Source organism: Leptidea sinapis, chromosome 21 (assembly GCF_905404315.1).
Source record: "Leptidea sinapis chromosome 21, ilLepSina1.1, whole genome shotgun sequence".
Classification (NCBI taxonomy): Eukaryota; Metazoa; Arthropoda; class Insecta; order Lepidoptera; family Pieridae; genus Leptidea; species Leptidea sinapis.
In genome coordinates this window covers 2,086,560-2,313,926 of record NC_066285.1, presented here as the reverse complement: position 1 = coordinate 2,313,926, position 227,367 = coordinate 2,086,560, and the positions used below count along the sequence as shown (strand labels likewise).

General features: G+C 35.5%; 8 protein-coding genes across 21 annotated transcripts; 5 read left to right on the top strand and 3 right to left on the bottom strand.

The window, feature by feature from the left end:
* Positions 1 to 11,673: 11,673 nt before the first annotated feature.
* LOC126970585 (probable chitinase 10) lies at positions 11,674 to 75,555 on the top strand. Of its 3 annotated transcripts, none has more exons than XM_050816578.1 (52): positions 11,674 to 11,836; positions 11,917 to 11,977; positions 24,213 to 24,352; positions 25,798 to 25,900; positions 26,835 to 26,905; positions 29,217 to 29,269; positions 30,128 to 30,331; positions 31,242 to 31,442; positions 32,875 to 32,983; positions 34,318 to 34,498; positions 35,048 to 35,233; positions 35,779 to 35,898; positions 38,525 to 38,648; positions 39,589 to 39,766; positions 40,367 to 40,466; positions 42,096 to 42,165; positions 43,292 to 43,480; positions 44,205 to 44,467; positions 45,017 to 45,238; positions 45,626 to 45,827; positions 46,361 to 46,467; positions 47,375 to 47,594; positions 49,327 to 49,551; positions 50,392 to 50,562; positions 52,057 to 52,230; positions 52,649 to 52,831; positions 53,382 to 53,459; positions 54,619 to 54,801; positions 55,462 to 55,670; positions 56,278 to 56,503; positions 57,308 to 57,423; positions 58,910 to 59,090; positions 59,826 to 60,002; positions 61,248 to 61,459; positions 62,666 to 62,944; positions 63,687 to 63,881; positions 64,061 to 64,260; positions 64,407 to 64,712; positions 64,806 to 64,939; positions 66,276 to 66,487; positions 66,580 to 66,715; positions 66,912 to 67,054; positions 67,271 to 67,456; positions 67,993 to 68,284; positions 68,832 to 68,950; positions 69,324 to 69,458; positions 70,351 to 70,484; positions 71,323 to 71,453; positions 71,856 to 72,067; positions 72,856 to 73,128; positions 73,470 to 73,652; positions 74,485 to 75,555. In XM_050816578.1, the coding sequence occupies exons 2-52, from the start codon at positions 11,954 to 11,956 to the stop codon at positions 74,752 to 74,754; spliced, it is 8,742 nt and encodes a 2,913-aa protein (XP_050672535.1). In that variant the 5' UTR covers positions 11,674 to 11,836; positions 11,917 to 11,953; the 3' UTR covers positions 74,755 to 75,555. The 3 variants fall into 3 exon arrangements, with proteins under 3 accessions (XP_050672535.1, XP_050672534.1, XP_050672533.1); XM_050816577.1 differs by having other exon boundaries at positions 54,616 to 54,801; positions 57,311 to 57,423; XM_050816576.1 differs by having other exon boundaries at positions 54,616 to 54,801.
* Positions 75,556 to 78,606: 3,051 nt separating this feature from the next.
* Positions 78,607 to 84,057, top strand: LOC126970705 (probable serine hydrolase). The gene is made up of 3 exons (XM_050816797.1): positions 78,607 to 79,010; positions 80,911 to 81,121; positions 82,635 to 84,057. Exons 1-3 carry the CDS (start codon positions 78,876 to 78,878, stop codon positions 83,318 to 83,320), a joined length of 1,032 nt encoding a protein of 343 aa, XP_050672754.1. The 5' UTR covers positions 78,607 to 78,875; the 3' UTR covers positions 83,321 to 84,057.
* A 54-nt stretch (positions 84,058 to 84,111) lies between these two features.
* On the bottom strand, positions 84,112 to 86,595 carry LOC126970706 (tRNA methyltransferase 10 homolog A). Of its 3 annotated transcripts, none has more exons than XM_050816800.1 (5): positions 86,468 to 86,595; positions 85,697 to 86,242; positions 85,461 to 85,607; positions 85,013 to 85,118; positions 84,112 to 84,332 (listed from the first exon to the last, which is right to left on the bottom strand). In XM_050816800.1, exons 2-5 carry the CDS (start codon positions 86,195 to 86,197, stop codon positions 84,178 to 84,180), a joined length of 909 nt encoding a protein of 302 aa, XP_050672757.1. In that variant the 5' UTR covers positions 86,198 to 86,242; positions 86,468 to 86,595; the 3' UTR covers positions 84,112 to 84,177. The 3 variants fall into 3 exon arrangements, with proteins under 3 accessions (XP_050672757.1, XP_050672758.1, XP_050672756.1); XM_050816801.1 differs by having other exon boundaries at positions 85,697 to 86,229; positions 86,468 to 86,584; XM_050816799.1 differs by lacking the exon at positions 86,468 to 86,595 and adding an exon at positions 86,317 to 86,441.
* Positions 86,596 to 91,517: 4,922 nt separating this feature from the next.
* LOC126970736 (argininosuccinate lyase) lies at positions 91,518 to 96,008 on the top strand. Of its 2 annotated transcripts, XM_050816829.1 has the most exons (8): positions 91,518 to 91,606; positions 91,693 to 91,893; positions 92,705 to 92,929; positions 93,077 to 93,177; positions 93,249 to 93,442; positions 94,031 to 94,374; positions 94,459 to 94,646; positions 95,784 to 96,008. In XM_050816829.1, exons 1-8 carry the CDS (start codon positions 91,598 to 91,600, stop codon positions 95,938 to 95,940), a joined length of 1,419 nt encoding a protein of 472 aa, XP_050672786.1. In that variant the 5' UTR covers positions 91,518 to 91,597; the 3' UTR covers positions 95,941 to 96,008. The 2 variants fall into 2 exon arrangements, with proteins under 2 accessions (XP_050672786.1, XP_050672787.1); XM_050816830.1 differs by lacking the exons at positions 91,518 to 91,606; positions 91,693 to 91,893 and having other exon boundaries at positions 92,881 to 92,929; positions 93,077 to 93,442.
* Positions 96,009 to 97,554: 1,546 nt separating this feature from the next.
* Positions 97,555 to 116,042, bottom strand: LOC126970695 (sorting nexin-29-like). Of its 2 annotated transcripts, XR_007730688.1 has the most exons (12): positions 115,866 to 116,042; positions 115,632 to 115,801; positions 115,374 to 115,501; positions 112,846 to 112,987; positions 111,170 to 111,273; positions 110,374 to 111,103; positions 110,175 to 110,298; positions 109,403 to 109,576; positions 107,776 to 107,916; positions 106,834 to 106,961; positions 105,344 to 105,528; positions 97,555 to 104,294 (listed from the first exon to the last, which is right to left on the bottom strand). XR_007730688.1 is itself a non-coding variant. In XM_050816784.1 (11 exons), the coding sequence occupies exons 1-11, from the start codon at positions 115,866 to 115,868 to the stop codon at positions 105,441 to 105,443; spliced, it is 1,932 nt and encodes a 643-aa protein (XP_050672741.1). In that variant the 5' UTR covers positions 115,869 to 116,042; the 3' UTR covers positions 97,555 to 105,440. The 2 variants fall into 2 exon arrangements, 1 of the variants encoding a protein (XP_050672741.1); XM_050816784.1 differs by having other exon boundaries at positions 97,555 to 105,528.
* Positions 116,043 to 121,564: 5,522 nt separating this feature from the next.
* Positions 121,565 to 147,184, top strand: LOC126970694 (cyclin-dependent kinase 11B). 5 transcript variants are annotated; one of them, XM_050816779.1, is made up of 12 exons: positions 121,565 to 121,822; positions 121,983 to 122,135; positions 122,262 to 122,896; positions 123,234 to 123,446; positions 124,401 to 124,596; positions 124,777 to 124,948; positions 125,511 to 125,693; positions 140,361 to 140,505; positions 140,986 to 141,107; positions 143,803 to 144,027; positions 145,913 to 146,131; positions 146,358 to 147,184. In XM_050816779.1, exons 1-12 carry the CDS (start codon positions 121,746 to 121,748, stop codon positions 146,562 to 146,564), a joined length of 2,547 nt encoding a protein of 848 aa, XP_050672736.1. In that variant the 5' UTR covers positions 121,565 to 121,745; the 3' UTR covers positions 146,565 to 147,184. The 5 variants fall into 5 exon arrangements, with proteins under 5 accessions (XP_050672736.1, XP_050672737.1, XP_050672739.1 ...); XM_050816780.1 differs by lacking the exons at positions 143,803 to 144,027; positions 145,913 to 146,131; positions 146,358 to 147,184 and adding an exon at positions 125,904 to 125,940; XM_050816782.1 differs by lacking the exons at positions 140,986 to 141,107; positions 143,803 to 144,027; positions 145,913 to 146,131; positions 146,358 to 147,184 and adding an exon at positions 125,904 to 126,066.
* A 5,852-nt stretch (positions 147,185 to 153,036) lies between these two features.
* On the bottom strand, positions 153,037 to 178,822 carry LOC126970594 (kinesin heavy chain). Its single transcript, XM_050816592.1, has 19 exons — positions 178,497 to 178,822; positions 177,870 to 178,041; positions 177,474 to 177,617; positions 177,260 to 177,403; positions 177,057 to 177,181; positions 176,574 to 176,827; positions 176,386 to 176,494; positions 173,111 to 173,245; positions 172,715 to 172,887; positions 171,362 to 171,551; positions 167,269 to 167,559; positions 165,753 to 165,914; positions 162,472 to 162,638; positions 160,965 to 161,066; positions 157,849 to 157,966; positions 157,314 to 157,541; positions 156,490 to 156,604; positions 155,381 to 155,488; positions 153,037 to 154,958 (listed from the first exon to the last, which is right to left on the bottom strand). Exons 1-19 carry the CDS (start codon positions 178,641 to 178,643, stop codon positions 154,948 to 154,950), a joined length of 2,895 nt encoding a protein of 964 aa, XP_050672549.1. The 5' UTR covers positions 178,644 to 178,822; the 3' UTR covers positions 153,037 to 154,947.
* A 3,122-nt stretch (positions 178,823 to 181,944) lies between these two features.
* LOC126970595 (integrin beta-PS) lies at positions 181,945 to 226,989 on the top strand. 4 transcript variants are annotated; one of them, XM_050816594.1, is made up of 17 exons: positions 181,945 to 182,103; positions 198,370 to 198,679; positions 201,638 to 201,802; positions 202,842 to 203,070; positions 206,049 to 206,133; positions 207,288 to 207,458; positions 208,805 to 208,912; positions 210,613 to 210,765; positions 211,372 to 211,494; positions 212,059 to 212,226; positions 217,605 to 217,841; positions 219,062 to 219,236; positions 220,042 to 220,148; positions 220,817 to 220,961; positions 222,910 to 223,043; positions 224,105 to 224,257; positions 225,550 to 226,989. In XM_050816594.1, exons 2-17 carry the CDS (start codon positions 198,373 to 198,375, stop codon positions 225,613 to 225,615), a joined length of 2,526 nt encoding a protein of 841 aa, XP_050672551.1. In that variant the 5' UTR covers positions 181,945 to 182,103; positions 198,370 to 198,372; the 3' UTR covers positions 225,616 to 226,989. The 4 variants fall into 4 exon arrangements, with proteins under 4 accessions (XP_050672551.1, XP_050672550.1, XP_050672552.1 ...); XM_050816593.1 differs by having other exon boundaries at positions 181,949 to 182,107; XM_050816595.1 differs by lacking the exon at positions 181,945 to 182,103 and adding an exon at positions 189,548 to 189,858.
* The last annotated feature ends 378 nt before the right edge of the window (positions 226,990 to 227,367 follow it).

The window sequence follows — 227,367 nt, the reverse complement described above, 5'->3', positions numbered from 1 at the left end:
ACTGCAAAGTTAAAAAATTGGATCGGATGGAGCTGATACCCGCGGAGCCGGCCGCATACACAATAATATAATACGAGTGAGCACTTAATGTTTATAAAAATCGTTGTTTCTTATAACTTGGGCCAAATATCAAAGGAATAAAACTTACAAGCCTTATTTGAAATCTGTCCAGTAGTTTTTCTACAAACGAAAACCTCTATCATTTATTTTATATAGATGTACTTATCTAACGAAAAAAATTGTGCTTACAATACTCAGGTAATATTACTACTGCCTGTTAAAGTTTATTACCACTAATTAATTCAGTTATAAATTATGGTTAATCACACGTGTTTTAAAAATTTAATTAAACGAATTTAATTTGCATCCTTAAGCTTAAATAGACATTGTTATTCTTGATTTATGTTGAGACTTATTTGAAGAAAGCACCAATTTCAGTTTTCATTTTACTTTTGTTATTACAAGATTAATAAAATATTTGTAAGTTATATTACTTCATACATTTGGTAGGAAGAATTTAATACATTTTGTTTTCCTAGCGTTAACGGACAAATGTTCACCCTAAACCATTTAGATATATTTTCCAAGGACAGGTTTATTTTATCTAAATTCTGTGTCTCTCAAAATTAAAAGCTAATGAAGTGTCGTCAGTGAAAAGACAATCTTGCATTAATTCGAGGTTACATAATGGCTAATCATTGTAGACGAGAAAAAAGAAAGGTCCTAGGATTGAATCCTGAGGCACGCCCATCCGCATTTACTGCTCCTAATGAATGTTCATTATTAATTACTACTTTCTGTGTAATATGAGATAAGTAAGTAAAAAGATCATTTTATTGGCTTTTGACATCATAATAACTCATTTTACGTATAAGACTAGAATGTCTATTAGCAATCAAATGAAACATTTGAGTCACAGAATATTCATAGAGCGTTCATATTATGTCGAATACCATACCGATCAGATGTTGAAAGCCCTTTCGTAGAACCAAATTGATTTAATATAACTTTGCCTAATTATAAGTAGAACAGAACTGGTCTATAACTGTAAGTACCTATCTTCTTTATCGCCTGACCTAAAAGATGGTAACTAACTGGTACTTTAGGTAATCTGGAAAATTACTAGTATCGCAACATTTATTGAAGATAAAACATAATTATTGTAGATTAATATTTTTGAATAAGTATCTGCGCTGTAAAAGCCACAGACGTTCCCCATAAGTCACTTGTTACAATTAAAGAATACAGTTATAATTTTTATTAATTTATTGAGTTACCTAAATACTTATACTATTTCACTAGTAGTAAATACTCAAGTAAATCACCTTTAGACTGTATTGATTCAGCTTGTTCAGCAACGAATTTAAAGTAGTTGTAATCTGAAGAGGAATATTAAAAAAATCAAAGGTTTGAACGATATCTCTACTCGATTACCACTCCGTCTTATTTTTTATACAGATAGACTCTTTATTTGTTATATTTTTATCTGTTTTCTTATTCATTATTGCCGAAATCGTTATATATACTTTATTATGTGAAGAAACAGTCTGGTTGCGAATATAGATACGTTTGACCTCCTAGTAAACTTTTAAATATTTTAGAGTTGTTACGCACATATTCCTTGAATACTGTATTGTTGTTCAAATTTCTAACCGTATAAGTGTTCATAAACGTGCGATCTATTGCTATTAATGCTTGCTGTAGCCCAGTCACAGAATTATAATTTATAATTGATTTAACGAAAATCATTGTTTAAAAATTATGTTAAATTCGATTTCTGCCATTCGGAGAACTTCATGGAAAATGACTCTGATACCTTCGACAGCTATTCCATTCGCTTCGTCAAAAATTATTAAAAATTTCGGAATAAAATGACGAGAAATCAACACATAAGTATATTATATTATTACTAGCTTTTACTCGCGAGTCGCGACTTCCCTATCCCTTGTCATTGTGGACAGTCCCTTTAATAGTATTTCCCTACGAACTTAAATATCCTCTTTCCTCCCCATGTAGGTAGTATGTTCCTCCCCATATGGTTTTATCCCCGAAAATTACAAATTCTTATACAAACTTCCATCCCCTTTTTCAATCTCTCCATTTATTTTTTCGCCATTATAGCTCTAGTCTATATTTGTATAATACATATATACATACACACTCACGCCTTGTTCCCCCGGGGCAGGCAGAGACAATAGAATGCCATTTGCTTCTATCCTTACAAACCTTCCTCTACATTCATTACTCTTTCCATACATGCTCGCCGGTTGCGGGTGTTTCATACCTCTCCTTTTCTCAAATAGTCTCCAATTTGGTCGTATTTGTATAAAGTTTCATCAAAATTGGTTTAGTGGTTTAGGCGTGCAAGCGTAAGAAACAAATATAAATTCACGTTTATAATATTAGTAGGGATTATGTGCAAAATACTATAATAATAGGTTAAGGCGCTAACGATGGGTAACAAAACTCAAAACAAACACTAATTCAAATTCAATTTTTCAAATTTATATTAAGTAGGTACAGGTATTAATTAGTTCAGTACTTCCAGTGTGCAAAGCCTTCAGCCAAAAAAAATCATCGATAAAATTAGAATTATTAGCCCGTATCTCCTTAGTCCCGACTCTCCTTTAAAACTCTTAAACTCTTACCCCCTTATTCATAATAGTCTGCTAACTTAAAGCATTGCTAATTCTCACTCTGTCTTCTTCTATTGATCTTAGTCAGAATGAGAAAAAACACTCCTTAACGGCTGTTTAAAGTTAGCGGACCATTATGAATAAGGGGGTTAAAGCTTAAACTCACACATCCCATACTTACTTAGGTACTCTAACTAAATATGTACTCGTACTATATACCCTACTATGTACAAAGTACAAGCTGATGCCCGCGACTTCGTCCGCGTAGTTAAAGAATTTTTAAAAAAATAAGCAAGTTTGGAATTGAAGATTATCTCATGTCCTATTCCAGTTCCGGTTACCGTTTTCGCTCCCTGGTTCCCAACATTTTATATGAATTTTATTTCGAGGAAGATTGCGATGGAAAACTAAACCTACTATTGGTATAGTTATAGCTCATCGACGTGAATTTCAGTTTTTTACAAATACCGCGGGAATCATGGATTTTTCCGGGATAAAATGTAGCCTATGTCCTTTCTCAAGCTCTAGTCTATCGCTTTACCAAATATCATGGAAATCGCTTCAGTAGCTCCGGCGTAAAAGCGTAACAAAGATACTTACATTCAGATTTATATAAGCAGGGATAAAACATAGTGTTTCATTATAAACATAATAAATACTTCAATATCCATAAATCTGAAACTCTAACGGTAAAATCGATTTGCTATTATTAGTAATGCTTCTTGTTTTTCTACAAAAGATAGCTGAGCGTTTTTTACGGCGTCATGTTGACGAATCGCTCATTCCAATAAATGCCAACGGTTCACCTTGAACTTGGCTCACAGCGACTCGCGAGATGCTCCCGTACCCAAACCACCAATACCAGCCAACAAATTATGCACAGCACATTGCCTACTTCGAGTAAACATACCTCCAACCGGTTATAAATGCAGTTAACATGATATTTCGAATAAGCTTACGAATCCACAAACTTAGCTTATTAATAGTTGGGTTTCATTATCATAAATATTACATGATGATATGTTCAGTTGACACACACTCTTTGTTGGTACTTACATTTTTATTTATTTGTCATTGTAGGTAGGCTTATTGCAGGTACTTTGAAAGGGACAATTATGTAATTATACATTAAAAATATAAATAAATAAAATAGCCTTTATTATCACTAGTGACTTATTTTTTCTTATAAATAAAACTTGGATTAGCTTAACTAGTAATTTGTCTATCGACAAAGGCCTCCTCTAAAGACTTCCACCTTATTCGGTCTCTGGCTTCTCTCATCCAGCCCAGTCCTGCTATCCTTTTAAAATCGTCTTCCCACCTTCTAATCTATCTACCTTCCCTTCGTTTCCCGTCTCTTGGATACCATTCTGTAACGGTTTATGTCCATTTCTTTGTCCTTCTTTGAACTTAGCTTTGTCTCGTCTCCTAACTCCAAATACTGCCAAAACTCCATAGAAAGGAGCGTAATTAAAAAATATAAGATTTTTAAATCCTACTTCTTTCGTAAATACTCCACAGCTGAATATGTAAGTGATCCGACAGCCTGGGATTAGATTATGATTATTTTATAGCAATAGCAATTACAGTACAATATTGTATATTTCATTAAAAAGAGCGCAAAAAAGAATGCTGGGAGAGTTTCTTGCGCCGCTTCTTCTCTCCCAGAGCGCCAATTGTTTCATGAATGTTGAAACAAACATAAACTCGCAATTCCATCTACTAGGCTCCGTAAAATTTCTAAATCTTTTAAAGTGGATTGTGTTATATTTTATAATAAACTCCCAAATGATATTAAAATATTACCTATTCCCATTAAAATATTACCTACTCCCAAATGATATTAAAAAATTTAAATGTATCGTAAAAAATAAATTAACATCTAAGGCCTATTATAATGTGAAAGATTATTTGAATGATAAGGATAATTGGAATTAATGTTCTAAATTTTATTAATGAATATTGTTATACTCCTTTGAATGCTATTGTAGCTTTTGTACTTCATCCTGACTTGCACTAAATAACTAATATGGTTATACAGTGAATAAAGGATTTTTTTGACTTTGGCTTTGACCTTGATGGTGAAAATAACGAGTAATTATGCCGTTATCAAAGAATATGTAATAGTACCCGCTATACACACATCTATACCTACTCGTAGTTACAGGTCAAACTAATAAAAACGCCAAAAGATAAACACCGGAACAGCACAAACAAAATAGAAATCTAAAAGATTATTAGCAAAAATTATTTAAGTAACCCGTGTGTCATTCCACTGATTGTGATGATGGTAGCACACACAGCAGTGCATAGTAGCGTAGAATTAAGTTCTTACTATTTAAGGTAGGCTGCCATTATTTTTTTATGAAAATAAGGAACGAGACCAGCAGGACGTTCAGCTGATGGTAACTGATACGCCTTGCCCTAACCCAAAAATTCTGAGCGGCACCACGATTGCGCTCGACACCTTGAGGCATAAGATGTTGCCCAGTAATTTCACTAGCTACGGCGCCCTTCAAACCGAAACACAGTAATGCTTACACATGACTGCTTCACGGCAGAAATAGGCGCCGTTGTGGTACCCATAATCTAGCCGGCATCCTGTGCAAAGGAGCCTCCCACAATAATTATATGAGATTTTACAACTGAACTAAATATCCTATCCTATAAATTCCTTTAAAGTTAAAGTTATTATATATTTTATTTAATGAAATGATCACATAATGCCTCTATTTATTTACGGTATGTGTGGATTGATGCATCTACTATACTCAATAACTCTTGTGTTTATAAGTATTAATTTACCTTTTTTTATTTTTTTGACTTACTCATGTAAGCCTTTCAGTTTTTGACATTTGAGTATTTTTGTTGCGTCACTTTGCATATATTGTAATTGAAATGATTTGTAAAACAACTAAAATGTAAATCTTGACTTAAAAGAGTGGCAATGAGTTTCTTGCTACTTCTTCTCATTAGCTCAACCCTTTACGAAGTAGCGGTAAATTCAATAAGAAACAATATTTATATATTTTTTTTTGACATTCATAAGTGTCATTTTTGTGACCTACATGAATAAAGTGTTTTTGAATTTGAATTTCAATTTATCTAAGAAAAACTTTAATATATGTATTTTCAAACATTTTTCTTTCTGATAACTGTAAACACGATTGGAAGAAATTAGTTCGATATTTTTTTTAATCGAAAACGATGCTTATCTTTTAGAATTTGGTAATTTGCTTGAGAACTACATCTTCCTTAAAAATACTAGTACATAGAAAACACGGTTAGCTATCAAAGGCAAATTTTACGAAGGTTCTGTAGTATTACCATAATTAATTGAAAAAGTTTTGGGACTTACGCTGTTTAGTTCGGAGCAAAAATATCGAAAGACATTTATATTATGCCACGCGATATTCACTCTTATTTTTGTGTAGTTTGTGGTCATAAAACTATGCGGGCAATTAGACCCTCCGTGTCACAATTATTGCAAATTGGTATCTAGGCAGGACCATAACATTTTCGGTCAAAAATTATTGTATACAAGTGGCTAAGCGCCCACGCGCATATCCAAAGCTTTGGCCAATTTAATTATGGGAATATGGCCAATAACAGGAGAGTGGAAACATATAAAAGAACTCAAGGATTGTTTATGTACGCGTGCTGGCACTTGGCACATAACTAATAGTACTAGCGGTGGCAGGACAGACAAACGGCCTCGGACGCGAGCCTCAGACCAACAAGGAGCGCGTAACAAGGGCAATGCCAATTTCAGGGTCCACTTATCAAGTTTACAGTTATTCGATGTGCCAGCTCGTGCGGCAGACAATGCAAGCGACATTGGTGGGAAGAAAGGAAGACACGCGAGTGGAATAATGATTGAGGCGCCTTCCCCGCACTCGTACATCGCGGAACCAATACAATAAGTGACCGCAGAAATTAACTTGCCCACGCTTCGTTTAAATATTACTAAAAATAATTGTTTTTCAACTCCCTGTGAATAAGTTGGTCTCAAAAGTTGGAGCCGCAAATAGCTCGATTTCATATAATTTTTAATGTGAATGTGTGTGCGTGTATAATTTTTTTATTACAAGTAAAGGTGAGTTTAGTAAAATCTCATAAGTGTTGTGATATTGATTCTATTTTTCCTTACTTTCCTATTTTTTTCCTTCACTTTCCTATTTCAAAACCTTAATATAGGTACGTGTCATGCAATGTGAATCTGTATTTATTTATTTATTATTAATTATAATTACATACATTGTTTTTAATGCTAATAACTTAACAGTGTCAGTCTCAAAAACAGAAACAAAGAGGCACCTTTAATGTATATATTCCTCTGGATGGCTCACTAGTAAACCCTGTGCAGAGCCAACCAGTGATTACCGTCTGCTATATATAATTTTATTTAATGTTAATAATGAATGAAATAGAATTTAAATTGTACGCTTCAGTTGTTCTGTCGTCAACGCACCTTATATTGTTGGGTTTCCATAATGTACTCGGTGGACACTCTAGCCATTCTTAATTAAAATTATTTGTTGTAGATATAATAGACTACTGCGTTTTTCATACACATTCCGTTGACTGACAGACAGCCGGGCAGACAGACGGGTCTAAGTTCCGCACACCCTTCCGTTATGAAAGCCAGAAAAACAATAGACCTATTATTACCTTAAATTAATATGTATCTATTTATAAAAAATAGAAATATAAAGAAATAAAATTTGAAAACAAAATTTTATGAACGATGTGAGAGTCGAACCCACGACCTCTTGCGTTCTGTGCGAGTGCTCTTCCATCTGAGCTAACCGTTCGAGTGAGGGTTATCACTTTAAAAATATAACAAATTGTTTAAAAATATAAAGGCTAAATAAAACGCTTATCCAAGAAGTAGCATCGCATATGCAATCAACAAATTAGGTACATTAGGATCTCAAATAACTTTAATGATATTATTGGTCCCAATCAAAATTTATTGCAAAACACAACTAAAGTAACGACTCTGTAAAGACCGTAAAATAATAAAACGTTATTTATGAGACCGAATTGAAATTAGAATATTTTTTATGTAACAGATTATTTATGACGAGACAATTAGACTCACCTGTAAATGTCAATCTTACTTGTATTTTTATTTGTTTCCAATCTTATTGTTTTTTAATTAATGGCTCAACTTTTATGTTTTTATTTAATTCAGTAAACAGGAAAACACTCTCTCTTTTCCCATCCAGGGACCCCACCAAACTACAAGTACCTTGCTGTAGAACTACATTATTTCAGAGAAACTGTTTTTGTATGTGCATAAAAATCTATAATCACATCCCAAAAATAATAAGAGAGGTATCGTCAAATAGGAATTTCTCATCTAAATTAAAAATATACCTTAGTAAAAACTGCTTATATTTATTAGACGAATTTAAAAACTTTACTATATATTATATAATACTGCTAATAATCTTTTGTTAAATTGATATTATTGTTACTAATGATTTAGAAATGTATTTTATAAAATTTGCACGTCATAAATGTGGCAAACATGTACTTTATAATATTTATGTAACATCAATCTAACATGTTTATGCAAATAAAAACTTTGACTTTTGACTTTCCTATTTACCAAATGGATGAATGATGGACATCAAAATATTTTAAAACTAAAAAAAGATCAAATTTTTTAAATTCTTCAATTATAATAAGAATCATTTTTAATATACAATACAGACTCTTACATTTGTTTTAAAGCTATGCCTTACAAATAATCAATATTTATTGACCATTAGATGACCTGGCTAAAACTCACTAAAAGACCTACCCCCTTATTTATAATAGTCTGCTAACTTAAAGCATTGCTAACTCTGTCTTCTTCTATTGAGCTGAGTCAGAATGAGAAAAAACACTCCTTAGCGGTTGTTTTAAGTTAGCGGACCATTATGAATAAGGGGGCTAAACTTTGTATAAAATAAACTTAAAACAAAAAAAAATATATTTTTTTATTAAAACAAATAAAAAAAAATAAAAAAAATGCTCGATATGAATGAAATTTTATTATTATTTTCGATTAATTACATATGATACAGTTATGATACAGTCTATTAATCAATTTAAAGCTTTCTGATAAACTATATTTTTTGTATTGTATTGTGGTGCGGTTAGGTTCAGAAATTTTATTTTTTGACAAAACTTAAGATACTTATTACTACATATAGTTTGTTGTCAAATGTCAAATAATAATGTTTGCATTCTGAAATTTAATATAACTTAAGATTTATCCAATCTACATAAAAATAATCTGATAAATAGTTAGCAACTGTAGATAATCTACCTACTATAGTTACCTAAAACAAGTTAAGGTTTTACCTCCAGAGGAAGTTAGATAGATATAAAAATTCGAATTAGTTATTCATTTTAAACTATTATTTTGATATGATTTCTGAACGACGGCGGACACATCAAAGAAAAATCAAAATCGTTTATCACCTTTTAAACCTTCTTTGGACTTCTACAAATAATTCAAGACCTAAATTAGTTAAATCGGTCCAGCCGTTCTCGAGTTTTAGTGAGACTATCGAACAGCAAATCATTATTATATATTTATTCATAGATTTAGAAAAATAATATTTAAGTACATAAATATAAATTATCTGAGATTCAATTTTAATTAAGGAAAATGCAAGCATTTTAAACTATAGATCCCGCCAACACATAACGACGCTGGGCTAAACTGAAGATTCCCTTAAAATTTCATCAAAATTTGTTTAGGCGTTTTGAATTCCAAAGGTTGCACATGACTCAAATTTTACATAGTACTGTATATAGATATATATTGCAATTTCCAATATTAATGTTGTTCAAACTGTGTACGCGTTTTTTTCTTATGATAGATATCAACGGACAAACAAAATAGCTCATAGTCTGATGGTAATTAGTTCCACTTGGCATAATTGTTAAAATTATAGTACGATACCGACCTACCCTAAACCAGAATAAAAATAAATTAAAAAAAAAAGTGATCGCGTTCTCAACTTGTAACATAAATGTAAGTTTTTGATATAATTGTCAATTTGTTTAATTATAATAAACTAGTGGATTGATTAAAAACCGCAACAGTATCAAATCTCTATTTTTCTTCGTATTGATACATAAACGCGTTTTTTATTTTATTAGTAGGTATATATTTTATTAGTTTTCAATCTCAGAGCAACTCAAAAGAATCTTTAGTGAAAAGATTCAATTCCTTTACATCGTAGGTACGTAGGAACCTGTGTATCTACTTATATATTTTTTTGTTAAATTCATTATAGGTCTAATGTGACATGAGAATATTGTATAACTAGCTGACCCGACAGACCTTGTTCTGTATATAATAAATAAAATAATGTTTTTATATGAATTTGTCAATAATATATCATAACATCAAAAATTACTTCGTAAAATATGCACCCTGCTGTCGTTATGAAATTGTTTTACACCAGAACTGACAAACCGTGCGTCAATAAATTCTCTCATAGAAATTATGTATGGACACATCAAAGGAAAAACAAATTTGTTGTTTTTATTTAATTTAGCAGCATTTTCCTATTTATTCACCTTTTAAACCTTCTCTGGACTTCCACGAATAATTCAAGACCTAAATTTGCCAAATCGGTCCAGCCATTCTCGAGTTTTAGCGAGACTAACGAACAGCAAATCATTTTTATATATATAGATAGATAGATAGAATAATCTGTCATATCTGTGCTATTTCTTATAATGAGAAGGAATAAGTATAAAACATAACCTCAAACGCCTCCAACCAAATAATATAACCAACTAAATAAATACATACAAAAAAGATTTTTTTTAAAGTGTAGAAATTGAATGTAAATGAAATAAATGTACCAATAATATTTTAGAAATTTGACCTTAAGTTTTTCAAGAGCATAGGTATTTAACTTAATAAGGTTTGTATTTACGGAACTAATTAAAACCGGGCTTACATTGCGATCCAAATGCCAGCTATGAATTTGACAGCATGCATTTAACGATGCCCTGACATTTGTAAAGCCATACATACAGAATTAGTCTGTCAGGTTTTATGAATTACATTTAAAATATATTTAACACAAATGCATTAATAAATTATAAAACTAATAATTACTATATAATAGTTTGCAATAACCGTTTATAAACAAATTATTTAATTTTACAACAATAAATTCTGTAAAATAATCTACTATTTTGTAGTGTGTTTTATTTGCGGTACCTATATAGGTTAATATTTCATTTAGGTAGCTACCTACCGTAATTTATATCATTCATACGCCATGCTATTTTCTTATTTGAACGCGAGTGTTACCTATATCTTTAAATAACTTTTAAAGTATTAAAGTGTTTTAACTGTTTTTTACATAAACTATTTACTTAAAAGTTAAATTTTTTATAATTTATTTATTACATAACAATTTAGAAAGGTAACCATTGAAATTTATTTTTTGTTAAAAATTAAGTTTTATTTTAAAATGCCTTAAAAAATTTTTAGGTACCTTTACAAACCGTAACAAATAAATATTATGCTCTATTATAATAAATTTTTAGTAATCACGAGGTTAATGAAATAGGAATAGAATTATTGTTACCTAAGATAACATACGACATGGGTACCTTCAAAAAAAGCACGTACACCTTCCTTAAAGGCCGGCAACGCTCTTGTGATTCCTCAGGTGTTGCAAGAGAATGTGGGCGGCGGTGATCACTTAACACCAGGTGACGCTCGTTTGTCCTCCTATTCCATAAAAAAAGTAGTTGAATATCAACACATTTCTATAGGTTCACAAAATAAATGTAACAATTTTTAAATATTTACAAGACGTTACTCAAACAATAAGTTAGATATTACAAATAGGTATAATACCTACCGTGGTAGTAACTACTATAATATTAATGTATGCATGTACCATTTGCATGCGGAATGTGATTTTTCGGGCTTGTCCCAACTCTTAATACCTAATCCAAGTATATTCTGCGTAGGTGCGAGATGTAAGCACGACGACACCCGTTCTGACGATACCGAGGTATTATCACAGCGACATTGAAGCGGACATCACTCGTCGACGAAGACATTCGCGGCGCCGTACGCGACCAACACGCTGCGACATCTCCATAACCACAGTACGCTAATTTCTACCCTTATCGTGGAAAGCTCACACCTAAATAGTAGACAGGTTGGTGATTTCTACCAATTTCTACAATATCCTACTACTACTACATTTTTTAAATACTTAAATTTATTATCACTTTACAGATAATTGAAGAAAATTTCAAAACAGAATATCCCCGGTATGGGGTGGAAAACTTTATTTTTGGTAAGTATTATTTTTTAATTTTGATTTATTTGAGTAATTTCCCTCTTTCGTAAGATAAGTAAGTGAATCATTTGGATATTAGAATGAATCTACCTTAATTATTTTGACAATTACGATTATGAGTATCGAGATTAATTAGTTTTTAAATTAATTAATATGATATATGAATGCCTACTGTCACGTATTTGATATTTAAAGTAAATATTTTATGATTAATTATACTTATATTAAAAATATTATTGATAAAATCCATTAAATATAGTACAGTAGGTAAATAAAGTAGATTAGTAATTAAACTATAATTACTTAGCTTACGAAAGTATAAAAAAAGCTGTATGAGATAATATTTTATCATCATAAATTTTTTGTGTACGGTAGGTTTTTGCAATATTATAATTAATAACATTTCTTTATTGAAGCTATCTAAAATATTATTATAATTTGTAATACAGATACCTTAAAAATAACTCAATGACTAGTAATTTATAATTTATTCTTTGTAAGCTTTATGTATCGCATTTTGTCCTCGTCAAGAGCGTGCATTGAATGCTGCTCTTATGAGGTACAAATACCTACTTTTGTCTCGGAACTTGATAAACAACACTGTATTTGTTTTACATTCTTTAATGATTATTTTTCGTAAAATAATTAATAACGCAGTTGATTGAGATAAGGTTAACCTTAATAATATTTGAGGAGAAAACAATATAGCTCGGTGATAAGTGACCCTTGCTGTGCGAGAGGTCCCGGGTTTTAACCCCCGGCAGGTGCACACGTTTGTATGTCTATGAACTTGTATTTATATATGTTTAGGTATGTATATTTTATTAAATATATTAAACATTTTATAACAAAGTATTATTAGGTAAGTCTTTTGTGGGGCGTTGTACCTATATGCTTTTACAACAACATCCCAGAAAATGTTGAAAATAAATGTAGGTATACTTCACGAAATTCAAAAAAAATTTTTTTTTTAATTTTTAAGATTATTTTTCGTTAAATAATTAATAACGCAGTTGATGGAGACAAATTTAACGTTACTAATGTTTGAGGACTCATCATTATATAGCTCAGTGGATAGTGACCATTACTGTGCGAGAGGTCCCGGGTTTTAACCCCCGGCAGGTGCACACGTTTGTATGTTTATGAACATGTATTTATGTAAGTATGTATATTGTATAAAATGTATTAATCTTACACACTTTAAAGCAAAGTTTTAGTAAGTCGTTTGTGGGGCGTTGTATATGCTTTTACAACAACATCCCAGAAAATGTTTAAAATAAATTTATACAGTTTAACGAAATTCAAAAGTTTGTTTTTTAATTTTTAAAAAAACATTAGTTTTGTAAAGTTATGTATAAATAACTTTCTCAATGATACCAGAGATTATTTTATTGTAGAATTAACATTGTTATAATATTTTTAAGAAAAAAAAAAGAAGCCTGCTGGGGTTGTTGTGCCTTGTTCATCTCAGATCTGAGGCATACTTTTTCCAATGGGTGGTAGTTTTTGACTTTTATTGAATTAAATTTGATAAGAGATTAAATATAAATAATTTAATAGAAATATAAATAATTTAATAGAAATTTCCTGTCTTAAATAAAATATTTGAATTTGAAAGCTCTGTTAATAATTAATGAATATTGATTAGAATTATCTCACATATCTCGTGTGTTTTGGGAGAAAACTATTAATTCTGGATTATCTGAGATATTTTGTACAGATAGGTACGTGTGTTTGTATGTGTGTAACCCGGAGAACGAATAAAATTAATAATTGTTATTATATTGTAGAAGAGAACGTCATTGATTGTAGCATTTATATTTTTAAGCTCAGTTACTATTTAATTTTTTTTTATCTCAGTCTAGATTTCATGAATTAAAATTATCTATCATATATTATTGAAACATTTTTTGTACATAATAATATTTATTGTGTAAATATTTTCTTATGTTAGATGATTTTTTTTATTTTAAAACTAGCTAACCCGGCAAACGATGTTTTGCCCTATAAATTATTTTTAGAGTTTCTTGGACATTGCAACATTACTTTATTTTTTTAAAATAACCTAAAGGTAGCCTAAGTTACATCAGCCAATTGAAGTACCGTTAAAATCGGTCCAGCCATTTCAGAGATTAGCTGGAACAGATTTCAAAAAAAATGTTATTTTGGTGTATGTATAATAAAATATATTCATATACATGTGGTAAAAAAGGGGTTATTTCAATATTACAAACAGACACTCCAATTTTATTTAAATATGTAAAGATGTGACAATCTACCACCCACTACAACCCAAAAAGCTATATCATAGGTTCTCAACGTGGGCGATAACGCCCCCTTGCGGGCGTTTGAGACTTGAGACGGGGGAGCAGTAGAAGACCCAGAGAAAATTAGGGGGCATTGAGATGGCGTAGATGGGGCGTGGGTAGATTAAAAAATATAGTCTAAAAAGGCAAAAAAAACACGAAAATACTCTAGAAAAAAACATATTCTCAAAGTGGGCGGTGAGCAAAATAAGGTTGAGAAACTATGAGCTATATAAAATACCTATAGAATATATTTACGTATAGCTTTGTTTATCTATCATTATATAAAATAAATAGATATTTTTTTTTATTAAAATTTGCAATTTTCATTGAATCATAACATACGTACCTACCTACCTTTACATAGGTGTATATTATGTCGACCTAATATTAAAAATGTTCACAAAGTAAATGTTTTTCAAATTCAGTCATAATTATTATACAATACCAATCCCTTCATTTTAATCAATTTGGTTTTTTTATTGAAGAAAAAATTTTTATAAAGGTTATTAAATTTCTTTTTGTATAATTAAGCTATATTTGTTTTTAAGACGGTTAAAATGAATTTAATTATCACACTTTCTGTTCGTAAAACATAACTAAGTATACATATCTGTATTTAAATTATTTTTGCTGCCTTGTTCATTACCTTTCACGGACAGGAACGTTGACACAGTGAATATAATGTGAAACGAATATAAATTATGATTAAAAAAGAAAGTGATGCATCTGATAAGTCATTAAAATACCCCGACAATATCAGAACTAGTGACAAGCGCCTTGAAACGATAAAAGTTTACATAATCGGTGCATTAGAATAGATTTTGTTTTATTTTATTTTTTTATGTTTCTTTATCTACCTATATATATAAAAATGAACCGATTTCGCTAATTTTGGTCTTGAATTATTTGTGGAAGTCCAGAGAAGGTTTAAAAGGTGAATAAATATGAAAATGCTCGGAATTATATAACAATAACAACTGTGTTTTTCCATTGATGTGTCCCCTGTCGTTCAGAAATCAAATTGAAAGAATAGTTTTAAATGAATAACTAATTAGAATATTTATATCTTTCACAGGAGGTAAAAAACAAACTTTAATTTAATTATTGATTTTTTCTTATACTACTTCATATGGCAATACGGCGTTTGCTGGGTCAGCTAGTTAAGTATAATAAATAATTGTTACAATAAGTCTTAATTTCTAAATTACAATTGAATAAAATTATTAATTGTAAAACCCACTACCATATCCACAGTTAGGTACAGAAGTGTTACTGATTGTTTCATAATAATATGAATAATACTTAATAAAATGTAACTAAGTTTTCGTAAAACTAATTAATTATTCCTTTATTTACTTAATCCATTACTAGGTACCAAGACAAATCTTGAGTCGGTGTTGCTTTTTAATAAATCTATGACATTTTTTTTAATTTTTTGTTTAGGAAAGTTGTTAAAATGGTTGTTCAAATGAGTTTATCTAGACCGAGCCCTTTGATAACGAACATAAGAAATATACGAGAATTGATAATTTCGTCCTTCTTAACTCGGATCATAATTATAAATTATGCTAAATACTGATTAGAACCAAAAAGGACCCTAACCCTCCCATAACTCAACTCCCAGAGGGGCCTAATGGATACCATAAAACACGCGAGTCCTAATCGTTTACAAAATGTCACTCGAAAATGTTGGTTCTGGACTGGTCTCGACGTGATGACGATGACCCCGGCAGCCCGGCTTCGACTACCTGCCTGTATGCAAATCATGTTATTTTCCGAACGAAAAGTCAATGGACCACTTTATTACAAAAGTAATTTATAAAACCAATTAGGCGTGTATGCGATATAAATTGTATCTCGTTTCTAAAACTACTTCAATGACATAATTTCTTGTTTATACATTCGTCAACTGGTTTCATTTCGAGAGGTTAAGGAACTATGAGATCCATATTTCCAGTTTTTGGCGGTTTTATTGTTGTATGCTCCTGAAATTAAATTTTCTTTGTTAATGTTATTTTATGAGGTAGAATATTTGATACTTCGTTATAATATTATATTGGATTAGAAAAATATAGTGCTGGAATACAAAAATATTAGTAATAATAATAAGTAGCAAACAATAAAATAGTGTTACAATAATTTAATCAAAAACATTTACTGTGATATTAATAAAGGCGAAGTAAAGTTATTCCAAGCTTAAAACTTTTTGTCTTTATCTTACCTTTGTCACTACAGAATTACAATTTACATGACAGGGAGAAGTAATTATAACCTTGGAGTAACTTTTCGTTGCGTTTATTTATTAGACAGTTACGGCCGTACAAATAAACTTGGCATAAAGTTATAACTGAGTATAGAGAATAAACCAAGAATATGCAAAAAGTTGACTCTATGGCTGACAAAACTGTCAATATTATGATATTTCTGAAGTTTTCTAAATGACAGCAGCCTTGCAAATAAGCGCGGGAAACGTTATACGTCCCAATAAACCAAGCATTTATTATAAATGTCTATTTGTAAACATTTTGCACATTCCTCTTTTATTCTCAGGCATGTCTTTATGCCAATTTTATTAGTAAGGCCGTTAATGTATAATTGTAGTTTTATATTAATTGAATATCCTTTCTAAAACTATAAACATGATATCCATTACACCCAGCGGTTTTAAATTGGTTAAGGACTTACTAAGGGTATGTTCCGATATGCACTGCGAGCACTGCACAGTGCTTTCACTGTAGAAAAATTCGTTCCCTTATGGACTGCCAGTATACTGCCGCAGTACCCTAGGGAAATATATGACGTCATAAATCGCCGCCATATTCTCCTGTGAGCACTGGCGTTTTCGAGGTAAGGGACTCGCAGTACTTTAATCACGTGATCAGTCAAAACCATTTGAGTGCCTAACGTGTTATAAACAATACCTACAGTTTAATCCCAAAATTTTTTAATTTGACAGTAAGTACTCCAACAACAGTTTTTTTTAATAAACTACAAAACTTTAATATACTCATTTGAATGCTGCGTCAAAAAATGCGGATGACAGTATACGGGATTGCGTTCCGTTTTAAATAGTAATCGCTATAAAGGAACGGCTTCACAGTATAGATACTAAATTGACGTCACACTGTATAGTGGTCGCAGGATATATCGGAACATACCCTAAGTTTTACATTTTCATGTTTAATACATGTAATATAATATACATATCTTAATCTTAATATATATAAATCTCGTGTCACAATGTTTGTCCTCAATGGACTCCTAAACTAATGAACGGATTTTAATGGTGATTACTTCATGGAGTGCAGTTTGGTCCAACTTGAGAGATAGGGTAGTTTTTATTTCGATTTGGGACCCATAAATATTTTTATTTTCAATATTTGTTTTGTATGGACATATTTTCTATGAGAGAATTTAGTGACGCACGGTTTGACAGTTCCGCTGTGAAACAATTTCATTCTAGCAACAGGGAGCATATTTACGAAATAATTTTTGATGTTTTGAAATATAAAACAGTTGTTTTTTTACTATCTACAGAACAACGTCTGTCGGGGCAGCTAGTATATTATATAAATTACGTGTCACGTTGTTTGTCCGCGATGGACTTCTAAAACAATGAACGTATTTTAATGGGGATTACTTCATGGAGTGCAGCTTAGTCCAACTTGAGAGATAGGATAGTTTTTTTGGGATTTGGGACCCATAATTATTTTTATTTTCAATATTTGTTTTGTATGGACATATTTTCTATGAGATAATTTAGTGACGCACGGTTTGACAGTTCTACTGTGAAACAATTTCATAATAACAACAGGGAGCATTTTTTACGAAATAATTCTTGATGTTTTGAAATATTATTGGTAAATTCCTATAAAACAGTGTTTTTTTTATTATCTACAGACCAACGTCTGTCGGGTCAGCTAGTAAGTTTATATAAAATTACATTTTTAACTATCGCGGCAAAATACTGGTAGTTGAATTTAATTTGTAGTAATGGTATTACGACCATTTCATGGATAGTGCTGAGTAACGTGTTCTACTTTATCATATTTTCTTTTGAGATCTTCTATGATTACTATAGCTATAGCCACTCTTTCATTATCCCAAGGAGCGGGGTTTTTTTCATGAGAATAAGGGACGAGACGAGCGGGTCGTTCAGCTGACGGTAATAGATAAGCCCTGCCCATTACAGTGCCGTTCAAGATTCTTGAAAAACCCAAAAATTCTGAGCGGCAACACAACGTCTCATTTGCCTAGTAATTTCACTAACTACGGCACCCTTCAGACCGAAACACAGTTATGCTTACACCATACTGCTTCTCGGCAAAATGCGCCGTTGTGGTGCCGGTATCCTGTGCATACAGGATGCCGGCTAGATTATGGGTACCACAACGGCGCCTATTTCTGCCGTGAAGCAGTCATGTGTAAGCATTACTGTGTTTCGGTTTGAAGGGCGCCGTAGCTAGTGAAATTACTGGGCAACATCTTATGCCTCAAGGTGTCGAGCGCAATCGTGGTGCCGCTCAGAATTTTTGGGTTAGGGCAAGGCGTATCAGTTACCATCAGCTGAACGTCCTGCTGGTCTCGTTCCTTATTTTCCTCCTCCTCCCACTGGTGGAGGTGTTTGAAATTTAATTATGAAAAGTAACTTGCAGTAACCAAAAGTAAAATACGTTTATAGTTTGTCTGCATTTTATAAGAAAAAGGTTTACGTACCATACTATTAAAACATTATCTATAAACTTCCCCCCCCCCCCCCCTTATATATTTAATTTTATTTTATGTTTAGTATTTGTTGTTATAGCGGCAACAGAAATAAATCCATCTGTAAAAATTTCAAATGTCTTATTATTGATGACGACGGTTCATGAGAAACAGCTTAGTGACAGACGGATGGACAGCGGAGTCTAAGTAATTGTACCCTTTGAGTCATCATCATCATCAAATCAGCCGGAAGACGTCCACTGTTGGACAAAGGCCTCCCCCACAGATCTCCACGACACGATTGATCCTGCGCTGCCCTCATTCAACGTCCATCCAACCCTATGGGTACGGGACCCTAAAAAGCAGTGATATTAGTAATACTACAAATAGTCGACAGTCGGAGATCTCAATCGGTCATTGGCATCTCAATACCATTGAGCTGCTGTGCCTTTGTGAGCGAGTGTCTAGTGTCGATCTTCGCTCATAAGTTATGTAAATTATGCAAACGTTAGGTGCTATAATGTGGTATTCGTGAACTATGGGTCAATAACCGTCAGCACCCACGTCCCACGTCCTATACATTCTGAAGCAGACAAACACACTGATGGAACATTAAGTATTTTAGGTATCGACGGCGCGGGCGGCTCAACACAATTCATGAACGAACGACGCGCGTTAAATACAAATATTGATTATTTTCTAATTCTTATTCTCTCCGATATTGTCCTAATGTTCGGTAAAACGATTTTATGTTTTGATTGAATAAAAAGCAATTGTGTGGTTTTATGAAACCACGATGCAAGTGAAACTTTTTTTCACAAAATAACATAGGTATTAATATCAGCATTGCAAAAAAAAATAAACAAATTTATATATTATGCTTTACATTTTCATAAAATAAAAAAATCTTTATCAAGTATGTGGGGTTCGAACCTACTCTTCCACCCGAACACAATTGCATCCAATATGAGAACTATAGGCGCGACATGCAACACACAGACGAAAAAGTTTGAGACGATGTAATAAAAGTTTCACTTTAATAGTAGTTATTGTATCTTTGTAACACGGTTGTATCAGCTTAGTGTGTATGTATCTATATAACGGAGTCTTTGAACGCAATCATCATGTTCACGAAGCATCCTTACACAAACAAGGAATTTAAGCTCTAAAGCAAGGGTCGGCAACAGGCGGACCTAGGTAGGTTGAACCTGGGAGCGCCCAATATTGTAATTTATCGTATACCAAGTACAAATTAATACGTAGATAAGATATACCAACCTTTATTATAAAGAAGAATATGAAAATTTGCAAAACTATCTATCAATTTTGCTGCTATGTTCGACATATGTATGTAAAACATCTTTCTCAAAGATGAATTTTTTGAACAACAAAAATCGTTCGAGATTGACGCACGCCCACCTAGAAGACACACTTTGAATTTGCTGTTCATAACGAGAACCAAACAATACAAAAGTGACTCAAGACTGTCGCTGCTGTTTCTAGCATTAATTTAAGGCCTTGTATCTTATTATTTTGAATTTTATTTGAAACAATACAATAAATAGTTAGCACTTAATTAATATCATTTCTTTTTTTCTGGCATTTGTTATGTATATTAAAGCCATTGTTAAATACCCTATTTGATTGAAAAGAGTGGCCAATGAGTTTCTTATATGTTCTTCTCGCGGAGCTCAACTTTTTATGAAAATGTGGTGAACTCAGTAATTTAAAAGAAATATTTGTAGTGACGATTCAAAAACGCTTAGTTTAAGCCTAATTGAATAAAGTTTATTTGACTTTGACTTTGATTCTCAACTTCTTCATAACGTCGGATTAATTTGAAACTTTTTACACTTTATCAAGGACCGATGACATTTAAAAAGTTTGTTCCATTTTTTACCAAGATCTTAAATATCATAGGATTAGCAATTACGTCCGACACCCGGTAGTAATTATTATCAAGTAAGTAGAAATTATCATCTCGTTTTAAGACATAAATAATAGTTGAATAATAAACACGCTTTAGTAGGAACCCAAGATAAAAAATAATAGTTTAAAAAAACTAAAAAAATAAGTTTTTATAAGTAAATTAAATTTGAATTAAGAATAGTGTAAGAAAAAATGATTTTATTCAATAGTTATAAATATTTGTTCTGTACATAACAGATATGAGTAGAAGGGTTATTTGATAATATCCTGAAATGGGGTGCTTTTTTTTACAATAAAATCATTTTTTCTTATACTGTTTCTAATTCAAATTTATTAAGATTTATTTTCTATTTTTTAGTGGGATTTTCTATAAAAGCGTATTTTTTTAGTTTTTTTTAAACTCAGCCGAATTATACTTCGTCACCCAATTGTAATTACTATCTCAAACTTGTGTCAAATCTCACTGCACCTTTCATAATAGACTAAATTTAAATTTTTACTTCGGTAGTCCCGCTTCTTATTACGTAGTATTTACATCATCTTTGGAAACAAGTTTATGGTCTATCAAAAAATGATTTATAAAAAATTGCTCTAATATAATATCAAAAGTAATAATAATGTAATATATCTATGCCAACCGACCGATTATTTAAGAGATGTTTCTGTGGTGTGATAAACCTTTGATTAAATTAAATTGGACACCAACACAAGTTAACTATCTATTAACGAAATTTGAAAAATAAAAAACAATCATATTCTAGAATTAAAAATAAATTTTACTTAAATAATTATTGGATCACGAAATCCTATTGTGATAATACTGGTCAAACCGAACTCGGAAGAAATTAAGAGAAATCTTGTTGGAGCTCTGTGAGGCTTCCGGGACCCACCGCTAAAACGTGGGAATCATGAGGAAACTCAATTGAATTTTCCAAGCATGAAAATACAAAATGGTTGCAAGTACTTAGTGCCTTAACAGTTGGATACTGCACAGCTTGTTTCCTTTAAACTGTAAAAACTCTAAGCTGTTTACCCGACTGCGAGACGCTAAGGGAGGGTTATGTTACTAGTATGTACTCAATAACTATAACTGTGTTTTTACTTATTAATTTACATTCTTTTACTTACTCGTGTGAGGCATTTAGTAATTGACGTTTTGTTGCATCAATTTGCATATATCGTTATTGAAATGATTTGTAAATTTAATTGAAAATAAGAACCTGAATACCATTGTGTTTTCAAAAGAGCAACCTTAGAGTTTCTTGCTCGTTCTTCTCTGAGGAAATCTGCCTTCCGAACGAGCTGTATGAAAAAATTATATATTTCATGTGTAATAAAATTTACCAACGAAATAAAAAATTTTTTCATTTGATTTGATTTTGTTTCGGTAAGCTTTAGCTTTCAAAGGCATCCGCTCGCTTTCATTCCAGTTACATAGATATACATTGGTCCAACTCGCTCCTGGCCTTTGTTTAAGCCGCGCAATGAAAAAATCAGCGACGTTGTGCTTAGCCCAGGTCATCAGACACCATTAACATCCCACACACACCATCGTCCTACATGAGAGACCCTGACGACAATACCTGCCATTTGGATTATTTTTGCTAACAGTCGTGAGTAACGGACTAATAATGGATCTAATTAAAGTTCTAAACATGACGCCGCGGCCGAATAATTGATGTTTACGCGAACATCTCATTGTTGTCGGCTTGTCATCTAATTAATGCGAAATTTTCGTGAGGTCGTTAGCCGCCGAGGCTTTGTTCGACATGCTAATATTTTGTTCTCGATATAGCTGTACCTATCAATATTTTAGAGCATTAAACCAAAGGAGAAAAATTAGAAAAACTTTATTGAAAAAAAGCGGCCAAGTGTTAGTCGGACTCGCACGTGAAGAGTTCCGTAGCAGCAAGTAACATAATATAAAAGTTCTTGTAGTTCGTTGTAACGATTTATGACGTATTAAAAAAAACTACTTACTATATCTCGTTTGAAACCAATTTTCGGTGAAAATTTGCATGGTAATGTACATCATATTTTTTTTTGTTTTATCATTCGCTTATTTTAGAAGTTACAGGGGGGGGGGACACATTTTACAACTTTGGAAGTGTCTCTAGCGCAAGCTATTCAGTTTAGAAAAACACACGTATGGGTTTTATGAAAAACAAATTTTGAGTTTCAGTTCTCGGTATGGGGAAAATATATTTGTTTTTCATTTTGTGTGAAAATCTTAATGCAGTTCACAGAATACATCTACTTACCAAGTTTCAACAGTATAATTCTTATAGTTTCGGAAAAAAGTGGTTGTGACATACGGACGGACAGACAGATAGACATGACGAATCTATAGGGTTCCGTTTGGTGCCATTTGGCTATTGAACCCTAAAAATAAGAGATAAGTTGGTGCCTAGTCAAAAATACAATGTAATCTGATAGTCATCCATGCAATACTTATCAGTATTCCCGGTTCACCAAATCTATTCGTAATATCCTCAAAACCGTAAGGATTTTATAATGAGAACTAGATTTATATATTTATACATTTGAATCGTCAGAAAACCTTTTTCATACGGTTTTATTAATCGTAATATAATTATTGTTTAGTCCTAAAATGTATAATAATATAAACAGTTTAAAAAGTATGTTTACTCTTAAAAGAAACAATAATCTGATTAAACCCCATAATAATAATCTTAGTTTTAAAATTTAAAATAAGCATGTATTAGTATTCTATAGTATTATGTTTTAGTATTTAAAATATAGTATAGTACTATTAGTTTTATAGTTTTTTGTCACCAACTTCAAATTGTATTGTAATGAAGAAAATAAAACAAAAAATCTATTTCAACAAGTTCTTTTAAATTTTACCAGTGGGAGGCACCTTTGCACAGGATGTCGGCTTATGGGTATCACAACGGCGCCTTTTTTTTGCCGTGAAGCAGTAATGTGTAAGCATTAGTGTGTTTCGATCTGAAAGGCGCCGTAGCTAGTGAAATTACTGGGCAAATAAGACTTAACATCTTATGTCTCAAGGTGACAAACGCAGTTGTAGTTCCGCTCAGGATGTTTGGGTTTTTCAAGAATCCTGAGCGGCACTACATTGTAATGGGCAGGACGTATCAATTACGTCCTGCTCGTCTCGCCCCTTGTTATTATAAATAAAAAAATTTGGAGCCAGTTTTGTTATTTTTAAAAGGTTTTAAGAGATCGAATTCGTTAAATACTCTAAGATATTGATTCAGTATTGATTAAGTCATTCATTTATGATAATTGATTGTGATTGTTCGCAGTGTGTTGTGCTGTGCACTGGCATATACTCGTCTCCATTTCAAGACGACAGCTCCTTCGACAGGAGGGCGGTTGAAACCAGACCTCCACATGAGCCCATTGCAACTCCTGTAAGAGCATCAGTTGAAAGCGTTCCTCTAAGGTTGGTTAACTAAATAATTATTGTTATAATATTAATTAGGTATAATAGCCGTTGTGTGAAGTAGTGTTTGAAGACGAAGGCTTTCAACCAGTGTGCGTTGCCAGTGATGACTTACGGTATGCGGACGTGGTTGCTGCCTGATGAGAAAGCTATGCTATGAGTTCTATGAGAGGGCTATGCTCGGAGTTTCCCTGCGAGATTGAAACAGAAATGAGATGATCCATCGCAGAACCAAAGTCACCAATAAGCAGGACACAGAGCTCGACGGACAGATGCCCAGTGAGGCAGAAAAGTCCTCGAATGGCAACCACGTGCTGGAAGTCGCAGTGTTGGTAGGCCTCTCATAAGATGGACTGACGATCGTCGTGGAGATCTGTGGGGGAGGCCTTTGTCCAGCTGTGGACGTCTTCCGGCTAATGATGATAGTGGAAATAGCCGGACAACTTTAATATTCTTCATTTCGGAAAATAATATTTTCTACTAAAAAGGAGAAATGTACGTCATTATATTTAAAAAAGAGGTAAAAAACATACTTACCTAAATAAGGAAAACACCGTTTTATAGCCATATCAACTCCAATCGTTTAAAATAATTAAACAGATAATCTTTATTTATTAAAGCGTATAATTTTATATAAACTAAACTTTATAGAGTTAACATTTATATAATCTAAAGACATTGGAACGCTACTCGACAATATGACATTGTCAATTATGCGTATGATTCCGCCTAGGTATAAAACTGAATGAATCATCATCCATAAAATGATCAATGTAGTTGTTGCGTTCAGTTAGATGCTCTTGGGCGTCACGGGTTATCCTGCCTAAAATCGGCAAGCCATATTCAGTCATCATGCAAGCATTAATGATGTCATCCGCAGGGCATTTGCCACTCTTAATAGACCAGCTGTTTTAGAGCCAAATGGTATTACCCGCCGCGATGGCAAGCGTATTGATGGAATTACGCTGGTGGCTTGGGCACGGGGAAGGGCGCTGGTGTGGGACGCTACTTGCGTCGACACTCTGGCCCCTTCTCATGTCCAAGTTACGTCAGTTGGTACTGGGGCTCCTGCTTCGACTGCCGAAGACAGCAAGCGTCGCAAATATGTCGGTCTCAGTGAGTGATACATCTTTGTGCCGTTTGGTGTCCAGACACTTGGCCCGTGGAGCCCAGAGGCGCGGAGAATGTACAAAGCACTATCCTTGCGTTTCATTATTGAGGCTACTGGAAACCCAAGCGCTGGCAGCTATTTCGGTCAACGGATCAGCTATCCAACGAAATGCTGCCAGTATTCTTGGTACGCTTCCACGTAATGATAGTTTTAATTTTATGTAGTAGTAGTCATAGTATTGTAAATACACTTATAAAATTTGTTTTGTTTGAATAAATGATTATCTAAAGACAAACATAGATTATACGTTATTAAAAATAATTTATTAATTTAGGAATTTACGCGACGAAAGCGAGGGTCGACTCCCTCTTCGAGATGCGGTTGAGAAGAGACCAATACCAGCGCTGGATCAAGAATCTTTGTATAGATTTGTTCAGGTAGGTCAACATGATAAAACGTGACATGTAGCACTTTCAAAATATTTTCGAAGAATAGTTAGAGCCACTCAGAGCAAGTATCTAGAGTTGTAATTGAAATAGAAATAGCTTCATTGTAATTATTTTGCTTTTTGCATTGTAAGCTAATTTTGACACGAATAACATAATAATACTAGCTGACCCAGCAAACGTTGTATTGCCAATATTCAAATCGCGATAGAAAAGTAACTGTTGATCGTAGATGGGTGAAAATTTTAAGTTGTATGTATTTTTTAATGCTGACTCATAATCAAACAAATTTAAAAAAAATGTCAATAAAATTATAAAAAAAAAATTGGCGTGGACCACCCTTAACATTAAGGGGGATGAAAATTGATGTTGTCCGATTCTCAGACCTACCCAATATGCACTAAAAATTTCATGGGAATCGGTCAAGCCAGTTCGAAGTAGTTTAACTACAAACAACGCGACATGAGAATTTTATATATTAGATTTGCTTTGAATGTTAAAATCTCATTAATGTGAACATAGCTGAACATCAGATGCTGGAAATCTGCATAAGTTTTAATACAAAAAGTCATATACAAAAAATATTTCACAATATTGAATTACAATTTAGTTTTTACTGCTTCCAGAAGTAAAGGTTTTGTACAGAAGTAATGTCATATGTTTCGTTTGAAATGTTATAATAATAAAATGATGATCTTCATTGGTAAGTTTCACAATATACACATGGGAGCCCTCGTTAGGGAACTCTACAGTCAACAGCTTCTGACGATTCCTCGTGTAGAGGCGAAACACGTGTCAAAGTGATAGTATACGCGAAATTTTCACTAAATCTCATCATTAATTACCTACATTTTAAATAGCACTGAATTCCCGCGAAATAACGCCTAATTCTATTTTTTATTTATTTATTGTATTCACGTCACAGGATGCAAATAAATCTGCAAAGGATGTGGAACAGTTCAGAAAGTACTACGGGGCTGCTCATTATTTAAACAAGTAAGTGGATATAACAGAATTACATCACCTAGTGAAATATAATAACTTTTCCGCAAGATTTCAGGAAAGTAACAAAGTTTACCAGTTGGAGGCACAGGATGCCGGCTAGATTATGGGTACCACAATGGCGCTTATTTCTGCCGTGAAGCAGTAATGTGTAAGCATTACTATGTTTCGGTCTGAAGGGTGCCGTAGCTAGTGAAATTACTGGGCAAATGAGACTCAACATCTTATGTCTCAAGGTGACGAGCGCAGTTGTAGTGCTGCTCAAATTTTTGGGTTTTTTAAGAATCCTGAGCGGCACTGCATTGTAATGGGCAGGACGCATCAATTACCATCAGCTGATCGTCCTGCTCATATCGTCCCTTATTTTCGTAAAAAAAAAGTAGAAAAATAAAGAAATAATAACAAAGTTGTATTGTTTTTTACTTCTATGAAAATAAGTATCTAATTCTAAACTACACTATTTGAACTTATTTCATACAATAAGTCTCTCAATTATTCTACTAGGTACAATAGATTCAATAGCTTTTTCGTGATTGTGCCTCAGAGAAGATCGTTTTCATTTTCAACTTCAAAACCTTGTTTTTTCTCTCAGGTGCAGCCTAGCGAAACTCTCTAAGAAAAAATAGATTCACTCGATTGTATGAAACGTGCAGTCATTGATAGATTGACAGATGATGGCTATAATGCTTGTAAAAATAGGAGATAGCCGAAAGCCAGTACGTTATAAGCCACTGTTCGCTTTCAAACTTAGCCGGATTATACGTCGTGGCCAATCGCGATACTGTAACTACTACTATTTCAAACTTATGTCAAATGACTGCACGTTTCATACTAAATTAAATTTCAATTTTTAGTTAGTCACTGCCGCCTCTTGTTACGTAGTATTTACATCCTCTTTGCTCAGGTGGTTCACCATTCGACTGTATTATTACCACATATCTCTGCCGTTTATGGATAGATTATTTATTTTTTCGATGGAATGGGTTATACTTGGTGGCCGAGAAGTTGACGTCCAAAGCTAAAATTTGAATTTGGCTCATTTTATTTTCTTTTTGATACCCTGAACATTTTCATGAATTTAGCTAGAGCAGTTATCTTGAACTAACGACTCAATTCTAAACTAGTCCCGCATCGTCTAAACTATTCATAGTTTCTTATGTGGTTATCGCAACTGTAGTTAATAATTATCAACAATAAAATTAACTAAAATTGTTCCAACCACAATTAGGTGAAAAAAGCGGATAAAAGGGGAAACAAATTATTATCTCCTAAACTACGCAAAATCGTAGAACATACATAGGGGTGATTCGGATACTCATCACCATGAGGCTTTCAAATTTTAGCTTTGGACGTCAACTTCTCGGTCGCCCTGTATATACTCTCATATTGGCCCAATTGTAAAGAATCTGATCTGATGATGTCTAAGAGAAATTGAGAGAACATCTCAAAATTAGGTGTGTTTTTGTTTTTGGCTAAAATTGACTTAGTTGTATATTGTGTGAAAGGCGGAAGGATGCGTTTCATTTATGCATCACGTATCAATAAATTTCACTCAAAGAATTGTCAGGCGGGGGAGATGGATACGCGGGGCCAGGTTTCACGCGGGGCCTGTAGAAATAGCTACGCTTGCTACGTTACTTTCTAGTTGCCGTATTAGTCAACTAAGAAAAGTTAAAAAACAAACAAAATACTCGCTTCAAACATACATTTTAAACATAGTAAGCCAAGGCAAAAAAAACAAAAAGAAATTTCCTACAACAATATTTTATAGTTTTTAGCAATAGCTAATGCTACCTGAAACCAATGTTTCGTACTCATCCTACATTTGAGAATTATTGTATTTAGATTGGCACCAGAATGTTGTAGGAAACATTTTTACTTTTTGGTGATAAGTATGTATACAGATATTCTTATCATATTTTATTTTCATCAAGTCTCCACGAGCAGAGATTAGATCCATTAAATAGATCAAAATAATTTATTTTTGACAACAATAATCTATTTATTTAAAATTGTAATTGGTGAGTAAGCATAGATGAAGAATATCCTTTCGTTAGTACTTCTCGTATATTAATTTAATACATAAAATAGAAAGAATAGTTCTACTTTCCTAAAATGTGTTGCTTGCTGCTAATTTTGTTTATAAGAGAGAGCAATTGTCTTTATGTCAAAGTCACTAAATGTCTTTGAGAAAGCACACATGACAAATGTCAAATGTCATTGCCAATATAAACAAGTACACTAAACAAAACCAAACAGTAGTGTTTTTATTGCTAAAATAATAATTCTTAAATTTTACTTTCAGTGTGTCGAGACATACAGACGAGAGACTACAGCAAGGAAATGCGAACTTACAAGGTAAATAATATCAAATCAAATCAAAATCAGTTTATTTACGAAGGTCACGGAAATGACACTTATGAATGTCAAAAAAAATATCTTATTGAATCTACCGCTACTTCGTAAAGGGTTGAGCTAATGAGAAGAAGCAGCATGAAACTTATTAGGTACCACTCTGTCGCCCGAGCTCGTGGCTGTCGTCCTCACTCTACGAGGGCACAGTAGACATATGTACCAGTACGGAAGCTATCTACAAACGTTCGAAATGACACACTCACACAAACATGCGCATCGACGAGGCCCCTAAGCGGTTTTCGCGGTCTTATCAACAAGGTTTCCATACTGGTACATAGTATCATGTCTACTGTGACGAGGGTCAACACAGCTTTTTGACATAAGGTCGTATCGATTCTATTCTTGTTTTGTTACGAGAATAGGGCTACGCTACCAGTTTTCGTGTTCCGTTTGTAAATATAACCCCGGTCATTAAAAAAAACAACTGGATTGGGGGCAATATAATAAGATCATTTTTATTACATATTAGGTACACCGGAATATCTAAAAGTAATCGTACCGCCTGGGACTTAATTACGGATTTGATTATTTGATGTCTTTAAAAATAACTAAATTGTTACATAAATTGTATTTTTTCAAAAAGATCCCAAAAAGAATACTGTTAGATTTTCTTGCGGCGCTTCTTCGCTCTCAGAGAGCATAATTTGCTTTCGAAGCAGTGGTGAGGCTTTAATTGACATAAATAAGTATTTCATAAATTTTTTTAGGCCTTTTAAAGTCCGGATTTAGTCTTATTAAATCCTTAAATATGTAGCGAATTAAGCCACTAATTAATGTCATATTATTTTGGGTAACTTTCAGAGATGCAGCAAATCAATGGTGCAAATTCAAGACGGTTGGTGGTGTGCTACCTGGAGTCCTGGGCGGCGTACCGCGCCCCACCCCTGGCCTTCACCTCCAGCCTGGTGCCCAAGTCCTGCACCCACCTGCACTACGCCTTCGCTGTGCTTCATCCTCACACGTACCATGTCATATCAGCTAATGAAGATTACGATTTTATTAAAGGTAACGAATTGATTACCAACCACTAGGATAAGGCTCCAGATATAAATGGAACGTAAAATAAGTAAAGCTCCTTTGCACCGGATGCCGGTTAGATAAGTACCACAACGGCGCCTACTTCTGCCGTGAAGCAGTAATGTGTACGCATTACTGTTTCAGTCAGAAGGGCGCCGTAGCTAGTGAAATTACTGGGCAAATGAGACTTGACATCTTATGTCTCAAGGTGACGAGCGCAGCTGTAGTGCCGCTAAGAATTCTTGGGATTTTCAATAATCTTGAGCGGCGCTGCATTGTTATAGGCAGGGCGTATCAATTACCATCAGCTGAACGTCCTGCTCGTCTCATCCCTTATTTTCATAAAAAAAGCATCTTACAAACTAATGTTATGTTTTTTTTTATGGAATAGGAGGACAAACGAGCGTACGGGTCACCTGTTGTTAAGTGATCACCGCCGCCCACAATCTCTTGCAACACCAGAGGAATCATATTCATGTTCATTACAGCCATTGTAAAATACTCTATTTGATTGAAGAGAGTGGCCGTTAAGTTTCTAGTATGCTCTTCTCACGAGCTCTTCTTTTTCCGATCATATGTAAGATTCAGTAATTTAAAAGAAATATTTATAAAGCCTAATTCAGTAAAGTTTAATTAACTTTGACTTTAAAACAATAGTCGTGGACCTGGCGGACAGGAGACATAGGCTTACTGTACTTACATACCTATTATTAAAAAATCATATATTCAAACAAAACAAATCTTATAACTATATTTACAATACTATGCGCCTTTGGGCCCCACGGGCCAAGTGTCTCGATATTAAACTTCACTCAATGTAACTCAACACCATTATAAAAAGGGTTAATACTTACAAAGGAAAGAGGAATCGATATTAATGAAGCTCTTATTTTCGCAGGTGGTTACAGGATAGCAACCGGCTTGAAGCGCCGCATCCCCGGACTCCGAGTTCTGCTCAGCGTGGGTGGTGACGGAACTGAACGTCTGTTCAGTGAGATGGTCCAGGAACCGTACAGGAGGAACTCCTTTACGGACAGCGCCGTGAACTTCTTACGAGAACATGACTTTGACGGCCTCGACCTGCACTGGGTGTATGCAGGTGTGTTATGATATTGGTCATTAAAAAAAAGAAATATGAATTTTGTCCAAATCATCAAATGCTTAGATCATTTAACGGCCGTTCCCAATGTACTATCTACAGATAGAGATAAATTACTACCTTTTACTGTCAATAATTAGCTATCAATAATCTGAAGCTGTCCCAATATACCCGATAAGTCATTCTTATCGGCTTATACATATTGGGACGCGTGAATTGCATTTCCATGCAAACTTCTATCAGTGGTAAGCTATACGTTCTCCCATTGACATACAGTCGATAAGTTTATTGGGACAGAAAAGTCAACGATAGTTATGAATTTCATCTCAAGTAGGTCACAACCGGAGATAGACTGAATATTGGGAACGGCGGTAAACATCTACCCCCTTATTGATAATAGTCCGCTAACTTAAAACAGCCGCTTAGGAGTGTTTTTTCTCATTCTGACTTAGGTCAATAGAAGCAGACAGAGTGAGAACTAGCAATGCTTTAAGTTAGCAGACTATTATGAATAAGGGGGCTAGAATCTAGATAGACTATGACAGCTGTGAAAACGTCGAAAAAAATTGAGTTTAGACTTAACCTCACTTTTGAGCAATTCACGCACACTAACACAGTGTCATACAAATCGCGAGTGTAAGACGTAGCTTGTCACGCACACAAGTATTAAACCTGCCCTGTTTTTTCGGTTGTCTAAGAACAAGAGACTCTATCTAGACGTATAAATTATCTTAGACCAAATCCAATACTCATGTCGCTGAGCAAGGAAAATGAGAATATTAAATATTATGTTCTTCACAGCTGATGATCAGCTGTGAAGAACATAATATTACACATGATACACATGTCATTCACCGCATTCTGTTTCTGGGTTCCGTAGTCGAAGGAAATCGAACAGGAACCGTCTCATAAACACTCTCTGTCCGTCCGTTTCTCTGTCAGCGGACTGAATTTTGTCATTTTTTTCTTACGGAAAAGGAGGAAAAGTCAGTTACGAGCGTACGGGTCACCTGGTGTCACAGATGACAGCAATACTCCTTATGTGGCCGGACTTGCGCTTTGTAGTGCGCTAGAATGTGTGCCGGCTTGAAGTATTACCGCGCTCTATTAATGACGTTGTCAAGAAGAAGCTGTCTTCGAAGCCAATATGCCCCTTGCCCTCCAGATGACCACGGAATTGGCAATCGCTCGAGATTTCGAGACCCAGTATTCCGATACTAGGATAGTCTTTAAGGGAAGTGTTGTCGAGGAGCAGTGATACGACAAATGGGGTTTTTTGACCAACAAATAAGATGGTCAAATTCAAATTGGCCGAAATAAAAATAATATATCTATTTACAAAAGTGTTATACCTAAATTAAAATCTTTGTGTTGGTACGGAACCCTTCGAATGTGAAATAGCCGGTTATTAAAAAAGATTATACTTTTTCAGGCGAAAAAGATGAAAAAGAGAAAGAACTTCTAACGACGTTACTCTACGAGCTCCGGGAAAAGTTTTCATCATACGGTTTTCTGCTGTCCACCGTGTTACCGCCCTTCAGGTACAAAATTAGATCTAGGAGTGCCTACTATCTGTCTGTATCTATACTCATCGTTATTGTTATATATCATTTCTCCAACTCAATATTCTTCAAATGTTTTCTATTTAAATCTAAAAGTATTTTTTTATTTTACTTAAATCTTTAGAAAACAATTGAGTAATTGTTGCTTTTTATGAAATTCCAAATAATCAAAGAAAGAACGAAAAATGTTTATTTTTAAACGTATACGTAGGTATACATAAATACAAATTATAATAAACTTGTGAAAGAGGCGAACTATAAACAAACTAAAAACAAAAACAGTATGTTTGCTGGTTTGAAAATCATCAACCAGTCTTCTTATAAAGCGAAGCTTAATAATTAAGCTTGAAAACTTCAATGTAACGTGAAATAAATTACTAAATCTTATAAACTTATATGTTAACTAACACTTATGTGTTTGAGCGTTCCGAATCCAGCAATAGCTCAATAAGGACTTACCGCGCAAAGCCACACTGTGGAATCATCTGCCGGCTGCTATTTATTTTTATGGAATAGGAGGACAAACGAGCATACGGGTCACCTGGTGTTAAGTGATCACCGCCGCCCACATTCTCTTGCAACACCAGAGGAATCACAAGAGCGTTGCCGGCCTTTAAGGAAGGTGTACGCGCTTTTTTTGAAGGTACCCATGTCGTATCGTCCCAGAAACACCGCACAAGGAAGCTCATTCCACAGCTTCGTAGTACGAGGAAAAAAGCTCCTTGAAAACCGCACTGTTGAGGACCGCCACACATCCAGATGGTGGAGATGATATCCTAACTTGTGGCTGTCGTGCGAAGGTATATATTGCTAGTGCTATATTCCCGGACCGGTACGAATCAGACACATTCAAATTCACCTTACCAGTAACTAATTCCTTGACGTCTGGTATTCCGTTTTTTTTCTTTCCATTAGTGGTGCTACTTGCCCATTTACCTCCACTAATATGTTTCTACCAGAGTACACAGGTAAGAAGTGAAACTTCTTTATATATCATTTTTCTAATATTTACAACTTCATAGAAATTGGGAATATAAGGTTTAAGAAAGATAAAATCCATATTAAGTTAAAGCTATTTAATTATTAACATATGCATACAAATCAGAATTTTTATTTTATCACAATGAAACTAATCTTTATTATTTACATCACTATACTGAACTTTGGTAAAATAAAACAACATGGCGCGTAACCGAAAATCGTGACGACACTGCTATAAAATTTCTCTCATACGTCGATAAAGAAGTTTCACTTCAAAAAGCGATTGTAACAGCAAAGTAGGTAACTGTATCAAGTATTGTTTAAATACATAGATATCAAATTGAAGACGGCTATGACCTGAGTGCTGTCAGCGGAGCTACAGACTACACTATCCTGCAAGCGTGGGACATGACGCACGCCAAGCGAGACGACCCTCCGACCAGGGCGATCCAACACAGTGCGCTGCACAGGGACCCGGGAGCCGCGGCCAGGGATCAGAGATACGATAATGTCGTGAGTGGAGGCAGCATACTATATTAAACAATTTGTTACATTTTTAAAGTGATAACCCTCACTTCTAGGATTAATACATAAATAAAATTTGAAAACAAAATTTTATGAAGGATTCCCGACTCGAACCACCACCTGAGAGTTGAACAAAGCATATAAGATTTTATAATGATACGTCACTCGAACGCTTAGCTCAGTTGGAAAAGCATTCGCACGGATCGAGTCCCCACATCGTTCATAAAAATTTTGATTTCAAATTTTATTTCAAATTCACAAATAAGCTAAGATCTAAATAATTACTGTAAAATTAAATAGAAAAATGATATCAAATTGTAAAGGAAACAAACTCTAAGCTTCTAAGAATAATTATTTACGAATAAAGATATGAAAATTGTGATTTTGTAAGGGATATATATCACTAGCAAAAATAACGAATTGTTTAGAATGACACAATGGCTAATTTTCAAACAGTAATCGGGTACGACTATTACATATCAAACTAAAATATATTCATATAAAATTAATATTGAACAATAATTATTATTCCATTAGGAGTTCTTGGTGAAGTACGTGCTACGTCATGGGATGGCTGCTGAGAAGTTGGTGCTAGGAGTCCCACTATTCGGTCGCAGCTATACACTGGCTGCGTCCACGTTGCCCGCACCAGGAGCTGCCGTGAGCGGCTGGGGAGACGAGGGGGTCTACACTCAAACCAAGGGCATGCTAGCGTACTTTGAGGTTGGTAAAAATTTCATATATTTACATTCAAAATTCAGTTTTACTTTATCACTTATTGAACGTCAAAAACTACAATTCTATATGCCTCAGACCTGAGAAAGACGGCGGATAATAGATTATCGATACCTATGAGTTATAAATGATGGCTGTTTATGTAAAAGACAGCTGTACCTCTGGCATTTTATAGTAATTTTCCAAATCAGCTAGATCTGGATAGGCCATAGGACACACTCCGGAGGGATCCCAACCATATACCAAGGACAAGCCCTAGACTGGAACCCTCAAAGAACGCAAACTTGGCGGCGTTCTGTCATTGACGAAGCGAAAGATATCGGAAAGACCTGGAGTGAAATTGAGAGAGATGCTCCGGACCGATCGCGATGGAGATGCACTGTGGATGCTCTCTGCACCAGCTAGGGGATACAGGAACTGAAATGAATGAATAAATGATGATAATTATTCTTCAAAATAACTCGGAATATAATTCACAACTGGCCACTTTGATAGGCTCTTTATTCGATTTTAATAATGACTTAACATTTCAGATCTGTATGGGTGAGCGGGAAGGTAAAGGAGTAAGTGGTGTTGATGAAGCTGGGAATGCCTTCGCAGTCTTTGACAACCAGTGGATCAGTTACGACAGCCCCAATACCATTGCTGAAAAGGTATTTACAAATGCAGTTTTATAATAAAAGTTTTCTATCTTAGATTAAGGATTGGTCTCCATTGCTCTCCAACAAGATACCGCAGGCGTAGTCACAAAGTGCGACAACTATTACTACGCCCAAGTGTACTCGAGTCAGTCTCGAACAATGTGTGATGTTGACGTGCCACATTTCCTGTTAAACTTTGCTAATAATTATTGAAATTAAAATGCCGGGTTGCGTAGTAAAACTTTGTAAAAATAATATATAAGAAATAACTGGGATCTGACACTGGGATCACATATCATCAGTAAGTATTTTGTATTTTATTAATTTCAATGTAAAATAACACGAAGCGTATATAAGTAACAAAATTTGAAAGATGCCATTGAGTGTCAAGATGCCACGCACACAAGCATCTTTACAAATAGCCAATACAATATAAAGTGTAATAAGAAAGCTATTGTTTTTAGGAAGTGCGGTATCTAGTTGGAGCCCATTGGAGACCAATCCATAATCTAAGTGTTCTATTTACTATGCAAATATCTGTTTAATTCGATGTGACAAATTAATAATCTGCAATAGCTATATGCTTTATGATTGATTTTGAATACGAAACAGAGCTTCTAAAATTCAAGATCTCTTAGATATTTGCTAGAAACATTAAAATATTGTAATGCCTTCTAAGTTTTCTTCTAATTATGACTTGACTAATTTTTCGAAAAATATTTGAATTTAAGTATCCATTACAAGTAGTCCATTCTCCTGGCTACCCACCTCTTGGTCTTTAGGCTAAGATCTATAGAACGTACTCACACTTAGCTCGGTCTTTACTTAGGTAAAATTCATCTTTGATTCGGTACTGATAGTCATTTGACATTTGAGTTTACGCTGAACTTGAGCTAAAGATTTACCAGTGGGAGGCTCCTTTGTACCGGATGCCGGCTAGATTATGGGTACCAAAACGGCGCCTATTTCTGCCGTGAAGCTGTAATGTGTAAGCATTACTGTGTTTCGGTCTGAAGGGTGCCGTAGCTAGTGAAATTACAGGACAATAAGACGTGACATCTTATGTCTCAGTTGTAGTGCCGCTGAGACTTTTTGGGTTGTTCAATAATCCAGAGCGGCACTGCATTCATTACAATGCATTCATGCATGCCCATTGGCAGGGCGTATCAATTACCAACAGCGAACGTCCTACTCGTCTCTTCCCTTATGTTCATAAAAAAGGCAAAATTAATATATGGGCACACACAGTACCCACATTGTCGATTATTCTTAAACATTTGACAATAGAAAAGATTTGTTTACAATCTAACTATATATACTGGCATGATTCCAAATACCTTATTTAAAATAATATGTAGTACATAGCTAATTTTGTTTTCAGTATTTCATATAATTAAAAGATCATTAACATTGATTTAAATCTGAACCCCCCTATACAATTGGCATCATTGATTCTCTATTCTGAATCTCTATTATACGGGAATTTTAAAATATCGAATAACAGTTGTGATGACGCAAGGGATAGTTGTTTATCTCTTTTTTGTTCGGTTTATAGTCAAAGGCTGAGATCTATTGAGCGTACTTAGACTTTGCTTACGTAAAACTTAGCTGAGTGTGATAAAACGAGAACTTTAATTAATAGATTGCTATCTTAGCTTAAGCACAGCATAATTTCAGCTGTCAAATGATTATAAAAAAACAAATAAAAGTTGCTATATATGCTAAGATTACGTAAAGTCTGAGCATTGTCTAAGTACGCTCTATAAATCTCAGCCTAAGTTTTCCCTAAGTCATCGTTGTGGTGGACTTATGTGCGAACTAAGCTTACGGTTAGCGCGCACTCAAGGCGACGGATTTCGAAACTCGTTTTATAAGTGTGAGCAAAGTCTATGTAGGTACGCTCTATAAATCTCAGCTTAAGTTTTTTCTAAGTCGTCGTTATAGTGGACTTAACTGCGAACTAATCTTACGCTTAGCGCGCACTCAAGGCGACGGACTTCGAAACTCGCTTGATAAGTCTATCAATGCTCTTTAGATCTCATTCTTAGATTGTTCTCGTCTCTCACATTTGTATTCAGGAGATAAGACAATTATAACTTGATATATAGCTACGAGTATAATACAGCACTGACCCACGCATTGCAACTAAAATGGCAATGGGCCGGTCATATATCACAACTCACAGACAACAGATGGACGATACAGACAACGAAATGGAAAGGGCCGGTGGGCATTAGAAAAGTTGGAAGACCGTGTAAGATGTGGGCTGATAATGTAATGGAATACGCTGGAAAAGACTGGCTAATGTTGGCCAAAGACCGTATAGTGTAAAAGAAAATGGTCGAGGCCTACACCCAAAAAGGGGCCCATCCTACTATTTAAAACATTAATTATTAAGAAATAGATGAAAAACGTACTAACATAAAACTATTTCACTTTTTTAATTCTCATAATATTAGGCTTAAGTTAACATGGGATAACTAACAATAATTATAAGTTTTTTTATAATTTTTTTCGTTTAATTTAATTATGTAAATTATTATGGGAATTAAAGGATTTATTTTATTTTATTTGCATTTATATAGAGCTACAAATAGTGTTAAATTAAATCATAAAAATATTATTGGTTTATTAACAGGTTAAGTTTATCACGAGTATGGGACTAGCGGGTGCGGCGGCTTGGGCTATCGACATGGATGACTTCCGTGGCTTGTGTGGATCACCCTTTCCTTTACTCAGCGCCATTTCTGTTAGCCTTAACGGTAACTATCATTAAATATAAATAATATATTTAAATTTATAATAGGCAAACACAAAACATGTTTTATTAAAAAATGGCTCTGTCGTAAATCCAATTACTGCACAGCTGAATATCTAAGTGATCGGGCAGCCTCAGACTAGATTATGATTATTTTATAGCGATAGAAATTACTGTACAATATTGTTTATTTTTTTTTAAGAGCGCAAAAAAAAAGAATGCTGGGAGAGTTTCTTGCGCCCCTTCTCTCTCAGAGCGCCCTTTGTTTCCGAAGCGGTAGAAGTATGTAGTGTATTAGAAAAGACATCAGAAATAATTCTAAAGGAATCAATTTTGAGAAAATAAATTCCTTTTTATGCCTTTTAGTACAAAACAGTAGCTATTCAATTTGAGAAAAATTATCTAAAGTAATATCAAGTTGAGGAAATTTATAAAACACCCAGCAGATTTTAAATTCATATTTAGCGTCATACTTTGACAATTTATTACGATTACAATCTATGCAAAGTGATTAAACAAAAATACTCAAACGTCACGTCTCTGTCTAAAAGTAATTAAAAAAATAATAACTTAAATATTTAAAAATATTTCTTTAATTTAGATATATAAACAGTAAGGCTTATAATTGTCTTCAATTCTTCTGTAATCTTATTCGGACATGTTAAATTATGTATCTAGTTGGTAGCCTAAATAAATAAATAAATAAAAACAAAGTTGATTTTTCTGAGAGATAAACTTCTTAATGTAAAATAATTGTAATAGTTCTGAAGTGTTAAATTTTGTAATAAGTATAAATTGTCATTTATGTGTACGATAACGCAATAAATGAATATCGTATTTAACCAACCGTTCGAGTAACGTATCGTTATAAAATCTTGTTTGCTTTGTTCAACTCTCAGGTTATGGTTCATGCTAGTTCCTAATGACTCTGTTTATATGTCCAGGTGAAGCGACTCAGATCGATCAATCATCACTGAAGATTGGTTCCTGTGAGTCGAACACCCCGTACTTGGCGTCAGACCAGGAGTCGTGCGCTCACTTCCACTTCTGCACCGGTGGCATCAGCTTCAGAATGGTCTGCGAAGAAGACAGGCTTTATGACCCCTCAACAGGTTACTGCGGGTAAGTTTACCAGACGTATATAAATGATCTAAGGATAATCATCAAATTTGCAAACAGTACAGTCTGTAGTGTGGTACTATGGCTGAGATCCATAGAGCGTACTTACACTTTGCTTAGACTTTACTTACGTAAAACCTAGCTCAGTTCAAGCTTAACGTAATCTTTGATTTGTTTTTTATACACATTTGACAAAATCAAGTTCGTGTTTTATGACACTCAAGCTAAGTTTTATGTGGGAGGTGTCTACCAGTGGGAGCCTCCCTTGCACAGGGTGCCGGCTAGATTATGGGTACCACAACGGCGCCTATTTCTGCCGTGAAGCAGTGATGTGTAAACATTAACTTGTTTCGGTCTGAAGAAATTACTGGGCAAATGAGACGTAACATCTTACGTCTCAAGGTGGTTTGGTCAGGTTTCTCAAGAATCCTGAGCGACACTGCGTTGTTATGAGCACGTTGTATCAATTACCACCTTGTCCTATTCGTCTCGACCCTTATTGTCATAAAAAAACGTATTGTTTCTCTTAATATATGACCAAATTATAATTTTTAGAAATCCATATATATTTATATCTCTTCTAAATAAATATTTTTCTGCCAGGCACCAAGATGTCACCAAATGTATACCGGGACAAAGTTTAAGAATAAGTGTTGAAGATGCTGCACGGTTCTTATCAACAAATTACGACCATGATGTTGAGGTAAGAGAGATGTATTTAAATTGACAAAAATTTAACCGCGAATTGAAATAGGGTTTTCTTTAGCGGGCAAAAATAATAGACGTTATTGCAATGTGCATATATTATTTTATCGTCATGAAAATATTGATGGGGCGTTTCTTATCTTCCCCTTTTACTTAGGTGATAAAGGTAATGCATTCATTTATTTTAATTTACAAGGAGTGTGCTAGAGTAATATTTTGGCGGGCTTAGATAATATCTACTTGTCCACACACATCGAACAGCGGCGGACGAATCGTGTCACTCGCCGCGCCACGCTCCCTCTTATTGCGAAGAAAGATCTTCCGCTCTCTTTGGTTGGCCTGTGCTCTGTTCGTTGTATACACAAGACCTTACCGTTACACGCACTTACACCGGACATGACAGTGATGAATTACGGTACGCAGACGTGGTCGCTAACTATGGGCCTTATGAGGAAGCTCATTATCGCTTGGAAAGGCTTATGCTCGGAATTTTCCCTGCGAGATCGAATCAGAAATGGGGAGATCCGCAAAAGAAAGAAAGTCACCGACATAGCCCAAATGATTGCGAAACTGAAATGGCAGTGGGCAGTTCACATAGTTCCGGACAGATGGCCGGTGGCGCAGAAAAGTCCTCGAATGGCGACCACGTACCGGAAGACGCAGTGTTGGCAGGCCCCCCACAAGATGGACCAAGGATCTGGTCAAGATCGCCGAAATAGGTTGGATGAGGGCAGCGCAGGACCGATTGTTGTAGAGATCTTTGGGGGAGGCCTTTGCCCAGCAGTGGACGCCTTCCGGCTGATGATGATGATGACACAGCATACAATATTTTTTACTATTCGTGTTTATTCTGGGTGCAAGAAATAATAAATTAATTCAATCTGTGCATAAGTTCAAGTACCGTCGTGTGGAATTCAGACTGTGAGCTCCATCTGTTGAAAGATTGACGATTGAAAATTCATACTTTTTCTGAGCCAAGTCGAGCAATAACAAGCGGCACGGCCGTAGCATCCTTTTATCGAAGCAGTTCAGGCCATTTTCGACCCCCTTTTACTTCGTTGTGGATAAAACTAGAAGCATTTATCACTGGGACTGTTCCGAAGAGCTGTTTCACCTAACTCCTGCCGCCGAATTCCACCTTCGCACGATATGCCACTAATTTGGATATCAACCCCTCCATCTTGATGTGTGGCGCTCCTCCACAGTGCGGTTTTCAAGGAGCTTTCTTCCACGTACTACAAATCTGTGGAATAAGCTTCCTTGTGCGGTGTTTCCGGAACATTACGACATGGGTACCTTCCAAAAAAACGCGTCCGCCTTCCTTAACGCTCGCCGCAATGTTCCTATGATTCAAATTCAAAATTCAAATTCAAATATTTTTATTCAAAATAGGATTTATAATCACTTATTCAACGATTCCTCTGGTGTTGCAAGAGAATATGGGCGGCGCTGATCACTTAACACCTGGTGACCCGCAGGTACGCTCGTTTGTCCTCCTTTTCCATAAAAAAAAGCCTGGCCAAGTTGATCATAAGACATAAAAGATTTTTAATATTACAAGTTAATATTATTTTTTTACAAGTTAAGGTTTTTGATGGCATTAATATTTACCAAATATTTTTAACAGTGGCAAAGAGAACCCGAAAAGGGACTTCCCGTGGAAAGCATACATTCTGCGCTCGCCGAAAGTAAAAAAGGTAAAGTATATCATATATATATATATATATATATATATATATATATATATATGTGATGTTCTCGATTAAGTCTTATATTTCTTCTATTCTTTCTATATTTTCTTTTCCGCTATCTTTAACTGCTTTATATTAATTTTCTTTGCTTATCAGGACGTCTATCCTTTGAGAAAGATGACGCTTTTATTTTAAACAGGAATGGTTCTGAATATGAACTGGATTCACAATCTCTCAACGATCTTGAACCAAGAGGTAAGAAGACCACTTTCTCAACTAATACTTCTTTCTGCTTCAGTTCTACTAATTAATTATATTACAAGCATGACTTACTTAAATATCTATTTAAAGGGCTATTTCATGTATTTTAAATTTTTACCAACAAATAGACTCTACCCAATACCCTTTTAAATGGTCACCAATTTTAGGGTTCCGTACCTCAAAAGGCAAAATAGAACCCTTAGGATAACTTCGTTATCCGTCCATCTGTCTGTCAAGACCCTTTATCACGGGAACGCGTGGAGGTATCGAGATAAAATTAAAACGATATACTTAAGTCTACAGTATTTTGAAGTTGTGAAAAAAGTTCTAAGTTCACTTAAAAAAAGATACGGCTGTTTATGCCGCAAAATACGTATATTTCGACAATCTTAAGAGAACCAAAACTTACAGGGTATTTTCCGTTGAACTAGAACTGTGAAATTTAGCAAGTAATATGGTCTTATACGGCAAGTATAACTAAAAATCTGAAAACTATACATTTGTGATTAAATAAAAAAAATTGTATGGAACGCTCGGTGAACGATTCCGAGCTTAGGTTTTTTATTTCTACCTTAAAGTTAGTTCATGTATAAACATTGTAGTTACTAAGTAACAGTACATATCGCAGACCATTATATATTTTGATGTTTGTTGAAAATACATTTCTCTACAGACTTCTATAAATTTTAAAGATATTTATAAATAAACATATACAGGTAATACAATAATAATAGTGGAAGTGCATTTTTTGTACATGCTTTCATTGTATAAACTTTTACAATATTTGTAAAGATGAAAGTCTAAGAATTTCTCATATAGTGAGCTATGAAATTCAGTTGGATAAGAAAATTTTACTTAAAATATTTCGCAGGTGGAGATAACGGTAAAAAAGTAGTGTGCTACATGACCAGCTGGGCCTTCTACAGACGAGGTGATGGGAAGTTTGTTCCAGAACAAATCGACACCAGATTGTGTACTCACGTTATTTATGCCTACGCGTCTCTCACCCCAGATGATCTCATTGCCAAAGAGTTCGACCCTTGGGCCGATATTACAAACAGTAAGAAAACTTAACTTTACAAACGAATTTTTATATAAAAGAACTTTGTCTCATGTGCAACTAAACTGTTGAATTATCTTCCTTGCGTGCTGATTTGTTGCGGTTAATACGACATGGTAATGTCAAAAAAAGCGCTCAAAACATCTATCGCGAAGGCCGACTATGCTCAAGTAATTCTGCTGGAGTTGCAAAAGATGAGCGGTAGCATTCTACCGCAGACTTTTAACATATCAAAAGATGAATACCTTTTTTATTTCTTAATTAATGAAGCAGATAATTTTACAAATTCAGTTTACAATGCAGTGCCACTCAGGTTCTAGAAGCACCCAAAAATTCTGAGCGGCACTACAATTGGACTCGTCAGACTGAAACAAAATAATGATTACACATTACTGCTTCACGGTAGAAATAGGCGCCGTTGTGATACCCATAATCTAGTCGGCATCATGTGCAAACAAGCTTCCCACTGGTAAATGCCCTTAATCGCCTCTGACGACACCCTTGGGCCTGGGACTTTGCCATTATTTTCATGTCCCGGGGAACCACAGGGCATATCATTTAATTGTTCAATATACAAAAAATACGATAGGTGACCAGAATTATTAGTTTAAATGATGATGAATTAATGTCAATTTACAATTATTATATTATTAGCAAGACGCATAAACAAATCCAATTTTTTTTATACTAAGCAACTGCTAATATCACGTTTTTAATTTTCCAGATCTATATGAACGAGTGACATCCCTGAGTGACGTCAAAGTATTATTGGGTTTGGGTGGATGGACTGACTCGGCAGGAGACAAATACTCCAGGCTGGTGTCGGGGCCAGTAGCGAGGGCTAAGTTCATCGAAAAACTGATACCGTTCCTGCGCAACCATAACTTCAAAGGTCTACATTTAGACTGGAACTACCCAGTTTGTTGGCAGAGTAATTGCAAAAAAGGCGCGATGTCTGACAAAACTAATTTCGCCAAATTTGTGAAGGTAACACTGATGCGGAACTAAGACAGATATTTGTTGAAATAAGAGTACACACCATTACTTTAAATCACCAAAAACAAAGGAATAAGAGACTATAAATATACAGTCAGTAAAGTATCAAGTCTGAAAAGTAACAGAATATTCTGTAAACGAAAGTACAGAATATTCTAAAAAAGTAATACTCACTAATAACATACAATACTACTAATGCTGTCTAATTAATAATTATAAAATCACTGTAGGAATTCTACTGGTAGCGAGGGTGAGATGGCGCGGGGCCAGGAAAGGGACCGCGGACGCGAGGTGAAGTTTGCCAAAAGATTTATGAATGAAATTGTGAATTGTATCAAAATTTGTCAAATGTTTGCTGTTTTCGTGGGATTTTGACATTGCACATTTTTTATTAAAAAATGTATTCAGTAATGTTAACTCATAAACCAGTTCTTTTTATTTTGGTATTTTTAAAATAGTGGTGTGTTTATTTTTCAATGTTCCTGAATTTCGACTTGCTTCGTTCGTATTATACTAACAAATATGTTTTATGGATTTTAGGAATTATCAAAATCTTTACACGGAGCTGGTATGGAACTGGGAGTAGCTTTATCTGGTTATAAAGAGGTTATAGAAACGGCCTATGACTTACCAACTATTTCGGGGGCTGCAGACTTTATGAGCACCATGACTTATGACTACCATGGTGGTTGGGAGCGCACCACGGCGCATCATACACCACTGCTGTCGCCCAAAAATGAAGCTCTCTCATATTATTCTATCGTAAGTATATAGACAATTTATTCGTGCTATTTAAATTATAAATGTAGAAACCTTTCAATTCTTATCAAATATTTCCTTACTAAGGGCCGCTTCACATATTCGATCACATTAAGATTATATACTAGAATAAGGATTTTCAGTCATCTGTCAATTTAATCAATCAACATATGGATAATATATCGAAAACGCTTATCTGTCACATTTATACAATGCAAATCCTTAAAAATCAAATTGTCACTCCATAGACGGATATAAAAAAGAAATCTTCAAAAAGTTTCATAGATCGGTTGCTATTCAGCAACTTAACTACGCCAAAGCCTTATAATCCATTTTCTATCCCGGTCGTATAAGGACATTTATTATTAGTCATGGTATATGGTGTTTTAGGAATATGCCATTAAGGCGCTGGTTGGCGGAGGAGCGGACCCAAAGAAACTTCTTCTTGGTTTAGCATTTTATGGTCAATCTTATCGCCTCGCTGATGTGGAAGGTTCTCGAAGTTCTGGTTCACCGGCAGCTGGTCCCGGCGAATCAGGAGAATTCACGAAACAACCAGGAATGTTAGCGTATTACGAAGTCTGTTACAGAGGTAATAAAATATATTTAAGTTTTTACTATTCTTGCAGTGAATTTATAATGCTTATGTACATTTTAAAATGGCATTTATTACAACCACAGATACTGTTATAGTTATTAATGCAACTGTTATGTAATAAGGGGTATTAAAACACGAATGTGGGTTTATAAGATAGTATCACATGAGTGTTTTAATACCTAATTATCAACAGTTGCATACAAGAGTTTATCTACACCCATTATATGGTTCCTCTATAAAAGATTCTGAAACATTTAGCTTACTGCTAACATTAAAAAAGCCAGTCCTTGTAACCATAATATCACCCGAAGGAGTGTTATTATGAAAACGGATGATATAATGTTGTACTGAATTTCATTACAACTATTATTAGGATATTGGGTGTTTTAATGATGGCAATAAGCTAACTGTTTTAGAATCTTTAATAGAGGGTTTAAAGCATGAGTGTCGATACATATGTATTACAATTGGTAAAAAATTATATTAGATGTAAGTAATGTATGTAAGTAAAACCTGTTTGCTTTTAGTGAAAAACCTGAGATGGAAAACAGGCCGCCAAGAAAAGGCTGGGCCATACGCGTATTCGGACAACCAATGGGTGGGCTATGACGACCCTAAGTCCATCACGGAGAAGGTAGGCAAACTGTTTCCACTACTATCTTTATATATATAATTCTTCTGTACGTGTGTTGACAGTGAACTCCTCCTAAGCTGCTGGACCGATTTGAATGAATTGTTTTGTGTGTGTTAAAGTGGATTCGAGGATGGTTCAGATTCACAATTGAACTACCTCCTAAACGGCTGGACCTATTTTGATGATCTTTTTGTGTTTTCCAGTGAATTTGAGAATGGCTTAGATTCTTAATTCTGTTCTTATATAAATCTCCTGCCCATGTGAATGTATGTTAGTGAGAGCCTCCTAGGAGCTTTTTTTTAAAAATGCATCGAAACTGTTGTGCAAAATTTAAAAACTTCTACGTCTCTTTAGCTATCCACAATAGTACTTTCATGGGAAACTCTGTGCGTTTCTATAACAAACTCCCATCAAAAATGACAGAGCTATCAAATCGTCATTTCAAATCTTATATAAAAAAACAATTAATTAAGGAAGCCTATTATAGAATAGATGATTTTATAAATGCCAAGGTAGCACGGCCTGATGTCGCTCCATCTCGCAATGACAGCTTGACAATACCTTAGGTTCTTGTAAATAGATTATGGATACAACTTTGTATTTTTGTATATTAGAATAGTTTATTGTGTGAAGATTCAATGTGATCCTCGAGATTTTATTGAATAAAGATATTCTGATTCTGATTCTACTGTAGGTCTTGACATACTACATATAGAATACGATTCTGTCTTTATCGTGATAGAGGTTAGAAGACTATTTTATTTGATTCTAAACAATGCGAGAATAATGAGACGATTACAGTTACGATTCTGGGTAGATACTTACAATATATTTATTTATAAAACGCAGGAAATGCTGTGCTGTTTTTATGTATTATTATTGTTAAAGTCCAAAGTTTCATTGAAAGGTGGAATGGGCGCTTAGACAAGGGCTCGGCGGAGTCACAACGTGGGCGATGGACCTGGATGACTTCAACAACCGCTGTTGCAACGAGCCTTCTCCGTTACTGAGGGCAGCCAACCGGGCTCTCGGAAGAGCTGTCCCCGCGCCACCAACCACGCCCTGCGAGCGACCACCAGAGCCAGTTACACCTGCTCCTCCCACCACTACTCCAGCTGAATCTGATGGTATTCATTATTATATAACAAATAGCTGAACCCCGCGACGTCGTACGAGTACACACAGAACTGAGCACGTAGTAGCGACATTTCAATTAAAATTCTTAAATTAAAACAACATTATGCTGTCGCCGCGTGTCGCGACAGTTTTTGTAAATAATGTGTTCTGTAAAGTCGTAGTACATTATTTGATTCTATCATCAATACTTCTCGCAGCTCATGCGATACAAAGAATATTTTAGGTATTATTTCACACCTTGGGTTACACTATTGGAGTTTTAGTAAGGATTCCTAATTTTTTTTGAAAATATATCATAGCCTACGACACCCAGGGATAGTGTAGAGCCTATGCAAAATATATAATACTAGCTGACCCGACAGACGTTGTTCAGTATATAATAAATAAAATAATGTTTTTATATGAATTTGTCAATAATATATTATCATAACATCAAAAATTACTTCGTAAAATATGCACCCTGCTGTCGTAATGAAATTGTTTCACAGCAGAACTGTCAAACCGTGCGTCAATAAATTCTCTCATAGAAATGATGTATGGACACATCAAAGGAAAAACAAATTTGTTCTTTTTATTTAATTTAGCAGCATTTTCCTATTTATTCACCTTTTAAACCTTCTCTGGACTTCCACAAATAATTCAAGACCTAAATTTGCCAAACCGGTCCAGCCGTTCTCGAGTTTTAGCGAGACTAACGAACAGCAATTCATTTTTATATATATAGATTTATTTACATATTGCAACAACACGTCATGAAGCTACATCAGTTCGTAAAGGGGCTTTAACATGGGGAGAAGAAACATCCAGCCCATCTTATAAATCATATAACAATTTAGCCTACTTAATATAACATTATACAATTTAGGTGACCTGCGCAGAACCAGACAAGAATTATGCATCATTATCTTCTACCTAATATATAAAATTCTCGTTTCATGGTGTTAAACTTTGAACGCCTCCGAAACGGCTTGACCGATTCTCATGAAATTTTGAGTGCATATTGGGTAGGTCTGAGAATCGGACAACATCTATTTTTCATCCCCCTAAATGTTAAGGGTGGTCCACACGAATTTTTTTTTTTGTTTTTGTTTGATTATGAGTCAGCATTAAAAAATACATACAACTTCAAATTTTCATCCATCTACGATCAACAGTTACTTTTGTATCGCGATTTTAATATCGGTAATACAACGTTTGCTGGGTCAGCTAGTCCTCTATATAATCAACTATATAATAGTAGGTTGTTATTGAAGTAATCCCTCACTTCTAAGATTAAACAAATTTAATTTGTACCAAAATTCATAAACGATGCGGGACTCAATCCCGCGCCTCTCGGGGTCTGAGCCAACCGTCCGAGAGACGCATCGATCGAAATTTTGGTATGTCTTTAAGAAAAAAATATTTTCAAACTGTTAAGATTCACAAGAGCGACATCTAAAGTGAATTTCCTAATATGCAATTATTGGGGTTGAGCAGGTTATGAACTGTAAAGTAGATCCTGTAGATGAAGCCACAACCTGAGAGTTGAACAAGACATGCCATAATTACGGACAATATTGTATATTTTTTAAGAGTGCAAAAATAATACTTATACTTTATTACTTGTTTACGGGGCTGTTATGGTGATGGCATCAAAAAAGCGTTAATTTTTTGAAAAACATCAAAGGATTTAATGAATATTTTTGTAAACAGTATTCCATTGATTATTCAAACCCTTGAAAGGTTCCGCTGGTGCTGGTGGGGATCATGGCAGTCACGATCATGGAAGTCACACATCCACAACGTGGCCCAGTTGGAACCCATCCCAAACCACTTCGCAGACCTGGTGGCCCCCAGCAACTACCCAGATGGTCACCACCAGTCAGCGACCCACCACTACACAGAAACCTACCACAACCACCCAACGAACCACCACAACTACCAAAGGATATCCGACAATAGATACAGGTGACGATCACTTCACATGTTTTTAATCTATCTATACATCATGATATTAACAATCTTTTTTGTTTTTAACTTTAGTACCTACCGGTACAGAAAAAATATTTCTGTTGAGATTTCTCCTTGCTAACTAGGATTATATTTGTGTAACACTATATAATTAATTAAACTCTGTGTTTAAATTATTATTATTTTCATTAAAATATGAATGAAACGTAAGTTTTAAGTAATTATAAGTTACATATTATGAAATGCAAACCCGATGCACCACAGGCAAAACTAAAATAAGAGCAAAACTGAAAACTAGGTTTATTTTTAACATCAGTTAGGTAAGAAAGAATTTCTGGAGAATTACTTTATTGGGGATGGCATCGGTGGCAGATCATGAAAATTATATTATGTTTAGTGCACAGTTAAAGGTCTTAAACTTTATTTGAAGCAATATTGTAATGTACATTGTTAATACGTGAATCGTAAAAATAGCATTGAAACTTTAACCCCCTTATTCATAATGGTCCGCTAACTTTAAACAGCCGCTAAGGAGTGTTTTTTCTCATTCTGACTTAGGTCAATAGAAGAAGACAGAGTGAGAATTAGCAATGCTTTAAGTTAGCAGACTATTATGAATAAGGGGCTAAATCTAGAACAACTAATACTTACTTTGAAAAGAAAGAATGAAAAGGAATAAAATATTTATTCATTAAAGTCAAAATGACACTTAGGAATATTAACTTTTTACCATCACTTCGGAATAGATAAGAAATACCTCAGCAGAAATCAATCGATCTTCCACTATTTTTGTTGAAGATTTTTTTCTACGAAACTATTTAAAATGTATGAAAACAGGCATTGAAGGTAGCCCATGCGATGCTGGCGAATTCAAAGCAGCTCCCGGGGATTGTGAAGCATACCTCCAATGCGAGAGTGGTGCTTGGCGCAAACACCGCTGCGCCCCCGGCCTTCACTGGTCGACCAGGGCCAAGAGATGCGACTGGCCCAGCTTCGCGCAGTGCACAGGTAATAAACACTCATTCTGTACTCTGTCTTTTATTTATTTATTTATTCAGGAACAAAACAGTCTTAAGGTTACAAATATACATAAACTAGAAGACAAAACAGTTCCATAAATTAAATACTAATTATGTTTTCAATGGACAATAATGAAAAAAAAATATTAGCTACCCTCAGTCTAACCCGCGCATATTTTTTCTTATCATAACAATTATTTTGGTATGATTATGTATGAAAGATGCGGACATTGTATCGAGGTGTCGGCGACACAGCATAGCCAATGTAGAAATTATTACGAATTGAGAATCGCGATGATGCTCTCTATAAGGACTTAGCTCCGTGCCGGGTAAACGCGTAGGCATGGAGCTAGAGCTTCTTCTGGAACTATTTATTGGAAAAAAGTTCCAGAAGAAAAAGGAAGAAAAGTGAAGAAACCGGCCAATCACCCTTGGGGAATTATTTGGAAGAAGCACTTTGGCTCCACCGCGCCTGCTGCCTGCCTGCGTTTTATTTCCCCGCGCCGCTTCCCCCGCTGTACCCCGCTGCCCGCTCGCAATTTTGGTGCTACCTAGCGAGACGGAGACGGCACTGCTCCCGGCGAGGAAACGCACAGGGTCGGACCCCACCGACGGCCGCGTCGGAATCTATTGCCGTCATGACCCAAATGCCCGCCGGCATTTGGGTCATGATAGTTTCCCACACGGGGAACCAACTCGAGCCGACGTCCCCTATCTGATCTCTATGAATATTACGTTCGCTTTGTAGGACGGCGCGCTCGACACGAGGAGTTTTATTTAGATATTCAAAACCTACATTATATCTACGTTTCACTAACCTTGGGAGCGTAACATCAATAATTGTGACACGATGATGGGTATACCTTAATGGCAGTGAGCTGTATTCATCAAATAATAAAAAAATATTTGAATGTGACTAATAAACCCTGAGATTAATACGCTCTAACAAATAGATAACAAAAATCTTCAGCTTTATAGTATATACCTATTAGTATAGAATACCAGAAGACCTTCTGGTTAACATCCAAGATACCAATTAAATGTCTGATATCTCTAGATACATACTCACCACGCAGGCACAAATAGTACTTATAAGGCGGGATATGATCTTGTGATTCCTCTGATGTAACAAGATAGTTTGGCTTGCCATGATCACACAACATCAGGTGACCCGATATAATATGTATGATCGCTTGTCCGCGAGAACAGTGATCTTTGTAAGCAATCATTGGAACAATTTTCCTTCTGCAGTGTCACCTGGTCATATGACATGGGTACCCATAGTAAAGCGTATAGGTACATCTTTTATAAGACCAGCAACATTCTAGTAATTCCTCTGATGTTTGCAACAGCTGAGCTGCATTGACCACCCCGTCTTACTCACATGACCCACGAGATCGATTGTCGTCCATAAAAATATTTTAAGCAAAAGACAATTTTAGCGTATTCCTAAATTACTTCAGTTAAGAAACAAATTTTACAGCCACGTCGGTTACTGAGTCAAGTCCAGCTACAACAACATTAGCGCCAATCACATCTAGACCGCCACCAACAAGACCAACAACAACAACGACGACATTGAGACCAACAACAACAACATGGTCGACAACAACAACGAGACGAACTACTACCACGAGAACAACAACAGCTAGTTCTGGTAAATTATGAGAATAATTTACACTTAATAACATTTACAATAACCCATAATATTTTGTTGAATAAAAAAATGATTTGATACGAATTTCTAATACCTCCAGGCTAATTTATTTTCATTTTGTATTTATAAAGTTCCAACATAAAATAATTATAAATATTATTGTTTGATGATATTAATATATTTATCTGTTTTGGTGTATATAGCCTAGGAGATGGTAGTTTAATATCTCATTCCAGAATATCATTGATATATTATGCAAATTGTTGATTTAATGAAACAATTTAGTTGAAGTGCGGATATAACGTTTTGGTTGATTTTCAAATGGCAAATAACAATTAATGTAACATTTGTTAGGTAGGGTTACTTATAATAGTTTGTTGATGACCGAACATAAAACATATTTCTATCTGTTCAATAGGTGGTATATCTGAAAACCAAGCATGCAATGGACAGGACTATCAACCAGCGGTTGGCGATTGTAACTCGTACTTACATTGCGATGGTACCGTATGGAGACTTCAAAGTTGCGCCCCGGGCCTTCATTGGAGCGCTACCCAGAAACATTGTGATTGGCCGAAATATGCCAATTGTGCTCCTTCAGGTGAGCTATATTATTACAATTGCCTTCAATTATTTGTGTGTTTCTTCGATACTTACCCAAAAAAAACTGATTATATTCCTAATAAAATGGCTGTCTTTTGTGTTTTGATTTAATAGATGTGTCTGCCGGTGTGGTTAAAAATATCATTAATTTTTGTTCAGTTAACAAAAATAATAGATAGAATTTTTTTTATCTGAGTGATCCGACAGCCTAGGGCTAGATTATGATTATGATTATTTTATAGGAATAGCAACGACACTACAATATTGTATATTTCATTAAAAAGAGCGTAAAAAAAGACTGCTGGGAGTTTCTTGTGCCATTTCTTCTCCCTCTGATCGCCATCTGTTTCCGAAGCGGTAGTAGTATCTATACTCGACACTACTACCTACCAATCTACCAACTATTTCTTAATGATATCAATCGTCTTTTTTATTTAAATGCCATCTGAATGTTGGTACTTGTACTAAAATTGAAACAGCAGCTACTGTTTAGACTTTTTTGATGAGCAGTTTATAATAATAATTGTTCATATTGTGTTTTTTTGTAGATACAACACAAGCTGCTACGACAATGACTCCTACAACGAGATATACCTGGGCTACTCGACCTCCATCTTCTACTATAAGTGCGTATTAATTTTTTTTTTTCTTTTTTTGACTTACTCGTGTAAGCCTTTCAGTTTTTGACATTTGAGTATTTTTGTTGCGTCACTTTGCATATATTGTAATTGAAATGATTTGTAAAACAATTAAAATGTAAATCTTGACTTAAAAGAGTGGCAATGAGTTTCTTGCTACTTCTTCTCATTAGCTCAACCCTTTACGAAGTAGCGGTAAATTCAATAAGAAACAATATTTTTATTTTTTTTGACATTCATAAGTGTCATTTCCGTGACCTAAATGAATAAAGTGTTTTTGAATTTGAAAAAGATTCCGGATTCAATCAACTGTAACTGAGTCTAGACAGTATTTATTTTAAAAAACTTGATGCCAACTTATTTATTATTAAAATTCAAGAGCATACTTGAAACGGTATATTAAAATTACTGTATCAATCATATTATAATAAATAGTTAATGTGTAATAGAATCGGCCAAGCCTTTTCATCAAGATTTCGTAATACACGCCTTGACTCTTATGTTGTATTTGTTAGATGCAATTATTAATAATTGTGACAGTAATCACGACCATCATGTTCACGAAGCAACCTTACACAAACAATGAATTCAAGCTCTAAAGGTTGATTCACCCAATATATATAATACGATAATTTATATCTATACAGTTATAATATATATATACTAGCTGACCCGACAGACGTTGTTCTGAAGATAATAAAAAAATAGTGTTTTATAGGAATTTGCCAATAATATTTCAAACATCAAGTATTATTTAGTAAAAAATGGTCCCTGTTGTAACAAAAATAAAATTGTTTCACAGCAGAACTGTCAAACCGTGCGTCACTAAATTTTCTCATAGAAAATGTGTTCATACAAAACAAATATTGGAAATAAAAATAATTATGGGTCCCAAATCGAAATAAAAACTATCCTATCTCTCAAGTTGGACTAAACTGCACTCCATGAAGTAATCCCCATTAAAATCCGTTAATTAGTTTAGGTGACCATCGCGAACAAACAACGTGTCACTTAATTTATATATATATATTATAACTATAAGCTATAAATACTTACTATAAGCCTAATGAATAAAGTTTATTTGACTTGACTTAATAATTGGAAAATAAAGTTGAGATCTAACAAATTAAATTCAATGTATCAGCAGCAAACAAGCAACCACAGGCAGGAGACGCCTGCGGACCAACAGACGTACATGCCGCCTCCTCCTCCTGTGAATCGTACCTGCTCTGCGTGAGTGGCAAGTGGTCTAAACAACAATGCCCACAGGGCCTGCACTGGGACAGAAGGAGCAATCGCTGTGATTGGAAGGAATTCGCTATGTGTGAAGGTAGACTAATTAGTCTAACTTGATCTGTATAACTAGAACCAAATTGAATTGCAGAATTATAATTTGAAATTTATTTATCCTAAAAACAAGATAAAAATAACATCAAACGTATTCTAATGTATTTGTTCGAGTATAATTGCTAATTATTTTAAATAATTTTAAAATTTCATAAAATATACTTTGCAAATATATTTTAAAGAATTTGTTATGTTTTAAAGTGATAACCATAACTTCTGGGAGTAATTACACAAATAAAACCGAAACTATTTTATGAACGATGCGGGACTCGAATCCGTGAACTGTCGCATTCCGTGCGAGCGCACTTTCCGACTGAGCCAACCGTTAGATTTGCAAGAGCGACATCTCAAGTCAATTTCCCAATATGCAAATATTAGGGTTGAGCAGGTTATCAACTGTAAAGTAGATCCTGTAGATGAAGCCACAACCTGAGAGTTGACCAAAGCATAGGTACAAGATTTTATCAAAGATACGTCACTCGATCGGTTGGCTCAGTTACAAAGAGCGCGCGCACGGAACGCGAGAGTTTGCGGGTTCGAGTCCCGCATCGTTCATAGAATTTCGATTTTATTTGCGTAAATATATTATATAAAATTTAAGGTTTTTAGTATGAGTGCTAACAATAGCTTTATATTTTTTTAGCTGCTCAAAGGATAACAACAAAATCGCCGTTCCAACAAATAATTTCGTCCACTACACAAAGACGGACAACAACAGCTAGATATACAACACCCTCGAGATACACAACCACAAGATACACAACAACAAGCAGGCCAACAACAACACGCAGGCCATCATCAACAACAACAAGGAGGACTGTTGTGCCAACTCAACAGTATCCCAAGCCAACTGTGAGTGTACCACGAGTCCGTTATTTTTGCAATTTCTGAACATCTACTTTTAAAATATATTATTTAACGTTATAAAAAAGTTGAAAGTCATAGATGAGATAAGAGGAAATGAAAATGAAAACGAAATCAACGATTATGCTAAGCTTACACTCAGCAAAATTCTGCGTAAGTAAAGTCTGAGCAAAGTCTAATTTCGCTTTATATAATATTTTGACTAAGTTTCAACTTAAACACGTGTCAATTATTATAACGTTACCAATTTACATTATTATAACAACAAACCGAAAATCACGAAGATTTGTCCGGATTGATAACATGAGTTGAGTTTGTAATGATAAATAAAATTAAGAATAGAAAGGTAGTGAAAAACTTAATAAATCAGGATCGCGCTCAACCGATCATCGCTCATTCATATTTCTATGCGAAAACGGGACAGCGCTATCTTTTGATTGCGTTGTGCGACGGACACGCAAATTTAGCGGCATGACTGTTCGCTCGACCGCGGCCGGTGAGCGTTGACAAAGAACCTGTTGTTTGACCAACTTCGAATGTAAGCTACAAGCTGTTCAAAAAGTACAATTTTAAATATTTTCTAAATTTTTTACAGCGTTGTCGAACTGGTACTTACCACCCTCACCCACGTTGCGAGAAGTTCTACGTATGTGTGAACGGCGTGCTGGTGACACAGAGCTGCGCGCCCGGTCTGGTGTGGCGCCACGAGACCTCACAGTGTGACTTCCCAGACAGAAACTCGTGCTCCGATAGACGCCAAGTTGGCTCCGTATCTGAGCCCAATAAGCCGAACGCTGAAATACAAGTGGAACCAGAGCCAGGTAATATTAGTATACTTTATTGTTATCTTCGTAACTTCAAAACCTTAATATGCATTTTTCATCGTTATCTTACGCCAGTCCCTGTTGGAAAAATTGCAGTTTAGAGTTATTACTTTTAAAATTTTAGTTACTTAATAAAAATAAAATAGCCTTTTTTTTACTACCAACTTAATTTTTCTTATAAATATAACTTAAATTAAGTAGTAATTTGTCTCTCGACAAAGGCCTCCTCTAAGGACTTCCACTCTCTTCGGTCTCTAGCTACTCTCATCCAGTCCAGTCCTGCTATCCTTTTAACCTACATTTCCTTCGTTTCCCGTCTCTTGGATACCATTCTGTAACCGTTTTTGACCATTTCTCTTTCTTTTCCGTCAGAATGTGTCCAGTCCATTTCCACTTTTGCTTTTGACACATCTTATATGCGTTTTTGAATTTTGTCTGACTCTAAATGTTCTCTAACTTTACTTTGTCTCGTCTCCTAACTCCAATTACGCTCCTTTCTATGGAGTTTTGGCACACTTTAACTTTTTCTGGGAGATGGTCCGTTAGAGCCCAAGTCTTACATCCATATGTTAGACACGGGAGTACGAGTATAACACAAAAATTTTAGTTACCTTATTTTATTTTAAAGTAACAATACGTTTAAAAACGAATTTTCTTATAATTTTATTGAAACGAGTAAGATAATTACAGTATATAAGGTTATCAGCTGGAGACCATGAAGACCTGGCTACAACTGGAATAAAATTGCACTAAAGTACTGTAGAAGGGTAGAGTGCCAAACCACATTTTTTTTTCTTTCAGTAGTATGTGAGAATGGCCAATACGCGAAAGATCCCAACGATTGCAGCCGATACCTGCACTGTCTTTTCGGCAAATACGAAGAGTTCTCTTGCGCCGCTGGCTTACACTGGAACCAGGTATGTTGTACTTCAATTAATAATAACAGTATTTATTTTGTCATAACTCATGCAGATATATTTCAACTGTCAGTTTGCGGATATTTGTTCAAATATCAGTAGTCCACTGTATAAAAAATATTGGCCGTTGTACAAACTGCCGATAGAAGCAAAAACTTAGAACTTTTAATATTTTAGTTTTAAATTTCTTAATGCTTCAAAACAAGTAAATTATTACTTTCAATTTATCGCTAAAAATGTCTAACTGCTCTACTTTAGATGAAGTTTGTTCAAATTATTCAGTCTCTATTGTTTGTATTATTCAACAAAGAGATACCTTTTTTCAAAACAAAAGCGCCGATATAAGTTTAATGAATTTTCGACAGCAGTAAAAATAACTCTTTCTAAAGCGTACCTACTGCATATCTCTCTACTTGAGTAGCGTGCTACACTAATAAATCGCACAGCGCCCTGAGAGTTCAATATAATAACGCCTTCAAAGCACTGATTGAGCTGCCACGTTTTTGTAGCGCGTCAGCTATGATGGCAAACGCAGAGGTCGATAGCTTTAGCGCCGTTCTACGCAAAAAGGTGACTTAGAGTACTCCGCCGAATACGAGGCAGCAGTAACAGTTATCTTAAGGCTATAGCCGACAGCGGGGACTGTGCGTATGTTGGCCACAAAATTAAAATAATTATGTTCCTTCGTAGTTTGATTTACTAACACATTGTTTTATAACTATAAGGGAAGAGACGGACAGAACGTTCAGCTGATGGTAACTGATACGCCCTGCCCATACAATGCAGTGCCGCTCAGGATTCTAATAAACCCAAAAATTCTGAGCGGCACTACAATAATTGCGATCGTCTCCTTGAGACAGAAGATGTTAAGTCTCATTTGCACAGTAACTTCACTAGCTACGGCGCCCTTCAGACCAAAACACAGTAATGTTTACAAATACGGCAGAAATAGGTGCCGTTGTGGTACCCATAACCTATCCAGCATCATTTGCAAAGGAGCCTACCACTGGTAGATTATAAGTTTACTTGAAATGGATCGTGGTTATCTGAAAATAAACGTCTTATTATTCATTATAAATATAACACAAACAGTTTAAGAGAAATGAGTCATCATCATCAGGTTACATACCTGAGCCAGGAAGTCATGTGATGAGCTCAGAACCACTTGGCACGAGCACTATTTTTTTGTCCAAGGCGCTTGGCACTTGGAACTCACGAGATTTCACCCACCAAAAAAGGATCTAACTATATAAAATATTTATATTTGTTTTCTAAGTATTTATTTATCGCGTGCTCCATTCGTGAGCATGTCGGAACGCGAAACCATTAGATTTTCCTTTACCAAAAAGTGTACAACGCCGCTAAGGAAGTTTTCACTTCAAAAATATTTATTGCTCGACGGTGAATTCTGGTACAAGAAGGAATCACTCGATTTTAAATGATTGTAACGAGATCTCTTTCAGAGTATGTTGTTTCTTGTTCTCAGGAGAGGCAAATTTGCGATTGGCCTCTTAACGTGAAATGCGACGTGAAAAAAGTATCAACCACTACAACTGTATCCATCATAGAAAATACTAATGAACAGGAATCAGTTCAGAACAACCCTGTTGTATCATCGCCATCCGTAGACTTAGTAGATGAAGCTTTAAGGCCCCAACTAATTAATAGTAAGGAAATAAAGATATTAAATTAATAATTGAGTATTTATTTCCACGTAGTTTATTAAAAAATTGAAAATATAGCTTTTTTGTTCTAATAATGATTTATACTTAGATAATTAATATGTATATTAATTGAAGCTACATAGACTAACGGCCGTTCCCAGTATTCAGTCTTTCTCTTACTTGAGTTTAAAATCGTAACTATCGTTGACTTTTCTATTCCAATAAACTTATCGACGGTTTCTCACCTTATCCGTACACGCTGTCTGTCAATTGGACGACGTATAGCTTACCAGCGATAGAAGTTTGTATGGAAATTGCAATACACACATCCCAATATAAGGCGATAAGAATGACTATATAGGGACAGCTGCAACTGACAGCTAATTACAGACAGTAGAAGGTAGTTATTTATCTCTATCTGTAGATAGTGTATTGGGAACGGCCGTTAGACAATTGTGGAAATGAAATAAATAGTCTTTAGAACTAACCTCTATTTAGATCAATTCATACACACTAACATAAAATGTCATACTAGACACTAACACCATTCCTGGCCTCTTTTTACGTTCTTTGGCGGTTGTCTAACAGCAAAAGACTCATTCTAGACGTATAAATTATCTAAGGATTTAAGTTAATAAAGTGTCCAAGAATTGAATATAAATCATAAATCATTAAGAGTTCCATCACTATTGCATACTACTTTAGCAACAAAACATTTCATTAGTTTGTTTGTACCAGGTCGTTACAAACTGGTGTGCTACTACACAAACTGGTCATGGTATCGTCCGGGTTTGGGTACATTTACCCCAGAGGACATTGACCCCTCGTTATGTACTCACATTGTCTATGGGTTTGCTGTTCTTGGCGATGATGGACTTATGGTGGCACATGACCCTTGGGCTGACTATGAAAATCGTAAGTATAACTCAAAACTCTCACACTTTACTCCAAAAATTTAATGTTTACTAATTATAATTACATTTTCCAATTACTGTACTGCATCCTCTCTGAGCATGTAAAAAGCAGATTGCGTGAGAAGAACGTACAAGAATCTCATTGGTAAATCTTTATAAACGTGATTTATCCTAAAATTGAATTAATACATTTAAATAAAACACTTTGAAAGTGAAATACCTGTATTTTTTCATAGATTTTTACAAGTAAAATTTTTTATTATTATTTTCAACCAACCCGACGTTTCTAGACCTTTCCAGATCTCGTTTTCAAGATTAATTTTCAAAAACTCAGTTAAAATTACAAGTGTTTTAATCATTTTAAAAGTGATATATTTAAATGAATAGCACTCGTGTTAATCAAAGATAAAAGAATTAATACAAATTGTGTTTGTGAGACTGTATCCAAAATCCGAAATTGTACTTAAAGTTCAAAGCGTTTTTAATATGATAGAAGCATATCATCAGCTTAATTTCATGGTGAGCCGACCATCGCTCCACAGCGATGAAGTGGGTGAATGATACTAGTAGAGTACTTTTTGAGTTTCGCAAGCTGAAGAAATTATCGCTGATAAAGGGGGTTTTGCCCCAACAGTGGGGTTTTACCACTTTTTATTTTATAACGTGAGGGTTGTTTGCTTACATAAATTATTTGATTTAGATTATTATTCATATTATGTTCTATTTATTATTGTACTTTGTTTCATATTTTTTGTTTCATTAAAATAAAAAATATCTGGAAGACCGAGCCTTGCTCGGATTTTTAAAAACGTACAAAACTTGAACAAAAGAAAGGATCTAATAGGACATCTGGATTCGAACCGGGGTCTTCAGTTTTCCGCATCACCCAATGTCCCATCTGAGCTATTATAGTAACTATTATATACGTATATAGTGGCGAGATTTGCCTTTGTATTCTAATGTTATTGTAGCTGTGTCTCATTAAAACACGGATAAAACTACAATTTTTGAAATTGAAACTAGCTGGATCAATTTCTCGCCCCCGAATCTACCTGTATACTAAATTTCATTAAAATAGTTACAGCCGTTTCCGAGATTCAGAATATATATATAAATATGTATATATTCAAGAATTGCTCGTTTAAAGATATAAGATATAATAAATATGTGATAGTATTTCAGATACATTTCTAGGTAGTTCCTGTCCCTGTTCTAATAATTGGTAAAGCAAAGATTTTTTTTTAAGGTTTCTATGAGCGTGTGGTGGATTTCAAAAAGTATGGCACCAAAGTATCTATAGCACTCGGAGGGTGGAAAGATTCGGCGGGTGATAAATATTCAAAGTTGGTGAACGATCCCGTCGCTCGCGCCAGATTCGTGAAGCATGCTCTTGAGTTTGTGATGAAGAATGGATTCGATGGGCTTGACTTGGACTGGGAATACCCCAGGTGTTGGCAGGTACAATGACCACACAAAAAAATTCAGATTGCGATTAACAAGTATTTACCATTTCTTGCACGTAACTAGTCTGGACAATTTTCGAGACTTTTCTTTTGTAGATGATGTGTTGATAAAACGTTAATTCTTGTATTTCCTCTCCTCCTATTGACTTTATTAAGAAATACTATTTTATACACACTGACTAGTAGAAAAAGAAGGACTCCGTGCCGTGATATTAGCAAGGGAAGCACCTTTATGCTAGTGTGTGTAGCGGTTACGGGGTATACCAGTTACACAATTTTTTCTCCCTTAAATAATCATATATCCACAAATACTTTATAGTATTGTATATACACTTTTTCACAACGCACGACGGCATTTCTAAAATATTTTATTGCGACGCAAACTCTGTCACAGATGATGGCAAATCTCATAATGGCGGCTGATCGGCTTGTATTAGTGTAAGTGTATGCGTGGGGCTATGTATTTACGTGTTTACCGGCTTGTTTTGGTGCCTCACTGATATGTAAGGTGACACGGAGTCCTTCTTTTTTTACTCGTCCGTGTTTATACATTCCTTGGTATCACAGTGTGTGTGCGCGGCTCCATCGTTGACAGAGTGAGCAACTCCGAACAGTACGTGAAATGCGCGCCACAGCTGTAGGATTATGGCCTCAATTATGATGAGGTACCCTAAAAGGCCGGCAATTTTCTTTAATAACAGGAGAATAATTCTAATTATATATTTCGGTAAAAAAAACATATATTGGCACTCTCCTTCACTACTCGTGTTACTGTGTCTGTCCACCTTAATTTGGTAAGAACCGATTAGTGCAGCATTCTATTTTCGTCGGCAATGAGCAGGGCACATAGCTCGACGGACTGATGGCCGAATGGCGATCACGTGCCGGAAGACGAAGTATTGTTAGGCACCCACAAGATGGACCGACAATCTGGTCAAGATCGCCGGCATAGGTTGGATGACGGCAGCGCAGGACCGACCGTCATGGCGATCGTCCAGCAGTGTACGTCATCCAGCGGCTGAGATGAATATTTTCGTTCTGGAAAAGAACTTACAGCATGCAGATCTTGATAAAACATGGAAAAGTCATGGAGAGATTTAGCTGGTATACAGCCAATAACTCGTTGTTGTTGTTAGTTCCATAGACCATAGTACTTGTTTACTTGTATCATAAACTTATACAACTCGTAAAATATTTACAGGTGGACTGTTCAAAAGGTCCTGACTCCGACAAGGAGGCGTTTGGCGAGTTAATTCGAGAACTCTCAGCTGTTTTTAAGCCAAGGGGTCTCCTGCTATCATCAGCAGTGTCTCCGAGCAAAGTTGTCATAGACGCTGGGTATGACGTGCCAGTACTGGCCAAGTATTTGGACTGGGTCGCTGTGATGACGTATGACTATCATGGACAATGGGATGGAAAGACTGGACACGTTGCACCTTTATACTATCACCCAGATGATGATAATACATACTTCAATGCGGTAAGAATGCTTTCAAAAATGTATTTTGATTTGGTTTTAGCCAATTTTTACTTGATCAAATCAAATCAAATCATCTTTATTTGCAAGAGAAGATGTTGTTGGTTTATAATTAACAGGTGCTCTTATCCTAACCCATAAGGCATGCAAACTTATAGTGGAATACATAGCAAGCAAACTTAAATTAACGTCAATCATACAATAGTTATTATTTCATAGGCTTATTCATTTTAATTTATAATATAATGTCATTAGCTACACAATGATATCGAGGTCAGTCGAAGATAATTTTTATTATTTACTATTTTATCGTCAAGAAAACCTTTTAATGAGTAGTATGCTTTTTTTATTAAGTAAGATTTGAGTGATTTTTTAAAGTAGAATATATTTTCGCGCTTAATATTGTCAGGTAACTTATTGCAAATTGTTGGTCACATGCAAAAGATGCTGTTTCGATACAACTCTGTTCTGGACTTTGGACGAGCTTTGGCTCGTAATTTGCTGTCGTATCGTTTCGAAATTAATGAAGTCGAAGATTACTTTTAAGCTAGCTGGGTTGGATAGGAGGGTCGGGAGCAAATCAGCCCTCAGCAAATATAATTTATAATTTACCTATAATAAATATATATGTGAGACAGTATTTCACAGAGGTGGATGATTATAGATTGCCAGCAATCCTGGAAACTTTTACCAATAATATCCTAATAAAGGAATATCATAATATTCTTTTTAATCTTTCTTCTAGAACTACACCATGCATTATTGGATATCAAAAGGAACGCCGCCCTCTAAGTTAGTGATGGGAATGCCTCTATATGGACAAACATTCACAACGTCACGGGGGGATAACCGTAGGGTTCAGGGCCTCAACGCCCCCGCATTGGCTGGAGGAGAAGCTGGCGAGTACACTCAAGCCAGTGGATTTTTGGCTTATCACGAGGTAGGTTTACTCAGAACTAAAATCTCATGCATTATTCAGTAATCAACTAGTCCTAACACACAGAACATTTATAAAGTATTCAGTAGACGATAGAATGTAGATACGATGATTTACTTCAAAATATATCGACTATTCATACAAATAAATACCGACTATTCATACTATTAAATCATTTACAGATATGTGATCGCATCAAAAATCGTAATTGGGAGGTTGTCAAAGATTCTCAACAACGAATGGGCCCGTACGCTTTCAAGGGTGACCAGTGGGTCTCGTATGATGACGTCGACATAATAAAAAATAAAGTTAATTTCATTAAATCACTCGGTCTAGGAGGAGGAATGGTATGGGCACTGGATCTTGATGACTTCATGAATAGGTAATTATTATCTCAGAGGCCCCATGTATGATGTTTTTAATTAATTATTCATTAATAAATATCAGTATGGATTTGCACCTGGTGGTAGCAACCTTATTTCCAAATACAAACGTTTTTTTATCTTAATAATCATATATATGTTTAAGGTGTGCCCAAGGAAAATATCCTCTGATGAATGCAATCAAAGATACGTTGCTAAATCCCAACGTAGAGCCAGACACAGTCTTGGCTGAAGCTCTTCCAGAACCTCAGAACGATATTGATTATGACCTAGAAGACATTGAAGTCAGACCCAGTTATTCTAAGCCAACGATGAAGCCAAGTACTATGGTTACTGCAAGACCAACCGACAGACCTACAACAACACAAAAACCTACCACAGCTTTAGTGAACATGGATGAGGTAGAACAGTACAAAGTTGTTTGTTACTACACGAATTGGGCATGGTATAGGTAAGTTTTATACTGATAATGCCTTCAGGCTCAGGCATCTGCTAAACCCTAGCTAAACCAAACTATATCTAATGTTTGTATTTGTTGTCATAGGCCGGGATCAGGCAAGTTCACTCCAAGTGAAATTGACCCAACATTGTGTACGCACATTATCTACGCCTTCGCTGTTTTGGACTCTACGCAGCTGGTCTTAAAGCCACACGATAACTGGCTCGATGTTGAAAATAGTAAGTCATATTTTCCGATAAGAATTATAATAAATATATAAATTATTTTATATCGCAGCCGTTCATTAATTAGATTCAAATAAAATTACAATTAGCATGTTGCGAAAATATTTCGACAAATTGTATATTATATATATAAATAGCTTTGCCTCCTACTTCGACAGCTGCAGCAGGAATTTAAAATATCTATCTATTTGTTTCGGTATATTAATAAAAAATTACACGCAATAAATTTGTTGTTCAGTTAGAATGATAATGTACATTGGTTTGGTTTACAGCATGTTTTTGATTAAATATTATTATAATGACCTGCGCACGTAAAGCTGCAAGCCATACTAATGTAGATAACTCTATAATCTGCAATAGCACAACTCTGTATATCAAAATAGAAAAGTAATTACAAGGAATATGCTCATAGACATTTGCGCAGTGTATAAAAACAACTCCTGGAATGGAAATACAATGTTAATGTGCTTTTTATGGTAATATAGGTACATCAGCTCACGGAAAAATGTACTAAACGTTTATGGAAAAATTATAAGGAATTAGATAAATTCGATGCGCATAAAAACAATCTAGTGCCTACCCTAATCACTGTTTGACTATCTTGGCTTTCAATTGAGCACTAAATAATCTTTCACGATAAAGCCCCGTATTCATGGTAAACATTTGTTTAGGAACAGTTGATCAACATTGTTGGTGAGCGGCGAGAATGTTGCTAGCAACTATGTTTAAATCAATACAGGTTGTCCATATGCCAGTCTGCGTTAAAATGTTGCCCGAGGAGGTATTGTTGTTGTGTTCTCTGTATCTGATGTATAGGATTTACATGTATTTTAGTTTCCACATCTTTTTTGGGTATATTAAGGGCTTGAGAAATTTCTTCGAATGCATCGTTCTTTTTGTTTCTATCTTTGTATTCTTTTATAGAAGAATCCCATAATAATGGTTTTGATTGAAATAATTCTATTAGTTACATTATTTTATCATTGCTCCACACTACTGCCATGTTTATAAACTGTTGCAAACACGTTCACACACGTCAACAATTGTCGCTAAACTGATGTTTACGCTTGTCGGGCGAGAGCTTGTCAACATGGCAACAGTGTTGCCAGCAACATGTTGACAGCGATTCCGCAACACGTTGATTCAACTTAGTTACTAAACAAATGTTTACCATGAATACGAGGCTTAAGTCTGATCGCAAATTAAGATAAAAAGCTCAAGTTTATGAAATATGACATTGATTTTTTAGGAAAGTAAATATAATTTAATGTTATAACGTAATACATTTTTCGATTGAGTAATAAATAAACATATTTTTACTTACTTTCAGAGTTCTATGAGAAAGTAATTGCTCTAAAGAGCAGTGGAGTCAAAGTCCTCCTTGGCTTGGGTGGCTGGAACGATTCCGCCGGCGACAAGTATTCCCGCCTCGTCAACAATGTCAACAACCGTAGAAAATTCGTCGTCCACGCTCTCGACTTCTTGAACCAATACGAGTTTGACGGTCTAGATCTTGACTGGGAATATCCAAAGTGCTGGCAGGTCTCTATTAAATTTCTTTTCTAATCTTTTTAATGTATTCATTTGTAATGTAAGCATATCCTCCAATATTTCATACTTGTCTCTCTCATCAGGTTGAATGTGAAAAGGGCCCAGCTTCAGATAAGCAAGGTTTTACAGAGCTGGTTAAGGAACTTCGCGGTGCATTTTCTCGAAAAGGTCTTCTGTTATCTGCTGCAGTGTCTGCTAGTAAACGGGTTATAGATTATGGTGAGAATGCTAAAACCATTAAATTTATAAACTACTCCTTCCTGAATACGGAGCCGTTAAAACTCTTGCCAATTTGCCAATTTTTGGTCACAATAAAATTAATAACAAAAATACTTTTTATTTATAAAGCGAGACTAGAGGTATAACATACACTTTATATTCCGAAGCATTTCCATTAAATTTTGATTTTTTGTAGCATATGACGTCCCCAGTCTATCGCAAAACTTGGATTGGATTTCTCTGATGACCTACGACTACCACGGACAGTGGGACCAAAAAACGGGCCACGTAGCGCCCATGTACGCTGGCGACGATGATCAAGACAAGACCTTCAATGTGGTGAGGAATTAAGTTAGAGCAAATAAAATTAAGATCAAAATAACAATGTTCAATTTCAAAACGATATCACTCAAAGAAAAATCAATCTTACAAAACAAAAATGTACAATCGACAACCATTTTTGCCGCAAATCGCTTTTGTACTGGTATTTCCATTTCTATATAATAAGATATAAACAATAAACAATTATTTTCAAAAGCATTTATCTATTGATAGAACTTCACTGTGAACTACTGGATGAGTAAAGGTGCACCAAGAAGCAAGTTAATACTCGGCATCCCATTCTACGGTCAATCGTTCTCGCTGATGGAGAATGGCGGGAATAGTCTCGGAGCGCCTACGTACGCGGGGGGCGAAGGCGGAGATGAAACGAGGGCTCGAGGGTTCTTAGCTTTCTATGAGGTAATTATTTTCAGATGGAAGACTACGTATCGTCAAATAATACTTTTATTGGACACTATTATTATATACCAAAATAGTATAATTCACACAGGGACAGCTCATTAAGGCCCATTAAAGACTTCATGGTGAAGTTAGGTCTATGCAGTTAAGGCCCCTTTTCTCTTGAAAGACATCTTATCATACACAAGTTATCTTTTCCCACAAACTGTAATAAAATTTTGTAGCAAATAATTTGGTTGCACTTAGTATCCCGTAGCACGAATTGGGAGATAAAACTTATTAAAGTTTATAGATCTTTAGTCCACGATTATAATGATAAATGATAAAGGTAATGCACCGTTCCAGAGAAAAAAGAATTATAACCTAACCTCCAAATTATGACATATTTAAGGGTTGAGACCTTTTTATGGTTAGGAAAGAAAGAATTAGTTTCTGGCACTCGCCTCATAATTGTGTAATAAAGAAAAAAATAACAACTTAACTTAACATACTACAAAAAAAACTTTTATCTGTAACCAGAAAGTTTTTGTTCAAAGATTTGCGAGCGCATCAGAGTCCACGGTTGGAAGTTACATCGTGACGCTGGCGGCAGGATGGGTCCCTACGCGACCCTCAACGACCAATGGGTGTCCTTCGATGACGATTTCATGATCCGACACAAAGCGGAGTTCATTCGCTCCATGGAACTTGGAGGGAGCATGGTGTGGTCCCTAGATCTGGATGACTTCAGTGGGAAATACTGCGGGTGCGGAAAGTCGCCACTACTGTCTACAATAAATTACGTTCTCAGAGAGCGTGAAGCTCCACCCCAATGCGATCTTAACGAGAGTAAGTGATATTTCAAAGCCTAGAAATACTAGAGGAAGGAGAGAAAATTCGGACATTATTGACTCTCGAATAGATCTGACAGAATGACATCTATGTACATATTATACAACTGTTTTGGATATACACTTATATTATACACTGACCTGTATAAAATACTATGTTACTTAAGAAGAGTTATTAGTTTTTGGCCATTCTTTCGATTGGCATTATAATAGTAGGGGTGTTTTTTTTTACATTTCAGTCGGTTCGATTCCCAGACGAGGCAAGTAATTTTTAGAAATTCTTTGAATGCAGAAGTACTAACATTTAAAAATTATATAAGGTCTTCTTTCAGTAAAATAGCCTATCTTCGATATTTAAGGTACTTTCCCTTCATGTCCCATAACTTTGGGACACCCTGTATATAATATACAAAATGTTGTTTTTCAAATTTTATTTGTGTATTAATCCATAAATGTAGAAAGCTAAGCCAAGTATAGAAACTATGACATAATATTATGTATACATGCCTTAGTAAGATAACAAACATTTTTTTGTGGATATGTAGTTGAAAGTCCTCCGAACACTGAAGATACTGCGGATATACCTGTAAATGTTGGAACTACTGCGATCGAATCTACCACTGTGGTCTTGGCTGATCCTGTAGTCGAAATGGAAGTAGAAGAGGTAAGAAACTTTAAAAAGTTGAAGAAATAACATACCAAGCATTGCCTTATTAAGTTACTCATAAATAGCTCCACAAATCGGCGAAAATAGTAATTTAATGCCAATTTTAATCTGTATAGACATTCCGATGTGCGTATTTTAGTTTTTATGAGAAAAGATGGTTGTATTTTTCGACATATATTATTAATGGTTTGTTTATATTTCTCATAGTTTTATCCATCTACTTCAGCCGAAGAAGGAATCAAGTTTACTTTTACTAGAATCAGATGGAACTAAATTTTGAAAGTGGCTTAGCTTGAATTCTAACGTCGCGTTTAATGAATAGGTAACTTGTGGAAAATGTGATTTTGGCAACTTTCGTCCAATTTAACAGAATGGTTCTATGGAAGATCGGCCGTGTTCCGGAGTGTCGTTCTTGGCCCACAGCACCGACTGCAGCAAATACTACCTGTGTATCAACGGTCGCTACTCCCAACTCGTTTGTCCCCAGCCTCTCTATTGGAACCAGGTGAGCATGCTACTGTAACGCGTGGGTCCTCCCTCACTCGCTGGATCGTTGTTCAATAAAACAAATTTATATATTGTTACTCTCATATTCTTATTCTTTCACTATCTATTAAACATAATAATTATAAATATTAAATATTAGGCCGAAGGCCGACCGTTCTTCCTTTACTTTAATTTTAATCTTTTAATTTTTAATTTAATCTTTTCTATATGTCTATATCTGTTATTTAATTGCCTTCTTATCCACGTCAATATTTTAAATAATATTCTATTCTATAACTTGACGGCCAACCATAGAACAATGAGTTCTTATATGCGGATAAGAACTCATTGTTAATATATTAGTTGTGTAGTTTGTTAGGTATAATATTATGTTATTGTTACTGTATGGGCCAATATGTTTATGACAGCTTTTTTATGTATAGATGATGGTAATTTATATGCCAATGCAGCTCCTCATTTTTGAAAAACCCTTAATTTCTTTGCGGCACTACAATTACGGTCGTCAACTTGAGACGTAAGACGTTAAGTCTCATTTGCCCAGAAATTTCACTAGCTACGATGCCCTTGAGACCGAAACACAATAATGCTTACACATTACTGCTTCACGGCAGACAGAGGCGCCGTTTTGGTACCCATATCCTAGCCGGCATCTGGTGCAAAGAAGCCTCCCACTGGTGAAGAATATAGTTACAGAGTAAATAATTATATAAATGTACTTGGTAGTTAAGCATTTCAATTTGCACTATACCAAAAAATCTGATTCTTAAGACGTCTCTTGCATAAGTAAGTACCTGTAGCTAGTTTTTAAAGAAAAGTAGATGTTAAACGAGGCTGATCTCTGTAATAAACAGAATATTATTTAGTAAGTTAACTGGCTAACAATATTCCAGAATCACTGTGATTGGCCTGAAAGGTCTCCATGCAAGAGCAAAGCCAATCTACGGTTGACATCAGAAAAGGACAACTTTATTATCACCGAGAAACCAATAGTTGCCTGTTACTTCACCAACTGGGCTTATTACAGGTAATCGTTGTTTAGAATGAATGTGAATGAATATTTTTATATCAACTTTAAACTAACAGTTTTCCCCCATCATGGTGAAGCCAAAATGGTCAATTCGCACGCAGCGATGCTTTTTATTGTTCTTGCCTCGTCAGATTTCAAAAAATGTTCTAATAATATTACTAATACGAATCGAGATATAATTTCTGTTATTAAAAACGTATAAAAACAGCTGGACCAATATGGACTCTATCACAACTATCGTATGAAATATGGGAATAATGTTTGGCTCACCTGAGCATTAAGTTATCCCTACCGCTCATTTTCTCTAGTCAAATGAACTCCAAGAAAGTTGCCTATCGATCTGGAAAAACGGATGATGGAAGTACGTTTCATTTTTGTGCGTGAATTACGTTCTTCATAATAAGTATTAAGTTCTCTAATTCTTGGTAAATCAATGTCATGCATGTCCAGGTGACGATGGTATTTCGTGAAGAAGACAATGAAAATAGGCGGCAGAAGATATATATACTATACTAGTTGAACGGGCAACCGTTGTTTTACCCTATAAATTTAGAATCCCGCGCCCCCTCATCTCTTGACTGATTAATGGTCATTTTTATGGCGAATATTAATATGTAGATATTTCTAAGCCAAAACGATATATGGGTTCCTGATAAGTAATCACTGCCAATCATATACTTTAACCTTCTCCAAAACACGCTGCATCTTGTGGTATAAGTTATATTCCGATCGGTTCAGTAGTTTTCGCAGCATAACCGAACAAAAAACCGGCTCTACATTTATTAGTATAGATATAGGGGCATATTTTACTAATATACTTATTTTTGACAAACAGGAGAGACGTCGGTAGTTTTGGACCAGAGCAAGTTGATAGTTCACTGTGTTCTCACCTGGTCTACTCCTGGGCTTATGTCAACAACACATTCTCACTGGTACCAGGAAATCAGGAGCTGGATGTCGTCAACGGTATTTATTTTTCTTGTACTTTTATTAGTCGCCCACTATAATAGCTATAGCGACATATCGACCACAATTCAAGAGAGTTGTGATAATGAACATTTTTGAGGACTTTGGTAATTGATACTTAATTATATTCAAAAATAAACTTAATTGGCGAAAACCTCTTGTCTACGTCCTAAAACTGTCAGCAAGATCATGAGTAATAATTGAACTGTAATAAATACTCTTTAAATTTTAGCTAACCTACTCGTGTTCTTCTCCAAATAAACTTGATAATAAAATTTATATAAATCTGCATTATTTTAAGCGATTTTTGCGAAATTTTCATCAGTTTCAGTCAACAAATTTTCATCAAAACATAACCAAAGAACAGATATTCTCATGATTAAACGTATATTAAACTTGCAGACTTTTATGGCAAGTTGACGAATTACAAACGCAAAGGCCTAAAAGTTATACTCGGTGTCGGCGGTATCGAACACTCAGAAAGCGACGCATGGCACAAGATGGTGGCGAGCGAAGACAACAGGAAAATATTTGTGAAATCTGTGGTGAAGTTCCTGCGCACTTGGAACTTCGACGGATTGCAAGTGGCTTGGCAGTATCCTGCCTGTAAAGATGTATGTTCTACTTTAACTCTAATATTTATATTTTTAACCAGGTCTTCGAGCAGTAAGTTCTCGTGAAATACCTACTAAATATGTGCATATACATTTTTTCTCTTTTTATAGTTTTCGTAATAAGAAATGAAGCAGATTCTAATGAAAGTGAAGAACGTTAGATAAAACCATGTCATAATAAAAGCACGTGTCCTTTTTGCTATTCTTTGGTATTATAAAACAATAGAACTAGTATTAAGAAATGTTTATACTAAGTCAAGTTTATGAGTTTAATCAATGAACGCGTCTTTTTTTTATTGATACATGTAGTAGCAGCATTACACGAATCGTATATACTAAAAATGCGTCATTTGCTCGTATTAAAATCGATTCGTACTTTTTGTTTCTATTTTGAATGGTTTTGTGAATATGTATATAGTATTGCCGATGGATTTGCTAGTTTCCGTTCCGGGAAACTCTGATCGCGCAGTATGCCTGAGATCGGCGCAATTTTGGCGCTCGTGCAGCGTTCTGTCAATGGGTATTATTTTACTTGTAGCAATACATTGCTTATAATTAGGATGGTTTGAGTGAATGTATCAGAAACCTATTGAAACAAGCTATAAGAGTAAGACCATGCAAAATAAACCATGGGGGTCAGAACTTGATGAGGGAGTTGATCTGAAAAATCTAGTGCCTCTAAATAGGACCCAAATAGTTTTATTATAAATATGTAAAACAAACAGCTCTTATGTTATGACAATATACAAAAATTGTATTTGAGTAAGAATACCTGATTTTTTTAACAGATTCCATCGTGTCAGGACTTCGACCTAACAGAACGCAACAACTTCAGTCAACTCTTAATCCAGCTCGCGAAATCTCTGCGTAGATACAATCTAGAACTTTCCGCCATGGTGTCCCCTGTACCAGAAATTGCAGAAGTCGCATACAGCCCTGAAGTACTCACTGGAACCATGGACTGGATCGCGATCGCTGCCAACGATTTCTACACGACTTCGAAGAAGAGGACATCTTACTTACTGCCATTGGATGATGCTGGAGATAACACGGATAATTTCGTAAGTTAATCACATAATTTGGGTGTAAACTTCATTCGCCTTCATGTTCTGGTTATAAATATTCTAAACTTCATAACTATAATAAAATTAAATTACCGCTGAGCAATTTTCAAGATATCCTTAATCGTTCTAGCTTTTCCCTTCTTTGATTAATAACCATCGTCAATACGAACTTAAAAGTAACAGTTTCTAAAGCAAACACCGCCGTACATTAATATCTATTCATTCATATTACAGATTCAAGACCAAGTCCAGACTCCCCAACTCTATTTTGTAGTATACCTTCAAGTTCCACATGGAATCGTTCCAGCTGGTTTTACTAAATACTCTTTATTTTTCAGCAATCAATAATATCCTACTGGTCTAGTAAAATACCAAACAGACAGTTGGTATTGTCGGTACCTGCGTACGGCAGGTCGTACACTCTTCGTAGAGAGACTGGAGCCGCCACTGAAGCCGGTATACTTGGTGCTGGGGTGCCTGGACCCTACACTGATGTACCCGGATTCTTGGCTTATTATGAGGTACGTGTAACATGAATTGCACAGAAAAGAAAGGGTTTGCCAGATACAGATAAATAATTTAATTGCTATGAATATTTATAAAATAGTAGGTATATATTATATACTTAGTACTACAATAATAATTAGATTTAATCTAGGTACTTCAAGCGACTTGCTTGTCAGATTTCCACATGAGAATCACTCTTTATTTCTCGTTAATTTTTTATATACAAACAAGAGAAAACAGGTTGTTATTTTCTGTCACTAGTCGAGAATCTTCTATATAAATATAAGAGATTTCCACGTATATAGTCACTCATCCCGATATCTCTAGAACCATTAGAGCCTTAGACTTGAAATTTGATAGGAATATTCTTTTCACCGAGTAGAGGTCAGCTAAGAACGGGTTTTACGAAATTACACCCGCAAGGGTTTTTTTTTAATATGAACAGATCAACGTCTGTCAGGTCAACTAGTATTGAATAAAATATTATTAAATGAATTAAAGCGTGTTTAATGACATAATTTTAACGAAAATTCATGTTACATTTATAGTTTCTTAAAATGACGCACTTTCTCCCAAATTATCGTAGTCATACTTAGACAAACACAGCTTGTGAATCGTCGAATACAATGGGGCCTTTTATACAATACACCCACAAATTAAACGTGAATAATATTTACACATCCATAATATTTACATATCCATAATATTTACACTATCATGTGCAGCGATTCGAATCACTAATTGAACCCATGCTAACTCAGAAGGAAAAAAAATATATCCACAATGGAGCAAACTTTCGTAACAACTGAAAATCCAATTTTAATCAAACTTGTTTTTCCACAACAGATCTGCAACGCGACAAAATCGAACTGGAGAGAAGTGTCAAGTCCATCGGGGACATTCGCCACGCAAGGTACTCAATGGGTCACGTATCTCAAGCCGGAAGAGGTTCACAGGATATCAGCCACTGTATCGCTGAGGGGAATGAGAGGTGCCGCGCTCTGGGCACTCGACTTGGATGACTATAGGGGCACCTGTTCCTGTAACTGGCCACTACTGACTGCGCTCAGACAAGGACTCTTCGAACCATCTCTTCCATACGCTGCTTGTGCGTAGCTATCCTTAGAACCACGCAAACGCTACTTTTTTGATCCTTGATAAACTGGCGCATGTGACCCTTCATATTGTGTAAGACTTGATACATTCCTGTCAGCTGAACGATTCAAATTTGCCTTAAAATTGTATTTGTAGGTCCACAGTTGCGTAACTCATGTAAATATAATAATTAGTCTAAATACCTCTTAAGCTAAAGATTATGTAGCTATACACAAAATTATGTATGTACTCATATTTATATAATATGTAATAAACAACTTTTTAGGATGTAAAATACGTTTGTCAGACTAAAAATCATCACGTTATTTTTAACGTAATAAACGAAAAGGATATAAACGAGTTTGATGAACCAGCGTTCTATTTCGTCGGATCTATTTATGGCTTGCGTCATGGCCGTAATTGTTAATGTTAAGTATGAATGTGATAATTACAGTAAATATACATTATTTTTGATTAACAATTTATAAATGATACTCAGCTTTTTACATTAGGTACTGATCTGAAAGTTACCATAACACTGTTACAAAACCGTCAGACTTAATAACGAAAAGGGTCTTAGTTGACGAGCTATCCGATATCTCTTGTACGATACGAGTGTAATTCTGTCACCGAATTGCCCTGTAGTCGGCGAGTAGGAATTCCTACCAGGTTGTTTCAAACTAGCCTTTTCTGTGTTTGAAATAAACTGGAGGATAATAATAGCAGCGGCGCATTACGGTCTACTGTTTACCACAGATGAAGAAAATTTTGAAATATTGTAAACTTACGTGACTTGAGAATTAAAATTCTATGAATCGATTATTCGTTTAGATTTTTATTTACTACACCTGTTTGACCTATGCAGTGTATCTCTAGATAGTTTTTCTAAATGGAAATGAAGATGAAAACCTTTTTAATTGAACTCATAAGATTGTAGAACATTGGCTCATATAATTAATAAATAATATCTTACAAATGAATATAATGTCAAATAAAATAAAAAAAAAACATCTTTAGGTATACTACTACCTAATCTACGATTGCGTACCGAAATAACTACAAATAACCAGCCATCGCCTCCTTCAACCATATTTTAGGGAAGGGGACGACCCGTCCCATGTCGCCGCCACGAGCAGTGACATTAAAGCGATTTTAATTCAATTATTTTATCCAACATCTGTGTTTAAGGAAATTCAAACTGGCTGAATATTAGTCTAGGAAACGATGAAAACAGGACAGGTTTATAATTTGAGTGTGCGTGACAACCTACGTTCTTTACTCACGATTTGTATGGCACTTTGTGTTAGTGTGCGTGCATTTCTCAAAATAGAGGTTAACTGTCAAGCTCAATTGTGTCCGATGTTTTCAAAGCTGTCACAGTCTCTCTGGGCGTATAAATGATCTAAGATATTAATTCTTTATGTTCCATATGCCACGGGTTATCAACAATACCTAATAAAACAGATATTTATATTTTGTATAGAATCAAATCTTTAATTTCCGATAAATATGCTTTCAAGTAGGATACCATATCTTGGTAGATACTATCGGAGAGATGTCTGATTCGGATCGTAGATAATCATCAGTTGGATAATTAGAAAGTCGCCGACTTCAAATCTAACCTAACCTAACCTAACTGCGAATTATAGTTTTTTCAGACCTATAATTGGTTTTTTGTTACTATTAGACTATTATTGAAAACAAGACTATGATAGGCTTTTCCCGTTTGAATTACAGGATGGTTTTTCTTTTATTAAAATAAGGGACGAGACGAGCAGGACGTTCAGCTGATGGTAATTGATACGCCCCGCCCATTACAATGCAGTGCCGACCAGCAAAACTTCTGAGCGGCACTACAATTATTGCGCTCGTCACCTTGAGACGTAAGATGTTAAGTCTCCTATGCCCAGTAATTTCACTAGCTACGGCGCCCTTCAGACAGAACAGACACGGCAGAAGTAGGCACCGTTATGGTACCCATAATCTAGCCAGCATCCTGTGCAAAGGAGCCTCCCACTGGTACGTACTCTAGCCATGTAGTTAATCTGTGAGTTTCTGATGATCTGTGATGTTCCATGTAGTTAAGTTGTTCTAGACGAAGCTGTCCCACTTTATTACATTTGGCTTGGCACTGACTTAAAACCTATCAATAGGTAGCACATATAAATAATAGTATTTTATTAATATTAAAGGTAAAGGTTTGCATAAGAGGTGTATTAAATTAAATTTTTAGATACTTGATATTTTTCAGTTTTTGAAGTCGGTTTTTTTAAACGTAGTTTTTTTTGCTTATTACCTATATCAAACAGATCCTCGTTGGCAGGTGGTACTACATTGTCAGTGATTTCCTTTTCTAATCTCAATCTTGGTAGTAAGGTAAATTATAGTTTAAAACCTTCGATGATAGTGAGACAAGACTCCAAGTTGGGCACCTGGCTCAATATGCCTGTAGACTTCCCCGGTGTTGAAGATCGGTTTTGTTTGATTTTACGTCCTCAGTGAGATTGACCAGATGACGAAATATAATGTTAATTCCACCTATCTCGTCCATGATGTTGTCCAATGTGAATCCAGCTCCGGGTCTGGGTGAACCATGAGCTGGAAGGGCGGGTGTAGAAGCAGCAGTTGGTAGGTTAGCTTTGCATTCGGGGCACCTCCATTTCTAGATCAGTGTTGCGTTACACCAACACGGTGGTAATGATAATTATTTTTACGGTGCACTAAAAGGCGCCAAAGCTGACCACTTCCGAACACTTGATACTGGCAACCATAAGTACTGATTTGTTTCTTAACAACGAAAATACCGCAAAGTTTGAGAATCACTGGGTATTTTTATATTAGCAAGGAAATGAAGTGTCTGCTTTCAAATTCGAAATAGAATTTAAAATCACATAATTGAACGTCAAAAAAGTTACCAGCCAGTCGAAATAGTACCATGTCTCAGACCTGATGAATATTTTGTTTATAGCTAGCTATATATAGATATTACACAATATATTTAATTTTATTCAACTGTTATATTGCTAGTTTTTTTTTTTGGGAAAAGAACCGCGTTGTTTTTATTTCATTTTTTTTTAAATAAAACTTTCCATGTATGTACCTGGAACTAAGCATGACATGCGATACAGAAACGATCCTAAGTAGATCCCTAGTAGATCTAGTGGGATAGCACGTTATATCCTCGTTAGTCTAAAATCTTTCCTGATTGCTTCAATTATTGCTGCGGGCCGCACATCTATAAAAGGCATAAAAAGCATTTATTTTCTCAAAATTGATTCCTTTAGAATTCTTTTTGATGTCATTTCTAATAACTACTATATACTACTACCGCTTCGGAAACAAATGGCGCTCTGAGAGAGAAGAAGCAGCGCAAGTAACTCTCTTTTCAATAAAAATATACAATATTGTACAGTCATTTCTATCGCTATAAAGAAATCATAATCTAGTCCCAGGCTGTCCGATCATTTAGATATTCAGCAGTGGAGTAATAGGATTTACGACAGAAACATTTTTTTATAAAACATTTAAATTTATTTATAGATAATGCCTGAACAGTGGCTGGGACTTTATTATAGAAGTGTATACATTTACCCTTAAAGCTATTATGTATCTTATGAAGCCTACTAGAATTAGTAACAAGCAATCCCTTATTTCTAGTGTTATGTATGACGACGGCTGATTTAATACTTAGTTAGAAATAACCGACCGTACAATGTGTGCCAAACCTAATCATCTATAAGATTACGTCATTACTTATATTTATATAGAACAAAGTCGGCCTTGTCGCATGATGTTTCAAGGTTCAAGTCCCAACACGTTCCACGCGTCACGCCGCACGCGATAGAGACGAACACTGATCACTATGAAGTTGGTTACAATATTACAAACTATGCTGTAGAGTGAGTGTAGACTGTAGTCAGCTGTAGTGGTATAGTTATTAGGTTATAAATTAATGATTTTTGACTAAAACACCAAATAAACAAATGTTTAACACACCTTTTTTGTTAAAAGAAAAAAGGAAATGATAAACAAGGTGTTATAAAATATTTCAGTGATGGTTTGCTACCTAAGTGTTTATAATATTTAGAAAGAGGAACCTACGAAACGATAATAGTCCTCCAATAATAATAAAGTGATTATATATGTACCTAAATAATAAATTTACTATGATGGCTAAAAGAGGTATTTCGTCAATTGTACATAATAGTATAAATTGTTATATTAAGTCCATTTCCGGTATTAGAACATCTCAATTTAAGAGTCTTCACACAGGGAATGTAAGTATTTATTTTATATTTATTATAAGTACATGGCATTAGGCGGGTGGGGCGTTTAAATAAATAATAAATAGCTATTTTCTACTATATGGTCAAATTATTAAAAGCTATTACAGCTAAGCCATTTATGAAATAGCTGCTTAGTTAATTCTTCTCTACATTCAATTCATTAATTAGGAGACTATTAATGAAATACTAGTGCCTACTACAATATCAATTGAATAAGGACTTATTTAAAAATCAAATTTCAAGCTTAAGAATGAATCCAAGCTTAAGCTAGATAGTACCTAGGTATACTATATTTAAAGCCCGCGCCACAGTCAAGAGAGAATCTCACGAAAAAAACGCGAATGTGGAACCGATTCACACATTCTTCGCAGGTTCTCGACTTGTTCTCCGATTTTTGTCAGTTTTTTGGCGCGAGAAAAAAAAGCTGAGAACGCGAGAACAGACGAGAACTTCTATTGAGTCCACACTCGCATGTTTCGGTAGCGAGAGACTCGTCCATTATGTTTTGTGTCGTATTTACTTAGCATAAATATGAGCCAAATTTGTAGTTTGAAAGAATATAAAAATAAACTAAAAAACAAAAAAAAAACACGATGCGTAGAAACCTATTAGTACCTTGATGGAATTACCCATTGATGAATTAATAAACCAAGAAAAATAAGCTTGTCTGCTGTTATTTCTGCGTCCATCGTCATCGGCGTGAGAACTGTATTGAGAACCTTGCGAGTGTGTTCCCGAAGAATCTCTCGCCGAGAATCTTGCTGAGATTATAGGAGAGGCTCTTGCGTGAATAAGGAGCGCGCACAAGGAAGAAATCTTTCTACTCATTATATATTTACCAGTGGGAGGCTCCATTGCACAGGATGCCGGCTAGATTATGGGTACCACAACGGCGCCTAATTCTGCCGTGAAGCAGTAATGTGTAAGCTTTACTGTGTTTCGGTCTGAAGGGCGCCGTAGCTAGTAAAATTACTGGGCAAATGAGACTTAACATCTTATGTCTCAAGGTGACGAGCGCAGTTGTAGTGCCGCTCAGAATTTTTAGGGTTTTTCAAGTCCTGAGCGGCACTGCATTGTAATGGGCAAGGCGTATCAATTACCATCAGCTGAACGTCCTGCTTGTCTCGTCCCTTATTTTCATAAAAAACAAAATTTTTAGGTATATTTTTTGAGTATAAAAATGATCGTAATAACACAATTTAACAAATAGTTGTCTACCTGCTGTCCACAATTTAACAGATAGATGGTACCTTCATTCTTATGTTATCACTATCGCACAGATAATAATTATTATGCGTATTCGTAATCATACAACAGGTATTTGGCATATCTCATCACCTACCTACATTTAGTAGTCTCTGGTTCTGAAACATTATGCCTATCGAGTACAACTCTAGTATAAGTTTAATATAAAATTTTCACATAGTATTTGAAATCTGACATCAAAATAATAATTTAAATAAGTTAACTTAGATGTGAAATTAGCCCTTTACTATCTAGGTCGGACTAATCACTGAATTATCATAGATACTTAGGTGGGCCGAAGTGAGGAACCCCCTTTTATATCTCAGCGATGATCTCATCGTTCACCAATAATTGAAAACAAACTCTCAATTTACTGTTTTTTTTTTAATTTATCAGACTAACTAACTATTGGTATGACATATAACAGACATCAGCTAGCGAACATAGGTAGGTGCATAGTAATTAAGCTATCTACATACATATATGAAAGAAAAAACCAAAAATATTGTAGGTGTTTATTGAATTGACTAGATGCTACATATTTTAACTGTTCTTCTAGCGGTAGGTGCCTAGATTTTTCTTCAATTGGAGAACAGGAAGTATAATATTATATATAACCTACCTAAGTATACATAAACTCTCGCAGGTGCCTACCAAAGAAATTAATATCCCCGTTCAATGGGGGCATATATCCTGTAAGCTGTGGGGCAATGAGCACCAGCGACCAATGCTGGCGTTACACGGGTGGCAGGATAACGCTGGAACTTGGGACCCCTTAGCTCCAATGATTAGTGACAAATTTCCCATATTAGCAATCGATTTTATGGGTCATGGATTATCTTCTTGGATACCACCAGGTAGGTGATAAAACCAAATTACTTATTATTTCGATGATCCAACAGAGACAACCCTCCAAATATCCTGAACTAATTTCACATACAGTAAAGAAAATAATGAGTAGGTTGTAGAATTACGGCGTCTATTTCTGCCGTGAAGCAGTAATGTGTAAACATTACTGTGTTTCGATCTGAAGGGCGCCGTAGGTAGTGAAATTACTGGGCAAATGAGACTTATCATCTTATGTCTCAAGGTGACGAGCGCAATTGTGGTGCCGTTCAGAATTTTTGGATTTTTCAAGAATCCTAACCGGCACTGCTTTGTAATAGGCAGGGCGTATCAATTACATCAGCGGAACGTCCTGCTCGTCTCGTCCCTTATGATCATAAAAAAATAGCGTCTTTTTAATGTATATTATGTACAAAAAGTATCATTTATTGAAGTAGAACTGAAGACCACGAATGGTCACAGAAATATTTAAAAGGCAAGTATTTCGCGTGTGGTGACAAAATTGTTAAGCTACGTGAACCAACCAAATTCAAAGGGAATGAAAATAGTGTCATCAAATCGATCTGATGATGAAGGTGGAAAGTAGCCATTAGAACTCCTAGAATAGAACCATGTATCCTAGCCTTGATTGGGCAATTAGAATTGCTATGAGACAATCATTTAAAAAATATAGATATATATAGACCTTTCCTTTATTTTTTTTTATTTTTAATGGTATGGTACTATAAGCATATTTATAAGATCGGTGGAGTTGATTTTGCTTATTACTACTACCTTATGCCATATAAGGTACCTAACTTAAGTGTCTAATAAAAAAATGCCAAGCCCAATCATGCATTATAATTATGTATAGTCTACCTATCCTACTAATAATAATGTGATAGTCTGGATGTATGTTTGTACCTCTTTAACGCAAAAACTACTGAATGGATTTTGATGAAACTTTACAATAATATAGCTTACACACCAGAATAACTCATAGGCTATCATTTATAAAACTATAGTGTGAATTATCCAAAATATAAAATAAGTGTGAAGTAAGTAGAAAATAAATCTGCAATTTATATGGCAATACAAAGTTTGCCGGGTCAGCTACTATAAAACCAGGTGCCAACTTAAAAAGTAAAAAAATATTTTTTTAATTTTTTTGTTGCACTTCACGTTAGTAGATTGTAATTAAAATAAATCGTAAAACGATGAATCTATAATAAAAATATATGTGTAAACGATGATGAGTATTGATTTAAAAGAGTGACAATGAGTAACTCACCATTTCTTCTCATTCAAGCTCAACCTTGCCGTAGTATACAAATGCCTAAATGGTAAAAAGTACTTCAGATCTCAACAAACAAAGTAATAGATGGCTAGCTATACGACTTCAAAAAGTTGATAATACTTTTTTACATTGTTCGGCGTTGTGTGGGTTGTCCCGTATACTCCACTTCTCAATGAGGACGACCTCTACACAAGTAGGTACCTCATTGCATAATTTCATTAATATTGCCCTGTTTTGTGATGTTTCAGGTCTTCAATACTATATATGGGATTTGCCGAGATTGATACTTACCATAATGAATTATTTCAAATGGGACAAAGTATCTCTGCTAGGACACTCAATGGGCTCAATTGCTGCAATGCGATTCGCCTCAACTTTCCCTGATGATGTCGACTTCTACATAGCTGTAGACAGCCTTATTTATGACGATTACGACTTAAATCAAGTAGTTGAAAATTTTCCCAGGATACTACGTAAACTGCATCAAGTGCAAATGTTGCTTGATAAAGAACCACCAGCATATACTATGGACGAAATCAATCAAAAGTGGCATCTAGGTACAAACAAATCAGTGGATATAGAAAGTGTGAAATACTTAGCACAGCGAGGTGTAAAGCCTTCTTCAAGTGACCCGAATAAGTTTTATTTTTCAAGAGACTCTAGATATAAGTACACCCTATTCAATCCAGAAAGTAAAAAGTTCGTGGAGACCTTAATTAAACGTCTAAAATGTCCTACTTTATACTTTAAGGGTATCGACTCCCCATACGCATCGGATCCATATTCTGTTGAAATGAGAGAAGTTGTTGAAAAAAATAACCCTAACTTTGAATGTCACTTTGTTCCTGGTACACATCATGTACATTTAAATAACCCTGAACGATTAGCACCACATATAATTAAGTTTTTAACGAAGTATCAATTTATTAAGTAAACAATGAAACCTAATGAGTGTACAGCTTATGTCTAGAAATACTATCGTTTTTTGTTTGAGTAGTTTCGAATTTGCTTAGATAATTTTAGTCAGTCATAAACCCTGTTCCACAGGCCTATCTAGAGGACTTAATATTTCGAAAACAACATCACATGCAAATTATATTTTACCCTTAAAATTAGATGATATTCTTCATGTTGTATCATACAGTGTGCTGCTACAGCAGCAACTTTCAATGAACACATGTCTAATATGATTGATATGAATGTTTTGTAAGGTGCTGGTATTGTTTTGAGATGATTAAAAAGAGTGACAATTGATTTCCACTTCCTCTTATTCAATCTCAACTTTTCTGAAGTGTTTGTAAATTATTATGATAGAAGAGCATGCTCCCACCTTAAAAGATTTAACACCTCTCATGGCCTCTGGTGTTGCAGATGTCCATAGGCAGTTGAGTCATCAATTTCTATCATGACAGCCTCTTGCCCTTCTTATATTAAAAAAAAATTCTACAATCTAACTAAAATTTCATTATAATAGAATAATATGCAATGGCTGAATGCGCCAACTGTGCAGTGCTAAAGAATAAAAAAAATATACATTTGACAGTGCACATTTGTAGGTTACTTGAAATGTGATATGCAATGTGACGTGAGTATTAACATAAATAAATAAATAATTACCTATATTTAAAACTTACTAACATAAATAATTTATTAAAATTTAATTTAAGTAAACTTTTGCCTTTTAATTCTAAGTCCTCAAAATTCTATAATTAAATAACAAACTCATTGCAATTCCATAAAAACTTTATGTCTTAAGTTTTGCAAAATAGATAATATACTTAAAGTACAAAATTAACTTATAACATCACTTTGACTTGAAATATCTAAACTTTGTGTGGAATTGTTTGGCGAATAACATAAATGTGCTCCTTTTCTCATAGGGAGGACCTTAAGAAGGGCTTCCTGCCACTGCATTCCTTCACATACTCTGAGTAAAATTTCAAACACTGAAACATTACGAAAAATTTAAAAAGCTTTTATTTATGACAAAAAATTACTATAAAAGAAAGCCTGATGGTAAGTGATACACCCTGCCCATTATACTCATTGATTTGTAAAAATCCCAAAATTCTGTGTTAAATATGTCTCACTAGAAGTTATTTCACAATCATCATCAAAAGGTGCCACTGAGCCATCTGGTGGCATCTATTGATGAAGGGCATAAAAGAGAAAGAGTTGCTAACAAGGCACAATTTGAAGCAGGTGCTAAAATTGCTCTACAAAATTTATCCACACATCTTCAATTCACCCCAGGGCTCTAATAACAACAGTCCAAATCCATAAATCTTGGTAGGTATGTTTGTTCAACATTTAGTTGTGGCCATTCTGGCCATTTGTGAATTAGAGATCTCTTAGCCTTCCCAAATTAGCAGTGCCTCAGGGCACTAAGACTGACCCTTTGTTTATAAGATGGTTTATTTTGCATGGTCTCATAATAATTTTCATAATTTCAATAGCATTCCAATACATTCACTCAATTCATCCTTATAAGCATTCTATTGCTACACATAATAATAATACACATTGACAGAATGCTGGGTGAGCGCAAACATCACCCTGATCTGACGCATACCATGAGGTCAGAACTTCCCTGAAACGGAAAGTTTAAAATAAACATGTTGCTTACCGTGGTCTATTGTCAAAACTTTTCTTGTTTTCATATTAACATATTTATTTAATGGAAGCTGTCCATGTCTTATTCCCTGTTCTTGTGCTATTTTGTGGCAAAGACCCTATGGAAAATTATTTATTATTACATGTTTGAATAAAGAATATAAGATGATCATGTAATAAACCAACAAGGTACCTAGGTAATTATAATTTAAAAAGGAAGTAATTTTGTTAAAAAATTCAACTCTATAACAGTATTTAACACCATCCTGAGATACTAAGCGTCCTGGCATACTTTCTTAGTTTATCATGAATAAATAATTATTGTGAATCTAGGTTAACCTTTTCTAAAGCACCCATCCTCATTGGCTCTTCATTTGTGAAGTCTACTTTCATACAATATGCTCCCTACATGACCAAACAATCTCAACTAAGTCAACCTATGGAGTATTTCTTTCTATTACCTTATGTTGGTTGTGATCTACTAATCCACCTATAATGTAGTAAGCACCCTCTTCAAAATTTTCTATAATATTTTCAGATTCACTTGTTAAGTATATCAACTTGTCTTTTGGAAATATATCTAGGTATGACACCTCATGAAACTGTATCTAAAAATATTAAACAAAGCCTTAATAATAGTAATTAAACCTTGTATAACTAAATAAAGCAAATAAATTTAACAACATATACAACCTACATCCCAATTTTCATACCCGTTGTGTCTTGAAATATCTATTTTTGACTTTTCTCCAAAGCTTGTCACATAAAACTGCAGTGGTGAAACAGACCTTCGATTAATTGAATAACATCTTAACAATTGTTTTATAACCTTATACCTGTCTTTTTCTATCATTAAATGCTCAAAACTTAAATCTAAAACAACACCTATGTTTTTTTTTACTTTCTCTAGTTTCATTTTCTTTAACACTTTTCTACTTGGACCTAGATCTATATTTGCTTCTCGAGCTTCGCGCCTCTTTTCTTTTGCACGAGCCTTCTCCTTGCATCGCTTTACAGCTTTATTTTTTTCCCATCTTACTTTCTTCAACCACTTTCTCATTTGATTTTTATTAAAAGGTCTAGGTAACTCATTTCCTTGGTCATCTTTCAAGCCTGGATCTACATCAATGTCGAATAGTGTATACTGATGAAAACCTCCTGCTAGGTTAGGACTATCAGTCATATTTTGCTCTGCCATAACTTGAAATTTACATCATTTTACGAATTAAACTGTACAGAAAAACTGTAAGAATCAATAAAAATGATAATATTATTAAAATGATATTATAGTATTAAAAGAGTAAATAAAGTAATTACTTTTAAATATCATCGATTTAATATTATATTAACAAATAGAGGGCCTCCGTTTTATTTACGTATATACTTAGCAAAGAAACAATATTAAGATAAATTATTTTATATTTACTCTGACTTAGGACTTTAAGGTTATGGATTAGTAATAACATACCACATTGATACAATAGCACAATACACATTACACATACTAAATAATAAATATCGTAGTTACTAATAATATTATAATAACAATAAAAGTAGAATCAGGCGAAGCAACTTGACACTGACTCGAATGTCGTTTGCGGTTTGACATTGACGTTTTACTCAGGTTTGAGAATTGGGCAATATATGACGTATGTTTAGTATTAAAAAAATGGAGATCTAATGTACCTATAGAACTTTTTGCCTATAAAACTAACGGGGATTAATCTTGTAATCGAGTATATTGTAAAATTTATTTAAATATTCTTCTTTTAATGAATTTTAGTTTTAGCTGATGGTCTTGTTACCAGACTATCCGTGACGTACTTTTTAGTCTGTGATAATAAAACCTATATAATTATAAGTATAAGAATACGCGCAAAAAGTCGGACACAAAATATCCTCGTAGATCAGTCAGACCGCGCCGTACAAAAAGTGCGCCAAAAAATATAACGTTCGCGTCAACACGCGAGAACGCAGGCGACGCTTAGGGCATATTATTATTATTTGCAGAGGGTGGCCATTTGGCTAGACCTGATTGGGTCCTACTAACACCACGTCCAGAATTGAACTATTGTGTTCGCCACTCACACTTATAGCTCGTCGACAACCCCTGCCGCACTTACGAACCACAGTATCTTCTTGACGCGAGTATTACAAACAGCGTCTGGGAGTAGATTATAGTCGCCAAGGATGGTGTTACGCTTATGCATTAGTGGGCCGCAATTGCAGAGGAGATGAAGAGGCGTTTCATCGGCCTCAAGGCAAAATCTGCAAGTTCTTTCGTTTTTTATTCCGACCACACTGAGGTGGTAATTTAGGCAACAGTGCCCGGTTGAACCTGACCAAATGTCCCATCCCTGTAAACATTACAATTAAAGTTTCTCTTAGACTCAAGACTAGACTTATTACTCGGAAAACTCACAAGTTATGACATGTCTGATGTCAATAGCATTAGCTTAACGCATTAGTAAATTAACTATTATGATTGACAGAAAATATAATCACAAAATAGCAACTCCCTTTAATTACTAACGAAAAAGCTAAGTCTTAAATATTGACGGTAACGTGAACTTATGTTCACAAAAATGAATTTCATATAAATTCACACTTAATTTAATTTGTACGTATTTTTTCGCTATCACACGGCTTTGTAAACAGTAGCTATGAAACCCTCTTTTTGTTTTAACACTACCTTCAAAAATAACATCAAATAATCGGTAAATTCAAGTCTCACCAAATTAAGTTAACTTGAATCCTTTATCCCACCTTTGATGACGAAAAAAGAGCCTCCGTATTGTTTTCTAAAGGTGTGACGTCACAATTGTCAAGTTGCTGGTGATCATTCATAATTGGATCATCGAAAAAAAACTGCAAGAGTATTTGACCACCTTCGTATATTCTACAGGAAAAATGACGACCCAGAAAGGCCCGTACCGTAGGACAGCCCGAGCACGAATGCCTTGAGTATCGACAATGTGACCGTATTTATTGGGCTCGGCGTACTTGCACGTGTGTTCGATTAATTCTTTAATTTTAGATCACAATGTTATCAAATGATGACTTATGATTTAATTTTATAGTAAAATTTAAAATAAGTTTGTTGTAGTATTTGCGCCGATATTCATTATTATATGTATATTTGAAACTCCTACGGGCTTTACACGGCAAACATAAATTGCTCGTAGATTGCAGTAGCTTTTGCATGAAGAAGTAATAAACACACACACACACGGACAAACATTCCTATTTATCATATTAGAAGGATTTTAGAGTAAAATTATTAAGCTATATTATTGTAAAGTTTCATTAAAATCCATTCAGTAGTTTGTGCGTGATGACGTAACAAACATACACACACACTCACAAACTTTCGAATTCTTATTTAACAAAGAAAGCCAAATACTAATCTATGTAATTTATTATATGAATATAAAAAAAAACCAACTACACTAACCTTAACCTATACTATGTAATTAAAATAAGAACGAAGTAATCCCTTATAATTAACTATTCAGCACAAACAAATTTCGCTTTCGTGGTCTATTATAAGTTGATCCATTAAGAAAAAATATCAACCTAAGTTATTAAAATTATAATCCTAACTCCTTATAAGTAACAACCACAAACATTTAAGATGTCGTGTAATTATTGTAAGTAACTGTTAAGTATACTTTAAAGTACCTAACCTACCGATGTAATGTTATAAAAATAAAGTATCTTTTTATACGTGTCTTCTAACCACAAAAAACCTTTAAAACTATTACAATACATAAATTCGCATTAAGGACATTACCTTCAACGCTGTCTGCCCGGCGCCCGCGTTCGACAATATTTACATGAAAATAAATTAATAATTTTTATTGTATTCATGGTTCACTTTTTGGTTGGATTATTTAAGATAAACATGTATATTTGTAACTCCTGTGATTTTTGGGGAGCAAGCATAAATAGCTTGCAGATTGCAGATTTCTTTTCTACTTACTTCATACTTCTTTTATATTTTGGATACTTCACACTATAGTTTTATAAATTATAGCCTATTTGTTATTCTGGTGTGTAAGCTATATATATTCGCAATGCGTGCTTGGCCTTAAGGCTACACACGTATCCCGCTGCCTCAGTATCACGCGGTCAAGTTCCATACCAATCAGCGCACGAAATTTAATTGAAAAATGACTTACTGTGCAGTGAAAGGGTGTCACAACGCATCTTATAATAAAAATAACGATAAGAACAATTTATAATTTCAGCTAATGCATTCGTCAAAACAACAAAATATTTTGTAAACAAAACAGGCGCCATATACCTTATTAAATTTATATTTTAGTGGTCCAAGTCCAAGGGCAAAACAAGCGCCATTACAAAAATATGTTGCCAGCTATGAAAGTACTATTTACCCCGAGTTCCTCCGTTGGCATATTTTTTTGTGTTTATTGGTAGATATTGATAGGAGGCTATAATGTACGACGCCAAATGATGTTGTTGTTTTTTACTTTTTTATTTCCATACAAAGCTAGATAATATTATAATGAGACAAACAAATACTACTTTTATTTTAAACGTACACGCTCAATCAGGGATGTAATCGCCATACTATGTATGAATAACCGACTAGCGCTACCTTAAGTGCTCAAAACAACTCATTGTGAGTAGCTTATTGAATAATAAAATAGCTATACTACGGACTACATACCGAAAAAAAACATTAAATTAATAAGTATAGCATACTAAGTTTATGAAAAAACCCTGCTACGCGTTTCTGACTACGCCGTATATCTCGCATCAAAAATACTAAAAAGTTAAAAATACGATAAGACCGTGTGTCGCCCGTGCTTATCAGCTATACACACTATGCAAAACGGCACGGCGAGCGTGGGGAATGCCATTCGACTGCTAACATCAAAGACGTTTAATTCCACGAACTTCTCAAGTGAGGTGTCGATAGAAGACGGAAGTATCTTCCGGGACTGGTCGACGATTTCCCGAGAGAAACCTGCATGGCGCGTGTATTAGGTATCCATAGTACAATCCACTCCTGGGGTAAAATCTCTAACCTATGCGAAGCATAGCGGCACAAGTCCGCTACTTCACGCCGGTATTATGTGCGAGTGTGGTACTTAATCCGGACGAGTCCTGACTCTTCCACTTTTAAAAACCCCTTGCTTACGCCTTTGAGCCTATGACTCCCATCTTATTTTACGAGCAAATAAAATAAAATAATCGATCGAAGTTGAGGAGAGCCTCAAAGTTACTACGGACATGAACATCTAATAAGGCCAAACCGGCTTCTAAAAACCTTGGTGTACTCAGTAAGGCGAGTGCCTACTTCTCTACAAGCCACCACCTGCAACCAACACTGTTCTCACCTCAGGGCCGGCGCTCCCCAGTACCAGCTTCTTCCATTTGCCCGCATTCAACAAAGAGTGGCTCGAATCATTTACGATCAAGTCATCTGCGATCGGCTTGATTTTTTGGCGTTGCGAAAAGGTGTGGGTTCATATTCTACTGTATTTTTCACGGGAGTGCTGAGAGGAGTACTTACAAATAAATTTATTTCTTATCTTTTTTTTTTAATCTAACAATTGAAGTCTTATCAACCTAAACTCTATAGTCAACTATAATTGTTATTAAATTTTAGTTCATACTAGCTGACCCGGCAAACGTTGTTTTGCCATATACATTATTTTTAGAGTTAGACCGTTTCTGGGACATTGCAACAATACTTTATTTTTCTAAAATATTTGTTTTTCTATAATAAACGTAGCCTAAGTTACTCCTTATTACATCAGCTACCTGCCAATAAAAGTCTCGTCAAAATCGGTCCAGCCATTTCCGAAATTAGCCGGAACAAACAGACAGACCGACGAAAATTGCATTTCTTGTTAAATTTACTGTTCTTCGTAAAGGGTTGAGCTAATGAGAAGAAGCGGCAAGAAACTCATTGCCACTTTTTTAAATCAACATTTACAAGTTCATAGTTTTACAAATCATTTCAATTGTAATAGGTATATATGTAAAGTGATGCAATAAAATATATAGGTAGTATGTTCACGAATAGTTTCGCAAGAGAAAAGAGAGAGAGCCAGTCAATATTGATACCTAATGATTATTATTTAAGTAAATAATACTTTTAATTATTAAATATGAAGCTACCTCGTGACATAAGCCAAGAGCCATCTACTTATCAGTCAGTTATAACAAACCCTTGGCTAAAATAATCAATTGCTAAATCATATTACTTAATAAGGTACGTAGGTATAGTATATTTCTACGTACTAAAGAAATAATTGGAACTACATAGTCTACATTGAAAATGCATAATATTTAAAGGTGCTTAGAGAATGCAGGTAAGATGCCAATGTTAATTTACAAAGCATTTAAGTAAGAAAGAAAAATTCTTGGTAGCGATAAATTATATATTCAATGTTGTGTTTAAATGAACTACGTACCTACCTACAGCTAATAAGAAAAGGTTTCGAATATCTGACTAGTATATATAAGACACTATGCTATCACAAAATGAAAACAACTCGAGATACATTGATAAGAAGAGCAAATTTGTTATAATATAATTATACTTTTGTACACAAAAATACTAATGTCTTCTGTAAGTCCCTACACTTTTATTTAATATTACAATATTTTTTTTTTATATATATTTCTATACTTCGATAACTGTTTATTTTATTACAGAAAAATTGCTACCAGCTGTGGGGAGGATGTTTTGAGGAGAGCGCATCAGCAGTTCTACGGCGTTTAAACGACTCTCTAGATGTCGACTCCCGGTTGTTTCGTGAAGATATCCAGGGAAGTCGGGCTTGGGCCCAGGAATTGCATCGCAGCAACCACCTGACAGACGAAACTTACGAGGCCATAATACAGGGATTGACTAAAGTTTGTATATATTTTAATGTTTTTACTGCAGTATCCAGCCTTCGAGTGTGTCCCGCCCATAGCATAATTAATAATCATTACAAATCAGGCTTTTATTTTATATTCGGGTCCAGTGGTGACTTAGACGAAATAGTTAATTACCCAAATTTATTATTATTAATTAAACAGTTTAATTATCACGTTCATATACTCCAATAATAAAAAAAACACATACACTCAGACGTGGAAATATAAAATGTAACAAATGTTCCCAACGGGGATTGAACCCGGAACCCGGAACCCGTTACTCTATAATATGCAGATACTAATTCTACTGCCTTCCAAATAAGTTAAAAATTTTTTTGTCATAACTCATCACACTAGTCTATCGGGAATGAAAATATAAATACTTTATATATATTTCCTCCATATTAGGTATATTGTACAATGGAAGACCCAGATTTGCTTGATGCCTGTTGATTCTCACGTGGCAATGAATAATGACATTAATTAAATTACCTACCAACCCATTTAATAAATTTTATCAATGTATATATCTCCTAGAGAGTAGTGAGTACCTACTGTTAATCCAAATGTTAATATCGCGGAAATTTTAAATAGTATGAATCTGACTTTATTATCTAATAGCAACAATGTATGCAACTATAAGATGTACGAAATTATGGCGTCGATGACATTTAAAATCACGATTTTTAGGAAGGACATCAATGTAGATAAATTTACGAAACAAATATATTAAGTAATATATACTAACAAGAACTGCTCGGTTAGTAGGTAGCTAATTTTTTAATATATTCTGTTTTCTGTAAAGGTTGAACAGGATATCGAGAAAGAATTGAGTGAAAACGGTCGTTTGTTGGATGGAGAAGAAGACATTCATTCAGTGGTGGAATGCCGACTTAGAAAGTACTCTGGAGATGCAGCTCTACACCTGCACACCGCAAGGAGTCGGAACGATCAATCCGCCACAGATACCAGATTATGGATAAGCTCGTCTGCTCAACATCTTCGTAAAGAACTCATTCAGTTAATTAAGGTTAACATTACCATTTCCTATCAAATTATGATCAAATTTAAAAAATGAATCTATACACTCGTAACATATTTAGGTTTTAATTGCGATGTTATTTTTCAAATTTCATGCTTAATAATAATTAGGACCGTATAATTGTTAATCTTACAGGTTCTAGTAAATCGCGCCGAAAAAGAAATAGATATCATAGCACCAGGATACACGCACCTCCAGCGTGCTCAACCAGTTAGATGGAGCCACTTTCTGTTAAGGTTATTAAAATGTTTGCTACCCCTTCCTTTGCCGCTTTATGCGATTACTATTCAAGCACATTTTATTTCAGCTATGCTTGGAGCTTAAAAGACGATGTGAGTCGACTGGATGACCAACAAAATAGGCTTTCAACCTGTCCCCTTGGAAGTGGCGCAATTGCGGGCTGTGCTTTGCCGATTGATCGTCACCGATTAGCAGATAGTTTAGGATTTAAAAACGTTACTCCAAATTCTATGTTCGCTGTTGGCTCCAGAGACCATATTGGTAAAAAAAGAACAACATCTACTTTAAGTAATAAATATAATACTTGGGTGAAGTGCCTAATTACATCATTACATCTTTAGGACTGCTTTTATTGATACGATAGATAGAAAGTCGATAAATATTTACGGCCGTTCCCAATATACTATCTACAGATAGAGATAAATTACTACCTTCTACTATCAGTAATTAGCTGTCAATAATCTGAAGCTGTCCCAATATCCCCGATAAGTCATTCTTATCACCTTACGGCCGTTCCCAATATTCAGTCTATCTCCGGTTGTGGCCTACTTGAGATAAAAATCGTATCTAGACGCGTGAATTGCAATTTCCATACAAACTTCTATCGATGGTAAGCTATACGTACAGTCAGCGTGCACGGATCAGGTAAGTTACCGTCGATAAGTTTATTGGGACAGAAAATTCAACGATAGTTACGATTTTTATCTCAAGTAGGCCATTACCGGAGATAGACTGAATATTGGGAACGGCCGTTAGTCTATAACTACATTTTTGGCTTATATTCTACGGATTATTGTAACTTTATTGACATAAAGAAAGCACTATCACATTTTCTGATTGGTATTTCAGTTGAGTTTCTGAATTGGGTAGCGCTATGTGGATTACATCTGAGCAGATTGTCTGAAGACCTTATAATATACAGTTCGCAAGAATTTGGATTTGTACAGATATCGGATAAATTTTCTACCGGTTCGAGCTTGATGCCACAAAAGCGAAACCCAGATGGACTAGAGTTAATAAGAGGCGCTGCTAGCGTATTACTGGGAGATAGCTTTTCATTCAGCTGCACACTAAAAGGTCTTCCAAGCACTTATAACAAAGATTTGCAAGTCGATAAGGAATTACTATTCAAGTCCTATGATCGATTGTTAAATTGCTTAAAAGTTATGAGTGGAACTTTAGATACAATGGAGGTTAGTGAAATTCATGAAGGATGTTTGAAATTTATTAGGGATATAAGTAATAATACTAAAGTAGATACAAATGCACTTTTTTAGGTAAATGGTGATAAAGCAGTCAAGTTGCTGGAGCCCGGCATGCTCGCTACAGATTTAGCTCACGCGCTCGTACGTAAAGGAGTACCATTCAGAAAAGCCCATCACATTGTCGGCACAGTTCTACGCCGTGCTTCGGCTTTGGGGGTGGACTTAAAGAATCTACCCTACCACGAATATGTCGAAATATGGTAATAATGACTAAAATTACTAGCATAAAATATACTTTTAAATAAATAACGGCTTCTAAATAAAGAATCTCTATGAGAAATTGAGCACTTTCCAATTCAGACCACAGTCCACATGTCGTATTTGAGGCACTATCGTGTTTCACATACCTTTTAAAATCCCCGTAGTTTCCGAAAGAACACGGGTCAGTGATATCTTTTATAGTGAGTTATTACGATCCTTTAGCCTTTCTATAGGTTAGGTAGTAGGTTAGGCTAGAAATATTATTAAGTACCTATTCCTTTCTTTTCATTTCATAGGAAACTTATTTTTTTTTTGACGTGATAGCATCTTATAAAAACATAAACTCCAGCTGCACGCACACAAGTGTCACATTCCGCCTGAGCCGAGCGTGCAAGCGAGAGCGCGGAACAACCGAGGCATGATCGGGCTAAGCATTCGGCTTGTGACGCATTTTGTTCTTTGATTATTAAAAAAAGTAGCTTCGGTCGGCAAGTGCAGTAATAAAAGGTTGTTACAACTTTGACTAAACAATTATTAAGCCTCAAATGAACGATCGTATAAAAAGATGTTTTCTAATGACTTTATCAGGTAAAATTATCGTCCATAAACCGTCTTTACAGTTAACAAATTTTTAAATTAGGACTTAGGAAATTTTAAACTAAGAATCATAATCCTCACATCATAATAATAATATATATAATAATAACAATATAATATTGACACACTTTTTACACAAATTATCTTGCCCCAAGTTAAGCATATATAGCCTGTGTTATGGGTTACAAGACAACGATATATTTAATACAATATACTTACTTAAACATATATAAATTCATATAATCATACATAAATACATTTAAACATCCATGACTCGGAAACAAACATCCATATTTATCATATAAATGCTTGCACCTACCGGGATTCGAACCCGGGACCTTTAGCTTAGTAGGTAGGATAATACAGGTCGTCAAATCATAATGGTCTTTAAATTTGTAAGCCATGGTTCATATATTTGATGGAAATTTGAATCGCACCTACAACTGGAATATCCTTGAATAGCTACTTGAATAACAATAGGTACCTTATACTAGTCGTGGAATATATTCTAAATATTTATAGAAAGTTTTCGTTACCAGTCCAGAATTCGGATCGGAGAATGATTTGCAAGTGGTATTCTCTTGGGAGGGCAGCGTAGAACAATACACAAGTATAGGAGGCACATCACGCAGTTCCGTACAGCAACAGTTGAGTACGCTACAAGAGTGGCTCCTAATTACTACGATGTCTTCCTAAAGATTATCATTTTATTACAGTTTAATAAATATTATATATTGGTAGTTAATAAATAATTGAAGCATAAATTTTGTGTTTTTAAAGCTTTTCTTTCATTATTTGAATGTGTTGAGTTCTTGTGGCGGGCTTCGTCATGCTCGCTTAAAACATACTTGTGAGTTCCGGCACTGGTCGAAGATATTCGTAGACCTGGTTAGCTGGTATTTTCAGCATCTCCATTAGGTACTGTCAGAAGCATGAAAAAGAACTCCAGCGTTCACGGGCTTCTAGTGCGAGCAACATCGGCCGACAGAAAATTTCGGGAATCAAGGAACAGACACAACATTACTATTTAAAAATGTATTTATTGCTTTTCGAAGTATTCTCCGCAAAATTTGACACATTTTTCTATACGATGGAACCAATCATTGAAGCAACCATTCCATTCGGAAGTTGGGGTCTCCAAAATAGCCGTTTTGTAGGCGTCCACAGCTTCTTCAGGTGATGAACATCTCTGACCACGCAATTTATTCTTTATTTTAGGAAAGTATAGAAATCATTAGGGCTTAGGTCGGGGCTGTACGGCGGATGGTTTGTTCCGTGCGCGGTGTGAGTACTCGCATTGTCGTGATTGAGGATGATGCAGCGGTTGCAGTTGAAATCTCTTTACGGAATTCAGAAACGACCTGTGGCAAACAAATGCTAGCATACCGTTCTTTGTCCCTTAAGAGGAATAGTCGCAACATGGCCGGTTTTGGAGACAAACGTGGCCATCATTTTTTTTGTAACACTCCGTCAACGAACAATTTTTGTTGGCTTTAACTCATTTTCGAACACCCAAACTCGTGACTGGTTTTTTGTTTCGGGTTTGGCGTATATCCAGGATTCGTCACCTGATACGATGTTGTATACAGCATTTGAGGATCCTGCGTGGAATCTTTCGAGAGTTCTGACGCACCAAGTAACGCGAGCCGCTTTTTGCTCTTCACAGAGGAAATGCGGTATCCATCGGGAAAACAACTTTTTTACACCTAATTGTTCATGCAAGATTATTTGTATTTGACGCATGCCAATGACTAAAGTTGCCTGAATTTCGCGGTATGTCACATGTCGACCTTCCTCAATCAGCTTACGCACAGCATCAATGTTTTCTTTGGTGACTGCAGTTTTTGGATGACCTTGACGGGGATCATCACCGAGCTTGACACGTCCACGTTGAAATAGCAGCGATAAATTGTGGTTTTGGATGGCTTCATCACCAAATGCAAAAATCAACCGGTCAACACACTGATTTTGTGTTAAACCACTTCGAAAGTCAAAATAAATCATCGCTCTAGAATTTTCTCGAGTCGATTCCATTTTCTCAACAACTAAACAAGTTTGACAAGACCTTGTGACAAAACCGAATCTTTTTTAAATAAATAAATGGTATTCGATTTTTAAAACCAAGGACTTTTCAATTAAAAAGATTTTAATATGACAGGAACAGTGGAAATATTCCATTCCCGATACTTTTAGTGTAGCCTATGTATAGGTATGGGCAGGAATACAGACAACAAGATAACCTCGGTCTGCCAAATAATTTAATCGTGTAGCATCTTTATTTTTTGAAGGAAATGTAAATTAAAACTACAATCACTTTTACAATATTTATTTTCTGTAAAATATAAGATTTGGTAAAAAGGCGTATTGGGGCGTTTGGTAACGAACATTATTACTATAATGCATTTTAGAAACAGACATAAAAATTAAATATGTTACAATAATGGTTTATTTTCATTTAGAAATAAAATTTGTTTATGTATGAAATAAATGACTAGGTACGATACTTAATTTGATTTCATTGGATATAATGACACTGAATAATATTGTGCGTTCCCAAACCCCCCTTTTGCCTGCACCACCTAAATAATTCAATAATTTAATATAGATTAAATATTATATTTTATTCATAGTACATTTATCAAGAAATATAACAATTTACTACTAATGTAGGTAATTATAAAGCTTAACATAAGGCGATTCACGAAGTGATATCATGGTAACTACTATTAGTGATACAAAACTACAAGAATTAATTAAAAGTTTATGAGATTATTTATACAATAAGGACATCTAAAGTCACGCCTAGTGTCACCTAGCAGCTCAAACCCTACCTAGCTGGTAAGTATCCATTAAAACATTTTCATCAAATCGATCAAGTTGTTTCGGAATTAAGCACTGGAATTTTGAAGTAGAGTATAATATTAAATCATTTATACGTCTAGAATAAATAAATAAATATAGTCTAAATAAATAAATAATAAACTACGCTTGAAAAAGCCTACTTCAAAAACTGAAAAGTATTAAATAGCTAAAATTTTAATTTTATACACCTTTACCTTTAATATTAATAAAATGCTATTATGCGGTGCCAAGCTCTAAACAAATTAAAACTTAATATCATAAACAGCTTTCTTACTGTAATTATTAAGGTTGTCTGGCCACGCGTGTCGGTCCGCTTGGGTTGTTTTGTTGTAAACGAAGCTATCCCGCTCAAAGTCACGCGTGGCGAGTGCAGGTACTTACTATTACATTTGGCTTGACACCGACTTCAGAGCTATCAATATGTAGCACATACAAATAATAGTATTTTATAAATATTAAAGGTAAAGGTGTATTAAATTAAATTTTTAGTTATTTAATACATTTCAGTTTTTGGAGTCGGTTTTTTTAAACGTAGTTTATTTTTTACCTTTGAGTGTCAGTTAATAATTATAATAGATAATCAACCTGAATGAAAACTCCTAAAAAAGCCGGACACAACAAAACAATTATATCATCGAGGTAAACAAAGATTTTCGTAAAAAATGTTCATAAAATGAAAACTACTTGGCCAAACTTTGTAAAATTTTTATGGGACCAAATGGCATCTATTCTGCATCGAAAAATTACGTAAATCGGATCATAAATCTCAGAGTAATCGGTGTACATACATAAAAAAAATACCGACCGAGTTCATAACCTCCTCCTTTTTGAAGTCGGTTAAAAAAATAGATAGACTATGAGAGCTGTGAAAACGTCGAAAAAAATGATAGTTAACCTTTTGAGCAATGCACGCACACTAACACAAAGTGACACACAAATCGCGACTGTAAGACGTCGGCGTCGCTTGTCACGCACACTACACTAATATTCCTGGGATGTTTTTATCGGTTGTCAAACAGCAAAAGACTCTATTTAGACGTATAAGATCACCAATCATTACGATTATTATAAAAGAAAATCTAAAGCGTCAATTACAGAAAAACGGCCATTAAAGAATGATCATAACTGTTTTTATAAAAAAAAGCCTGAATTTAGAATGACACCTGTCACAAATTTTTATGAAGCTCTATTTTCCGGCTGACAAGATAAAAGAATGAGACACAGGGCTCCGCTCATCACCTCCCATTTGTGATCATCCTTCTGATGTCGCTAAGTCCCAATTAGATAGCACCTTCTGTGCGATCCCAGCGGACTCTGCCAAGGGAGAGCCGCTTGCGCCTCTCTTCCCCAAGAGATGGTCGCTCCCAATTAACACGCCCAAAGCCAACCCCTGGTGGTGTTTAGTGGGGAGGCACTTAGGTTTTACGTGAGTCCCACATAACCAATACAGAGATCGGCTGCGTTGGTAAACATGAGCATTCACCAATTCCCTCAAAAAAAAGGATCCCCTCAGGATAGATACAAATCTATCCTTGCCGGCACGGTTGTCTCTATGTAAGGCAGATCACGCTACGGAAAATAAATATTCTAGCTATAGTAATATATATTTTTTATTTTAGTTGTTATTGTAAATATTAAAAACAATTTTACATTTTTTTTAAATGTGCTTGAATGTTAGATCCATACGACGAGGTCCCGTCCCTGTTATAACGCGCGACGTGCACGCACATTCACTAAATAAAAGGTATCAATGAATGGTATGATTCAGCACCTAGTCATCAAACTTAGCAGATTATTAGAAAAATATTTTCTATAATATTACATTGTTCTCACTCTTCTTCTAAATATTGCTTTTATTTTACTAGAAATAGTGTCATGTACCTACAAGATAACTCTTTCCCTAACCTACAAATAATCGATATTCTAAGTTTTGAAAGCACTAAATGTAGGAATTCTGTTACATCGTTCTCGAGCGTTCAGAAACCACACTTGATTATTAGTGTGGGGATGGAATATGGATATTTAAAATGATAGCTTGCATTCAAGAGTTGTAATAAGATTTAATTTTGAACAACAATCGGCTTTTTGCCAGCCTTTTATAAATTGTAGCCATTAATCAGCAAAGAGTTTTGGCGACATTGGCTCTTTCACTAATGAAGCAAACAGGCATTTCCACTAGTTTGGATTATGTATTTCTTGATTTTAATATAATATTATGTACAGCTCGTAGCATCTAGCAAAAAAAACTAATATCAATATTGACAGCAGCATGGAGCATCACTACATCGTCCAATAAGGCCAGTGAGTGTGAAAGAGTAAATGATATCGGCAATACCTGTCTAATAAGACTGGCCGTGCGTGCTGTGACGAAAACTATTACTATAGGTAGTCATTTTATAATTTTACATAATTTAATCATAAATACGTGTAAACAGCTCAGAGATTGCTTTATGCTAACAATTATTAAATTAAGTATAATAAGTTAAAACATTAACAATTTTTACATCTAATACAAATATGTATTTGTGTGGATTAATAAATAAAGGGAATGTACAGTGAAGCGAGGCCGGTAAAAGGAAAAGAAAAAATTTAATACTCGCTGATAAGGCTGCAATATTGGCGAGATTTAATAATAGAAATAAATGGAATATCTTTTGTTTTATAGAAATGGAAGTCTTTTGTTTTTAGCTAAGCCAGACTAAAAAGAGACTACTCCAGGACGGTACCGGGCTATGCAGCCCTAGAGAATCCGTCCCTGGGCGTCCACAATTAGGGCCTGTACCTAACAGTGGTTGCCCAGGCTGCCCCGCGTATTCTGGAGGGGGCAAATCTGCGCTGACTCGGGGCAAACAGAGCAGGAGGCTCAAGCTACACTCGCTGTGGACTTTTGCAACATCAGGGGGCTTCGATCATATTTAAATGCCGTCCACTTTCACCTGGAGACGGCGAAGCCAGCCCTGCTCTTTTTAACAGAGACACAGATATCCTCCCTGGCTGATTCATCTTACCTTTCCTACCCGGGGTATAATTTGGAACACTCCTTTATACCACGGGCTGGCGTGTGCGTTTACGTCAGGGAGGATGTCTGTTCTCGACGCCTGAGTTTTCTTGAAGGACAGGACCTATCCATCATCTGGCTGCATGTAGACTGCCATGACCATCCGCGAATCTACGCATGCCTGTATAGGTCCCATAGTGGTAACGCAGAGACTGACCGCCTCCTCGAACACATCCAAATGGCTACAGATTCCGTGTTGGAGCAGATCCCCACTGCAGAGATCGTGTTTCTTGGCGATTTTAACGCCCACCACGCCGAATGGCTAGGCTCACGTACCACCGATCATGCAGGGAGATCTGTTCACGACTTCGCCTTAGCATATGGTCTGACGCAACTGGTTATTGCGCCAACACGAATCCCAGATGTGCAAGATCATACACCTTCACTGTTGACCTTCTGTTGACCTCACATCCGGACGGCTACCTAGTTTCCGTTGACCCTTCTCTGGGATCGTCGGACCACTGCTTGATCTGGAGCACCGTGCCGATCACGCGCCTAACACGGCCCCGCTTCTTAGGCTGTCGCCGCGTGTGGCACTATAGGTCAGCAGAGTGGGACGAGATACGGTGCTTTTTTGCATCCTACCCGTGGAGGCAGATCTGTTTTTCGCTGGGAGATCCAGATGCCGCTGCTGACGCTGTTGCTGATGTGGTACTGCAAGGTATGGAACTCTTCATTCCATCCTCCTCTGTGCCTATCGGTGGCAGGTCCCAACCATGGTTTGACCGCTCCTGCAAAATGGCCTCTCGCCGAAAGCAGGAGTGCTATCAGGCTTGGGTCAATGCGGTGGTATCTAAGGATGTGAATTCCAGCGAACTTAAAAAACACTTCAATCATGCCTCGAGGTCCATCAAAAGAGTTATTGCTGACGCGAAGTCGAAGCACATTGGCAGAATTGGCGAGAGACTTGCACGCCTTCCCTCGGGAACTCGTGCGTTCTGGTCGCTCGCCAAGGCTGTCCAAGGAAACTTCTGCCAGCCAGCCATTCCGCCAATGCACAGGGATGATGACTCGCTGGCCCATGACGCGAAAGAGAAAGCTGATCTCCTGGGCTCCCTCTTCGCGCCCAACTCGACTCTGGATGACCAAGTGACCGCATATTCCGCGGTGCGATTCATATATGCCGGAGCTAAAAATCCGGCATGGTGCCGTGCTTAAGGCGCTTCTCACCTTGGACATTCACAAATCGAGCGGGCCCATTGGCATTCCCCCGATAGTGCTGCGGACATGTGCTCCGGAACTGGCGCCGGTCCTTACCCGTCTTTTCCGGCTCTCCTACTCATCAGGCGTAGTCCCGAAATTATGGAAGGCGGCTTTAGTGCACCCGATCCCTAAGAAAGGTGTACGCTCAGATCCGTCCAAATACCGCCCCATTGCCATTACCTCCATTTTCTCCAAAGTAATGGAGTCGATCATCAACCGCCAGCTCTTGGGATACCTAGAGGGGCACCAGCTGATCAGCGACTGCCAGTACGGTTTCCGTCAGGGTCGCCCAGCTGGTGATCTTCTTGCATACCTCACCCATAAATGGGCGCAAGCGGTTGAGTCGAAGGGAGAGGCGTTGGCGGTGAGTTTGGACATAGCGAAGGCCTTCGATCGGGTGTGGCATAAAGCGCTTATAGCGAAATTGCCATCCTAGGGGCTTCCCGAGAAGTTGTGCAAATGGGTCACTAGCTTTTTCGCTGATCGGAGCATCAAGGTTGTTATCAACGGTGCATGCTCCGTCTTAAAACCCATAAACACTGGTGTCCCGCAAGGCTGCGTACTATCCCCTACGCTGTTTCTTCTGCATATCAATGATATGCTGCAAATCAGCAATATTCATTGCTATGCAGACGACAGCACAGGGTATGCTTCCTACACCGGCCGTGCCAACATGTCCCGGGATAGCGTCGACGAGAACCGGAACAAACTTGTGTCTGAAATCGAGACTATGCTTTGCAAAGTCTCGGAATGGGGCCGACCCTTGTCGTATCCCCTCGATTCGAGATCACTCCTCTAACTGCCACAGCCTGTATTGGCATACTTGGCGTCGATATATCGAGCGACGTTCAGTTCCGGGGTCACTTGGAAGAGAAGGCCAAACTGGCCTCTAAAAAGCTTGGTGTACTCAGTAAGGCGAGACAGTACTTCACTAAAAGCCACCGCCTGCAACTTTATAAGGCCCAAATTTGGCCACACATGGAGTACTGTTCTAACCTCTGGGCGGGTGCTTCCCAGTACCAGCTTCTTCCATTTCACCGCATACAACGAAGAGCGGCTCGAATCATCGACGATCATGTCATCTCCGATCGGCTAGATTCTCTAGCATTGCGTAGAGATGTGGGCTCTCTCTGCATCTTCTACCGCATTTATCACGGGGAGTGATCAGAGGAGCTGTTCGGGTTGATTCCAGCGATCGAATTCCACCATCGGACATTACGTGCAAAGTACCATCCGCATCACGTAGACGTCTGGCATTCCACAACCGCGCGTTTTGTTCGAAACTTCTTGCCACGAACAGCCACTTTGTGGAATCAACTACCGGCAGCGGTCTTCCCGAACAGATACGACTTAGGGACCTTCAAGTAAAAGCATACTCCCACCTTAAAGGCCGGCAACGCATTTCTTGACACACCTGTTGTTGCGGATGTCCATGGGCGGTTGCCTCACCTCTCCCCATCCCGTGAGCCTCTTGCCCGCTTGCCCCCTCTCATATAAAAAAAAAAGCTGTCGCAGCGTATTGTCAAAAATATGTAGCATTAAATTGCGTCCGTTTTTGAAGTATCTGTGCTTGAAAAATTTCAGTACGAAACAAGTTAATCAAGATATACAGGATACCTGAAATGCAAATGCGCGATGCATCAACTTGCAAGAATTTATAAGTGGGCGAACAACCGCCACAGATGATTATTGAACAAAATATTGGTTAAGAAAATTTTTTTAGCAGATTGTCCTATCAAAGCAGGTTTTATAACAAAAAGCATTTTACACGAACGCTCAGAGATGAATAATGTTATCATGCGGAAGATTATCAGAATTATTACCGATGCACAAAAGAGAGTTGAGACTGAACATATCTCGGGCTTCTGAACATTTCCCTTAGCTTGATTAATAACCATGGATGAAACGTGGCTTCTCCATTATGATCCTGAAACAAAATACAGTCTATGACCTGGAAGAGACTCCTATGATATACGGTGAAAGGCTTTCTTCTCTGGGATAGTAAAGGTGGTCATAACTGAATATCTTGACCACGGCGAGGCAAACTAGCATAGATTGTTTTGTTCACAGGTCGATGGTTTCGAATTGCTTGATCTTCCGCCATATTTTCCCGACCTAGCTCTCCAGTGATTTCTATCTATTTACAAGGTTGATCAGGGTTGCTCCAGAAATGAAGGATCGATTGAGCGGTTCATAGTGCAGGGTCAGGTGGAGGGGAAAAGAACGAGAGGACGCTCACCCACGCGATGGACGGACCTTATCAAAACAGTGACCCTGAGACTGCAAGCCGTAAAAAGTGGATGAGCATCGCGAGGGAGGCAGTGCGACCCATAACTGGGGAGACCAACGGCGACTAATGTTGCGTCATCTTGGCAACCACGACCAATTTGACAAGAGTGACCGATTGAGAAGAACAAGGTTGAAGGATTATTTAAAGGGAAGATCTGAGGCCGTAGTAGCTGCAGTGAAAGAATTCTTAGGTTATCAAGGGGCATATTCAATGCCGAATAATGTTCAAGTCTGGTGTATTTTTTTATTTATATGAAGAAAATTCGGCTCTTGTTGTATTTTGCAAAATATTTTTCTTGTTGTTTAATGTTTTAATGTTTCGTTGAATAAACGCGATTGTTGAATAAACCGAGACCATAATTTGTGATGATGGAATGTTTCATTTAGGTGTACCTTATTACTCTTCACACCGGACCATAACAGTATAGGTGCATGGTCAATTTCCAACGGGAATAGATGTGATGCAGTACTGCCTTCGACTTCACTGTATACCACAGTTTGTTCTAGGCTTAATAATTAACTTCTAGTTCTAACAAAATCTACATACAGATTAACATGATAGGTTTTTTATAATTTAATATATTTGCAGATCTTGGTGGGATCTGTAAACGTCTTTTTTGTAGAAATTCAATACATTAATGTTTAAAATCCGAATCGCACTTAGCCAACTCTGGATGTCACTATTACCTTTCCCTGATCGCCTATCAATAGATAACATGCGAATACAGGTATCGGTACACTCCTGGTACCGAAAATTGAACTCTTCTGACAACACATGATGGCATCATAGAGGATCAAACGTTGAGGCGGAATCATTCGATTGTTGTCTACTTAACGTGTTTATTCCATTCTCTCTGACTGTCGAAGATATACTGAAAACATGATTATTGTAATTAAAATTATGCAAATATTTGAATCTTCAGCAGAAGTATAATTATAATAATATAAAAAGCAGCAAAGAAACACTCATGAAATAATTTTTTACAGTTATATTTTTGATCCCAATATTGGAAAGCTTAAAGTGATTTTGAAGACACAATCTTTTTTTTTTTAATGGAAAAGGAGGACATACGAGCGTACGTGCCAGCCTTTAAGGAAAGCTTACGCGCTATTTTTGAAGATACCCATGTCGTGTTGTCCCAGAAACACCACACAAGGAAGTTCATTCCACAGCTGTGTAGTACGTGGAAGAAAGCTCCTTGAAAACCGCACTGTGGAGGACCGCCAATACATCCAGATGATGGGGATGATATCCTAACTTGTGGCTTGTCGTGCGGAGTTGGAATTCGGCGGCAGGAATCAGCTCTTCGGAATACTCCCCGTGATAAATGTGGTAGAAGACACACAATGAAGCGACGTCTCTACGCAACGCTAAGTGATCTGCCCCACACTTAACTACCGGTTCTCTTAGGAGTTCGTTATCGTATGATCGTTATCATTCATTTGTTTACCGATGCTAAGAGTCAAAACATAAGAGAGAAAATAAATTAACAAGAACCATAACCGAATGGGTCGTCAGAGATGGGTATCGCACAAAGCGAGACAGAAAAAGCGCTGGGCAGACGGACTAACAAATTTAACCGGATTGCTATGGCCAAGACTGGCACAGAACCGCGACTAGAAAAGGGCAAAGGACACGCTAATTGGGATCAAAGTGTTTAATTTTTTTAAAGCTTATTGGTTAATTTATTTGCCTCACAGCCTCTTTTTGGGATCAACTGCCAGCTACAGTATCCCAAAACCATTAGAGACGTTTAAGTGAAGATCATTTCAAATGCATCTCCAAAAGTTCATAACTGCTGTTTTCACTTATCAATCAAGAAAACCTTTTTATGATATAGGCATGCAAACAACCGTACGGGTAAAGGTAAGTGATCACCTCAGCCAATACACTTTTGAACCACCCGAGGAATCAAATGAGCGTGGTCGGCTTATAAAGGTGTCGTCGTACGACATGAATATCTCAAGCAAGAAAGTTCATTCCTGTATGGATGTACGTGCAAGAAAATTCTTTGAAGAACGAACTCCAGACATACCTTAATAATATGGTGAGAATGATATTTAAGCTTGTGGCTTGTGCTGCGATGAAGGTGATGGATATTAAAATATCTTGTAAGAATACATAACAATGTCACAATAACATTTTATAAGTGGAAATGTAAGTGAATGTAATTTACCCAAAAAACGGTAACAGCGTAATGAGTTGCGCTCGGCTGGTACAGTCACGCAGCTCTGGCAACACTAACAACACGTGTCGAAGGTACGCCTGCAGCAACGCACGTCGCTGCTCGACCAGCCGCGCGTCCTGACAATACAAATCAGGTAAAGGCACCGATCTTGAGCTGTGTCTTTAAATTTGTTGAAGCCAAACGTAATAAAAAATTATTCAATGTCGTATTGTCCAGATCGAGCCCAGCGTACAAACAGCGTATTTCGCGCGTTGGCGAGTAATCCACATTATTAATGTACGAACGGTACATCCGGGCATTAGTTCCACTCACCACTCAAGGTCCAAAGTAGCGTCTATTATATATATATGTCTATAGTTAATAAAAATAACTAAAGTTGTGAGTCATATAATCGAGCTCTAACGCCAGTGTAGGAGCGGGATGCGGGATAAGAGAAGTGGCAACAGACTCGGCCCATTTCAATCACAGTTTACAGTGCTCCGATCGGGATGATCGCCCGTATCGTGAATCGAGATTGTCAATCTGAGATTTGAAATTGTCAAGATATAAAAGACAAAATTGTACGAGAAGTTCAAAATAGATTTTGTAAAGAACCGCACAGATTTTTCTTTAAGAAATAAAGGTATTTTTGTCTACTTAGTTTAAAAAAAAATTATCTCACATCCACTAATAACTACTGTGAGATACTCACATGTTAAACAACTACGACTGAAATAATATAGTCTAGGATTTTCTTTATCTGCCCACCTCTATATAGAATCATCGCTTCGCCAATTATTATGGCTGTGTGAGTTGGAAAAGTTCTGGCCTAACCATTAAATTCCCAAATTGCATATACATATAATTTTGAAATATAAGAACACCTTACATGAACAAGTTTATTTTTGAAGGAGACTGGCCTGACAAACTACTTACAAACTCACTACTTACTCGTTTTCTTAAAGCTTTTTTCGGTGGAAAGTTGTAACTGGCTATATCCGGATGACATTTTTTCAATTGAGTGTGCAGTTCATAGAATTTTGCGTATCTGTGATACACATTCCACTCTTCTTGTCCAACCTTAACAAATATCTAGAAGAAGCGAGACTTTATTTAATAAAGGACATAAATTCAAAGACTCTATTATATCAAAAGATCTTATTAAAGGAGCCGACCTGGAGAACAGTGGGAGGCTCCTTTGCACAGGAAGCCGGCTAGATTATGGGTACCATCAACGCCGCCTATTTCTGCCGTGAAGCAGTCTGGGCAAATGAGACTTAACATTTTATGTCTCAAGGTGACGAGCGCAATTATTGTAGTGCCGCTAAGAATTTTTGGGTTTTTCAAGAATCCTGAGCGGCACTGCATTGTAATGGGCATGGCATATCAATTACCATCAGCTGAACGTCCTGCTCGTCTCGTCCCTTATTGTCATAAAAAAAGAAGGCTAAAGGCGTTGATAGACTTGAGCGTACACTTGAAGCAATCCATCAATCACGGCCGTGTGCCCTACATTCATACTTACGGGCATTAAAATAATATGGGCAAACTACCAGCGGTTCGATGACAGAATTGATTGGCGCGACATAAAGCAGAAGCAAGTTTACTGTAGTTTCGCCTGAATACTCGCTTAAATACTCTTATTTTTGAAACAAAGCTTTTAGACCACCCGCGCACGTCATCGGGGTCATCGGGGCTATAGTTTTATCGTCGCATTGTTGCCGTGGCGGCTCCAGCAATTGATGAGCTGACATCAGCGGAGATGGACGTCGAGGAAATGGCAGTCATTGCTTTTTTCACTTTTTATTATGATAAATGCGATGATATACGGGCCGCAACCGTCACGACCCGTATGCACAACATACTGGTCGCAGCGAAAACGTACGCGTCGCATCGTTTTTATATATTATATCGTTATATAATTCATGATTTTCGGACCGCATCCGGCCAGCCGGGTCGTAGTAGTACCCGTGGTCGCTCCAGTGCGCTGGCTCTCTTATACGAACGTCCAGGCTGGCTCTCTGACCGAGCAACTGAGGTGAGCGGGAGTGGCGTACTGAATGCTCATTGGTCACCTAATTATCACAGCATCAACAAATGCTACTGGCTGCTTTGGATTTAAGATATGTGCTCCTGATGTCGAACGTAGAGTGGTCTCTTTATTAGGCATCTATATCTATGTGTTTAACCTTGATGCCCTAGCCCTTGTTGATGTTTGTATTTATTTTATACAAGCAAGCGTCCGCGACTTTGCCGAGCCAGATTTTGGCGTAGGTATTATTCCAGTTGACGTAACACTAATTGCTACTGTTATGCTGCTAAACATCAGTAAAAATAACATTAAAATGAGCCGTTACTAAGAACAAGCGTACACAAATAAACAGAAAAAAAATCTAAAAACTATTTTAGGACTCGGTTACACAAGAACGTAGAACGTGTTTCAAATGTAATTAATTTTTATATATTTAATACACATTATTTTACGTACACATTACTTCATTGATTTTATTCTATGTTTAGAAGGAGGATCTAAACTTATCGTCTTACGTGTTGATATAATAATAATTTCAAATTATACCTGATATACATGGTAAGAATGTGATTTTTTCCCAACCAAGAATGCACTAGGTATGTAGACTTTGACGTTAGACTCAGGACACTCCAGTATCTCAATTCCTGCACTCTCAAAGTCTTGCAATCTTCGCTGCAAATGCTGATTGAACTCCATAAGCTCAGCGTGCATTTCAGCAACCTATCAGATAGATAGCATTAAGTTAGTCATGATTGGAGGATTTTTGAGGTTAGGTGTCAAAATATGTGAAAACTCAGTATCTCTCAACTCAAATTCCTCAAAGCTTGATTAATATTCTGTTCTTATTGCTAATAGTGTTGTAAACTATGATAATTTACATACAAAAATACATTTCAGTTTTTATTTTATTTTTAATTGATATAATCTCGAGCGATTGCCAATTCCGCGGTCATCTGGAAGTCAAAGCTAAATTGGGCGTCATAAATAGAGCACGGCAATACTTCAAGCGGGCCCATATTCTAGCGCTCTTCAAAGCGCAAGTCCGACCATATATAATGGAGTATTGTTGTTCAGAATACAGAGGCCTAATTATTTGTCGAGTTACAGAGATAAAATATGTACCGAAATGGCTTGTATACATGGGAACACGAGATACGATTTTTTTTCTAGATACATACTTACTATAATTAGAACACGCTTTTCAATCTCAAAACATTAGAATATTCAGAGAAACGTTTTCATTACGTCGGGTCACACAATATAATATTAAAATGTAATGAAAAATGTTTTTATTTAGTTACATAAATTTATAACTCACTTGAACTAATTTCTTTTCATATTGCATAACTTCCGAGTCGTCATTACTATTACTTCTCAATGCTTTCCCCATCTCAACTACAGACATGTAAGTCCTCAGCTGTTCTTTTAATCTATCATTCTCTCTGAAAATTCATAAAAGACAATAAAAGTAACTATTTTGAAAAAAAAGGGCTTGTTCAGGCGAGTTAAATTCTTACTTGCTCAAGTCGAGAACAACGTTTTCAAGTTTTTGAACTTTTTCTTTACACTTTTGCTCAATACTATCATATTTCAACTGCAAATTAAGAAATTCTCTTTCCCTAGACTCTAATACAGAATCAAGTGCCTTATCGTCTGCGCCACCCTCGTCTTCAGTAAAGCATAACTCTAAACATGATGTGCTACCGTCAATGCTGCCAACAACTTCTTCGCTATCACTCTCCGAAATCTTTAAACAATTCACACTTAAATCTGATGCATCATCTTGTATGTTATTCTTTTCAATGCTTGTTGTACTGGTAAATATCTCTTTAGCGCTCTCAGACAATTTGGAAAGCATCTGCAAGGGGCTATCAATAGCTTTGACACTGTCAGGAAAAAAGTGTCGAATCCCTTTGTAGTCAGAACTGGTTGGTTCACTACTGGATACCGCTGCAAACGAAATCCTAGCATCTGGTGAATTTAAACAGGTCGCTGGAGCACTGTTACAAGAAGACTCTGTTAAAGGTTCTGTTTTTGGCAAATATTTTTTATTTTTTGCCTCACTTTTTTGTTCCACCTTATCAAATGATATAACTTGTCTCAGCGGTTTTCTTTTTGAATTTATCGAAGACTTAATCGGCGTTGGTAGTGGAATGACAAGTTCTGCTTTGTTAAGTTGGCTGGCGTGCTGTGAGTCATTCAGCTCTGCTCTATCAATTGATAGTGCAAATAATATTGTTGATAAGCCTAAAACAATTCGCACAAGTTAAGATCCATTTTCATCATTATAATACTACAGTGGCTTTTACTTACTGTTTGCTATATTTGGTAATAGATTAGCTTCAGGACTACGTGCAAGTGCTCCCTCGTCGTAATATTCCAATAAAAGACCATGGGAGATCCAACTTTGTAAATACCTACAATTCACAAATGTCATTAAGTTTAGTATCTATACAACACATAAGTAATACTCCCTTCCCGTTTTCAAATTGAGAATATTATGTGTATGAGATTTTTTGTTAAATTTTAACTACACAACAATGATATTTAAAAGTATAGATAGGTTAGCTAGACAACATTCGGTGGTTATAATTGATACACTAACGCACACGTGAATAATTTAACATTGCAATAGCACACTACATTACGATTACACGTCAAAGAAGGATAGTAAATGCAATTATCACAAGCGAAAAAGAGATACAGAATCATCCATCAGATATTATTTTTTTACCGTACACCGTGATTTATGCCTAAAATACGATTCATTCATGAGTTCATGTAGTAAAAGTTTTAAAGTATTAAACTGCATTGAAATTAGGTACATAAAGTGTCATTGATTTAAAAAAAAATAATTATAGTATATAGCCACATTGATGATACCAATTATTTTTACATAAAATAATGAAAAACATACAGACATAACAAAACATAACCAAAATTTATTTACAGTAAGGGTCCAGGATTTTTACAATTTTACTAACGACGGCTCCCAAAAAGTTTTGAGTTTATTATTTTTTGTATCTTATAGTATTGATGAATGTCTTTTTGTTGAGGGTTTATTACAATAAGATAATAGGAGAAGAATAAAATGATCCATTGATTCTTCTGCAGTTAGCAAGGGATATAGCGAAAGGGACAGTGTTACTGAAAAAAACTCCTACGTAAGCAAATAGCATTCACTGTCTACGTCCGCTTTCTACCCTAAAACTTGTTTTTGTAGTTAGATAGTTCAGCTACCTATATACGCACTTGTTTATTATTACATTTCGTATTACATTCACTGGAACAACGCTTTTTTTACATCATTTCCTAAAATAATACTACCTCGATCACCCCGAAACAGACAGCATCAATATTTCGCCATTTCTGTACGTCAATCTATGTCCGCACTCCGCACTCGAGACTTGAGTCACGTTGCGGCATTCGGCTTGACTCGGCTTGGCGGCGATCGGCGATGTCATGGCGTCATATTTATTTTGTTAGAGAATTAATTAAATCAAATAAAATGTTATAATACATGATTTCTTAACTGTGGTATGTAAATATATGATTTCTTTTTACTTTCGTAATTACTGCATCTTCCTATAACACAAGACGGCATTTTAATGGTGTACCTATATCAAATTGTAAGCAATTCTGTCAACAACAAACGCGTGCGTACCGTTTTCGTATCGAGAGAACGAGTACGACCAAAGGAACCAATTGACTCCATTTAGGCGATTGTTTTTCGGCACGCTAGTGACATATCTACCTCTTTTAATACTATAATATCATTGCTACACAATTAAATAACTGCCAAATATTTTCCTTTACTCCTTCTCTCCAGAAAGTTCAGCACCAATTTTCAGAGTATTTGCTTGAAGCTAAGTCAGTAGAATTTTTACAAATAAATTTTATACAAATAAAAATCTTTCCTGAGGACGTTTATAACTACGTCATAAAAACACGGAACACATGGAAACCATTGTCATATAATATAAACAAACCTTTCTAGAGACCTCTCATTCAGAGCCGCCCTCAGAAAAGCTCTAAAATATCCCAATGGTGTATTTATGTTGGTAAGAATTTTGAATCTCTCTTTTTCATGTTTTGTCAAATGAAGGCAACAAAAACTCCACAATGAATTCCCTAAAATATGAAAATAATAATAATTGCATAATATTATATAAATACAATTAATCTAGATACATGGAAGTATCCTCTCTAGGTTAAAACAATATGTGGTGATGCATCAGTTGTGACTCGTCAGTCATACTTTCGATAACTATAAAAATATATGCATAATAATAATAATACTGCAAAAGTTGATGAGGTGCCAACCTTTATAAGTTATGGTTTATATTCCAACCAAGCTAAGAATGTATCATTTTAAACATAACATGACGAACAGTTATCATTTTCCATAATTGATTTACCATACTAGTCTGTTGGCCAGTAAGAAATATCTCTAGTTGCAAGAAATATTGCTGCGCGTGGAGAATAGGTCAGGCCACGTAGCAATGTCATAATTGCTGAATTTCCAGGCAGATACTTCAAAAGTCAACATCTAAAGTACCATTTGCAAATTGATGAATGGCAATATGCAGAAGATCTGTTCTTTTCCAAATGTTACAAAATAATTTCACCTCATCATTACATAAAACAAAACAAGGTCAATTTCTTCTGTTTGTTGCTATATCCACTATCCATGTCAGATCGCAACGTAATTTGAAGTGATTTTCACCATCTGCATCAGTGTAATTTTTTGTACCTAAACTTTAGAAGATATCAATGGTTGAAACAACTTGAACATACAACATTGATAAGACCATAGCATTGAGTTCTTTTCCAAAAGACATCGTCCAGCCTTAAGTACAAACTTGGAGCCTGCGGCCCTGAATAAGTATTTCATCTTCCCTTACTAGAGTCAGTTGAGTCACGCAGGTTTAATACGAAATGCGTGTAGCGAAGGTCAACATTGCAACAATATTTTTTGTTCATATCTAACATCAAATCTTTAAAATGCAAATTCAAATTGATATATTTTTTTAATCACAATAGGGTTTTAAATCAGTTATTCAACGTCTAAAACAACCACCCATTCGAAAATGTATGCCTCAGACCTGAAAAGAACAGGCCAAGGAACTCAGTGGGCTTCTTTTTTTTAATAAATTAACTTATTAATTAAATAATGTGGGTGTGGTCTCTCCATTCCCAATCAGTGGTATCATTAAGAAAGTCATTTATGTTATAGAAACCTTTACAACAGAACCGTTTTTATTAACAATTTCGTAACACATTTGTTTTGTACATTTTCTGGAATCATGTTATAAAAGCATATGAATCACTCAACAAAAGACTTACTAACTTGACCTAACTGAGTACACTACTCATACAAGCATAGCAAGTGTGTGTTTGTTCCTCATGGTAACATTACAATTATCACAGTTTCTTGAAAATTTGCCACATATTTCGTATGTAGCGAATTATTATCAAGAATATATAGAGAGCCAACAGATTTTATTTTTCATAATTATTCTCTAAATAGCACAATAAGCCGTATTATGCAGCACAAACAACCCTAGTTACAGCCAAATCATTGGCCCAAAACTTTAGACAGTACATTTAAAGTTCCTTATTCACTCCTGATTCATTCGCATTTGAACTATTCGCAATTTAAAAAATATGACCCAATTCCTACATTTGCTGGTAGAGATTTTTTCTAATTGTGGAAGTAATTGGTACATATATATTATTAAAAAGGATTCCAACAGGTATAAAGCCCAATATCCTTTGTAATCAAGAAAAAATTGAAAGTTCTTTAATCAATTACCTTAGTCTGAAGATAATAATTAATCAATATGGCCAAAAACAAAATTGTTTTTTTATATAATTGTTCTTTTTTCACGTTTTCTGCATTTGCAGTATATTTATCAAACATATACCCCACAAATAAAAAGCATTTACTTTAGTACATTACTGTGAAACTTGGCTAGCTTGCCCAGTGACATATTATTTCAAATTAACCTTACAAAATGGGCAGTGCCCCAGGGCACTTGTTTTTTGAGATACACCAAAACCAAGAGTGGTATGCTATACTATTCCCTCACCAAGTTCAGACCCTTATTTTGTTGATAAGATGGTTTATTTTGCATGCTCTTATAGCTAGTTTCAATAGCTTTCAGATACATTCACTAAAATCATCCTAAATATAAGCAATCTATTAATACACCTAAAATAATGCTCATTGACAGAATGCTGGGAGAGTTTCTTGCGCCGCTTCTTCTCTCTCAGAGCGCCATTTGTTTCCGAAGCGGTAGTAGTATCTAGTAGTATAAGAGATGACATCAATAAGAATTCTAAAGGACTCAATTTTGAGAAAATAAATGCCTTTTATGCCTTTTTATGCTGCACAATCAGAACTTTCCGGAACGGAAAGTATAATAGTGTTTTGTGTTTAGTCACTAGTATATAGACATCAGCCTTACTCCTATAAATGATTTAAATATAATATCATAAAAATTGTAAGACTTACCAATATTGATAATATTTAAAGTAAAATTTAATCCAGCTGATACCAAGTTTTGAAGTGTAGAACTAGATAAGTTTGTTCGTAGGCCATGTCTTAAAACTTTTTCCCATTTTTCACACAGCTGTACTATCCTGTTATTATTTTAAACAAATAATTAAATATCATAATTTAAACAATGTGGAATCAATTATAATAAAGTAATTTCAATTACTGGGATTAGATATGGATAGATTGCACATCTACACTTGGGTATATATTTACCTTATATCATCTTCCGTAGCTAGTTCTGATTTTCCTCCAAATCGATTAAGACAATTTTCAACACAAGTCGTGAGCTCCTTGAAGATTAGCTTTCCACTTTCAATTCTTTTTCGACATTCCTCTTCTTTATTGTCTATTGCATTTGCGATAGTGTTTAGGATTCTGCTGTTCTGTTAATGATTTGATTAATTATTTTAAATAACGGTTGCGTAGTATAAATGGATTAAAACTTACCATTGTGACTTGTGTTTCTCAAATTAAACATTAGGAATTATTGGAAAATATATTAGATGATAAACCTTTATATTCTATATTTGTGAGATTACGTAAAATTATTACATTAGTGCACCGATCCCTAAAATTTTCAATAATATTATTTAGTAGTTATTATTAATTTTATATAAATAAATAATTATAAATTATTATTGAAGTCATGTTTTGACTTTTGAAAATAATATTTTTTTATTCAATTCTTCCCCACAGGGCCAGGCAAAGGCATAGTCCATACAACCCAATTTCTGTTTTTTTTTAATTAATTTAACTAGCTGAGCCCGGGATGCGTTGTAATAGTACAAACAACTTTGATACAAAATGCCTTTACCCACAGTTTAGACTAGAGGAGTCAAGTTTATTCCAATATTTTTATTTTAGCATGATTTCTGATCAATTGTACATATTTTTGGGAAATCCAGATATCCGTATATAAATAAATGTAAAGTCTTTTCTCTTAAAAGCATATAGTAATATAAGCTTACTTTAAAACTGTATTAAGTAAATAAATAATAAAATATCTTTGGTTGTGCTATTTGTATCTAGTTTTAATGAGAAGACGTATTTAAATAAATCTATATTAATTTCGATTTGATAAAGTTTGTTTTGAAAACATTGAGAATAAATTTCACAAATAATATATTAATATTACTTTCATTTTTTAATGTAAAAATACATAAATTAATTTTAATTTATAGCTTATTTTTAGTTTGCAATTTGGTGGATTGAATTGAAGATAAAATCAACGGCATCCTCAATTATGGCTCTCTAACTCGCAGGACGGCCCCAGGCCAGAATGTCGCCCTTCTTACTTGGTCTGTTCTGTATTATTCTTAGGGTAGTGGTCACATATCTATTTTAATTTCCCGCCGCACCGCCTTTTCTCAACCCAACACTCCATCAAATTCACGTGGATACTTGCCTTTCTAAGGCAAGTTGGGACCTATTTACCAGAGATTTTGACGCTTACATCAACGAAGTCCCTGTGGTGTCGCAAGATAATGCGCTAAATTGTCACTAAAGATCGGTGACCTCCCTCAAAGCTGCTGTAGACAAAAATATCCCTTTTAAATAAGGCCTCAAACAGCAAAATCCTCCACCCCATCGCAATATTCGGACATGACCCGCCGCTTAAAAAATGCCGAAAAAGATTATTATGGTAAAAGAAACCCGATTTCTTAAGCTAATGTTCAATAAGAAAAACAGAAAAGGATGGATTCGTTTCTGTCAAAGCATATCTCCCCGGACTCATGCGACTTTATTATGGAAATCAATCAAACGACTTTTTCAGCAACGACGCTACTGTCTGATCTCAAAAAGCTTAATAATCAGGAATTTTCAACGTTTTGATGGGCATGTGAGGCAAAAGAGTTAGGTATAAGAGAATGACATTCAGTAGGATAACTTTTTAAGGGTCTTTACAATGAATATCTGTGACCAAGTTGGGAGAGCTTTTCGTTATATTAATAGCAACAATTAGTAGACTTTCAAACCCTCAACAATTGTGGGAAAATTATACGGTAGATGATTTTTTACACAGATTACAACAGAATCCGAATGCTTCATAAAATGATTTAATTTACAATGAGGCGTTAACAAAGGTTGAAGACCAAGTGATCACTATTAATGCAAAAGATTTATCGAATTTTGGAAAGAGCAGACCACAAAGAATTGGGGAAATCAGCAGTGATTTAATGCGAGAGAGTAATAATTCTCAATCTCTACAACGATGAGAATAAAGAAAGAGTCGGAAAGAATGGTGAAGTACCGCCGATCGGATTCGAATCATGCAAAACCATGAACCTTTGAGTATATTAGTTCCAATGCTGTAAACATTAAGCTTCACTTCTTTCCGGTATCGCTAGAAGGCACTGGTTTTTTTGAAGTTTCCAATTTCTTTTGTGGCGCTGAGCACTTTTCTTGGGACGCATATAAAATGTTAAATTCGCGTCAGGATACGTGACCTGATCGAAAACTCATAAGACAGTCATTGAAATTATGGATGAAAGCAGTTTTTTTGTGAGATAAACTTTTTATGTAAAATAAATTTAATATTTAAAATATACTTCTTTTGGCGCGATGGAGAAAAATGATGAGAGTGAATAGATAGATGGTAGGAAACTATATAAAAAAAAGAGTGTGTGTTCTTATGTACACGCGTTAGAAGTTATACTTCTTTGGCGTATGGAAAAATAAATCAAATTTTAACAAATAGTTAAGATCAAAGATAGTATAAACACTCAGCATTTAAGGTATATACAACGTGAAACTTAATGGGTATACTATGCTTTGAACCAGACATTCCTTAGGTCATCTGTAATGACTATGTGAAGTCAGAAATGAATTAGCATTATATTTTAATACAATATTTAAAGTTCTAAGTTTTCGCAAGAACTATGATTCCCTCAACCCTAATCAGCTGTTTTTTTGAACTCTCTTTGACCTAAAACAGATGAAAAACGCAGATGTGACATAATATCAGATAATAGTAAAATGCCTACTATTTATTGCAGCTGTGAAGCAATTTGTGTTCTCATTTTGCCATGAAGACAAATGTTATTTTGTATTTGCTTTTGTTTTAGCTGACATTGAAAATACTTCAAAATTTGTATTTACTGTAGTTATGTATTACCCAATAAAGATAGTTAATTCTAATCTAATTATGAAACTATGTTATGTTAGTATTTACTCTGATTTCCGGGAGTGTTACACATTTAAATAAAACACGTTTAAAAGATAAAAACTAATGTTATTGTAACTGTGTTTTTACATTTTGTGTTTATTTAAATATGTTAGGTTGAAAAGATCGGCATGTCTGCGTTAATACTCTTTGAATTATGCTTTGAAACACGATATTTACTGCTCTGTGTGTGTGTAAATGTCTATTCTAAAGGCATCCTACACACTGCACATTTTAATTCAAGATTTGTTTATTATGTTGGAAATTAAATGAGTTCACATTTTTGATAAGTTATTAAGTAAGCACTTCAATGTAGAATTATTTGAAGTTTTCTTCAAGATACATTGAAAATAATTCCAAATTTGTAATTATAGAGTATGGGTACCACAACGGCACCTGTTTCTGCCGTGAAGCAAAAATGTGTAAGCATTATTATGGTTTGGTCTGAATGGCACTGTAGCTGTTGTTATTACTGGGCAAATGAGACTTGGCATTTTAATTCAAAAATGTTTATCCAATAAAGATAATTCTAATAGGCTCCTATTAAGAAATTGTTCTTCACGGTTTTTTTTTGTCAAATATGGATATCTTTGACCATCCTCGTATTAATAATAGGTACTCCATTCCCGGACCGGGTTTTCTACCCGGCCTGGGTATGGAATGGGGCAGTTATTGAGTTTTTCGTAGGAAATTTCTCACTAGCAGTCCATAGTTCAGAAATATAGATGCTCGCCCCCTATTACGTGGGAATTAAACATAGTGAAACGTGGGTGGAAAAAATACACCTCTAACCCTTCAGGAATACAGATGTGAAACTGTGTAATGTTATGTAATTTCTTATATTGTTTACTTGTTTCGCAATAACAGGAAGTAAAAAATGAATGAATAAATACATAGACACAAGCCACATTTCATGTAGTGTGCATACTCCTTAATCATAGATTATTGTTTATCTTTAACTCCATAGGTAGGTGACCTCATTCTGTTTATAAACAAAATTAGGGTTGTCTAAGAAAATAAATTGAAAAATAATATTTTTAATTTCGTAGGGAAGTTTTTTTCTTTTTTTAAATTTTTTGTTAAAACTTAAACATCACCATGCTATTGCATATGACCCAAATAACGTACCATTGAAGGGATGTTATACCCTTTCTGGTTCATGTTGTATATAAACAAGTATAGATTTGTTTTTTATTTATACATAAAATTTGTTCATATACCAGAAATAAAACAAATAAAAAAAAAATTTAGTAAATAATGTAATAATTTTTAATTAACGATGTAAATAAATTATACATACCGACAATTAACCTCAAATCTATAAATGCACTCAATACAATTTATTCAAATCAGTTTTATCACTAATATTCAATATATATAGATATACTAATAAATTATTAGTAAATACTATCACCGTCGTATATGAAATTGATTTAATAAAAACACCAATATAATATTTATTTATTCACACTGTTTAATTGTACTGATATGAAACACGTGTTCTAAATCTAAAAATACTAGAATATACAACTTGAACGTAGTTATCGATTTTCATGCCACCTAGAACTAATTTCACGATGTAGAATTCAGGTGTCGGTGTGCGCGCGCATCGTAAAAATTCACTCTCATCATTTTTCTCCATCGCGCGAAAAGAAATATAAATTCAAAAATGTGTACCTTATAACGTTGATTCATGAAGTATAAATAACACGGGAAACGAATGGTCACAATACAGTAAACTATCAATGCATATAATAAAGAGTGGTATTAAGTCTACGCTGATATTAGGATGTGCTTTGTCAGTGATTTTGTCATCCGCACAACGTGATTTACGTGATTGGTTTTCGGCATGACATGATTACGGTAACCAAGGGTTCTGGTTTGCGTGCTCAACATATTGTCAATGTTTGTCAGATATGTGGACAATGTATAAGGGGATCAGTCATGATAAAAGAAATGGATTTTTGAACTATACATACTATATTAGCTAGATTAGTGTATATCCTTTAAAAAAGGCGTATACTTTTCTTTAAGGCTGGTAGCAGTTTCTTTTTTCAATGTATTTTTATGCTAAGGAAATAAGTACTTATGTTATTAAACAAAATCTTATGCCCATCGAGCCAAATAAATACGCCTGGTACAAATTGGTACAGCGCTTTTAGAAGCATCTTGAATTTCTTATTAATTAAATAAGAAATATTAATTTTTAAATTGAAGTGATCACATTTGAGATGTTTCGTTAGGTATCATTACTAATCATTTCCATGTTTCTGATTGAAAATCTTTTAGCCATAATCTTTACGACTCCATCTTGTAGAAATCCAAATTTAAAGTAACGTGTAATAAGAAAGGCACTAGCACGTACACATATTTTTATATAGGAAGAGTAGAATGAGTCGAAAAAAAGAGAACATTACCGAAATACAAAAAAAAAAACAGAGAAATACTATCCCACAAAAAGGCAAAATTAAAACCAAATCTTTTAGTTACTAAATAAATATTTTAGTTCTATAGAAGTAGTGGCGTAATAAACAGTTGGCAAAATGTACCACTACCTACAGCATAATGCCATTCCTCAAATAAAATACATTTTATTGTATTTTTAAGTAATTGGTCTACTCAAATGTGAAAAGTGATTCAATTCGCCTTGGGACAACAATCCGTATTATTTATGCACCACGTTATAACACATGAATGTATTTTGAATACTTGTTTTATCTGCTTTCAAAATCTCGTCTGACATGGATTCAATTGTACTCACTCGCCTAACCAAACTGAGCTGCGTGCCGGTATACTTTGTAAGCCGTGTCCACTGACAGTATAGTTTTAGTTGCGCTATTATAAAGTTTGAGAAATGCTTCCATATTTTCTAAATGGTACTGCCGGTAGGTACTAGGCTGTACCAACCATAGACGCAGAACATATTGACTGAGTATATTGTAAGTCTATGGTAATACGTTTTCGGATTTCCGAACATTTTAAAATGGCGTCCTTTCATGAGTTCGCGTTTCATGTTTTGTGATTTCATCAGACATTTATCATTTATTTGAAATTTGTTGTTTTATTCGGTGCAATAAGCTGTGGATATAAATTTTGTTTATGTGTTACTGAATAGCTTATGGGCTGTTGCTTTGGCAATAAATCTGAGCTGACAAATACGCGCCATGAGTAATTACGAAGATGATCAGAGTGAAGACGGAGAATTAGCTCGTAGTCCCATACAGGATGAATTGGATTTTAGGTAAGCCTATTTATCTATTCATAATACATGTTTATTATTGCAATTATTAATATTCACTTCAACGTATTCGTTTCGATCAAGGTTAAAATATCTCTAAGCCATTAGTCATGTTCCTTCCTCAAGCGTGTCATGGGTCTTAGATTTTTCCTTTTTCTCGCAGTCTATCGGATGAGGATCGCGAAAATCCAGATTCACTTGTAATTAAACCACCTCAAGCTATAATACAATCTCATCGTGACAAAAGAGGGCACAAACGCTTAGTAAAGGACAGACATAAAGAAAGCACTAGAAAAGAAAAGAAACACTTATACAGGTACTTACGAACATTTTAGTAATACTACTTGATATTACAACTATAACAATAATTAATTTTTGTAATGTTATTTAAGGTTTGAGTGATTACTCGGGGGGTGTACATCATAATTGCTTTTTTTAACAGGGAACGAGATAAATCAGAAAAGTCCAAACGTGAAGTTAGCAAAAATGTGGAACGTGAGGATTATCATAGGGAAAAACAATATTATAGAGAAAAAGATGTAAGAGACAAAGAATTGTACAGAGATAGAGACTTTAAAGAAACTTATAGAGAGAAAGATGTATATAGAGAAAAAGATCAATATAGGGAGAGAGAACATTATAGAGAGAGGGATACCTATAGAGAAAATTATAGGGAAATGGCACGGTCCAGGGAGTTATATAGAGAGAAGGAATTATATAAGGAGAAGGATGTACCAAAGGAACGTGATGTGTATGCAAGTAGAGATAGACAATATAAATATTCTGAAACAGAGAGAAGGAGAATGGAAACAGAAAAAATTGAAAACAGGCTTAGGATGCTTGCTGAGGAAAGCAGAAATAGTCATAATACTGAAAAAGAGAATAGGGATAAATCATCTGGTGATAAGGAATTAGAAGATTTGAGAAGTAGATTATTGAGTAAAAGAATGACTAAAGAACTTCAAAACCAGGATCCAAGGCACAAACAAGATATAAGTAAGGATGGTAGATCAGATTCAAGCAGAAACTCATTTGATAAGCAGCATTTAGAGAGAAAGAATAGGTTAATTGAAGCAGGTAATACAATTTTTTTGGTTTTAAGTAGTGTATTCTATAACGGGCAGATTAAACATATAGTTTACCACATTAATTGTTTAAACTTTGTCGTTTGTATAAAACATATTTGAAAATGTTAATTCGTTAAGAATTATATTAGGGAAATACAAATTATATCAGAAATTAATTAAAACAGGAATCAAATAGCAAAAAAGGGTTAATTGTCATGAGATGTAGGTTAAAAGTGTTAATTTTAGGTCAAATCAAATGATTCTACATTATTTATGTGTTGTGGAATGGATTAGGTACTCAGCATGAAAACTTTTAAAGTATTGTTAATTTTTTTTTATTATTGTAGAAAGAGAAATGGTAAAAAGAAAGCATGAGTCAAGAAATGAATTAGAAGCAAGACGTGAAGACAGGCGTAGAAGGGGCAAGAAGAGATCTGTAACACCAGAAGAAGGTACCAGTAAGAAGAATAAAGTTGAACATTCTCCCAGCTTTGTTGTGGAAGTGTCTGACACAAGTGATATCGAAATGAAGAGTGACTCACAATCAGAGCCTGAGGAAGGTATTACATATCTATTTTTTTATTCATTGAAACTTATGGTTATTCAGTAATTATAATAACTATCTCAAAATATGTAGTAACTTGATTGCAGGACACCTGTTTGGAAATACTTGTATATCTGTAACAATTCATAATTCATAAGAATCACCAGTCTAAGTACTCTGTGAATTACTTATTGCTGTGGCACTATTTAGAGATGACACATGATTGTATGTCATCTGTCACAAGGAGGGTTCTGCAGAAGATTTCACCCAATTCCAGTTGCAGTATTCCAGCATTGCAACACACTCCCAAAAATCAAATAGGACCTTATTTTCTGGATTGATATTATTGCATTTATCCCCAGTTGGCTTAACAATAAATTATGTTCTATGTAAAAGACAACTGTAGATTGAACTGAGGTGTTTCCAAACTTAAAAATATTTTACAATATATATCCTTTGATGCAAAATAACTCTCAAAAGAGTTATAACTACAGTAGATGCATATCTATCTGCACATACTGTAAGTAACAAAGTTAATAAGGTAAATATTGTGTGCAAGAATTATCAAAATGTAAAATAAATTTTGAGAGATTTAATATATAACTAAACATTCCAACAAAAGCAAAGTTGATAACTCCTGGTACATGAGTACTGTTGTGTCTCTTACCATACTTGAGTGACTGACCTAACAACACCACCATAACAAAACCTAAATGGTTAGGTAGCATAATGAAGCCTGCAATAAGATATATTATATATTGTATACAATATATCTAGCACTTCTACTTACAATAAAGTTGACCAAATGTTAGGTAATAGTGTGTTGCAAGTACGACACTCATCCTTATTTATAAGTCCTATATAATATATTATTGAATATCCAAAAGTGTAGATATAAATTGTAAATGTTGCCATGATCATCGTCATTGTTGCTAGAATTTTTTCTTTCATGTTTAATATTATATTTCAGGTGAGCATTCTGATACTGCAACAGAAGATGAAAGTTCATGTACAGAATCTGAGTCGGAAGCAAAATCTGATGATAATGAAGAAGAAAAACCAAGTAGTGATAATAATGACAGTAATAAAGCTAAGTTAAAATCTAACTCCAAATCACCATCACCTAAATTAATTCACAGAAGCCCATCATCACGAGAATCTAGAAGGTATGGAAGTAGGAACATATCAATAATTTTATATTGCTTTCCATGTTTTTATATTTTATACAAATAAATATAAAATAAATAAATGAATGTCATCCAGCTTTGCACCCAATAAAACCAATATTGTTTTCAATGAAAAAAAATATGGATCAATCAAACTAATAATATAATTCAATTTAACAGGTCTCTTTCTAGATCAAAAAGTAGAAGTAGGTCACATTCTTTCTCACCACCACCCCCTGATGAAAATGGAAAAACACCAATAGAAGAGGAAAAACCAGCAATTGATGATGAAAGTGCTAGGTTAAAGGAGGAAGAGATAAATTCATTGCCACCATATTTCCCAGCATTGCAGGTTTGTGTTACACTACCACTGACTTTTTATTAGCTTTTGTCCAATACTTCATATGAGTGAAATTAAGAATGAAGTATCTATACTTTTATTTTTGTAAGAATAGTTGCGACTTAAATGTTAAATAGCAGGAACAATATAATTATTTTTTAAGTTAGACCTTTAGGTACATACATAGGTGAAATGTACAAGATAAATGTAATTATACATAGATGAAAAGCATTCAATTCCATGTAGTTTTTTTGTGTGATGTGCAATGATACAAAAACACAGAAAATTAAAAATTGTAGTCTTGGCTTCTATAATATGTACTATTACTCTCTAATAAGTACTAGATTTAACCCCCCCATATTAGATTTTCTTAAATATCTATAATGTACATTGGCCTGTTATAATGTTATTATATGTAAAGATTACACAAAGTACTTGTCAAAGTTCACAGCAAACTGAATCAGCTGTAAAGTAGTAAGTAATTCAATTCAGGTCATATCTTTTGAGGAAAGTTTAAATATTGTGTTAAGCTTAAGTCATTAAAAGTTTGGTTTTAACAACTTTTGTTTTATAGGGGTGTCGTTCTGTTGAGGAATTTCAATGTCTGAATAGAATAGAGGAGGGAACCTATGGAGTTGTTTACAGAGCACGTGACAAAACTACAGATGAGATTGTTGCTCTTAAACGACTCAAAATGGAGAAAGAGAAGGAAGGATTTCCCATCACATCATTGAGGGAAATCAATACATTACTTAAGGTAGGATCACAATCTCATTTATTATATAAACTAAAGCTCATTTGAGCCGTATTGCTACAGTACATTTATGTCTGTGAAGGTATATTTTTGGTTATTTTATTTTTAATTTAGTTTTAAAGTTAGTGTGTAAGCTGTGAGCCACTCTGGTTTGCACTTGATGGCTCATCTGCATGTTTCATGTTATTAATGCATTGTATTTTATTCCTACAGGCCCGGCACCTCTTACCTGAAGAGGGTTGTGCTAGAGGTGTGACCCAATTGCAAGGGTTAACAACTTCGATACACGGGCGGGCCTAAGTATCTTATAAGGAATTTATTCCAGGGGTAACCCTCCAATGCTACTCTACTCCAACAAGATTTAGATTCTTAAAAAGTAATTTTTTAAATCAAATATCGCATTTGAAAACGAATTTCTGATATGGCACTACAAACATTAAATGAGCATTGCGAAGATGACTACTCAACAATAATAAGGTAACATGTATGTATTGATAAGACTGTTTAATGGATTAAAATAAATTACAAGGGTTGATATAAACCATTGACAGACTACTTTTAGAACACATGTGTACCCAAAGCTATACAGATCATTATTTGGACTGCATATATCTCAATATCTCTTAATCTTCTTGATGAAATATATAATTTATGTGTATGTGTATTTAGGTGCTACAAGATAAATGCTAAATGATTAATAATCAGAATTATTTAAAGATTTTTTATTTAAAATGCTTGTCAAGGATTTAATTTATTGCTGTATAATTTATGGCCAAGTAAGCTTGTGATGATATAAGACTTAATGATTTGACATACTCTTTGCTGTGATGATGAGATATTGAGATCAGTAATAAAGCACCAGCACATCGCTCCACTTGTATGTCTATATTGATACTCCTACATAGTACCCAGCTTTAGTAACAGTATTTCTTGTCCAATGGCTATCTTAAACATCATAACACATCTATGCCATAATGTTAATAGCTTTATAAGAGCACCTATTGAACTGCACTTTAAAGATTATGAAATAATTATAGATTAACAATACTAGTTCCAACACCATTTTCATCTCAGCCAGAAGACTTCCACTGCTGGACAAAGGCCTCCCAAGGATCACCATGATGATCCGTCCTGCCCTGCCCTCATCAATCCTATTCTGGCGATCTTGACCAGATCATCGGTTCATCTTGTGGGAGGCCTACCAACACTAAATCTTCCAGTATGTAGTCGTCATTCCAGGACTTTACTGACCCAACAGCCACCTGTCCATAAACCTATGTGCCCTGCCCACTGCTGTTTCGGTTTTTCAACCATCAGGTCTATGGTGGTGGTCCTATGGATCTCCTCATTTCTGATTCGATCTTGTAGTGAAACTCTGAACATACCCCTCTCCATTGCCCTCTGAGCGACCATGAACTTCCTCATGTGGCCCATAGTTAGTGACCATGTCTGCGTTCTGAATGTCATGACTCAACACAAACTGGTTAAAAACCTTTGTCTTCAGATACTGTGGTATTTGGGACCAGAACATTTTACGGAACTTCTTGAATGATGCCGATCCTACTTGGATTTGACCTCTGTCCGAAATTGGACCTACCCAACTGGATTATTTGTCCAAAATAGATGTACTCGTCAATAATTTCGAGAGTACAGTTCACAACTATTACGGGAGTAGGTGCGACATGGACTTGAGACATGATCTTCGTCTTGTCCATGTTCATTTTCAGACCTACTCCCGGGAAGCTGTTTGAGGCTTTCAAGCATAGCATCATATGGTTTAAGTCTTCCATGGTCTCAGCCATACTGGTATTACGATATCGTCTGCGAAACGAAGGTGAGTTGCCGTTGATATTGATGTCCAGTCCAGAAGCTTTAAGACATCTTCCAACACAGTGGTGATATGACATCGCCTCGTCTGATTCTCCCCTGGAGACGAACTGACATGGTGGCGCTTGCATATAATCACTTGAATGCTTCGATATATCAATAATCAATGTGGCATATCTAGAGAGACTGAAGCACCGCCCACGTCTCGATCGAATCAAAGGCATTCTCTTAGTCCACAAACGCCAAGCATAGTGGCTTTTTATACTCCATCATCTGTATAACCCGCCGCAGCGTATATATGTGGTCTATGGTGATAAAGACTTTTTGGAATCCGGCTTGCTCGAGAGGCTGAAAGCTGTCAAACCTGCGTACGAGACGATTCGTCTTCCAACATCACAGTTTGATTATTTGTGAGATCTTCTTGTGCTGGTGAAAGAAGGTTAGATATGGCTGCTTATGGTCAGCTTGTCATGAATATGGTGAATTTTCATTTGTACGAAAATTTACGTACAATGCGTGATTCGAACCTGCGCTGAGAGAGCTTAAGTCCTTTGCGCGAGTAACCCTTCGTGTGTACTGCTAAGTTTTGCATGGTTGTTTGACTCTATTAGTCGTGGCTCGCTCATGGCTCTACAGTTGTATAATGTATGATCCCCAAAATTAGGTTTCACTTAAAAATGTAAAAAAAAATTGCTAAGGATAATCCAAAAAGCTTTAGTCAAACTAATTCATCCATGAAGGCCTCCTTAAAACACTCATTGTCTTTGAGTCTCATTCAGATTGACAAATTAATTAAGCAGTGGTGCAATGAAGATAAATAGACTGAATCAGACACTAAGCAGAGCCCGGTTAATAATTCTAACCAAGACTAAGACTGGATACTGCAGACTTAATGAACCCCAGGCGTCAGTGAGTCTTCTGTCCCAAAAACATCTATAGCCACTTCCTAAGCTATTGCTGTGCACTATATGCTAAAGAGCTGGTAGAACATGAATTCCTTTTTGTTATATAAGAGGGAGCAAATGGGCAAAAGGTGATGGGGAGTGGTGAGGTCCATGGACATCGCAACACCAGGGGTCAAGAGATGCGTTGCTGGCCTTTAAGGTGGGAGTAAGCTCTTTTCTTGAAGGTCCCTAAGTTAACTTCAGAATGAACTCACTATTCAGATTAAAATATTTTAATTTAAGTAATAATAACACGTTTTTGTAAACCTAAAACTATCACCCATTCGATTTAAGCCTCAGACCTGAGAAGAACAGGCACAAGAAACTTAGTGGGCTTAGTTTTTTGACATAATATTTAAATATATTATATTAATATATTAAGAGGCAATAGTTAAAATGTTTATTTATTTAAATTCTTCTCTTAATGATTTTAATATTAGACACAAAATGGAATACCATCCACTGAGTCAGTCCATTATTCAAAAAGAATTTCTATTACGCGTATTACCGATGTTACTACATGGATTCCTCCCTAATGGTCCTGTTATATCTCATTATCGTCGGATCATGCAAGCTGTTAGTCAGCAAAAACCTAGTTATTCTAAAGTTACTCTTTTATCCTTATATTTTTAGACTAAATGAAATCCAACATTTCCCGAGGATTCTTAGGTCTTTGCGTTATCTCCCCTTGTTCGGCGAGCTCGGTTTTCGTTGGACGTAAGTCAAGCAGGTCGGATGGCATTTCTCTCATAGAGCTTAGAACGCGTGCCCCTGAGTTGACGCCGGTGCTAACGCGTTTATACCGGTATTCATACTCAAAAGGCGTAGTCCCTGACTAGTCCTTAATTCAGCCCTTGTCCATCCGATCCAAAATAAAGGAAACAGTTCAGTTCCGGCAAACTACAGGCTATAGCCAGTTTTATTTAGCCAATTATCAGCCAGCTCTTGGTTTTTCAGAAGGTCACCAGTTGGTCAACTACCGACAGTACGGCTTTCGCCATGGTCGATCCGCGTGCAATCTTCTGGTTTACCTAACCAATAGCTGGGCAGCGGCTATCGAAAACAAGGAGAACGCCTAGAAGTTAGCCTGGATATAGCGAAGGCCTTTGATCGTGTATGGCACAAGTCGCTTCTCTCAAAACTTCCATCATTTGGGCTTCCCGAGAGTTTATGCAAGTGGACATCCAGCTTCCCACTGGGCGCAGCATACAGGTCGTTGTCGACGGTTGTTGCTTAAACCCGAAGCCCGTAAACGCTTCAGTGCCTCAAGGCTGTGTGCTATCTGCTACACCGTTTCTTCTTCATATCAATGATATTTTGGACACTTATATTATACATTGGTATGCCGACGACAGTACTGGTGATGTTGGATACCACGGGCCATGAAATTCTCTCTCGGGAAATCGTCGATCAGTGCCGGGAGAAACTTGTGTCTTCTTTCGAGTCCTCTCTTGAGAAGGTTGCGGATCCCATGTAAATAGAACATTGTCCAATTTAACACCCAGAAGACTCAAAATTGTGCCTTTACCACAAAAAAAGTCCCATTTGTCGTATCATCGCTCTTCGACAAAACTTCCCTTAAAGCCTCGCCTAGTATCGGAATACTGGCTCTCCAAATCTCGAGAGATTGTCAATTCCGCGGTCTTCTGAAGGGCAAAGCCAATTTTTCTTCGAAGATGCTGGGCGTCAAAAATAGAGCACGGAAATAATTCAGGCCGACCCACATTCTAGTGCAAACAAAGTGCAGGTCCAGCCACGTATGGAGTATTGCTGTCATCTCTGCTCTGGTGCTCCCCATTGTTAGCTCTATCCATGTGACCGCGCGCAACGCAGAGTTGATCGAATTATCGAGGCCCCAGTTCTCTGTCAATGGTTTCATTGTGCGTCTTCTACCGCAATTATCACGGGAAGTTATCGGAAAAGCTGTTTCATCTGATTTCTGCCGCCAGATTCCACCTTCCCAAAAATTCCGAAGTAAGATATTATCCCCACCATCTTGATGTGTGCCGTTCCTTCACGGTGCGGTTTCAACTTTCTTCCACGTACTACAAAGCTGTGGAATGAGCTCCCTTGTGCGGTGTTTCCGGGACGATACGACATGGGTACCTTCCTTCTAAGGCCGGCAACGCTCCTGTGATTCCTCTGGTGTTGCAAGAGAATGTGGGCGGCGGTGATCACTTAACGCCAGGTGCCCCGTACGCTCGATCGTCATCATTTTTCATAAAAAAAATATTACTGAAACACTACAATGGTAGTTGTGTAATAAATATTTTCACCTTCTCTAATTTTCTCCCGAAATGACTTAGATACATATGAAAACCAATTAAGTAATGTATTTAATTAATATACCTTTAAGAAGCATCGATTAATTTTTAATATTAATTATTGCGCGATAATTAACACGCGTTTTAAGCATTGGAAATAGTAGATTTTACAACGAGTGCACAAAACGAACCATTTTTAGCATTGATAGTAATTTCGTGGATAAAATGGTTTTGTGGACGAGTTATAAAATCTCTGCTTTTCATTTCGATTGCGAGGAAATAAAACAGTAGTATAACTTGAACATTTTTAACAATTTGAAGAAATTAATAAACGCACGAAAAAACAAGACCTGTTTCCCGCCGCTTTTTTTTAAATCTTTCGACATTGATATTAGGCTTCGGCTCCAGACCTATACAGCCTACTATTAAATTAATTTTGTAATATATATTTTTTAATTAATTAAATAACCTACAGTATTTTATATTTTATATATTTTATGTCTTAAAAAACACATGAGGCAAATAAATAAAAGTTAATATTATAAAATAACAAATTCTCTCTCTGATCTTTTTATTGTATTTGGCTGTATGGCTCATTTTCTTTGCCTTAATATAGATACATTTATGAGTACGTTAATGCACTTGTGCACAAAATTCGATTTTGTGCAGCAGTATATCGTGCATAAATAAGCAATTTCAGAGCATGAGAAGTGAAAAAGTATGTATATATTCATGATTTCCTTGCACCTTTCTTTGTATGATTATTTCGTATCTTTGTTTGATTGTAAGGATGTTTAGTACCTGCCTAGTCTTCGACGTTCAGAGCTACCGCGTCTTCGTATGTCGTCCTTAGTGGTATGCAGATTCGAATCGTCTAATAGGACCTCGATCAATTGTCATTTGACGACGTGTTTGCTCAGAGCACTGAAGTCGTATGCTTCAGTGATTTTGTCGCGCATAACGTTGATTGACTTGGGTCTCGCGTCACACATGCGAAGACGTGAAATTTCAGTTAGTAGTGTTGTGCCGCTGTCGATGACCCTTAGTGCCCGTGTTTCACTGGCATCTTCAGATTAAATCATAATTCTAAGTAGCTTGATCATCATAATACTTTAAATAAATAAACAAAAAGTAGTTTCTGTCAGTTTCGCCATTACATTTCTATGAAATAAATGATAAATGGCCTAGAAATCAGTAGCGTCTGATCGGTTCATTAAATAATAAGGCAGGCTAAAAAAAAAGATCCCAAATGTGCAAAATCAAATTTTCTCCAAGAACCGTTAATCTGGTTTGTACGTAAGGAATTGACTTCGGATTTGTACCGATGTGTATTCAAAGTGCCGTTTTCTTTGAAGACTAACACCGTACGGTCCAATACATTAATCGCTGTTTAAAACATAACTGAGCCCCCGCCATAAGTTATGTTAAAAGCAAACTTCTGCGCAACGTTCCCTTGCCTTCGCAGTGAACCTTTTGCTCGCTGTTATGGTTCTTTCAACCATTTTAGAGACGGCTAAGTAATGGTTACAAGACCTAAAAAATCAAGGAAATAGGTAAATATAATTAAAATAAATAATAATTTAGATTTATAGTTAATACAAACTATGAACAATTCCCGCCACGATGCACAATTAACTAACAAAGAGGATGTAAACACTACGTAATAAGAGGTAGGCAGCGTAACTAAAAATTGAAATTTAGTTTAGTATGAAACGTGCAGTGAGATTTGACATAAGTTTGAAATAGTAGCTACAATAGGCCGACTAAGTATAATCCAGCTAAATTTGATAGCGAACAGTTGCTTAAAACGTAGTCCACTTCGGCTATATTCGTTTTTTACAAGATTAAAGCCGTCATCTGTCAATCTATCATTGACTGTACGTTTAATACAATCGATTGAATCGCTTTTTTCTTGGACAGTTTCGCTAGGCTGTTAACTGCATTTTTTGTTTAAGTCCGACTATGTGTTAAATTTGAATTTGGAATAAACTTTTTTATACACCACAACACAATATTCTCAAATTATTTAAACCTCTTTTGTTGTAAATGAACAATAATTAAACAAAACAAATCATAACTATATTTACAATACTACGACTACATAAAATTAAAACTATCATTACGTGGAAGCGTACCAATAATACTGGCAGCATTACCGCGTTGGATAGCAAGGCTGATCCGTTGACCGAAATAGCTGCCAGCGCTTGGGTTTCCCGTAGCCTTATTGAGACGCGAAGATAGTATTTTGAACATTCTCCGCGCCTCTGGGCCCCACGGGCCAAGTGTCTCGACACCAAACGGCACAAAGATGTATGACTCACTGAGCCCAACATATTTGCGACGCTTGCTGTTGTTGTATTTTCGCCCGTTTTTTTTGCAAATGAGATTATAGACTTACCCCCTTATTCATAATGGTCCGCTAACTTTAAACAGCCGCTAAGGAGTGTTTTTTCTCATTCTGACTTAGGTCGATAGAAGAAGACAGAGTGAGAATTAGCAATGCTTTAAGTTAGCAGACTATTATGAATAAGGGGGTTACTCATGTTCTAACACGTCTTAGTTAGGCATTCTTACTTCAAAGGTGTAGCCCCGTCCTGATTGAAATCAGTCTTTGTCTATTTGCTCCGTAAAAAAAGTGATGCCTAGGTTACGGCTACCAACAGAGCTGTTCTCAAACAACGCGGGTAGGATTATTAACTCAATATTGCCGCACATACTAGAATATCAGTTGGGCATAAGCATACATAACCCAAGATAAGCAATTACATGCACATTAATTATGAATTTCATCATTCAGTCGTTGTAATCAAAACATCTTCATACTTTTCAATATACAAAAGGTCCTTGCCAATCGTACCCAGATACGGTTTACTCCTAGTCCTAAGGCAAACTAGGCGCGTGCATAGAATATAAAAAAAAAACACATATAAATAAACTTCAGAAAATGTCGCGTTTTTGCACATGGATTATACAGTATTCGATTCCTGACAAAATATGTTGATGTGAAAATAATTACATTAAAAGTGTTACTTAAATATTATAATAAACATCCTTTTAAAAGAATTTTGAGAATTCAATGACGAATAAGACGTATGAACGAACTCATTCATCTTTCCTCGTATAGTCGGAAATGTAATGAAGATAAAAAATGTAAACAAAGAAATGTCACTGTCAATATGGCAATTCAGAGATTATCAACATTTTTCTAGGTATTTTAATTTATATTATTTTATTATTATTAGTTTGATTCACAGTACATATAACATAAATATTATATAAAAGTAAATCATTTACAAATGTCTTTATTTGGTAAATATTAATGGTTAGTAAACATAAAATAAAAAAATTCCATATTAATGTTGGCTCGCTGATTGGGGTCTGAAGAGATTGATGACGATGAATCGGAATTGGTTACACTTATTATAAATTGTATTTTCCGCATACAAATTGTCCACAGCAAAAGTTTGATAATTTGATTTTTACCTCTCCAGCACGAAAAGGGCGCTATTGCTACGTGACAACTCGCAGCAAAAACGCTTTTTGAGACTTAAATTGTGAACCCCACGTGACCATACATCCGAGAATTACTCCGCGCTAAAAAAAAATAAACAACGCGATCCGGTGCGTTCCGAAACTCATTTTAGTCTAGCGTATTATCTCACTGTCACAAAAATTTATATGTTACTTATCGAAATTTAGATTCATAAGTTTTACTATTGCCTTTTTAAAGACTTACTATTTAAAATAAATACTAGTAAATAACTATTAAGAAACATTGTGTTATATCTTTCTATAACCTATAACACTTTTCTCGCTAGTCGAGGTGAAAAGTTGTATGTTTCACACGAGAGCAAATTTTTTTTTGTCTCTTGCCTTTAAATCACTCACTACCTCAGTAGTCTATATTAGTATCACTCGCTACGCTCGTGATTCAATTCTAGACTACTTCGCCAATTCGTGATTTCAAGTCAGCACTCGCAGCAAAAAATGACTTTACTCACTTATTGAACAAATAACTATTTTCTCTTTTTACGATTTCTAGCTGAGCTTTTATCATATTTTCTTCAGAATTTATATTTTTGGTTATGAAACAAATAATAATATGGCGATTAGTCATACCTGCCACTACGGCCATGAGTTTTTGTAACATCATTGTGTAGATGAGCCAAATGTTTAGAGCTTCTATCATATTGCCAGTGTCAAAGGAAAGTATGCACAATAAATTTACATTTTATTTTTGATCTATTTTATGCTATATTACAAAGAGAAAACATGCAATATTTATTTTTATATATTTATACTACACTTATAATTTTAAAAGGATATTTTAGTATATTTCAACACGCACAATGGAAAAGGTTATTATTTTTAGTGGGCAACACTATTGTTTACAATTTTGATCTGGAATTATAATTCCGAGTATAGAAAATCTATCCGACTTCATTCTAAGTAAGAAAACTCTTTGCTACTAAACTTTTTAAATTGACCTATAAACTTAAAACTGATCTGCAATAGTAATGAGCTCCGAAAATAAAGTTAGGACCGTTAAAGAATTATGAAAAAAATAATTTTCGAGTCATAATTTATAGCATCTAAAAGTATGAAAAAGATTATTTTCAACACCCTTGCTCGTAAAGTGAGCCTTATTACATAGTTATTAAGGCCATAAACCGAACTATAATTAACGCTTGCACAAAAAACACGTTACTGCATAATTATCCCTACAAACTTAAGTTAGTGAAAATTATATGAGAGTAAACAGAGCTTTTTCTATATAACCGGGTAATATAGTTTTTTTTTTTGTATCAACAAAGAGGTTTTATGTCGCTGAAAATCCATTTATATTTTTGGAATAAATAAATATTAAGACGAAAACGCTTTTACTATTATTAAATTATTTATAATTCTTCTTTCTAAACTAAATTATTAATAATAATTAGTTTTTTATCACTAAAATTATAATTTTGAAGTAGGTTGTATGTCTATATGTAATCAACCTTACATTTGGTGCATAAAAAAACTTTATGTAAGATATTTTTTTTTTTCCTCGCAAGTGTGTTGAAAAATTGCGTATGAAACTCGTGAGCAACTTGCTTACTAGACACTCGGCTGATTTACGCCCTCGTCTACGGTTCGGGCTGCAATCCACACCCTCGTGTATAATGAGTAACTTAGCTCACTTATAATATACTATTATTAATTGACATACAAGATCATTGACAGCTGTATGATGTGCATGGATTTGCCGTTTTCTTTCGATATCTTTAGTTACATAAGTATTTTTTATGATATTAACACGTTGCCTGTCTGTGCATTATATTTTTTTAATATTTATTTATTCAATAACCTGTAAGATAAATTAAGGATAGATTCCTTAGTTTATCTTACTAGAGGTAGACATTGTCATTAAACGGTGACAGATATTTTTTTATTATTTATTTATTCAATAACCTGTAAGATAAATTAAGGATAGATTCCTTAGTTTATCTTACTAGAGGTAGACATTGTCATTAAACGGTGACAGCAATGTATCCGTAAGTTAAACTAAGGATAGACAGGTTATTGCAAACGGCCATTAAAGTACAGATTTTATATAAATATGTATTTCTTTTACTGACAGTTATACTAAAATAATGACAATCTTAAATTTGACTGCACATGTTGAATATTTTGTTTAATTACTTAACTGAAGCAGGTTTTACTTTCTAGTGTTGTGACAATGCTCCTGCTCCGAATATACTACGTAATATCTTCATGTTTGTAATGCCATATCAGAAAATCTGCAATCTTTAATAACTTTTTTTTGTAACTATTTACAGTGTTATATAAATATATAAGTTATTGAGTCCTTAGCTCTATATTTTACTTGTAAAAACTGTAAATGTTGTAAGGTTTTATATTATGTTTAATTTTTATGTTATTTGTGTGTGATACTATAAATTAGTGATATATTGATTATGCTTGGTGTTTGATTGCTTAAAACTTGTATAAAGCAATCAAATAATTGTTTTAAAGGCAATTAAACTTACTTTCTTTAGCTAAGTGATAGAATTTATTATGAATACGCATCATAAATTTTCGATTTGAATATTCCATAAGTATACCCTGAGGTATATCGTTTATAAAATACTATCACTTGCTAAATATTCAGTCGAATTTGGGCCGTACGTCACATTAACGAATTTTGTTTTATAATAAAGAGAAAATCAAGTCTTAGTATTTTTAATTTTGTTTGTTCTAGAAATATACAGTTTGATGTTTGTTTATTGTACTGATATAATATGTTGTTTATGTACATTTGGGATGGTTACATAGTACTTAGGTACTTAATATATCATTTATGTTTTATGCTTTTCAACAATATGAAGACAATTCTGTTACTGAAATAAAATTTTAATGATATTACAATTCGTCCATTATCTTATTCACGTTTGAGCACACAAGCAAAAATGTATCTAATTGATGTACAGTTATTGTAGTTGTTGAAGTATATTTGTCAAATCACCAAAATTGCATTAAAATTGTACACATCTTGTGAGAATATTATAAACATGGTTGAATATGGATAGTAATGACTTTTTTGTCAATTTATTATTGAATATCAAGTTTCGTTAGTGTAATGTTCGGCCCAGTTTAAGACAATGAAAAATAACAATATTAATGATGTTACAAAACAAGCTGAGTCCAACCTTCTTGAATGTTTGAAAGCATATAAAACAATAATTATTATATCATGTTATCGCCTTCATATTACTTGATTTAGTACAAGAGCTTAATAATTAATTTCAAATTAGTTTATTTCCCCAGGAAGTGGACTAAAAACCACATAATATTGTTCGATGCGTTCTCTTTCAGATATAACATACATTACGGTCAAACAGTCTTACGCTTGCTAACGTCGTGTCATCTTGTCCTATTTTTATTCTGTCAATGAAGGAATTGTCTCTTAAAGCCATTTCCCGTTGACACAAAGTACAAAAATATCTAAATTTTGCGGTTTTTGTTTATAAAAATTTCTTTCGATTAACCCCATGTTTGGAATGGTTATTTCTATAGCAAACTCACATGTTCGTTTGTCAAAAACCGAAAATAGTCCAAGTTATATTCACTTGAACTATGTTATAAACGTTCCGGCTGTGTCAAAATGTTAAACCACCTTGCTACGAAACAGTCGTACATTTCAAAAAAAAAATTGTACTCAATACGTGTCATGAAAATCGTATTCAAAGTACTTCCTTTTTTAATTAAAGGCTACGTCGACACTGCTCTGTCTTCGTTTCATCAGATCAGCCGGAAGTCGTCTACTACTGGAGGATAATGACCACCTCCAAAGATGTCTTCATTTGCCGTCGTCATTTTATTTAACTTTCTGTCGTTTTTAGAATTGATTGCAAAAACGACGGCAACGTTAGTCATTATAACTTGCGAGACGATTCCGTTATATTAAGAAGAATTTTCAGAAGCAAAGATTTTTTTTATCCCTAGGTTGTTGTAAACTTATGTAATATTTTACTAAACTTGAATGTAATGTCTTTTCACCAGCCACCATTCTGTTGAGCTCTGTGTGGCACAGACATCCTCCCAATACGGGATAACGCTTTCAAATATCAGGGCATGTGTCACGTGCGCTCTGATGCACACCCTTGGTGAACGACGATGGGCTCGGTGTGAACAATTATATAAAATATATAGAAAGTAATATATTATTATATATATAAAAAAACAAGACATTGCATTCGCCATTAATGGTACTCTCTTTTTTTATTATTAAGTATAGGTCCGGCACGGATCTTTAGGGACCAGACAAACTAAATCGCAGATTAACAATAGGACTCATTATAATTTCACTGTGCGACAAACACTGTAATGCTGCATTTAATGCTCGACTGACGTCGGTCGAGTGTAGCGCGTACCCGTACGCGTTGATCATGTTGCGTTTAGTGCTCAACTGACAGCAAACTTGATTGCGTGTGTACAATTCCGAAGAAAGAGGAACCCATTTTAAACCTCTCTAATATGTGCGTAATACTTACGGAATAAAAGACGGAAGAGATATCATGTTTACCCAGTTATTATAGAGCGTCAATTGAAGGAGAAATTGATACAATATATTCGAAAATGCCAGGACACGAATTTTTGATGACCATGTTACACGCGCGTAAGGTCGGTCGCTCGGTTAGCGTCGCACTGAACTCGCTAATTTCTGGCTCGACTGACTTCAGTGCTGACCGTCGGTCGAGCACTAAATGCAGCCTATCAACTTTACCCGCATCCGTCGCTAGTGAAAAACAGATGTTCGAATTTTACGCGTTCAGTGGACTCGAGATCCGTGCCGGCACAATTAGCATACAACTTTCAGATTTTACAGGCATAAGTGAGCTAAGGATTTCATTAAATTTATAATTATCATTCTGTAGTTAATTATTAAAGTGAATATAAATTATACTTTGAGTGTTTTGGAGGTTAATTAATTATAGCATTTGTAGATATAATATGATGTGAGATAACTTATTTAATTAATTTACCTTCAAATATCATCATTCGGTTTGAGGGACAAGAATATCGTCTGTTGCCTCTTGCAATTGTGTCTCCACTCAGTTACATACATAAAATGTTTACTATTTATTTATTTTTTGTAAGAGTTAATATTATAACATAAGTTGTCTGTTTTTGAGAAGTAAGTAAACAATGAATTTAAAGTGTTATAATATCTTGTACATTGATCAGGTCAAGTTTTATACTGGGAATATTTTAAATATATGCATTTCTAATTTAATGAGGTCGCACAGGTTTTATTGAAGTAAAACTGGATAGAATTCTGTATATCAGTTAGAATTGCTGTTGTTAAGAATATTGTATAGGGCTGGCATAAGCAAATTCTTCAAAATAAAAGGTGGAACTGCTACAACACACCAGTGCTTTTACATATAAGTAACTGTGCCATTAAACACGCCATGCTTGTTGAAAAGCGTCTAAGCACTCGTAACATATTGAAGCTATTTTATACATTTTTCGGGGTAGCAGTGAAAGTTTAAACAAATCTTTCATGAATATGTGGGTATTTCTACTATAAATGTAGTGATTGGTATGGTTGAGCTGGATGTTATAGAAATATCTCCTATTTTCTACTTTAATGGCTGCATATATATTAAAAAAAAAACTTCTCGAAAAATGAAGTAATAAGTCTTTTTTTTTTTTTTCACAAAATTGCAGTTTACATCTACCCATCATAAAATTTTTGTATTTGTCATCCACATTCCAGTAAACAAAGCCAGCGAAGGCTGGAAGTTAGTCGTCCACTGGACCACGGCTTTGAAAACATATTGTGATCTTAGGGAGAAAAAAAAATTTTGATGTATTATGTTTAAATTAACGTCGTAACCTTACATCATTGATACCTGGATAGACTGTGACAGCTGTGAAAATGTCTAAAAAAATTGAGGTTGACTATTAACCTCTATTTTAATAAACCTGGCCTGTTTTAATCGGTTGTCTAGCAGCGATAGGCTCTATCTAGACGTATATAAGGTCGTGACGTACCTGTAACCTCAATGCTGTCTATGTGGGGCCAATGTGTGCTGCGTTACAGCCATGATGGTCAATGTAACGAGTGGTCTGCATGTGGATTGTTGCAGGGCCAGCATCCCAACATCGTGACCGTGCGGGAGATCGTTGTGGGCTCCAATATGGACAAAATTTTCATTGTTATGGACTATGTTGAGCATGACCTTAAAAGTCTAATGGAAACCATGAGGAATAAGAAGCAGGTGTTTCTCCCAGGTACATTATTTTATACAACACCCCTGACTTGTTAATTTTTTGCTCGATTTTGATGTCACAACTGGACCGAAACAACCTTATTTTATACAAATTTAGGGGCAGAAAAGTTGCCCGAAAATCATGCCAATTACAATTATTTATGAGAGCTCTCTGTCGTGCTATTAATATTTCTAATTTATTTGCTAAAATTTGTATACATTATTTTCCTTGTTGGTGTATTGAGCCCTCTGCTACAACTTGTCTTACAAATTAAATTCCCATAGGACTTACTGACATCCCCCCTTGGTGAACATGTTGGTCGCGCTGAGCTCAATGTGAGGGAGAGATATACCAAAAACTTATTTAAATAAGCTCGAGTATTGATAAAATCTCATAGGAATTGAGGAATTTATATTTTAATAAATAATAATGAATTTTGTGTTCATTATCATGAATACTTAAATATAATTCCTTTGGAATTTTAAATATATATTTTTCCAGGGGAAGTTAAGTGCTTAATGACTCAGTTGTTGAGAGCAGTACATCACTTGCATGATAATTGGATATTACATCGAGACCTCAAGACGAGTAATCTGTTGCTGTCACATAAAGGCATTCTTAAGGTAATATAGGTTGTTAATGAATATTAATTTGGGCATGTGCCTTGTAACACACCCTGAGACATGTAATGTATTTAAAAAATTGACAACAAATATTCAAGTAATTACTAAAAAAAAACTACTGTTGCAAAATTAAAATAATGTCGATAAATAAGTTTCCAGTTGGTAAAATATTATTTGTAGGCTATCTCTGTTTTTGTGCAATTTTTTTTTTATGGAATAGGAGGACAAACGAGCGTACGGGTCACCTGTTGTTAAGTGATCACCGCCGCCCATACTCTCTTGCAACACCAGAGGAATCACAGGAGCGTTGCCGGCCTTTAAGGAAGGTGTACGCGCTTTTTTTGAAGGTACCCATGTCGTATCGTCCCGGAAACATCGCACAAGGAAGTTTATTCCACAGCTTTGTAGTACGTGGAAGAAAGCTCCTTGTAAACCGCACTGTGGAGGACCGCCACACATCCAGATGGTGAGGATGATATCCTAACTTGTGGCGTGTCGTGCGAAGGTGGAATTCGGCGGCAGGAATTAGGTAAATAGCTCTTCGTAACACTCCCCGTGATAAATGCGGTAGAAGACACACAATGAAGCGACGTCTCTACGCAACGCCAAGTGATCCAGCCGTTCACAGAGTACTGGGTCCCCGACAATTCGCGCTGCTCTGCGTTGCACGCGGTCAAATGGATCGAGCTGATACTGGGGTGCGCCAGACCAGAGATGACAGCAATACTCCATGTGTGGCCGGACCTGCGCTTTGTACAGCGCTAGAATGTGGGCCGGCTTGAAGTATTACCGTGCTCTATTAATGACGCCCAGTTTCTTTGAAGCCAATTTGGCTTTGCCCTCCAGATAGCCACGGAATTGGCAATCGCTCGAGATTTCGAGACCCAGTATTCCGATACTAGGCGAGGCTTTTAGGGAAGTGTTGTCGAAGAGCGGTGATGCGACAAATGGGGTTTTTTTAGTGGTAAACGCGCAAACTTGAGTCTTCTAGGGGTTAAATTGGACAAGGTTCAATTTACCCCATTCCGCGACTTTCTCAAGAGAGGACTCGATAGAAGACGCAAGTTTCTCGAGACGTGCATGGCCCGTGTATACGGCATCACCAGTGCTGTCATCTGCATAGCAATGAATGTTGGAGGTGTCCAACATATCATTGATATGCAGAAGAAACAGCGTAGGAGATAGCACACAGCCTTGGGGCACTCCAGCATTCACGGGCTTCGGGTTCGAGCAATGTCCGTCGACAACGACCTGTATGCTGCGCCCAGTGAGGAAGCTGGAGGTCCACTTGCACAAGCTCTCGGGAAGCCCAAATGATGGAAGTTTAGAGAGGAGCGCCTTATGCCATACACGATCAAAGGCCTTCGCTATATCCAGGCTAACTGCCAGGCCTTCCCCCTTGCTTTCAATAGCCGCAGCCCATCTATGTGTTAGGTATACCAGAAGATCACCTGCCGACCGACCATGGCGAAACCCGTATTGTCGGTCGTTGATCAATTGGTGACCCTCTAGGTATACCAAGAGCTGACGGCTAAGTATGCTCTCCATGATTTTGGAGAGCAGGGATGTAATAGCAATAGGCCTGTAGTTTGCCGGATCCGAACTGTCTCCTTTTTTTGGATCGGATGGACAAGGGCTGACTTCCATGAGTCAGTGACTACGCCTTTGGAATAAGAGTGCCGGAATAAACGCGTTAGCACCGGCGTCAACTCAGGGGCACACGTTCTAAGCACGATTGGAGAAATGCCATCTGGCCCGCTCGACTTCCTGACGTCCAACGAAAACAGAGCTCGCCTAACAGTTTTCTGTCTGAACTGTACTTCAGGCATAGAGCTCTGACACCGCGGGATGGTCGGCGGTGTTTTTCCGTTGTCGTCAAGAGTCGAGTTGGAGGCGAAAAGAGCGCACAGGAGATCGGCTTTCTCTTTTGCCGTATGGGCCAGGGTGTCATTCCTCATGTGCAACGGCGGCATGGACGGCTGGCTGAAGTTACCAAGAGCAGCTTTCGACAACGACCAGAACTTGCGTGTTCCGGTCGGGTAACTGGCAAGCTGCTCGCCGATTTTGACGACGTGTTTTGACTTTGCACGGGCGATTTGCCGCTTAAAAAATCTGGAAGCACGGTTGTATTTCCTCTTTAGAACTATGCAGTTCGGATCCTTTGTGCCCAGCGCCGCAACCCAAGTTCGATACGCCTGTTTTTTGCAGTCAGATGCTGCTTTAACTGACGCATCGAACCAGGGCTGTGATCTGCCACCGATCGGTACTACAGAGCTTGGTATAAAAATATCCATGCCCTGTAGTATCACATCGGCTACTGCAACAAAACCTGCTCCAAGGGTAGGATGCAAAAAAGGAACGCATCTACTATAAAACTCCGGTTTTGTTGGAAAAGGAACACTTTTATTTGATAATATATAAAGCGTAGTCTATGATAAATAAAGATTTACCCCATTATTCATAATAGTCTGCTAACGTAAAGCATTGATAATTCGCACTCTGTCTTCTTCTATTGACCTAAGTCAGAATGAGAAAAAACACTCCTTAGCGGCTGTTTAAAGTTAGCGGACCATTATGAATAAGGGGGTAAATGTGCAACTTAAGACGGACTTCCATGCGTTTGTGGTCGTAGTACTTTATGGTAAGGTATATTAAAATAATTAAACTCATATGATATGGTTGATTTGTACTACAGGTTGGAGACTTCGGGCTGGCGCGCGAGTACGGGTCGCCGCTGCGCCAGTACACTCCCATTGTTGTGACGCTGTGGTACCGCGCGCCTGAGCTGTTGCTGTGCTGCAAGGAATACTCCACACCCATCGACATGTGGAGCGTGGGCTGTATCTTCGCGGAGTTCGTCACCATGAACCCGCTGTTCCCGGGCAAGTCCGAGGTCGACCAACTTAATAGGATTTTCAAGGTATGCTTTCATGTAATAACAGGTCAGGGAAAACTTATACGTACATAACTTGTAATTAAATCTTTTCGGCTGTACTATCTGTATCTGGCAGCTTATGATGTCTCTAAAAAATGAAAGAAATCAGTAAAATTTTGATGCTAGCTAGTTTTCATTTGTTTTTCTATCTGTCAAAGTGAGTGAATCTATGAAGAAATTCAATAAATTTTAAATTTGTATTTGGATCGCGCGTGCTACAAGAACATCCGAAGAAAAAGGTCGAGGTTTGACCACGACCTTTTGTATGGGCAGGCTTCGCAAAACTCTTAATAAGGTGATACTTTGTATAGGGTGGGATCGATGGATATTTGAGTTAATTATGAGCTGTTACCGCCGGGCAGAACAATTAACCTATCTCGAATTAAATATATTAAAACCTATCTCGAGAACCACGCTATCCATTAGTGAAAACAGCCTGAAAATCGGTGCAGTAGTTTTTGAGTTTATCGCGAACAAATATAAAGACGCGGCAGAGGAATTCGTTTTATAATATGTAGTGATTATACTGTAAATTAAGTTTGAAAAAAAAACTTGACTTGTCATATACGTATGAAAACTCAAGTTTAGGTTATATTTTTTTTATAAAATGAATAGTACATTATTGCAAAGGCCGGGAAATAGGCAATTGCAGGGTCGAGTATGAGTTTAAAGGCCGATCCGATGGCGAGGACTTTACTTAATACGAGACAGGCAATTGCCAATTCCCGCCGAGGCATATAAAGTATGCTTTACTCAAAAGAATACAGGGAAATAAAACACACTTTTTATATTATACATTAAATTTAATTTACCTTTGGCTTCGCTGGAAGCAGGTTTTCCATTGCCAATTTGGGTTCTGATCTTAAATCTGGTGGAGTACAATTATTCTCCATTTCACTCTGAACCATTAAGCTCATTTTAATTATTATTAAATTTATATTTATTAAGTAGGTATGTAAATAACAAATCAAGACGAATTTTTAACTTTGCCGCTAATTTTTTCTTATTATCTGTGCCGACAGGAAAACGCATTATTGCTTATACAGCTACGTAAATGCAATTTGTACTAAGCAAACAGACTATGGTATTCCAAGAATGACAAAAGAGATCTGATCAAAGAGTATTTAATAACCCCAGCACGCCGTTTCATACAACATTGCAGGAGCGTTTTAATGTTCCAAATTAAAAAAAACGGTCTTGGAATGGATTTGATTTTCTTTGTGCGAAAATACAATATTTCGCGTGTTCTTTCTTCGAAAATAATGACCATATTTCCATGCATGTTTGAGAAATAGTAGATTTTACAACGAGTGCACAAAACGAACGAGTTATAAACTCTGTTTTTCATTTCGATTGCGAGGAAATAAAACAGTAGCATACAATGGACATTTTTAAAAATTTTAGCAAATTTGAAGAAATTAATAGACGCACGAAAAAATAAGATTTGTTTCCCGCCCCCCCTCCCCCCTTTTTTTTTAAATCTTATGACAGTGATATTAGGCTTGAGCTCCAAACCTATACAGTCTACTATTAAATTAATTTTGTAATATATATATTTTTAATTAATTAAATAACTCACCGTATTTTAATTTAAATATTAATATATTTTATGTCTTAAACACATGAGGCAAATGATACTATGAACTTTTTCTTATGTTTGGCTGTATGGCTTATTTTCTCTGCCTTAATATAGATACATTTATGAGTAGATACATTAATGCACTTGTGCACAAAAATTGATTTTGTGCAGCCTATGAGCAATTTCAGAGCATGAGAGGCGAAAATAAATTTTCTCCCCAACCTAATACTATTAATTTTAAACAAATTCAAAAATTACTTTGTTTAATAAGTGCAATCTTGATTGTTGCAGGACTTAGGAACTCCATCAGAGTTATTGTGGCCGGGGTACAAGGACCTCCCGGCCGTGCAGAAGATGACGTTCGCGGAGCACCCCCCGGGCGGGCTGCGGCAGCGCGTGGGCGCCGACCTGCTGACGGACGCCGGGCTGGCGCTGCTGCAGGGCTGCCTCACGTACAACCCGGCGCGCAGGCTGGCGGCCGACGCGGCGCTCGACCACGCCTACTTCAAGGTAACTGCGGAAGAGGTATCTCCTCGAGCGATGACCTAACTGACGATCACGTGCTCGCAATTTTTTTAAAACAGATACAGACTTACCGAACTAGTTTTGAGCATGCTCCCAAGTTTACTAATATATAATATTTACCTATATATTTGGAAATAAGAAATTCATGTCAAGTGGTTCTGTTGCTAGCACGAGAAGTCAAAATTAAAATGTGTTTAATGCATGATTCCAGGAGAACCCGGTGGCGATAGAGCCCGCCATGTTCCCCACGTGGCCGGCCAAGTCGGAGGGCCACCGCCGCAGCACACACAGCCCCAAGCCGCCGGCCGGGGGCGCCGCCTACTCTCACTTCGCGCGCGCCGACGCCGACGACGCGCTCGGCTTCCGAGTGCAGCCGCGCTCGCTGCACGTGGCGCCCGGCTTCTCGCTCAAGTTCTAGCGCTCACTGCGACCAGCCGGCCCGTGACGTGATTGTGGACATTGCAACAAATAACATGTACTCCAAGAGACAATGCTCATGTATTTCGTCTCATAAAGCAGGTTAATGATGTGCCGTAAACTTTCTTGTACTCCAATTTCACAAATATCTTATACTTCCTTTTCGGTTACTCACTCGCATCATTCCGGGAGTGAAACAGTTTTCGTCTGATAATGTAATTACGTTGGTAAAATGTAAACGTAAGTTATTAAGTAATTTTAATTAAATACATGTAGTTAATGCGTAATTATTAAGTACGATTAATGAAGCCTCCGTGCCAGCTCGTGTTGTGTTCACTACATACTATATGCTAGTGTTTTAGATAACTTTATGGACGTACTTATTTTGTTCAGATTCATTTATGTTTCTTCATATCTGCTAATATTTGCTTGACATTTGAGAGACATTGTTAACAATATAAAATAAAAAAATATTGTATTTTTGAGGCATAAACATATTTTTTTAATTGAAACATATTATTATCTTTAGGCACAATATTTGTACATACCCTATAATTATGTAGATTTTCTTGAAGGTAGAAACATTCATTAATATGGTATATTATACCAATGTTTTGGTAATTTATGTTTTTTTAATTAACCATCCCTCTTTGTCTAATTCTATTGAAAAATAATGATATTACCTATATTCCTCTAGTTATGTACATCTCTTGCAACATTAGATGGAAATAAAAAATCCTCGCTGATGGTGATAATGAGAGAAATAAATAGTAATATAATATGAATATATATATATATATATCTATATATATCAATAACGAAGCAGAAACTCATTTTAAGAGTAAAATCATAAGGTATCACGTTGCAGAAAATAGCCGGGTACTGGCTGAGCTTATGAACATCTCTTGCAACATTAGATGGAAATAAAAAATCCTCGCAAAATGCGATACTACTTTGCTGCATCAGTTACAATGACAATTTTGTTATGAATTAACAAAATGTCTTTGATGGTGATAATGAGAGAAATAAATAGTAATATAATATGAATATATATATATATATATATATATATATATTCGTTATTGGTATATATATATATATATACCAATAACGAAGCAGAAACTCATTTTAAGAGTAAAATCATAAGGTATCACGTTGCAGAAAATAGCCGGGTACTGGCTGAGCTAGGAAGTCTCTGACTTTGCCGCCGCAGGTCGGTTCGGTCTATCACGAAATAACAAACACTGCACGTGCCTAACGCTTAAACATTTTCCATCCTTTTTTTTATTCCTATTCTGTTCGATTTGATCCTGAATTTACAAGAAATTTCCCTTTAAATTTTCAATACCAAAAAATTCCTTACACTGGTAGGTATAACTATTTTAGGTAAGTATATGGTATTTTTCTAATTATAAGTGGAAGTGAGTATGGAGGAGCCGCCTGATGATAGGGGGGGGGATACCCCCAGACAAATCAAGAGCATTGAAAAGAACGGCAGAGATGGAGATAACTAAACCTGATGGCAAGAAGATAAGGACACTGGCAGAATCGATCCAATCAATTTATTCGAAACCTGGTTTTGACTCTGACTCTAACCTTAAATACTCTGATGAAGACAAAGGCCCATTCTCTATATATGTCTCTAAAATTGAGCCAGATCCCGCGTCGAGATACGCATTGAAACCCCTTAAATTTGCACAATTCCTCCACAAAAATAATATAACCGGTATTAAAGAGGGAGGCATTAAGGAACTTGGCCGCAATAAGATCTCAGTTGATTTTATTTCAGCTGAAAAAGCTAACAAATTCTTAGACTTGGATATTCTAGAATGTAACAAATATTCTGCGTATATTCCGAAATTTCAAATATTTCGTATGGGGGTGGTCCGCGATATACCTACAGATTGGTCCCTCGAAGAACTTATTCAAGGCATAGTGTTACCAGTAAATTGTGGAGAGGTAATTCGAGCGAGAAGGCTAAATGTTAAGGTTAGGAATGATGGCATTACCACATGGGTACCTTCCAACTCAGTGGTACTCACTTTTTTGGGCCAATCCCTACCCGATAAAGTTTATTGCTACCATGCTTCTCTCCCAGTTTCCCTTTACCAGCTTCCCACGATTCAATGCCGTAACTGCTGCAGATTTGGACATATAGCCAAACAATGCAGATCTCAGCCACGCTGTTATAAATGCGCTCAACCTCATTCCGGAGATTCATGCACAACTAATGACTTGGAGGCTTCCTGCTTCCTTTGTCGTAGTGGAAGTCATATGGCCATCGATAGTAAATGCCCCGAACACCATCTGGGGTTCTCATTTTATTGACCCATCTTCCTCGTTCCTCTTAGATCTTCTTGATGACATAAATTTATGTATCCTCAATGATGGATCTGCCACTCGTAGTTTCCCCAGCACAAAATATCAGTGTGCCAGACCTTTCTCTTGCATCTCCTTCTCTAGTCTCCCTCTTATCTTGGCTAGTGCTAGCAAGTTCATTGGGTAGTGACCATTTTCCCATTATTATTTCTTATTCCCATCCATCTCCCCCCCTTTTCTCCCTCCCAACCTCTCCTCAAATACCGAGTCGCCAATGCCAATTGGCATCAATTTTCATTGCTTATGAACTCAGAAAGTGACTCTTTTACAGAGATAACAACATCTAATTGTCTCCAGATGTATGAGAAGTTCATATCGTAAATTTTACAAGCTGCTAATGCTTCAATTCCCATAAAAAATCCTGACCGAAAATGAACTTCTTCGCCTCCTTGGTGGGATGCTGAATGCTCCGCCATGGTCCGCTCGCGAAAAGAAGCTGAGAAAATATTCTCCACATCTTGTAGCATGGTAGATTTTATTTCCTTTAAACAGATTTCTGCTCGCACATCAAGAAGAAATCTTTCCAAAAAGAAATCCCTTGGATGGCGTCAATTCTGTGAATCCTTATCTCCTCGTTCCCCCTTTCCCTCGTTTGGAAAAATATAAAAACGTATCGTAGAGGTTTTGACATGCCAGACATTTCAAACAATGACCCAAACTCTTTTATTAATGACTTCTTTTGCCATCTGGCTCCTCCCTACGTCCCTGAATCTGATTGCCTTTTTACCCCCGATCCGATTTCTACCCTTTCCGACTCAGACAAAATGAACGATCCTTTTTCCTTCTCCGAACTAACATCTGTTCTTGATCACCTTCGTCATTCCTCTCCTGGTGCGGATGGTATACCTTATTCCTTCATTTGTAAATCCTCTACCACTAGCAAAAAAGTCCTTCTTAATATTCTCAATTCGTTCTGCTCCTCCTGTGTAATCCCGAATTCTTGGAGAACACAAATTATTATACCCATCCTTAAACCTGGCAAGGACCCATTGGTTGCTTCCTCCTATCGTCCCATTGCTTTGTCGTCAGTTCTGGCCAAAATTATGGAAAATTTGGTAAAAAACAGATTATATATGTACAGATGATATATTATAATGGATAATAGAAAATAAAAATCTCTTTTCTAATAGCCAATATGGCTTTAGAAAAGGTAAGGGTACGCTGGACAACCTAAGCATCCTTACTTCTGAAATTAGTTTAGCATTTAGAAGCGAGCATGTTGTTGGGGTCTTTCTAGATGTCTCAGCGGCATATGACAACGTTCACCTTCCTCTACTCAGGCAGAAAATGCACCAGCTGAGTATTCCTGTTAGGTTGATCAATATCATTTGTAATATGTTAATGGGTTGCTCTATTTCCGTCCGCCATCAAGGAACCCTCCTCCCACCTCGAACTGTCTGGAAGGGCCTCCCACAGGGTTCGTTGTTAAGTCCTATCCTATATAATATATATACTTCTGACCTAGGACTTACTGTTAGCCCATTCTGCAAAATTCTTCAATATGCTGATGATATAGCACTATACTCCATCTCATCTTTTAACTATTCATCATCTTGCTTAAATTCTGCTTTATATTATCTGAATCAATGGCTCTTAGACCACAACCTCACTCTTTCTGTTCCCAAATGTACTGCGGTTATTTTTTCCCGAAAACGCACTATACCGGTCTTAAATCTCTCAGTAGGTGATGAATCAGTCCCGTTTAAGGATAATATTAAATTCCTAGGTCTTTTTCTTGACACTAAGCTCTCCGGTATTCACCACTTGAAGTACATTGTTAAGAAATGTGAGGGGTGTAAACGTTATGAGGGCCCTTTCGGGGGTACGCTGGGGTGCCCACCCATTTTGTCAAAAACTTTTATGCAATGCTATCGTTCGTAGTCATTTTGATTACGGTAGCTTTCTACTTGGGCCGTGTAGCAAAATAGCCCTGTCCAAATTAGAGAAAATCCAGTCCAAATGCTTACGAATCATAACTATGAAATGTTCTCCCGTCAACGCTCTCCAAGTGGAGTGTGTAGACCCACCTCTTCACCTTCGTCGTCAGTACCTAGCCGATAGATTCGTAACTAACGTAATCCAATTTAGCGCACACCCCCTCTTGATATTCTGCACTCTTTGTCTCTAACTATTCAAACTTCTTTATATTGGTCTCATAAGGATCCGCCTCCGTTTATTAATTCTTATACTAAATTTAAAGCCTTTCCAGTTCCCATTTACCAATCAGTCTTATGCCCAGTCTTTGAAGTAGAATATCAGTCTCTCATTTTCAACCTAAAATTTTCTTTGACTTTGGAATTACTAAACACTGCCCTGAAGCCAATAGAAAATTTAATTCTATTCTATCTTCTGATTGAGTGACGTTGTACACGGACGCATCCAAATTATCCAACAATAGCTGGGTCGGGTCTGCAGTTTGGATCCCTAAGTTCCGTATAATTTTAAATTACAAAAGTCCCCCGCAGAATTCTATCTTTACTGGCGAATCAATTGCCCTGAGGTATAGAACGTCATTCATTGTCGCCAATAGCCACTACCGGTTAAAATATATGGCAGTCATAATTCGGATGCTGCATACATCATGGAGGCTTATGATACGAGTACCTAGATAAAGAAGTGTATGTAAATGTACATAATTATGCAACGCTCGGTGTGATGTTATGAACCACACTTTGATTAATACCCTTCATTGTGTTAGTCATATAAACTAGTATTCTATATAGGACAGATGATATGGGCAAAAGGCAGGCGTGTCTCACTTTTGGTATTGAAACCGTGAGAGCGCGCGGCGACCACGCCGGCCAGCGTGACGAAGAGCGAGATCTTTGACCGTCAGTTCTTTGTTTACAAGGCCTGTAAGGATCGTGTCGTTTGGTACAACACAACTCATGAAAGATTTGTGATCTTTTTATAAATATCGGGCTCGACAACATCCATTAGCAGTGCAAATATAGTTTCATTCGATTATGTGCTAATCACAGCACGGTGACCAGGAATTTGAAATAAAATAACAAGAAGCAAATTAAATTCATAATTTTATTTTATAATAAATAAAAATAAGACAACGCTTTTTGAGAATTGCCTTTATATTAAATACATCATACAAAAGATGCCGATACAAACTAAATCACTTGGTGCAAAGGCAAGCCTTACGGTCCGGGGTTCACTTTGAGCTGTCTGCGTGAAGGCGACAGGGAACCGAGTGGCCTCTTATCTACCATAAAGTTATACCAAACACACAAATTGCCTTCCGCGGGGAATGCACTTTGTAATTGTAATGTTTGATCGTGATTATAAAACATTGTAAATAGGTATTGTAAAGCGCACTACACTTTAAAAGATAAAAAAAACGAGTTAATTTAGATATAATATGTAATACAATAAATAAAAGTATCATTTAACTAAGAATGAAATAATTTACTAATCGTTACACTTAAATAAAAGTATTGCAACACATTCAAGAGCTGTGGAGCCAATGTGGAATCAGTTGGATAGTAATTCAGACAAAAGATCTAGTGCTTGTGATTCGTCTTTGGTTTTCTGAGTCGACAGTTCCACAGCTCCTCACACACAGCTCCCGGTCTGCGCAACGTGACAACTTCATAAGTACTTACATAAGATACAGATCTACTAATAAGCTAATGAAACTTAAAAGCAAATAGAGAACTTTGACCAAATCGCGGGCGTATCGTTTGAAAATATCAATCTAAGAGACCGTCAAGAGTACAGAGCATTTAATTACTATTGGCAATACTTTGAAAGAGCTTGTTAGAGTAAATTAAGTAGGCAATCGAATATTAGCTTTCTATTAAGATTTCAAAACGACTACAGCAATTTGTGAGACACGAAAATACATTGTTCACTACATCACAGCTCACAAGCGTGGCGCGGCGACCGCTAGGCGTGTGTGTGACGTCACTCCTGTGTATGCTGTACAGACAGCCGTCACACCTAGGCATCGTTCGTACTGCTCCGTCCCGTTTTAAATGGTATAAATGCCGGAGAAATTATTGCTGGCATATGAGACAATCCATCTAAGTACTGATACTTACCTGACCCTGAGGTCAGGAGCTGTCCTCCTGACCTCAGGGTCACACGGCTATGTAATTGAGATGTGTCAGACAAAACAGAAGATAGACAGATAATAAAAAAAACTATGGGTTTATATATTACAATAATACATAGATTAAAAATGTAGTATATATTAAGGCTTTGTGTTAGAAGCACACGTTAATCCAGAAGTTGGTGCACAGAAAACTGTTATGAATACGTATTCAAACTGCGGTCATTTATTTGATCATTCTGTAATGTGTATAGGCTCGATTACAAGAAGAGACCAGTTACCTATTATCATTGGGTGCAACATTTTCTCGTTCCGTCACTCTCATAAACAGGACATCAGTCCTTAACCTATCAAAGTTCGATTAGTTGAAAGAGATTTTCATATTCTCCGCGAATATAAAAATCGCCCACCTATCTGTCAGGTATTTACGGCGCAAACTGTACCTACAAGCTGAGAACTTGCTAGCGGCAGCAAGTCGCCTAGGTGCATACGCCCTCCACTAATATTACACAGTTGATGAATTGTAAAATACAGCAAACCATACCCCCCCCACCAGTTTATACACATATTCACTCGGCTTATTTGCTGAATCCAGCTGAAAAAACGACTGTTATATTTAGAGATCATGGCCTTAATAAAGTAAGTGTCTGCCTGTGTCAAGAAATAATATAAAAGGAAAAAGTAGCTGGATCCTATTATTTTGTGGTGGAAGGTGGATGGAAATGATGTCCACACAACTTGTCACAGTATAATGTCATTTGGTTTAAGCTGGATGAGTATGCCTGGTACCACCGCAGCACATTATGTCTCTCGTGTTACAAGTGACATGTGGCTGGGAGAGAGAAATTGTATCCGACATGCAAATGGAAACAACTTTTAACAGCATGAGTAGTGCGCTGTCGGATCGAACGTGTGCTGGAAGAAATACTTATGCGATATAAACTCAAACCGTCTTATTAATTAACGCGGTGTAAAGTTACTCCAAATTTAAAATTGTTGTCCCTGTCATGTAAGTCTGTAGTGACAAAGGTATGATAGAGACAAAAAGTTTTAAACGTGGAATTACTTCGCGTTTATTAATAACACAGACAAAGACTAAAGACTACTGGGTGGATGAAGTGCAGTTATTGTGTTTAAACACGGCCGTGACGTCACTGGAGCGGTCGCCGACTATATATGCACGGTGGCACAACAGCGCTTATCACAACATATAAAAATATATATTAAAGAAGCTTACACTAGTTCTACACATTGAAGATACACTCCGGGTACATTTGCCACCACAAACATCGACGATAACCAAAATATTTTTTTTATATATTTTTTATAATTTTCTATTTTCTTTGTGCGGCAGCACACGAGCTCACGGACTCCAGCAGTCCGTGCAGTGATGTATAAATATATAGGTATCTTGTATGAAGATATGTAAATTGATCATCGTCGTCTCCGTTCGGTAACTGTCTCCATGTCACATCCACTACATATCTTCGTAGAAGACACTGCTAACAGTTCATTTAGCACAGAGGCGATTCAATCTAATAATAATACTAGTCATTTCATAAAACAAACGTTGTTTAAACATAAAAACTTGTTTTAAAGACAACAAACATTTTCTTTGGCAACTTGCCTGTGGAATTATTGATTTGTCATTGAATGATCGGTCGGCAGCGTGTTTGAACACCTAGTTCTAGTATGAACTCGCAACAAGCAATAATTTGTAAACATGTGCACTTAGTAACGTTAACATTATACAAATCGAAGAAGCATTACGAGAACTACATTATTTTTTTTTTGTTATTTCAAGCCAATCTCACTTAATAATTAGGCTCTCGATAAATACGTAAGTAGAATATTATATTTTTGCAAGAACTATTTTTGCCACCTTATTTCAAAATACATCTATGAAATTTCTCTTAGAATCTCTATGACCACAGCTGTTTCTTCAACTCTCATCTGAAAAGAAAATTAAAAAATCAGTAAAAACACTACTACAATATTTAGGGTACTTCCCCTATCTCATGTGGCTTTGCTTAGTTTGTAATACATAATGGTTAGGTTAAATTTTATATAAAATAAAAGTTTATACTACATATATTTGCATGCCTTGTAGGTAGAATAAGAGAAACGTAATCTAAATAAAATAAGACCGATTGTAAAACTGACCTTATTCAAATACAAATAAAGATTATTATTATTATAGCCGTGGGACACCTGAATTACTATCCTGGAATAATAGCATTATTCGTATTTTATAAATAGCACTTGCATCAGAGCTGAGAGAGATATCAGGAGCTCATAGAGAGTCACACATCCCATATTTAAGTGAGATTCGCATTATAAATTGGATAAGCCGTGTTACACGTGTGTTCACTCACCACGCGCTCCCACGATGATGGATTTTCGCTTGATGTCCTGCGCAGGCGCCGGTCGCACCACGCCGCCGCTGCCCACAATATGGCCGCCTCCCGCGCGGATCGGTTTCGCTGTAACATTATTATATTATTTTTACAGCAAAATATTGTAGTATGGTATTATTTGTTTAGTAAGCAGTATCCTGCTACCGGAAGACGCAGTGTTGTTCAGCCCCCCACAAGATGGACCGACGATCTGGTCTAGATCTCCGGAATGCGTTGGATAAGTGCAGCGCAGGATCGTCATGGAAATCTTTGGGAGGAGGTCTTGGTCCAGCAGTGGACGTCTTTCGGCTGATGATGAATGAACGAGTGAAATCCTGCTAAATTGCTAAATGTTCATTGGGGTGGTTTTTGTCTAAAATTCCAGCTGTGGATTTTTATAATCTTCCTAATAAATACTCTTCTGCATAAAATTGTAGTTTTCTTTTGCCATTCTTGAAAAATAAGTATGATGTAATATTTATTTTATTTATTTATTGCTCCAACAGGGTGAACACCAATACGATGCCTTAATAACTAATACAGATATAACTATTTAAGTGACACCCCAAATATAGGTGCAAATAGAGAACAATTAACAAACTAACACAAACAGAGCAAAATTAAAAAGTAATATGAAAAAAAAAATAGTATTTCAAAATTTTAAATTAATTAAAACTGTTAAAAAGGCTTAAGCGCCGTGTATATCGTGTCGCTTACGCATTTTATGCAATGACTCAGCACAGTAATGTATTATTATGGTTATTATTAGGGACAACTTACAGTTTTTAAGTTTAATCACAATATGTGTACACTATTATTTTACCTTTAAAGATTTTAATACACACACTTTAAACCGGATTCAACTTCGAAATATAACTTATATCGTGGTATTTAGAATAAAATGGCGGAGCAAAACGAGTAAGCAGCTGTCCGTTCGAGCGCGCGCGAATTGTATCCTAATATGAGTAATACTAATATGACATTAAAAAACAATTGTTTCTAGTAAGCATTGGTTATTAGGTTTTTATGTGATAAAGGATGACAGCTATCATAAGTCAGGTTGCATGTAGTAATGAGCGGGTACTGACCGATCTGTGCCTGTACTCCGCGCCGGGCCAGGTTCTTAGCGCGCACTGCTTCCTTGATGCGGTCCACTTCGAACTGGTATCTCTTGCGGTCACGCATCGCGCCCTCCTTAGCCTCCTGTATCCAGAGAAAAAAAAAATATGTAATGTTATAATACGTTATAACTGTATCTTTATCGGAAGTGTTTACTGCCTTTACCATATTGAAGAGACATACAAAACCATATTGAAACAGCCACTGGTCTAAAAACCCTTTAAGTTGTAAAAGGGTCTATATTCTCTATTAATACCGTTTGAAAAAGTGTTATTCCTCAGCAACCACAATTGGTACAGACCCCCTGCATATGCTTAACCAGGCATGCATACCCGGGCAGGAGACACGCGATGATAAGCGGGATCGTGCCTAGTTTCTGCACTTATTGTTAGTTAGTTGGATGAAAGGGTTGATGTGAGTGGAACAAACTTAAGGAATAAAATATAATTGGGAGAATAGGTCATAATTATTCGTGTATATACGGCATAGCGCCGCGCTGTCGCCGCGGTGGTAGCTCATCACTCGTGTAGCATATCGCGCAGTATTTAAAGCAAGCTGTTAAAGTGTTTAGCTAGTCTTTCATCCCATATTAGACTGGGCTCTATTCAACCGATTTATATATGGCCCCCACTAATTTGAAATATTGTTTAGACTTTAGACGATTATTATTTAAACGCGAGCGGATTCGATTACTGGATGTACTGAACACAACATCGCAATATACTTGCGGTCTCGCAGCTCTCTAGCTCTTATGAGGCAGGGGTGTCTCCACTAGTGGACATCTTTAAGGTACCTTGAGCGCCATCTCCAGTGCCTTGACCCGCTCCATGGTGGCGCGCAGTCTCTTCTCCAGCTTGGGCAGCTCGCAGCGCAGGTCGGCGTTGTCCCGCACCAGCTGCTTGTGCACCTTCGTCAGCTGCTCCAGGTTGTTCTCCAGGAATGAGATCTTCTGTTTTTGCGCGAGGGAACCGCCCTCTTCCTCGGCACCCTCCTCGGAGTTGGTCGATTTCTTTATCCTTGCCTTTAAATTGCATAAAACGATATCGTATCAACATTTTTAAACTCCGGAATAATGGATAATATTAGGAGTCATTTGAAAACACAGGATTTAAAATATTTATACACCAATATATTAATAGATTGCTAGTTGAACATTTTTATTCTGTTATGCTATGATAGTCGTCATGACTCTTACCTAAGGTGATGTCAATCACATGAAATTTCATGACTGATCAGTGAAAAGAACAAATTTAACAAACGATTTTTTTTAATGATTATATTGAAAATCACTTTTTATGTTTCGATAGTTAAGTTAAGTTAAATGTTACCTGCAAGTCCTGGACGAACAACTTCCGCAGGTTGTGCAATGTCTGCAGCTCCTTAGCCACAGTGTCTTCCAGTCCCTTGAGGTCTGCGCGGGCCTGCTCGCGACGCTCCACACTTTGTCTGATAACATCATAATCATAGTCAAGCACCTCAATTACACATACCTTACTTGCTGTTCTAAACGGGATAGCCACTACGTTCCTTTCTACCTGCCCGGACATCTACGCTATAAACAGCAGCTCTCTCATTGGTCACCACTACAGTTTTGTTGTCATTACAAGATTAATGGCCAAACCAGCTATGGCAATCCTGAACCAACAGCTAGTAATAGGTAAAATTAAATAGAAATTGATAAATAGTCAAACATTTATATAATAATTATTAATTCAGTGTATCTAAGTTAAGCTAATTAATTAGTATGTAAACTGTGCCTATGGAGTCATTATGTAATGGTCGCCGATGTCTATCTCGAAAAGAATAGCTGATTATTATGTAGACATTGTCCAAAAGTTGTTAATGATAAATTCTGTGATGCAAGAATATGGTCACAGTACACTCCAAGAGTCTGTGAGAACCCGAGGTTTGTGGTCTGTTGTGATCCTCATACAGTAGTTTAGTACAGACAAAATATGCCTAAGTTATCAGCATATTCAATTTTAAATAAATCTGCAATTGATCATGTATTTGAATTTAGATCCAATAAACAATTTCAATATGCGTGTACAATGTTAACTGTTCGTAATGGAATTACCTGCGCTGCGAAATGTCTTCCGGCACGCACCCATCCATATTACGTCACGTATTGATCGATCTGAGGCCGATTGTGCGAGTTGCGACACTTGCCAACCCCCGGCAGAATGAATATGAATGGGATACGTGCGGAATTAAATGATAACAAAAATATAAAAAGCGACGCAATACAGAACCTTGCACTAGACTTACATACACTATATATGTATACACTGAACCACAGAATAGTTTAGTTCTATTGCATACCAGCGACAGTATCTAAGATTCGAGAGTTTTATGTGTAGAATCTTCGTCATATACTTAAAAAACAACCGAGTCACAGATTTGTACAAGTTGACAAGGTATTGGAGACAACAATCACTCTTCGGCATCGAGTGCAAATACTAAGGAAGTGAAGTGGACACAAGGAACAAATAAATGCAATGGATATGGAATGATAGAACCGTGTCGCTTCAAGCACAAACAAGATAAATGCAAGAGGAATGATTCAAGAGGAACTACAGTGCATTACTAATAGATAATTAATATATATTTATGTGATTATATTATTTAAATAAATAATTTTATCATCTGCCCGAAAGGGATCAAATATTCGAGCAAGAAATGAAGACAGTAAAGTCACAAACTCATTTAGAGTTGAAACTCTGAGGTGATACAAAAATATCATATGAAAAATATTTTACTCGAGCTCTCTATACACACCTACATCAAAAATATTAAATATAATCTATGTGAGTATTTGATACTAAAATAAATGTTTCTTTTTTTTACAGCATTGCCCATATATAACAGAAACCTTGACAAGGCAGGCATATTACTGAAAAGTTTATTAAGTAAGGCAACAACATTAAAAAAAACTAATACTCATTTGAATATGTAATTTCCTAAATAGTTCATTCAGCTGTTCCCAATATACTATGTACAGATAGAGATAAATTACTACCTTCTACAGTAATTAGCTGTCAATAATCTGAAGCTGTCCCAATATACTCGATAAGTCATTCTTATCGCCTTATATTGGGACACGTAAATTGCAATTTCTATACAAACTTTATATAGCTGGTAAGCTCATGCCATTGATAGACAGTGTGCACGGGTAAGGTGAGTTACAGTCGAAAGTTGATTGGGACAGAAAAGTCAAAGACTGAATATTGGGAACGGCCGTTAGTCTTACCCTAAACATTAACATGCTCTTATATAACACACACAACTATTAACATGCTACAAACAACCTACTTAATAAGCATTTCTTAATCGAACTTCATCACGTATCAATATTGACTAGATTCAAGACTGGAACTTCAAAATCGAAGCTAGTTAAATGCATAAAAAAAAGGAATTATTTTAATTATTTGGAATAATACTTGTATGTAATCTCACTCTACTATCTCGGAACCAATTGTCCAATAATTAAATACTATTAAACTAATTTGTGTTATTGCCCTAAGTTTAGAGAACAATTGGGTTGAGATACATTATAAGACATGGATATATTATGCACTGCAATATATATAGAGATGCAAAAACAACATGTAGATATTTACTCTGATAATATACCACTCTGTAAAACACTCACTAACCTTGATTGTTTGAATTAAAAGTAATGACATTCTATATAAATTACGTCATATTTATATTCTATAGAAACAAGAGCCAAAATATGTAACACGCCACAAATGACACCATAATAAGCTTCGACTGCTATATCTATACATTGCTGCATTTGCTCCAGTTGTTTAAAATATTCTTGGTCAATAAGCAACAATGTGCGCCATTTATTAATTTAAGGTTCGATTCGGCAGTTAACACATGACTAAAGAGAAAAGTGTGCTTACATTGACTTTAAGCACACTTTTGCCGTTACGCTTTCAGTCTGATATGTCCTTATATATATATAGAACGTCATTGATTAAAAGGAATAGTTTGGCAAAAGTTTAGCAATGACAGTATTGATATTTACAGTATCTTTACAGTATGCGTCATAAGTTTAAAAATATTAAATTGAACCATACATTTTGAGCAATCAATTGCGGTGCCTTAAGATATCCATGTCTTATATTTTAAGCAGAATAAAGCTTAAACCAAAACAACAATCTGGGGGTATCGGTGTGTGAGTAGGATCATGGTAACGGAAATTAGAAGATGCAGCTGGAGAGGGTGGATGTTGCAGGAGTGGCGAGGTTTGGGGATTGCCGAGAGCGACTTCTCCTCTCTCACAGCCTTTTCGATATCAAGATCCATGTTGTAACCGAATACCCTGTCTCTCTTGGGTTCGATAATGTGACGCAGTTCCTCTTTGAATAACATTTGGTTGGCGGCCTCCTTCTCGGCCTTGTCTAGGTGACGCCGTGGAGATCGTGACACTAACATGAGTTCCTTCAGCTTTGCCGACTTGTCCGCTTCTTCGCGCTTCAACTTCTCGTAGTCATCCTGCAACTGCTGCCGGGCCAGAGTCAACTCTTGGTATGAACTGTTGAGAAAGGAGACACATTAGGATAATTGGAAAAAATATGTTTCATAACTTTTCAAATCTTATAACGTGACAGAAATTTTGCGTTCACCCTTCTTCTTTATTGAAAAATCTATTAAAATGTATTAAATATTGACGATTGTTTTTAAAATTATGAATTTTTTCTTTTAATTCATAAACAAAACTTGATGTGCAGTCCACTGGCCAGGCTAATAAAATCATCTGGTTTACATCATTATAATATGGATTTAGACTGGCTTGTGGTAAAAAATAGGCATCAACATGGAAGATTAATCGAGTGTACTAATAAATCTAGCCTTGTATTCATTTTCACAGTAAAGTCTCGAGGATAATTTAACATTTACATACTGACATACATTATTTCTCAAAAATCATACATCCATGAACTCAATGAGAATCCCCTATGTAGATTTAATCGCGATATGGTTAGAACCCTATATACTACATCTCGAGTCCAGTGTAGAGCCATCCATTCAAAAAGGAGAAGCTGCCAAAGTTAGTTTATAACAGCCTCCAATCCAAGAATATTATCAGCGTCATATATTGCCTGAGAGACATGCTGGTGGACTGTAGAAAAAGGCAAACAATTAGGAAAACATAATATATTCCGTGGTGTAGTAATGCCTGAGCGGACTATGTTTGATAATCTTTATTATTATAAATCCATCTGGCTTCCTTGTGCGTTGTTTCCGGGAAGATACGACATGGGTTCTGTAGCGCGTGTATCCTCTCTCACACGCGGGATCGTTTTTTTTTTTATGGAATAGGAGGACAAACGAGCGGACGGGTCACCTGTTGTTAAGTGATCACCGCCGCCCACAATCTTTTGCAACACCAGAGGAATCACAGGAGCGTTGCCGGCATTTTCGTCGTTATACCAGAATCAAACAATGTTATATCTCTGGTACTTCTACATTCACTTTCTATCAAATAAATTAATTATGAATATTAAATATTAGACTAAAGGTTGACCATTTTCATTTCTCATCATATCTATTCTGTCTTGTTCGATTGTCTTCTCATCCGCGTCAATATTTTAAATTTTTAAAATAATATTCAATATGCTTGACGGCCAACCATAGAACAATGAGTTCTTATATGCGAAGAAAGAACTCCTTGTTGCAGTACCATCAAAAAAAGCGCGTACACCTTCCTTAAACGCAGCTGTTTCCTCTGGCGTTGCAAGCATGTGTGCGGCGGTGCTACAATAACGCGGGGTGTGCTCACTCCTTGAGGTCCTGGTGCTGGCGCAGCGCGGCCGCCAGCTCGTCTCGCAGCGCCGACAGCTGCGTGGCGTGTGAGGAGCGCAGCTGCTCCAGCTGGGCCTCCAGCGCCGCGCGCACCTGCGTGTCGGCGGTGCTACAATAAAGCGGGGTGTGCTCACTCCTTGAGGTCCTGGTGCTGGCGCAGCGCGGCCGCCAGCTCGTCTCGCAGCGCCGACAGCTGCGTGGCGTGTGAGGAGCGCAGCTGCTCCAGCTGGGCCTCCAGCGCCGCGCGCACCTGCGTGTCGGCGCGCTGCTCGGCCGCGGCCAGCTGCACGCGCTCCGCCGCCTGCCGCCCGCGGACGACTAATATTAATTCACTACTGGGGGGCTCCTTTGCACAGGATGCCGGCTAGATTCCCATAATCTACCACAACACCGCCTATTTCTGCCGTGAAGCAGTACTGTGTTTCGGTCTGAAGAGCGCCGTAGCTAGTGAAACTACTGGGCAAATGAGACTTGACATCTTATGTCTCAAGGTGACAAGCGCAGTTGTAATGCCGCTCATAATTTTTGGGTCTTTCGAGAATCCCGAGCTCCACTGAATTGGAATGAGCAGAACATATCAACTACCATCAGCCGAACATCCAACTTGTTTTGATAAAAAAAATTACGATCACTGACAAACCGCATCACTCAACTTGTAATAAAAATCAGTTTTACAAGAACTATATTTCAACAGGACGCCATGGCTGCGCAACCAGTCGCGCCACCTTTGTGTCCCCAAGCTACTAAATAGAAAAGAAATTCAAGAGGAAAAATAATGTGATGGGTTCATCCTTATTTAGCCTTAGCGTTTCATTATTATATATGGTGTTATTACATGTGGTATGGTTTCATTATCATTATATCGGAATAAACTGATGAGAAATTCTCCTAAATTATTGGTGTACTTTGAATTTTAATAATAAACCTCTCTATATCGAAATTATTCAACACAACAATACACACGTGTTGCAATAAGATGGAAGCGTCACTAGCAGCCGAACTGGCAGTCGAGTGAGTAAGACACCATACACCTCTATAAAATTTAGTGTTGCCACCAAATAGATTGCACATCCAAACGGACACCAAGCGAATTAGTCTCTAGGTGTAAAAATTTGTCGTTAGCTCATAGTCAGTCGACCACCGTAGTAGTTAGGTCAAATTTACAGACAACCTTTAAACTTCTCAAGATATTTCGCCGGAAGTGAAGACATAAACGTATATATAAATCAAAAACACATTACTGGTAATAGAACCGGCGCGTCCTGTAAAGACAGTCAACGGCCCTATGCGTCTTAGTCAACTGTCAGGTGTCAACTCACTAATCTTATGTAGTTTAAATTTATGTCTAAGAAGAATTGGGTAATATTCAAAATTATTAAAATCCACAAAATGCCACACATTACTCTATAATTGGTTATTATGTGAAAAATCCCACTTAAAATTTACCAGGGCGAAGATATTTTGAACCGAAGCTAATATTGGTATTAACGACAAATAATTGAAAAAAAAAATTTTTTGCGCTCTCTTTAATGAAATTTGTTATTGTAATGTCATTGCTATTGCTTTAAAATAATCATAATCTAGTCCCAGGTCCCCCTAGTTTTTAATAAAACATTTAATTTTTTTTTAGATAATGCCTGAACAATGGCTGGGACTTTATTATAAACGTGTATACATTTACCCTTAAAGCTTTTATGTAACTTTAAAGCCTACTACAATTAATTACAAGCAATCCCTTATTTTTAGCATTATTAAGAGCAAAAAGGTGACAGATTTTTGTCAACGTATATTAAAAAATTTCATAAATTTACTAACATTGAACAGTCATAATCATTTATTTCTTTAAATTTTTCTTTGGAGTGACTGTTTATAACCAAGCTGATGTATAGCACGAACAGCTCTCTTTTGAGCAAACTATATCAATGTCAGCAGCATGACGCCACAGAAAAATACGTCATACAAATAATTCCAATGAGAAAATCATTAATGTTTTACTTTAGAACTAGGCTACCCGCGACGTCGTCCGTGGTCGCTATAATTAACAAAAATAATATGTCTGCATCTAGCGTTATAATGTATTCCTGACCACGTGTAAATAATCATTAAAAATGTGATTTAAATCTATTCGGCAGTTTTTGCATTATGCCCGCACCCTGACAGACATACCTTACAAACGCACGCCAAACAGACAAACAGCCAGAATTGCATACTTTATTGAAATTTGGTATTGTTATAAATTTTTATTTGAATAAATTGTGTATTTTATTCTAAAATGTGTTTTCATTACACCCTTTTGTTTCATTTTTTATATGAATAATTGATAAAGAGTAATTAATTTCGGTTTCGATACTTTTGTACATGACTACCGTATTTTGAGATAAATTCCAAAGTTGTAAAAATAATAACGCGTTTATCTTGAAAGTGACAATCGCAAGGGCGACGACAGTGTAGTAGGTCGCCACGTGTTAATTAATGGCAATTTGCGTTTGTCGACCTGGCAGTGGTCGAAATTGAAAACTATCTCACAATGAGTTTGGCCTTTGTCCAAAGTGCGAGTAAACATTGTCTGGAAATATGCGGTTTCATTTCCTCAAATGTTTAAATTTAGAAAACTAAATCTATATTGTATGTTTATCATATATAAGAATTATCTCTCACTCTCGCTTATTATTGTGTGGTCTTGAAGGAGCTAACGTCAAGCACGGCTGACTTTTTACGTTTTGTCAATCAAAATCGGTTACAGTAACACTACATTCGCTTACCTCCTCAGTCTTGCTTTATCTCCTTCGGACATATTCTTCTCTCTTTCATGCATTGTTTTGTTTATATGCTAGTATGTTTATTGTAAAACTATGGTAATATATGGAGATGGCGGCATTATTGCAAAATTTTATGACAGAGAGATGGGAAACGCATTAAAATACTGAGCCACATTATCTCTAGACCTTGCTGGAACGTGAAGACCCCTCTCTTTGCTTTTCCATTATCGTTACATGTCATGACATTTTCGTGTTATGACTGCTTTGTTTTTGAGGTTTTCATTGTTAAATTTTGATTTTTGTTGTAGATACTTCTGCAGTATCTATTGTTCTATGGTATTAAAAGGGTACTATTAAAACATATAATAGAGAAATAAATACTCTTTGTACTTAACCCATATTCTGTCATCGTTTCCATCATTACAATAATGATAATCAGAATAACAACACAACACCTTTATATTATCAATCTATAGTACTGAAAAAATAAATGGTTGTTTATTTATTAATAATAATAATATCCTAATGATGCTTGTTTTGCATACCGTAATAAAAACGATGCGACGTCATCGACGTCAGTTTCAGAGATGTTACCGGGTAGTAAGTCCGTATTTTTTACGCATACCCTCAAATATACAATTGAAGAGATGGTGTACCTGCAAGCGAGCACACTCCTCGCGCAGAGCGTCCGCCGCCTCCTCCAGCTGCCGCTTCTTGTTCTCCGCCTCACGCATGGACTCGGCCAGCGACGCACAGCGAGCTTCATGCTGCGAGATCAGCAGCCGGCACTCGCCCAGGGACCGCTCGTACTCCTCGATCTGACAACACGCGAGACACAATATGTTGACATATTATATCATCCAAATTCAATTTGTAACCAATGTATATGAACCCGCGACCTCTCGGATTCTGACATGAAAAGGCATTAATTTTCACAAAATTGGTTCCTTTAGAATTCTTTTTGATCTCATTTCTTAAATACGAGATACTACTACCGCTTGGGAAACAAATGGCGCTATGAGAGAGAAGAAGCGGCGTAAGGAAAAAAGGATCATAAATTTTGCCTATGTCTTCTTCAACTCTCAGTTGGTAAGAGCCCGAGAGGTAACGTGTTCGAGTCCCGCATCGTTCATAAATTTTGATTACAAATTTAAATAACACAAATTTGTATACTTAGAAGTGAGGTATATCACGTAAAAATAATAAACTGTTTATAATTCATCCATCTAAGTTAAAAGGTTGTTGGGCGCGGGCGATGATGTTCCGATATATAACTAACATAGTTATCACTTCACACCTTTAATTATTTATAAACAAGTTTACGTTTAAGTCAAAAATACATTCAAATAATACTTTAAGATATTAAAATGAATGATAATTGAGTAATTATGAAAGAGTAATACATAATTTACAGTTAGTAATAGTGCCAATTGTGCCCACTGTAGCGTTATAAATTATGAAATTTTATTGATTCATATCTTTCATTTATCTATTACTACTAAGTAATGAACAAATCCATTCCTCATCGGAATTGGCATGTTGAAAGTGTTAATAATGTATTGCATCACAAGTATCATATAAGAGGCATCGCTGCCGATATTAATACAATATTTGTGCTGCAGAAGAGGGCTATTCGCGCTATTTAGGCCACCTAGGTACTAAGGAATCATTGAGAGCAAAATTCAAAGAAAACATCTTGACTGTTGCTTCTCAATATAATCTTGATTATGTAATTAACGTATGTTCATAGGCACATAAGTGAATTTACTAGAAATTGTCATAACCATAATGTTAACACTAGGAACAGACATAAGCTTATAATGCCTACTACTCGGCTAAGTCGAGTTAGCAATTCTTTTGTGGGGCGATGTATATGCTTTTACAACAGGATCCCAGAAAATGTTCAAGTGAATTGTAAAAAAACGTTTGTGTGGTAAAGGTTACTATTACATAAATGACTTTCTTAAAGATACCACAAATTGTGTATCGAGCGACCGCCCTCACGCTATTAAATAATAAGTTTAATTGTACAATGTTTCTTTGTAAACATATTTTTTGATGAAAAAAAAAGCCCGCTGTGTTTGTTGCGCCCGTTCTTCTCAGGCGTAAGTGATGTCACATCCTATTTTAAATAAAAATATTTGAATTTATGCTGTTGCAGTAAGTACTGACCTTCTGATTTGCGTCGATATTAGCTGTCTCCAGGGAGTGGCAGCGCTGCACAATGTTCTTGACCTCGCTCTTCATCTTGCTGATGTGAAGCCTGGCCACCGTGAACTCCTCCTCCAGCTTTCCGACGGTGTCCACGTTCAGCTTGAAGTCCAGCTCGGAGCCGCCAACCGCCGCGCCGATCTCGGACAGGTCTCGCAGCAGATTGGTGAGCAGTTCCGCGATACGCTTACGTTGGTGGGCGGACAGGTCACGGAGCTGCTGCAGCTCAGCAGTGGCAGTTGTGAGGGCACTCTGTTTTATTTTATATCAAGATATAATAATGCCTTTAATTTAACTTATTCATTGCTAAGATAAGTCATACGTCTAGATAGAGTCTCTAGTAAGTAGTCAGTAGCAAGACAACCAATACAAAAAAACTAGGTTTAATACTTTAGTGTGCGTGACAAGCTACGTATGATTTTGTGTTAGTGTGCGTGTATTGCTCAAAAGAGGTTAGCCTAACCCTAAGCTATTTTTTTTCGACTTTTACAGCTGTCATAATCTATCTAGACGTCATAAATGATCTAAGATTGATTGCGTGTATTGTGTAGGTTCATCTACTGCACTCATAACTCTCAAGGTTGTTTTATGATTTACTGTACTTTATTACATAGTTTTTATTAGCTTCACCTGTGTGTATGTTTGTTTGTAACCGACTCGCGCGATTTTGACCCACTTCAAACGGCCATATTTCGTTCAAACTTCGTAGATTTATCGAGGACCGATGACAATTCATTAATTTGATAAACTTATTCCATTTTTCAATTTGTATAATGAGATTTTTGTTGATTTATATATTTTTCAATAATCATCGATAATGCAGAAATTGATGTTAATTTAAAATTTTAACCATTATCTTTTCAACCAAAGCGTGTTTTTTAGTTTTTTTTTCAACTTCTTTTATTTCTTTAACTTACACAAGTAGAAACATGGATTATTGTTTGCACCACACCTTGCAAATGTTGTATGACATATACTACATTTTTTTTAAATTGCCAAAAATAAAACTGGTTCATCAGTAACCATGATTGAACATAATTATGAGAAAAAAATAAATGTAAAAAATGATCCCACGAATATTGAAAGTTCCCCGCCCCACCACCTGTGGTATTCCAAGATTGATACATTTTTTAACACTGTAACTGTTATCCCTCAATTTATTATTATAATAATAAATCTTTATTTGTTGCAAAGAAAAAATACAATTTTGCTTAAAATTACCCTCGACCCCCAAACTAGGACAGCCCGTGACATGGGGGTCAGTCTCTTCCCAGTTGTGTATTGTAAAATGTCAAATAACAAACATCAACATATTTTAAGGTCTAACAATGGAAGTTATGCAACAAATTATGATCACAGAAACTATTTTATATATAATTTAGGGCGTGTATTGTGTGTTTGTGTGTGTATGTGTGTGTGTGTGTGTGTGTGTGTGTGTGTGTTTGTGTGTGTGAGTATGTGTTTAGCTTTTTATTTTTCAAGTGCTATACCTGGTTTAATTAGTGGTTATCGAATAAGATTTTCAGTAGCTTCGTAATTAAGGTTTCTTAACATGTTCTTAAGTTTATGTCTAAGTTCATATATATTACAATGCATAATTTTAAGTTTTGTATTAATATTTTTGAAAAGATATCGTCCCAAATAGTTATATTGGCGTTGTGCAAATGAACTTTTTGTTCGGGGAATGTGTATTACAGGTCGACGTCGGGGAGTACTGTCCAGTGGTGGGATTCGGTGCATCCGATGGTAACGTGTTACGCTTCTGTCTATATACAGCTGACGTACCGTAAGAAGTTCAGTGATTTTGTATAGTTCCTCGGTAGAGAATCTACGAGGTTTACCGAGCATCACCTTTATGATAGCTCTTTGCGCTCTTTCTACCTCAATAAGGTGTGAGGAGGCTGCTCCACCCCATGCAGATATGCAATAGATCATATTGATCATGTAATGTATATACACAGACACATTAGCGAATTTTCAAGAAACAAGTTATAGGCAGTATGATGAGGATAATAAAATATGCGTTATAGGTAGGTTGAAAATAAAATATAATATTTTATTTTCAACCTACCTTCAATTAAATATTGGGATTAATTTATTACCTGTGCCATCAGTAATAAATTAATGGTTGCTTAATACTAAGCTAACGTTTTGAATATTTTAGTAAACAAGTGTTAATATTTATTTATATATATATTTATTTTAAGTATATGTCCGATGTTAAAACATACTCATTGAGCACATCGTTTCTATAAGGCACTGTCGCCGTTGAAATGTATTAAATTTAAGATTGTTATTTCTTTGTCTGTGTCAAGTAATGTACTTTTTTATATTATTTTCACTTGAATAAAGAACTTTTAAAATGAACGAATATAGGCAGTTGCGAATGCGCAACTAAATATTATGTATGTGGGCGCGGGGTTCCCACCCCTATTACCAATAAATCAGTGTGCGACCGACTAGCGAGTTTGATTGACGTGCGTCCTTACCATAACTACTGCGGAAATACTTACCCCCTTATTCATAATGGTCCGCTAACAACTTAAAACAGCCGCTAGGAGTGTTTTTTCTCATTCTGACTTAGGTCAATAGAAGATGACAGAGTGAGAATTAGCAATACTTTAAGTTAGCAGACTATTATGAATAATGGTCCGCTAACAACTTAAAACAGCCGCAAGGAGTGTTTTTTCTCATTCTGACTTAGGTCAATAGAAGATGACAGAGTGAGAATTAGCAATACTTTAAGTTAGCAGACTATTATGAATAATGGTCCGCTAACAACTTAAAACAGCCGCTAGGAGTGTTTTTTCTCATTCTGACTTAGGTCAATAGAAGATGACAGAGTGAGAATTAGCAATGCTTTAAGTTAGCAGACTATTATGAATAATGGTCCGCTAACAACTTAAAACAGCCGCTAGGAGTGTTTTTTCTCATTCTGACTTAGGTCAATAGAAGATGACAGAGTGAGAATTAGCAATGCTTTAAGTTAGCAGACTATTATGAATAATGGTCCGCTAACAACTTAAAACAGCCGCTAGGAGTGTTTTTTCTCATTCTGACTTAGGTCAATAGAAGATGACAGAGTGAGAATTAGCAATGCTTTAAGTTAGCAGACTATTATGAATAAGGGGGTTGACAGTTACAAAATTCAAAATAATTAAAAACGTTAAATCTCTTTTATTGATCACCTCCACTCACATTATCTTGCAGCACCAGAGTCATAACATTCCTATTCACATTAAGATCTATAAATTTATATAGCCAATCCAGCCAATCAAATATTTACTTAATCAAATTCTATAATAATAATAATAAGTTTTTATTAAAGGCAAAATTACCCAGTATACATATTATGAAACAAATAAGTACTAATATTCTAATACATTATATACCTGTATAGCCGAGTGGTTAGCGATCCTACCTACTAAGCTAGAGGTCCCGGGTTCGAATCCCAGTAGGTGCAAGCATTTATATGATGAATGTGGATGTTTGTTTCCGAGTCATGGATGTTTAAATGTATTTATGTATGTTTATATGAATTTATGTATGTTAAAGTAAGTATATTGTATTAAATTTATCATTGTCTTGTAACCCATAACACAGGCTATAGATGCTTAACTTGGGGCAAGATAATTTGTGTAAAAAGTGTGTCAATATTATTATTATTATTATTATACCTAAAGATATAAAAAAAGATAAAAAGTAAAATACACACAAAACATATAATCTATCTGGAAAGGTTAATAAAGCTCTTCCCAGGCGTCTTGGTCCAGGCACCGTCATTTATTTACTATGTATTTTTGTTTTTATGCACAGATAGCCAATATGAAAAAATATTGCTAGGCATCCCATCACAAACCGTTTGGAGAATGCAGTTCTGAGATTTGCGGAGTCTATCCCAGAAGAAAGCAACTCTTTTTCTCATCACTTCTATGATATCTATATTAGTGTACCTAATTCCTACACTCACTTAATATAACTCACTTAAATGTGATATAATATGTCAAACATCAGATAAGTTATTATAAGAAAAGAAACATTTCAGTCACATTACCTGCTTGGTCTGCAACTCTTCAGAAAGTTGGTCACACTCGCGGCTCTTGCTGTCAACCTCCTGTGATTTCTGGTCGTAATTGACAGCGAGCTCCTCTAGTGCTTGTAGGACTTCCTTAACTTCCTCCTTAGCAGCCTCGTTCTCTTGTTGTATACGGTTCATGTCACCTTGCAGGGCCTCGAAATCCCGCCTCAATAAAAAAACATGGCGTTTATCAACCACATAATATTTATTTGTCTTCACATTCATAATAAGTAACAAATTTTATTAAATTATATAAGAATGTGGGGGGTCATAATGATACATACAGCTATTGTGAATTCTAAGTGGAAGTTCTTGCGAACGTGAAAATACAGTGATGATAATAATTGTGTTTCTTTAAATTACCACCTCCTCAATAAAATTGACCTATTGAAGTCAATATCTCCTCGTTAGACTCCATAATATCATACCACCTGAAAGTAATCTAGTTAGACCGTTTAAGTGTTGGCACTTACACCTACTTGTCCCACACCAGGTCATAGCCGTTCACAACTCATAGGTGAGTATCACCCACATAAGGGTGAAACAAAAAATTTTTTATAATTAATTAATAATTATTGGAACGAAGTTCCTTATCGCGCGTTGTGAAAGGGGGCTAGACGGAAAAAATTCGTACGAAAAGTTGTCACGACACTTTTTGCTATAGTAAGCTATTGTAAGCTGTGCGGCGTGCGCATGTTTCTCTGTCTGTCTGTTATAAATGGATATTAAATAATAATAATATTTTTTATTATTATATTAATAATAATATTATTAATATATTTAATATTAAATTAATAATTTAATTATGATATAATTATATATATTAATTATTATAAGAAATGTTATAAAATAATATTATGAATATTATATAATATAATATTAATAATTTTCTTATAATAATTAATATAAATAATATATATATTATATAAATAATTATAATTTAATAATTTAAAATTTCATTTAATTTATTAATTAATAATTTAAAAAATAAAATTTAAAATTAATTTATATAAAATTTTATTACAATTCCTTCACTAATTAATCTAAAGGAACTTCGTTCCATTCGGGTGTCCCTTGACACCTCTCAACTTTTTTTTTTGTTTTAGATTTATTGTTTTATGATTATGGTTAAGTAGTTCTACCCATGTATTTAATCTTGCCATTTTAGGTGCATGCTGTATATAAAATTGTATGAAAATACCAATTACCACATCAACAAGTCCACTAGATGAATATATTTTCTAATTTAGTAAATAATACAGTTTGTTTTATAAAACTTTGTAGTTTTGCTAGAAAAAAGTTTTCAACAATATATTTAGATATAAGTACCTTGTACAAGCGATGAGTTCCTCCTGTTCCATCATCTGCTCCTTGAGTTTCTCAACAAGCTGTGAATGCTGGTTGATCTCCTCATCCTTGTCATCCAGCTGCTGATACAAGGCTTCCAATTTCACTTGCAAAGCAGCATCTTCCACTGCACTTGACACCGCCACAGGTACAGGCTGTACGGTACAAAAAATTGCAACAAACAAAATTTCACAACACTGGACTGAACTGACATCCTGCCCAAAATGTTGTTAAAAATAAAATTGATATTGTCTCTTAAAAATCATAAATTATATCTGGCAATTAATAATATAAAGTGTATATAGTTTGACAATCAGTATGTATACACTGCAACTAAAAGTTGTGCTTTTATAAAACCAAATATGTAATACAGCTTACAGCAACTGGTGGTTTCTCTTCAATGAAAGAGGTGACTGGTGTGGCCGCATCAATTTCCACCAGGTTAACCTGTTCCTCAGGACGCACAGTCTCCCCAGACCTCCATCGGTTAACTTCTGCCTCCAATTTTTCAACCTAGGAATAAATACTTCATTTAAAAATGATGAACTGAGTGAATAAAAAACTATTGAATGTAAGTTTTAATTTCATAATAATTACGTTCAATAATTCTAAGTTTAGTATCTCTTCAAATTCTTTACGAGCATAATATTTTCTCTTGTAGGGGAAAACATGGCCGTATTTTGTTGGCGGCGACGTAATGTTCATCGGCGGAATTCGGATGCTGGTATCGACCTGAACAACCCCTATGAGCACTCCCCGTGATATATGCGGCAAAGATGTAAAGCAAACCCACATCTACACGGAACACCAAAGAATCAAATCGTTGATACGAGGCGCACTTTATTGAATGCGGTCAAATGGAAGATGCTGGTAGAGGGGAGCGCCTGTCCAGAGGTGAAAGCAGCACTCGATATCTGGTCGACTAAAATAGTTGCAGGTGACTAAGTAGACCAAGGTTTTTAGAGGCCAATTTGGCCTTCTCTTCCAAGCGAACACGGAACACCAAAGAATCAAGTCGTTTGGAGGTTGACTTGGTCGTTGATACGAGGCGCACTTTATTGAATGCGGTCAAATGGAAGACGCTGGTAGAGGGGAGCGCCTGCCCAGAGGTGAAAGCAGCACTCGATATTTGGTCGACTAAAATAGTTGCAGGTGACTAAGTAGAGGCCAATTTGGCCTTCTCTTCCAAGTGAACACGGAACACCAAAGAATCAAGTCGTTTGGAGGTTGACTTGGTCGTTGATACGAGGCTCACTTTATTGAATGCGGTCAAATGGAAGACGCTGGTAGAGGGGAGCGCCTGTCCAGAGGTGAAAGCAGCACTCGATATTTGGTCGACTAAAATAGTTGCAGGTGACTAAGTAGACCAAGGTTTTTAGAGGCCAATTTGGCCTTCTCTTCCAAGTGAACACGGAACACCAAAGAATCAAGTCGTTTGGAGGTTGACTTGGTCGTTGATACGAGGCGCACTTTATTGAATGCGGTCAAATGGAAGACGCTGGTAGAGGGGAGCGCCTGCCCAGAGGTGAAAGCAGTACTCGATATTTGGTCGACTAAAATAGTTGCAGGTGAACTAAGTAGACCAAGGTTTTTAGAGGCCAATTTGGCCTTCTCTTCTAAGTGAACACGGAACTTAACGTCACTCTTCATATTGACGCCCAGTATGCCAATATAAGTTGTGGCAGTTAGAGGAGTGATCCCCAATCGAGGGGAAATGAGAAAGGTAGACTTTTCGCGAGTGAAAGCACAAACTTGTGTCTCTTCCGAAGCTTTGCAAGGCATAGTTTCAAATTCAGTCACAAGTTTGTGCCAGTGTAAGAAGCATACCCTGTGATATTCTTCGCAAGAACCGGAGGTTCGCATATTGATAAGGAATAAATAGTGTAGAGGTTAACACGCAATTTTAAAATTTCAATAAATTCAAATATAAATTAAAATATTGAACGTCAAAAACTACCACCCATTCAAAAGACTGCCTCAAACCTGAGAAGAATGGGCGCAATAAACTCACCAGGCTTTTTTTTTATATAAAAATATGGATTACAATAAACATGATATCGTACAATAAACATTTATAATTAAAGAGCCTAAGGGTATTCGCTTTATTCCCAGTCCGTGGTGCCATTAAGAAAATCGTTTGTGCTATAGTAACCTTTCCCATACAAACGTTTCTTAACAATTCTTTTAAATTTCGTAACACATTTATTTTGTACATTTTCTGGTATCATATTGTAGAAGCATATACATCGCCCAATAAAAGACTTACTAACTCGACCCAACCGAGTAATAGGCATAACAAGTTTATGTTTGTTCCTCGTGTTAACATTATGAATGTCACAGTTTCGCACAGTTTAGAAAATTCCTCAATGTGCTTATGTACATACAGAACAATATCAAAAATGTGTTGAAAGGCAACAGTCAAAATGTTTATTTCTTTAAATTTTTCTCTTAATGATTATTTAGGACCTAGGTTATAACTCGCGCGAATAGCCCTGTTCTGCGGCACAAAGATGGTATTAATATCGGCCGCACTGCCCCATAACAATATACCATAGGACATAATACTATGAAAATAACTAAAGTATACTAGTCGCACCGTATCTATGTCAGTTAACCGTCTAATTTTCTTAACTGCATATGCTGCAGAACTAAGCCTATTCGCCAATCCTTCAATATGGGGCCCCACTGCAATTTGGAATCAAGAGTAATGCCAAGAAATACAGCAGATTCCACTGGTTTTACCACCTCTCCATTTAATAAATTATTCGCATCTACATTTTTGACATTTGGCGCAGTAAATTTAATATATTTGGTTTTATGACTATTTAACAATAAGTTATTGGCGCTAACACTACACGATGTCAGATAGAGCATTATTTACATCGTCATATAAAACTTGGCTTTGTTTCACTTTGAATATAAGTGAAGTGTCATCCGCAAACAATACCACCAAGTGTTTTTTTTAATAATCTCTAAAACTTTAGTGATCCTGCTCCAAACAAAAGAAGGTAAGAAAATGATGACTACTATTGTATTTTTTATTAAGATATTATATTTTCCTAGGGGGTATGTGTTAAACCAGGCCGAAGTCACTCGCCGAAACCTACAGAGGTCTATCTATGTACCTAAGCTAAGGAGCAGGCGGCAGGAGCCTCGGTCGTACACGTAATAAGATTTCGTATTTACTAATTTAATATTTTTAACTTTAATTAACTTTTTATATTAAAAAAAAATTGTTTGTAAAATTTGTTGAACCGAAGCATGTAGTCGATTTTATTCAAGACCAACTTACCTACTCGAAAAATAAACTGCTGCTCCATTAATTTTGATGTAGTAGGTATTGATTTTTTTTCTTTCATTTGTAGTAAAAAAAGTTATTTTTATCAATGAGTTAAGTAAATTAGGTGATAAATCACCCTTATAAACTACAAGCCGTATAGGGCGAGCGATGCTAAGCCAAGTTCCTTAGATATATGTTAAATTAGAGTCTGAAGGAAGAGTTATTTATAAGTGTAGGTATTTGCTTTTTCAATGGAGTGATTCGTAAAAATTAAGAATATTCAGAGCAATAATATTGTTATTTTTTAAAGGTATGCAGATTTGTAATTGATAAAATGAATGAAAAGAATGTAATTGAAAAAACACTACACTACCTTTCCTTTAAGTCTAGCCACTTTTTCCTTCTCTCTCTCATAACGACGTTTCCATTCTTCAGCTGTAAGCTCCTCATTAACACACACAACATTCTTAACGGTTTTGGCTCTAAAAAGAACGAATAAAATGTTACTAAAAATCATAAATACCTATTAAAACACATGAAAGTAAAAAAAAAAATATATACCTTTTACCAAAGTCCAGTGTACTCTTTGTCTCACTTTCATTGAATGATGCTGGAGAGCAACAAATTACAATTGTTGTCCGTGCATTACCACCAAGTGACTCTTGTAGGATACGAGTCAGCTTTGAATCTCTGTAGGGAATGTGTGATTTGTTTCCGTCAGCTAATGCAGATATTACATTACCTAGTGCTGATAATGACTTATTTATGTTTTTTGCTTCATCGAGGACTGTTCCTTCTGCACCAGTTTTAGACACCTAAATTAGTATGAGGATTAATTTAAAATAGTGTAGTCAGTAATTTTTTTGTATGACATATTTTTCAATAATAAATTAATATATGGAAACAGGTAAATCATTTAATGTGTACAAACTAAAATAATTTTAAAGTCACAGTATTAAACAGTAACATTTAAATACTATAGTATGAAAGCAAATACTTGGAATAAAATAATATTTTTCAAAACCAATATTATTTTAACCTTACCTTTTCAGATCCAGCTAAATCCACAAGATACAACTTTCCAGAGAGTTTCTTTTGATTTTCTAAATTTTCCTGTTTCACATTTATCAGGAACACTGAGTGAGATCTTGAAGAGTGTTCATTCATGTCTATTTTAAAAAAAAATTATAAATTAATTATGTTGATGCAAAATAAACAAATAAAACAAATATAAACAAGATAAATACTTGTAACAGCTATGTGCCTATTTGATTTTCCTTCTTCAATTACTTCAAATACTTCTTCTGGGCTTGACACAAACCTTTCTGTAGCACCTTTAACAAATGGGACCCTATTTTTGTCCTCATGTACACTGAGATTTACTTTTGAAACTGTAAAAAACCAAAATTTTGTAAATAAAGTATATAAACTCAGGTTTATTAAATATACCCAGTTACTTACCGTCTAATAAGTCTCTAATTTTATCCATATAAATTTCAAAGTATGAAACTTTAATGTGGAATTCTAGATTTTCTTCCATTGCATAGATATGATTGAATATATCATTAACAATCCGAGGTATGATTCCCTGTTTCCCTGGATCACCTACAAATACACAAATTATTACACAATAAAAAATACATACAAAAACTAATATTATAAATGAGTATAAAAATGATATTTCATAATTATATCATTATTACTTTGGAGTAACAGACAAAGATTTATAAAAATTTAATCTTAAGCCTTTCAAAAGTCAAATATTAAAATTATGGTAGGAGCAAATAAGAAACTGATTTAACCAAATATAAGTGTTAAAATATGTAATATTTTATTACTAATAAAAAGAATTCATACCTATGACACCCTCCATGGTATGTGTTTTTCCTGAACTAGTTTGCCCATAGGCAAATATTGTCCCATTGTAACCAGCAAGAACATCTGACACAATACTTTTAGCAGCCTCATTGTATACTTTCTCTTGAGTTGCATTAGGTTTAAACACTTTGTCAAACAGATAAACTTTACCCTATCAAAAATTGAAGCATTATAGTTGAGAGTAAAAATTAAAGCCATAGAAATTTGTGTAATAATATTATCATGGTAAAAACAAAAATTAATATCTTATTATACATTGAAGTAATGTCAACAATTGATTTATTTTATTAATATTATTCTATTTGTTTACTAGTTAATGTAAACAATGATTATAATATCATAATGGTAAAAATCTCAATAATTCTCAGGTCAAGGTCGAAACAGTATTTTTATTGATTTTTGACACAAAAGGATCTGCACGATAATATTGCGTAAAATCTGTCGAGATTCGTTAAATTTTTCACTGTTGCGATCATAAGCAACCAAGCGGAATGAAAAAGAAAGGCAGTTTCGCAGCAGGTGAACACCAGCCGTAATATTGTATTAGTCATCAAGATCTAATTTAGGGCGATGATTTAGATGCCAATTTATGTATGAAAAACTTACCCCTATAGAAATACAGTTATCATCAGGTCCCGAAGGAAATTTCACAATAAATTTAGACCCAGCCTTTTCTTCAGAATCATTGAGGGGCCGAAATCGGCATACGACTCTAATGCTGTCTTCGGCAGCTATTTCACGATCAGCTGCCATTTTATAAATAAAATTTAAACTTACACTAACACCGTCTATCAAACTATAAAAACTTAAACGTTATTGAAACATAAAATCGAGCATGTAAAACTATAAAGTTAAAATTTGTCACTAGAAAATCTTCATGACAGCAGTATCAATATGTCGGCCATATTCTCCCAAGAAGAAATGCCTGAGTGTTTCCTATTGGCTTCTAGTTTTTATTTCTGAATATTTTTCTTTTTTACGCCAACGGCCGAACGTCATGCGAATGTCATCTACTATAACTAAACTAACTGGTAACTATTTGGAAATTCGATATAATTTAGCATAATCTTTATCTATGGAAAAAGAGGTGTGCAGTATAACTTCGATCATAATATGAGATTATATTAACTGAAATATAAAAAGATGTAGTCTCGTGGGACACCAGATAAGAACGAAGTTCCTTCGGCTAATGTAGAATCGACACAATTTGTAAAAAACAATCGTGTTCAATTTTATGTAGGTTTTCTTGATTTTTCTCTTAAATTTTGCAGATTAGTTTTTATTTAAGTACAGGAAAGTATTTAGGAAATTCAGTATTTTAGGGAATAATAAATTACGTAAAATAAAAAAAAAATCGTAATCCAAATTATCAATTAAAATAACAAATAATGTCTCTTTATTTTTGTTTGACAACATAAAATTGCATAGAAATAGAAATAATTACAAAAGTCTGCGCACGTCTCATTTAACGGTTTTATTCCACGGACTTTTTCTTGTGGTTTTACTATCACATTTTTTTCAGTTCGATCCCGCAGCAAAACCCCTATCTCCTCCAAGCCTGCCGTAGAAATAATTACAAAAGTCGCGCCTGTGCACGTCTCATTTAACGGTTTTATTCCACGGACTTTTTCTTACGGTTTTACTATCACATTAACTCTCGAGTTATGGTATCATCTACAGGATCTACATTAAGGTTGATAACTTGCTTAACTATGATAATTGCATATTAAGTTTTGAACAAAGTTATAACTTTTATATCGATATTTGTTCCACTGTGGGCGTTTTTGTTAATATGTCCCTGATACAAATTGGAGTAAAAAAATAAAAATCTTTTGAACAAATACCTTAAGGATACAGATTGAATCATTATTCCATAAAATATATTTATTATAAGCAAAAATCCAAAGTATTAATTTTTAACGGAGAAATTATTATTTTTTGGTACAAGAGAGAGGCTTACAGTCTCTTAAAGTAACTTTTTAAAACGAAATTTAATAATAACACGGTGATTCTTATTAAACTTTAAAAATTTATTTGTAACGAATGTCACAACATAAAATTTATCATTAAACTTATTTTTATGAGTATACTATTTAACTAATGAAACTTTTAGGCATAAAATATTGCCACTTTGTTACTTTTAGGTAAATCTGCCTTATTATTTTTTACTATAATATTAATAACTACAAAACAAAAAACCTGAGACGCTTACAAATTAGAATGGTGCAGTAACGCCTCGGAAATTATAAAGTCTTCTTAACAAAGCAGTAGAATATAAAATAATTGAATTAAAACAAATCTCTGCAACATTTTTTAAGTTGGTAAGCTACCTATCATAATGTTTTATTCTATTTTTTTTCTCTTTTTGTTTTTGTATTCACTGCTGCTTTTTTTATCCATTATTCTTCTGTCAATTATTGAATCTATCTTGTCTTTTCTTTAATTATTACCAGATTCTTATTTCGTATGTCTTTTTTTTTTCCACTTTAGTATTTAATTTTTCCCTATAGCGTTTTTGCTTTTCAGCTTTAGTAAGAGACATAATGACGTTATCTGTTATTCCAGTAACGTAATGCTTGCCATTATAATATCGAAAAAAAAAAAGTATGAATATAAGAAATAAAGAAACATGCTGTTTTGTTAAATTAATGTAGCTTTTGATCCAGGAGACCTCTGACTGACTTCATCCAAAATTCATATAAACCTGCTGATACATTTTAACGTTAAAAGACAAACAAGCATACTATCATACATTTTGTAATATTAAGATTGAATGAATTATGGATTATAAGGAAAAAGTCTTTATTTGCTTGTGTAACTGGAAATAATGCAATAAACACATTTTAATACGAAATTTTATTTATACGAACTTATTGTAACACTTCTTTACATGCTGTAGTATTGGGTATATTTAATTATTATTTATATTACACATTTTAAATTTAAACAGTATTCAACAATCACATCAGCCTAGCGAAACTCTCTAAGAAAAAAAGCGATTTACTCGATTGGATGAAACGTGCAGTTTTGATTGCAGCATTGATAGATGGACAGATGACAGTGATAATCTTGTAAAAGAGTTGAAGTTGTCTATACTATGATTTTCAGAATATCGTTTACAACACTGTGACTATGAAACTAATATTTAGCATATTTTTTGTTGGCTATAATATCAGTTCATTAATATAAAATGCATAAAAGGCATTTATTCTCTCAAAATTGATTCCTTTAGAAATCTTTTTGATGTCATTTCTAATATACTAGATACTACTATCGCTTCGGAACCAAATGGCACTCTGAGAGAGAAGAAGCGGTGCAAGAAAATCTCCCAGTAATATTTTTTATAAATTCAGAAAACAGATACATGAGCATTTTACAAAGTAAATTCAAAATCCAATAGTTTTTAACACATAAATAAAAACTAGCTCAAAACACTAATCTATGAAATGACAATTCCCGTCTTCAGAGCTACTGCTGATTTCTCACTGCTAGAGCTTTTACATCCATAAGCAACGTAAGTCATGTAATTTTTGATCATATGCGTTTTCGAAAACCAACAATATAAACAATACACATTTTTTTCGATGTTACAGTATTTTAAATTACACACGCAACAGTCACCAGACTGGTGATCAAAATTAAATAAAATGGCTTCAAGTTATTGTTTTGCATTCCAAGACAGGCAAGATGAGACATGTCTGTCTCTTTTCAGTACATTGCGTTTAGTGTAGGTTAGAAAAGTCAAGACAGTGCTGTACAGCTGAACTTATTGACAATGTTACTTCTTTAGAAATATAGTTGCGCTGAGATTAATAGTTATATTAAATTGTATGGTGTTCAAAGGGCTCCAATTTTCCAAACTTCCACTTAGAATATGAACATTCTCCACCAAGTATTTTCTAAAAGTACTCTATGGTTCTCCACTTCTTTTCTTTGTAGCTTTTTATCTATGGTTCTATATTAAGACTTGGCTGTATGGGCTTTTGACCCCTTTGCCTGTCCAGATGGACGAACAGAACCAAAAAAAAAATATCTATGGTTCTATGGTATGTCAATTGTCATCAATGTGACTAATTTTATTTTATATTTACTTTATTTTAGAATTTAGATCAATCAGTATATTTTAAAAAAATATTGTTATGTTAAATTAGTTTTATATTCATCGTATATTATCTGCTTTCTGCAATGATATATTGATACCAAAACATTTCTGGTAAGTACCTAGGCTTAAGTATATTTTTGTTTCTAAGTTTTATTTTAGGCCCTCAATTTTATTATTAATTGAATTTAATATGTGTGTACTGAGTTTATAAATAATTTTGTTGGCAAAAAATTGATGTAAGAAAAATAAACTAAAAGTGCTGCTTGCTGGCTATACAGCAAGTGGGTTTAATATAATACATTACACCAAAGCGTTGCTAATAAATAAAAATAGAACTTGATGACAATATTAAAGATAGCAAATGATACTATGGTTAGGTACTTCAATTATCATTTAATATTATAGTTTTAATGTATTAATGAAATTAAAGGTGAGACAGTCTCAATTGTGTCATAGGATATATATATTCTATTTTGTTTAAGTTAAAATATTTTCTTATATTTAAATTATTTCACAGGCATAATATATTATATTATTTATTTATGTTAGGTACTGCTCTACCAAGCCATTTAGTCATCTCAAATGTGATGTCACCAACAAATGTGTTGGCGCTGCACATCATATTTAAACAAATGATTTACCACATTTGTTGTTTGGATAGATAGTGTATAAACTACTGGGCAGCCTGATAATATGTGACCAATTTTTGATAAGTCAATGTGTGTGTAATCTAGTAAAATATTGAAAAGTAGAAGATTTAAGAGTAGCTGCCTGTTAACAACATTTCAGTAAAAATTGGTTACAATACCAGTAACCAGTGGGAGGCTCCTTTGCACAGGATGCCAGCACACACAGATTATAGATGCCACAATGGCGCCTATTTCTGCCGTGAAGCAGTAATGTGTAAACATTATTGGGCTACAGTGCTAGTGACATTTCTGGGAAAATGAGGTATAACATCTTATGTCTCAAGGTGACAAGCCCAATTGTAGTGCTGCTCAGAATTTTTGTCTTTTTCCAGTATCCTGAGCAGCACTGTATTTTGGGCAGGGTGTATCAATTATCATCGCCTGAATGTCCTGCTTGCTAGTCACAACCCTTATTTTCATAAACAAAATTGCTAAATAATCACTTTTCATTTCAATCTTGTTGTATCTCTATAATCGGAGCTGTATAATAGTATCTCATAATTGGAGCTGCTATTCTCTCTCGCACAGTCTGCCTGTACATATAAAATATCATTTAATATGATAGATATTGTAAGCCTATCGGTATTTGAGTCATCAAACGGCATCAAACAGCATTCCACCTCAGTGCCTAATTCACTTGGTGGTACAGTTGTATATTTAACATTTATTACAGCTCTGCATTGTTAAATTTTTCGACCTGATACTGGGGTGTGCCAAACCATTGATGACAGCAATACTCCAAATTACATAATATGGACACATGGCCGGACCTGTGCTTTGTAGAGAGCTGGAATGTGGGCCAGGTTGAAGTATTGTCGTGCTTTATTTAAGACGCCAGGCTTCTTCGAAGCCAATTAGGATTTGCCTTCCAGATGACAGCGGAATTGTCAATCGCTCAAGATTTCAAGTCCCAGTATTCCTAATACTATAGAATACTAGGCGAAAATTTAAGGGAGTGTTATCGAAGAGCCATGATATGGCAAATTAGGTTTTTTTGTGATAAATGCGCAAACTTGAGTCTTCCGATGGTTAAATTGAACGAGATTCATTTTACCCCATTCCGCGACATTCTAAAGGTAGGACTCGATAGAAGACATAAATTTCTTTGGGCACTGGTCGACGATTTCCCTACAGAGATCTGCATGTATACGGCATCACCAGTAGTGTATGCATAGCAATGTATGTGAGATGTCCAACATATCATTGATATGCAGAAGAAACGCTGTAGGAGATAGCACACAGCCTTGGGGCTCTCCAGCATTCACGGGCTTCGGGTTTGAGCAATAACCGTCGACAACAACCTGTATGATGCGCCCACTGAGGAAACTTGGAGGTCCACTTGCATAAACTCTCGGGAAGCCCAAATGATAGAAGTTTAGAGAGAAGCGCCTTATGCCTTTGCTATATCCGGGCTAACTGCCAGGCCGTCTCCGTTGCTTTCGATAGCTGCCGCTCATCTATGTGTTATATATACCAGAAGATCGCCTGCCGACCGACCATGGTGAAAGCCGTACTGTCGGTCGTTGATCAACTGGTGACCCTCTAGGTATTCCAAGACCTGGCGGTTAATTATGAAAAAACAAAAACGGAACTTGATGGTTCACGAAACTATTTTGTATCATATTTATTGCGTTCATGCTTTATTATGTATATATAAAAGGGTATTAATTCTAAGTAATTTCTATAACATATATAATTAACGTATTTATTCAAAGTTATGCAACAATCTTGCACAAAGTTGGTTTGGATTCATCATTATAGTTTGCTATGATGTTTATACTCTGTATAACCGAGTAAGGGCACATCCCTTACTCTGTACACAAATACATAAAACGTTTGGTGGCACCGTGCCTCGCCCAGCTGAGAGTCGGGAGCGGTCGTCGACCCCGCAATGTGCGCCTTTACCGCTATCGATGATAGTATATGGAAGTAAAGCATCAGGTTGTAGGGATATGGTGCTGTTTATACAAAAAATGACTCGCCATATAAGATCTACAGTTAAACATACAGTTTGAAGCATTTATTTAGGATCAATTACTATTTTTTTAATAGTAATAAACCTCATTTTGATCTTTTCGGCCATTTTGTCAACTTAAACACGAGCTTTCGTCACAAGCTATTCTTTTCTGGCAAATATTTATTATTTTATACTGTAAACAACAAAATGAAATATAAATATTATTTCTATATTTACAGAAAAAAGTTCAAACTAAGTCTGATAATACCGAAATGCCGAATGCAAACAATGCGGTTTAATTTACGTTTAATAATTGTACATTATACATATATAGTTATTAAATATACAATAAAAATTAGATAAAATACTCATTTGGGCGATTACGATCTACATTTCGAAAGCCTATTTATAAAAGCTAAAATCGACTAATTGTATGATTTTATCGATCAGACTGCAAGCAATTGACTTTGAGTGGCCTATTTTTACTGCATAGGATTTTATTATGAGCTTTATGCCTTGTTGTTGAATTTAGTTTTCGTACATAAATGCAGTACTCGAACTATGAACGCCTAAACAAATAATTATTTGTCGATTAACATGATCTTGATATGATATATAAATTACGTGACACGTTGTTTGTCCGCGATGGACTCCTAAACTAATGAACGGATTTTAATGGGGATTACTTCATCGAGTGCAGTTTAGTCCAACTTGAGAGATAGGATAGTTTTTATTTTGATTTGTTACCAATAATTATTTTTATTTCCAATATTTGTTTTGTATAGACATATTTTATATTATGAGAGAATCTATTGACGCACGGTTTGACAGTTTTGCTGTGAATAAATTTAATTACAATGAACAACAGGGAGCAATGATAACAACAAATACATACTATAGAACGGCATTGACAGGAAGCATATATTACAAAATAATTCTTGATGTTATGAAATATTACTGACAAATTCATAAAAAATTGTAGATTTTACAACGAGTGCACAAAACGAACCATTTTTATCCCTCGCCTTCGGCTTGGGGTGCTAAAAGTCTCGGAGTTAGGCCGTTTCTTGGACATTGCAGCATTTTTTTTTCTTAAATAAACGTAGCCTAAGTTACTCCTTATTAAATCAGCTACCTGCAAATAAAAGTCCCGTCAAAATCGGTCCAGCCATTTCAGAGATTAGAGGGAACAAACAGACAGACAGACAAAAACTGTAAAAAATGTTATTTTGGTGTATATCACCGTAGGTATTCATTTATATACATGTAGTAAAAAACGGTTATTTCAATATTACAAACAGACACTCCAATTTTATTTATATGTATAGATTGATGATAACAAAGTTTCCAATCAACAATTTTGTATCTCCACCTCAAGTCTCAATATAATTAAATAGCCACTGTTCCAACATCTTCGTAATGTTACCCACACAACTAGTTAGTTCTATTATGATAACATTACGTCAGTTAAGCGGTGATTCGACACACCATCATAATATGATTCAAATCCAACGATCTTCACACCGCTTGCTGGCAAATGTACAGGGTGGCCGAGAAGTTGACGTCCAAAGCTAAAATTTGAAAGCCTCATGGTGATGAGTATCCGAATCACCCCTATGTATGTTCTACGATTTTGCGTAGTTTAGGAGATAATATTTTTTTTCCCCTTTTATCCGCTTTTTTCACCTAATTATGGTTTAGGACTCTTTTCTAATTTTTTTAACACTTTTAGTTAATTTTATTGTTGATAATTATTAAATACAGTTGCAATAACCACATAAGAAACTATGAATAGTTTAGACAATGCGGAACTAGTTTAGAATTGAGTCGTAAGTTCAAGATAATTGGTCCAGCTTAATTCATGAAAATGTTCAAGATATCAAAAAAAAAAAATGGGGAGCCTATGGCTTCTATTTTTAAAAACTTCCCAGAACATTGGCCAATAAAATGGGCCAAATTCAAATTTTAGCTTTGGACGTCATCTCCTCGGCCACCCAGTATAATAACTAGCTGACCTGACAGACGTTCTGTGCATAATAAATAAAAAACTGTTTTCACTTCTCATGCTTTCTCATGCTCTGAAATTGCTTATTTGTGCACGATATAGGGTGCATAAAATTGATTTTTGTGCACAAGTGCATAAACGTATCTACTCATAAATGTATCTATATTAAGGCAAAGAAAATGAGCCATACAGCCAAACAATAAAAAGTTCAGAGATAGAATTTGTTATTTTATAATATTTACCTTAATTGATTTGCCTCATGTGTTTTTTAAGACATAAAAGATATTAAAACTCAAATTAAAATACGGTAGGTTATTTAATTAATTAAGAAAATATATATATACAAAATTTAATAATAGGCTGTATAGGTCTGGAGCCCAAGCCTAATATTAATGTAGTAAGATTAAAAAAAAAAGCGGTGGGAAACAGTTCTTGTTTTTTCGTGCGTTTGTTAATTTCTTCAAATTTGCTAAAATTGTAATAAATGTCCAGTGAAGAAGAGGATTTCGCACTCTCTCCTAATACCCTTATGGAAATGAATGCACAGAGAGTTGTGCAACAGATATGACCGCCAAAGTCTCGGGAAAAATATCTCAATTTTACTTTGATTATTAAGTATAGAGACGTTATGTTATACTACAGTTTTATTTCCTCGTAATCCAAATGAAAAGCAGAGTTTATAACTCGTCCACAAAACCATTTTATCCTCATCATTACTATCAGCCTTCGCCTTCGGCTCGGGCTGCTAAAAGTCTCGGATAAAATGGTTCGTTTTGAGCACTCGTTGTAAAATCTACTATTAACATCCACGGACTAGTAAAAAAAGAACGATTCCGCGCCGTGATATTAGCAAGTGAAGCACCTTTATGCTAGTGTGTGTGGGGTTACGGGGTATACCAGTTACACAATTTTTCTCCCTTAAATAATGATATATCCACAAAAACTTTTATATTATTGTTTTTACACTTTTTCACAACGCACGACGGCATTTTTAAAATATTTTATTGCGACGCAAACTGATCTGTCACAGACGATGGCAAATCTCATAATGGCGGCCGATCAGCTTGTATTAGTATAAGTGTATGCGTGGGGCTATGTATTTACACCGTTTACCGGCTTGTTTTGGTGCCTCACTGTTATGTAAGGACACGGAGTCCTTATTTTTTTACTCGTCCGTGTTCATCATAATTAAAAAAATATAGCCATTAATGGCTTAGCAGTTAACGGCCCTCTTAAGAACGAACTTAGCTATAGACGCTAGATATGCCTCTAAAATATATTCTTTCACCGATTTAAATAAAATACTTTTTAAAGTATTAAAACAGGTGTACTAGTAACTGTATTTTTTACATAAGTTGCGTCTGAGAGTTCTATCAAAATAAGTGTTCCTTGAAGTATGACTAACTTATAGAAATAATTAAAAGTAACAAATTGCGCGCTGAGAGAGAAGATACGTCGCAACAAGCTCTCCTAATATTTTTGTGTACTATTTTGTTGATATTACCATAAAAATTATAAAGTAATAATGTAGTCCTCACTGGCAGATCATATACTTAAAGAATATATTAGCGAATAGACAACCTGGCAGTCTGATAATGCGTGATAAGTTTAAATCATTGTCAATGTATGCATTTAATATTCAAAATATTACGGAGCTAAATACCAATAGTGGCTGACTGTTTACGATTTGTCAATCGAAATCGGTTACTGTAACAAAAGATTCGCTCTCCTTTTCTATCTTGCTGTATCTCCGTTAGAGATTTTGCACGCTAATTTCGTCTATACGTTAGTAAGAGCCATATTAATATTTTTTTTTATGGAATAGGAGGATAAACGAGCGTACGGGTCACCTGGTGTTAAGTGATCACTGTCGCCCACATTCTCTTGCAACACCAGAGGAATTACAAGAGCGTTGCCGGCCTTTAAGGAAGGTTTACGCTCTTTTTTTAAAGGTACCCATGTCGTATAGTCCCGGAAACACCGCACAAGGAAGCTCATTACACAGCGTTGTAGTACGCGGAAGAAAGCTCCTTGAAAACCGCACTGTGGAGGACCGCCACACATCCAGATGGTGGGGATGATATCCTAACTTGTGGCGTGTCGTGCGAAGGAATCAGGTTAAACAGCTCTTTGGAACACTCCCCGTGATAAATGCGGTAGAAGACACACAATGAAGCGACGTCTCTACGTAACGCCAAGTGATATATCTTAATTAAAATAAATAAATTTAGAGATGTGTAGCGTCTGAACTCTGAACATAGGCTGGCATTTTGTTGTAAAAGTATATTCAATTATTACAATACATCAATTAATTATTTAGTTAAAGAACTTGCTATTTTTTTATAAAGTGATATCGCTCACTTCTGGGATTGATTAACTCGAGAGTTGAACAAGACATACAAGATTTATCAACGATACGTCACTCCAACGGTTGGCTCAGTGGAAAGAGCGCTCGCAAGGAACGCGAGAGGTCGCGGGTTCGAGTCCCGCATTGTTCATAAATGTGTTCAAATTTAAATTGTGTAATTATTTATTTGACTATTATGGATCGTTTCATAAGAAATAAGTAGAGATCTAACAATCCGAATCGAGCCTTAAAAAACCCTTTGATTAAAATCACTGTCGACACACCCACGCAAATTTTTTATCCTAATTCTACTACTTCACATCTGAACCTCCGTTAAGGATTGTCTTGTTATATGTATATAAGTTCGCGGGAAACAAGTATGAAATATTTTGTCGTCGTAAAGTCGACCGGTCTCATTGATTCACTTAAGGCCATTGATTCTGGCGTCATTGTTGATAGTCTTGTGTTACTATTCACTCTGATTTGGCACGTAATGGTTCTTCGAAGGAACGGTGACGCCGGCGTTGTATCACCGCTGAGCAAGTTATTTTCTGTACAATTAGTCACTCTCGTATCCGGCGAGTGGACTGTACGCGGCACAGTACGGCTCCGAACACGAAAATACTGAAATAATTCACACAGTCGAACAATATAGATAGTTTGCCGCTGAAATTTATGTAAATAGTGTTGTTGAATGAGTACAGTATTAGAAATCAGTTACTGGAAAATTCAGTGTTCATATAAACGCAACATGACTCAAGTGATAAGAAATTCGCGAGTAAAGCTTAAGTAATTAGGTCAGTTTGGCTATAATTGTTGTGTGGTGTAAAGTGTAAATATATATACATACAATTCTTTTCAACTTTATGTAAGTATAATTTAATATAGTATACTAGCTGACCCAGCAAACGTTGTATTGCCGATATTAAAATCGCGAAACAAAAGTAACTGTTGATCGTAGATGGGTGAAAATTTGAAGTTGTATGTATTTTTTAATGCTGACTCATAATCAAACAGATTTAAAAAAAAATGACAAAAAAATTAAAAAAAAAATCTTGTGTACATGTGTAACATTTAGGGGGATGAAAAATAGATGTTGTCCGATATGCACTCAAAATTTCATGAGAATCGGTCTAGCCGTTTCGGAGGAGTTCAAAGTTTAACACGAGAATTTTATATATTAGATAATCGAAACATTATTTTCCTATATATTATACAAGTATTTGTAGGGCTGTAATACGTTTATCAATATCATAAAATATGTGAATTATAATTGTGTTGGTTAAGTAATGTTAGTTAGTCGTGATGAATCTCTGGAAGTAATGGACAAAGTTTAAAAATGTTTCACTATAAGCGATATACATTATTGCTGAGTGTATTAGGCTATATTTTATTGAGATTAAAATAAATTGTACGATGTTATAGTTCTAGCAAAAGAAAATGGAGAAAAATTCATTGTTTGGCCGTTTTACTAGGCTGGATAAAGGTTAAAGTTAATACGAATTTAAAGGCCTCTTGGATTCCTCTCCTATGGTGTTGCATAGACAGCGGTTACCATCACCATAAGAGGACCCAAGGGTGGTCTTCCTCTTATAGATAATCAAATATTTTTATTATGGATATACCTAATATCACTTATAGAAAGTGAAAAACTACAACCCACTCGAAAAAGTATGCCTCAGAAGAAGGAGTGCAAGAAACTCGGCGGGCTCCTTTTTCTGTATAAAATATGGTTACAATGTCAAAATCGTACAAAAAAAATACTATTTTATATTCTTGGATAATTTGAGTTTTAATAATTGTGATTATTTTAATTTAATGTAAGTCATTGCAAGTCCTATTATCAGTTCATATAAAAAGTAAAACCTGTATGCATATGAGTACGTAACTTTATAAAAACGGTAAACTTGAAACGGGCACAAGGTGAAGTTAATGCTTATTGATGACGCAATGTGACACAGTGCAAGAAACAAAGTTGAGAAATAAGTTTTTATTTTATGTGCGTACTAGCCGACCCGGCAAGCGTTGTTTTGCCATTTAAATTATTTTTTGAGTTAGACCGTTTCTTAGGCAACATTAGTTTTCTAAAATAAACGTAGCCTAAATTACTCCTTATTACATCAGCTACCTGTTAATAAAAGTCCTGTCAAAATCGGTCCAGCCATTTCAGAGATACGCCGGAACAAACAGACAGACAGAAATGATAAAAAATGTTATTTTGGTGTATGTACCGTATATATTCATATACAGGGTGGACCAAAAGTCCGTTTATAATTGGAATGATGATTAAAAAAAAACTAATTACAGTAGATCAAAATTGTTTATTGTTTTCGATAGTAAACAAAAGGGGAATTTATTTCTTAAAAATCACATCATCCACATGCAATCCTTCAATATTCTGGCATTGCTGCAATCTAGAGCGGAAATTTTCGATGACAGCTTTACATGTTTCTGTTGAGATGTTTTGGATTTCTGTGCGAATACGATCCTTTAATTCGTCAAGAGTTACTGGGTTGGTTGGCTGGAATGCAGGGGTTTTTGATCACCATGATATAGTGTCACTCCAATAACGACAATTTTGTCTATTAACATGCCCATTTAGGTGGAAATGTGCCTCGTTGAGAAAAAAATGTTTGTAAAACTTGTGAATCGCTCTACCATTTTGTTCGCAAACTGCAACCTAGTGGCATGGTCCTGAGGCCTTCCAGCACCATTTGGATTTTATAGGGATGTAGACTTAAATCTTTCTTGAGGATGCGGTTTAATACATCATTATCTTGGCACGTTAAGGACAGCAGACCGCTTTCGAGTTGAAAGTCCAGGCTGGTCACGAACAGACGATTTTACTCGCTCCACGGTTTCGGGGTCCCTCGACGTACTAGGCCGGCCAGATCGAGGTAAATCCATTGTTGAACCCGTCTTCTCAAACTTGAGCACCCATTTTTTAATTAACACACCTGATGGAACTTAATTTTTGTGTCGTATCTTGTAATGATTGCAAAACTTTCGTTGAGCTAATGTCACAGAATCGTTGTTTCGATTATTACTCGCGTACACTAAACGCACATTGACAACCGATGAACGACGCCATTGTACTAAATTCCCATTGGCCGCTCTTGCAATGCGTAACCCCTCCATCCTCCTCCGCCGCCGCTGCTAGACGCGGCAACCAAATCAAATGTAAACGGACTTTTGGACCACCCTGTACATGTAGTAAAAAACGGTAATTTCAATATTACAAACAGACACTCCAATTTTATTTATAGGTATACTAGATATTGTATATAATTAGTGACTATCCCCAGCTATTCTTATCTTATCCCTATCGTGACGTCACTAAACCGGAACAACGGAAGACAGCGATGGTTTTCAAACCAGCAAACATGCTAAGTTGGGGCTACTTTGTTACGTATATAAATTACTAGCTGACCCGACAGACGTTGTTCTTTACATAATATATATATAAAATTCTAGTGTCAGTGTTACCAAACTCCTCCGAAACTGCTGAACCGTTTTGTACGAAATTTTTTGTGCATATCGGATGGGTCTGAGAATCGGCCAACATCTATTTTTTATAGCCCAAATATTTTTTGTTTATTAATTTGTTTGGCAATACAACGTTTCCTGGGTCAGATTGTAATATATAAAATACTGTTTTTTATGAATCTGTCAATAATATTTCATAACATCAAGATTGATTACGTAAATAAATGTGCAGAACTGTCATACCGTGCGTCAATAAATTCACTCATAGAAAATATATTATATCCATACAAAACAAATGTTGGAAATAAAAATAATTATGGGTCCCAAATCGAAATAAGAACTATCATCTCTCTCAAGTTGGGCCAAACTGCACTCCATGAAGTAATCCCCATTAAAATCCGTTAATTAGTTTAGGAGTAATTTATATATATATTACGACTAGCTGACCCGGCGAACGTTGTTTTGCCATATAAAGTATAATTCTCGCGATAGTTTTATAAGTAATAAAATATTGCCTATATTATAGCCTGTACATCATTTTGTTCTATTGTCAATAGTTTTTGCAGCGCACGCAAAAATAGGTTTTAGATTTTACACCTTGTGTTACAAAATAGCAATTTTATTACGGATCCCTAATTTTGAAAAAAAAACATAGCCTATAGCCTTCCTCGATAAATGGACTACCCAACACTGAAAGAATCATTCAAATCGGACCAGTAGTACCAGAGATTAGCGCGTTCAAACAAACAAACAAACAAACACTGCAGCTTTATAATATTAGTATAGATATAAAGATATTTGACAGCTTTTTTGTTTTCCTCTGTTTTAATGTTGTAATAGTTAAGTCTTTAATTTGTATCTATATTCTTACTAGATATGTATATACTTAATTAATACCATACTTCTTTCATTAATACTATAATTCTTTTTTTCAATGAGTTTTACGGAATATGGTAGAATTTTGTGGATGTAATTTAAGAGTCTCGACAAATATATCTAATTATGTAAATATATTTATTTCATAAAATGGATAAAATTACATATATTTAAATTCGATTAATTCAGTTTAAGTACAAATTTCAGTCATCGTTACTTATACGTGTTCGAAAGTGAGTTAATTTTTTGATTGGTTGTCACGCTTCACGCCTCAACTACTAAACCGATCATTATCAAAATTTGCACACACGTTGTCAGTGGTACATAAAAGGACATAGATTTGAAATGTTTAATAGTTGGCGATATCATGTTTTGGGGTCTACCACGTAATGTACATATTATACGAATTACGGCGACAGAATGCGATGGAAGGGAATAACTTCCAAGGTTAGATAACGTTTCTGAGGGGTGGCTGAGATTCAAAATTTTTATTGACAGTTTTGAAATTGTGATTTTCTTTTATGAATTCTGAATGAAGTGCGATTAACATGTGGGTAACGAGAACGAAGTCGCGGGCTAAAACTAACTCGTTGTCTTGACTGACCGAATCACAAACGCACAGTCTGAACCACTCAGCCTTAGACCATTTATGCGTCTAGACAGACAGTGACAGCTGCGACAACGTCAAAAAAGTTGACGTTGACAGCTTGATTTTTTTAGCTTCTGATACAAATAGCTTTAAGGGTAAATGTATACACTTTTATAATAAAATCCCAGCCACTTTTCAGGCATTATCTATAAATAAATTTAAATGTTCTATTAATGGCTCTGTTGTAAATTCTACTACTCCACAGCTGAATATCTAAGTGATCCGAGAACTTGGGACTAGATTATGATTATTTTATGGAAATAAAAATGACAGTACAATTGTATATTTTAATAAAAGAGCGCAAAAAGAAAAGAATTCTGGGAGAGTTTCTTGCGCCGCTTCTTCTTTCTGAGAGCGCTATTTGTTTCCGAAGCGGACATGATATCAAAAAGAATTCTCAAGGAATGAATTTTGAGAAAATAACTACCTTTTATGCCTTTTAAAATAAAATTAAAAATCAAAACCCCTTAGATTAAATGCTACAGTAAAAAGAACATTTCATATTAAATGTTTTCTAAAATCTTAGAGAAAATAACTGCTTTTTATGCCTTATAACCTCTGTTTTTGAGCAATACACGCACTCTCTCTAACACAATGTGAAATACAAATCGCGTTTATAAAAGGTTACTTATCAAGCACACTAAAATAATAAACCTGGCCTGTTTTCATCGGTTGTCTAGCAGCAAGCTCTATCTAGACGTATAAATTATCTAAGCACAAACCTACCTCCAAACATGATATTTTACTAACATAAGGGGATAAAACAAGAGTTGGGCGGTAAAAAAGAAACAAATTTGGGAGTAGCGTAGAAGTCACTTATAGGTTAGTAAATATCTATTACTTTTTTGTACCTTTTCTTAGAGATACAATCTAGCAATATCTGCTGAACTTATCACGATGGTTCTGAGCCATTCCATGCTATTTTTACACGCTTTTTATTACCTTCACCTGTATGTATGATTGTTTGTAACCGACTCATTTGGGCTCGATTTTGACCCATTTTAAACGGCCAGATTAAGTTCAAACTTCGTAGATTTATAGAGGACCGATGACAACAAACTAATTTGTTAAAATTATTCCATTTTTCAATGTGCAAAATAAGATTTTGTTCATTTATATATGTTTCATCTATCGTTGAATTCAACCATTATGTGTAACCGATTTATCTAATATTAGGAAATTTTCGAACACCACAGAGAATTTTTAATTTAACAATGCAAATAATCGTTTAATAAAACTAAAAAAAACACGCTTTTATAAATAAGCCAAACTAAAATTTAGGAAATGCTTTCTATTTTTTTTTTCGGTTTTCTTTAAAAAGTGTGTTTATTAATTTTTTTTAACTACTTTTTATTTTTCTCGATTCACTACTATGAGATTCAGCCCCACATCGAAGTTTTTATCTAGTCGATACATAATAATAATAATATAAGCGTATTTATTCAAGAGTATAGATTACACATTTTAATGTCTTAGTAACTTAATAATATACCTCAAACTAACTAATGTTATTACTTAAATTATAATCTTGACCCCATCCGGGTATATGCCTCCTCCATCTTCTTCCACAACTCTCTATTTTTTTGCTTTCTCCAGACAGTTTTTACCCGCCACTGCAAGAAGGTCATCACTCCACCACATTTTGGGTCTACTTCGGCATCTGTTACCTGAGGGGCCAATCTATCTTGTCGCTTTTAAAGTACATATTTGGATTGAACTGAAGGATCCTTTTAATATTTCTTTTGTGACCAGATCTTGTTCCAAGAGTTTTTGATCCTTCTTTCTACTTTTTCTTTGTTACTATTAGACTTAAAAGATATTTGCTTCCCAAGATATACATACTCTTCTGCATATTGTACTAGTCGATACAAAATATAATGAAATTTGTCAAAGAGCATGGCGTTGCCGCGGCCCACGGTTGTATTTTATGAGGGAGTCGTAAGCGTGATACTGCGACCTCGTTATCTACGGAGTCGGCGGTCACACCTACGCCCGTTCTCGCCCGCGCCCAATCCGCCCACAGGTGCAACTCAGCTAAAGCGTACCATTGATTACAGAAGGAATTTGAAACGAACACAATCACATATTCACTGCTATCGTTGCAAAGTTATACTGTGACACATCTCTTAAGGATAAGCAGCGGTGTTATTCTCGTAATTCAAAATTGTTGACGTTAAGTTCCGACCCTATCCACTTTTTGCTCTAGATTCGTATTCTCCAATAATTTCCCTAGAACTTTAACTGAACTATAGCTAAATCAGGAGCCCTATTACCCAAATCGAAATACGAAGTTTCGGTTGACAAATCGTACATTTTCCTATTACGAAAGTTTTTCGGATCCGAAGTTCGCGATAAGACATTTTGTTTTTCGTTCACCTTCACTTCAATCCCAGATTCACTTGACATTTACTTTTTCGTTGTTTGAGAATGAGAATGGCTTCGAAACTAATCCGTCCGCACTATTCGGATCCGAAGTAGTTTGGTAATAGAATTTAATTTGAAGTTCGTCGTTCTTTCGTTTCGGACGATACTTCGGCTTTTGATTTTGGTAATAGAACTCCAGAGCCGCACATCAACGGCAAGCTCGCTCGAAGGTAGAAGGAAAGAAGAAAGAAAGAAAAATTTTATTTAGTCACTACAATACAATAAACCTTAAAACAAATTAATCCTCATAATTACACTGATAAGTAAAAAAAATTATATACTAAATATAGTGTCACGTGTGACCAAATATACATCTTCCACTCAGCATCATGCTGCAGCAAGCTGCAGCGCGGGTTTTCAGTGGGAGCCTTAACAAGTGAAGTCACAGACAATGAGGTATTTACCTACTTCAGTATATTATAAAATAAAATACGCAGATAAGGATTAAACAAAAAAAAAGGATTAACAATATCAGAAAACTTAGACGGGACATAAAATAAAATAAAAAACATGATAAGAGGTATAACGGAATTATTAAGACAATAATTGTAAAAAATAATAATTGCAAGATAATATGCGGCAAACAATATTTAATATTTCTACTACAATTACAAAGGTTTTCTGTTCTCGACTAAATTTATTTTTTCGAAAACCCAACAATCGCGCACTAATACATAAATAACATACAAAAAATAAAAAAACATATATCTAAGTGTACAGATAACATACAGGGTTACACATCATTCATTAGCTCTTCCTTACCATATTGTACAACTTGGGTTACAATAGTTTAATGTGTTAGTTAAGATTCTCAAAATTTGTTATATTTAAAATTTACTCCAATACAAAACAACAGTATTTACTTCTGATGAATTTTAGTACATTTATTTATAAATTTTGTAAGCCCATCTGCACCAATGTCAAAGTCAAGTATTTTTCTCTTGACAATCGCTCGATTGGAGAATTCTTAGCGAGGTTTGTATTAACTTTCACTTGTGCAAAAAATGAACGTTGGCATCGATGGGCACAAAAATAAATGATGTTTTATGAAGTAAACTCAACCAAACGTCAAAATTTTGCAGAATACCTTCTCATCTCCCAACAACTGACGTTCGATCTTGTTACAAAAGAAGACACATCATACGATTTCCCTAAAACGAAACATACCTTCATCACAATTGGAAATGAACCATCAATTTCTGTCTCAAGAATACGAAATTTAACTTTTCGACATAAGGTCGCTTTGATTCTATTCTCGTTTCGTAACGAGAGTAATACTACTGTTGGTTGGTGCAAAAAAGCAACTACTGATTTATTTTGATAATAAAAGAATGCTAACCAGGGTTTTTGTTCTAATAGTTTCATAGCTATTGCCTAATCCTAAACTATTGGTGCTCACCTCCAATCATAAATAAGTTTCCATAATTTTCCTAAGTTTTATAAAGCGCAAACAATTTTATTTGCCAAAGTGTACAAGTTCCAGCTCTGGAAAAACGTGTCTTACCGAGTTTTTACATTGTCATCCAGTTTCCCTGTCTCTTAATTAGTGGGAAGCTTCGTCTCTTTCTTTGGGTCAACCTGGCAACCCATTAACGCCCAACATACATTATCCAAGTATTTTAATTATTCTATAAAGCTTCCTTGTGCGGTGTTTCCAGAATGATACTACGTGGATCGTTTGATACGTATTCCATAAAAAATGGCAACTCTATGTAACTAACAAAACTACGTTTAACATTATTGGCTACTCCAATAAATACATTTTTATTTATTTCCGATACGACTCGAATCATTTGTTAGTTCTGTTACTTTTGTTTGAGAAAGTATATATATATATTTATTCATATTTATATTAATTGTTATAATTCTCCTTCTCTTTATTGCCATGGCAATGCTAAGGAATAATATTGGCTGAATATTAAATACATTATTTGTTTCCGATAGAAAATGAACGACTCGAAGATGGCCCGACAGAACATATTGCGAGTTTTCCTGTACTTCTGCATGCTTTCTCTGTCCTCGTGCCAGAGGGCAGAACAGTTGCTGGCACAGAACCCGTGCTCCAGCAAGACCACGTGTAGTGATTGTGCACGGACAGCTACCTGTGCCTGGTGCTTCGCCCCAGAGTTTAACGGACCACGATGCTTCAACCCTGCCATGGAAGGCGGCACCGGTGGCTGTGATGAAGCGTACATATTCAACCCTGACAATCAACAATCCATTGATCCGAGGTTCAACAGAGAATTAACGAGAGGTACACTCACTATCTATGTCTCTACTAATATTGAGTTCAACGGATTTGTTTGTTTAAACGAGGCTATCTCTTGCATTACGAGTCGAATGTGAAACGATTATTCATATCATATGGTACATAATAGTATTAAGGGTAAATGTATACACTTTTATAATAAAGTCCCAGCCACTGTTCAGGCATTATCTATAAATAAACTAGCTGACCCAGCAAACGTTGTATTGCCGATATTAAAATCACGATACAAAAGTAACTGTTGATCGTAGATGGGTGAAAATTTGAAGTTATATGTATTTTTAATGCTGACTCATAATCAAACAAATTAAAAAAATAAATAAAAAAAAAATTCGTGTGGACCACCCTTAACATTTAGGGGGATGAAAAATAGATGTCCGATTCTCAGACCTACCCAATATGCACTCAAAATTTCATGAGAATCGGTCAAGCCGTTTCGGAGGAGTTTAAAGTTTAACACCATGACACGAGAATTTTATATATTAGATTTAAATGTTTTATAAAAAAATGGCTTTGTCGTAAATCCTACTACTCCACAGCTGAATATCTAAGTGATCGGACAGCCTGGGACTAGATTATGATTATTTTATAGCAATAGCAATGACAGTACAATTTTGTATATTTTTATTAAAAAGGGAGAATTTCTTGCGCCGCATCTTTTCTCTCATAGCGCCATTTGTTTCCGAAGCGGTAGTAGTATCTAGTATATTAGAAATGACATCAAAAATAATTCTAAAGGAATCAATTTTGAGAAAATAAATGCCTTTATACCCATAGTCGTCAGGAAAGGTATATTAAGATTAGCCATCATGCAATGGTATTTGTAAAGAAAGATAAAAAGCGCTATCAGCTTTTTCAGATTGCACTGATCAAATAATTCGTCATCGGTGCATACAGTTACTATGTAACCACTAAGAAAATAAGGGGTTATCTATTATAAATAATCAACAATATCTTCCACTCGATTTCCTGAATTAATTCGTTAACGTAAGAAAGTTTTATTATATTTTACCTATCATGTTTTTCTGGTAGAGTCAGACATTACTTATACTATATTTAATGCTTATAAATACTACTAAATACACGCGTAATATAAATAAAGGTTCAAACCTAAGCGATTATCGATCTCTTACTATAAGACCGCCTCGTAGAAGTATTTCCTTCTATTTCTAGAATTAGAGGAGTTGCGTCGTGTTATACATTTTATTAGATTCAACAAGTAAGCTGAGTTAACTTTATCTATATATATAAAAATGAATTTCTGTTCTTTAGTCTCGCTATAACCGCTGGACCAATTTGGCAAATTTATTATTATTTGTGGAAGTCCAGAGAAGGTTTAAAAGGTGAATAAATAGGAAAATGCTGCTAAATTAAATAAAAACAACAAATTTGTTTTTCCTTTGATGTGCCCATACATAATTTCTATGAGAGAATTTATTGACGCACGGTTTGACAGTTCTGCTGTGAAACAATTTCATTACGACAGCAGGGTGCATATTTTACGAAGTAATTTTTGATGTTATGATATATTATTGACAAATTCATATAAAAACATTATTTTATTTATTATATACAGAACAACGTCTGTCGGGTCAGCTAGTCATTAATAATTTTAAATATAATAGCATTATTGGTTTAACTGGACTTAAATAGTATTCATTTCCTTTCATTGTTTTATACCAGGAGGTATGTTTCAATTGTTGTGTTCAAATGTTCATTCTTGTTAATGTTATGTATGTAGATGTCATACCAATATTGTTAACACCAGGATTTGACAAACTTGTAATACTTAGTACTCTGCCAAGTTGAGTTACTTAGTCTTGTGCGTTGTATATGCTTTTACAACAAGATCCCAGAAAATGTTTAAAAACAAATGTATAAGTGACTTTCTTAATGATACCACAGATTGGGAATGGAGCAACCGCCCTCTTGATATTCAATAATAAGTTTTATTGGAGGATACAATGACGTTCTGTACAAATGGATATATCATTCGCAGTCTGATATAGAACGGCAAAAGTGTGCTTAAAGACAATGTAAGCACACTTTTCTCCTTAGACGAGTGTCAACTGTGTGTCAATCAACAACCTAAGTGTGCTATAAAAAGTGTGCTTAAATAATAAATTAAAGACTCAAAAAAAAAGATGATGTGACTTATCATCGGTAAGGCTATTTTATTATATAAGATTGATATGCAAAAAGCGTAAGTAATTTAATAAAACGAATATTTTTTTCATTAAATATGGTACAATTATTGACAAGTCCCCAGACAAGACCCGTTTGTCAGAATGGGACAGATGAAAGGACACATCTTTAACCGACTTAAAAAAATAGGAGGTTCTCAATTCGTCTGTATTTTTTTATGTTCGTTTCCTTATAGGTGTCGACTGGGTGAAACGATTTTGATAATTCTTTTTTTATTTGAAAGCTGGTGCTTCCCGTGTGGTCCTATTGCAATTGGTCCAGATCTGATAATGGCAACCATGAGAAAACCATAAGTCTTAAACTTATAGCAACCCTCTTTGTCGTCTGGGTTTAAAAAATATCTAACCGCTAATCCACTGAGGTCACTGTCCAAATCGGGTTTTAAGTTCAAAATTTGCAGCTGGAACTGAAATAGTGTTTACATTGCTGCCTATTGACCAATAATATTTTAAACAACTGGAGTAAATGCAGAAATGTATAGACATAGCAGTCGAAGGTTATTATGGTGTCATTTGTGGCATGTGCCATATTTCGGCTTTGATTTTGTATGAGGTGCATTGTCTATATGTATAGAACGTCATTGATACTATACTATATATACATACTTTTATGAAAAAAGGAGACCGCTAAGTTTGTTGCGCCCGTTCTTCTTAAGTCTGAGGCATACTTCTTCGAATGGGTTTTGGACTGTCAAATTTTGATTAAAAATATTTGAATTTGTATTGCTTATATTGTCTACAGCAAAAGGCCGGATGGCAATGGGCATGGAGTCATCGTACTACGAGGAATCAATGAGCAGCAGTAGCAGTGGTGTCCAGGGTGGCGGAGGTTACATGGCATCGGCCGCGGGTGGGGAGAACTTGGTGCAAATTAAACCACAACGCGTCAAGCTGCAATTGAGAATGAGTATGTATTGATAGCACTCTAATTTATGATTCATTGTTTGTTCTGAGTAATATATAGCGTTCTACAGATAATAAATTGAGCTGCGTGTTCGATGTCAAATGACCAATACATTGTAAGAATGTTCGTGCGTAAATATTTCGAATTATAAAGAACTAGCTTACCCGACAGACGCTGTTCTGTCAATAGAAAAAAAAAGATGTACCTAAGTATTCGTGAATAATGTAGACTAAAGCCATCGGAAATTAATAATTTTATAATATGTAGTAATAAACTGATAAGGATTAATATCGTATTTATTTAAACAGCTTTTTACATTACCTTGCCATCGCAGACTTTTATGTAGATTGTATGTGTATATAAGATACACAATTTTACCATACATTATTTTGTTATATATCAGAGGGTAAAAACAGCGTTAACGATGTAAGCTCCCAGACGGCTTATTAATTTCGACACCTCCAACAAATGTCGTTAATGTATACAAAATATATACAAAAAAGTTATATATTAAAACCTTCCTTGAGATTGCTATCCATTGGTGAAAATAGCATGACAATCGATGCCCTAGTTTATCGCGAACAGACAGACAGACAGACGCGGCGGTGAACTTTGTTTTATAATAGTAAGAGTAGCTACGGGTAAGGCGTATTAATTACAATCAGGTGAACATCTTGCTAGTCCCATAATTCTTATAATGTGTTAAGAAAATCAAAAGAATTAAAAAAAATATTAAATGACTATGAATAACTAAAACTATACTATATTATTCATACCACAGATTGGAAATCTCTTAAGCTATTTAATAATGAATTTTAATTGTACGATATTATATTGTGAAGAAATTTTATATATAAAAAAAAAATAAGTATCTGCTCTGGTCTGAGGCTTACATCTTCGAATGAGTGGTAGTTTTTGATTTTCAATATGTGATTTTAAATCGTATTTATGCATTCAATAAAATGTTTGAATTTGAATAAAAGTATAAGTAATGTATGAATTTTTAGCTGACACAAACTCATTTACTCTTGTTCTTTTACAGACCAAATGCAAAAGATGACATTCTCGTATGCGCAAGCGCAGGATTACCCCGTCGATCTATATTATCTCATGGACCTCAGCAGATCTATGAAGAACGACAAGGAGAAGTTGAGTACCCTGGGAAGTCTGTTATCCAGTACCATGAGGAATATCACCTCCAACTTCAGGATCGGTTTCGGCTCATTTGTCGATAAGCTTGTCATGCCTTACGTGTCGACGGTGCCCAAAAAGTAAGTTCAAGTTACAATAACTTATTAATAAACGCAGTGTTACGCAGTATTAAGTTACTCCCCAAGTTTAAAATTACTTCTCCCTGTCATGTAAGTCTGTAGTGGCAAAGGTAAGATAAAGACAAAAAGTTTAAACTTGGAATAACTTTTCTTCGCGTTTATTAAAACACACTATAATTTTAATTATTGAGTTGTGCTTTGATTGAACGACTGAATGAGAATAAATTAAGCTTTTATTACTGACCAAAGTATTTATGAATATAACAGAGGTAACGTCGACAACCACGCAAGTCCAACACAAAGTCAAAGTGAAATAAACTTTATTCAAATAGGTTGAAACTGAGTTCTTTTGAATCCACTTTACAAATATTTTGTTTAATACACAAATAAAATTTGAAAAACAAAATTTTTTGAACGATGCGGGATTCGAACCCACGACCTCCGGCGTTCCGTGCCGGTGCTCTAACCAACTGAGCTAACCGTTCGAGTACCGCCTCGCTATAAAATTCTGTTTGCTTTGTTCAACTCTTCAGGTTTCAATTTTATTTGTGTATTAATCCTAGAAGGTTATCACTTTAAAAACATAACATATTGTTTAGATTTACAAGAGCGACATCTCAAGTCAATTTCCTAATATGCAAATATTGGGGTTGAGCAGATTATCAGCTGTAAAGTAGATCATGTAGATGAAGCCACAACCTGAGAGTTGAACAAAGCAAACATAATTTTATAGCGAGGCGGTACTCGAACGGTTAGCTCAGTTGGTTAGAGCACCGGCACGGAACGCCGGAGGTCGTGGTTTCGAATCCCGCATCGTTCATAAAATTTTGTTTTTCAAATTTTATTTGTGTATTAATCCTAGAAGTGAGGGTTATCACTTTAAAAACATAACATATTATTTTCTTAAAATTACTGAATCTACTATATCTTAGGAAAAAGCTAGAGTCTATGAGAAGTACATGCAAGAAATTCAACCTTTAAATGTGTAGTTATCATATAATATGCTAACGTAAAATATTAGTTTGTAAGGTTTTGGATATACAAAGTTTAAAAAGCGTTTAAAATATCATTATGTTGTGTTTGTTCTATACTAAATACAAGTGCTGACACGGCAAACGTTGTGTTGCCATATAAATTACTAGCTGACCCAGCAAACTTTGTATTGCCGATATTAAAATCGCGATACAAAAGTAACTGTTGATCGTAGATGGGTGAAAATTTGAAGTTGTATGTAATTTTTAATGCTGACTCGTAAACAAACAAATTTAAAAAAAATGTAAAAAAAATAATAAAATTATTTCGTGTGGACCACCCTTATCATTTAGGGGGATGAAAAATAGATGTTGTCCGATTCTCAGACCTACCCAATATGCACTCAAAATTTCATGAGAATCGGTCAAGCCGTTTCGGAGGAGTTCAATATTTTTAGCACCTAGACACGAGAATTTTATATATTAGAATTAGAATATACCCCGCACATACTCGTTGTATGTATTGTAATATGTAACAAAATGTCATTAATTGAATTATTTCTATTGCGAATAAAAAATATAGGTTCCGGATAAGTAATCATGAATAAACATACACTATAAACATTAACAAAACCGATTCCGATCGGTTTAGTAGATTTTACAATACAACCGAATAAAAAACCGGTTTTCCATTTATCTTCTAATATATAAAATTCTCGTGTCGCGGTGTTTGTTACCAAACTCCTCCGAAACGGCTGAATGGATATATATGAAATTTTTTGTGCATATCGAACAGGTCTGAGAATCGGATTAATAAGTGTGACCCCACCCTTAAATAGTTTTTTTATTTATTCGACAATGTTTTTTATTTTTATCTTATTATAATGAAAAATTACGATTTTTATATTAGTCTGTTCCATCCACAGATCCATTCTAATACAATAATGGTAGTACGATAAATTTTGTGTATTTGGTAGGTCTGAGAGTAGGTAGGCATCTATTTTTTATACCCCAAAAATTTTAATTATTGAATTTTTTTTATTACTTTAATTGGAAATACAACGTTTGCTGGGACAGCTGGTCTAGTCAATAAGTGCCTTTTTGGTCAACTTTTTTCAGCAATCTCCGAAAATTATGATTGAGGTGACATTCGATTCCAGGAGTCGGAATTATTGTCGGAACTCTTATTTAGGAAATTTCCTCCTCTTTTTAAATCTTTTTTCAAAAATCTTTTTAAGTGAGATATTTGCATAAAAAGGCATAAAAGGCATTTATTTTCTTAAAAATTGATTCATTTAGAATTCTTTTTGATGTCATTTCTAATAATTACTAGATACTACTACCGCTTTGGAAACAAATGGTGCTCTGAGAGAGAAGAAGCGGCGCAAGAAACTCTCCCAGCATTCTTTTTTGCGCTCTTTTTAATAAAAATATGCAATATTGTACAATCATTTCTATCGCTATAAAATAATCACAATCTAGTCCCAAGCTGTCCGATCATTTAGATATTCAGCAGTGGAGTAATAGGATTTACGACAGAGACATTTTTTATAAAACATTTAAATTTATTTAAATGCAAAAAACCCCTTTTTTAGTTACTTGTTAATAACTTTTATAATTTTTGCAAGCAGAACATCATTTTTCGAAAACCATCATCATCAATGGCACCTAGCCATTCCGAATCGAATGAAACCTCAATATATAATTTTCGGAGACTGCTGAAAAAAGTTGACCAAAAAGGCAATTGTTGACTAGACTAAGGTAGTTAGTTTATATAGATTTATTAAAGTAATAACGTTTATAATAAATACTTACAATGATACACTGTGTCTTAAAAGTTACTATGGTAAATTATGTTTTTACTAATGGCGCTCGTCTCTGGCCAACGGTACCTACCCCGAACGAGGGTTACATAAGAGAGTTACGAGTGATCAAAAGAAGAAGAAAGATGTAAAGAAGTTTTCACTTCAATAATGTAATGCTTTATTGGTTCATATTAATTTTTAGCTTGATATCACCGTGCGACGGCTGCGCGGCGCCCTACGGTTACAAGAACCAAATGTCACTCAGCAACGATACGGACTTCTTTGATGTAAGTACTTACATACAATAGACACTGTATCTCGCCTCTCAAAGAATAATTTAAAGACATACACACACACACACATACATACACATTTGATTTCTATTTATTATTAATTATTTCATTGGTATTTTTTATTTTTTATTATAATAAGGGACGAGACGAGCAGGACGTTCAGCTGATGGTAATTGATACGCCATGCCCATTACAATGCAGTGAAGCTCAGGATTCTCAAAAATTCTGAGCGGCACTACAATTGCGCTCGTCACCTTGAGACATAAGATGTTAAGCCTCATTTGCCCAGTAATTTCACTAGCTACGGCGCCCTTCAGACCGAAACACTGTAATGCTTACACATTAATGCTTCACGGCAGAAATAGGCGCCGTTGTGGTACCCATAATCTAGCCGGCTTCCTGTGCAAAGGAGCCTCCCACTGGTATTGTCATTTGTCGAGGAATCACTGACCCCGAAGACACAGTTTTAACTAGTTTCCGGGTCAGAGGTCCACCTCTTTTAATATCACTGCAAAACCAATGTTATTATTATTACAATTAACAATAAAATGATGTTAATAATTAGTATTATACAATAAATATTGTACATTTAGTAAATTAAGTTACTTGCAGTGAGTGTAAGAAAAGATGAAATAAAGTATTATTATTATTAAATATTATGACTGTTCGTTGTCAGTACATTTATGAAAATTTAATATACTTTCACAAAATACGTCACATTTTTGCTCTTAATAGTGATTTTCATTATTATAAGACTAGAAATAAGGGATTGCTTGTACACTTTTATAATAAAGTCCCAGCCACTGTTCAGGCATTATCTATAAATAAATTTAAATGTTTTATTAAAAAATGGCTCTGTATTTTCATCATCTGGATGTGTGGCGGTCCTCCGCAGTGCGGTTTTCAAGGAGCTTTCTTCCTACTGTGTACTACAAAGCTGTGGAATGAACTTCCTTGTGCGGTGATGATACAACATGGGTACCTTCAAAAAAAGCGCGTACACCTTCCTTAAAGGCCGGCAACGCTCTTGTGATTCCTCTGGTGTTGAATGCGGGCGGCGGTGATCATTTAACACCAGGTGACCCGTACGTTCGTTTGGGGGACAAAGTTTGTCCATAAAAAATAATATCAGGTTATGTTGTGTGCAGAAAGCAGTAGCCCGCGCAGACGTGTCGGGTAACCTGGACGCGCCCGAGGGAGGCTTCGACGCGATCATGCAGGCAGTCGTGTGCAAGGACGAGATCGGGTGGCGCGAACACGCCAGGAAGCTGCTCGTGTTCTCCACCGACGCCGGCTTCCATTACGCTGGGGACGGCAAGGTATGTAGAACTATTGGCTTCTTCTCTTTTACTATAAAGCAAATAAACTTTATTCAATTAGGCTTAAACTGAGCGCTTTTGAATCGTCACTATAAATGTTTCAATTAAATTACTGAATCTATCATATTTTCGGAGAAAGTAGAGCTCGTGAGAAGAACATATAAGAAACTTAATGGCCACTCTTTTACTCTTTTAAATTATTAGAGTATTTTACAATGGTTGTAATATACAAAACAAATTACTTTGTATGGTGCTGCATCGGATATTTCAATAGTGTTCAAAGTTATAATAGTTTTAAATATCAAATATTTCATAAAAAGTAATAAAGAATAAACTGTATAAATATGAATTATCATAATATATTGGATGCATCAACCTTTAGAGCTTCAATTCAATGTTTGTGTAAGGATGCTTCGTGAACAAGATGGCGTCATTTTATATTATAAAACTAGCTGACCCGACAGACGTTGTTCTGTATATTATAAATAAAATAATGTTTTTATATGAATTTGTCAATAATATATCATAACATCAAAAATTACTTCGTAAAATATGCACCCTGCTGTCGTTATGAAATTGTTTTACACCAGAACTGACAAACCGTGCGTCAATAAATTCTCTCATAGAAATTATGTATGGACACATCAAAGGAAAAACAAATTTGTTGTTTTTATTTAATTTAGCAGCATTTTCCTATTTATTCATCTTTTAAACCTTCTCTGGACTTCCACAAATAATTCAAGAGCAAAATTAGCCAAATCGGTTCAGCCGTTCTCGAGTTTTAGCGAGACTAACGAACAGCAATTGATTTTTATATATGTAGATAATATGTACCTATTATTTAACATATAACCATGTCTAACACGTCGTTGACTAGCACATTATTTATTAATTTATTTTCATTATTACAATATAAAGTAGAAAAAAAAGTCAAAACTGGTTACAGTATATAGGTATTAAACAAAAGAGTGAAACAGTTACGTTTGAACAAACCAGAATAAGGTAACAAATTTACAATTACTTCACTAAGCTACTTAGAATATAAACTAAACAAAATAAGGTTACAAGTGTGGGTGTGTGTGTATGTATGTAAGAGTGTGTGTTATGTGTTTGAGGATGTATGCTGTATGTGTGTGTGTGTGGATAGTAATTGTAGTAGATGTATTTTTTTTAGCTATACTTTGAACAAGTAAAACATATCTAAGTTGCGAGCCAGAGGTTGTAGAACAGCTTTGTGTGTAGTTGGTGTTTGCTTTAGGTACAGCCAGAGGGTGTGGTTTTTCCATTTTATCCCATGTTATTCCTTGTTTCAACAGCGTCGTTGTAATCAGAAGTGTTGTTCACAGTTGGGCGGTATAGTGCAACCGAACGACGGCGAATGTCACATGCAAGACAACTCGTACACTCACTCCACCCTGCAAGACTACCCCAGCATCTCACAGATTAATCTCAAGGTACAATACACTTGAAGCTAATAATGTCCATTCATACGATATTTATATAAAATAATCTGTAACCCGTTCTGTTATCACACAAGCTCACAGCACACACACTAGTAGACACTTATATAGACCTCTTTCAGACAAAGAGATAAATTGTAAGTAGCTGACACACCCACAGGCTGACATATAACATATAAACTAGGTAAAAAGTAGCTATTCTTGATATCACTCAAGTATCCGTTACTCAATACATAAATTATTATCACTTTTTTTCATTATTATATTTCATAGAATTCACATTAAAAGTAAAGTAAGTTATTATTCATGACATGTAACATTAACAAAATAAAAATATGATGTTACGAAAAGGACACTCAGCAATACTAATATTTGGGACTGGGATTAGGATAACCCTAAATCCGGCTTGCCAGGGTTTCATTCACGCCTCCAGCCATTGTAACGGACCACCATGGTGCGTTAAATGCGCCCTATACCATCCGACTTGGGAATGCTCTGAGAAAAATACGATGAACCAGCTCGCTCTTGCAACTGCACAGAAGAGCATCCGGCTATTTTGGGGAATGTTTAGAACGTCTAAAATACCTAGAGCGAATCGAATCGAAGCGCGAGAGCCTGCGTAAGGTTATCACCTCGCAGGTACATTGCGAACAGAAATTGACCTATCAAAATACCTGCGCTCAAATCACTAGTGGAAATAACAAACCAAATGTTCGCCAAACTCTGGCACAAGACTGAGTCTCGTCGTGTCAACATGTCCTGAAGATGCCTCGTGTAGAGTCGAAACACGTGTCTTTGATTGTTTTAAGACAAGTATTGGCGGAATTAACACTAAGGAAAACTCAAAATATTTGGATAATTATGGATTTCCGCAAAGTAACGCCTAAATTTTCTTAAATAACAAACGCCAACAAGAAATATAAATATAAAAATACGACATGGGTACCTACAAAAAAGCGCGTACATCTTCCTTAAAGGCCGACAACGCTCCTGTGGTGGAGGTCCATTCCTCTGGTGTTGCAAGAGAATGTGGGCGGCGGTGATCACTTAACACCAGGTGACCCGTACCCTCGTTTGTCCTCCTATTCTATAGAAAAAAAATATCCCCTGAATGGTTAATACGCAATTCGCAATTCAAACTGATGCTATCAAAACCCGAAATGAAGCTCACCCCTCTACATCCTCTGAAGAAAATCATTTGAAATGTCCACCGGATAATGGCACTACTTAAAATAATAATATATAATACTAGCTGTTGCCCGCGACGTTGTCTGCGTGAACGCTATAAAGCAGCAAAAATACTATGCCTGCTATCTAACGTGACAATATGTAGCCTATATATTGTTCCGACGTCTTGTTTTATTATTTATTGCATGTTAAATAAATGCAGTGGTAAAACACATGAATGGTGGCAATTTGGTATTTTTTATAGTGATAACCCTGACTTCTGGGAGTAATAAAATAAAATTTGTAACCAAAATTTATGAACGATGCGGGACCTCGGGTTCCGTCCGAGCGCTCTTCCAACTTAGCCAACCGTTCGAGTGACGTATGGTTCGTAAATCTTGAAGTCTCGGGTTATGGCTCCATCTACAGGATCTACTTTACAGTTGATAATCTTCTCAACCCCAATAATTGCATATTAGGAAATTGATTTGAGATGTCGCTGATGATGATGAATGGTGTGTGTTAAGGTGAAAGAGCACGCCATCAACGTGATATTCGCGGTGACGGCGGAGCAGATCAGTGTGTACGAGCAGCTCAGCAAGCACATCGAGGGTTCCAGCAGCGGCACCTTGAGCGACGACTCTGACAACGTGGTGGACCTCGTCAGGGAGCAGTACAATGTGAGCTATAACAGACCCATATATCTACTAATACTAGAACTTGGCAATATTTTTATTATAGTGTAGGAATACCTGCCTTTCCTGCCGGCAATTATCGGCAGTTTTCCCGAACTGATACGTCTTAGGGACCTAAAAGATTAAAGGATACCCCCAACTAAGGCTGGCAATTTATCTGGTGTCAAGGATATCTGGGCGGTTGCCTCACAACTTCCCATAGCCTCAGTCTCATGCTAGTTTGCTCATTCATAAAATAATTAAAATTTGTTATAAAGTAGGGTAATTCTACCCTCATTTTTGAATTTTTTGATAAGTATACCACAATTTTTTATTCGACCGTTCAGCGCCATTTAATTTTTTTTTGTTGAGATAAGTGACAATATAAGCAACACGTTCACTTGATGGTTATTATTGTGAATGGACTAATTAATAACCTTTTCATACATAAGAATCGTGACCTGCCACTTTTATTTTACCAAAATAAGAGTTAATTCACATGAAATCTTAGCGTAACCATTAGTTATCGGTAAATACTTAAATGTAAATGCGGTTGATAAGAGTGCAAACTTAGCAACATACAGAATGGCTATAATTGTGTACATTTTTCAGAAAATAACATCAACAGTTGAAATGAAAGACACATCAAGTGATGCGGTGCAGATATTGTACTACTCGTCGTGTCTGGGCAGCAAGGATCATGTTGTTCAAACCAACAAATGCGATGGTCTCAAGGTATTCAATTATAAACTTCTGTTCACATATTATTTTGCCCTGACTTTTCTCCTTCAGATTTCCATCGGATTCTTTAAAATTCTTTAAACAGTGTTAGGTTAACATTGAAAGACACAGCCAGAAATATTTGTTGCGTTTTTTAACCCAAATTTTGTACAGCAAAGGATCCATGTTCATCTTGTAGCTACTGAACTTACAAGATGGCATATCTACCAATAATGACTGGCTAAAGTCATCAAACAAAATAGCATACATATTCTGTAATTTAATATAAATAAATTTGAAGAAATATTTTCCTGACGTTTGTTATAAAATGCGATCAAAAATGTTTCCCCATCTAATTAATTATAACATTCCTGGTAGTTATTTGCTTTATGAGAATTAATTTTCTAACTCTAATAGAAAAATTAACTCAAAGAATGGTCCTAACAGATGTTGGGTAATATCAAATCTGTGTTATAATTAAACGGAACTTTACCCCACGCATTTTGATACATATTACATTAAGAATTCTTTAAAATCTCTGGAGTTTTATAACTAAAAAATGCAATCGCGATCCTATAGGTCGGAGACGTGGTCGAATTCACAGCAGAGGTAACGCTGAAGGAATGCCCGAAGGATCCCAGCAAGTGGAAGCAGACATTCACTATATATCCAGTTGGTGTTTCTGAGAGTCTGACCATAGAGTTGGAGATGCTCTGTGACTGCCCCTGCGAGCATCCTGGACATCATGTAAGTTTTTTTTCAGAAGAATGTAGAATAGTGTAGGTAGTAGAAACATCACATTTAAAGGAATTCGTGTTTAAAGTTTAATAAATATTAATGTATTTCATACAACTAAATTAACTTTCATAAAATAAGACTACCATATAATATATGTCATACTGAGCTTGTCATTTCATCGCTACTGTCTGTCTTTTCACAGGAAAATAGTTTGAGAACGGTTATCGCAACTGATGACGTATCTTTAGGCCAATCACGTGACCCAGTTGTCTCGAGACTAGAATACCAGGCGGAGTATCTTATGGATGGGCCCTTTATAATAAATAAAATATGTGTAATATGTTGTTTAGTGAAACAAAAACTATTTAATTGTTGCTCTGTGAAGAGAAATTCATTTTGTTATAAAACTCTTTCAAACATAAGTTACAATTATTTACAAACTGTCTTTACAAACTTCTGTCATCGGCTGTCAAATCGTAAACATAATTGTTGAGTAGCTCCTTCTTTTATCGAGTTTAAAAATATACTTACCGTTACAAATATAAACTGCGATATAAATTTTGATTCTGTGAGTTCTGGGAAAATAGATTACACTTCAATCCATTAATAGTAACAGTGATATGAAGCAGATTTCATTTCTCAAGCACAGTGTTTTACACAGCTGAAAAGTAACACTTGGAAAAGACAAGGATAGAATATCAACATCACAAAGATATCAGAATAATTATAGAAGGAAATACCGAAAGAAAATAGCCAAAAAACAAATTGGATCAACAAATTTACAACAAAGGTACAACTTGGAATATTTATCTTCATAATATTATTTTAATTGCATTAGGAGTCAATGTCAATATCCATTTAAAATAACATCTTAACAGGTGACATCCGTCAAATTGACACTAATCGACATTAAAATAAACATCATAAGGGACAGACTATAAAAATCAGACACGGTACTGTGCAGTTGAGTTGCCAACTGACAAAAACATTTTGATAGAAGTCAAGCGACGTTCCGTAACTCTGTGTTACATTAAAAAATGACAAGAAAAATGTCTGAAGAAATGTCACTGTTATTTAAAATGGTGAAACAGGAAATGGAAAAACAAACTTCTGTAATAACTAATGCTATAACAGAGCGAATTATGGAAAAAATAGACGGAATAATAAAACCAATAGCAGAAGAAAATAAAAACCTTAAATTAGAAATTGATACCTTAAATAAAAAAATAAATATGCTAGAAAATATTAACAGGAAGAATAATATAATAATTCATGGTCTCAACGAAACGGAAAAAAACTATACGGAACTTAAAAAAACAATCATGCAAACAATTCGGAAACTGGGTGTAAAAATTGAAGAATTCGAAATCAACAAAATACAAAGAATTGGACAACTTAAATCAGGAAAAATAAGACCAATACTTATTTCCTTTACAAGCTATAATAAAAAAATTGAAATACTTAAAGACAAAAAGAAAATGCCTGGAAACACCTACATTACAGAGGATTTCTCTAAAGAAACTTTACAAAAGCGCATAGAACTCCAACAAGAACTGAAACAAGAAAGAGAAAAAGTAAATATAGCATTTATAAAAAACAATAAGATTATTATAAAACCCAAAGAAATAGAGAAAAGGAAACGAGACAGCTCGATATCACCACAGGCACTTTCGCAACAAGATGGTTAGAAAACTTTATTAGCACCAACGAAACTGCACAAAACCGATCCATTTACATATATGAGATCCAGATCCCACTCTTTAAGTGACAAAACAACAACCCAAAAAATGGCATAGGAAACAGCAGACACCGGCAACAGAAGAAAGAATCAAATTAAAAACAAGCAACAAAATATTTACACAATACTCCCCAATCCGGCTGGTCACCGTGGGGATAGAGACCATACCCCCCTGTTTTGCTCACAAAAACCAGAAACGAAAAAAATAAAATGAATAAAGAAAGGAACACAAGTATATACATAGGAACTCTAAATACAAGAACACTAAAAACACAAGAAAGATTATACGAACTAGAACATGCATTAAAGAACATTAAATGGGATATAATCGGCCTGAGCGAAATACGAAGATCTGACGAGCAAATCGAAGAATACAATAAATATATATTCTATTACAAAAATAAAACCCCAGGTCTTGATGGAATTGGGTTATTGATAAAAAAAATACCTGAAAAACAACATCCAGGAATTCATTGGAATCTCAGACAGAATAGCAATACTCAACATTCACCTGTTTAGTAATAAGCAACCTATTTCTATAGTGCAAGTTTATGCTCCAACAGAAAATGCAAAAGAAGAGACAATAGACGATTTTTATAATAGTCTAAAACGAACTATGGAGAATTTACACAAAACAGTGATAGTAATGGGAGACCTAAATAGTCTAATTGGTAAACGCAACAGCAATGAAAACAAATGCTTAGGCTTATTTACATCCGAAAAACGAAATTCAAATGGAGAGAAACTAATTGAATTTGCTCAAGAATATAACTTACGGATAATGAATAGTTTTTACAATAGGAAACTTCAACATAAGTGGACATGGATTTCACCAAACGGAGTTTTCAAAAACGAAATAGATTTTATACTTACTAACAATCCAAATATATTTTTGAATGTTAATACTATAAAACAGCTAAACTTCAACACTGATCATCGAATGGTGCGCGCCGAAATCAGGACCTGCAATAATAAACACTCAAGAAAACACTTTAAATCTGGCGGACAGCGACCACATATACCTGTACCAGATAACATGTTGGAATATGTTAAAACAACACTAAAAGAAAAAACAAACGCAATACAGAACGTACAAGAACAGTATGATGTTTTAGTTAACGAATTAAAAAAGCAGAAAAAACACTCAGCTCAAATAACCTGATAAAGGATAAAATTGGAAAAGAAGCCCATGACTTAATCCAAACACGACGAAATATGAGACAGCAAAAACCAATAAATAGACAAGAGATAGCAATTATAAGCAAACAAATAAACACATCAATTCGAAAACATAAAGAAAAGATAAGAATAGAAACCATTAAATACCACATAGAAACTACCGGAGGAGTTAAAAAAGCACAAAGAGAACTGCAAGAATATACAAATTGGATACCAGAAATGAGCAAACACAAGAATAAAAAGAATAAAACCAAACAACAGGATATATTAGATATAGCAACATTCTTCTTCCAGAACTTGTACAAGGATGACACGATATATTCAATAAAACACCTTTTTTATACAGAACAAGAAGAAGCGATTCCATTAATAATGAGGAACGAAGTTGTAAAAGCGATTGACACACAAAAAAAACAAAAATCACCTGGAGAAGATGAAATTTCAAATGAACTGCTTAAAGGGTTAAAGAACGCTGTATTGGATAACTTAGTGAATCTGTTTAACGAGATTCTAAAGAAGGAACAAATACCCTTCCAATGGGCAACATCAACCATAACTTTAATTCACAAAAAAGGTAAAAAAGACGATATTGGCAATTATAGACCCATTAGCCTCATGTCAAACCTTTACAAGATATTTTCGAAGATATTACTGGATAGAATCACGAACTTGTTAGAGGAAAACCAACCGAAGGAATAAGCTGGTTTTAGAAGCGGGTTTTCTACTATAGATCACATACATACAATAAAACAGGTCACAGAAAAATACAAAGAATATGGTCTACCCTATTATCTAGCGTTCGTTGAGTATAACAAAGCATTTGACTCTGTCAAACATGGACCGATATGGAAAGCATTAGCTGACCAAGGAGTACCAAAGAAATACATAAGAATTATTGCAAATGTCTATAAAAACATGACAGCGAAAATAAAAACCGAAAGGGCGGGAGATCAATTCCAAATTAAAAAAGGTGTAAGACAAGGAGATCCTCTTTCCCCCAAACTATTTTCGGCTACATTAGAACATATATTTCGCAAATTAAATTGGACAAAGTATGGGATACGAATAAACGGGATGATGCTGAACCACCTCCGATTTGCCGATGATCTGATAATAATTACAGACAAGCCAAGTAAACTGCAGGTCATGCTCAAAGAACTAGAATCAGAAAGCGAAAAGGTGGGCCTGCAGATGAATACAAAGAAGACCAAGCTGATGACGAATAGTTTAAGATCACCGATTGAAGTAAACAGCGTAACAATAGACTACGTCGACGAATATACTTACCTCGGCCAGATAATCTCCCCTACGAATACTACCTCAAAGGAAATACATAACAGAATAAATATAGCATGGAAACGTTACTGGTCCCTAAAGGAGATTATGAAAAACCCGTCAATGCCACTAAAACTCAAAAGTATTGTTTACAACACCTGCATACTCCCAGCCATGACGTATGGATGTCAAACATGGGCACTAACCAACGATAATCTCAACAAACTAACAACATGTTAACATAACATAGAAAGAAGTATACTAAGGATTAAGAAAAGCGATAGAATAAACTTAAAAGAAATAAGAAAAAGGACAAACATTGCAGACGTATCACAAACTATTAGTAAACTCAAATGGCAATGGGCAGGACACCTAATACGAGGCAAACAAGAAAAATGGGCCAAAATAGTAACAGAATGGTATCCTAGAGAAGGAAAAAGACAGAGAGGGAGACCGAGTCGTAGATGGAGCGACGATTTAAAAGATGCCGCTGGGGTGACGTGGAGCAGATCATGTCATGACCGAGAACAGTGGAAGAGCCTGGGGGAGGCCTATGCGAAAGCAAAACAATCTGTGTCGATGTCTACTGCAAACTAAATGTAAATCGAAAACTATGTAAAGATTGTTATTAAAGGCTATTATTATTATTATTTACAAGCCTGTAAAGAGAAACAACATTAAAAGCTAATGCTCCAATTTATATTTTAATAATCTAAAATGATAAATATTTTTTATTTTACAAATAATCCTCGTTAATTTTCTATTACATAAAACCAGAGTGAACGAAAAAGAAGAAACATAGTGCAAAGTGCTGCCACCATAGAATAAATAGACATGTAAAACTTCGACATTTACGGCCTTACAAATAAACTTGGTATAAAGTTATAACTGATGATAAACAAAGAAAATGCAAAATGTTTACAATATCGTTGACAGCACTGTCAATACAATGATAATTCTAAAGTTTTCCGAATGACAAGCTGCCTTGCAAATAAACGCGGGAAACCTTATACCGAACAAACCATTCGGAAGCAAAGGTCTATTTGTAAACATTTTACATGTTCTTGGTTTATGCTTAGTTATAACCTGATGCCAATTTAATTTGTAAGGCCGTTAAAGTCAAAGTTAATGTGTGGGAAATTTTAATGAAATGGAGAGCCAAAAGATTTGAAAATTTACATATGTGTATCGGCAGGCGTACAACGACAGCCCGCTGGTGTGCAACGGGCAGGGCATCAGCGCGTGCGGCGTGTGCGTGTGCGAGGCGGGTCGCTTCGGCAAGGCGTGCGAGTGTTCGGCGCACGGCGGCGGCTCGCTGGAGCAGGAGCGAGGCTGTCGCCCGACCAGCGCCGGCTCGGGCCCGCTGTGCTCCACGCGCGGCACGTGCGTGTGCGGCGTGTGCGAGTGCAACAAGATGGACGACCCGCTCAAGGTGGCTCATTCACTCACTGCACCGTCGGACCACATGTCACAAAGAGCAAAACAATTCTTAAGGAATCAATTTTGACTAAATATATGCCTTTTTTATACCAAACTTCTATCATCCTCACTATCTGGATTGATAGTAGTAGCGTATATCAACTGCTTTCTCAAAGGTTTCGCCCACTTATTATAAAACTGTGGAATGAGCTTCTCTATGTGAGATGTCTAGGTCAATACGACCTGTATGTCTTCAATATCGCGTCCACATATTTACTAGGCCGGCAACTCTCCTGTGATTCCTCTGATGGCGGCGCTCTGACCTCTTATTCCATAACAAAAGACATCTGATCACCGCGCCCGGGAATCAAAGGTCTTATTTTAATGAAATTAATCGGTTATCATTTAATCATACCAAAATGGCGTCATTTAAGATAAAGTGAAAAAATCGTGATATAGCAAATATATTTAGTATATGAAGTAAAAGAAATGTTGTGGAAGATAAGGTTAAGACTAAAAATATGCCTGAAACACCACATGACAACGCACTATTGACATCAGCATAGTTCTGATGAAGACTAAAACTACCTTGACGCTGGACTCGTAAAGTGTACAAACCAAATTCGTTGAAACCGTCGCTTGAGTTTGGTTATGAACTCCATTATACATGATTTTAAATCCAGTACTATATCGTATATAAATATCGATTTTGATGAGATAATCACATTTAAAAATGTGAAAAACAAAGTAATAACATACCTGATTAAATATCTAAGGGGTTTTGATTTTTTATTTTACTTAAGGCATAAAAGGCATTTATTTTCTCAAAATTGATTCCTTTAGATTTCTTTTTAATGTCATGCTCTGAGAGAGAAGAAACGGCGCAAGAAACTCTCCGAGCATTCTTTCTTTTGCGCTCTTTTCAATAAAAATATACAATATTGTACAATCATTGCTATCGCTTCATCAGGCTGTGGGATCACTTTAATATTCAGCTGTGGAGTAGTAGGACTTACGACTGAGCCATTTTTTAACAAAACATTTAAATTTATTTATAGAAAATGCCCGAACAGTGACTGGGACTTTATTATAAAGGTGTATACATTTACCCTTAAAGCTGTTATGTATCTTATGTGGTGTTATGTGCTTTTAAGTGGGGTCTCTGCATTCTACTTCGTAAACGTGTCAATTATCGTACGGGGTGTTTTAACACAGTGTATATTTGGTTGGCAGGTGATATCTGGTCCGTTCTGCGAGTGCGACAACTTCACGTGCGACATGAACAAGGGACTGCTGTGCTCGGGTCCGTCGCACGGCGAGTGTGTGTGCGGCAAGTGTAACTGTCGCCCGGAGTACAGCGGGCCTGCGTGCCAGTGCCTCAAGGACCAGACGGCTTGTATATCACCCGGTAACACTAACAAACAAATCTATCACAACAGGAACAGGCATCAACTTATAATGCCTACTACTGGGCTAAGACGAGTTAGTAGTAGTAATAGTTAGTAGTTTGTGTGGTAAAGGTTACTATAACATTTAATGACTTTCTTAATGATACCACAGATTGGGAATTGAGCAACCACCCTCAGGCTTTTAAATAATAAGTTTAATTGCACAATATTACTTAAATGTATTTATTTGCTTAAAAAAAGCCTTTAAAAGGGTTTTGTTAATTAAACCGGTTTGATACAAGGTAGAATCATTTCACAGAGCAAAGTACCTACATGCGTTCAGTTATTTTTTGTTATTTTACGGAACTCAATCAGACTCATTTCAAATTCAATATTTATTTTACTGTTTGTCACAAACAAAAGATAGTACAATAAAGGAAAGAGAATATGTGAGAGAGAGAGGATATAGATATTGGTTATCTATCTATATATTATGTCTTAAAACACTTTACATTTGTATACTTTTTTCCCATTCTTCTTATTTATTATGCAAATTAAATTTATCGCAAAATTTATGGACGATGCGGGACTCGAACTCGTGCCTCTCGGGTGCCTTCCGAGCGCTCTTACCAACTGAGCCTACCGTTCGAGTGACGCATGGATCGTAAATCTTGTTATGTCTTGTTGAACTCCCAGGCTGTGGCTCCATCTCTCAACAGTGGATTTCTTATTTATTATTTGAGAGATATTAATAATTTTTCTTTTGTCTAATCTCATCTTCATTATTTTAGTTACAATTTCACGCCATTGTTTTTTCGTAAACAGAGAACGGCAAGATTTGCAGCGGCAACGGTAAATGCGTGTGCGGTCAGTGCGTGTGCAACGTGGACGATGATCGGCACTACACGGGCAAATACTGCGATAGTTGTCCGGTATTTATTTATTTATTCTAACTTATTTTAATTCATCCTTAGATACTCAGCGATAACCTCACCAGCAGCTGTAACTTAGGCTATGAATATAATTTAAATTTCTTAAAGTTTCTTGTTAATCTTCCATACTGACTACCAGTAGGAGGCTCCTTTGCACAGGATGCCGGCTAGATTATGGGTACCAAAACGGCGCCAAATTCTGCCGTGAAGCAGTAATGTGTAAGCATTAATGTGTTTCGGTTTGAAGGGCGCCATAGCTAGTGAAATTACTCGGCAAATGAGAAATAACATCTTATGTCTCAAGGTGACGAGCGCAGTTGTAGTACCGCTCAGAACTTTTGGGGTTTTTCAAGAATTCTGAGCGGCACTGAATTGTAATGGACAGGGCGCATCAATTACCATCAGCTGAACGTTCTGCTCATCTCGTCCGTTATTTTCATTAAAAAAAAAAGAAATCACATGTTCATGAAGCATCCTTACACAAACAATAAATTCAAGCTCTAAAGGTTGATGCATCCAATATAATTTATTTTTATACAATTCGTTCCTTATTAAGTTTTATGAAATATTTAATATTTTAAACGGTTTTAACTTTGATTCATATATTGGATGCAACACCTGGTACCTGTAGTTAATGTTGAGTGTAGCCGTGGTATTTGTCGCGACAGACGTGTCCCGGTCGCTGCGAGGACTTCAAGCAGTGCGTACTGTGTGAGGTGCACAAGCGAGGGCCGCTCTACAGCCCGGACCAGCCGGGGAGGGACTGCGGCGACTGCGCACTCTATCCCGAGATCGTCGAGGGCAAGATCGAAGGTACAACACATAAGTTACACTTCGATTGGCATACCTATTAGGGTGAAGATTAGGGCTGCCATCTCTGAAACCTGGCAACCAGGACAAGAAGTGTGAATACCCCGGATTTAGGATCTTAAAACCCGCACATGTCCCCTTTTTTAGTTATTCCGCGGGATAAAAATAGTGTTGTAAATCGTTTATAGTTATTTAATCAGGATATTGCCTGTTTTACTTGTCAGGTTTTCGGTATTTATCAGTAGTTCCGAGAGCCATTAATTTTTTTAAGTTAGAAATTGATAAAAATCAATACAATATTATCCATGAAATTGATTTTATTAAATCACTGACGAGACTGTTTCTGTTTTCAATAAGATATTTCTTTCTTTTGTCCACTATATTGTTGTGTTGGAGATTCGGTTGTTCGCGGAAACCGCGCCGCGCGCGGCATTTAGGCGCGGGTGTGACTTTACAATTTTTTAAAGTCCGCGCGGACGCTCCCCGGTCGCCTTCTAAACTAGGACAAATCTGGGGATGGCAGCCCTAGTGAAGATTATCAGTGTGAATTCAAACCACGCGCGCGACATGCACTTAACACTGGTGAAATTCTTTAAATTTATTTAAAAACTAGCTGACCCGACAGACGTTGTTCTGTACATAATAAATAAAAAACTGTTTCTTTATGAATTTAATAACTTAAAATTTATAAATCTACATATAGTTTGTTGTCAAATGTCAAATACTATAGTGTCGAAATTTAATATGTGGCAATACTTAAGATTAATCAATCTACAAAAAAAATAATAGATAGTTAACAACTGTAGTTAATCTACCAACTATAGTTAACTAAAACTAAGTGTATTTATTACCTCCTGAGAAACTAAGAAAGATATAAAATTTCTAATTAGTTATTCATTTCAAACTATTCTTTCAATTTGATTTCTGAACGACGGGGGACACATCAAAGGAAAAACTAAATTGTTGTTTTTATTTTATTCACAGCATTTTCATATTTATTCACCTTTTTAACCTTCTCTGGACTTCCACAAATAATTCAAGACCAAAATTAGCCGAATCACTCCAGCCGTTCTCGAGTTTTAGCGAGACTAACGAACAGCAATTCATTTTTATATATATAGATTGCAATCAACCTGTTACTGAGGACTCCCGACTTTCTCGTGCGTATGCGCTTACTACATTATATTATTCACTTCGTTACTTGTCTGAATGCGCTGCACACTAATCTATTTTTTATATTTTTTATATTCTTTTATTATGATTACATTCAAAAAATAAGAAATGTATATTTATTATACTAATTCTAAACTCTATTCGTTTTTGAAATATTTTATTGCATATTTTTTTTAGATTATAGTTTTTATTAATTAGAAATTTTTAATATTCAGTGGCATTTTTCAATTATACTGGGCGTCCCGAAACTTCCAAGCTTTTAACAAGTCTCCTGCTCTAAGAAGACTCCGGTGTTACTAGTCCGCAGGACGGAGCAAGGAGTGTTAATCCGCGGCTATACCAGTGGGAGGCTCCTTTGTACAGGAAGCCGGCTAGATTATGGGTACCACAACGGCGCCTATTTCTGCCGTGAAGCAGTAATGTGTAAACATTACTGTGTTTCGGCTTGAAGGGCGCCGTAGCTAGTGAAATTACTGGGCAAATGAAACTTAACATCTTATGTAAGCTCAAGTGATGAGTGCAATTGTAGTGCCGCTCAGAGATTTTAGGCTTTTTAAGAATTCTGACCGGCACTGCATTGTAATGGGTAGGTCGTATCAATTACCATCAGATGAACGTCCTGGTCGTCTCGTCCCTTACATTAATGAAAAAAAATACTGCCACCACACCTAGCACTTTCACAAAACAGCGGTGCACTTGTATAGTACGCCATTAAAGGCCATATTTAATTTTGAATGTAAGCATATTTCAGAAGTCCTTTATATCTAAATTGTTGCAGCGAACGAGACGTTGAACGAACATCTGTGCAGCTTCTACGACGACGAAGACTGTCTCTATGTGTACGTGTACTCGTACAACGACACCAGGAACCTCTACATCCGAGCGCAGAAGGAACACGAGTGTCCCAGGAAGGTGGGCTATTACCAATTATCTATACATTGATGGGTGATGACCGGATACAATTTAAGTGACTTATCAGAGAATTTATAAAAGTGATAGAGTTTTTTTGACTGTATCAAATTATCGATCAATCTATTGACATCCGAAAAGATTAGGAAAATGACTCGAGATGTCGCTTTTGCAAATCTAAACAATTTCTTATGTTTTAAAGTGATAACCCTCACTTCTGGGATTAATTACACAAATAAAATTTGAAAACAAAATAGAAAAGATTAGAAGCCACAACCTGAGACTTCAAGCAACCAACAAAGCATTCAAGATTGATCAACGATACGTTTCTCGAATGGTTGGCTCAGTTTTAAGAGCGCTCGCACGGAACACGAGGGTTATTACCTTAAGATAATATTTTATTGTATCTAATTTTAATCTTATTTATTATTAATGTAAACCATGAAAAAACATAACATAACTTTTTTCTCTCCGTGCACAGATTTTAATCCAATACCTAAATGTTACTCCTTGATACGCTAAGGCATTCGGAAAAGTTTCATGAAAGTCAGGCCATTAGTTGAAGAGATTAGGGTATACGACTACAAAAAACAGACGGACAGACGGACAATTTTTTTAAATTTGTAGTTTTGTGCTTATTTCCTCGATACTTAAGCTTAAACTATCTTTCTTATTAATAAACGCAATGAAAAGTTACTCCAAGTTTAAAATTACTTCTCACTCTCATGTTTTCTGAAGTGGCTAAGGTAAGATAAGGACAAAAAATTAAAAAACATAATTTTATGAACGATGCGGGACTCGAACCCACGACCACCTCGCGGTCAGTGCGAGTGCTCTCCGAACTGAGCTAACCGTTCGTCATAAAAACTTGTATGCTTTGTTCAACTCTCAGCCACGCCCATCCCAGAAGTGAGGGTTATCACTTTAAAAAACATAACAAATTGTTTAGGACAAAAAGTCTTAAATTTGGAATAACTTACTTCGCCTTTATTAATAACACAGAAAATGATTAAGTTAGGCAGTGGAAGTTATGTAGGGAGAGTTTTAAACTGTTGTATTGACAGGTGTTCATTCTGGGTATCGTACTGGGCGTGATCGCTGCTATAGTGCTAGTGGGTCTGGCGCTGCTGATGCTGTGGAAGATGGTCACCACTATCCATGACCGTCGAGAGTTCGCGCGCTTCGAGAAGGAGCGTATGATGGCCAAGTGGGACACGGTGAGGCTTGCATTACCATCATTTGATGGATTTATCATTAGGTGGAAATAAAAAGTATTTATATAAAGAGATTTAATTTTCTTCATAAAAATTTGCTTAAAATTGTTAAATGTCATTAAACTAAAACCAAGGGAAAGATTTTGTTATAAAAATAAATAGATATTTGTTATAATGGCCATTAATTAACCTATATTATAATAAGAGTTATTTTACTTAACCTTGGACTTGTGAGCACCATTTTATAAGAAGCTTGTGGTCTATACGTTGTAGAGCTTCTTTCGTCTGTCTTCCACCCTCTTACGTCCAGAAGTCATCAACTTTTAATTAGCGATTCAATTCTGATGCAGATCAGCTTAGGTACCTAAACTGAATGGCTAAGATTCGTACCATGAAGTGCCTATAACTGTACGGCGTTTAAATCGCTTATGGAAGAATGAACGATTTAAATTTGTCTATGATCCGCGGTGTGAGAAAGAGATGACGCTGTACAGTCGTTGCATAGGTCTGTCTCTCTTCTAAACGAACCAACTAAAACAGGTTTGCGATCCAATTTCCGACTTGATTTGACGTTGACCTAAATTGGATCGCTCAAATGACGTCGTGGTTTGAAATAGCGAAGCAGTTCATTTTAGGTCGTCATTAAATCGCAATAACAGTTCATGGTAGGCCCGCAGTCTTATTACGTTCAGTGCTTATCATGTAACTCCTTGGTGTGCTACGTAATGACTGATGCAGGCCATCCAGAGAGGCAGATGTTTCTGGTCTAATTGCTGTCATCTCCGAGCTTTTCCCGGCTAACTTATCAGCGACATCGTTAGCTCTTGAGCTACTGTGTCCTTTAACCCATTGGAAAGGTCTATCCCATGTTAACATCTTTAAAGGCCAGAAGTGTGAATGAATGTTCTATTCTATCTACTTTCTATTTTTATTCACAATAATATAATAATAAATACTAATTTATTTCTCTTAAAAACATGGGTTTACAGCACCAGCGCAGTGGCCAGAGTCAACTTTTAGGCAAATAATTCCCGTACCAGGTGTCTCCGTTCCTTCATTTCAGCAACGTTATTTTTAAGAAAAGTTTTAGTGACATGGTAGTGAAATAATAATAAAGTTATGAAATGGATAAAACATTACAACTTAAATATATAAATATTATTATTAATAATATTAATTATAAGAAATTACAATTTTAATATTATATTATTCTTATAGAGAAGACTTTTAGTGCTGAAAATTACCTAGTATTATGTATTATTTTTGTTAAAATTTTATCAATTTCTCTTTCGCAGGGTGAAAATCCAATTTACAAGCAAGCGACGTCGACCTTCAAGAATCCAACATACGCTGGCAAATAAATAGTTGGATATGTTAACACTGAAAACAACTCACAACATCAATTAATCAATCAAGGCGTAGCCCCTGCCGCATTGTACGCGACTCGAGTTGATACCAATATAGCTATAATATAACATGAGTCATGGGAAACATTGTTATAGTTTTATGACTAAAATATGTTAATTCAATAACGGCCGTTCCCAATTTATTACAGATTTACTAATTACTACCTTCTACTGTCAGTTATTAGCTATCAATAATCTGAAGCTGTCCCAATATACCCGATAAGTCATTCTTATCGCCTTATATTGGGACGCGTGAATTGCAATTTCCATACAAACTTCTATCGCTGGTAAGCTGTACGTCGTCCCATTGACAGGCAGCGTGTACGGATAAGGTGAGTTACTGTCGATAAGTTTATTGGGACAGAAAAGTCAACGTTAGTTACGGTTTTTATCTCAAGTAAGCGATAGACTGAATATTGGAAACGGTCGTTAGTCATCAGTATTGAGAAAATATATTTGTATACATGTAGAGGTATTAAAGTGTAGTTGCTAATAAAAGCCTTAAATCGTGCCTTCAATATACGTTTTTCGATGTTTATTATAATAAGATTAATATTATATACATGTCTATTATTATTGGTATAGTGCAGTCGCGAACTAGGGAAAATATCGGTCATTGATCTATTGGTTTTCTCTTTCTATCTCTCTCACATAGGAAGATGTGTAATGTTTGAAATTATTTCTGTTCTCCAGCAATGTTTTGTAATAATAATACATTGTGTATAACAATAATTTTTGTACATTAAATGCTTAATAGAGGTCTGTTTAAATCTCGTTTATATTATATAGTACGCTTTTGTACTTATGTGTGTGTGTAGGATGTGTGTGCTGTTTTAGCTGTGTGGGATATTAATATATAACCTTAAAATTTAACAATAACTATTATAACGGAGAATTATATCAAAATGGACGGAAATTAATCGATATTATAGTATTCTAGTTGATACCACAGAATACTTTTTAAGGTACGCTAATTTGCAATGATTATTTATTACTAGTAATGTTATCACTGCCTTTAATATTCATTATCATTTCGATAAATACTAAAAATATGACTAAAATGTAACATTTAGTGCCATTAGCAATTAAAATAAGAGTGTTTTATTATTTATTATTACGCATACGTATAATTATTATATTATAAGATCAATTAAATAAGATATGCAACGCTACAGTTAATTTAAATATTTTTACGACTGCATTTTCAATGTTTTGTTTTGGAACTACTATTTTATGTGATATACTGATTGTGAAAAGATTTAAATGTGACGAATACGACTCGAAATAATTGTGGCCTTTAAATTAGAGCTAATAAAAATTAACTTAATTTATATTTGTTTTATTTCTATGAACATTTTGTTTGTTTTTTCATTTTCAGTCGGAAGACGTCCACTGCTGGACAAAGGCATCCCCCAAAGAGCGCCATGACGAACGCTATATTGTTTGTTTGGATAAATAATTTATTTCAATGCGGTGCTCCACTTTTAACGGCTCCAAAAAGTACAATATCAAATATATAAACGAACTTAACGGTCACCTGTTGGTAAAGAAGATCGGCTTGCTATTACTATTTGGAACCATAACCAACCACGTGTATCGAACAGCTGCTACAGTGATTGGGCATCCGTACTCTATGAACGGCTTGTTTTGTTGGCATTGCGTAGAGTGAACGTAGTGTTTAAATTCTCTTTGGCATGGACACAATTA

What these genes read in the sequence shown, in the direction of transcription:
- LOC126970585 (XM_050816576.1), top strand. Translation starts at nt 11,954, where the DNA reads ATGGGGTGGAAAACTTTATTTTTG. An exon ending in CTGGCTCGATGTTGAAAATA is followed by an intron (nt 64,940 to 66,275) that starts GTAAGTCATATT and finishes ACTTACTTTCAG; the next exon opens with AGTTCTATGAGAAAGTAATT. An exon ending in AAGACAAGACCTTCAATGTG is followed by an intron (nt 67,055 to 67,270) that starts GTGAGGAATTAA and finishes ATCTATTGATAG; the next exon opens with AACTTCACTGTGAACTACTG.
- LOC126970705 (XM_050816797.1), top strand. Translation starts at nt 78,876, where the DNA reads ATGTACCTAAATAATAAATTTACTATGATGGCTAAAAGAGGTATTTCG. An exon ending in AGAGTCTTCACACAGGGAAT is followed by an intron (nt 79,011 to 80,910) that starts GTAAGTATTTAT and finishes AAACTCTCGCAG; the next exon opens with GTGCCTACCAAAGAAATTAA. An exon ending in ATCTTCTTGGATACCACCAG is followed by an intron (nt 81,122 to 82,634) that starts GTAGGTGATAAA and finishes GTGATGTTTCAG; the next exon opens with GTCTTCAATACTATATATGG.
- LOC126970706 (XM_050816800.1), bottom strand. Translation starts at nt 86,197, where the DNA reads ATGGCAGAGCAAAATATGACTGATAGTCCTAACCTAGCAGGAGGTTTT. An exon ending in TAGATCACAACCAACATAAG is followed by an intron (nt 85,119 to 85,460) that starts GTAATAGAAAGA and finishes AATTTTCCATAG; the next exon opens with GGTCTTTGCCACAAAATAGC. An exon ending in AGTTTTGACAATAGACCACG is followed by an intron (nt 84,333 to 85,012) that starts GTAAGCAACATG and finishes GTAATGTTTCAG; the next exon opens with TGTTTGAAATTTTACTCAGA.
- LOC126970736 (XM_050816829.1), top strand. An exon ending in TGGCTCCAGAGACCATATTG is followed by an intron (nt 93,443 to 94,030) that starts GTAAAAAAAGAA and finishes TTGGTATTTCAG; the next exon opens with TTGAGTTTCTGAATTGGGTA. An exon ending in CACGAATATGTCGAAATATG is followed by an intron (nt 94,647 to 95,783) that starts GTAATAATGACT and finishes TTTCGTTACCAG; the next exon opens with TCCAGAATTCGGATCGGAGA.
- LOC126970695 (XM_050816784.1), bottom strand. An exon ending in AATGAGAGGTCTCTAGAAAG is followed by an intron (nt 111,274 to 112,845) that starts GTTTGTTTATAT and finishes TGTGAATTGTAG; the next exon opens with GTATTTACAAAGTTGGATCT. An exon ending in ACGCTGTTACCGTTTTTTGG is followed by an intron (nt 105,529 to 106,833) that starts GTAAATTACATT and finishes TCATGTTTTCAG; the next exon opens with TATATCTTCGACAGTCAGAG.
- LOC126970694 (XM_050816779.1), top strand. Translation starts at nt 121,746, where the DNA reads ATGAGTAATTACGAAGATGATCAGAGTGAAGACGGAGAATTAGCTCGT. An exon ending in CAGGATGAATTGGATTTTAG is followed by an intron (nt 121,823 to 121,982) that starts GTAAGCCTATTT and finishes TTTTTCTCGCAG; the next exon opens with TCTATCGGATGAGGATCGCG. An exon ending in CATATTTCCCAGCATTGCAG is followed by an intron (nt 124,949 to 125,510) that starts GTTTGTGTTACA and finishes TTTGTTTTATAG; the next exon opens with GGGTGTCGTTCTGTTGAGGA.
- LOC126970594 (XM_050816592.1), bottom strand. Translation starts at nt 178,643, where the DNA reads ATGGCAGCTGATCGTGAAATAGCTGCCGAAGACAGCATTAGAGTCGTA. An exon ending in AATTAGAGACTTATTAGACG is followed by an intron (nt 177,404 to 177,473) that starts GTAAGTAACTGG and finishes GGTTTTTTACAG; the next exon opens with TTTCAAAAGTAAATCTCAGT. An exon ending in CGGAGTACAGGCACAGATCG is followed by an intron (nt 155,489 to 156,489) that starts GTCAGTACCCGC and finishes ATAATGTTACAG; the next exon opens with CGAAACCGATCCGCGCGGGA.
- LOC126970595 (XM_050816594.1), top strand. Translation starts at nt 198,373, where the DNA reads ATGAACGACTCGAAGATGGCCCGACAGAACATATTGCGAGTTTTCCTG. An exon ending in CAACAGAGAATTAACGAGAG is followed by an intron (nt 198,680 to 201,637) that starts GTACACTCACTA and finishes TATTGTCTACAG; the next exon opens with CAAAAGGCCGGATGGCAATG. An exon ending in ACAAATGCGATGGTCTCAAG is followed by an intron (nt 211,495 to 212,058) that starts GTATTCAATTAT and finishes GCGATCCTATAG; the next exon opens with GTCGGAGACGTGGTCGAATT.